Source organism: Onychomys torridus, chromosome 5, assembly GCF_903995425.1.
Source record: "Onychomys torridus chromosome 5, mOncTor1.1, whole genome shotgun sequence".
NCBI lineage: Eukaryota > Metazoa > Chordata > Mammalia > Rodentia > Cricetidae > Onychomys > Onychomys torridus.
The window spans coordinates 135,783,943-136,072,300 of NC_050447.1; the positions used below are offsets into that span (position 1 = coordinate 135,783,943).

Below are 288,358 nucleotides of genomic sequence, written 5' to 3' on the forward strand. Positions count from 1 at the left end.
TTCTATGTGTTCTTTGGTTTGTGTGATGAATGAACTGCTGCTGGGCTGATATAGATGTGGATTGTGTGCTGAGATAGATGGCGAAAAAGCCAGGCTGGAAGAGTCCTTTCCCTTCTCACTACCCTGACCTCATCTAATTTGATACCATGTGGAGACATCAATACAAAGAACAAAACTCATGTGCTGTGGATATCACTCTGTGTAAATACAATTCTGATTGGCCAGTGGCCAGGCAGGAAGTATAGGCGGGACAAGAGAGAAGAGAATTCTGGGAGGTGAAAGGCTGGGGCGGAGATTCTGCCAGCCGCGACCATGACAAGGAAGATGTAAGGTAATGGTAAGCCACAAGCCATGTGGCAAAGTATGGATTAATAGAAATGGGTTAATTTAAGATAGAAGAAGTAGATAACAAGAAGCCTGCCATGGCCGTACAGTTTGCAAACAATGTAAGTTTCTGTGTGTTTACTTGGTTGGTTCTGATAGTCTATGGACTTGGCAGGTGACAGAGATTTGTCCTGACTGTGGGCCAGGCAGGAAAACTCTAACTACACTCATGATATGTGGGAGTTCTATGATTTAGAACTCCATTACATTCTCTTTAAAGAGCAAGAGACTTCTGTCTATATCTTCTACAGATGTCCCAAGAGGCTTCCCTCTTAGGGAATTCAGAATTCTAGCTGAGTCAAGAGGGAGTGCCAGCTCAGGATCCTGATATAGTAGGTTTCCTCAATGAGGTGGGGACCTTAGTGGACGCTCCACTGTTTTGATCTCAGCCATGGAGTGGTGTGGGCATAAGATTGCACCTTTGAGCAACAGCTTTGAGAACAGAGTTTCTTGGAGTTGCAGGAGTGGGCTTGAGATTTCTGCCTTAAGAAGGAGGTAAAGTGATTAGGACATATCAGGAAGAGGAAAAACAGTGAACAGATAAAAATGATTGGTATATATGTACAACAAAATAACACTCAGCAAGAGTAACAAATGGGACAAAGAAACAACATGGAGGACTTACAATAGTTACACAGAAAAGAAAGTCAGGCAGGGGGAGCGCTCGACAGGTGATTCCATCCCTGTACCACCTTAGAATATGTAAACTCATTTTTAGTGAGAGGAAGGAGAATATTCAGTTGTTTCTTAGGAATAAGGAAAGTGTGGAGGAATGAAGAGGAGGGACTAGGGAAAGACACAATGAAACTTGAGGGCAATCAAGGGATACTTGTATCATCTTCATGGGCATCTACTTATGTCAGCTTTACCAAACTGTACTATTTAAACACATACATACTTTAGGCTGGGGTATAATAATATAGTAGAGTGCTTGCCTAATGTGCATAAGGCTCTGGATTTGAGAATCAGCATCACAAAACACACACACACACACACACACACACACACACACACACACACACACACCACATTGTCCTTTAAAAATTTTTAATGTTTAGTTATGTGTATTATACATTTGTTTATATGACTATTCTCTCTCTCTCTCTCTCTCTCTCTCTCTCTCTCTCTGTCTCTCTGTGTGTGTGTGTGTGTGTGTGTGTGTGTGTGTGTGTCCTATGTGCTTGTGTGCTTGAGGAGCCCATGGAGACCAGAAGGGGGCATCAGATCCCTTGGAGCTCGAATTATAGGAAGTTATGAGCCACCTGATGTGAGTGCTGGGCACTGAATTTAGGTCCTCTGTAAGAGTAATAAGTACTCTTAACTGCTGAGCCATCTCTCTAGCCCTATACACATGTATCTTATTATACCAATTACATTTTGCCAAACCCATATTTTTTTAAAGAAAAAGAGGAAGGACATTAGAATTAGCCAATTGCTTATGGAGTCCATGTGCTTGAACATGGATTTGTGCCATTTGTGACAAATGTGATCACTTGCATTTGTATAGCAACAGAAGAGGTCATTAACTTGCATAAGGTCAGCCACTTAGAAATGGAGGAATCAGGATTTAAAACCAAGTTCATATGTTGGGGTTTTTTTTTTGTTGTTGTTGTTTTTGTTTTGTTTTGTTTTGTTTTGTTTTTTTGTTTTGTTTTGTTTTGTTTTTTGTCTTGAGAAATAAGGGTAGTTTCAAAGTATGACAATGGCTCCTACCATCAAATTTCATGGCCTGATGACTGGCTGGACCCCTTAGTCTCATAGAAGTGGTTCTATGTTGTTTTTGTTTTTCAGGCTATGTCAGAGCAAGCCACATAGCTTCCATCTGGTTCTCTTGGAGGACTCACTTGAATTTCATTTGAAGATACTTTCTCTTGGAACCTGTCAGTCTTGAGAAGCATGAGCCACATGGAAAGGCCACATAACTTTTAAGTCCCAGACTTGATTGAGCAGCCCAGCCCAAGCACCAGCCATGTGGGTGAAGAAGCCATCTTGAATGTAATCTTCCCAGCCCTCATTATTCAGTCTTCCCAGACAAGGCCCCAGATGCCACAGAGCAGAGGTCAGCCAAGTCATCAACCCGCTGAATTCATGAACATAACTTCATGCCACTGCATTTGACATGGTTAGGCAGCAACAGGCAGTAAGACCAGCAATTTGCCTGGTTGTATAAACAGATCTAAGCCTGCATATCCAATAGGAACAAGCAATGTATGCCATGGATTGGATTAGCTGCAAGAATGGCAGATTAATCCATCACTTGTTATCAGTTCTGGTCTCATTTTATAGACATGTCATATAGTTTCTTAAGTCCCATCAATTCAATAAGCTTCTTGGGGCAACAACTAATGCATAGTCCTATATAAAGTTATAAAGCTAAGTATTTCTGGCTTGTGTAGATCATTAAAGGCTGTTTTTGACATAATAATTGTAGCCATGCTCTATGCCTGTAAAGACATTTGGAATTACATGGCTAATGACATTTCTAAATCTATAGCTGGTGGAAGTAATTTTAAGCCAGAGAATTGAATAACTTCATTTTTTTTCAAAAGTAATATGTTTGGGATGTATTTATTATAGAAGAAACATTGGTCAAATTGATATTTGTTTGGGAACCCAAACCGTGTCCAGATTGAATGTTTCTTTAGGGCATTGTGTAGTATTCAATTGCTTTGGACAAGCATGACTCCCTGTAAACCTAAATAAAGATATATCTTTCTTCTGAAGCCTCCTTTAACTAAAAATACATTGTACTAAAAATTAAATGTTTGAACCAACTAGACTCAGCTCTCGGTAATATTTTCTAAAAGTTCATGAGCATAAAATCCTGATGTGGTGGCTCACACCTGTGATTCCAGCACTGGGGAACTGGGAAGGTAAATGACAAGACAAGAGGATCCCAGGGTCTCTTTGGCCAGCCAGTTTTGATAAAATGTTGAGATCTAGGTCCAGTAAGAGTCTCTGTCTCAAAAAGTAAGGAGAGTGATAGAAGAAGACACCCAAAGGTGACTTCTGGTCCCCTACACACATACACACACCACTCATACAAAGTTCATAAACATAGAGAATGAACTCCTGTGCTTGCTGTTAGGAAACCTAAAAAGAAATTCAAGCATGAAATAGTGAATCTGCTGCTCTCTGGCCAGGCTAGGCTGCCTGTGTAGGACTGTGCCCCAGGCTTTCAGTACATGAAGGTGAGACACCAAGATAGCTTGAGCTTTTAAGGGGGAAAATGGTTCTTGAGGAATCTAGACAGAGTTTGGGGAAATATCTGGGATGAAAGCAGAAGAAAGGAAAAGGTATAATAGTTAAGAAAGAGGTAAGAGCTGTAGTAGTTTGAATATATTTGGCCCTTATAAGCTCATAGGGAGTGGCATTAATAGGAGCTGTGGCCTTATTAGAAGAAGTGTGTCACTGTGGGGATGGGCCTTGAAGTCTTCTACACCCAGTGTCACAGACCATTTCTTGTTGCCTGCACGTCAAGATGTAAGATTCTTAGCTCCTCCAGCACCATATCTGCCTGCATGCCATGGTATTGCACCATGATAATAGACTAAACCTCTGAAAATGTAAGCCACCCCAGTGAAATGTTTTTCCTTTATAAGAGTTGCCATAATCATTGTGTCTCTTTAGAGCAATAGAAACTCTAACTAAGACAGAAGTTGGTACCAGCAACTGGGGTATTGCTGTGATAGAACTGGCTATGTTTTTGTTTGGAAGAATTTGGACTTTGGGAATTTGCATTAGCAATAGAAACCCTAACTAAGACAAAGCCAAGAGGGAAAATACTGAGTACAAAGCAGTAGTGACCATGCAGAGTGTTCCTGTCACCAGCTATGACTATCTTCTCAGATCCTTATGGCAAAGCAAGACACACTGGCCTCAAGCACCCTTTGTATTGCATAAATCCATGTTGATGGTGCTGTCATTCCCACAGACTCCAGACTCCTTCTGTGAGCGTGCACTGAAGACTGTGGCAGAAACCCACATGAAAGGCTCTGGTTAGCAGAGTGATAAATCTTCTGAAAGATGAAATGGCTCTGATGACTTCCATTCTGTCCTTTGGACTGCAGCCATTTTGAATGTTAACTCTTTACTCATTTTAATTGGTTGTGGGTAGTGTTGCTTGTGTCGTTAGATTAAAAATAAAACAGGGAAATCCTTCCCACTGCCACAAAACTCACAGCCGGTCGTAATACAGCCAGAGGCTTGCTTTGTGAGCTGTTTGGGAATGAATCATCAGGCTACTTGAAGCCAGAGGCTCCAGTAAATCTAAACATTTGATAATGCTTGTTTTGGCTTCATTTAGTGGGTAATGTGAGATCAACCAGTCAAGCTTACTACCATGCCAGAGCTGGGCGGCTTCTTATAAAAACAGCAGCATTCCCCTTAAGATCCCAAGAACACCTGTGAAATAATGCAGTCTCTAGACTCAAAAGGGACAACCTTCCAATGAAGAGTAGGAGTGTCATTAAAATCAAAGTCAACTTGGTGAAAAGCTCCTTTATAGGAGTGTGGACCCTGGTAAGTTGCACATGCTCCTGTGGTTGGTCAGTCCCACACCCATGCACACACAGCAGCACTAACTGGATTCAATCAGTTATTAAAGAAGGGGAGGAGGAGGAAGAGAAGTTGGGAGGGAGACATGAATGAGTTCTAAGGAGAACTGGAGGTAGATGTGGTCAAAACATACTATAAATAGGCATGACATTCTCAAAGAATAAATAATTTTTTAAAAGGTCTTTGTGATTTGTTACTGGATTTCATGAAAATTGTATCAGTCAGAATTTGTACAAAACTGGGTTCCCTAGGAACAGCACTTAGAGATGAGGACTGTGTGTGAGGTACTGCTTGATTAAAGACACTCTTCCAGGGAAGCCCAGCCAGACACAAATAAGTGAAACTAGTAAAGCTGGCTGAAGGTGGTTTGGAATTATCCCCCAAAGTTCCATATTACAAAGGCTTGGTCATCAGCCTGTGGTTCCTTTTGGAGGTAGTAGAACCTTGAAAGTGGTGGAGTCTGGTAGAGGAAAGTGAGATCATTGCAGGGCATGTCCTTTAAAAAAAACAAAAACAAAAACAAAAACAAAAACATGGAAGCTGGGCATTGGTGGCACATGCCTTTAATGCCAGCACTCGGGAGGCAGAAGCAGGCAGATCTCTGTGAGTTTGAGGCCAGCCTGGTCTACAAAGTGAGTTCCAGGAAAGGCACAAAGCTATACAGAGAAACCCTGTCTCGAAAAACAAAACAAAAAACAAAACATGGGACCCTGGCCCCTTCCTGTCTTTCTTTTTGCCTCCAGGTCATTACATGGTGAAGAGCTGCCTCTTTCAGACACTTACACTATGATGAACTGTGTTGTCACAGGCCCAAAGCAGCAGGGCTAAGAGACCATGAACTGAAATCTCTGAAATCCTGAACCACAAAAGTAAGCCCTTTCTCATTTTAAACTTGACTATCTCAGGTCTTTTGTCACAAGCTAAGTAAGACACCAAGCTAGCATGCTGTATTAGGTCATGTGCTGTCAAGGCTGGCAGCAAATGACCTGGACTGTCATTTAGTCTGTGGATAAAGCCCCAGTGCTGTGGATATCGCTCTGTGTAAATAAAGTTCTGATTGGCCAGTGGCCAGGCAGGAAGTATAGGCGGGACAAGAGAGAAGAGAATTCTGGGAAGTAGAAGGCTGAAAGAGACACCGCCTACCGCCGCCATGAAAAGCAACATGTAAAGACACTGGTAAGCCACAAGCCATGTGGCAAAGTATAGACTAACAGAAATGGGTTAATTTAAGATAGAAAAGGTAGATAACAAGCAGCCTGCCACGGCCATACAGTTTGTAAGCAATATAAGTTTCTGTGTGCTTTCTTGGTTGGGTCTGAGCGACTGTGGGACTGGCAGGTAAGAGAGATTTGTCCTGACTGGGCCAGGCAGGAAACGCTAACTACAAATGGCGCCCAACGTGTTGACAAGAGTTTCCACCTAAAACCTGATTAAAAAAAAAAAAAAAAAAAAGAAAAAAAAAAGATTCTAAAACGGAACTAAAAACAGCTTTCTAGTTGCCTCTCTCAAGTTAGTGGCAGCCTGCTGGTTTGAGCTACAATGGCGGGTTCCTGGCGTGTGCATCTGACCTGCAGTGTGGTGGGAATGAGGAATCTATAAGCAGCACTTTACTCTGCTGCATGTTGGATTTATCCTTTGCTAGTTAAAAAAAAGAAAAAAGGTTTCTGGGCTATGCGCTGCTTTGATAGAACTGCTTCTGATAGTTGATGGTACACATGGCTCTAGACCCAGAGCTGGCGGTAAACTGTACCACCGCCATGTTGGGAAGCTGAGGTGGGTGGAGCCAGCAGCCACTGCAGCGTTTCAGTCTTACAAAGATGAATATTACACAGAGAATCTGGTTTGTCTTGTCTTTGGGATTTTTAACTACAAAAAAAGATTTGATTCTAAAAGCTGTTGAGTTAAACAAATATGTAAATTTTAAAGGTAACTTGACTTCAAAATTTGGATATAAGGATATGTTGCTTTGGAAAAGAGTCTCTGCTTTTGTTTCCACAGAAAACCAGAGGCTGTGGATTTGTTCCAGGTTAAGATACATCAGGTTTGATCAGCCAAGACCACCTGAAAGGTCTCTGATGACACCATGGCCCAGATGATCCAACATCCAAAATGGTTTCAAGGCAACTGGCTCAGAGGTTCACCCTAATGGACTACTCCATAATCCTAAAATTTTCTTTGTGTTCCCATAAGATACAGCGCCCCCCCCTCCAGCAAGAAGTAGTAAGAGAAACTACGCCCAAATTCCCAGCTGGCTTTGGAGATGGAATTGGCTCACTCTTTCTCTAAACCCAAGCACATTGTTAAAAGAAAAGGTTAAGAGCTTCTTGTGTCCCAAATCAGAAGAGCCCTCTGATGTGGGACAGAGAAAAACCACTATTTTATTTAAAGCAGGTTGATTATAAATGCAATCTCTTTCTAAAGATAAAAAGGGGATATGATATAGATATGAAAGGATGAAAAGGTAAATTAATGAACTTACTTCTAAAGAGCAACAACTTGTTTAAAATGTTTTACATTGGTATAGACTTTAGTCTATTGATACAAACTTAAAGTTAATTTTGTTATACTGTGTGCATATTTCTACTCATGTTTAAGGTATTATGTTTGTATAGCTCATTTAAATTGTAATGGATAATTAAAAATAGATTAATAATTAGTCATCTATGATAATCATACTCGTAGCCATGTTAGTTAAGTCTTCTAGGTATACATAGATATATTTCAGATAGATAGGTAATCTCCAAATACTTCAAAGACCTACAGAATATGGCATTTAAAATACTTTTAAAATTTAGACTTTCTGGACAGTGAGACATGTCTGCTCCTGGCAGCACCGATTTACTTCAGAGAGGAGGATGGGCATTGAAGACACTTCATATCTTATCTTCACCTTGGCAAAAATAGCCATTTGGGCAAGAAACTGTTCTTGCCTGGACTGCTTCATCGACTGGACATGCAGGACCAATAGAAACTAAACTTTGCTTGACAAAATGGTCCTTCAGGTTCCTGCTTCGCAGAGGAAACTGCCAGACATTCTACAGGACACTGAGAGAAGTGACCGAGAGACTCTAGCCCTGTAGGCTGAAGACAGATGCCCCAAATTTACAAAGGAACATTAGGTGACTGTCCAGGCTGCCAGCTGTCTCTGTCTACTCTTGCAAGACTCCCGATAAATGCTTGCATCCTTCTCCCGGTTCTCAGGTAATATTATATCCTTCTGAGGTCTTTGATGTGGTTGAAGAATAGATAGTTATAATTTCCTCAGTTATGATAAAAGATAAGTTAGATATAAAACCTTAGACTCACAAATATAAGATAGATAGGATATCTTCTTTAATATTGTACCTGTAATTCTTGCTTGATAATTGTTTTGTTATATGTAATTTTACTATGTAAAAGTTAAAACCGTCCTTAAAAAAAAAAAAAAAGAAAAGGGGAAGTGCTGTGGATATCACTCTGTGTAAATAAAGTTCTGATTGGCCAGTGGCCAGGCAGGAAGTATAGGCGGGACAAGAGAGAAGAGAATTCTGGGAAGTAGAAGGCTGGGGAGGGACACCGTCAGCCACCGCCATGAAAAGCAACATGTAAAGACACTGGTAAGCCACAAGCCATGTGGCAAAGTATAGACTAACAGAAATGGGTTAATTTAAGATAGAAGAAGTAGATAACAAGAAGCCTGCCATGGCCATACAGTTTCTAAACAATGTGAGTTTCTGTGTGCTTTCTTGGTTGGGTCTGAGCGACTGTGGGACTGGCGGGTAAGAGAGATTTGTCCTGACTGGGCCAGGCAGGAAAACTCCAACTACACCCCAGTGTGCTCCACTGTGAATATAATCCAGGGGTCACTTAAGACTTGGCAAAGGATTTGTGAGTTTAGCTATTGCCATCTATTGGGCAGCTATTAAAAAACGATAGCAGAGTATAGGTGAACTTTCAGCTCCCATTGGGAACAAATGATGCTAGATGCTCAGCCCTGTGCACAGTCCTCTCTCCCCAACCTCCAACTTGAATGCTCTCCATTAGAAGACTGAGAAAGTTGGATATGTCTTAACTATCCAGAGAACTTGTGTTACATTTTAGCTGTTATAACTCCTTTCCATCACTGTAATGCTCACCTTTATGGTACATAAGAGAAAATAATTTGGATTCAGTTTATTTTGAATGTTCAAGTTTTCATGAATCTGGCTACTTAGGGATGGACACCTACTGTGTGTTTTTATGTTCTGAACACTATTCTCAGACTTGGAGACACAGGGCAGCAATGTAGTATGTGAATGTTCTCATGTCCTCAGAACAAAGTCAAAGGCTGGAGAGAGAGATGAGAAAGGTAAGCAGGAGTCATACCAGGAAGCTTCTGGAAGATTGTTCTGAGTTCATTGAATGAGTCATAGTGCCCAGGGTCAATGTGTCTCTTGAATTGTTACCAGCAACCTAATTCCCCCATGATACTCAGAGATGATGAGGTAATCAGTCAGACACCTCACCCAGGAGCTTCAAATTAGAATGTTCTTGCAAAGCACCCCTTGAAAGCATGGACTGCATAGAACACATATTACTATGTTCCTTTAGGTTATCTACCTTCCTTGGCCTTTTCCTGAATTCTTTTAGTTTCTGTGAGGCTGACATTTGCATAAAACAGGAAGGGTTAAGTGCTATGTTATGTTTTAAATAAATCACTATTCTAAATTTATTCACTGTGTGCAATCCTGTTTCTTTTAAACAGAAAGCTATTTATTTCATGTATATAAGTATTTTACCTGCATATATGCCTGTACACCATGTGTGTGCAGTGCCTGCAGAGGCCAGAAGAGGACATTGAATACCCTGGAACTGGAGTTGCAGACAGTTGTGAGCTGCCAGGTGGGTGCTGGGAACTGAGCCTGGATCAACTGCTAGAATAGCTGTGGTTTTAACCATGGAGCCAAGTCTCCAGTCCTGTATGCACGTTTTTTATTACTGGCACAGCATTTGAAAAATCCATAACTAGTCACATTTGGGATCTCACATTTTTGAGGGAATTGCTGGGAATTGAATCCAGGGATGCTGGGAATTGAATGCTGAGGTCATGTTGTTAGTACTGAGCTATGACCCCAACTGAGGATAATTGTTTTGATAGGAAATATCTTTGAAGAGTGCAGTCATGGGGCCAAAGAGATGGCTCAGTGAGAAAAGCACTTGCCATTCAAGTTTACTGAGTTTGGATGCCCAGAACTCATACAGCCAGGTGAGGGAGCACTCACCTGTGCTCTATCTCAAAGGACTGATTTTATTATTTACTTATGTGTATGTGTGAATGTATGTACATGTGTGAGGCTAACAGAAGGTGTCAGATGCCCTGAAACTGGGGTTGCAGGTGGTTGTGAGCCACTTGATGTGGGTGCTGGAACCAAACATATGCTCTGGACCATTAATCCACCTCTCCAGCCTCTAAAAGGAATTTGTCACACTCTACATTGACCACTTCCAATGAGCTTCTATTATACCACACTATAGATAGCACCTCTCCATGGTCATTGACAACTTGATGACTACCAGAATGCAGTCTGTACCATGACCTGGTACTTGCTGCATTATTCTCAAATATGGGGCTTGCTTCATCCATACCCTGCCAGTTACTCCTGTCTCTCTTCTCTTTACTGCCTCCCACTGTCTGCTGGGCTTCTAAATATGGTGCAGTAATAAATTCTGAATTTTTAAACCCTGGAATCTTTACCTATTTACCCCAACTTCTGTGCCAATGACCTCAAGGTGAGCCTTCGCCTCTGCACTGAACTCCAGATCTGTGCCTCCTTTTGTCAGGCTTACCTTTAGAAGAAAAATCATCCCAACTCTGTTCATGTTGTCCCCTGTTCATGTTTCTGCCATGGACCGCTACCTCCACTATAGCTCACCTGCACTCTTACATTGGTCTCCAGACTTCCTGCTTCCACATCTGCCAGAATGATTTTACTGAAAAATTCAGACTATAGTACTCCCCTGGTTCCTGCCTTCTATTGACTTTCCATTGTACCTAAAATTAAAAGAAAACAAGAGCTGAAGTCTTCAGCATAGCTTCCTAATGGCAACTGCCCTGGCTCCTACCAGCCCCTCTAACCACCCAAAGGCAGATGGGTGAGAGTGGTCAACCCTTAAGTGAGCAATAAGGGGATGTGTTGGCTACATAGAATTAAAGAAGAGTGATCTACACAGCCTTAGTCGGTCTGCTTTTTTTGTATTAGCAATTCTTAACAATCTCAATAATTAAAGAGGCGTTGGTTAACCAGTGCTTAAAACAATTGCTGGGTGTATGAAGGATTTTCTTTTAATATTAAAATTTTTTTAAATTTATTTTACATGTATGAGTGTTTTGCCTGCATGTGTGTCTGTGGCACCATTTGTGTGCCTAGTGCCTGCAGAGGCCAGAAGAGGATGGCAGATCCCTTGGAATTGGAATTACACACGGTTGTAAGCCACCATGCAGGTGCTAGGAGTTAGAACAGGGTCTTCTGGAAGAGCAACCTATGCTCAGAATTGCTCAGCCTTCTCTCCTGCCTAAATCTCACTTTTATTTTTTTAATAAATAATGTATGTACATGTGTGTCTGGGCCTGTGAATGCAGGTGCCCATGAGGGCAGAAACCTTGTATCCCAGGCTGTCTGCATTCAGCTATGAACATGGATCTGACAATGTTTATCGTAATGAAAGGGCCAGTACTACCCTTCAAGATGTACAGGAGCAGCAAAGCAGACTGCAAGAAGCACTCTTCTCCCACTGTTAATCACAGACATCAGCATCCTTAACCCAGACCACCTCCCTCCAAGCTTCAGGTCTCTCTGTCTTTTAAAACAAGTGCCTGAACAAATCAACTTCTAAAGGGAAAAGTGTTACTTTGTTCCAGCACTCATACAGAAAATGTACATCAGTCTACTGAGTAGGCCATGTTCTGCTTCCTGAGTGTGGATGCACTGTGATCAGCTAGCTTCCTAATCCTATCACCAGTGAAACTCCTGTGATGACAGTATTTCAGAGTGAAACATCTAATCATCTCCAGGGTTTTCATGCTCCACACACAGTGGGAATTCAATGGATGGAAATATTAGGTATCAGGATGTTACAAAGGAAAGGCAATTTTAAGAAAGGGGTTTTGCCCTTCTTCCAAATGTGTGCTGTATCTCTGTCAACTCCAGCTTCATAGGCTGCAGGTACACAATGCTGTCACCCTATTGTTATAGTTTGGATCTGGAATCTCTTCCCCAAAATACACATAGTAAGTCTTTGCTTGTCAGACTAAGAGTCTAGAACACAGTGATGGTGGGATAATTATTAGATGGGCAAGATCTTCAGGTTATTGAAGATGTGCCCTAGATGGGGTTAGTGAGACCCTGGCTGCTTCATCCTTCTGCTTTTTGCTTTTTTGGGTGTAAGGTGGGTAGTTTTGTTCCACACAGATTTCTGCTGTGCCACAGGCCTAAAGCAACAGGACCAATCAATTTCTAGTAAACAGAAACACTTTCTCTTTGTATAAGACAACTGTCTCCAGTATTTATATAGTATGTGATGGTTAGCTTTAATTTTCAAATTGACATAATCTGGGAAGAGTTTCAATGAAACTGCCCTGTGGGCATATCTGTGGGGCATTATCTTAAGTTAATTAAGTTAATTCAGTAGAAAGACTGGACCCATTATGGGTGGCACTATTCCCTAGGCAGGGGATCCTGAACTGTATAAGAGTTGAGAAATTGAGCTGAGCATAAGCAGGCAGGCAATTGGGCATGTATATATTCATTCCCCTCTGCCCTTGACTATGGATGTGATGTGATCAGCTGTATGCAGCTGATGGACTGTAACCTAAAATTGTGAACTAAGATAAACATTTACTCCCCTCTAGAACAGTAAGGCAAAATGAACCCTCTCTTCCTTAAGTTGTTTTTGACCATAGTCCTTTATTACAGTAACAGAGAAGTAGGTAATACCGACAGAAAGAAATGGTAGGCAGTGGTTAAGGAATGTTATTAAGCTTGGAGCCCCTAAAATTAAACTGGAGATTACTTTTGTGGAGAAATTCAGAGGCTGTTAGAGGGCACACAGCAGAGTTCGTGGCATTTCGGAGCAGAAGCTAACAATTGCTGTTGGTTATCTTAAAGGATGCTGGGTCAGGTAGGAGAGTCCATTATAGTGGAAACCGTCAGGGTGGTATTGAGTAAAGTGTGGCAGCAGGCAGCTGGAGCAGAAAGGAGATCACATCTTCAACTTCAAATACTAAAACAGGAAATGGACTAGAAGTTTGGCAAGGGTATTGTCTTATTTTTATGTTGCTGTGAAGAGAAACACCATGACCAAGGCAACTTATAAAAGAAAGCATTTAAATTGAGGACTTGCTTACAGTTTCAGAAGGTTAGTCCATTAGCACCAGGGCAGGTAGCAAGACAGCAGGCAGGCAGGCATGATACAGGACCAGCAGCATGTGAGAACTTACATCTGACTCACAAAGCAATGAGAGAGCTAATTGGAACAGCTTCCTCCAACAAGACCACACCTCCTAATCCCTACCAAACAGTTCTACCAACTGGGAACCAAGCATTCAAACATATGGGCCTGTAGGAGTCATTATCATTCAAACTACCATAGCTGTATATGCTTAAATCCACCCTCAATGCTGTACTTCCTCTAAAGGTTCCATGACCTTCCCTAATAACATCACCAACTGGGGACCAAGTGTCTAAATATGAGAGCTTAGGGGGGGACATTTCTCATTCCAACCAACACACCGTCTTTCTTCTCCACCCCTGTTATATTTTCTATAGATGATGTGCTAGTGAACAAGCTAGCAAAGGAAAACAAAAGCAAAAAGCAAACTAGATGAGTAGATGCTGGTTCCTGTGGTGTAAGTACTCTCTCCAATGGACTATTTCAAGCTCTCAATGGGGCATCCCTGTATGTGGAAGTGGAAAGAGACCCTAAAGTTTACCTTTCTAGCCAGTGTAAGCTGCCTGCAGCATACCACTCTCCAAACCTCCCAAATAAACTTCATGCCCTCATATCTTTATTTTGGTGCCCACTTTGGGGACAATATGAAGAAATATGAAAATCAAAGTCCAGAGAAACTGGGTAATGTTCTTAGATGTGAACCCTTGGCCAGGAGCTGAAAGAATGGCTTATTATTACCTCTTAAGTAACATGATAAGCTGTGATGATGTGTCAGACATAGTTTGCCTGTGAGTTACTTAGACTTGCAGTGTTTGTCGTAATGCTGAGATGGTGATGCTTTATTCAGCTTAGCAAAAGGAATTGTGGTCTTACTGTAAAAGCCCAAGCAGATCATAAAATCCTGTATTGCAACATTGTATCATAGCATCCTGCCAAAGGGCCTGATTTTACTCTATCCATTATTCTTTGCCATGACAGTTTCACTAGACCTGTTCTCATGTTTGCTTATGTAATTAGCAAGATTGACTTTGCATCTTCAGATGAGAACCATATTTATTGCATTCTTCAGTAGAAGAGAAATAAACTAATAGGTCTTGGGTTTTGTCCTTATGGAAAGTGTTGTTATAATACATTTAGAACCTCATAACTTTTGAAAACACTGCCTGGAAGTTGCTTCTTTTTAAAACTTTTTCTATTGCCAAAAAAAATCCAAGGCAGCTCATCTTCTTTTTTGCAGTCTTTTGTAATATGGACTTTCTACCTCTGTCTTGCCAAGTGCATGCAGCCCAAGCTGCAGGAATTACCCTCCAGTGTGCAAAATGAAAGAATTTCAATTCTCAGGAACATTCCATCTTGGACTCCTGCAAAAACTGGGTCAGTGTGCCAAATATATGTGATGTGAGTTGAATGCTAAGAACAGCTTGGCTGGCTGCCTCACACAGTTCTTCAGACGTCTAGTAGCCATCTTACAAGAGTTTGTTCCACTTTTCTGGTAGAAGTGAACATGGGTTTCAGAGATAAATCAAGTCCTCCTTATTTACTCTCCTTTGCCTTTTACATTTTGTATTTATGTCTCCATTAATATCCTCATCTATTTAAATTTCTCTCTTTAAGAGTATTTGCCAGTGGGGTTGAACCCAGAGCCTCTTGCATGCTACAGGCAAGAGCTCCCCAGTTCCTTACATTTCTTATTCAATTTAACATAGCATACCAAAATTGCTCATCATCTGCTTGAGGGGCCCTAGCTAGCTTGCATTTTGTAACTATGGGTATAGTATTTTATATATGATTTTGTGTCACAGAATCAGATAATTTGTTTCATTATGAAAATTAAAAGCAAATACATCATAGAGTAGGTCATTGGTAGGCTGTTAGGTCTGTCACTTAGTTCTCTTACAAAGCCAGGAAGTGCATACTGTGTATAGGAAAGTGGACATGCCAGGAATGCTCTAGAATACTGGTATGTGGAGAAATGAACAGGCTATATTTCCTGTTTTGTTTTGTCTTCTTTAACACTGGTCTGTGTTTTGCTGCGTTTGCTCTCATTACATCTTGAGCAACTTGAGATACATTTATGGGTATGTTTATCTTATTCTCCATTTGCTGTTGAGCATTTTCAAAGCAAGGACATAGTGTTCTATATCATTCATCTAAGTGCCTTCCGGAACATGAGCAATTATACATATAATATTTTGAGACAGGGTCTCATGTATCCCAGGCTGCCCTTGAACTCTCTATGTAGCTGAGGCTACCCCTTGAACTCCTGATCCTCCTGCCTGCTTCTCCCAAGTACTGGAGTTACAGGTGTGCTTCACCATGCTTGGCTCTGTGCATGAGAAATATCATTAAACAGAAGCAAACTGTAAGGTAAATGTCTCTTTTCAGACCTGGGCTTGAGCTAGCAACTACTCCACATTTCTGCCTGCTTTATCCTCTGCTTATAACTTAAAGCATAATTTGTGGCATACGTGTCTTTTGTGTCTAAATGGTTTATTATTAATGGGATTGCTTGTGGGCTTAAAATGGCGACACATATGAATGCCTCTTTGGATGATGCTTTCAAAGTGTTGAACTTTAGTCTGCCTCAGCAGATTGAATCTGTCACCGTCTCCTCTAAGTGTGGCCCAAAGTTGTGGGTGGCAGAAAGCACAGTCTGTGGACCACATGTGTCCTCCAGGCTATACTGGAAACATGAGGCTTCTTCAGTTCCAGATGCCACTTAGGCTTCCAGGACAGTTGGCCTGAGAAAAGCCATCCCTGGGAGATTCTGAGACAGTGCTGGGCTGGGCCTTGGGAATGCACTGCTCTTCTTGGCATTCTTGGTGGCTCTTTGGGTCTGCTTTCAATTCAGCACTGAGGAACTCAAAGGCAATTTTGCACACACTTTCCATCTCCCAGTCTTTGCACCAACCTGACTAGACCAGCCAACTTGCTCCTCAGCCCCCCTCCCACCCCCCATGCCTTCTTCACTTTATTCTGATCATCCTTCTTCTCTCCTTCCAAGTACCTCAACTAATAACAACCCCATCAAACTCACACTTCACCTTGGCTGGCTGTTCTCAGCACCCATTGCTCCTGTCGTGGAGTTCCTTTCCACTTAGCCTGGACAGGACTACAGAACCCTTCTCTACACAGTGTTAGAGATCTACTCACCTCCTTTTAGCTCATTGCTATCTTGAATCTTTAGTTTAAAGGCCTCTTTGGCCTTCTCTTGTGGGAAGAGATTAAGTCTCTAAAGGACAGAGTTCTTCAATTGAATCAGCAGCATGAACAGCGCCTGGTTAGTTGTCAGAAAAATTAATTCTCTGGCTCCAGTCCTGACTTACAGAATCAGAAACTCTGGAACCAGAGCCCAGCAACCTGTGTGTTACTCTGAACCATTTGTAGGTGTGGTTATACATGTTGTATTTACCCACAAAGCCAGACACCATCTGTGGTAATTTGAACAAGAATGGCTCCATAAACTTATAGATTTGAATGCTGGGTCATTAGGGAGTGGCACTACTTGACAGGGATTGAGAGGTGTAGCCTTGTTGGGGTAGGTGTGGTCTTGTCGAATGAAGTGTGTCACTGGAGGTGGACATTGGAGTTTCAAATGCCCAAACCAGGCCTAGTGTGTCTTCTTCTGCCTGCTGATCCAGATGTAGGACTCTCAGCAACTTCTCCAGCACCATGTCTGCCCTTGTGCTTCCATGTTTCCACCATGATGATAGTGAACTAACCTCTGAACTGTAAGCCAGCCACAGTTAAATGTTTTGCTTTATAGAAGTTGTCACAGTTGTGGTGTCTCTTCATAGCAATAAAACACTAAGATACCATTGTTATCCATTTCTAGGACTATCAAAATCAAATAGAAAGCCAATATTCATTAAACACAGCTTCTCATACTCCCTTCATGAGACCATAGGCACCTCTGCCTCCTGTCTTTTTTAATGTGTCTGTGGAATGGCATCTCCTGTAAGTGGGATCCTAAAACATATGCCCAGTTGTGTTCCATGCTGTGCTACTGAGGCTGATTTCTATTGAAGCATGCATTTTTGTGATGGTATTGTGTTCCCCAAAATATTGTGCACCCTAATAAACTTATCTGGGGTCAGAGAACAGAACAGCCACTAGATACAGAGGCTAGAAAATGGTGGCACTCACGCCCTTAATCCTAGCATTCCAGAGGCAGAAATCCCTCTGGATCTCTGTGAGTTCAAGGCCACATTGGAAACAGCCAGGCATGGTGACACATGCCTTTAATCCCAAGAAGTGAGCCGTTAATCCCAGGGAGTGATGGCAGAAAGCAGAAAGGTATATAAGGCATGAAGACCAGAAACTAAAAGCTTTTAGCTGGTTAAGCTTTTAGGCTTCTAGCAGCACTTCAGCTGAGATTCATTCTGGATGAGGACTCAGTGGCTTCCAGTCTGAGGAAACAGAATCAGCTGAGGAATTGTCGAGGGGAGGAAGCTGTGGCTTGTTCTGCTTCTCTGATCTTCCAGGGTACACTCCAATAACTGGCCTCAGGTTTGATTTTGTTAATAAGAACTTTTAAGATTCATGCTACACACTTTAATTGCCTTCTTTTTCCAGGCTCAGAATCATGCCTCTGTGTGTATATTAGTACACTTTGTCTATTTGTCTGTTGATGGGCATTTGGGCTTCTGTTTGAGCACTGTGGTACTGTGTGACTTGAGTCCCTGCATTCGATCTTTTGGAATTGCTCAGTTATAGCATTGGTTGTTTTCTAGTTTTTTAAAAATCATTTTAGTGTGTGTGTGTGTGTGTGTGTGTGTGTGTGTGTGTGTGTGTGTGTGTGTGTGTGTGTGTGCCGCGCACACACATGCATATAAAGGTCAGAGGATAACCTGTAGAAATAAGATATCTCTTTCTACTATGTGGAGCAAATTCAGGTCATCAGGCTTGGCAGTGAGTGCTTTTACCCAGTGAGACATCTCATCAGCCCTGTTTTCCATAATTTGAAAGTTGCCGTTCCATGGGGAAAGTGATATTTTGTTATGGTTTTGATTGTATTGCCTAATGGCTAGTGACATCTCTTGAGTGTCTTTTCATGTGCTACAGCATACTTACATGTCTTCTTTGAAGCAGTATCCATAAAGTCCTTTTCCTCTTTTTAAATATTTTCTTTTCATTGTTGAGTTATAGGAGCTCTTTATATATATATATACCAAGCATTTATTAAACACATGATCTATAAATATTTTTTGCCATTTTATATGGTCTTATCACTCTCTTATTTCTGATTTTTTTGTATGCAGAAATTCTAAATCTTGATGAAGTCCAATTTGTGTGCTTTTCCTTTTGTCAAAATCTGAGTTTTGTGGTATTGTACCCAAAAAAATCTTTGCCAAATCCAACATCATAGTATTTTCCTCTTGTGTTTTCCTGTAAGAGTGTCCATAGCCCATTTCTTAATTGGACTGTTGGGCATTTTGATGTCTAATTTCTTGAGTTCTTTATATATTCTGGATATCAGCCCTCTGTCAGATGTGGGGTTGGTGAAGACCTTTTCCCATTCTGTAGGCTGTCGCTTTGTCTTGTTGACCGTGTCCTTTGCTCTACAAAAGCTTCTCAGTTTCAACAGGTCCCATTGATTGATTGTTTCTCTCAGTGTCTGTGCTACTGGTATTATATTTAGAAAGTGATCTCTGGTGCCAATGTGTTCAAGAGTACTTCCTACTTTCTCAACTATCAGGTTCAGAGTAGCTGGATTTATGTTGAGGTCTTTGATCCACTTGGACTTAAGTTTTGTGCATGGTGACAGATATGGATCTATTTGCAGCCTTCTACACATTGACATCCAGTTATGCCAGCACCATTTGTTGAAGATGCTTTCTTTTTTCCATTGTACATTTTTGGCTTCTTTGTCAAAAATTATATGTTCATAGGTGTGCGGGTTAATGTCAGGGTCTTCAATTCGATTCCATTGGTCCACATGTCAGTTTTTATGCCAGTACCAAGCTGTTTTTATTACAGTAGCTCTATAGTAGAGCTTGAGGTCGGGGATTGTGATGCCTCCAGAAGTTGTTTTATTGTACAGGATTCTTTTGGCTATCCTGGGTTTTTTGTTTTTCCATATGAAGTTGAGTATTATTCTTTCCAGATCTGTGAAGAATTGTGTTGGTAATTTGATGGGAATTGTGTTGAATCTGTAGATTGCTTTTGGTAAGATCGCCATTTTTACTATGTTAATCCTGCCTATCCATGAGCATGGGAGATCTTTCCATTTTATGACATCTCCTTCAATTTCTTTTTTCAGGGACTTAAAGTTCTTGTCATATAGGTCCTTCACATGCTTAGTTAGAGTAACCCCAAGATATTTTATATCATTTGTGGCTATTGTAAAGGGTGATGTATCTCTGATTTCCTTCTCAGCCTGTTTGTCTACTGTATATAGGAGGGCTACTGATTTTTTTGAGTTGATCTTGTATCCTGCGATGTTGCTGAAGGTTTTTGTTAGCTGTTATCAGTTCTTTGGTTGAATTTTTGGGGTCACTCATGTATACTAACATGTCATCTGCAAATAGGGAGAGCTTGACTTCTTCCTTTCCAATTTGTATCCAGGATCTGTCCTTATTGCATGAACTGGCTGTTTGAAACCTTGGGCTTACACAGGGACACTGCTCAGTCTGGAAGGAGGTGACAGGACCTGCCTGTACTGAATCCACCAGGTTTAAATGAATCCCCAGGGGTGCCTTGATCCTGGAGGACATGGGAATGGAGGGGAGGGGCTGGAGGGAAGGTAGGGGTGGGGACGGGAGTGGGGAGGACAGGGGAACCCATGGCTGATGAATAAAATTTAAAACACATAATAATAAAGAAAAAAAAAAAAAAAGAGTGTCCATGTGAGTCCTTGATCCATTGTGAGTCAGTTTTTATATATGTGGTACTAAGTAAAGGTTCAGTCTCATTCTTTGCATAAGGATATTTAGTTTTTCTATATTTTTTGAAGAACCTGTCCTTTCTCCATCAAATGGTGTTGTGAGTGATTGTCCTCCAAGCCAAGCAACCACTATCTTGTAGATTTCAGCTGTACCACCTTGCAAAAGGACCATCCCAGCTGGGCTTGTTGACTGTTCACAGCCCCTTATGGAGGGTTGAGTGAGTCAGGGGATCCTCACCTGAGTGTCCAGTGGCTCCCTACTACCATTTGTATGCAACTCTGCTTTAACTGCTTGTGGCCTTGGGGAAGAGTTAGAATATATAGATGGGAGAGATTAAGGAAAAGGGGGCTCCATCTATGCAGCTACAGGGAAGCCTTCATCCTTGCTGGTAAAGGCTTCTAGGTACAGCCTGTTGGGGGAGGAACATCCTTACCCCTATGAGTGATCCCTTAACCATGTTCTGTAAGGAAACCTAATTCTCTCAAGAGAGAACTTTGGCAGAACTGGGCCTAGGTTTGTTTGTGGAACCTCCTAAGCTGGGTAAACCATTGCTTTCCGTCTCCTTCTGGAAAGGGATTTTTAGCAAGAATTGGCTTTGGCATCCTTATATCAACTTGGATTTAAAATTTTTTTGTTTTGTTTTGTTTTTTTCAAGACAGGATTTCTCTGCAAAACAGTGCTGGCTATCCTAGAACTCCCTCTGTAGACCAGGCTGACCTCGAACTCACAGGGATCTACCTGCTTCTGCCTCCTAAGTGCTGGGACTAAAGGCATGCACCTCCACTACCCAGCTCAATCTGGATTTTTAACTAGGTGTTGTAGTACACTACTCCTGGGGAGATGTGAACTAATGTCTATTTACCTGATAACAGACCAAATTAAGGGATACCACTGTAGTCCAACTTGGTGAACCAAGGAATTTACTGAGTTTGTTTACAGGAACATGGGTGAGGAGTTATGGGTGGGTGAGGAGTTACTTACAGCAGCATGGGTGGGTGAGGGGTGACTTACAGGAGTATGGGTGAGGGGTGACTTACAGGAGCATAGGTGAGGGGTTACTTACAGGAGCATGGGTGAGGGATTACTTACAGCAGCATGGGTGAGGGGTTACTCACAGCAGCATGGGTGGGTGAGGGGGTGACTCACAACAGCATGGGTAAGGAGTTATTTACAGCAGCATGGGTGGGTGAGGGGTTACTTACAGGAGTATGGGTGAGGGGTGACTTACAGGAGTATGGGTGAGGGGTGACTTACAGGAGCATAGGTGAGGGGTTACTCACAGCAGCACAGGTGAGGATTTACTCACAGCAGCATGGGTGAGGGGTTACTTGCAGGAGTGGGGACAGCTTAGGAGACACAGCTGTCATAGCAGGACTAACTCAGCTACATCTAAGCACAGCAACTAAAGGTGTCACCAAGCTCTAGCAGTTTCCAGAAATGTTTCTTCAACACAGACCTGGAAGACAAAGAGTTACCCTGAAGCTGTCAGACAGTGCAAAATTCCCTGACAGACTGATTTCTTCCTGCTCTTTAGAGACCCAGGCTTATTTACTGACAAATTGGACTTGGTTTCTTAGTTAACTGTATCTTTCAATGGCCGGTCATCACCCAACTCTGAAGTAAATGTTAGCTGATCAAAGTAGCAAAGGTTAAAACGTAAACCATATGCTATAGATCTCAACAGTCAAGTCAATATGTTTCAAGGGAAGAATTATTAGAGGGTTTATAAAGCCTGGCTTGAACAAATTAATTCATCAGTTTGCCAATGGTCTGCCGATGAATTCAAGAACCCATTTAAAAAGAGAAACATCTGCTGCAATTTAAGTTCCTGATTCTAAGTGCATGCTGTGGATTGTTCTTTCTGAACATGGATATGCATTTACACAAATGTATTTGAGGGTTGATTTGAAATCTCTCCAGTGTTTTTGAAGATCAGGAGGTAAATTCCTGAGTGATGTCAAAGATTACTGGCCTGTATACTTATTCTTGGTGATGGAAGAGAACTTTAACCTTTCTGGAACTGAAAGGTGTGCCAACAAACCAGGATGCCAGCTGAATATGAAAGCCCTCTCCCTATCCATGCTGGATTTCTTGAGATTGTATCCCTGGTGGAATATCACAGATCCTTCTAAGCTTATGGGTATGCATTTACCAGAGACACACAAGTCTGCCTTGCACCTGTACTAACTCTAACCCTCAACTTAGACTAAACCCCACTGTTTCTTGAGCTAAAAAATACAGGTGTCACACACCAACAGCTGAGGAGATGGAAGTTCAGACTCATTATATTAATTCATTCAGGGCTTCCTTCAGTCATGTAACTGGATAAAAATGGAATGCCTGTCTTTGGCTATGAGGCTGTTCTTCTGGTTCTAAGCATGACCTTTCTTGCCCATTTTTAGATATATTTTCATAAAAAAATGAGACTCATGAAGAGTAACCAGTCCTTTGTACAAGCTGTGTGATCTCTAGATCAGTTGCAGCAGCATTTCTTAAGAGTTGTTGAAATTCAGAATCTTGGGCCCCACTCTAGCCTAATGATTCAGAATCTGTCTTTTTTTTTTTTTTTTTTTTTTAAAGACAGAATCTCATGTAGCCCAGGATACCCTCAAAATAACCACAAGATGGCTCAAAGTTTAGGAGTACTAGCTGCTCTTGCAGAGGACCCAGGTTCAGTTCCCAATACCCACAAGGCAGCTCACAAACATTTGAAACTTGATTTTCAGGGAATCCAATGCCCTCTTCTGGCCTCCATGGGCATGAGGCACATGCATCGTTACAGAGACATATGTGTAGGCAAAACACCCATACACATAATATAAAATAAACATAAAAAATTTAAATTGCCTGGTAGCTAAAGCTGGCCATTAACTCCTGATCCTCCTGCTTCTATCTCCCAAGTGTTGGAGTACTGGGATTATAGGCATCCACCACTGTGCCCAGGCCCAGAATCTGTATTCTGACAATACCCCTGGTTACTTGCCACTGCTTGAGAACCTCTGTTTCAAACCTACTTTAAGAAAACAACACTGGAATTCACACACTTGGAAAGATTTCTTTTTAACACTTCTGACTTAAAAGTCTTTCAGAAAACAATTTTCATAATGATTGATTTGTGTGTGAGTGAGGATTTTTTCCAGACTAGTAAAAACCAGCCATTATGAGTCTGAAACCAATTCTTTAATTTTTATCTAAGGATTAGTTCAATGCTACATGGAAGAGATTTGAGCAGTTGTTCCTGTCTTCAAATCAAGAATCAACCTTTTAAAAAGAGTTTGTGAGCTTAAGTTTATAACTCACACTGTCCTCTATTGCTTTTAGCTTATTTTTTATACACACTCCATGTTCTTGGTATTGCTTATGGTTTTTATCATAATTTCATAATTAACTGTGGGGTGTGAAGGTTGTAGTCTGCTCAGAAAAATGGGAATCTCAATTGAATGGAGTGGCCAATATTGCCCCTAGGTATAGCACTGGAAAAAACTTCCTTATAAATCAACTGAGTTTTGTCAATTTCCTAAGTCATATCTAGCAAGTACACACACACACACACACACACACACACACACACACACACACACACACACACAAACTTCTGTGATCCAATGGCCTGTATAAAGACTGTGGCTTCATGACTAGCCCCTACAGTTAGGAATTGATGAGAGTCAGCAGCTAAATTTTGCTCAAGGGTCTTTGTGAAGTGACAATTTGGATGAGTTTTAATACATTTTAAGTTTTTATTTTTAATTCTGTGTATGTGTGTAGGGGTATGTGCATGCACCTTAGGAGACCAGAAGATGGCATCAGATCCCTTGGAGCTGGAATTACAAGCAGTTGAGCACTACCTGATGGGGGTACTAGGAATTGAACTTAAGTCATCTGCAAGACAAGTACATGTTCTTAATCACCACTGAGCCATCTCTCCAGCCCCTGGATTAGTTTTCAGAAAAAAAAAATAGACATGACAAAGAAGAGTCAGTTCCATCCCTCATATTTCCTACTTAATAAAAATCCACAGGACTAAATCCAAAATTCTTTCATTGTGGCTTGGATCTACTTGAGGGCACCAAAGACCCTGATGGAGATGTGCTATATTCACCATGACACCTGGGCATGCCTTAAGACCTTATCTCCATTAGAGGTCAAGAAGCTTAGGGTGAGAATGATAGTGTTCAATTGTTTAACTGCTTTCCAAGGCAGCTGAAACAAATGGACAATCTTTGATTGCCCAGAACTCACTGGGCCAAAGCAGGCCAACAGTGGCAGATAGGAGAAGGATATAAGAAAAATACTGCAGAAATAGCTTCAGAAAGAAGAGCCTCAGATAAATGTGTTCTGCATGAAACTGAGCATGGCTTGAAAATGAGCTCAGCACCACTGGTCCCTGGCACAATGAGTAATCACCACACACATCACAGAAAGGCTGAAATGAAAACAGTAGTTCTCTACTGAGGCAATGCAAACTGGTATATTTGAAAGGTCTCAAACACAGGTTCAAAGGAACACTGAGAAGGACTGTCGGGGGTAAGGGGTTTATTAGTGGAGTCATTAATGCCAAGGAAAGACAGACAACCCTATGGAGAGAAGAAATCAGGACTCCTGTGGCAGAAGTGGGATATCTTTCTGAGTATGGTTTCACAGCTCAAGTTTGCAGTCAGGCTCTCTAATTCCCAGACAGGAAGTAGGAAGAAAGGTGCATGACCACCAGTACCCCTTCTAATGTAAACTCACTTTCCCAGGTGAGAAACCCCGGCTGGGAAGTCAGTAAGGGACTCTCCCTCAGTAGGGCCTGCCATACCTGTGGGAGAGGAAGGGCAGCTGTGTGCACTGTGCCTAAGCAACTGCTGGATTCTAACCTTACATCCTCACCCTGGAAAACTCCAGTAGTTTTGATATACAATGTACCTCAAGACTCAACTGTAGAGAGCTGCGCACAGCCCCACCCATAAGATGGCGCTGGCTTCCGCCCCCACCTTCCCGATGGTGAGTGCTCTCCGGAGTAAACAACTCCATATTTGGCTTAGTCCTAGGATCTGGCTTGCTTCTGTGAACCTGGACCTATCCGCAGTGCCCACATGGCAGGCTGGGGTTGGCCACCCAGGGATTATTTAGGTCGTGGGCGGGCTTTCCCTGGGGTCAGAAGATTGTTCAAGGTTCCTGAGTAAACTGCTGAAAGAAGAACTCGGTGTTGTGTCTTCCTTGCTGGTAGAGGCAGTCGTGACACCCAATGTCCCTTTCCTAAAAACAAATAAGTAAATATGTCTTGTCCACTGTGTAAGGAGCTTAGAAGCCATCAGTCTTTCAACAAGAAAATGGACAAACCAACTAAAAATTGAGTAACTCATTTTATGCATGTCACAGGTAAACTTGCCCCCTCACTCTGTGTCCTGGTTAGTTTTTTGTCAACTTGACACAAGCTAGTGTCATCTGAGAAGAGGGAATCTTAACTGAGAAAACACCTCCATCAGATTGCCTGTGGTCAAGTCTGTGAAGCATTTCTTGTTTAATGATTAATGTGGGAGGAAGCAGTACACATGGTAAGTGGTCCCATCCCTGGACAAGCAGTCCTGCTTTGTATAAGAAAGAAGGCTGAGTAGACCTGTAAGTAATACTCCATGGTCTCTGCTTCAGTTCCTGTCTCCAGGTTCTTACTTTGGCATCCCTCAATGATAGACTGTAATTGGGATATGTAAGCCTATATTTTGATTTAAAAATCCCAAGGTTACTTTTGTTTATGGTGTTTATCACAGCAACAGAAAGCAAATTAAGACACCCTCAAAAAAGAAGACCTACACATAGGGAACACAATTTACTAGATATAAACAAAACTGCAAAACCTATGGCTGGAGTAGGAAACCAGGCTCATAAACACAACAAACCCATCAGTGTAGATGAGTTTTGGAACTACATACACCAAGGGGCCAAGTATACTTGTTTGAGGTTTATTTCTTTGAGTCATTACCAGAGAACCTTGGTTCTCACAGTGATGCTAAAGGAAGTTTCCACATGCTTCCATAGAAAGCCTAAAATAAATCTGAGCACTCATAAGGCCTGCCTGAGGAGAGCTAATTCACCAGAGCCTAGATTCAGGGTTGGCAAAGCCTAACTGTCCTAGGAGAAGGGACACACCCAGCATTACAAGACATTCTGACCATCTAAGCATGGGACATTACTGAAAAGCATTATTTAGGGTCACAGCCTAGGGGTTCACTGGTTCACTGGCTCACAGAAGACGGCACAGCACAGTGGACCACAGAAAGCTTTTTCAACATCTTCATTACACTAAAGGACTCTTTTCTGTTTTTCTGATATATCATGGCAGGCTTTCAACAACAACAAAGTAACAAGCCACATTAAAAGGCAAAATATATAAATATGTGCATGCATGCATGCACACATAAAGCCTAAACTGAAACAACAAAACCTCCAAACTTGGATACAGAACAGACACTTATCACCAGATTCAGACATGGTTGGGGTACTGGGATCAACAGCTTGAAAACTTAAAACAACCATGATAAATAAATATGCTTAAGGCTCTGATGGGAAACATCAATTGTCATGTAAGGGCAAATAGCTAATGCAAGCAGAAAGGAAGTTCCTAAGAAGGAACCCAACAGAAGTGCCATAGATGAACAACACTGAAGCAAAAATGAATGCAGTTCACAGGCTCACCATTAGGCAGAACTGAGCTTAAAGATATGATAACAGGAAGCTCAAAAATTCAGAAACTGTGAGGAAAGGTTAAAAGAAAATGAAACAACTACCCAGGAACTGTGAGTGAGTTACAAAAGGTGTGGTGTATGCATGGTGAGAACATAAGAAAGAGAAAAAAAAAAAAAGACAGGAGATATCAGAAGCCAAAAGGACTCTATTCTCTGTGTGCCTGTACATTGAGGATCTGTACACATAGTGACATTCTTCTTGGAAACAAGAGGAAAACACTATTCTCTCTCAGGTGTGTGTTCTGCTTTCTCTGCCTGACTTATCCATTTATCAGCCTCTGGGAAGTATGTTGATCACTGAGAGAAAGCTCCCCTCCCTGCATCACTGATCAAGCTTTTCAACTTCTGGAAAGTCCATTAGGTGCTCCCTATATGACTCAATGACATGCTCACTGCTGATAAATAATCTCATTATGACTCCCCAGTGCCTACTTTTGAAAATTTTTAGTAGAAGAAATTAGTTGCTGTGTAGGTGTTTCTTTCAGGTGACTTCTCCCGCCAAGTCTACAGTGGGAAGCTTTCCTTCTGACAGACCATAATGTTAATACATTAATGCCAAGTGTTTCTGCCAGTCTCTGTACCTCATGGATGACTATGATTTTCTATTGTTACAGGGATTTTTTTTAAAGATGCCTTTATTTAGTGGCCCAGAATATTATTAATGTTTCACATTTTAAAAGAGGAGGAGGAAGAAACTGAAAAGTTGCCATCTGCCTGAGATGTCTGAGTGCAGCTGAATGAAGAACAGACTTTGATGTGTGAGGTAGGAAGCTGCTTCTGTTGAAGTTAACAAAAGCCAGTAGTTACATTGGGTTGCCATATATTGTTTGTCACATGTAAAAGTTTATGTTGAAATTCAATCCCATTGTGAGTTAGTAAGAGAGTAGAAACAATCTGATTATGGTGTTTGAGGTAGGGTCTTGGTGAGGTAATTAGGGTTAGATGAAATATTAGGATGGATGGAGACTCTTTGACCTAGTGTTAGTAGCTTTATAGAAAGAGGAAGAGACTAGTGGCAGCACACACACACATATACACACACACACTCACACTCACACTTGTTTTTCAATGTGTGCTACCCTGAATCATCTAGATGCTGCCAGCAAGAAAGCCTTCACCAGAAGCAGCCCCTTGATCTTGACCTTGGACCAGAACTGCAAACCAAAGTAAGCATCTTTTTTTCCCTCCACCTCTCTCTTCTACTGTCCTTCCCCTTTTCTCAAAATAATTGAGTGCTGATTGTGAAGTTATTAATAATAAGGAAAACTGAAATTCTTTAACACCAATTACTTAATTTTTAATCTTTTGTGCTAATTAAGTCATGGCAGATGACACAGCTGATGCATAAGCCTTATTATAAAGGCATGTAATTGTCATTGCCTTTTGCCAAAAGCTCCCAAATAAGCACTTGTTCTTGATCATTCTGTTAACTGCTGGATCAACAAATGCCGATTGTAGCTACAGTCACCATCACTCAACACTTACATACTGATTCTTCAGCCCAGTGTTTCGCCCTTACATTGAACAGGTAGAGCACTTTGCCTGGAAGTCTATCTCAGCCTGGGCTATAGAAAAGCAGCAGTGGGAAGCATTGTATACTAACCACAGTGTTACAGAGATGCCCAGACACAAATTCAGTGAGACATTCACCTGCTCAGGTAAGTTAATCTACTTCTTTGCTACATTATGAAACAGTACAGTGGTTACTCAATCACTTCAGTTATGAAACTTGTTAGAGGTTGCTAGCTCTGAACTTCACCTGAATCCTGTCCTAAGGTTTATGTAAAGGTTGAAAACCTTTAACATTGAAGATAATTAAAAACATATTGATCTCCATGAACTTAAAAGTGTATGGTTCTCTAGGCTATTAGCATTGTCTTCATCCTGAAAACACAATAAATTTAGAAATTCAGATAACTGGTATTGTAAGTCCAGCTGTGCACATTTTAGTGATGATTAGTTGCTTTCTTGGACTTCTATTTAGAAGTGACTAATTTGCTTGCACAGAATACTGGTTCATTTTTGTTATCCTGTGTATTCTGTATTAGTTGCACAGAATAGCTGCCTTCTTCCTCACATCCAGGGCGTCTGCACTCCCCGCTTTGCTCCCTCATCTGCTGATAGTTGGTTCTTCACCTTAGCTCAGTTTAGTTTTGTACCTTTCATAAAGAGAATTTCTTCAGAGCTTTCCTAGAAATTCTAGAACTAATGTATAAGAAATGATTTTATTTTTTCCCTAGCTTTTGGTTGTAAACATTTTTACTATGTTGAAAATTTGAAAGACAAAACAACAAACCATAGCTAAAGGCTCACATTACCACATCTCTGCCATCTAAATTCATTAACATTAAATGTTAAAACATCACTAGTTTCTTCATATGTGCATGTGTGTGCAGGTGTGTACCTATATGTGCTTAGGGATGCTACATTAAAATGAACTGCAGACTTCTTGACACTCTACCCTAAACTTCAGGGACAGCTTCTAAAAACAGGGTGTTCTGCTGTATAATTGCAATATTAACATAACCAAAAAAAAGAATAATTCTGTAATGTTATCTACTCCCCAGACTACATTTAGCCTTGTTCATGTGTCCTCGATGCATTTTATATAGTATATAGTACAATATTTCTTAAAAACAGTCAAGTTTTAGATGCTGGCTTTTATCTTTGTGTCTTAGTTTCTCTTAATTTAGAACAATGTTCTCACCAGCACCCCAGCACACACATGCTCTCTCTCACACATATCCTTTTTGACACTGAATTTGTAAATCACAGCTTTATTTTGTATAACAATTCACATTCCAAGGAATTGATTATTTCTTCATCATCTCATTGAACTGGTTCACCTCTCAGATATATTTTGTATGAACTCTAAGTTGAGTCCTCTATATCCATCTTAAATATTTGATTTTATAGACAGGCATGTGAATTGGCTTTTCTATTATTGCATGTTAATAAGACCCTTACTCAGTAAAGTCTTTCTAGTTTCTTAACATACAGGTGTAACACTAACCATGGCTCCTCCCATGCTTTATGACTTCTATTGGTAAAAATATTAAGGCAACTCCATGTAGTTAAAAGGGAGGTTTATTTTGTGGGGTAATTTATAAGTGAAGGGTCTGGGAAAGGTGTAGTGCAGTTCAGCAGTATTCTCTGGAGAACTCTGTTCAGTCTACCTCCAGCATCCAGGGTCCAGGAACCAAGAGAGCCAGCCCATCTGGATCTTGGGTCTTCAGACTTCTTAGCAAATATGTAGCACACAGTCAACAAGTGAGTAACACTGTTTATGCACAAACTCTTTGCATTCTTATAAACCATACTTTCTTTCTTTTTATTTAGAATGTGGTATTTCACATTAAATGATTCTTTATGTTTTTAAATAAATTATTTATTTTGTGTATGGGTGGGGCATGTGTGTCATAGCATGCAGATAGAGGTCAGAGGACAATTTGTGGGAATTAGTTCTCTCCTTTCACCATGTGGGTTCTAAGAGACCAACTCAGGTTGGCAGTCTTGGTGCCAAATGATTTTATTCAATGTATCATCTTACCAGCCCACAAAATGAATGGTTCTTTTCCTGCTAGTAGGCCATCTTTTTACCCTATTATGTTTCTCTATTGTGAAATTTATACTTAAAATATACTTTTCTGTAGGATAGGCAAGTAAAGCCTGAATATATAGAGATAATTCTGTGGTATCTAAAAATGAGGAATTTGATTTATTAAAGAGATAAAATTCTTTAGCAATTTTTCTCATTGTGGTATGAGCAGTGAGCAACATGAAGTAAAATAGTATCTAAACAAATGTGAATATTTTAATCAAGCCATGAACATATGTAAAAGCATCATTTCAGAGTGACTTCAAATTAAGTTCATTACAAACATATTACAGTTGACAGCTTAGTTCTCCAAACTGCTTCTGAGATGAAAGGTGCATGCTTATAACTGATTTGACTATTTATGGACAATATTTGTTTTAAGACAACAGTTCAGTCTTTTCAAAATTCAATTCCTAACTGGATGTGGGGCGGGGGGGGGGGGTAATAGGTGAATTGGCCATAGACAGCACACATGCTTCTAGACTAGGACATAAATTCAATGGCAAAAAGAAACAATAATATATACAATCTGAGTTACTCATATCACCTTGTGACTGAGGATTGTTATATGTTCTATATAGAGAAAACCAGAAAGAAGAGGTTTTCATCCATATAATCACTTATTTAGAGAATTATGAAGAAAGATAGTCAGCCCTTGAGAAGCATAATTTGGTAGAGATCAATTTTTTTTGTAAATTACTCTTTTAAAAGTTAATTTAAGAGTGAACAACTTGATAAAAATAATTTTAGCTGACAATACTTTGTGTTATCTAGGTCCTTGTATTTATCTATTAGGGATACGTTTTTTTTCTTGTATGTAATTAGTTAAAACAATTCTTTGGCATACATGTATAATTTTCTCATTTATTAAAGGCATAAACAAATGTGCTTGTTTATTTTTACATGAAGAAGTAAATCTTAGCCAACTATTTGGTACTGTAGGATGTGAAACCTCTTCAGAATTTACTAATATTTTGATTTTAAAATTGCCAATGTCAAAAACATCAGTTCACATAAATAAATACATTATATAAAATTGTAGAAGCATGTTTAGGTCCATTTCACAAACAGTTAGAAATTCTGTCCAAATCCCAAGTCAAACCCATTGAATATTGTTTATGAGGCTCAAGTCAGGACCTCAAACAGCAATTTTTAAAGTCAAGCATTCTGACACAATCTACCCAAAGACATACTAATTTGCCGAGGAATGACAGTAGGAAAATATTGACTTTATTTTCCATAATTAAGCTGTTATGTTTCTATAAGTTTAGAAAAATTCATATAAGCAATAAAACACTGAAATTTGTAATCTTGTTTCTGAGCTGAGCTATCTCAGGCACTATTTTTTGGCACTAGGTGGTGAGGCTCATTGTGCAAAGAATACAGCTGTGTGTTCAGAACCAAGGATGCCATGAAGTCCTATAGAGACATAGACAAGGGCTGCTGAACCTCTCTGGACTCTACATGTTTGATTTCTGAATTAATTTTTGCTCATTCTGTGCTCAGAAACCTCTTACTGATGCCAAATCATTCACAACCCTAATGATTCAGTTATATGACTTCACATAGGGTTGTGAAATGGTGTTAACAATGACTCAGCAGGTAAGTGTGCAGCTCAGAGGGGAGTTTGGTTCCCACCATCTGCATCAAGGTGCTATGACTCTAGCTCCCAGGAATCCAATACCCTCTTCTGGCCTTATTGGGCACCTACAGTCACATGCACCTAGACACACACATACACACACACACACACACACACACACACACACACACACACACACACACACACAAAGACACATAAGAAACAACACAGTAAATCTTTGAAAAACTGAAGCCAGACACTAGACCCCTTATGTCCTTACTTGCTACAAAGTACATATTCCTTAAAATCTCTCCCATAAACACATGCATTTACTATATTGAAGATGATTATTTTTCTTAAAGTATACTTTGGTAAATGTGGTAAATTTTGCAAATGGGTTATTTGGTTCATTCTTTGCTATTGACTTAAAACCAGCTGATTTCTGGCCACTTGATTCAGAACTGCCCTTGCTACAGAGGAGACATTTAATAAGTGTTTATTGAGAGAATCACAGTCGGGAAAATGGTAACATGTAAAACAAAATGTCAAGGTCTAGATTTGATTTCTGAGCACTGTACCTTACTAGAACCTACTTGGACTTTGGGTTATTATGCACCACCATGCCAGGCTCTGTTCCCATACTTGGGCTGGTTCTAACTGGGGTGAGGCTGAGCCTACTATTGGCAGTTAAGAGTTTAGGAGTTTTAACTGCAAAGACAGCTAAACTATAGAAAATCTTTGAAAAAATCTTCAGGGAGGGTATATTTAAATACTAGAGGTCAATTTCTAGGGTATTAAACAGGTGAGATTGGGGATTTTAGGGTTGTTCATGATAGAAAGCTTCACACAGGAAAAAGAAAAAAACCTTCAATTTATGTTTCCACCTGAGGACCCAGAGAAGGTAGAATAACTGAGACTTAACTCAGCATTCTGTCACTTGTCAAATTTCAGGACTGAGTTGAAACAACAATGAGATCATGTCTTCAGGTCTGGACAGCCCAGTTTCTTCAGATCAACCCCCTGCCATCTTGAGTAGTGGTGCTCATCTGCCACCAGATGGCTGTGACTTGGGGCTAACTGGCCAGCCTTCTTCCTGGTCCAGGAAAACCAGGACTCAGGTTCAGCTCTTTAGCACCTATGTCCTGCACTGACCAGCTGGTCTGCTAGCTGTTGGACGAGTTTAAAGCTGGGTCTTCATACCCACTGTACAAATGCATGATGAATTTGCAGATCTAAAGCCTAATATGAAAGCTAGAAGGTCTTAGTGTGGAAATAGGAACAGAAACTTCATGAAGCTGCCAAAACTAAAACTGAGAATACCCAGAGCTTAATTTAGGCTCCAGGGATTTCCTAAGACTTGTTTTCACTGTGTCTTGGAGGCAGCTTCAGTCTTCTAAATCCTTCATTAGTCAGTCAAATCAAAGTTCAAGGAAACATCAAGGAGCCTTGTTTGATCCCTAAAGTCATTGCCAATAATCAAATGGCCTTGGCAGCTTAGCTCACTGGGAGCATCACATGGCTTCTGTCCTTGGGATGTCACTCACTTGATGGTAAATCCATAGTGGTACTCTGCTGCTCTTGGGGTCACTGAACTCTCAGCCTCACCCTTAAGATCCTCTGAGGCTAATCTCCTTCAGACCACATACTTCCATGAAACTTATGTTCTTTTTTCTCCTACAGATCCTATGAACTTTCTGATTTTTCTGTTTATTTTTTAATGAATAACATTTGAACTTACGATATATATCATATATAACTATTCTGACATTTAAAAACTCCATCCTTTTCCAGAATGCCAGTTTTCTTCTGGGATTCCTGATGGCACTCATCTGATTTTATTTGCTTTTTGTTTCTAGTACTCAGCATATTTTATTATGTGATTAAATATATCTTGGGTCATCTTCCTCTATCACACTGTGCATTTATAGACACAGAGTTCACATCTTATCAATATTTCCAATTGATCATGGGGCAGAAAATAGGATTAATAGTATTTCTTGGTTCATACTACACAGTCATTAGGGCTCCAGAAGCAAATACGACTTCCCTTGAATTTCTTGGCTGCCTCTAAGCTGCCTTGCTATAGGCCAAACATCTCTTTTAATCAACCAATCAGAGAAACACATATTCACAGCATGTAGAAAGACATTCCCGCTGGGCGGTGGTGGCGCACGCCTGTAATCACAGCACTCGGGAGGCAGAGGCAGATGGATCTCTGTGAGTTAGAGGCCAGCCTGGTCTACATAGCTAGTCTAGGACAGGCTCCAAAGCTACAGAGAAACCCTGTCTCGAAAAAAAAAAAAACCAAAAAAAAACAAAAAACAAAAAAAACAAAAAAAAAGAAAGGAAGGAAGGAAGAAAGGAAGAAAGGAAGAAAGAAAGAAGAAAGAAAGAAAGAAAGAAAGAAGAAAGAAAGAAAGAAAGAAAGAAAGAAAGAAAGAAAGAAAGAAAGAAAGAAAGAAAGAAATTCCCCCAACACTATATAGCAGCAGGCATTCTGGTTTTCTGTCTCTTACAATTTTTCTACCCCCTCTTGTGTGATTTTCCATGAGCATTAGGTCTAGTGATGAGATTTCATTGTAGATGTACTAACTGGGCCTGGGCACCTCATGGTCGCATGGTCTTTACATTTTGACCAGTTTGCAGCTGTCTGCAATAGCCTCCATCTACTGGAAAAAAAAAAAAGCTTACTTGATGAGGGGTGAAAGCAACATTTATCTGGTTGGGCTGGTCCCCTGGAATTTGGGGACAGACGGGGGTCTCTTGTTCTTGATCTTAATGGAACCATTTTAATCTCTTATTGATTCACTGATACAAAGTGCACGTTTTGGGCTATTTATGTTTAACTTTTCTTCTAGCTTTAGTTTGTTGATTTGTTTTAATTGTAAGAGTATTAAAATGTGCCAAATGCTTTCTCTGCATCAATTGAGGGAACTGTGTCTTCCTCTTTATTTGTTAATGTGGTGTAGTGCATTGATTTTTGGATATTGAATAATTCTTGAATTCCAGAAGTAACACCCATTAGGTCCTGGTGTATAATCTTTTTAATATACTGCTGTTTAGTTGACAAGTATTCTGTTGAGAAATACTGATGGAAGTTTTATTTTCTTGTAGATTCCCTCTGACTCTGGTGAAAGGATAATACAGAGCATGAGTTATGAAGGTTTATTTAATTTTTGGAAGAGTTTGGGAATGATCAGTATTAGTCTTTGAGTATTTGGTAGAATTTATCAGTGACTCTTGGCTTCTCATTGTTGGAAGGTTTTTATTATTATTTATTCAATGTCCTTATCAATTTATAGGTCTATTTAGGCTTTCCATATCTTTATTATTTAATATTGATACATTATTTCTGTATAAATATTCTCTATTTTCTGAGAATTTGTCCATTTCATCTAGGTTATCTGATTTTCAGTAATTGTTTATAGTACTCTTAGAATTAATTCCTGTAAAATCAGGAATCAGTTCCTTCTTCTTCTCCTGATTTTATTTCCATCCCCTCTCCCATTATGTGGTCGTTATATGCAACAAGAGCCACAATGGCATATATATAACTTTATTAAGGGTTTCTATGGGAGAAACAGACTCACTGATGCAGGATAAGGTAAATCCAGTTGCAGAGTCCCTTGAAAGCTGGGGACTGATCACACACTGCTTCATGCCACCTGATCTGGTCTTCACCACCCAAGGGAGCAGGACCCTCTTTCTCCTCCCTTTTAAGAGGTCATGTGGGCATGATAAGAAGCAACACCTCTATCAGGCCAGATAGCCCAAGGTCATGGGCAGAGTGAATTCCGACTATTATTATAACAAAGTTTGCCAATTTTGTTGGACTTTTTGAAGAACCAACTCATTTTGATTAACTTTTTAAAATTTTTCTATTCTACACTTCTCCTCCAATCTTGTATTTTTCTTTTCTGTATTGCCTTTCATTATACTAATGGTCTATGTATGAAAATTATTCACAAAATGTAACCTGCATTGTTCAACTCTAAGAGTCTGTACCATCTCTGTTCTAGCTAATGTCTTGGACTTGGTTCAGACTTTCAGTTTTATGAAGGCAGAATCATGATCTTTCTGTTAATGGTTTTTATCTCCAGTGCTTAGCAGAGTTTTCAGCATATGGTAGGTTTGCTAAATAAACATTGGTTGAATGAATGAATATCTAAATAAATATTCAGGGGATTGTGAACTTTTCAGGCAATTCTCTAATATTATTAATTCTTTTGTAACTTTCTCATTTCTTAGATAATTTTTATAGCAGAAAGAAACAGACATTTAGTAGACTATAATATTAAAATTATTTCCATTAAATGGGCTTTAGGTTATATGAAATTTAAGAAAATACACAGAAAAAGAGACATGTATATTATGACTAGCTTATACACCCATACCTGGAGTTTGAACAATACACTAGTTCTAGCTGAAAAATTCATCCATCCTTTGTGCATGCCACTGTGTAAATACTGTGTTGCACTTGGCCACAGACCCCTCTCCCCATTAAAGTGTAACCAGCTCAGTGAGATCATATGTTTTTCTAGTTATAGTGTAGGTGTGCTGTGCTCCATTTGATTTGGACTGCATACCACTACAAAGATCGCTAAAATATTCAGAACTGAAGTGATTTTATTTTTACTTCCCTCAAGAATATCCATACATACTAATGAATACCACTAAGTGATCAAACCAAAGTGGAAGACTTTGCTTAAATTATCTCTGTGATGGTCATATGTCATGGTTCTAGGTGCTTGCTTAGTATAGACACTTTCCTCTAGTGACAGTTGCATGTGACCCTTTTCACCACCATGCCAAACTATTCATTTAGTATTTTAGGACTATGTTCAACAGACAAGCAAATTTTCAGGGTGCTACAGACTTAGTGACTGAAGACGTTTTCTTGAGGAAAAGGTTTATAATAAGAGGAGGAAAACAGCTATTTTCTTATGGCAGTAAATGCAAAAAGAGTAGGGAAATGTGCTTTGGGTGGCAACACTTTTTCAGGCCTTCAGATATTGAGGACTTATTTGTAAAACTGAGCAATATAAATAATTAGAAGAAAGAAAAACAAAGCCCATGTTTTTCTACAGAAATTGAATGAATTATCGAAATTTGAGAAGGTGTTAACAGTCCTGAAAATATGAATTCTTTGGGTTTTGCATTTCCACTGTGCATAAGTGGTGTGGGATATTTCAGCCATTCTGTCAAATAATCTATGGATTGTTTGGAGTGAACAGTCCCCCTGAAAGAGTTGCTTTATATTGAAAAAACAGTATCCAGTTTAAAAATAAATTCATATTTTTTCATGTTTCTCCCATCTTAATTAATTCCTTAACTTAACTTACTGCCAACCAAATACAGTTAAAGCCTACATCTTAGTCAAACATATAGTGAGCTTCAGATAATGTGATCAAGTTTATCTTTGCATTTGCATTCAGAAGAAGCCATTAAAGTCTTTACCTCTTACAACCACCATAGCACCCCCTTTACCCTTGTTTCATGACACCCACAGTGTTGTTCACTAGGGAACATTTCTGAAAAGTAAAACTTCAGCAACCATCTTTTATGAAGTATATAAGCACATTTTCAATTTTGAATTGAGAACTTAGAACTACGTAGCCTACTCTCTTTTCAGTTTTCCTTGCTTGAAGAATTTAAGTGATGCAAACTCTGAAGACAGTCTTCAAAGATCAGGTGATGTGCCCTAAAATAACTCAGAGAAAAGCTATCTCTTTTTTGTTATTTATTATATTTGTGTTTTAATTTTACACATCAGCCATGAGTTCCCCTGTCCCCCCCCCTCCCGTCCCCGCCTCTACCTTCTCCTCAACCCCTCCCCTCCATTCCCATCTCCTCCAGGGCCAAGACTCCCCTGGGGATTCATTTAAACCTGGTGAATTCAGTACAGGCAGCTCTAGTCCCCTCCTTCCAGGCTGAGCAAAGTGTCCCTTTGTAAGCCCAAGGTTCCAAACAGCCAGTTCATGCACTAAGGTCAAGTCTGGGTCCCCCGGCCTGGGTGCCTCCCAAACAGTTCAAGCTATTCAATTGTTTCACTTATCCAGAGGGCCTGATCCAGCTGGGGGCTCCACAGCCTTTGGTTCATAATTCATGTGCTTCCATTCATTTGGCTATTTGTCCCTGTGCTTTTCCAATCTTGGTCTCCACAATTCACGCTCCTACAGTTCCTCCTCTTTCTCAACAATTGGACTCCTGGAGCTCCACCTGGGGCATGGCCGAAGATCTCTCTAAGATACCACCTTACACCTGTCAGAATGACTAAGATCAAAAACACAGAAGATAGCTTATACTAGAGAGGATGTGGAGCAAGGGGAACTCTCCTCCACTGCTGGTGGGAATGCAAGCTTGTACAGCCACTTCGGAAATCAATATGGCACTTCCTTACAAAATTGGGAATCCATCTCCCCCAAGACCCAGCTGTAGCACTCTTGGGCATATACCCAAGGAATGCTCAATCATACCACAAGGGCATTTGCTCAGCTATGTTCATATCAGCATTATTTGTAATAGCCAGAACCTGGAAACAACCTAGATGCCCTTCAACTGAAGAATGGATAAAGAAAATATGGTACATACACACAATGGAGTACTACTCAGCAGAGAAAAACAATGAAATCATGAGGTTTGCAGGCAAATGGATGGATCTAGAAAAAATCATCCCGAGTGAGGTAACCCAGACTCAGAAGGACAAACATGGTATGTACTCACTCATAGGAGGATACTAGATGTAAAACAAAAATGACTAGACTGCTACACAACTCTAGGGAGGCTACCTAGAAAACGGGACCCTAGGAAAGACCCAAGGATCACCCAATGACATAGAAATGGATGAAAACTACATGAACAACCTGGACAACAGTGGGAGTAATGAAGGACAAGGTTTGAGGGAGAGAAAGCTTAGGGGAGCAGGAGATCCCAGCTTGGTCAAGAACAGAAAGGGAGAACAAGGAATAACAGACCATGATAAATGATGACCACATGAGAACAGGAATAGGCAGAGTGCTGGAGAGGTCCCAGAAATCCACAATGATACATCCTCTGTAGACTGCTGGCAATGGTCGAAAGCCTGATCTGACCTAGTCTGGTGATTAGATGGCCAAACACCCTAACGGTCATGCTGGAACTCTCATCCAATAACTGATGAGAAAAGCTATCTTTAATAGAAATCACATGGAGCATTGGGCATGAAGTGGGACCATGGGTTATATAATATAAAAAGTGTTGGAAAAGTCCATTGTAAGGCCAAAAAGCATTTTTCACCCATAATTTAAAATTTTAAAAATCCAGATAGTTTTTTTTCCCCAGAGCTGAGGACTGAACCCAGGGCCTTGTGCTTGCTAGGCAAGCGCTCTACCACTGAGCTAAATCCCCAACCCCTAGATAGTTGTTTTTTATCATGCTTACTGAAAGCTGTTAAAAATACAATTTACCTATTTTTCTCTTATCTTGATCCTATTCAAATGTAATTCAAACTACTTTGCTGTGGGATATCTTTCAGTATGCTGTGAATATGTGTTGCTCCCATTGGTTAATAAATAAAGCTGCATTGGCCTGTGGCAGGGCAGAATGGAGCCAGGAAGGAAATCCAAGAGAGAGATAGAAAGAAGAAAGGTAGAGTCAGGGAGATGCTGTGAGCCACTGCCAGGAGAAGCAAGATGTGAGAGAAAAGGTAATGCCATGAAGCCACATGGCAAAACATAGTTTAATAGGAATGGATTGACTTAAGTTTTAAGAGCTAGCTAGCAAAAAGCCTGAGCCATAGGCCATACAGTTTGTAAGTAATGTAAGTGTGTTTACTTGGAACTGAGTGGGTATGGGACTAGGCAGGACACAGGAAAACTGGCTACACTACTTTAATTGAATTACCTTAAGGAAAAATTCTACTGTAAATATGTAGTGGATTTTTGGAGCTTCATTCCTTAAAAATGCACATTTTGGGGCTGGCTGGCTGGATCAGTGGGTAAAGGCACTTGCCATGCAAGCATAGCAACCCGAATTCAATCTTTAGAAAGCATATAAAGGAGGAGAGAACCAACTCCAAAAAGTTGTCCTCTGACATCCAATGTGTGCTGTAGCACATGTGGTCACACATATCATACACACACAATAATAATAATAATAATAATAATAATAATAATAATAATAATAAAAGTTCTAAAACTTAACAAGGAAACAGTCTGTGTATGTTCAGGACAGACCAAAACCCACATTTTCATTAGATTTTTTTTTTTTTTTTATTTCTAGTTGGAGAGGTCTTTCCATGGAACTTGTATTAGCTAACTTTCTGTGCTACAATGCTTTTGATATATGAGGCAAGGCAAGTAAAAACAAAGAGTTAAGTATTATTTATTAATCTTTTGCCTGAAATTTTATTGTTTTCAAGTTAGCTTTAAGTCAGTTTTGGAACTTAAAAATATCAACATAACTAAGCCTACATTTATTTACTTTTACATTTTTTGTGCATATACATGTGGTGTGAGTGCCCATGTATACATGTGCATGTAGAGGCCAGACGATACCTTGGGTGTTACTCTTTAGAGGGCATCCACATTTTGAAAATTCGAAACAGGGTCTCTCACTGTCCTGGATTTCATGAAGTAAACTAGGCTGGCTGGCTGGGATCTATTTGTTTCTGCCTCCCCAGTGCTGGATTATAACTGCATACCATCATACCTGGATCTCTCCAAGTCCTCTCATATACCTCTCCTTTTTCAAATTTCTACCTGCAAGATACCTGATCTCAATTGGGATTTTTTAAAATATGGGTTCTGCAAACCCAACTCATGCTTACAAGGCAAGCATTTTACTATCTAAGCTATCTCACTAGCCTGCATTAATTATGTTTTTTAACTTATTAATCTATTGATTTATACTTTCATCATAAACAATCTACCAGCAAAGTTGGACAGCATATTTTTATATGGATATACTATTTGATTCTGATCATTCTCATAAGTTAATTATATATGACATTGTGCTTTTATATATGGATCCCATTCATACATTCTTATTTTCTTATTAATTAAAATCTTACATTAAATAAAATGAAAGTATGCAGGAAGAATGCTTTGAATATAAACACATAGGCTTCAACAACATGCAAATTTTGACACAAACAATAAAACACAGTCCTACACAATTAAAGATCTAGAACAGGTGTGACTAAGCAAGGTCATTGCTTCGTTTATAGTTCCTCTCACACTTCCTCCATTCTGAGGCTCCTTCATTGTTCTAGTACTTTGCTGTTCATTTGGTATTTTATGGTTTACTGGGCTGACTAGAAAATCTGTACACCTGAAAACTCTTTCTTCTTTCTTGCTAAATTTAAACCATCAAAAAAGTTTTGCATTTTATACTTAGCTTCATAGTATTAGTTTCAATGCTGTTGTTAAAATATTCCTTTGGTATCTTGTCAACATTGCCCTCACCATTCCTCACTTATACTTTCATATGAATCCTTACAATCTCATTGTTAAGGGAAACCCTTGTCGGTGATTTGGCAAAGAACTATAGATTTAGTGGGCTGGGCGGGGGGGGGGGGGCATCTGTATCATATTGAGTTTTCTTACCATAATAGCGCCATCTCCCTCTCCCTCTCCCTCTCCCTCTTCCTCTCTCTCAGTTATTTCAAGTTATTATTCTCTGTGTGATAGCCTTGGCTATCCTGGAAGTCATTTTATAGACTAGGCTGGCCTTGAACTCAGAGATCTACCTACAGGCATGTCTCAACACTCCCAGTGATAGGTCTCTCCTTATTAAAGATTTTCAAGTTATATTATTACCTTACAAATATCTTCCATTTGTTTTAAACTATTAACTATTATAATTTTTGTTATTAAGTGTAAAAAAAAGCTATTTAAAATTATATTATTAAATGTGTATTGGTGCTGAGTAGAAATATAGTTGACTTGTGCTCCCCAATAATCCTCTTATTCTAAAAGTTTTTAGTTTCTCATTTTATACATGAATGATCTTGTTTGTTAACAATGTTTTTTTTAATTTTATTTATTTATTTTTTGAATGCCAAATGCCATTTATTGAAGGAGGGAAGAGGTCTTAAATACAGGCTTACAGCATAATGGGAGAACCCTGGAGGGCAGAAGTTTGCTTCTGATGTTTTACAATCTTGCATCTAAGCTGTTGATGCCCAATATGCAGGATACACAGACAAGGAACTTCCCTTAAGCATTCAGGAGGTTGTAATCTCCCAGGGAATTAGCATAGGGAGGATATCAAGGTCAAGGTCAGCAAGCAAGGCAACAGTTACCCAAAACGGACGCCAGGTACCCCCCTTTTACTAAAAAATGAGCTTCTGACTTAGGTTGCATGGGATGTCAGCAGGTCACCTTACCCGTCATGGAGACACCTGTCCAGGCCACACCGGTGCTCTTTCTTAGGTTGGTGAGTGCCCCTCAGGCATTACCCATCTCTGAATACTCATTATCATACAGGTTCAATTGTGTGAGAGCTGCAGAGTTAACTGTTGCCAAAGATCTCTAAGTGGTGCTGGGCTTGCAATCTGCGTGTTCAACACAGAAAAGACCAACAGAAGTCTTAACCCACCCATAGCCAGTAGGCTAAAGGCAACTGAGCCATTCCCTTCCTTAATGAGCCTTACTGCAAATTGGAGTCCTTGTAAGATGGTATTCCAAAAGCAAATGGAACTTGAGTTTGTAAATTTATAACTTTCAAAGCCAAACAAAATGTATATAACTATTGATTTAAATTTGTCATGCCCAATAGAATGAAAGATTAACTAACTGTGGTAGCTACTTTTGCTGCTAGGGTCTCCACTGTGCTAGCTGTAGTAACCAATTATGAAATGGCAATCCCAGAAACAGTAGTAGTGGTGGTCATCACTGTTATAACAGCAACAATGGCAGCAGCAATGTCAAATTCTCTTCTGGAGGGTGTGCGCATCCACTGGCATGGATACAACTCTAGGAACACAAACCGCCAAGGCCCACTTTTCTTGATCCCAGCACAACTTAAGCTGGCAGCTCTGCAAAAGAACAACTAAGAACCATAAAGAAAAAACAGGCAGTTTACAAGAAGCAGAACTAATGGTCTCATAATGGCTATATTCAAGCTTACAAATTTTAAGGTATCTTCAAAGGGGGCTAAATGAATTTCAGGAGGCCAAAAAATGTTGCACAGAGCCACTCCTGAGAAGTAGGTACTACTCCAGCTTGAATAGGATTGTGAAAATGAAAATGCTTAGCTGGCATGCTACTGTTAATAAATGGAGGTCAGTGATCTTCAGTCATCCTTACTCTGCAAGGTGTCTAGGTGGCATGTACTCATACATACTTGAAAAAGCAGTTGCCATACATTACCTTCTGGAGAATCCAACTGCATGGCTGCAGTTCCTAGGCTTATGCTAATGCTTCCCAAAGCTGGTCATATTGGGCTTTCAATCCCCATTGGCATCGGAAGGGGAGAGTTTTTCATGAAAGCCCAATAGATCTCTGCCATGTTGGGTTTCAGCTGCAGCCACGGGGCACACACAATGCTCAGAAACCCAATGAGGAATCTCATTGTCCTGAGGAAAGACATAAGTAGAACCCTAGGCCCACACCAACACCAGATCCTTCTTCTATTGCTTCAGAGGGTGATATGCAACAGGAGATACTCCAGCAGAATCCACCAATAAAAAATTTAAAATATATAAAACAAGGGAAAGAATAGAATGTGGAGTGGAATGATGAGCCCCTAGTTTCCCCTAACAATAGTTTTTATAATTTGTTTCTGGGATTTTATAACTTATACCCAACATTGGTTTATTAGGAGGATTATTACAATGTTGACTAGAAGTAGCAATAGACATCACACTCCTATAACATTTCACCATTAATTAGAATAAGGAAGTTTGGTTCTAACACATTTTGCTAATATTGAATTGAACCATAAATTTTATCTGCTCATTGAGACACTCTCATAGTTGTTCTGCTTTATCTGTGAATGTGGTAAATTGAACTGCTAAATTTTCCTATGTTAAAATTTACTCAATTCTTGAGATAGATTCTCTTTGATTATTCATGCATTAATAATGATATTCAGAGTAAAATTCAGTTAACTATATTTGACTTAGACTATTTACATATAATAAAATTTGCTTATAATGTCATTTATCACTGGGTCTTTTTCTGATTGCTGTTAAGGTATAGTGATATTTTATTTGTACTGAAATGTGATTTTATTTGTATATTAATAAAGTTGCCTTGGGGTCAGAGCAAGCCATAGCAGAAGCTGGGTGGTGGTGGTGCATGCCTTTCATCCCAGCATTGGGAGGCAGAGCTAGGCAGGATCTCTGTGTGTTCAAGGATACAGCCAGCATGGCGACACATGCCTTTAATCTCAATACCAACCATAGAAGACCTGGAGGTCTGTACAGACAGGCAGTGACGAGGAGGTCATGTGGTTGGGTTTACAACCAATGAGAAGGCAGAACAGAAAGTCTATATAAAAGATAGGACACAGGAAGTAGCTCTCTTGCGGAGAGGAAAGACAGAGCAGCAGTGAAGGGTAAGGTTTTCAGCTCTCAGCTATTGCTCTGACCTCTTGGCTTTTAACTCTGCAATTGGCTCTGTGCTTCTTATTTAGTAAGATGGTTACATCTACATCAAGGTTCAGTCAATTACAAAATGTTGAGGAATGTTACATATCTTGTCATGTATCCATCTGGATTTTATCCTTTCTTTTTTTAAATTTTTCTTTATTTTTTTCTCATACAATACATCTCAACCACAGCCTTCCCTCCCTCCTCTCCTTCCAGTCTGTCACCCAAACTCTCCCTCCCCCAGATCCACTGCTCCTCTATTTCCCTTCAGAAAAGAGCAGGCCTCCCAGGGACATCAACTGATTATGGCATAACAAGATGCAATAAGACTAAGCCTAAACCCTCCTATCAAAGCAGGATGAGGTAACCCAGTAGGAGGAAAAGGTCCCATGAGCATGCAAAAGAATCAGAGACACCTCAACTCCTATGGTTAGGAGTCGCACAAAAACCCCAAGCTAAAACAAACAAATAAACAAACAAACAAACACAGCATGTATACAGAGAACTTAGCACAGACCCGTGCAAGCTCCGTGGTTGCTACTTCAGTCTCTGTGAGCCTCTACAAGCCCTGTTTAGTTGATTCTGTGGGCCATGTTTTTGTGGCATCCTCTACCCCTCTGGCTCCTACAGTCCTTCCTCCTCCATCTTCCACAGGGTTCCTGAGCTCCTCCCAATGTCTAGCTGTAGGTCTCTGCATCTGTTCCCACCAGCTCCTGGAGGAAACCTCTCTGATGATGATTGGGCTAGGCACCAATCTATGAGTACAGCAGAATATCATTAAGAATCATTTCATTGACTTTTTTTTTTCATTTGGTCAGTCCTGTTTAGTTCTACCCTAGGTCTCTGAGCCATCCAGCTCCTGGTTCCTGGACATCCAGGCATTGTCAGCCATCGGCTCTCTCTCATGGCTTGTGTCTCAAGTTAGACCAGTCATTGGTAAGCCACTTCCACAAGCTCTGAGCCACCATTGCCCCAGCATATCTTGCAGGTGGGACAGGTGTGAGTAGAAGGTTTTGTGACTGGTTGGTGTACTGGTCCCACCACTGGGAACCTAGTCTGGTTACAAAATATGGTTGGTTCAGGCTACATATTGTTGTGGAATATTATTTTAAGATGTGTTACATTTTTTTATACTGTGGAACATTTGTTTTAATGATGCAAAGATGTGCTGCATTCTTTTATGCTGCTTGTGTTTTGTAGCTGAAGTTTTCTCCAGTCCTGCCTGGCCCCACGGACCCTGCAACTGCTTATAAAGTAATCACTATTTTTTAAAACTGTTTGGCCTAATGGCTCAGGCCTTTTGCTATCTAGTTCTTATATCTTAAATTAACCCATTTCTATTAATCTATAAGTTGCCACATGCCTTACTGACACCTTACATCTTGCTTCTCATGGTGGTGGTGGCTGGCAGCACCTGACTCAGCCTTCTACCTCCCAGAATTCTCCTCTATCCTTATCTGGCCTACACTATACTTCCTGCCTGGCTACTGGCCAATTAGTGTTTTATTTATCAGTAAATCAGAGCAACATATTCACAGCATCCCCAGCAGCGTTTAACTCTGTGAAGCTGTGTTACTTCGCCTGTCTAAAAAACCTGATAGGTCTAATAAAGAGCTGAACTGCTGATAACTGGGTAGAGAAGGATAGGCAGGGCTGGAAGACAGAAAGAATAAACAGAAGGGGAGAAAGAGATCTACTGGGGGATGTCTTTCTGTATGCTGTGAATATATGTTGTTTCCATTAGTTAATAAATAAACTGCTTTGGCCTATGACAAGGCAGCTTAGAGGCAGGCAGGAAAGGAGAGAGATAGGAAAAAGAAAAGGCAGAGTCTGGGGAGATGCCAGCCTGCCGCCAAAGGAACATCATGCCAGCAGACCAGTAAGCCATGGAACACGTGGCAAAACACAGATTAATTAAGAGGCCTGCCATAGACTATATAGTTTGTAAATAATATAAGCCTCTGTGTGTTTACTTGGTTCTAAGTGGTTGCTGGATGGGGCGGGACCAGAAAAACCTCTGACTACATTTGGTGCTCACTGTTGGGCATTGATCCACATAGACTTAAGAAGCTTAAAGATTCTGAATGCGCAGAAATGGAGACTAGGCTTCCTAGTCTCACAGTCTCATGCTAGTAGCAGCATAGAGCCAACAGCAGCCTGTGAGGTGAAGCTGGCCACCAACTACCATAAGCTAAGCAGCATGGCAGATTCCTGCTGTAGTACACAGTGGCATCTCCAGATATGCAACGCACTGTACAGTGGATTTAGCTTTTGCTAATACAGACAAAAAAAGAAAAAGCAAACGTTTCCAGGCTACACGCTGCCAGATGGAGGCATGGACCCACTGCCTCCTAGAGTCAGCATAGCTCCCACAGCTGGCGGTGAATTACCTCTGCCATGTTGCGAAGCTGAGATGAGCAGAGTCAGCAGCTAAGGCTGCTACTTCTGTCCTAGTCACACTGCAGTTTAAAGCAATAGATTCACAATAAGACAGATTCAGATGTAATAAACCTCTAAACAGTTTACAATGTGTATAAAAATGTACCTAGGCTTGGAAGAGAGAGGAAAATGAATATAGACAGTTATTTAAAGAAATGATAGTTTTAAAAAATAAAGTCTTTATTTTTCAAACACTTCAAAGACCTACAGAATATGGCATTCAAAATGTTTTAAAAACTCAGTAAAGACAGCAAAATGATATAAAAAACAAGCCAAATAAAGATGGAAATCACACAGAGAGTCCAGATTATACTGTCTTTGGGATTTTTTTTAACTGCAGAAAGACATTTGATTGTAAAGGCTGCTGAATTAAACACACACACACGTATGTGTGTGTGTGTGTGTGTGTGTGTGTGTGTGTATATATATATATATATATATATATATATATATATATATATATATAAAAGGTATCTTGACTTCAAAATTTATGTCTAAGGAGACGTTGCTTTGGAAAAAAAGGTTCTGCTTTTGTTTCCACAGAAGATGAGAACCTGTGGATTGCTTCTAGGCTAATATGGCTTGATCAGCCAAGATCCCCTGAAAGGTCTCCAATGACACCATGGCCCAGATGATCCAACATCCAAAATCAACTTTAAAGCAACTAGCTTAGAGAATACAGCCTCACAGACTACTTCAGCCAGGACTTGACCATAATTCTAAAAATTTCTTTGTGTCCCCATAAGACTACCAGCACCTACAATCAGCAGGAAGTAGCCTAGAAAACTATGCCCATATTCCCAAAAACTAGATTATGGATATCTGTCTTTGTTTAGAGATTGGTTACAAATGGTTATTGGTCATAGTCAATATGTTTCTAAAAGAAAAAAGACAGATAGGATATAGATATGATAGGATGACAGGATAGATTATTGAATCTACTTTTAAAGTGCAAAAACTTGTTTGAAATGTTTTACATTGCAATGGATTTTAGTTTATTGATACAAATTTAAAGTTAATTTTGTTATACTGTATGTGGATTTTTACTCTTGTTTAAGGTATTATGTTTTTGCAACTCATTTAAAATATAATGAATAATTAAGAAATATAAATTAATAACCAAGCTTATAGTCATCTCAGTTTTTTTAGGTATACAAAGATATATTTCAGTTAGGTTGGTAATCTTCAAACACTTCAAAGACCTACAGAATATGGCATTTTAAATGTTTTAAAAACTCAGACTTTTCTCGACAATGAGACATGTCTGCTCCTGGCACCACCAATTACTTCAAGGAAGATGATGGGCATTGAAGAAACTCATTATGGAGTTTACTTTCTTTGTGACAAATGTTAGCCACTGGGCAAAAAAGTGCCCTTGCATCAACTGATTGACAGCATGTTGTATAAACTGGACAAGCAGGACCTATAGGAAGGTGACCACTGAACTTTGCAAGATGAGATGGTTCTTCAGGTTCCTGCTTCACAGAGGAGACTGCCAGACATTCTAAAGGACACAAGGAAAAACAACTGAGAGACTCTAGGCCTGTAAGCTGAAGATGGATGCCCCAACACTGCAGAGGAACTTTGGGTGACTGTCCAGGCAGCCAGCTGACTCTGTCATTCTAGATCTTTGGAAGTTGCTTATAATGTACATCTTGTTCACTTAGGTAATATTATATCCTTCTGGGGTCTTTGATGTAGTTGAAGACTAAATAGTTATAATTTTCCTTAGTTATGATAAAAGATAAATTAGATATGAAACTTTAGACTCACAAATATAGGATATATGATATTTTCTTTAATTTTGCCAAATACAAATAGACTAGATATTGTAACTGTAACTCTTGGCTGATAACTGTTTGTTATATATTATTTTACTATATTAAAGCTAAAATCTTCCTTTTTGATTAGATAGAAAAGGGGAAATGGTAAGTGATATCTTTCTGTATGCTGTGAATATATGTTGTTCCCATTGGTTAATAAATAAACTGTTTTGGCCTATGGCAAGGCAGCTTAGAGGCAGATGGGAAAGGAGAGAAACAGGAAAAAGAAAAGGCTTAGTCTGGGGAGAAGCCAGCCTGCTGCCCAAGGAACATCATGCCAGCAGACAAGCCATGGAACATGTGGCAAAACATAAATTAATTAAATTAAATTAAATTAAGATATAAGAGCTAGGTAGCAAGAGGCCTGCCATAGACTATACAGTGGGTAAATAATATAAGCCTATGTGTTTACTTGGGTCTGAGTGGCTGCAGGCCTGGGTGGAACTAGAGAAACCTTCTGAACTACAGAGATCAAGGAATAAGAAAAGAAGGAGAGGACAACATCAGGGCCTAGTCACCCAGCTACACAGCAGAGTAAGAAAAGTATACAGAAATAGAAAAAGATAAAAGCCCAGAGGCAAAAGGTAGATGGGATAATTTAAGAAAAGCTGGCTAGAAACAAGCCAAGGTAAGGCCAGGCATTCATAAGTAATAATAAGTCTCTGTGTATTTATTTGGGAGCTGTTGGCAGCCCCCAAAGAGTAAAGGAATTAAAAACAACAACATATCCTCCATTACTAGGCATCCTCTCTAGGGTCATTCTCATAGGCTCCAGGAAATTTCCACTGCACTAGGTTTCTACATCATCCCCTAAATGCCCACCTATTCAAGTCTCTCCCCATACTCTCTCCCTCCCTCCCTCTCCAAACTGTTCCCTCCTGTTCCCACCCCTCCATTTCCCCAGTCCACCCACAAAATCTATTCCATTCCCCTTCACAAGGAGACCCATGCATCCTCCCTAGAGCCTTCCTTGTTACTTAGCCTCTCTGGGTCTGTGGAGCCTACCAAATGGGAAAAGATTTTCACCAATTCCATTTCTGATAGAGGTCTGATGTCCAAAATATATAAAAATTTCAAGAAATTAGATATAAAAACCAAGCAATCTAATTAAAAAATGGAGTACAGAGCTAAACAGAGGATTCTCAATAGTGGAATATCAAATGGCTGTAAAACACATAAAGAAATGTTCAACGTCCTTAGCCCCCAGGGAAATAAAAACTACTTTGAGATTCCATCTTACATCTGTCAGAGTGACAAAGATCAATAACAAAAGTGACACCTCATGCTGGTGAGGATGTGGAATAAGGGGAACACTCCTCCATTGCTGGTGGGAGTGCAACTCATACAACCACCATGAAAATCAATATGGCAGTTCTTCAGAAAATTAGGAATCAAACTCCTTCAAGACCCATCTGTACCACTCCTGGCATATACCCAAAACATGCTCCATCCAACCCCAAGGACACTTACTCATATGTTCATAGCAGCTTTACTCATAATAGCTAGAAACTGGAAACAACCTAGCTGTCCTTCAACTGAAGGGTGGATAAAGAGAATATGGTACATTCACACAGTGGAATATCACTTAGCTGTTAAAAACAATGACATCATGAAATTTGCAGACAAGTGGATGAAACTAGAAAAAAATGATCCTGAGTGAGGCAATCCAGATTCAGAAAGAAAACCATGATACATACTAACTTATAAGTGAGTTATTAAGTGATTAAGTTATTAGCTATTAAGTAAAGGATATTATTTTCTTAAAAATTTTTTTGTCAGTTCCTTTGAAACTAGAGTTATGAATAGGTTGTGAACCACCATGTGGTTGCTAGGAACTGAATCCAGGTCCTCTGCAAGAGCAAAAAGTGCTCTTAAATGCTAAAGCTACTTCTCCAGCTCCAATGTTATCTTTTCTAAGGGAGACATTTTCAGCTACTGACTGAAATTTTGTGTGGATCTATGTATGTGTACACATGCACATCTCTCTCACTGTGTAGGCCATAAGTTGATATTGGCCATTTTCTTCTATTGCAGAATATTCCTTTATACTGTTTGTAGATGTGTCACTTTGATTGGTATATTAAAGAGCTGAATGGCCAATAACTAGGCAGGAAGAATTTAGGTGGGACTTCTGGGGACAGAGAGAGATCTCTGGAAAAAAGAAATGGAGAGACACCAGCAGAAGGCAGAGGAAGCAGGGCAAGCAGGAGAGGTAAAATCTAAGAGCCTCATGGCAGCATGTAAATAGAAATGGGTTATTTTAAGTTACAAGAGCTAGTTAGAAACAAGCCTAAGCTAAGGCTAAGATTTCATAATTAATAATAAGACTGTACCATGATTTGGGGGCTAGAGGTACAAGAAAGATGGCTACATATGGTGTCCAATGTGGGGACTCAAATTTCCAAACATAGGGCCTGAGAAAGCTAAGAAAAGTTCTGACAGGAATCCAGATGTTGCTTTCTAGTCCTGCAGTCTCTCAGGCAGACTGGTGCTTGGCATACAGAGGTGCCACTATAGGTCACTGGCTGCAGGCTGGAGCTGGCTTCCAGCACCATGTGCTGAGCTGAGCCATGTGGCAGCTGACATGGCAGTTTAAGATTTGTCTCATATGGTCAGAAAACACTGCAGATGCTTAGTAAAGCCAGGTCCAGATACAGAAAATCTTCAAAAAGGCACAGTATATTTTGAAATGTGCTTAGGTGCTGAAGAAAGAAAAGAAAATTTGTATACAGACATTAAAAATAGCTTAAAATAATAAAGCATTTAAAAAGAGAGTAAAGTAATATTAAAAATTAAGACATTTGAGGATGGAAAATATTATAACACAAGGAGTTTGGCCTTTATATGATGCTATATATTGTTAATTTTGACTTTTTTAATGTTAATGAACAGAGGATTGTAACACAAATTTCTTTTTTTTCAAAGATTTATTTATTTATTTATGATGATGATGTACACAGTGTTCCGTCTGCACATATCCTTGCAGGCCAGAAGAGGGCACTAGATCCCATCACAGATGGCTGTAAGCCACAATGTGGTTGCCGGGGATTGAACTCAGGACCTCTGGAAGAACATTCAGTGTTCTTAACCTCTGAGCCATCTCTCCAGCCCCACTAACACAAATTTCTAACAGGCCTTTTAATAAAAACCTGGAACCAGATATTGGAGTACATGCTGAAAGATCAGAAAAACAAAGGAACAAACCACTGCCACATCTTACCTCTAGGACTCTTCAGCCTCAAAAGGCATTTAGCTTCTGTCTCCTCATGCCTTATATACCTTTCCCCACCCAGCTATTAAAGGTGTGTGTGCTTCCCAAATACAGGGATCAAAGGTGTGTGCCACCACTGCCTCTCTCAGTTTCTCTCCTAGAAAGAGAAACTGAGTCAGTCTCATGTAGTCCAGGATGGCTTTGAACTCAGAGACCAAGATGGATCTCAGCCTTCTGAATGCTAGAATTAAAGGTGTGTGCCACCACTGCCTGGCATCTATGATAAATCTAGTGGCTTGTTCTGTTCTCTGATCTTCAGGCAAATTTTATTAGGGTATACAATATATCACCACAGAGAATGACAGCTGCTGAGAGACACTGGATTGTGGAAGGGACTGCTGAATTAAACCAGCTTATATACTTTTAAGGATGTCTTGGCTTCAAACTGGGAAGTCAGAAAATGTATTGCTTTGGGGGAAGAGGTTATACTTTTGTTTCCACACGACATAAACATTGTGGATTCATTCAAGGTTCACAGAGACCAGGTTTGGTTAGGGGAAACCCCCTGAAAATCCTGGCTACAGACAAAAAATAAACTTAGAAAAACTACAAAACAGATGATGTATATTTTACCATTTTAAACATAAAATAAAAATCTTTAACTGACTTGTACACACTGCACATTCCGTACTTGTGTTAATATAGATATGTATCTTACCTTTAGAAGTTTGTATGGTTTCAAAGCAAAGGGACCAGACACCAATGAAAGCAAGTAATGTGGGGATTTATCAAGGCAACTCCACATAGTTAAAAAGGAGGTTTATTTTGGGGAAACTTTCAACCAGTAAAAGGGGTTGGTTACAGGATCCAGGAGAGGTGAGGTCCAGTCCAGCAGGGTTCTCCGGAGAACTCTGACTCAGTCTGTCTTCTAGCATCCAGGATCACCAGGAACCAAGGGCGTGGCACATCCAGATCTCGGATCTTAAGGGCTCCCATCTCAGCCCTGCCCCAGGGGTGCATCATTGGTAGGTGTGGCAGTTACCAGAAGCCTCACTAAGGGTAGTACTTCCAGGTCAAAGCTTGAACAGCTACCCACTACAAGCAGGTGGCCCAGGTGACCCAGCTTTGCAGAGTGCCTCTGTTGCAGTTTCCTCAGGGTTCTACATCCAGAACAGCTTCAAGGCTGCTGCCTGAGATGGTCCAGCCTTACAGACTAATTCTAGCCAAGATTACAGATGAGTCTTGGGTGTTCCCATTGCACAGAGCCTGGACAACAAATGTTAGGGCTAGCTCACACAGGATTTGACCATTATCCTAATTTTCTCAGGGTTCCCCAAAGATGCCAGCAACAGTCTAGAAAACAAGATGCCCATATTCCTAAGAGGTTGAGTGAGTGATTTTTGGTCATTTGGTGAGTTATGGTTATTTGTGGAATTGGTTACAAGTTATTGGTCATGGCCAGGAAAAATGCTGAACAAAGGAAATAAAATTCAGGGAGCTCCTTCTGAAGGGAAAAGGGGGGGTATAGTATAGAAATTATGGGATAAAAGTATTGTTGAGTCTACTTCTGAACAACCACTAGTATCAAATATTTTACATTGGTGTGGATTTCTTGTAAATTGATACAAATTTAAGGTTACTTTTGTTACACTGTATATGTTTTTACTCCTGTTTAAGGTACATATGCAGCTCATTTAAAAATTCAATGTATAATTAAGAAATACAGGTTAGTAGTTAGTCATTTATAATCAAATTTGTAGTTATGTTAGGTATGTTTTCAAGGTTAAACAGATATATTTTAGATAGGTCATTTTCAAACACTTTGGAGACCTACAGAATATGCCATTTAAGATGTTTTAATAACCTAAGGCTTTTCATGGCAATGAGACATGTCTGCTCCTGGCAGCACCAATTTACTTCAAAAGAGGATGGCAGGCATCTAAGAACTTCCATATGGAGTTTTTTTTTTCATTTGTAGCAAGATTAGCCACTGGGCAAAGAAACTGCCCTCACCTCAACTGCTGACAGAATGCTGTCCAAATTGACAAGTAGGATACAAAAAAAGACACTTGCCAAACTTTGCTATGACGAGGTAGAATAGTCCTTCAAAATTCCTGATTTACAGAAAAGTCTATCAGATATTGTAGGCACATAGGCTGAAGATAGATGCTTCAACATTGCAGAGGAACCTTGGATGATTATCCAGGCAGCCAGCTGTTTCTGTCATTTCTATAGTTTTGGAAGTTTTTTGTTCTGCACTTCTTGTTTACTCAGGTAATATTATATCTTTCTCAGATCTATGATAGAGTTGAAGACTAGATAGTTATAGTTACAGTTTTCCTTGTTACCAAATTCAAAAAGCAAACTCACACAAAAAGGTATAAAGTGTATAAGGTTAAGAGAGATAAACACTTTAAATTGTTTATCTATGAAAATGTTTTGAGGTGTAAAAAATATTCAGGTTGGTAATACAAGTTAGGATGGAAAGTGAATTAGGTACAAAACTTTGGACTCACCAAGATAGGATAGACAATGGAGTATTTCCTCTGAATTTGCCAAATGCAATTGGACTGGACATTGTGAATATAATCCTTAACCAATAATTGTTATGACTGTATATAGTTTTATTGTGTTAAGAGTTAAAACATTCCCTTTTTATTTAGATAATACCTAATAGTTGTTCTGTGTATAGTTTTACTGTGTTAGAGCTAAAATATTTTTTATTTAGACAAGAGGGGGAGATATTGCAGAATAATCTTTTTGTACACTGTAGATATGTCTTTGTCAAGGCACCTTCTGATTGATTTAATGAAGAGCTGAATCGCCAATACCTAGGCAGGAAGAGGTTAGGCAGGAAGAGGTTAGGCAGGACTTCTGGCTGGAGAAAGGAGATGAATCTAGATGTGGGAGAGACACCAGAGGACAGGTAGAGGAAATATGAAAGAGGCAAAACATAGATTAATATAAATGGGTTAAGTTATAAGAGCTAGTGGGATAAGGCTAAGCTATAGGCCAAGCTATAATAATTAATAATTAGTCTCCATGTCTTTCTTTGTGAGCTGGCAGTCCAATTAGTTTTTTGTTTGTTTGTTTGGTTGGTTGGTTGGTTGGTTTTTGGAGACAGGGTTTCTCTGTGTAGCTTTGCGCCTTTCCTGGAACTCACTCTGTAGCCCAGGCTGGCCTTGAACTCACAAAGATCTGCCTGGCTCTGCCTCCTGAGTGCTGGGGATTAAAGGCATGCACCACCACTGCCCAGCCCAATTAGTTCTTGAGATAGGGTCTTTCTCTGAACCTGGGGCACAGTTTTTTCAGGTAGACTGTCAGCCCACTGACATTCTAGAATCCGTTTCCAGCTCAAAGAGCCACCAAACACAGCTGTCTGTGTGCTAGGATTCTAAGCTTAGGTTTTTATGCTTGCATAGCAAGCACCTTACCCACTGAGCCATATTGCTAGTCTCTCAAGTTTCTTTCATTGCTATTGACTTAGGATTTATTTCCCTTTTTTACATGCCTTTTAAGTATCTAGACATTGCTGTGGGATGTCTTTCTGTATGCTGTGAACATGTGTTATTCCCACTGCTTAATAAATAAAGCTTCATTGGCCTATGGCAGGGCAGGATGGAGCCAGGTGGGAAAATCCAAGAGAGATAGAGAAAGGAGAAAGGAGAGTGGAAGGCAATACTAACCTGCTGTTCAAGGAGCAACATGTAATGAGACACAGGTAATGCTACGGCTACGTGGCAACATATAGATTAGTAGAAATGGGTTAAGTTATAAAAGCCAGTTAGCAAGAAGCCTAACCCATAGGCCATAAAGTTTGTAATATAAGCCTCTGTGTGTTTTCTTGGGACCAAGCAGCTGTGGGATGTGGGTGGAAGAGATTTGTCCTGACTGTGTGGCCTGGCAGGACTGGAGAAACTTGCAGCTATAAGACATTCAAGAAATTCTGTCATTAAATTATTTCCGGTATCCACTCTTATCTTTAATATCTGTGAATATTCTTTGATGTTTATCTCATTTTTCATTTCTAATGCTTGAGGCTTTTTTTTCTTAATGCAGCTCATCAGTAGTTTGTCTTCTTTATTAATCTTTTAAAATAATTAACTTTAGGATTTGTTGATCATCTCAGTTGTTACTTTTAAAATTATTCTTTCACTAATTTCTGTTACTTTTGCTTTGGTTCTATTTTCTTTGTGATTATTTTGTACAGTTGGTGTCTTCTTTTTCAATATAAGCATTCCCTATCTTCTGAGAATTGTTACATACAAACTTTGATATGTAGTATTTCATTCATTCAACTTGTAAGATAATAGTCTTGCAGAGCCCAGACTTGCTGTAAATTGTTTATCGTGAACATGTGGGGGTGATTGCTTCTTTATATGATTTATGCTCTGCCTTTGCTCCTACTTCCCAGGATGCTTCTAACTTCCTCAGGATAAGCTTGGGATATAAAATAAGGAGTAGCAAAGTTCTTCCATGAGGCTGATAGGTCTTCCTTACATATCCTTCCTCCTGGACGCTTTTCCATATTCTTCAGTTTCACTATTTCCTCACCAAGAAGCCAGTTGTCCAAGTTCTCATTGGGGTCATCTTTAAATCTCTTCTGGCATTGTCTCACCTATGACTCACATCACTTCCAGGAGATAATGTGCATCTTGTCACAATAAACTCTATGATTAAGTCTGCCTCAAATGTATTAATCTTTCTATTAAACTTTACAATAGCTTTTCTTATTTATATTGTTCACTTATCTTTAAGGTTCTCTGCATTATAGTTTCCTTTGTCAGGTCTACTATCATTATGAAGTACTCAGTATTTCTTTCCTCTGATTTTACTCTCAATCTTGTTTTTATTTTTATTTTTTATTTACATCTGTCTAATGACATGCAAATGGATTTAGTTTTCATTGCATCTTCTTTAGGCAAATTTAATCCAGCATATCTGCTCTTTTTGAAATATGGGTTGATTTGTACTATTTAGTGATTTCTGTGAATCATAGTTTACTTATCTTTTCCTGACCCTGCCATGCCAGTGAACTTTTTTGTCAATGTATCAGAATGCCTGATTGAACAGTATGAAGCAGGATTTGTTTTACTCCAAGTAGCAGTCAATAGTCTTTGGCTGTATTAATTTCAGCATTCTCTCTTTGGTGGCATTTCTTTAATTTTATGGAGGATAGAAGCAAAGTAAGGAAGGAACAGAAGACCAGCCATTACCCTCAAAGGCATGATCTCAGTGACCTACTTCCTGAAACAAGGCTCCGCCCCCTAAAGTTTCCAGAACCTTCCAAACCAGGGCTGCCACCTGTGAGTCAAGAATTCAGTGCTCCCCATGGAGGAGAAATTTCACGTTTATGCTGTAATACCTGCCTTATATTGGGATGATAGAGTTTTATCTTTTCCTATTGAGGATTTGTATGCCCCTTTAATATTCCATTACATTAACATTTAATCTGAATTCCTCATCAGAAGTTCATCAATCTCTGTTCTCCTTTCCATTTAGCACTTCAAATGCCTTTACTGTCTGTGCAGCTTTCTCTCACTGTAACAACTGTCTGAGTTAACTTAAAAGGAGGAAATGTTTGGCTCAGTTTTGGGGGTTTAAGCTGATGGTGCCTTGGCCCCATTGTTTCTGGGCCTGAAATTACTGGGGTGCATGGTACAACAATTTATCTCATGGTGCCCATAAAGCATAGAGAAAAAGAGGAGAGCCTGGGATCTCAATATCTCCTTTAAGGGCATGTTACTAGTGACCTGAGTCCTCCCACTAGCCTCTACTTCTTATAAGTTTTCTTCACCTCCCATGAGTGCCAGGCTGGGAAATAAAGATTTCTTACATGGGACTTTGGAGGGTTTGCAACATCCAAGCTGTAGCACTGTAGTCACATTTTATGTTGTTATTATACAAGATTCTTATTTTCTTTTATTTCTATATATTCAAATTGTTTCTATTATTGTGGTTGTTGTTTTATAAGGCCAGTGATTGTTTACCAACTTTTTAGGCAATCATTACTTCTTACAGTTTAAACCTTTAAGTTAAAAACTCTTTTAACAGATTCTGTAGTGAAAAATCCATTGGTCTTGTCTGAAAATATTATTTGCCTTAATTAAAATCTAAGTTGCCAGCTATCTTCCCTTGTCACTTTGAAGTCACTCGCCCATTGTCTCAGACATCAGTGTTACTATGGAGATGTCTGTTTTCCTTGGTGTCATTCTATTGAGACGCAATCTGACCTTTTTAAGGGCTCTCAAGATTCTTTGCTACTTTCTTCTGTAGTTTTACTTCGGTGTCTAGTGATATTTGATTTATACACACCATTCTTCATACTTTCCACATCTAAAGATGTCAGAAATTATTTCTTTGAACATTGCCTCTTCCCAGGCTCACTTCTAGGTCTTCAATTAGATTTTCACCTTTCATCTGAATTTGGTTTTGTCTTTCTTTTCTGTTTTCCAGCTTCTTGATCTTGTGCACTGTATTTGAGGACATTTCTGTAGACCTTTCAGTTCATAAGTTTCTGTTAAGCTATGTTTCATATGCTCTTTATCTTACCACTGAGTTTTAGATTTCAGTAACTAAAATTTACATTTCTAGAATTAAAAAAAAAAATCTATCTAGACTTTTTTTTTTTTTTTTTTTTGAGACAGGCTCTTACTGTGTAGCTCTGGCTGGCCTGGAACTCCATATACAGACCAGGCTGGCCTCAAACTCAAAGATCTACCTGCCCCTACTTCTTGAGTGCTGAGATTAAAGGTATGTGCCACCATGCCTGGCTATCTGGTACTTCTTGACAGTGCCTTTTATTTACTCTCATGCTTTCTGTTCGGTATTTAAAAACATCAATAAATATTTTAGCCACAGTTAAAACATACCTATTAACTCTAATACTGGGAACCAGGGTTCTATTTCTGTTGCACATATTTTTATACTGTATCTTGTTCATGATGGCTTGTTTTTATGTATTTGTTTCAATTTAGGGATTGTAAATTGCTTTATAGGGCTGAGGAATCTTTAACATGGCTCTCCCTTGAAAGGATGCACTTGCTTATTTCCAGCTACCTGGATGCAACTAATCTGGTATTACACTGTTATTGTTTTGGGATTTCCTAGATCATGTGTAAATGTGAATTGTGCAAATAAATATTCTAAATCTGTCTGCAGATACAGAAAAATATCATAGAAAATCAACAGCATGTTTGAAAAGGATTCTCAAACAGGCACATCCTCTGTTTCTGTTGTCTAGGTTTTTCTTTTAGTTTACCATTTCAGAAAGAATATTTCAAATTTTCTTATTTTAAATCAAGTTTTACTTCCAACATGGGCTTTAATAAGGCTCTGTGTGGATGAAGGCTGTACCCTATACCCATGACTGTTAAAATTTCATGATTATGTAACTGAGGTTAATGCCTTTGTGATAGCAGTGGGTAATGTACCACTTCAATAAACCAGCTTTCAGTTCCTTACTTAGATGTCCTGTGAGTATGCAACATATTTTTGAGAGGTAAGTTATATACCTTGAGTAATTTTACAGAAGTATTTCATCCAGTACTTATTGATGATTGTGTTCATCATATGTAGACATATGAATATGCACATCGAGGCCAGACGTTGATAATATATGTCTTCCTTCATCTCTACTTTTATCATTTTGGAGTCTCTGGCTGAAACCAGAGCTCACTGAATGACTGGCTAAAAGCTTAAGGAATCTACCTATCTTCCTCCCTCCACAACCAGTGGTAGGGTTATGGTTGCACACACCCACACCTAGGCTTTGTATGCACATACTGGCAATCTGAACTCAAGTCACTTTACTGACCAGGCCATTAGTAAACAATACTAGTTCTTGTTTAGCTGCAGAATTTTCAGGCTTATTATCTGTCATTAGATGGAATACTACATCAAAGTCACAGGCTTTAGTTTTTCAAATCCAAAAATCTCTTCTGCACACTATTTTATAGACATTGTATGAGAACAAGTTAGGAGGCCTGGGAACATAGCTCAGTGATAAAGCACTTGCCTAACACACACAAGGCCCTTTGTTTTGGGACAGAGCCTCATATATCTCAGGCTGGCCTCAAACTTGTTATGTGGCTGAGGATGACTTTGAATTTCTGATCCTTATGCCTCTATATCCCTACTGATGGGATTATAAGTGTCACCACTCTGTTTATGTGATGCTGGGGGTTGAACACAGGGAGGGCTTCATGCATGATAGGCAAGTACTCTACCAACTGAACAACATTCTCAACTCTTGATTTTTTTTTCCAAGACAGAGTTTCTCTGTGTAGCTTTGGAGCCTGTCCTAAAACTCACTCTGTAAACCCGGCTGGCCTTGAACTCACAGAGATCTGCCTGCCTCTGCCTCCTGTGTGCTGGGATTAAAAGTGCACTACCACTGCTTAGCTCTCAACTCTTGATTTTTAAATGTTAAGATTTGGTTTACTTATTGGCAAAGGATACATCTACTTCATTTCTTTTCTCTTGCTCTCACATCTTCTTCTATTTAACTTTCTTTTCATTGGCTGGGGCAATGTATCAAGGGAGAAATACAACACAAACTCATATAACTTAACAACATTCTTGAGTTGTCTTACATTTTCATACCTATTGTTTTCCAAGAGCCTTTTGGTGGATTAATCCATTATTTTAAAGACCTATTTGCTATGTAATATATATTTTCCTTTTACACTGTGAACTTAAATAGAAACTAAATATTGTGAAGTTAATCCTCTTAAAAGTCTCTTTGATATTCAAGTAAAATTCTTTTGAAATGCTTATGCTATAGTGATTGTATTGGGTAATGAGGGCTGAACCCTGGGACTCATGCATGTCAAACATATGCTCTATATTCTAGGTGTACTACACCACAGTCCTATTTTTGAAGTCCAATTTGGCTTTATTTTGCTAAGTTCTCCATTGCCAGTGGTTTTGCATGCAATACAGCCAAAGCAACAATACTTATGTTGATTTTAATTCTTTAATATGTCAGTTTTACTTTGAAGTAATTGGCATCATAGTGTTTGGAGGGTCATACCATCAGCATCCACACAAGAAAATGACAGGCAACTGGCAAGCACAAAACTACCAATAAGGGCAAGAAGGATGTTATAGGATGCTTAACTTCATGAGCCATGTAGTTCTTCAAGATATTTTCATGTTATGGCTGTTCCCATTTCATTATACAGGACAAGCATGGCAATGCAGTTATATAATAGACACTCAAAGGTGAGGTGTCTTTTTTTCTTATTAGTCACAAGAATATTCCCTCAGCAAGGTGATTTATTTCATTTAAATCAAACCTTATTTTGGATTTATGAAATCACTTGTAAGTTACAGGTCAGCTCTATAAGGATCTACATCTTAAGTCAACAGACCTCTAGAAAACCAAGACAATATACAACTAATGATATCAATGGGTGGTGGGCTGGGGATGGGGAAGAGCCAAACTTTTCTTGTAGCAAAAAAGAAAAAAAAAACATCTTGATTAAATTTTCTATTCATCATTTTGATTTCAGATGAGAGAATGTGAGATGAGTTTACACAAAACAGGTATACTTCATCAATCCAAAGAATCAATTTTTTAAGATGCGCAATATCAGAATCTGTTAAAATCAAAGGCTGTAATTAATAATCAGTGATGTTTTTAATGGTTGCATCTGAAATATGTCCTATAATAGATGGGTCTTTACAGTTAGGATCAATGGATCAAAACTAATATGGTACAATAAACTACCAGTCAAAATATTAACCTATATAGTATGTAAATTTTAAGTGGATGCATTTCATATTTATATCAACAAACATTTATTGTGACCAGGTGATGTTTTAAGTTTCATTTAATTCATTTCTTGCAATTACTCCTCTTTACTTAGGTTGTTACTAGCTTCTTCTACATTCCTAGGTGTTTCTCTTAAAACTTATGAAAACCTGTTAGGCAAACAAATGACACTCTTGATGAAGCATTCCTATGAAAATATTCTACTAACTTTTAGTATCTGCAAAGAATGGAGATCTCTTTGCAGAACAGGCATAGTGTATCCAAAAAGTGTTGTACAGTAGACAGGGTAATGATCCCCCAACAAATAAATTTGTGTCTCTAAATCCAGGAGTCCACAAATATTTTTTTCTTTTTACATGTCAAAGGGCCTTTTCTGATACAGTTAATTATGTGGACCTGTTAATGAGATTATTCTGGTGAGCTCTTAAAAACTACTTTAGCCAGCTGTGGAAGGCCCCAAAAATGCACCATCCTAGTCAAGTCAATAAGTCACGATTTCTTCCACCTTCTGGGAAGAAGTGCGACTTCTCTGATTTTAGCTATAGGAGGCCAGTATTAGGATTTGTGACCCACAAAACCACAACACATTAATGCCGTCTTAAACAGAGAAACAAAGTTTTGTGGAAACTGGTTACAACTGCAATAGGCAAGAGGCTTATTCCAGCTAACTCAACACCATTCTGTGTAGTACTCGAACATTCTGTGCAAGAACACGTTTTGGCTTCAGACGACAGGCAGCATCCATTTAGCTCGACAGGCTGCGTGGTGTGCATTTCTTCCTCGGAGTTTCACAAGGTTAAGAAAAATACTTCAAGGGTTAACGGAACCCCGTTTACCTGGTTTGTGCGGGCCTACTGGTTTTGCACTCGCAAGGGTGAGTTACAGCAAACTAGGTAAACCCAAGAAAAGGCCCTCTTAAAGCTCGCCTCCTGAAGCTCCTAGGCGACAATGCCACCACAAGGGTAGCGCTCTTTTGCAGGGTTCACACTGCCCTTTCCCGCTCTTGGGGCATGCCACGCGCCTCAAGCTTCAGCAAAAGAACGTTCGAAGTCAACGAGTGATACCAAATCTCGCGATATCTGGGCCATCCGCCGGACGGTTGGAGCCTACTTAGTCCGGAAATCGCTCCAGCACGCTTACAGACTAACCCATCTTCTTCCCGCGATATCTGTAGGGAGGCGAGACGGGGAGCGTCTAGGCGCTCGTTCTCGCGGGATGTACAGGCTGTGGCTGAGGCTGGTCTAAGTTTGCTGTCGCTGCGGTGACGTCGCCCCGCCAGGCCCCACACAGTGCCGAGCCTGAGGCTGGGCGCTCCCGCGGCCGATGCCGGGCGGGCGGTCTGCGTGCCGGGCCCTCCTCGCTGCCGATCGCTGGATGCCGCGAGCAGCGGGGCTGCCAGGCGCCTCCCCCTGGCCCGATGGACGCCTCCTCCCCGCAGCCCCGCGCGGAACTCCGCAAAGGTATGAGCTCCGAGCTCGCGCCTCTGTGCAGACTCGCGTCCTCAAGGAACTTCCGGAAGAGGCTTGGTTCCCTTGATTGACAGCTGACGATTTAGAACCCTTTCACCGCAGGAACTCCTGGGCTTTGCGATTCAGTATTAAGAACCTGAACTTCAGGATTTACTGCAGCCCCTCACAGTTACTTGCTGAACAGTGGGAGCAGATTTCCTCATCTTTAAATGGGGACAGTTGGGTTCGTGACTATTAGAGGAGATGAGATGTATGCAAGTGACTCCACTTGGACCCATAGTGAGCATTCAGTAAATGTCAGATATTTTTTTGTTTGCTGTCTTTGGTTTGTATATGCCAGTTATTAGTTAATAGGAGCTTGTTAAGTAGATGAGTGAAGGCCTATTTAATTGAGTTTAGTTTTATTACACAAAGAGCTTACTACCTGGTGTATTGAAGCAGAATTCTGCCTCTAGGAGGTCACCAAGAGTTTGTGCAGAAGGCATGGTTATCTCATAAGTCATCAGGATGCAGGCTTGCCCCCAGCTCTTACTAATAATAGCGATTGCTGTAATAGATTAAAAATTTATTTTGTGTATGTCTGTGTGTGCATGCACCAAGTTAGAGACAGCTTGAGCTAGTCAGTTCTCTCCTTTCACCTTGTGAATTGTGGGGATGTAACCCAGGCCACCACTGTTACCAGCAAGTTGGTTTACAGGTGCAGCATCCTACGGGACCTTACAGAACAGATATAAAATTGAGTGTTTTGTGCCCAGGAATCTTCTGATAAATCTTGCTTTTCCTGTGAGGAAAGTATTTTAGGAAAACAAGGAGGGATTCAGTGCTAAATCTCAGAGTAGACAGCAAGCCTTGAAATCCCAGGCCTAAAAACTGGTAATGTCATAATTAAGAGCCTACAAATACAAATGCCTTTATGAGTCTGGCTGGAAAGGTGAACAAGTGGATCTTCTGAGTGTAGATTATGGGACTGGTATGCTTATTCCTCAGTTGGTCTAGTGGAAGATCCTGTCACTTGGTATTTTAGGGGGAAAGTACTGATGGAAAGAAGCACTCAAAGGCTCTGAGGTGGCAGCATGTGTTCCACGTTGGAAGCAAGCAAAGAAGGCACTTTGGAATTGAGGGAGGTACCCCAATCATTAAAGCATTATCGCCAGTTCCACCACTCAGTAACAAGTCCTCCCAGCTTTGACATTTGCAATCTCTGTTGTAACTGAGTCATCCCTGACTCAAACTTCATCTATTTGTTTCTAGAAATTACTCAAATTCAGATACGAAGGTGCCCATACAATATGTCCTTCTTGTGTTTTCCGCATACAGTCCTACCTGAGAAACTTTGTCTAGACTCCCTTCTCTAAAATATGTTTCCTAATACCTCTTTCCTATAACATTCCATTCTCTTCTTCCAAATTCCTTTTTGTCATTATGTTTATGCCTGTGTATTTTTTAGTGACTGCCATCTCATAGATCAATAATTTGTTTTCACTTACAAATTCAGCTTACGTTTGTTAAGAATCTTTTGTGTGTTAGTCCTGGAATTTTTTTTTTTTTTTTTTTTTTTTGCACTAGACATTCCAATTTGTGTAGATAAATCAGATATTTAGGATAGTTAATATTTATTTAAACTACTGATACAAAGTTTCTTCAACAATAAGTCAAGCTATAGGACATAGTATTAGAAAACAGTACAACTGAATACTTGAATAAATGGTATAAGTAGGAGGTATAAAAGAGAAAGGATAGAGAAAAAGAGGATGTGAAATAAGCTTTTGTTCCTCAATGTTTTAGGCATCTTTCATTTCTGCATTTACTTATTTATTGACAACCACCAGGAGGGCATATTCTTGAAAAGGAAATTATCACTAATGGAAGAAACAGACAAAAATAAGTAAACATATTTAAACATAGTGTAAATGCTATTGTAATGAAATACTGAGAGAGAATAATGGGATATCTATTAAATAAGACAGACTAGCAGTAGAGAGGTTGTGAGTGATTCAGCATAAAGAGATGGTGGCATGTATTAAGGGGAAAGTCATGAAACTACTTACTACTTAGGGGCTAAATCAAATCTGATGTTGCGTTTTAAAAATAAAGTTTTATTAGAATACAACCATGCCCATTTATTTATTGTCAGTGACTGCTTTTGCTTAGAAGAATAAGAGAATTTTGGTTTCTAAACTATAATTTAACAAATAACTAGTAGCTGACCATAGAAAGGGTTTTCCAGCTCTTATTTTCCAGAGATGTTGGCATAGAAAAAAGTGCTATTTTTTTTTTGTTGTTGTTGTTTATTTTTTTCTTTGTTTTTCAACAGGGTTTTTCTGTAGCCCTGGCTGTTCTGGAACTAGCTCTATAGCTCTGTAGACCAGACTAGCTTTGAGCTCAGAGGACTAAGAGATCCTCCTGAATGCTTGGATTAAAGATTTGCACCACTACTCCCAACTGTGATATGTTTTTTGAAGTAAAACCAGAAAAGATATTGTGGTGGATGGCATGTGGGGGTAATATAAAAAGAGGTATAAGGGCTAATGGTTTTCTACCTTGAAAAGTATAAATGATCTCAGTTAATAAGGTGCAGGGAAACTACTCACTACCATTTTTGACATTGTTCTTCATTTTATACCCATTATGTGGTACAGTGTCTGATAAAAAATTGGTGCTTAAATTATGTATGTTGAGTGTCAAATTAAGAAATTGGGTTTTTAAAATGAGAGGGTATTTCCTAGGTAGGGAGATGCATCATTTAAAACAAAAGTAATATGTTAAGAACTGCTGTAGTGGTATCATTAGCTCAGGCTCAGCTAGTACTGTCCTAGAAAGAAGACACTTTGACCTGCACATCCTTTTTACCTGTACAGTGGAGTAGGGTATTAATTTTATAATAGTATAACAGTTCTCAGTTTGGATCTAAAAGAATAGAGTGGGAGAACATGTTTTTCCATGTGTACTTAGGATTACTATGGTAAAATCTCTTCAGCAAAGTTAGTGGGAATAATGCTTTTGAGGAATAATTTTTGAAGATTGATGAGTTATTTTTTATTAAGACGGCATATACTTATTATAACCAAAAATGTTATGAAGTCCTAGCTGGAACTCCTCAGAAAGACCCTAGGAAACCACCAATGGTCTTGTGGTATCAGTGAGGAATGTGTGAGAAAAATAATCTCTGATATTCTTAGAGTTTTAGCCATATGTTTCTTGGATCCTTGTAATGAGGAATTCCATTTGGAAAATTATTTTTACTTGGTGTTTTCCATTTAGTATCCTTTAAATTACTTAGTAGTACATTCTAGGAAACCTCCCCCACTCATAGTGCTGTCTTCAGAATAGAAAATAAAACGTATGGCTGAACAGTTAACAAAGAGTCAGCTCAGGTATGTAGAAATCAGAATCTTCAGTGAATGACAGGATCTTACAGAGGGCTATTAGAACTCATCTTTTGTTATGTTTTGCCAACATATTTATGTGCACCACATGTATGCCGGCATCCAGGGACATCAGAAGAGGGTGTTGGATAATTTACAACTGGAGTTACAGATGGTTGTGAACCACTATGTGAATACTGGGAATTGAACCCTAGTGTTCTGCAAGAGCTTCAAATGCTCTTCAAGGCCATCTCTCTAACCCCTAGAACTCATCTCTTACAATTTAAAGTATTCAAAACCCAAAAGGGATAAGCTGTAATGGTTGTGACATCATTGTAGTTAAATAAGAGATTCCCTTGCCTAGTTAAATACCTGTATCCAGAGAAGGAGGGGGTAAATATAAAGCAGATATCACAAAAGAGTTGCTGTCCTGAAGATTTTAGCTTCCTCTTTACTGTGTCTATTTCTCTTACTGAATCATATAAGGAGTAATGTGTATAATGTTCGTGAGTCAGCAAGAATATTTAAATTAGAGGATCTCAGCTCTGGCTGTACATCAAGAACAATTTTAAATCCAACACTAACAACAAAACAAATAATGAAACCAAATATCTGTGGCTCACATCCATTAATTGAAGTTACCAGAGGTCGTAACCTGGCAGTATATTTTTAAACCCCAGAGGAGGTAGTGACACACAACCAGGATAAGAGCTATAGAAAATAGGTTATACTGGTGATTATAGGAAAATATCTGATAATATATTTTAGAAAAATGTCTATGAAAATAAATATTTATTTTGTTTCAGTTATTTGGAAAACGTTATTTTTTTTTTCTGAGTAGGTAAATGAGATGTGACTTCATAAGCTTTTTGTAAAGTTAATTTTCTTCTTTATTTTAGACAGGTGGTATCCAGGAGAAAGATGTCTTGCTCCTTCTTTAGATGATAAGAAACTTTGTGAAGCAAGCATAAAGTCTGTTACTGTGGATGAAAATGGGAAGCCATGTGCAGTTCTCCTGTATTCAGATTTTCAAGAAAGGAAAATACCTCTTCAGAGACTTCAAGAAATAAAATCAACTAAAGATTGCTCCAGAAGTTTTATATTTGATGATGAAGATTTAGAAAAACCTTATTTCCCAGATCGAAAAATTCCATTATTGGCCACTACTTTTAAATTATCTGAAGATGGAGACTCCATTCCTTACACTATTAATAGGTACTTGCGGGATTACCAAAGAGAGGGAGCACAGTTTCTCTACAGACATTACATTCAGGGAAGAGGGTGTATTCTTGGTGATGACATGGGACTTGGAAAAACAATACAGGTATTTATATTAATTACTTTATAATTAAAAATAAGCTCATCCTATGTACAAGAATGCATACACTATGCAAATCTCTCTTTTTAATACTATCTGTTTGTTTGTCTCACTAGCTAGATGGTAAAGTTTCAGAATTGAGGACAGTGACTCAGTGTGCCATTATTTTATCCTCAATTCTTCATTAGTATTTGGGGAATAACATTTTTCTTAATTTTTATTCTTAGAGAAAATGTCATATACAGTGTAAAAAGGTAATTAACTTCCAGTGCCCTAAGCTCTTAAAAAAAATAGCTCTTGCATTTTAAAGACAAATTGTGATTTTGGTTTGGTCTGTAATTCATATTGTAGGATTAGAGCTTGTAATAAGAAGTGAGCTAGATCTCCTTTCAAAATGGCACTTAATTAAAAATAATGTTTTGATCATATTCTTTCCCCTCTCCCAACTCCTCTCAAATCTTCTGCCTTTCCAAACATAATGTTCTTTCTCTCTTAAAAACAAACAAACACAAAACAAACAAAAACTCCACAAAACTGAAGCATGAATCTTAAAGAGTCTTATTAATAAAATCAAACCTGAGGCCAGTTATTGGGGTGATTGCTGGAAGATCAGAGACACAGAACAAGTCACAGCTACCTCACCATGTCAGTTCCTCAGGTGATCCTTTTTCCTCAGGCTGGAAGCTTCTGAGTCCTCCTCCACATGAATCTCAGCTGAACTGTGTTGCTCCAAAGCCTGAATGCTTAACCAGCCGAATTCTTAACTAACTACATGCTTTACTCTTCCTTTAGTTCCTGGTCCTCACGCCTTATATACCTTTCTCTTTCTGCCTCCACTCCCAGGGATTAAAGGTTGGGTTTCTGGGATTAAAGGCGTGGGTTACCATGCTTAGCTGTTTCTAAAGTGGCCTTGAACTCAGAGCTCTACCTCCCAAGTGCTGGGATTAAAGGCGTGTACCACTACCACCCAGCTTCTGCTATAGCTTACTCTTCCCATTTTCTAGCCACCATTTTTGGCTTTGTTCTAGTGGCTGTCTGTTCTCTGACCCCAGATTTGTTTATTTCGGGGAACACACAATATTTCAGGGAACACAATACCCACCACACAAAACAACAACAACAACAAAAAACCAAATCAAGGAATCAACCAACAACAACACACACTCAAAAGAAAAACAAGAACAAAGAAAACCCATGGGCTCCACTTTGTATTGGTCAAGAACTCCTGAGCATAAAGCTTATCCTGGAGAATGGTGGATACACCCATTGTTACTCTATTGAAGAAAATGGGTTTTTCCTTTTGGATCAGCTATCAGTTGCAAACAAGCCTTTTGGTTAGGAGTAGGGCTTTGTGCTCACTTCCCTTTCTCCATTCCTGGATGTTGTCTGGCTTGTGTAGGTATTGAGCATGCTGTCACAGTTTCTGAGTTCATGTGTGCATCAGCCCTGGTATACCTAGAATATGCGATTTCCTTGGAGTTGTCCATAACCTCTGACTTTTGCAGTCTTTCCATTTCCTCTTCTGCATAGATCTGAGCCTTGAGGGGGAGGGGTGTGATGAAGACATCACCTTTAGTGCTAAGTGCTTTGAAGTTTCTCAATGTTTGCATTAACCTTTGTTAAGCAACAAAAATCTTTTAAAATTATGATTTTGAAGCATTCTGTTTCTTTTTATGTTCTGTGAGATGAAAAATAAGGAATGTGGTTATCTCTTTTAATCTTATGAAAAACACTTTTTTTTCTTCCTTCTTTTTCTTTTTTTCTTTTCTTTTTTTAGGGGGGTGGGTAGGCCTTTGGTTTGAATGTTTGAACTGTTTTCCAGACTCATATATATTCTATGTCAGGAGGTGAATGCAGGTGAGGAAAGATGGACTATAAAAACATTTGCTTGGCAGAGTTTAGAAGGGAATGCCTTTGAAAACCAAGCTCTTCCAGAAAGATATTTTATCTTTGAAATGCAGGTTATAGCTTTTTATTGTTCTAGATGTGACAGACTTAAATTTTTATTTACTTATTTATTCTGTAAGCAATTTTGTAAATATTTCACAATAAATCACTTTCTAATTATTTTCTTCTGAGGATTAGTTTTTAAGTCTTCATTCTAAATTTGTCATAGATCTGTAAATTCAGATTTATATAGACCTGTACTGTGCCAGCGAATTGTGGTAGAGCAGGCCTGATCTTCTCCAACTATTCATGTTTCTTTTGCTGTGGAGTAGTAGCTTGGAGTAAGTGTTTCCCTAATCTTGTATGTCAGTGTAGCTTTTGACAGATTTAGGCCAGTAAAAATAGCATAGACATGATGAGTGCCATTTCGGCCCTGGTCCATGGTCCACCTGTGGGATTCTTCACAGCCTCCTTTTCTCTCTTGGATGTTAGTACATTATAGCTAGCATTACTTTAATTAACATATCAAGCCGAGAGATTTCCATGGTTTTAATTTTCCTGTTCACTTAGAGTGTTTTCTTAGCTAAAGTACAAGTTTATTTTTATTTTAACATACCTTTTTAAAGTGGGGGTAGGGGTATATGAAGCAGTAAAGTTAGAAGTTAGTGTATATTATTATTGTTGTTATTATTATCATTAGTGTATTTAATGAATTAGGTAAAGCTAATTTTTAACCGGACCTTAAAATTTTAATTATAACATTATTTCAAAGGTCTGAGATTCTTTTTCTAAATATTTGTTCTTAATTATATGTGTATTTGTGTTTCTGTGTATGGTTGAATATTCCTCACTGTTGATTGTGTGGGGCTGTGCATGCTTTTTCTTATTTTTATTCTTCTCATTTAATTTTTGGAGAATAGTTGCTATTCATAATGGTATGTGTATTGATGAGTTGTGTTATCCTTTCTTAAATTAGGTTTCTGTCATTCTTTAGATAAATAAAGGCACAAATTTATGAGGCAAATACTTCCTACCTTAAGGAATTCATTTTCTACAAGAACAGAAAAAAATGTATAGTTTATTTTAGAGGTTTTGAGAAGATAGTATCCATGAATAGAAACAAATAGTAAGGTAATATCTCAGATGATGGAATAAGAAAGAATTCATCAAGTGGGCAGAACTGTTTCAAGATGAGATGGCCATGTGGAATTTTGTGTGTTCAAAGGTAGTATTATTATATGTTTGCTTGTTAATTCAAAGAAAGTACCAATATTTTTATGTTTCCTCTAACATCTTTTTTCTGTAGTCTACTGATTAGTTTGTACATGTACTGTGAAATTATGTATAGTGATAGAAAAAAAATCTTTTTTCTTCCAGGTTATTTCATTTCTGGCTGCAGTTTTGCATAAAAAGGGAACTCATGAAGATATTGAAAATAACATGCCAGCATTCTTACTAAAAAGTATGAAAAAGGAACCCTCTTCTACAGCCCAAAAGGTGAAATATCTAGAAGTATTCAGCATTTAAACACAATGTAATGATGTATTGTACATTTTAAAACAAGAATTTAGACATCAAACTATTTCTTTTATAAGACTATTTTTGGGAGGTTACCAGTTTCATCTGCTTATAGCATCAGGTTATGTCTCAGACTTTTCCATCTACATAACTAATCAGTCCTGACTCCTGGGATCAGACAAGACTGGACATGTTCAGGGTGGAGTGGTTGTTGACAAAACAAGAGATTTGTAATAAAACAATAAACTTATTAGAAGTGTTATGCTTACAGTCTTTGTGTGTATATGTGCTTGTGTGTGTACATATGTATGCAGAAGTACATGCACAAATGTGTATATGCTAATGAGGATCAGAGGTCGATGTCTGGTGTCTTCTCTCTTCACCTTAGTTTTTGAATCAGGGTCTCTCACTGAACCTAGATTGGCTGTCCAGCCAGCCCCAGGAATCCTCTTATTTCTACTACCCCAGTGCTGGGACTACAGGTGTTCACTGCTACCCAACTTTTTTAAAACATGGGTGCTGAGGATTAAATTCAGGTCCTCATGCTTGCATACTAAGTACTTTACCTACTGAGTCATCTCTCCAGTCTCCTGTGTGCTTCTATGTTGTCCTCAGTATTCATAAAGTTGATAGGAATAAAGATGGAGTGATCTGATGAAAACAGTACTGTTTTATTAAGGTAATGAACTATATTCCTCAAGTTCTAAGATGGCATTGTTTTAATAAGATTTTATAAATCTTATTCACAACATTGCTAAGAAGTCCAAGTTTACTCTAGTGACCTCAGAAGGGTTATTTTATATAAAAAATTAGAGAAGTACTGATTTATGGTATTTTGTTAATACTTTAAATTACCTTACTATTTTAACAGCATTCATGAAACTTTTCTGCAGTGCAATCAAGAATCCTAACTTCTTCTCTTGAATGATGGTCTCTAAAAAAGAACTCAAGCTTGGATAGGTGGCAGGTGTGTCTCCTGCTTCTAATACGATTTTCTTGTTTATATGAGCAACTGAGTTTAGAGAAATCTATATTAAATGTTCTGTTATGACTAAGGTTGATCTTGTTTTTGTGTTGGCTTTCACTAATCTCTTTAAGTTTGGTTTCATAAATTTTGTTTGTATATTGGTTACATACTCAGTTAACAGATTATTTGCTGATTTCTGAGTTCAGTCTTATAACTTGACCTAAATGATTTTGTTATCTGTCATTGCATATTTTAGATGATGGTTCATTGCTGAACTGATTTTTTTTCCATTGAAAGGACATTTCTTTTTGTTGAAGTACCCAGGATTCCATCTTTGAAATCCCAGAACTAAGCCCTATATTTACTGTAGAATTCTTTCAAATAAGTTCACTTTTGAAAAATGTGTCCAGGGTTAGTGAGATGGCTCAGAGGACCAGGGTTCCTAGCATTCACAATTCACAACCATTTTTAACTCCAGCTCTAGGGGGATCAGATGCTTCTGGTCTTCACAGGCTCTGCATATATGTGGTACCCATATGTGCATATGTACACACACACATAAAATTATTAAATAAATGTTTTTGAAAAATTTAAAAATACGGGCTGGAGAGATGGCTCAGAGGTTAAGAGAACTGACTGCTCTTCCAGAGGTCCTGAGTTCAGTTCCCAGCAACCACATGGTGGCTCAGAACCATCTGTAATGAGATCTGATGCCCTTTTCTGGCTTGCAGTCATACATACTGTATGCATAATAAATAAATAAATCTTAAGAAAAAATTTTTTAAAAATTTAAAAATACGTATAGTACTTTCTTAAGAGTAGGGGAAGCTAAATAATGATGCCAGAGAAATCTTTTTTGACAAAAGACTGATACCACTGGTCTTTCTTAAAATCCCTGGGCATTACTTTTATTGACCTAGTCCTTCCAACTGCTTCACTTTGTCTCTTGGATTCTGTTATTGTTTTTATGGCTGTTTGTTTGATGATTTCTCTTACGTGGGTACAGTATGGCCTTCTCAGTTCTACAGGGGTGGGCGTATCTACCTGTTGCCATCTTCCTGAACTGTTCTGCTCTGCTGGGAGTTCCTTTCTGGGCATCATAACACTACTACAGATTATTTTCATACTTGTTCTTCATTTTGTTGGCATCAGTGCATATATGCTTTTAGAGAGTCCACTTGAAGTAGCATACATTTTTAAAAGCTGTTTTGTGAAAAAGAGAAAATGAAGTGCCAATGAATTCCTAAAGGAAAAGATACAAATCATGCATTTCAAGTGCTGATTCTTGGAATGATTTATTAGATATAGGCTAAGTTTATGCTGTAGTTTTGACTTTATGAAATAAATCATAGTAAGTCAATTAAAAATATTATCTTGTAAGGCCCAACTTTGGAGATTTTCAGAAAAAAATTATAGCAGAAGAGAAGAGGCTAAGGAGATAGCTCAGTGGATAAAGTACTTATTGTGATGGTGACCTGAGTCTGTGCCCCCAGTACCCATGTAAAAAGTGGGTTGGCAGTTTGCATCTATGTCAGTGCCAGGAACAGAAACAGGCAGATCCCAGGGCTGGCCAGCCAGCAGCCTAGCTAAAACAGCAAAGTTCCAGGTTCAGTGAGAGAGGTGGGGAACCGTAGAGGAAGACATTCAAAGTCAACCTTTGCCCTGCACATATGTGCACAGATACGTGCACCACACAGAAAGAAAATTGAAATTGAAAAATGAGAGGAAGAATTTCCTAACAATTACAATACCAGTGTTAGAAAGATTTTCATTGGTACTCAGCAAAATACTTTTCAGCTACTTTGTTTACCATTGACCACCTTTTTAGCTCTTGTTATATGACTGAAACAATTGGAAAGTTTCTGTTTTCTTTCTATTACTGTGATAAAACACTTTGGTCAGATGCAACTTGGGAAGCAAAGGGTTTATTTGGTTTACAGGTCATAGTCTATCATTGAAGGGCAGAAAATCCCAGTGGGAACCTGGAGGCAGGAACCATGGGAACACTGATTGCTGGCTTACTCTTTCGCTTCCTCTCAGGGTCATGATTAGATAGCTTTCTTATACAACCCAGAATAGCTTGCCTAAGGATGGTACAGCCCTCAGTAGGCTAAGACCTTCCACGTCAATTAATAATAAAGACAGCTTCTCACAGACATGCCCACAATCCAACTTGATCAAGAAAATTCCTCAATTGAGGTTTCTTTTCAGATGACTCTAGGCTATGTCAAATTGACAGTTAAGATTAACCAGCACATAAACACTAGAACAGAAAAATAAGGAGCCAAGCAGTTTTAAGAAGAATCAGTCACAGGAGGCTGCATTGCAAATGGCACTAATGTGAACACCCTTGTGTATACATCTCATCAACTTTTATAGTTAATAAGTGGAGGGTAAGTTCTTAGCACTGCAGTTGTAAGGGCAGGAACTATTGGAATTGTGGAAAACTACTGAGCGCCCAGATAGAGTTTGTACCCAGGATTCTTAGCTTGTACGTATACAAAATTTAAAGAGAGACATCACAGTTGAACTTAGTATTTTGAGCCTTGACTTTGTATTTGAAAGCAGAAAAATTAAATTGTAAGGTAAGCTACAGTAGCAAAAGGTATTTGAAGTAAAGCAAGAAAGAGAAGATGCTCCTGTATTTGGTGAGTGGGGATAAGGAGTTCAGTTAAACTTTTGTTTTCTGCTTTCTCTTTACAAACATAGTCACATATTTTGTTTCTTATGGGTTGTAAGTGATCTAGATGAAACATTATATAGTACCTTACATTTTATAGATTTTTTTTTTTTTTTGGTTCATCTCTTAAGAGTGGGGCAAGTATAAACCTTTAGAAAAGTTTACCAATAATACTCTTATATGTAACAAGCTAGGAGTATTGGTCATAGAGAAAAATAAAAACATAAAAAATTTTAAGCTGTTGATGAGAGTGATATTCAGGGCTAAAAAAGAAAGGTGGAACCTCCAAGCACCACTTTTCCAAACTAGGTGTGTTAGTAATCTTAACAGACTGCTTTGGTTGAAAGCTGAATTAATCAGCTTTCTGTCACTGGAACAAATTACCTGAGATAAGTAACTTAAAAGGAGAGGTTTATTTTGGCTCTTAGTTTTAGTTCATGATCAGTTGTCTTCTTGCTCTGCAGCCTGTGGCTAGGCTCATCATGCTAGGAATTCATGGCAGAGGAAGCTGCTCACTTCTTGGAGGCTAGAGTGAAAAGATAGAAGAGATAAGGGCATATCCTGATAGTTCAATTTCTTTTCACAAGGTTCTGTCTCTTTAAAGTCCCATCATTTCCCCAGGAACCAAGCTTTTACCGCACATGCCTTTGGGGAATACTTAGTATCCAGACTGTAGCTTATTTCCAAATGGAGAATAAATTCTGTTTATATGAATTCAGTAGAGAACAGGGGATAGAGGTAATAAGTATTGATAAGTCTTGAGAACATTGCTGTAAAGTAAGGGACTGGTAGCCAAAGATATACAGTGGAGAAAACCTGTTTTGTTTCAGTTTGATTTTATTTTGTTTTGTTTTTTTTAACCCTGGGGAATATGCTCATGAATAAAAGTGGTTTGTTATAAAGGTAAAACTGGTATGTGGGGAAGGCTGGAGTCAGTTTTACCATGTTGATTCTAGATTGGCAAGAGAGATAAATGGGAGCCACTGAATATAATCAAATGTTGTTTTGAAGAAGATAAAAACAGTTATCTGTGGTCAGAGGTGGGAAGGCACAGTGTATGGAAATAATAAAGGTAAAGTTACTAATAGAAACCTACTTGGAGGTTCTCAACTTGCTTCAATTTTATAGTGAGTTTCTCATGCCTTCAACAGAGAGAATCTGAGAAAAATAGAGTAGGAAAGAGAGGTGATAGGAGCCCCAGAAGACTGTGTTTGGAGAAGGATGCTACCCATTTGCTTTGCATGTTAGCTCTTTAATTTATTGTTGGGTTCCTGATTTTATTGCTGTCTTTCTCTTCTTCTTCTTCTCTCTCTTTTTTTTTTTTAAAGTCACTGTCTTTCTCTTAAAGGGTTACTTTTTTCTTCTTCAATTCTTTTAAGAATAAAAATGAAAAATAACCATTCCTTTCAGTGGATTATCTTTTTTTAATTTTTTGTTAAAAAGCTAATTAAGCAGAGTATTTTTGAGGATTTTTTTTTTTGTCTACATTTAGCAAATCAGTCAGTTGTATTAATCACTTACTTAGAGCATCAAAATCAAAGATTGAGACTATTGATACTTTGTATTTCATGTTGAAGTTTTTAATTAAAAACATTGATGCTTTTCTTCCTGTTTTTAGATGTTCTTAATAGTTACTCCTCTTTCTGTCCTCTACAACTGGAAGGATGAATTGGATACCTGGGGATATTTCAGAGTCACTGTTTTACATGGTAGCAAAAAAGACAACGAACTGATTCGTTTAAAGCAAAGGAAATGCGAAATTGCTCTGACAACCTATGAAACTCTGCGCTTGTGTCTAGAGGAGCTTAACAGGTAAAATCATAAGAGTGATGCTGTCAGAGTGCTGCTAACATCAGTCGCATGCATCCTTTATGTCATGATTCAAAACTCAAACTCCTATAGCTTGATTTCATGTCAGGGTTATAAAGCAGAGGTTGTGATAGCTGACTACATATGGAAAGGTGTCCTACCACTTTATATTCTATTCTTAAACTTAGAATAGGACTCCTTTCTAAACTGCATTTTAAACAATGGTAAAATTTGTCCCAAGTCCCATGTACAACACTGTGTAAATGATGCCCCCATGAGTATTGAAATCCACTGAGGATATTTTGATCTGCACCTTAGTTCAATAGCATACCTTGACATATTTCCAAGATATATAGAAAAACCTCTGATTGGAATGTTGAGCCACACTGATGGAGGAAAACCAATTAAGAGGTTTATTTTGAACTAACTTGTGCTAGAATTCCTAATTCATGTGTATAGGTCACAACCTTAGGATGTAATCATGTTTAAAGATGTGATTAAGAAAAAATTTGGCTGTTTGGGTAGAGCTACAAGTCAGCATAAGGTGTCCTTACTAGATAACAGACAAGTACCAAGAGCATATGAACAGGGAAGGACATGTGAGTTATCTAATATCTTTTAAATGCTAAAATATTACGGTTTCAGTCAGTTTGAATTATAGTCAGTGAAAGAGAGAATGGCAGAAAATGACCTTAAAGGTGATGCTTTCACATCAGCTAAAGTGCCCTGGCTGGAGATAATAATGAAGAACAAAAAACAACAATTTCTCAGAGGTTTTGAAAACACAGAATGTATTCAAGAGTAAACTGTAGCTAGATGAGGTGGTGCATACCTGAGCTTTCACCTGCTCTGAAGGCTGAGGTGGGAGGACCATGAATTTAAGGCCAGTGTGAACAAATATAGTGGGGCTTATGTTCAAAATATCAATAACAAAGAAGAATAAAAGCAGTCACTAATCAGCTATGTGGATTTGAGTAAATCATCTCATCTGGAAAATGACAGGATGAGTTGGATATGTTTCTGCTAAAATGGACTTTCAGATACAGGTGGAAGGTTCTATTAGAAATAACTTAATGAGGTTCAGTTTATATACAATAATACTGATTTTTAAATGTAGTTAGCCTCCATTTCCACAGGTTCTATATCCAGGGACTCTTAGCCAACTGTAGATTAAAACATTAGCTAGAAAAATGTGTCTATAACAAACTAATGATTTCTTTAAACAACTCAGTATAATATTTTTACATACCATTCACTTTTTGGTGGGTATTACATATTATCTAAAGATTATTTGAAGAATACAGATACTGTGTCATTTTATGTAAGAGACTTGAACATCCACATAATTTGGTCCCTGACCCAATCCACAGATACAGGAGCACTTTATATAGTTCATTGAATATTGATCTGGTATTGTTAGATTTTTTTTTTTCTGTAAAAGTCCACTTAGTAAATATTTTGAAGCCATACATAGTTTCTGTAGAATATTCTTTTTTTAAATTTTTTACAGCTCATTAAAAATATAAAACTATCCTTAATTTGTTGACTATGCAAAACTATCCTCAATCTAGGTGTGGCCCAGTGGCCACAGTTCAGTGACACCTGGTTTTGAACAATGAATATTTGAGCTCAACCCCCTTTCCAAAGAAGGGAGAAACATTTCAACTGCCCTCTTCTTTACAGCTAACCTTTCTTCAGTTCTCACCATGGACACTCAACTTGATTTCTATCATGACAGACTGTTTTAAGCTGGTCCAGAGAATTCTGTTAATGCAGCTAGATTGAAAGTTTCCTCATTCATGCCTGGCATCTTTGCCCAACATGTTTTTGAGATTCATCTGAACTATTTAGTAAATCAGTGATTTTTTTTTTAATGTTAAATTGTATTCCATCTTATGCATATGTTTCTCTTTTTCTTACCCATTCATTTGAAAGTATCTATTTGATTTTGTTTCCTATTTTGTTATTATAAGTAAAATTTAAAGGAATATATTTATGGAAGCCCCTTTTTGACATACGTTTTTATTTCTATTGGGTAAATAAATGAGAGTGGAATTTGTGGGTTTTAGAATAAGTTCAGGCTTCAGTGGAAGAAACTGCCAACCCATTTTCCATGATGACTCTGCCATTTTACTTTAACTGGATTGTATAAAGGTTTGTTCAGTAGCTTCATTATCTTACCGATATTGGCATTGTCAGTCTTTTTGTTTTTACTCATTTTAGTGAGCATATAATACACAATATTGTGAGAGGAATTATATTTTTCTAATGCATGTGCACCTGAAAAGTTTATTCTGTGGTTGGTAGGTATAGTATTCTATAAATGTCCAGTTTTAGTTGTGTATTTTTGAGTGTTCCCTGTCTTTGCTGGTTTTCTTTAGGGTTGGTTATATTTTCAAAGATAAGATTTGGAATCATAGGTTTATTTTTATCTCCTCAGTTCTGTAGTTTTAAGTCATACATTTTAAGTTCTGTTTATAGGTTCACATGAATTTTCAAATTTTTCCTGATGGATTAATTTTTAAGTGACTCCTATTTTCATATTATATTGTTTTGTCTAATACTACCATACTGCCAGCAGTCTCTTTATCCCTGCTGCATATTATAGTTTTCCCTCTTTTTATTGCAACATTTTCTTTATTTTGTAATGAATCCCTTTACAAGTAGAATATAGTTGAACTTTTATTTCTTTTTTTTTTTTTTTTAATGTCCATTCTGACAATTTGTGCCTTTGTGGGGTATTTAGACCATTCATATTCAATGCAGTGTTGGTAAAGTTTTACAGACTTTGGATATGATTTTTACCCATGATGTTTGTATTTTACTGTTTTATGGATTTTGACAGAAGACACTAATCTTGGTTATGGAAAGATTATTAAGCAGTTTGTCTAGGCTTAAACAGTTAAGTCAGTGGTGGGCATGAGGTTTTAACACCAGTCATCTGTTTTAACTCCAGACCTCAGGGTTCTAGCCAGCATGTTATCTCAAAAGATGTTGTGCAGTTAGGTAAATGTAGTAAATTCACTTATCATAATAAGTCACATTTTAATTAGTGTTTACCCGTCTCTTTAGAGTATATTCCTTGACATAGATCTCCATATTTAACTTCTGTGCTTCTGTGTTTACTGCATTTTAACATCTATGTGCTAAAATGTATAATTGTTTTGTTTTGGTTTGGTTTGGTTTTTTGAGACAAGGTTTCTCTGTGTAGCTTTGCACCTTTCCTGGACCTAGCTCGGTAGACCAGGCTGGCCTCGAACTCACAAAGATCCGCCTGCCTCTGCTTCCTGAGTGCTGGGATTAAAGGCGTGCACCACCACCACCCGGCATATAATTGGTTATTTTATGTGACATTATGTGCAAAAGTAGGGAAATGAGGACATTGGTTTTTGTTGTTGTTACTTGTATTAGTTCAAATGTCTTCGTTTTGATATATTTTAAATGTTTTATGTTTAATCTGAGTGAGTACCATTTTGTGAGTGTGTAATAAACAATCCAGAGTAGACAAAAGCATGATATACTATGGTTGAACAATATTTAATTATTATATATTTTACTTTATGAAATGTTGGCAAGTTTGTATATGTATAAAGAGTCAAATAAGGCTTGTAGGGAAAACTGCATTTCTTTGTACACTCCCTCTTAACCTGTACCTTCAGCTGTTATTACTAGTCAGTCAGTCTGTCTGTTGGACTCTGACTCTCCTTTTCCCTCCCTTCCTTTCCTCCTCATCCTTACCCCCACCCATTTTTTCTGTTTGGTTTGATTTTGAGACAATCTCATCTAACCCAGGCTGGCCAGACTTTGCTGTGTACCTCTGGCTGGCCTTGAATTCTTGACTCCCCTGCCTCGACTTGTTGAGTGCTGAGATTACAGGCATGTATCACTATGTCTGGCTTTTATATCCACGTCTCTAACAGTGTAGTTATGCTACAATTTTTAATGATTTTTCTGTGTCAACTTTCTATTTTTTAGAGGAAATTAAGATTTTTGCTGTATTTTGCCTTTTATATTCTTACATGAAAATAACTTTCATGTTTATATTGTAGAGTGGGAGTTGTTATTTATGAGGTTCAAACATTTCTTGAACAAACTTGGGTATTTATGTGACTCCAGTTTCCTGAGTCATCCAGTACCTCCAGTTTCTTGTTCCTTTAAGAGCTGCTCATATGTATTAGAGTGCTCCTTGGCTTACTTTGCTGACTGCTTTTCTCTGCTTCTGTAAGTCATCTTATCCATCTTTCCATTTCTTCCTGTCTGTGTTCTGGAGAGGTTCTATCTTTTTGTACGTTTTCCTTAAGAAATCTGTAAGAAAGTTGAACAAATGTGTATGAGTGTCTATCTGTTATAGCCAACAGATCTTTTGTGCATAGCTATGTATGCATATGTGTGCACTCTTGTGTATATGTAAACATGTGTGTATCCGTGCATTGCACACACATGCATACACATTTTGTCTAAGTATATTAGTGAATCACTTCAGCAAGTTTCACATAGCATGACAGCTTGAGTACTAAATATTTTAATGTTCTAAGTTTGTGTTCTTTAATGTTGGTTTTTTGGTTTTTTTATTTGTTGTTTGTTTTTACTTTTTTAGGGGCCACCACTCAGCTCCCAAATAAAGACATGGAGACTCAGTCTTACTTCTGAATGCCTGGCCTTAGCTTGGCTTGTTTCTAGCCAGCTTTTCTTAAATTAAATTACCTTGTCTGCCTTTTGCCTCTGGTATTTTACCTTTCTCTATTCTATATACCTCTCTTTCCTTCTTACTCTGTGGCTGGCTACGTGGCTGAATGGCTGTCCCCTGGCATCCTCCTCCCATCCCTTTCTCATTCTTCCATTTTCTCTATTCTTCTTGTGTTTATTCTCTCTGCCTGGCAGCCCTGACTATCCCTCTCCTGCCTTGCTGTTGGCTGTTCAGCTCTTTATTAGACCAATCAGGTGTTTTAGGCAGGCAGAGTAACACAGCTTTATATAGTTAAACAAGTGCAACATAAAAGAATGCAACACATCTTTGCATCATTAAACAAATGTTCCATAGCATAAACAAATGTAACAGAACTTTACAGAGTTAAAATAATATTCCACAACATTTTATACCTCATTACCCTTGTCATATGGGTAGGTAACTTGGTAAAGTGTTTGCTATGAAGCGTGAGGACCTGAGTTTCATTTCCTAGAACCCATTGGCCATGGTGGCACACACTTGTAGTTGTGGAGATAGGTAGATCCCTGGAGCTCACTGGCAAGCTAGCCTAGCCTAATTGGCCAGCTCCAGACCAGTGAGAGATCCTGTCTCAAAAAACTAGGTGGATAGCATCTAAGGAATAATACCTGAGTTTGACCTGTCTGTCTTTCATATGCATGTGTACATATATAGGTACATACATACATACATGCATACATACATACATTCACAAAAGAAAGTAATAAAATATTAAAAGATGAGGGGGAAACAAATGTCCTTAAGATATTATCAATAGTTTCTGTAAAGCAAAATTCAGTAAAGGTTTGAGTGATGGCTTTTCTTATTAAGTCTTTCATACTTACCTAATACAGAATGATCCCCTTTATCATTTGTATCTCAGTATGTTGAGCGTGGCCTAAAGCTTCGTTAGATGCAGGTTAACATTGTTGGCAAGGATGCTTTATGAGTATAGCTGTGGACTTCATGTTTGTCACTTTGGGGCATGCATGCTGTTCATTGTTAATGACACTAAGTTTGTCTATAGGACAAGAAGGGAAGCATCCATAGAACAGTACCTTCACAAGTAAGGTTTTTTTCTTTACGATAGCAAATCTATGAAGTGACATTTTACTACCATTGAAGTATTTTGATTCTTATGTCCATTTATGTATGTTTTGGTATGTAAACTTTATCCTTACTTGAATCCATTTATCTTGTTGGGTCTTATAGCATAATGTATTTTTCTAGTTTCTCTTCTATAAAGCAAAGTCTCCTTTATTAGGAATTAGATACAATTTTAACTTAAGTCAAGGTCAATGAATGCCTGATTGTATTGGAGTGAGAAGTTAAACTAATGAGTAAGTCCACAATGATGGCAGTTTATCCTCCTTTTTTGTTTTCTGAGTTGTTGACATGCTTATTTGCAATTTGTGCATTTTCAGATAGTTCAAGTTATTTGCTCATCTTTTGATGTTGTTGTAGCATATAGTCCAGGTTCAGGTATTTTATCTAATTATAGTTTGCAGATGTTTTCTCTTAGTCTATGTCTTTCATTTTCCTAATGATGTCTTCAGAAGGGCAAAAAACTTTGACAGCATCTAATTTATCACAAAAACTTCTGAGAAGTTTTCATCTGACTTAGAATCAGGAAGATGGTTCTGTTTCATAAATTTTAATATTTTTTCTCATTTTGACTTATAATCTATCTTAAGTTATTTTTGTATATGGTGTCTGATTTTTTTCTCTTTAACTTCTAGATGTTTATTAAATATTTACAACCAATTGTAATTGAGTTTTTTTGGTTGTTGTTGGCTTTTGTGTTTTGTTTTGTTTTCTGAGGCAGGGTTTCTTTGTGTAGCTCTGGCTGTCCTGGAACTCATTCTGTAGACCAGGCTGGCCTTGAACTCAGAGATCTGCCTGCCTCCTGAGTGCTGGGATTAAAGGCGTGTAACACCACTGCCTGGCATAATCATTATTCTTGATGCTTCAATATTCTTTTCTTTTTGGTTTTTGAGACAGGGTTTCTCTATAGTTTTGGTGCCAGTCCTGGATCACACTCTGTAGACCAGGCTGGCCTCAAACTCACAGAGATCCGCCTGGCCCTATCTCCCCAGTGCTGGGATTAAAGGTGTGGGCCACCACCACCAGGCTCCAATATTCTAATTAGACTTATTTCTGGACATTAATCCTAGTTTTGGCTCTTCAGCATTTCTGCTGTGTTTCCCCACTAATCTCTCAATGATACACAGCACTTGTTCTTTTTAATAGATTGACCATTGCAACTGCTCATCTCTACTGGGGTCACAGCATTAACCTTTCTAGTAACCAGTATTCATTACCAGTTTCAAAAAAAATGCTGATGTCTATATCAATGCTTTTCAAATTTAACATAAAGTTTGTTTCTTTTATGTGTCTGTTTCTGATTTGTTACTTAAAGGAGGAATTGTCATTTAATGATATTTAAATAGCTTTCATTCCAGCATTATCAAACATGATCTTTAAACCTGTTATAGTATCATATGCATTTATTAGGGTTTACAAAATCATGTCTTTTCTCATTTCTCATTTTTTTCTATATTTACCAGTAGTGTTCTGTGATCTAGGGTCACTTAGCCAGATGAGAACCAGTAGAATCATCAAAGGATGAAGGTGTTAGGGAGAAAAAAAAATGTCTAACTTCTTTAGACTAAGGTAAAGACATTTTCTGTTCCCCACTCTTCCCTTTTTTCTTGTAGTTTGGAATGGTCAGCTGTTATTGTAGATGAAGCTCATAGAATCAAGAATCCAAAAGCACGAGTGACAGAAGCCATGAAGGCTCTGAAGTGCCAGGTCCGCGTTGGCCTCACCGGCACCATCCTTCAGAACAACATGAAGGAGCTGTGGTGCCTTACGGACTGGTAGGTGAAATGCTTAGACATTTACTGGATTTAGCTAAATGCTGCCTTGGTTTTTGATTGCTAGTCCTTTAAACCACAGCCCCTCCCCACCGAAAACTGGTTATTTAACTGTTTACCAAAATATTCAGTCCCAAGCATGTTTCAGTGTAGAAAGTCCTCTGAAAGTCTTAGCATGTTCCTGGTGGTCCCCATAGTAAATAAACGCTGAATTACCAGCCCTGTCACCTTCAGGTGTAAATGGTTATAAAGGAAGGAGTACTGTTTTCCTGGCTCTTGTTTTTGTTGTCATTCATAAGTAAGCCACTGAATATATTCTTTACAAGCAAGAGAATTGAATGCTTTTCTTTTTAAATAATTTAGTAACTTTGTTACATTTTTCTTACTGCCTTTCTAAAGGGCTGTGCCAGGACTTTTAGGTAGCTGGACCCACTTCAAGAAGCAATTTTCTGACCCAGTGGAACACGGTCAGAGACACACAGCAACAAAAAGAGAGCTTGCTACTGGCCGAAAAGCTATGCACAGACTTGCAAAAAAGATGTCTGGCTGTTTTCTCAGACGCACCAAGACCCTTATCAAGGGTCAGCTGCCTAAGAAAGAAGACCGGGTGAGAACTGCGTTTGCTTGTATTATTAATTCTTCATCAGGTTTTTTTTTTCCTTGAAAAGCATTTCTTTTTAGGATTCCTCTTGTGGAAAAGTTTGTAACATGTGGGATTTCAGAAAACATCAGTTGAACTCAGTTTTATTTCTTGCCTAATTTTATTGATCTGCCAGCTTATAGGCCTGCAATTAGTACATGTGTTAATTAGCTTTCTATTGCCATGATATATTCTGGAGATAAGTCACTGGAACCTAGGAAAGATCTATTTTGGTTTCAGTCCATGGTTCTTTGGACCTGTGGCCTATGGGAGAACATGGTGAGACAAGCTCTTACCTCACAGTGGTGAGAAGGAAAAAGACAGGAAGGGGCCAGGAACCCAATACTCACTTCAGACACAGTCTCAGTGACCTAAGTTCCTCCTTAAAGGCTCCACGTGCCAAAGGGCAGTGAGCTGGGCCTGTAGGGGGCCTTTGGGATCCAAGCCATGGCCATGTGTATCTAATATAAGTCAGGTGTAGTGGAGCACTCCTTTAATCCCAGCACACAGGCAGGTGAATCTCTGAGTTCAGACCAGCCTGGTCTACATAGTGAGTTCTAGGCCAGTGGGATCTACACAATGAAACCCTTTCTCAAAAAAAAAAAACAAAAGCCAAAAAACAAAAACAAAAATCCAGACCAAATTCTCATGTCTTATCAAGGCTTTTGATTCAGTTCTTCCTTAAGGAAGTAAGGACAGCTTCCCTTTGTAATGAGTTTTTCCTTCACACGTGGTTCAGTGTGCTCTGTGGCATCTTATTTCTAGTTATAGTACTACAGTGGTTTAGCTCTTTTTTTCTAAGTTGATTTTATGTAGAATGCTGTTTGTAGTTATGCTACTGACCTAATTTTCAGCTTGTAAGAAAATAACATTGTTACTATTTAAGAAAATTGGAGTTGTCTAGGATTTTTAGATTTTTCACTGTCTAACTTTGTGATTCTTAGCTCCAGCAGTAGAATAAAGATTCTGTAAATTGTTACAAGCTAAATCTAAGTCATGCTGTCTTAACTAGAGGTGATGATTGTAAGCATTGCAGCTCAGATGGAAAGGTTATTGTGTTAGAGTACTTTGTGAACCTCTGCTTTCTAAAATGTTGTGTATGGACGTGTGTGTGTGTGTGTGTGTGTGTGTGTGTGTGTGTGTGTGTGTGTGTTTGTGATCTATTTAATAGGAATAATACAAACAAAATACATCAAGAGAGAACTGTGCCTAGAGATTTAGAACTTGGGCTCTGGCTTCTCATTTGAACAGCTTCCTCAGGGTCTAAGACCAGTGTTTGTTAAGGAACCAGTGAGGATAGGCAGACTTCGAATGGTTGCTCTGATATGCATGACACATAAGAAACACTGTTAGTGTTGAATACTAATATAAAATACCCTTTATAGTGTAATCACTGAGTGCCATCTTCTGTGTCCTCCTGCTGTTCTTAGGTACTTTTATATTCAAGACTGAGCATCAAGGAGTGATTATATTCTGTACACATATTTTTAAAATTCTAGCATTGTTTTAAAGACATTCCTGTATTTGCTCGATGTGTATTTTTTTGTAATACTGTCTCATTGTAGTTATATAAATACTTAAAAATAGGTGGCTGTTCCTTTTAATTCATACTCTTTATGGCTTGTTATGGATAATTTGATTTTATGACAGTGGTTTCATATATAGCTAGAAGAATTTTATTAGTTTCGAATGCTGCCAGAGGCAGGAGGGAAATTGTGTTCGTTATAAGTTGGTTGTATTGTTTTGTTACAGTGTTTTGTTCTGTCCTCGAATATGGACATATAATAGCAACTTACGTTTGCTTTTGCATATATTTATTTAATTCTTATCTTTACTAATTTTAGGAATTTAGATCAAGAGCCTAAATACAAGTAACTAAAGTAGCATGAAATTTCTAAGGTTTTTGCAGTTTTTCAAATATTTAAGTAGCATTTGTTACTTATACTATTGTTCTAAAGTCTTTTGTTTTACATTATCATTATTTGTTTGCATGATAGACTGATATACTTCTAAGAAGACCCATGATATACTGAGAAATATGTAAGGAAGTCACATTATTTGTTATTTTTTCTTTTAAGTAAAAACAAGAACAAATTAAAGGATTATTTAAAAGTGAGATGATAGTCTGTACAATATAAAATGAGGTGAGGAGCAAGAATGAAAGAGGATAGGGGAGTAATTGTCATAAAGACATAAGTACAGGTAGATAGTATAGGTGATTGTGATGTTAACCTCATGAAATCTAGTGGGCATTGTGATGATTATTCTCATTGCTATAGAAATCCTAATAACTGTCATCTCATCTGTCTACAGATAGTGTATTGTTCTTTGACAGAATTCCAGAAAGCTGTCTATCAAACAGTGTTAGAAACAGAAGATGTGGCTTTGATCCTTCAGTCCTCTCAGCCTTGTACCTGTGGCAGTGGCCAGAAAAGGAGAAATTGCTGTTACAAGGCAAACATTTCCATTTATCTTCACTGTTTTGTTCTTGTGTCAATAAAACCACTTTTCATCAGTTCTTTAACTTTTAGAAGCTATGTTTTTAAAATGTTATCAAGGGACCAGGGAGATGGCTTGGAGAGTCTAAGTACTTGTGACACAAGCCTGACGAGCAGAATGCTAATTCCCAGAACCCACGCAGACAGCATGCAATAGCAGGATCTGTAATTCCAGCACTCTTGGCAAGATGGGGTTGCAGACAGGAAAATCCCTGGGAGCTTGTGGGCCAATAAGAGACTCTGCTTCAAAACAAGGTAGAAGGCAGGAACTGGCTTTTAAAAGTTATCCTCTGGTCTCCACATGCATGCCATAACACATGCATGTCTGCATCACACACATACACATCCATAATCAGAAGTTAATCAGAAATTTTTTACAGTATCAAATCACTGCATTATAAAATACAAAATTCAAATAGCAGTAAGACCTAATTTAGAAATTAAGCTTCAGTTTGGTATCTGCTCACTTCCTATTCGGAAATAGCCTACTTTTGTCTTAAAATTCCATTTTCACAAATTTTTCATCCACTGCCAGTAAGAATGAATCACTGCTTTGCTGATGAAACACAACTCCTTGCCACAGAGTCTATTTAATAGAGACTTGTGTTAGTAAAACAACATGTTTTCTTAGAGGCAAAAAGTTACATGTTTTGTTTTGTTTTGTTTTGTTTAAATCTGCTCTTTATTTATTTGGTTTTCTGAGACAGGATTTCTCAGGCTGTCCTGGAACTCACTCTGTAGACAAGGCTGGCCTTGAACTTAGAGATCCACTGAGTGCTGGGATTAAAGGAATATGGCAATACTGCTGGTTATTTTTTTTTCCTTATTTCTTCTTCTGTAATGATTATGGGGACCCACATATTTCTCTAGATTGCTTTTTATTCTATCAATTGGTTTTTCTGTTTTCAGTCATTTCCAATTTTGTAATACTCCATGTATCTAGAAAACTTTCTAGTTTTGTTATCAGATTTGGGGGTCATACCTTGTTTCCCAAGTCAGATCTGGACACTCATCAGTAATCCAATAAAAAGAGCCAAATTAAAAGTGGAAAGCAGAAAAAGGAGATTTATTAAGCACAGCTACTTCGGGAAGAGGGACAAAGACCCAGCAAGTTCCTCAAGTCTATATTTTGTTGATTGTTTTTTACTTTTTGGGGGGGCCTGCCACCCAGCTCCCAAATAAATCACACAGAGGCTTATTAGTTATAAATGCCCAGCCTTAGCTTAGCTTGTTTCTTGCCAGCTTTTCTTAAATCAACTGGTCTACCTTGCCTCTGGGCTTTTTCCTTTTCTTATTTCTGTGTATCTTATTTTCACTCTTACTCCATGGCTGGCTGTGTGGCTGGCCCATAGCATCCTTCTCTCCTTGTTCTCTTGCTCTTTCTTTTCCTCCCAGTTTCTCCTGTTTATTCTTTCTGCCTGCCAGCCCCACCTGTCCTTTCTTCTGCCTTGCTATTGTTCAGCTCTTTATTAGACTTTCAGGTATTTTAGACAGGCATAGTAACACAGCTTCACAGAGTTAAACAAATGCAACATAAAAGAATGCAACACATTTTTGAATCATTAAACAAATGTTCCACGTCACAAACAAATGTAACACATTTTAAAATGATATTCTACAACATCCATCTTCCTATTTCAGAAGTGAGATCAACATTTAAATTGAGGGCCAAGCTGTGACAGTCAAGATGCTGTCCCGCCCACCACTGACCGATCAGTGTCTGGACTTTGGTCTGTAGGGTGGTTTTACAAGTTGTTAGAACTGTGTGAAATCTTCCTGCAAGTCAAGTTCCCTCTCTGGCTGGTTCCTTTTCCTCCTCCCAGTCTGAGATTCCTGGGGAACTCCTGTTTTCCTGGGTTCTGTTGTTTCAGTCATCTGATAGTTAGGTTGAGAGACAAGTGTCTCCTTAGAGTATCTTCAGTAATAAGTAGAGAGTAAAGTTTTCTTTAGAACACTGTGACTACATCATAGTGTTGCTACTAGGGCCCTCTTAATGGCATTCTGTCACTGTTCCATTTCAGAATGGAGACTCCCTTTTTATTAAATAAACACTACTACATTATGTTTCATGAAAAGTGATTCTAGGTCCATGGTTCAAGGAAATTCTTCCAAGTAGTTGGCCTTCACTGTCTTAGATAATTAGACAATAAGTATTAGTGTTGTGTTTTATAATTAGTTATATAGCCACATTATTAATGCTTTTCTTATTTGTGTTTTTTTGTCCTTTCTGTTACAGACTAATGCAAAGGGTGAACAAGTGAGAACTTTGTGTCTTAGTTACCTAACTGTACTGCAGAAAGTAGCTAACCATGTTGCACTGCTGCAGACTGCCAGCACCTCCAGGCATCAGGTTGGTGTTGACTTTACATTTCTCCGTGATGCTATTGCTATAAAACCAATACTGTATAGTGTTGTTGACACACACACACACACACACACACACACACACACACAAAACATAACTCTCATCTTAAACGGAGTAAGAGATAATTTATTCTGGAGCCATTTCAGTGACCAGAGCCTGGGAAGAGAGATTTAGATGATCCCACATTCCATTTTTTAGCATGGAAGTGGTTTTATGAAGTTTTATAGTTTACTGAAGAAAGAAACTCAGAAATCTAGGCAAGTTTTAAAATATATTGGTGGGTACATCAGAGAGATGGCTACAACACGATGAGGGAAGCTTCTTTTTATAGGCCCAGGATGCTATCTGATGATATTCTTAGTTTTGGGATTGGTAGAAACTAGGATTCCAAATTATTATCTATTAGTCACAGAATGTTAGTTCTGACACAGATGTGTGATATTTTGTTTGTGTTCTGACAAAGCTTGCCTGAAGACTAGAGAACCAAGCTAGACACTGGTTAACCATAGAGGCCAGGCGGTAGTGTCTCAAACCTGTAATCTCAGCACTCAGGAGGTGGAGAGAGGAAGCGATAAGGTGGGGTGGAGACAGGATCTCAAGCTTTTAGGTCTAGTGATTCGATCTAAGTGACTTCTAAGATTAGAAGTTACTGGTGGCTGCTCCTCTGCTTCTCTGATCTTTCATGTTATCACCCTGATATTTGACTCCTGGTTTTTATTGATAAGACTAATTAGGGTCATGGTTCAGGCAAGAAATGGCTATTAGAGGGTGGGACTAACAGTCTGCCCAAGATAAGATCATTAACTTCTGAGCTGTAACATTTGCAGCCTATCCATATAGTATTGCAGCTCTAGTCAGTCAATCAGTTTCTGCAGACACAGCTTCTTTCCATTTCACACTTCTTTCTACTTCACATTATCTTAGCAAAATACTTAGCAAAAACAGAACCTGCTTATTAGCATGTGCAAGGTACTGAGCTCTATTTTCATTTTTAAAGTAAAATTTATATATCAAGGAACATGTGCACTTAAGTTATTAATCAGGATGAAAAAGCTTGAGCTTAAAGTGATAGTTGTTTTATGTGTCTAATAGTGTTTGTGTGTTTGCTTTGGTATAATTACTTAGATAGTTAGCTGGGCAGTGGTGGCTCACGCCTTTAATCCCAGCACTTGGGAGGCAGAGGCAGGCAGATCTCTGAGTTCAATGCCAGCCTGGTCTACAAAGCACATTCCAGGACAGCCGGGGTTGCACAGAGAAACCTTATCTCAAACAACCAAAAAACCCAATAAGATTACTTAGATAGTTGATAAATGAATTCCATGCAATCAGTTGCATCAAAATAACTGCTATTATTATGTTTAATTATATCTATCTTATATGCTGAGTAAGTATATATATAATAATCTGTATATTAAATATATAGACTGTTTCCCAAACTGTCAGAAAATCAGTCCTCTGTAAGGTGGGGCTTAAATAAGAGCATTTTCTTTGACACTGCAGTTCTATCTTACTCTAGAGACAAGATCAGTAAAGAGGTCTCACTGTCATGTAACGATATTTTCTTGTGCTGTAGCTGGTGCTATTTAAACTGATTTGAAATCTATTAAGAATTTGGTACAGTAGTCTTTGATAGGGAATGTTTGTTTCCTTGTTTTGGAAATCTTGAAAAACTAACGATATAGTATCCATATCCATAGTGTCAAGGATTCATCAAAACCATACATATTTAACATATAGCTTTTGGATTTTGTGAATTATTAATGGAACTTATAGAAGGAAGATTCTATTTTTTTCTCATAAATAGATTTTGTTATAAAGCTTTATTTTTTGCAGGTTTACATATGTATTGAAATTTCTTCTTCCTTCTCTCAAGGAAACATTTACCAAGAAGATATGTGATCAGGTATTTTCCAGATTCCCAGGTTTTGTGCAGAAAAGCAAAGATGCAGCCTTTGAAACACTTTCTGACCCTAAATATAGTGGGAAAATGAAGGTATGTGCTTTTCCTTTAGTTTTCATTCAACCGGGGATGCTGCACAAAAGATTTGATTTGTATAGTGGTACAGCAAGGACACCAGCTAATCAGGACAGGCACCCCAACAATGAGAAGTGATGGAGATTATGAGCCCTGCTATAGATCAGTGCACACAATGGGTTCTTAGTAGCAGTTACATCAAATATACTTTAGACTTTTCCTTACCAATCTATTGGACTTAAGAGCACTTAAAATACATGCTGTTAACACATATGTGCAGAGACAAGGCCTCTATATCTAGACTGGATTTTCTACCTCCAGTTTTTGTTTGCTGACCTGGATAGTAAAATTGCAAGGGAACATTTGTTCTGCTCAGGGAAACTGACCTATGGCCATGTTATTCTTGGTACTGCATTACTAAACGAGGGGTATGGAAAGTAAGCCCAGGTTCTGTAGCCCTGACCTAGGCCTCTGGACATTACTTTTTGTGGTAGTATGAACTGCTGACAGCCTCTGGCCTCCTGCAAGAAGACAAGTTTGCTTGACCCATCAATAGCTATCAAGAGTCCTCATTTATGGGTTCACAGATTTTTATAGAACAATTCCCAGCCTTAACTACAATTAAGAAGATGGTAAGATATTTATTTCTTTTGTTAAAGGGAATAAAAAGGAAATAATTCAAAGTAGTCAATTAGTTTTTTAGCTAGAAATGCTTTTAGCCATTAATCTAGATAAGCTCAGTATGGTTTAGTTGCTTAGAACCTAGAAATTTTGTGAAACAAAATAGGTAGACATAGAAGTAGTAAAGAGGATTGCATTAAAAATAAATTAGTCCATAGAAGTAGTAAAGAGGATTGCATTAAAAATAAATTAGTCTGGGGGTGGGGATTTAGCTCAGTGGTAGAGTGCTTGCCCAGCAAGCTCAAGGCGCTGGGTTCGATTCTCAGCTCAAATAAATAAACAAACAAACAAACAAATAAACAAACAAATAAGTCTGTATTCATGAGAATATCATGATTTATTCCAACAAATAGTTAAAATATAATGATCTATTTTTTATCCATTTTATTTATGTTAAGATATCAGCCATATTCATTGGAGTTTTATTTTTAGAAATTATAGTGTGTAATTAATATAATGATTAGATTTCATTTTGATTTTGATTATCAGAAGCTGGGTAGGTAGGCATCTTGGTTTGTATGGAGATCAGTTTGTATGATTTGCAACTTCTGATTGATTGCTAGTCAAACAGATCTTGACAGTAATAAGCTGGAGATATGTAATGTAGGACTATTTGTTTCTCATCATGTAATTGGCAGCATTACCTGTGACATATTGGTTTGGTGATATATACCCTATAGGCTTATAGAATTATTGCCTATGAGGTAAAAAACTTCAGGTCATTGAGTTGTATATTGTTTGTGAACTCAGATATGTGAATTCTTTTTTTACCCCTTGGAGAAATATCACAGATCCACTTACTAAAGGAATGACTAGGAAGCCTGGCTTAGTGCTATGGTACATAAGGGCACTATGTTCATCTCTCTAGGCCAGTCTGACTAATTTGAGAAACTTACATCCAAAAATTTCTTTGCTGTGAATACTCTCAGATTCATAGGTAGATTGTCCTATTCTTTGTAGGCCATGTAAAGATCTTTATTATTTAAGCCTCAACATATATTGATGGTATTGTCATTTTTGAATTTTTAGTAAAAGCCCTTAATTTATGGTTATTCATTTAGTGAGGTTTTTTTTTTTTTTTTTTTCTTTAAATGAAGACCTGCAGTCAAGGGGAAAAAAATTCTCTTCTTATTACTTATTTCTGCTTTTACTTTTAAATACCCCAAATTTCAACAGATCTGAAACTATGTCCAATGACATGAGTAGAATATTTCTGGTTTAATACAATAGCATCTTCTGAGGGAAGGAAAAGACAAGCCACAGACCCAGAATATCTTTGCAAAACAGTGAAGGATTGGTATCCAAAATATACAGAGAACTCTTAAAACTCAGTAGTAGAAAATAGGTAATCTAGCTTTAAAATAGGCAAAAGATCTGAACCTTACTATAAAAAGAAGGGCAGATGGCAAGGAAGCACAAGGGAAGATGCTGCCCAACATTGTATAACTGCAAAAATAAAATGAGGGGTACCATTGCACAGCTATTAAGGTAGCAAAGTCCAGACTACTGGCAGCACCAGATGCTGCTGTGACCCTCTTCCATCATAGGTGAAACTGCAGAATGAGTTGGTCACTCTGGAGAATAGTTTGGTGACTGATGGCAAAGCTTTCGGTAATGTTAAATGCATAGCATTTAAAATGTATTTGATATTGAAAATAGGAAAATGAAATATTCTTACCATATTATCCATTAGTCACATTCCTGGTTATTTATCCAAAAGTTAGATTTAGTGAATTTTACTAAGTTTAAACTTATATGACACAAGAATCCCACCTAAATTTATTCATAATTTTCAAAGCTTGGAAGCAATCAAGATGATTTCAAAAGGCACTTGGATTAAACTGTGGTGCAGCCATAAAATGGCATAGTTTTTAACAATAAAAATTGAGTGAGACAAGGTGGTGCATGCTTTTAATCCCTTCACTGTGGATGCAAAAGCAGAGGCAGGTGGATCTTGTTAAGTTCAAGGACAGCATTGTCTGCATAGCAAATTCCAGGCTAGCCAGGGCTACACAGTGAGACCTTCTCTCAAAAAACAAAACAAACAAACAAACAAAAACAGAGAGAGAGAGAGAGAGAGAATTGAACAATTGGAGAACTCTTAAATGTACATTGCTAAATTAAAGCTAGTCTGGAAAAAAACTACATGTTGTGTGACTCCATCTGTGTGACCTTTTTTCTGGAAAAAGAAAAACTCCAGAGACAGCAGAAGGATCAGGGGTTCTGGGGGAAGAAAGATATGTAGGTAAAACAACAGGGACTTTTAAATATTAACAGTATTTTATATGGTGTTGTAATGTGAAACCATGTCCTGATATGATATAACATTCATCATAATTCAGATCTGTAAACAAATGGGAGAACGCTAATGCAAGCTGGACTTCAGTTAGCAATAATCGGTCAGTATTCTTAATCAGTTGCCCAGATACCTCATGAATAGTAATAATGATGATGTTAATTTTTTTGTTGTTTTGTTTTTGTTTTTGTTTTTCGAGACAGGGTTTCTCTGTGTAGCTTTGAGCCTGTCCTGGAACTCACTCTGTAGACTAGGCTGGCCTCAAACTCACAGAGATCTGCCTGGCTCTGCCTCCCCAGTGCTGGGATTAAAGGCATGTGCCACCACCTCCCGGCCTTGATGTTAATACTTTAATAATATTAGCTTTATATAGACCATGGATTAATCCCCAGTATTGCAAAAGAGATTAGGGATGGTATGTGGGAGCTTTCTACACTTATACTCAATTCTGAAAACCTAAAAAAGTGAGTAACATGTGTTAATTAAAAGTATTATTCTTATATAAAATTAAAATGCATGTCCTTCGTAAAGTCAGTTATGTCATTTAAAAATAAAACTAAATGCAAATAAAACTTTATATGTTGTCAGATATTAAAATAATATTTCTCCAGGCTGTGACATTGAACTCACCATCTGAGTATATTTTAAAAGGCAGCCTCTGTAGCATGTTTTTCAAGGATTGAGGGTAAGACTCAAATTTAGAACAAAGTCCTTACTAGATGAACTATTAAAAGGTTGTTATGTTGAGTGTATTTTTTTCTTTAGATGCTTATCATCAAATAAATAACCTTGATTTTTTTCATAGTCCAGTAAAACTTGGTACAGAAAATTCCTTTCCCATCTGTGGATTGCCTTTCCATGGTGTTGTCTTCCCCAGTATGGGAATGTCTGCTTAAAAACAGCAGATTCTGCTGTGTACAGTCTTTGAACTATTGCTTCCTCTCCAAAGACCTGAGTTTGAGGGTAGATTATTAGCACTTTGAGGTCAAAGTCCAATCTGGAAGTCAGGGTTTATGGTAAATAAACAAAGGGGAGAAAGTGAGAAGAGGTGTGTATCTAAGAGAATAAACATCAGGTCTTTCAGAACCTACCTAGATGCAACTGAGAGCCTTGCAATTTGTCTGTCTAGAAAGTCATTTATTTGCTAAAAAGATATGCTTTGCTAATTCAGTTTCTTAACATATTGTAGGTATAAAAATGTATTCTAGAAATTAAATTAATCCATCATCTATAATGTTTCTTTTTTTGTTTTGTTTTGTTTTTGTTTTGTTTTGTTTTTTGTTTTTTTGAGACAGGGTTTCTCTGTAGCTTTGGAACCTGTCCTAGACTAGCTCTGTAGACCAGGCTGGCCTTGAACTCACAGAGGTCCACCTGCCTCTGCCTCCCGAGTGCTGGGATTATAGGTGAGTGCCACCACCGCCCAGTTAAAATGCTTCTTTTTATTAAAACCTTATGAGACGAAATAGGCTTTGGGAACTTTACCGCCGCACTAACAACAGGATGATGGGAAGCATTTGATGTGATAAATATATTTGTTAACTTGGAATATGTAAAGGAAGTTAGCAGAGATGACTGAGGTTAGTGTTGTGTAGAATACTTTTTCAGGAACTCTCCAGTGCTGTCTGTATGTGTAAAGTGTATATTAGCACTGGTCCACTGATGCCCTGTGTTTCTTCCCAGGTTCTCCAGCAGCTTTTAAATCATTTTAGGAAACACAGAGATAAGATTCTTCTCTTCTCCTTTTCCACTAAGGTGAGTCCCATCCAGAATGTTCTTGCTTGATCATCCTGCATCTCTAGCGTTAGCCCTAAGGAAGTAGCAGATTACTGTCACATTCTCCTCATCAACATAGCAAATTGTGGTGAGGGAAGCAACTTAGGCCTTCCCAGAACACTCAGTTATGTGTGGAAATTAGGTAGGGGTGCCACCTTCTTATCAAACTCAAAGATAAGGTTATATTTTCTGCTGACATTTTTTGAGATATTTAGAATATTTTAAAGTTTAGAAAATGACATAAAAAATGTTTACATAAATTATTTTACCAATGTTTTTCTTTTTATTTGGTTTCAGTTATTTTTTTAATAAAAACTATTTTTAAAAGAGATTGCCTCTTTCAGAATAATGGAAAGAAATATATGGGTTAAAAGTGAGAAAAGTATTTCTTTTTTTGGTGATGGAAATAGAGTCTGGCTGGGCCTGGCATATATGAGGAAATCACTCTCGCACAGAGTTATACCCAGGAACTGTCCTCCAAATCTATTGCTCATTAATCAGAAGAAAGAAATTGTGAGTCCAGTGGTCAGTGTTCACCAGCCTCAGTGATTGACAGAGCCTGTGACTGAACCCTGCTTCCCCTGCTTCCTCCAGCTGCTGGACGTGCTACAGCAGTATTGCGTGGCTTCTGGGCTTGATTACCGGAGACTAGATGGAAGCACGAAACCAGAGGAAAGACTCAGGATTGTGAAAGAGTTCAACAGTACACAAGATGTGAACATTTGTCTTGTCTCTACAATGTAAGAGAATAAAACTTGATAGCTTGATCTCTATCTGGTTGTTTTTTAAACTATTTTGGGATTAATTTTCAACAAATAGGTTTATGTTGCTCTGTTTGATTTGACTTTAAGAAGCAGTAAAAATTTTATCAGTTGTAACTAGAATAGCAGTATTTTGAATTTTACCTAATCTTTTATTTCCTTATCATTTTGGAATTCCCCTTGTGAGGACTGGCTTAAAAGATGAGAATGCAAACACAAGCGTTGACTCCCAGGACTTCCTGGGTAGTGTTGGTGTCTCAGGGTCAGTACCTTTGGGCTTTTTACTCAGAGCTTGTACTGCTGCCTTTTCTGCCTTTGTCCCAGCTGGAGCTTCTCCTGAAAATTTATAAGGAATAAATTTGTTCTAGCACCTACTTAATGAATCTCTTAGAAACACCTAAGGAAGATATTTAGGGCATAATAAATACTTTATATTTGGCATTCTGTGTGAGAATTTTTAGATTTGTTCTCACACTGTTTTTGAAAAAGATGAGCAGTTCTGTTGAATTCCTGCAGCTGAGAAAAGGAGAGGCTTTGGATTTCATTTGCTGGGGGTGATATCAAACATTCCTCACCTACGTCCTTACCTACAAAGCATTAAATGACATAAGTACTGCCTTCAGTTAAGTTCTGTAACACACCTCAGCGTTCTTAACCTCAGACATGTCTTAAACACACTGAACAGAGGTTCCAGCAGTACAGAGACCTTCATGACCACCTCAGGTCCAGTTTTCTAAACAGAGCTGAAAAAAATCCCTACATACCAGATACATTGCATTCCTAATTTCTAAAGAAAAACTTTCATTTTTAGAAATCCTATTAGAGTTTTATAGAACCACCTTATTTGCATTTTGTTCTTTTTAATTCTTTAGTAATTTTAATCACATCGTTAAAAATCTTTTTTTATTTATTTTGTTTTTTTGTGTGATATTTTGTGTTCTGACAAATAAAAGTTGCCTGGAGATGAGAGGGTGGAGCTAGCCACTAGTTAACCATGGAGGCCAGGCAGTGGTAGCACACACTATGATCCCACTTGGGAGGCTCGGGCCTTTAATCCCAGCACTAGGGAGGTGGAGACAGAATCTCAGCCCCCCATTCAGTGTGAGGATTCGTAGAGACAGAATTGCCCCCATTCGGTCTGAGATTTTGTAGAGGTAAGACGTCTTTGGTGGCTGGCTGCTCCTTTTTACCTCTGATCTTTCAGCTCTCATCCTCCATATCTGACTCTGGGTTTTCATTGATAAAACTAATTAGGATCAAAATTTATTTGTTTGTTTGTTTGTTTATTAATTGTTGGGGAAGGCTTATGCCATGGTACACATTTGGAGGTAAAAGAATACCTTTGTAGAGTCAGTACTTTCCTACTTTTATGTAGGATTAGAGCAGTGGTTCTCAACCTTCCTAATGCTGGGACCCCTTAATACAGTACCTCATGTTATGGTGACCTCCAGCCATGAAATTTTGGATGCTACTTCTAACTGTAATTTTGCTACTGTTATGAACTGTAATGTAAATATCCGTATTTTTTGTTGGTCTTAGGCAACCCCTGTGAAAGGGTCCTTCTAACCTAAAGGGGTCTGGACCCACAGGTTGAAACCTCTGGATTAGGGAATCAGACTCAGGTTCCAAGGCTTAATTTTTTTTTTAAGACTGGAATCTCATTCTGTCCCCTGTCTAGCCTGATGTGGACCAGGTTGATCTTGAACCTGCTTCTACCTCCCACATGCTGGGATTAAAGGCATGCACCACCACACCCAGCCTCTAAAATCTTTTTATTAGTGTGATTTTACTCTATTCAGTTTTGTATTTGGGGATACTAATCATCAGGTTGTTTTCTCAGGCTCTTGCTTCTGGTACATGGTTTCTTTACATATTTTATAGGTTTGCATTTTGTTTTCCTGATGGAAATGCTTTGGAGACCAGTTGTTCCCCACTTGTGTGGTTCCCCTATGCGTTCTGCTCTGTTATCTGTCCTGACCAAGGCCAAAGTTCTGTATGACTGAATTAAAGACATAATTCTTGGCATAAGCCATTACATAAGGGACACACCCACCCTTTCTTTGACCTTTGCCTCTTATCTGTATCTATTAACTACTGTGTCTTTTACTTTGTTGGGGCTATTACTGTTCTTAACTCCTGCAGAACTAACTAGATTAGTATCCGTAAGTTAGCTTTAAAATTTGGAGATCAAAACCCAACATTTGCATTATAATTTTCTGAACATTGTTTAATGTTGGATTAAGTAGAACTAAGCTAAGTTCTCTGTGTGTTACCTTTCAGCCAGCTCAAGGGATATAAGCAAACAGCAGCCAAAAAGCTCTCTGTTCTAATACTTGGTCCATTGTTTTATATTTACACAGTTGAGTTCACTTTGTATTTCAGTCATGACCCATTTGTCCCATTTTTTCCCTCTATCAATTTTTCCCTTTCTCATTTTATCTTTTGTTGAGTCCTCTGAATTCTCAAGATTTTCTGCTAGCAACCTTTGGTCACATCATCTCAAATGCAGTATATTGTTTTCTAGGCCTGGTAACACTGTCGTGTTAAGCCTTCTTCACTACTTTATTGCACTGAATCCTTTACCCATATCCCATGCCATCTTCATTCTTAATTTACCCCATTGTTATCTTGGAAAGTTTTCTCAAGTAACTTTGTAAGCCAAGATGTACAGAAAGTAATATTCTGCACCCTTGAATACAGAAAATGTCGTTTATTTGCCTTCCCCTTTGAATTCATACTTTAGCCAACTCTAGAACTCTAGATTGGAAATAATTCTCTTTCAAGTCTTTGAAGGCCTCACAGCATTGTTTGGTATTTAGTGTCATTAAATGCCACTGATTCTCCATCCTCTTGCGGGGCTCATAAGAGTTTTTCTTCCTCTACAAATCTGCTGAAATTTAGCAGAGATACTGAGTCTTACCTTGGGTCTTGGTTGTTTGTTGTACCACAGCCTGAAAGCATGTCTTCTCCATCTCAGTGAAATGTTTTTTTATGATTTATTTTAAATGGCTTCCTTTTCTTCTACTTTGTGGTTGCTGTTTTGTTTTAGACCAGCGGTTCTCAACTTTACTAATGTTGTGACCCCTTAATACAGTTGCTCATATTGTTATGACCCCCAGCCATAAAATTACTTCATTGATACTTCATAATTGTGATTCTTCTACTGTTATAAATCATAATGTAAATATCTGATACTCAGGATATCGGATATGCGACCTCCAAGGAAGGTTGCAACCTACAGGTTGAAAACCACTGTTTTAGACTGTGTGTGTTTTGTTGGCTGGCCTTAGTTTCCCAGTTTTACAGTAGTATCTCTTGTGTTCTTTACATCAGATATTTCATATTTTGTACTACTTGTTCTGTGGTCTGTGAGAATGTCAGTTTTCAGTCTTGTAGATAATTTTATTTGAAACAACCACATTTTTAATCTAAAATTTTTTGTGCTTTCCAATCTCACTTTTCTCTAAATCTCTCCCCCTCTTTAGAATATCAGTAATTTAACTCTTGGATTTTCATACTTGCTCTTTAAATTTGTTTAAAGAAGACTCATCTGCCATTTTTCTTGGAATTAATTTTTTTGAGAATTTTATAGATGAGTACTGTATTTATATCATCCTTCCCATCTGGGATTAGGTCTTTTTGTTTGTTTGTTTTTGTTTTTTTTTTTAATTAAAATCATTGAGTTTATAAATGGCTTTGGTGGAAGTTGGCATCATTATGATATTGCTCTTTTTAAAAATTTTTTCCCTTTTTTTAAAAATTATATTTGTTTTAATTTTACACATCAGCCATGAGTTCCCCTGTCCTCCCCCCCCCCCCCACCCCCACCTTCCCCTCAGCCCCTCCCCTCCATTCCCATCTCCTCCAGGGCCAAGACTCCCCTGGGGATTCATTTAAACCTGGTGGATTCAGTGCAGGCAGGTCCTGTCCCCTCCTTCCAGGCTGAGCAAAATGTCCCTGTGTAAGCCCCAGGTTCCAAACAGCCAGCTCATGCACTAAGGACAGGTCTGGGTCCCACTGCCTGGATGCCTCCCATACAGTCCAAGCTATTCAATTGTCTCACTTATCCAGAGGGCCTGCTCCAGCTGGGGGCTCCATAGCCTTTGGTTCACAATTCAAGTGCTTCCATTCGTCTGGCCTTTCGTCCCCATGCTTTTTCCAATCCTGGGCTCAACAATTCACGCTCCCACAGTCCTTCATCCTTCTCAACAACTGGACACACGGAGCTCCACCTGGGGCCTGGCTGAGGATCTCTGCATCCACTTCCATCTGTCACTGGATGAGAGTTCCAGCCCGACCTTCAGAGTGTTTGGCCATCTGATCACCAGACTAGGTCAGATCAGGCTTTCTCTCGACCACTGCCAGCAGTCTACAGAGGATGCATCACTGTGGACCTCAGGGGACCTCTCCAGCACTCTGCCCACTCCTGTTCTCATGTGGTCCTCATCCATCATGGTCTACCATTCCTTGTTCTCCCTTTCGGTTCCTGATCCAGCTGGGATCTCCTGCTCCCCCAAGCCTCCCTTCCTTCAAACCTTGCCCTTCATTTCTCCTACTCTCATCCAGGTTGTTCATGTAGATCTCATCCATTTCTCTGTCATTGGGTGATCCCTGTGTCTTTCCTAGGGTCCCGTTTTCTAGGTAGCCTCCCTGGAGTTGTGTAGCAGTCTAGTCATCTTTCTACCAGGTTTTCTTGGAAGCACTGTTAAGTGGATACTTCATCTGACCCTTTATTATACTTAATACATAATAGTAAAATGTAGTTTGTTAAAGATATAGTTAAAGATGATGTATTCACTTAGTACAAGAGTAGAATATGGAAGAAAGATATTCTTAGACACAAATAGCCTGCATGTCTGGTTTCTCCATCAGGAGCCTACCTGGAGCAGTTGAAAAAATGCTTACTAGATATATACTATGCTCGTATATCTCGTCTATTGCTGTGCATCTGAATCTCTCCCATGTTCACCCTAACTTTTCCATGGTGGGATTTTATTGTTGTTGTCTTCTTTCCAAAACTCGATCCCTATCCCACCTTTTCCCCAGAGGTTCAAGTCTCTCTGGAATTTGTTTGGGGTATTTTTTTTTTTGTTCTCTGCCTGTCCTAGAACTAGCTCTGTAGACCTGCTGGCCTCAGACTCACAGAGATCCACTTTGCTCTGCCTCCTGAGTGCTGGGATTAGAGGGCTGTGCCACCACTGTCCAGCTTCTCTGGAATCTTTTTGATATCAGCTCTGGAAAGTAATCCTTAAAAAAACAGAAGTCAGTTTCTCTGAGCACTGAAATTTAACAGAATGCTTCAGTTTAAATACAGACTCAGGCTGCTTAGGAGACCTTTTGTCCTTACCTGAAAAATGTTTGGCTCTTAAACTTATCTTGAGGAAAGCCTGGCATAGTGATGTATACTTTTAATCCCAACACTTGTGAGGCAGAGGCAGGCAGATCTCTGTGAGTTGAAGGCCAGCCTGGTCTACATAGTGAGTTTCAGGACACCCAGAGCTACACAGTGAGACCTATATCAGGGGAAAAATGTATCTTGAGGATTAAAGATATGAATATATGTAGCATGACTCCTTGTAGTGTCATGCGTAGTTGGTGTAAATTTCTTTCCATTTAATACATGTTTTAAGGAAGAGGATATTACCAATTTTTGTCTTTGGATGATGAACATCAGTGTGTGAATGGTCTAAGTGTAGGGTAATGTTTCTGACACAGTGGGACTTAAGAGCAAAAGGCTTAAGAGACAGGGTTAGGAAAAACAATGGAGGAAAACTAAAGACAAACTTTTTTCCTTGGACTTTCAGTTTTACTGTTCCTTTTATTTTTTAATTGTTTAAACTTTATTATAAAAAAAACTTGTAAAAAAATAAAAATGTCATACATTAAAATTAACCAGTCAAAGTCTGTAAACTTAGTGAATAGGCATTAGAATAGAATAGGCATTAGAATAGGCATTTCGAACAGAAGCTATGGAACTTTACATTAAATTTTTCACTTTAGTATCCAGTATATTTTATGCACTTATCCACTATCAAAACCTAAATATCCATAACAAGATTAGAACTAGAAGAATAATTTTCTTTACATTATCTCTCATGACTCGTGTACATCACTTGTACCTGTCTTTCCTTATCTCCTTATCTTTAGCCTTTCTTGGTCTTTTTTTTCTCATGTCATACCCACAATTACATTTGTTTACATATATTATTGGCTAGAGTCCATGTATGAGAGAGAGAAAGGACATGTGGGTTTTTTTTTTTCTCTTTTTGTGACCTTCCTTAGTAGTATAAGTCCATTTTCAAGTAAATTTCTAAGCTTCATTTTTCTTTGGAACTGAATAGTATGCCCCGTGTGTGTGTGTGTGTGTGTGTGTGTGTGTGTGTGTGTGTGTGTGTGTGTAACTGTTCCTTTTAAAATGCATACAATTTTATCATTATTGTAAATTAGCTGTTACAAAGGGAATGCAAGGCTAAAAATTTCATACCATGGAAAGGTCCTAACCACTGTTACATAAGATTTACTCACATAAGTGTAATGAATACACATCAGTCCTGGATTGCATTTTAAATTTATGAACCAAGATCCTCGTGCGACCAATTGGGTTTATGGGACAAATATTTCTATAACTTCTACTTGTCAAAGTTATATACTAAAATTGAAGAATATACTAAAATTTTTAATTATATTTGAAAATATAGAAACGGTATTTGAATATATAAAAATGATAAAAACTAGCATATTGCATGGATTTCTATCAACCTGTCTATATAGATTCAAATGGTCAATTTGTTTAGGGATTTTCTTGGAATGGTAGAAAAAGAATATATATCACAGATGTATAAGCATATTTCTGTTTAAACCACCTACTTTTATATAAAAAGCAATATAGTACTAAAGTGGGTGTGGTTGAGTTCTAGGACTGTGGTTTGTTCTATTCTGGATGGTGGTGGGGGTTGCTTGAGAAAGGGTCTTATCATTTAGCCTAAACTGACCTGGAACTTTTGACTCCTGCTTCTGCCTCCTGAGTGCCAAGATTACAGTATGCACTACCATCCCTCTTAGCAGTTTATGCTATTTTAATGTGTGGTTTCCTTTTCTTCCCAGGGCTGGTGGACTAGGCCTCAATTTTGTTGGTGCCAATGTTGTTATATTATTTGATCCAACTTGGAATCCAGCCAATGATCTTCAAGCTATTGACAGGTATAATACCAACAAAATGTAAATGATCTGTGAATTCTTGTCATCTAAAACCACTTCTGAACTTTATAGATTATTTATAGTTAGGAATGGTGGGTACCTGGTAAAAAAATTGTATTAAAATGTGACCCAAAACTTCTAAATTCAAATTGCAAGCTGATAGTAGCCTTTTGTTTTCTACCTCCAAATCCTACTAATGTGAATAAGACCATAATACCAAAGAAAAATAGGACAGTTTATTACTAGTAGTCCTGAAATTTTGAGAAAACTCTGAAGAGAGACTCACCAGAGAGAAACCATAGTCAGAGTCTGCAGAACAGAACAAACTGTCAGCATGAATTGACAGCCTGCAGGGTGTAGGGCAGACGAGGGTAATGTGAGACTGGTGCAGATTCCTTTCTATACCTTATACTTACACAGGAGTTGTCTAGAATGAGTTCCTTACAGAGCCATTTCATAAATTAAGTAGGAAACTAAGGTTAGAAAAGTTCCTGGTGTGTTAGAATTAGATCACAAAGTGGAGCCAACTAAGACTTCTAGACCTCCATAGTACACAATAAGGGAAGTAATTGAATAAACCTATTGCCTGCATAGGAATCCAGACCATCTTTCCACTGTAATCCATGTGCTTTTTTATTTTAATTACAAAAGAGAAATGAAGAATTATGAGACATTTTCATAAAAGTGGCAGCATGAAAGAAAAGAGCCACAGGGAAAGTCAGGCATTGAGGGACTAAAATAAGGATAAAACAAAAATAATATAGCACCCTAAGAAAAATACATATACAGTGAGCACAAAATGTTCCCAGAAATTAAAGCCTTTGCTGAGATAAAGCTCAGTAGCAGGTCTGAATAATAAAATAGAGAGAGTGATGTGATACAAAGGATGCATATTTTAAAACAAAGTGAAATCAAGTAGATGTAGAATATGAATAAAAAGAAAGTGCCCCCCCTGCCAAAAAAAAAAAAATCTGTTTGTTCCAGAAATAAACATAGAAGACTGAAGGACAGGAGAGGAATCAGCAATGTGTCTGAAGAACATTGTTAATTTTGAAGAGCTGCCAAACACTCATGCAAATAATGGCCAAGAGATGAAATCTGTATCTTTGTTATATTTCTAATTCTGAAGATAAAGAGGACTAAAATACCCTAGAGTGAGAAATAAGAGGATTTATAAAAGCAAAACCCAAAAGAAAAATCAAGTTAGCAATAAATGGAAATCAGCTTCACTTCTTCAGATCGGACTTTTTGTCTGTGGCTACAGTTATGACCTTATGAAAAAGAAAACTACTTTGACTTGTGGTTGTGATCAGTGACTGACACATTAGTATGTAAGGCAAGATTAAAAGCAACCTGACACCTGAGAACTCAGGAATGTACCGCTGCAGCCTGAGAGCAGTGCTCAAGCCAACAAACAGATCAGTGATAGCCAAAGAAGGTTCTGTGTATATAGTTAGAGCTAAAAATTATTGACAGTGTGGCCCAGAGGCTTCATGCAAATTATAAAGGAAAAATTCTCCCAAATACTAGAGGATGGTATAAAAATATCAATAGATAAGACTTGAAACTTCATGTAATTTTAGTGAAGTATTAGGATTATTCAGGAAGAGGAACTATTAGTATTTGTCTTTCCTTTCAGGAAACAGTATCCTGATCAGTTCTCAAAATTTGTAACAATGATATTTTTAAATGCTAAAAAAAATTAAAGGACAACAACTATAAGAACAAGGAATAGTGATCACTTGGTACCCTTTGGAAACACTAGTCCTCATTCTGTACACATTCTACTTCCGCAGATGGAGTGAAACTATAGCATTGATTCTCAGTTTGTAGGTTGTGACTCCTTTGGGATTATAATAACCCTTTCACATTGGTCACCTAAGACTAACAGAAAAATAGATATTTACATTATGATTTCATACAGTAGCAAAATTACAGTTATGAAGTAGCAACAAAAATAATTTTGTGGTTGGGGTCACTATGATGTGAGAAACTGTATTAAAGAGTATCAGCATTAGGAAGGTTGAGAACCACTGCTCTATGGTTTCATTATTTATATGCTCGTGTATATCTCTGTGAGTGTATGTACATGAGTGTGTGTGTATTTGAATAGGTTAGAACTCTCTAAAAAGAAAAAAGGGCATGGTGATACAATGGAAAAGTTACATTCAGGTATATACTTATTATGAGACATGTGTAAAATATGAAAGAGGTAGAAGGCTAAAAATAAGATTTATGAAATATGAGAGTCCAGAGAGATAGTTTAGTGGTTAAGAGCATGTACTGCTATTGTAGGAAGCCAGGTTCAACAAAAGGCCATTTTTTTTTCTTTCATCTAGATTGTATTTTCTACTAGAATGTTAAAATGTATGATCATTTTACTTTATTTTTTCCAGTTCTTGACATTACAGGACTTTGCACATGCTAGGCAAGTACTCCACCACTGACCTACACCCCACACACAGAGACTCAGTCTTAGTTATTAATGCCTGGCCTCAGCTTGGCTTAATCTTAAACTATTCTGTCTACCTTTTGCCTCTGGGCTTTTCCCATTCTCTTCTGTAAATCTTACTCTTACTCCATGGCTTGCAGTGTAGCTGGGCAGCTGACCCCTAGACTCCTCCTCCTCCTCCTCTGGCTCCCAGCCCTCTCCCTCCACATTTCTTCCTCTCTATATTCTCTCTGCCTGCCAGCCCTATCTATCCTTTCTCCTGCTTTGCTATTGGCCGTTCAGTTCTTTATCACACCATCAGGTGTTTTAGACAGGCACAGTAACACATGGAGTTAAACAGATACAACATAAACAAAAGTAACACACCTTAAAATAATATTCTACTATAGATAAGTGAGGGGAAAAAAAGTGCTCAGTTATCTCGATGCAGAAAAGGCATTTGACAAATTTAACAGCCTTTCGTCATATAGAAAGCACAGCAGATTAAGAGTGTAAGGAAATTATCTTCACATAAAAACCACTTATAAAAAATTAACATCATACTCAATGGTGAAGAGCTGAATTTTTTAAAATAGATTATCAGCAACAAAGAAAGGCTACATTTTTTTTTTTTTTGGCCTGAAAACAAAAGACACACACTATATTGTTTTACTATTATACTACACAAAGAATAATCCTATTGTAGAGAAAAGTTGAATGGTAGTGGTTGGGGAAATAACCTCAGGAAAGTACTTGAGGACATGGCTTTGATTCCTCAACCAATGTAAAACAAAAAAACTGAGCATGGGGGAGCTGGCCTGTAATCCCAATACTAGGGACATGGAAACAGATGGATCCCTGGGGCTTGCTGGCTAGTCAGCCCAGCTGAATTGGCAAACTCCAGGCCAGTGAAAGACTGTCTCAAGTAAAAGATGGTGTCTAAGGAATGCCTGTGATGTTCTCATCTCCACACATACTCTCACATGCATACATACCATGTAGAATGGCGGCTGCCAGCTACTGGGGGGCAGAGACTAGGGAATTGCTGTTTGGTTGGTAAGTAATTTCAGTTTGAAATGAGGAAGGTCTGTATATCATATTGGTTCCAAAGCATTGAATCTACTTTTTGTGTTTCAACTGTATGCTCAAAATGACTAAATTTGATGTTGCATGTATTTTATCATGAAAAAAATCAAAAGAGGTGTTTTTTTTTGTTTGTTTTAAGAAATAAGTACTAGTGAAATCACTGTAGATCACTAAGTTCTCACTTTATAATTTTAATTTCTTTTTTTAAGATTTATTTTATGTGTATTAAGTGTTTGCCTGTATGTGTATATGTGCACTGTGTGCATGTGATGTCCACTGAGGCTGGAAGGGGACTTTGGATCCCCTAGAATTAGAGTTACAGGTGATTGTAAGCCAGTGCAGTGGGTACTAGGAAGCAATCTCTGAGCCATCTCTCCAGCCTCGATTTTTAAATTAATTCATTAGAAAAGATTGAAAGTGAATGAAAAGGACAATATAACTTAGAAAACAAGCAAATAGAAAAGGCAAGTAAAAGGAAGCTATAGAAGAAATTATCATTATTGACATGAAATTTAAATTATTAATTAAAAGAATATAATAAAGCCAGGTGGCGATGGCGAACACCTTTAATCTCAGCACTCAGGAGGCAGAGACAGGCGGATCTCTGTGAGTTCGAGGCCAGCCTGGTCTCCAAAGCGAATTCCAGGAAAGGCACAAAGCAAAACTACACAGAGAAACCCTATCTTGAAAAACCAAATACACACACACACACACACACACACACACACACACACACATATATATATATAAAATAAATTCTTGAATGGTGGGAGAGGAAAAGACAAATGTACAGAAGAGTGTAAGAGGCAGAAAGATGCCTAGTGTGATAGCATACACCTTCAGTCCCAGCACTCTGGAGGTAGAGGCTAGCCTGGTCTACAAAACAAGAGAGCCCTGTCTTAAAAACAAACAAACAAACAAACAAAAAACAAAAACAAAAAAACAGAAAGGCTTACTAACAAATAATGGGGTTGGTTTTTTTTCCAATATTGAACCTTTTACATACAACTTTGCGCAGATACATTTAGAAGGACAAAGGAACAACAATTGCACTTATGTTTATTATGAGCCAAGTTTTCCGTGGCCTGCATGAATTATATCATTTAACTTAATACCCATACAGGACAGGTGTAGGTGGACTTTTCTGTCCCACCATCCAGTCCCAGATAACCACATAGAGACTTACTGATTGTGAATGCCTGGCCAATAGCTTAGGCTTGTCTCTCAGCCAGCTCTTACAACTTAAATGAGCCCATTTCTATTCATCTGTGTGCTGCCCTGAGGCTCGTTTACCTCATCCATGAACTTCCCATGTTGCTTCATCTGTGCCTGGCTTGAGATTCCCCAGACTCCACTCTTCTTCTTCCAGCATTCTCTCTGCCCCAAAAATCCTGCTTAGCTATTGACCAATCAGCTTTTTATTAACAATGAGAGCAACACATTTTCACAGTGTACAGAACGATTATTCCACAGCAGACAGACACTGGCATCTTCCTGTCTCACACTGCAGAAAGCTGAGACAAAGTGACCTTAGTTACTTTCTCGGGTTCACAGCATGACAGGTTCAGGACCTACTTCTATGTAGTCAGGTAGAATTCGTAGAGAAACAGAAACCACCCTTTATTTATTTGGTCTTGGAACATTTGGTGTGACTTTAAACTTTTTATTTGTGTGTGTGTTTGTATGTATGTGTGTGGTATGAGTACTTGTTCCTCGGGAATGACACCTTATTTCTTGAGATAAGATCTATCACTGGCCTGGGTCTTGCCAAGTAGGCTAGGCTTACTGCCTACCCAGCCCCAGTGATCCTCCTGTCTCCACCTACCAAGGGTTAGGATCGCACGCACTTGCCACCACACATGGTTTTTATGTAGGAGACTGGGGATCCACCTCAGGTCCTCATGTTTGCATGGCAAGTACTTTAGTGAGTTATCTCCCTAGCTCCAAATTTTGTACTTTTTCATGTATATCTCTGTGACTTACCATTTACCCCACTCTCCCTCAGAGCATAGTGCATTCCCCTCCCCAACCTTCTGAGTCTCTAAAAGATCAAAGAGAAATCAAGACATTGACCTGTGTGTCATAAAGCAGCTTCTTTATATTTGTCCCTACGTAGTAGAAGACCCATCATTTGCAAGTCCCTGTTTGATGGTCCAAAAGCCTGGTAAAGCATAGGTACAAAATAACACGTATTCAAGTTTCACCTGTGGAGATTAAAAGACAAGCATTCTAACACAAAACAGTGGGCTACACAGAGATGGGGCAGGGAGATGGGGAAGAGAGGGGGAAGAAAAAAGAGAAGTGGATGTGGTATTGTGTTCCCCCCAAATATTGTGTGTTCCCCGAAATAAACTTATCTGGGGTCAGAGAACAGACAGCCACTAGAACAGAGCCAGAAATGGTGCCTAGAAAATGGGTCAGAGCAAGCCATAGCAGAAGCTGGGCGGTGGTGGGAGGCAGAGCTAGCAGGATCTCTGAGTTCAAGGCCACTTTAGAAACAGCTAGGCATAGTGACACACACCTTTAATCCCAGAAATCCAATCCTTAATCCCAGGGAGTGATAGCAGAAAAAGAAAGATATATAAGGCATGAAAACCAGGCACCAGAGTTAGTTAAGCATTTGGCTGGTTTAGCATTCAGGCTTTGGAGCAACACAGTTCAGCTGAGAGCCATTGGGATGAGGACTCAGAAGCTTGCAGTCTGAGGAAACAAGACCATCTGAGGAGCTAGCAAGGTGAGGTAACTGTGGCTTGTTCTGCTTCTCTGATCTTCTCCAGCATTCACTCCAATAACTGGCCTTAGGTTTGTTCTTATTAATAAGACCTGTTAAGACTCATGCTACAAGTGGGGGAGGATATTTTCTTGGATCCTGTTTGTTTTGTTTTTTTACAGCCCCCCCCCCCATTCCCTTCTGCAGAAACAAGGTTTGCAGGACTCAAAAGTCATCTCTATGAGAGAATACCAAATATTAATATTATTCAAAGTGATCTTTCAAATTCAAAATAAGTTTTCCCCAAATTACAACATTTTTCAAGTATTGTAAGTACTAGAATCTTGTCCTATTTGCCTCAGGAACTCTACAGGTGTTTAGGGATTGACTTCATTCAGAGCATCAATAATGCCTGTTTGAGAATAGAACCTGGGTTTTTAGGTAACTGAGTGATTCATTCAGTTCACTCAGTGGGTGTATGTCAGCTCTTAAACCTGCATTTGAGACTTTTCAGTTATTTTTAACAAGATTAATTTTAATTTTTATTTTTATTCTTTGGGATGGGTACTTTTTCTGTTTTTATTTTTAGACCATTTTATTAAGGCATAATTGGCATATATACAGTAAACTTAGTGTATACAGTTGGTAAGTTGTGATGATTGTGTACATCTATGAAATCATCACCACAATCAAGATCATTATCCCAAGATGGATCCCCCTTCCCCACAGGTTCCCTTGCACCTTTTGTAGTTTGTCTCTCCTGTACCTTACCGTCCTTCATCCCCAAACAGTTACTGATCTTGCTTTCTACCTCTATGGATCAGTCTGTATTTGGAGGAATCTCATAGAAATTAAATCATTTGGGAATGATCCATAAGGGGGTCCCCCAAAAGAAAGAAACAAATTTAGAGAAAGGTTTGGGGCAATAGGAGATGATATTTGTAACAGAAAGTTTTATATACTTTTTCTGCAATATTCTCAGTAACTAATTTTTATATGACTAGATATATTTACATTATTACTAAATAACATCATATAACCTAAACACAAAATATTAAAAATGTTGTGATATTCCACTTTTACATATAGAAACTGTCTCTTAAGCCTCAGGTTGTTTTAGTTGACTGTAGATGTAACCATCTTGTTAAATAAGAAACACAGAACCAATTGCAGAGTTAAAAACCACGAGGTCAGAGCAAGAGCAGAAAACCTTACCCTTCACTGCTTCTGCTGTCCTTCCTCTCTGCAAGATAGGACTATCTTCTTTATAGACTTTCTGTTCTGTTTTCTCATTGGTTGTAAACCCAGCCACATGACCTCCTCGTCACTGCCTGTCTGTACAGACCTCCAGATCTTCTATGGTTGATATTGAGATTAAAGGTGTGTGTCTGCCATGCTGGCTGTGTCCTTGAACACAGGAGATCTACCTAGGTCTGCCTCCCAAGTGCTGGGATTAAAGGCGTGCACCACTACCCCCCAGCTTCTGCTCTGGCTTGCTCTGACCTCAAGGCAACTTTATTAACATACAAATAAAATCACATTTCAATACAAATAAAATATCACTATAGTTGACTTACTGTTTTTAATTTTCAGGGCATATAGGATTGGGCAGTATAGAGATGTGAAAGTGCTTAGGCTGATATCCTTGGGGACTGTGGAGGAGATCATGTACTTACGGCAGGTCTACAAGCAGGTAAGAATATGCCTCATTCTAAGAAGTAAACGTTTGTCTATTTTCAGAAATTAGTAACAAATTTGTATAAAGAAGTTTTGAATTTTACTCTAGTATGAGTTTACTAAGATTATAAAATATACTCTTAAATACACTTGCGTGAAATAGAGTAATTGCTAAGTTCATTGGATTTTACTACTGAAAGCTTCTTAAAGCAATATTTCTTAAACCTTGATGTGCATTTAAATCACCTAGGGAATTTATAGCATACAGGTTCTGATTAAGTAGATCTGAGGTACAGCCCAAGACTCTGCATTTTGTTTGTTTGTTTGTTTTTGTTTGTTTATTTGTTTTCTCCTAAGTGCTGGGATTTAATGCATAGCCACCACTGGCTAGGTGACTGCATTTTTAATTAGCACCCAGGAATGCTAGTACTCAGCTAGTACACTGATCACAATTTAAATAATGTGGTCACACCTCCGCCCACACAGTGAGCCAAGGTATGATATGTGTACCATAGGTGAGTTTCAGGTGCACGGAGGCATTGATCTCACAACTCATGGCAGGAATGCCTGAGCCATCTTCCAACCTTAGGATTTAAGAAAAATCCTCTTTTTACTTCAGGTTGATGTTCATGGGTTACTATCTTCTGTATGTGCTGGGACATGGAAAAGATTGAGGAGAGCTGCCCTAGTGATACGGATACACCATAGGAAACTGATTGCGGAGATGCTCAATAAATGAGATTGTGCAGCTTGAACTTGGTGCTCTGAATGTTCATCTGAAATCTCATTGACTCTTTAATATGTATAGGATATTAATTTCTGTTGTTTTATACCTATAAATAAATATTTATTCATTTAGAATTGCTAATTTAAGAAGGTCTGGACTGAGGTTCAAGTTTAGTTACAAGTATTAAATTTGAATTGCTCCTTGTATATTTGGCTGGCATCTATTTAAGAACAAACATCTTCCACATGTGGCAGTAGTTAACCTAAAAATGATCCAGTCTTAGAACTCATGCTAACTTCTTCATTCTAAAAATAGAATTGTGCACAGCAGTTTATTTTCTTAAATCATTTAGCTCTAAAGGGAATAGTTTGGAACTACTTGAGAGAATTTCTTTTCTAGCTTATCCACTGGTGAAAAAAATGAGGCTGTTTCTTAGGACCTGTTGTTTTGAGTTCTGTCTTAGACTGGTTATCAGTATTGTTTCCTTAATCATGTATTTTTCAACCTATTATTATGTACACTTTTACTTTTATCTAGAATGGCTTATTGTGTACTGTAAAATAATATATAATAGAAAAATTTCAGGAGACAGTATGTGTTCAGAACCTTGTATGATACATACAAAGATAAGGTAGTAATCATATAAGGAAAACGTATAACACATGGTTTCAAGATAGTTTGGAATTTGAAACAAGGATGCACATCAGGCATACATACATTGAGCTTCACATTCTTTGGAGAAAAGAATAAAAAAACTAAGAACAAAAAACAACTATAAATATATTGGAACACAGAAAGTTTCTCAAGGGCCCAGAAATTGTTTAAGGAATTCTTAAAGACAGGAAAGAAAGAAACTCAGTGGAACTCAGCCAGGGGAAGACCACAGAAAATCAGATAGCCACTACTGCCAAAAAGGATTCCTGAGGACTCTTTGGAGTACCGTGTGTAGTAAGGTGGCTTAGTATGTACTCTTCTCATCTGTGCACTGTGAAGCCAGCGGTTGTCTGTTCCCAAGTGAAAACAACAAATAGAAATACTGAAAGCAAACAAGTAAAACAGCTCAAACATTTTGCAGCTATACCCAAGAAAGTCACTCTCATCACCTAGAAGGCTAAATACTTGGACAGTCTCTACCCTGCTTCAAATAACCATGGCAATAGGCTGAGATGATCATGTATTTAAACACACTATTGACCAGTTGAAGAAAATGAAGAGCACAACAGTGGACTGGATTGTGGTTAGCAAGTCTTAATCCCTGAACCATATTACTTCATATAAAAAATGTTTATACATGAAACTATTTCTCTGTAGCTGCACTGCACTGCAAAGACATCCAGAAGGTTCCAAGGGAGAGCTCTTGTTCAAGAGGGACGTGAATTTAGGATTTGGGTGTGCATGCTACCATGCAGTAATTCAGATAATCTGTCCTTAGAAATAACATTTACACAGCACCTGTGTTCCTTCCAATTTGAAGCACCATGTGCAATCAAGTTTGGCATTTTGAAATTTGCCTCATCTATATCATGTACATAGGTATACATATACATGCAATTTATTTAGAAAACTTTACAGAAGAATTGGATGAACAGCTCAAAGAACTTCAAACTTGCCCAACTCCAAATTCCTGTCTGGTAACATTTTCCATGTTTGCCCTCTCCTTCCTGGAGCTATCACTTTTCTTCTTTCTGGACCATTTGAAACTCAGACTTTTTATCAGTGTATATTTCCCTAAAGATCATGTTTAAATTTTACATATTTATATTACATTATGAAATGGCAAATAGAGAGTACATCCTTATGGTGATGCTAAAATGGTATATATCTTTATATAAAATAAAAACAGATAAAATAGGAAATGTAAGATGCCTGCTCCAGTAAGGTGAACAGATTATTATTATTTCACCATAATGGCAACATCTGCAGGGAAATTAAAACAAAATCTTCTCCTTAAGGCAGTTTAGCCAACCCGACTAAAATTGTGTATATGCAGGGAGTGCCAGGAAATTCTGACATACTGTTGGAGCAAACACTTCAAAAATATCTTGTATTTCTCTGTTACAGCAACTTCACTGTGTGGTGGTTGGAAGTGAAAACGCCAAGCGATACTTTGAAGCCGTACAAGGATCAAAAGAACATCGGGGAGAGCTCTTTGGTGTCCACAACCTCTTCAGACTAAGGTCCCAAGGGTCATGTCTTACAAGAGACATCCTGGAGGTATGGAGCTACTCTGGGACCTCTTCAGGGATGATTTAAGTACAGTTTTATCAAATACAATTGGTGTTTCCTTTTCAGAGAAATTTTTGGATTTTCTTAGCAAAAATATCTGTTTAGAATTTCTACCTTTAAAGAACTGGGAAATGAATTGTACCTCAAAGCCAAGGCTTTCTCATAGATACTTATAGATAATATACATGCATATACCCAATCCACATATGAAATAGTATGGTCTCTGTGGCCGTTTTCAGACAGACAAAGTTGAGAGGAGTTTATTGTTTTGAAAGTGGCTGTTGAAATTAAGAGCTAAAAAAAATTAAGATTTTCCTAAATAAACAAAACTGTAAAATATGTTTTGATTAGAAGTTACAAAATACTCCCTGAGATGTACTCTCATGTCTCTTAGAGATTTTTATTTTCTGTTCCCAATAAAAATTCCACACCAGTATTTCAAACTCTCAGCTGTATTCATGCTCAGCATACAGATGTTTCTTATTCTTCAAATGAGACACTTACATGGCTTTAAAAATTCCTTAAGTTCATTAATTTACCAGAACACTGAGAATATTGTCCTGTTTTCCAACTAATATTAGTGTAGATATCATAAAGCCCTGGAATACCATCCTTTTCCATCTCCTTGTTATATAAATGAGGAAACAGCCAAGGAGAACTCCAGGTTGTTTACCTTGGCTTTTGGGACTTTGTAGTAATATTCTTGACTATATTTCATTTAGTAAGCATCATAAATAAAGTTCAAGAAAATTACTTCCTGTCTTTGAGTAATTTTAGTCTGGATGGAAGTAAAGGACATTTACACAGGTGGACATGTACTGTCAGTGTTAAATGAATGCTTCAATAGTCATTCAGGATGAGCACCAGTGAAGCTAAAGGACTGTCACATAATGTACATGTGCTATCAGTATTATATGTAATGTCAGCATCTCAGTAATCATTCAAGTTGAGCATTGGTGAATGGGAAAGAAGGCCTGTATTGTCTGTGTCCTGCTCTGTAGTGACTGGTGTTCTATAGTAACTACTGACTCCAAGTAGCTGAGCAGCCCAGTAATGTTCTGTAGTGGACATGGATAGCAAATGTACTACTGACACAAACTGGAGTGGTTTAACACTCAGCATTGTGATGCTTGGATGCTGCAGTGTGCTCTTTCTTTAATTATGTAAGAATAGCTGTTATAGACAGGATTCTTGGGCAAGTGTGTGATACTTCATGCCTCCTAGCAGTGCTTTCAGTGGAGTTGAGCATAGACACTAGTTTTCTTTTCTGTGAAACTATGAGTTTCTTACTTAGCAAATGAGAAAATGTTATTAAGAATGCACAGCCACTTACACTTAGCCTGCCTTGGTTGTTTTTCTGGTTGCTTCACTCTATATTTACAGCTGTTTATATTCTTCTTGTGGACATTCTAGAGAGAAGGCCAAGTGGAAGCTGGCATCATGACAGCCACAACATGGCTGAAAGGGGGACCTTCAGCACAGGAACTAGAAACAGTGAGTAACCAGAAAACATGGGCTGTGACAGTCTTCCTTTTACTTCTTCCTTCATTTTTCAGTATGTAAAAATAGAAAGTTTTCTTAAAACTCAGAGACGCAGAGTAATAGGATGAGTAAAATTAATTATTTATGGTGATCAGTATTTATAAAAACAAATCCAGGAGCAGTCAACCCCAATTTAAACAGACTTTTTCTTTTTAACTGAAGGACAAGTTAAATGGACCATCAGTATGTATCTAAGATTAAATCCAAGTATCAAAATCATTCTGTAAATCAAAGCAGGTATTGTATTGGTTTGAGTCTATGATCTTAGGCTCTCATCACACAGCCATGAAACCTATGCTGTTACCAGGCCATGTTAGGTGTAAGATACAAGAAACATGCAAAAGATTTTTTGTTTTGTTTTGTTTTTTGTTTTGTTTTTCGAGACAGGGTTTCTCTGTGTAGCTTTGCACCTTTCCTGGAACTGGCTTTGGAGACCAGGCTGGCCTCAAACTCACAGAAATCCACCTGCCTCTGCCTCCCGAGTGCTGGGATTAAAGTCTTGCACCTCCACCACCCGGTGCAAAAGATTTTTATGTTGCTATTCTTGATGGTTTTGTTGTTGTTGTTGTTGTTGTTTTGTTTGTTTGTTTTTTGTCTTCTTTTGAGGTTTAAGTTTATGTGAACAGAGTGACCTTGAACTTGGGAAACTTGTTTATTTACCTATTTTGTGTTCACACCAAGTTGGTTCCTGAGGATCAGGTTCAGCTTGTTAGGCTTGGTCAAAGGCGTCTCTCCCTCTGAACCATCTTGCTGGCCCAGATTAAACTTTTTTTTTTTTTAAATATAGATAAACACAAATATCAAATATTGGCAAAAGTATCAGATTACTTTCCAAAAATATTAACAAATTAAGCCTTAATTTTAGGGAACTGAAGGTTATCCTTAACTTGGGTTACTGTGAAAAGGGAACTGAATTTAAATTTGTAGCAAATTTTGTTCTTGAGACAGGGTCTTATATAGTCAGGACTGGCCTTGAATTCCAGGTGAAGTGGGGGATGGTTTTGAACCCCTGATCCTCCTGTCTACTTTCCAAGTCTTTTGCTTTTCTTACTGCAGACATGCACCACTGCATACAACCCTTCCCTCATGTTTTCTAATGTTTCTGTCTGCTTTTTCATGTAGCCTAGAGACCCTGACTGTCAAGAATCCACAGAAGTTTGTGAGCTCTACAGTGACTTCAGTGATGATGAGTCAGGAAAGAGTGCTAAACACAGTGTCTCTGACTCCAGTAGAACTCCAGGACCCTCAGCACAGCTCACTTTGCTACAGTGTGGGTTCTCTAAATTGTTTGAGGCAAATTGTAAGTCAGTCCAGGATGGCAATGGAAACGCTGCTTCCAGTGATGAAAGCTCTAATGAGCAGCCCACATGTCTGTCAGCAGAAGCCAAACAGGCTGCTTGTCAGAAAACTCAGGACTCTGTTTGCACTTCAGGACATTGGAAATCAGAGAACATCCAAAATCCTAATGAAAAATGTGGTTTTGATAAAAGTAAGAAGACTCTAGAACAGAATGTTTCTTCTCAGTCTGATGATGAGAGAAAGTATCACAGTACAGCTGGACATCATGGCATGGGACAGAGTGATACAGAGTCAGAAGACAGTGATGTGATCTTTCCCACACAGTATCCAGCTCAGAGAGTCCCTAATAACTGTATACGCTTTAAGCTACTGTTTGGTGGATCTGAAGATGATTCTGAAACAGAAAACCCTGTGAAAATAAATTATGTTGATTATAGACAGAACAGTGGCAAAGGAAATGGACCAGTTTCAAAACCTTTGAGTCCTGAGAACATGACCTTGAAATCTGTTAGGAAAAGAAAAGGTACAGATGATATTAGCGATGAATCTGATGACATTGACATGTTCCCCAAGTCAAGAATAAGAAAGCAAGGAGCTACTACTTCCTTGAAGTTTAAGAGAAAGAAGGAAAACAAAAGGAAGCTTCATGAGACTCCTACAACAGCAAAGGGACCAAAACAAGTGTGTGCAACAGATGGGCACTGTAGCTCTCGGGTTATTGATGATTTTTCATCCTCAGATGACAATTTATCTGTCAGCTACTTGAGTTTCTCTAAACTAAGTCACAGAGCAGAGACTGTAAAAGATAAAATCAGTTTGTTCCCCGAGCTGCCTGGCCCGGATAAGAAAAATAGCACTTTTATACCAAGGAAACCTGCAAGCCTTTTACATGAAAGAGTTGTCAGTCAAGAGCAGATGTGTGACTCAATGGATAAAATATTAGGTAACTATAACCAAAGACATTCTGCAAACCTTTCTCTGTTCTTCATTTATATATTCTATGAGAGATCATTTGGTTAGCTGTAAAATAATTCTTAAATCAAGATGCGGCATTGAGGCAGAAATAAGTAAGGATAATGAAGTGGCAGGGCAAAGGGAAGGCCACCTACAGGAGGAGAGAGTTTTGCTGTCTCCCTGTAATGTCCCTTCATGTGGCACACCCTCATCACAGCTTTTCTGTGGCATATAACCAATTATTTTGACTTGTAGAGTAATTCCTTACATATATTGTTAAGGTTTTCTCACATGGATATGTATTCTGTGATAGCATAGTTTAGTCTTGTCCACTTCATTTTATGTAGTCTGTGTAATCTGTAAGAATCTTCCTCCATCCTTTCATTACCATATAATTTACTTACAGAGTTTCCCTCAATCTGCATTTTGTTCACTATTCTCAGCAGTCAGACCTGTTCTCTGACCTCTGTATTACCCGTGAATCAGTAGTATTTCTGGGAGTTTTCAGTGGTCATATTATTTGTATTCATGTATAGTTTATGTACTATATTTATAATTATATATCTTAATGTGTATATTACACATATACTCATTTGTGTATGAATATATATGCACATATATTTTATGTAGTTGTATGGATGATGAATATACCTTATGAACTGTATTTATACTTTCATATTTATAGTAGTACTTAATTAGAAAGTTCTCTCTTGTCTCCATTATATTTGAATACTATTTCTTTCATCTTGATCATTCTGGTCACATACAGAGAATGATTTAGTTATAATGTTCCATAACTGCTTATTTGCTTTGTTCCACATAACACAGTAGTGAAAGAATGAGTTGGCATGATACCACAGTAAAGGTTGGAGATGTATCCCAGAAGTAGAGCACTTGCTTAGTATTATTACCAAAATAGCATCATTAGGAACATTCTTTCAGGTTTTGTTTTGTTTTTGTTTTTGTTTTTTGCCATACTATTCCTTTTCTTTCCATTTTTACAATGGATACTCTTTGTCTAAACTCCCAGAGACATTGGCAGGACTATATGTTCTTCCCCTTTGGTTTTACTCCCTCATGGTATATAGGTAACTAGAAATTTCATGGTCCCTTTCAGTCCTTGTGTCAGTGTCTCTGAATCATTTGGATCATCTAGACCTTGTTTTCTAGTAAAATTTTGTTTTGTTTTGTTTTGTTTTGTTTTTTGTTTTTTGAGACAGGGTTTCTCTGTGTAGCTTTGCACCGTTCCTGGATCTCGCTCTGTAGACCAGGCTGGCCTTGAACTCACAAAGATCTGCCTGCCTCTGCCTCCTGAGTGCTGGGATTAAAGGTGTGCGCCACCACTGCCCAGCTAAATTTTTTAAGACAAGTTGCTGAGGGTTTTTTTTTTTTTCTTCTGAGGTTCTTGTGATAATGGTGTGTACCCTGAAACCCAGTTTTACTGGATATGAAGTCTTTGGCTCACACTTTGTTGAGTATTTTCAATATGTAGCTTCATTTTCATCCCTCCTCCCAGTACACAAGAAAATGATCTCCCTTTCATTTGTCCAGTGGTTTCACCAGCTTGTGTTTGGTGTTTATTCTGAGCCAGTATTCTCATATGCAGTATAGTTTCCACTCAGTCTGTCTTTCAGGAGCATTTGTGCTGTTGTTAGTCACTTGTTCAAGTCTCTCCTCTGGTCCAGATGTTCAGGCTTTGTCACTGCTCTTGAGAATTTATCAGTCTCTTAAATTACCTTTATCTTTTAATTTGGTTAGTGTTTTTGTCATTATCTGTTTATTTCCTCTTAGTGTTCTAGATTAGTCTTCACTTACAAAGGACATTTTCTTAATGTCTAAGTCTTTTTGAGACATTCATCACTCATTTCTAAATTACTCTAATTCCAATTACATATATATATATATATTATATATATATATGTATGTATGTATGTATGTACGTACATACGTACATACATACATATTGCGAGGGGGTGGAATTTAATACAGGGTTTCTCTGTGTAGCCTTGCCTGTCCTGGAACTTGCTCAAATAGACCAAGCTAGTCTCAAATTCAGAGATCTGCCTGCTTCTGCCTCCTGAATGCTGGGATTAAAGGCATGTGCCACCACTGCCTGACCTTATATGTATTGTTAGTTTGTGTTTTCTTCATGGTCTGAAAACGTCTGTCTTTGTTTTGACATCTGTTGTGATTTTCATTTGTTTTGTGATCCCTTGTCTCTGACAGAGATATCACTCTACTGCTTGTTCTTTCTCTCCCCCCCCCCCCCCCCCCACACACAATTTCAGGGATTTGACCCAGATAATTCTCTCTTGACCTTTTTTTAGGTGGAATTATTCCCCTCTGTAGTGCTGAATCCTGCTATCCTGCTCACTCTGATTACCTCCCCATTTTGCTTCTCTTTGCTGGGCTCACAGCACCAGTAGGTGAGCCAGGGTAGAAATTTATATTATATAGTTAGCTTGCTGCATTCTCCTGAGACCTTCTTACTGTAAGACCCCTGATCCCTGGTGAGCAGAACACCTTCCCTCTGAGTAGCATTTTGTGTTTACCAACAAATGTCTGTTAGCTATCCTGGGGTCTTCTGTTCTTAGGTCTCTCATATGCATGCCACACTTTCTTCCTTCGTCCATAATATAGATATGAATACTATACAGCAGTGATTTTCAGCCTTCCTAACACTGCAGCCCTTTAATACAGTCCCTCATGTTTTGATGACCTCCAACCATAAAATTATTTTCATTGCTACTTCATAACTGTAATCTTCCTCTCTTATCAACTGGACTCCTGGAACTTGGCCTGGTGCTTGGCTGTGGATCTCTGTATCTGCTTCCATCAGTCACTGGATGAAGGCTCTATGATGACAGTTAGGGTATTCACTAACCTGATTACTGTAGACCAGTTTAGGAACCCTCTCAACTATTGCTAGTAGTCTAAGGTAGGGTCATCCTTATGGATTCCTGGGAACTTCCCTAGCACCCTGTTTCTCCCTATTCCCATGATGTCTTCATTTATCACAGTATCTCTTTCCTTACTCTCCCACTCTATCCCTGTTCCAGCTGGAACTTCCCATTTCCATATGTTCTCATCCCCCATTGCTTGCCCTCCATTACCCACCCACCCTCACTTCTAGTTTGCTCATGTAGATCTCATCTATTTCTCCTTTGCTGGGCTATCTATGTGTCTCTCTTAGGATCCTTCCTTGTTAACTAGCTTCTCTGGAGCTGTGGGTTGTAGTCTGGTTATCCTTTGCCTTACATCTAGTGTCCACTTATGAGTGAGTACATACTATGTTTGTCATTCTGAGTCTGGGTTACCTCACTCAGAGGAGGGATTCTATAAGGAAGGGACATCAAGATCATGATGGGAAAATGTACAGAGACGGCCAGCCAAACTAGTGGAAACCCATGAACTGTGGACCAATAGCTGTAGACCCCCATGGGACTGGACTAAGCCCTCTGGATACGTTAGACAGTTATTTAGCTCGAACTGCAGGCAGGGGTATCGGGATCCATCCCTGGTGCATGAGCGGGCTTTTTGGAGCCCTGTGCCTAAGGTGTGACACCTTGCACAGCCTTGGTGTAGCAGGGTGGGGCTTGGACCTGCCTCAGCTGAATGTACCAGGCTCTGCTGACTCCCCATGGGAGACCTTGACTTGGAGGAGGTGGGAATGGGAGGTGACTCTGGGGGGCAGGAAGAAGGAGGAGGTGGGGGATCTGTGGTTGGTATGTAAAATGAATAGAAAATTTCATAGTAAAATTTTTTTAACTCTGTTACTGTTACAAATCATAATGTAAATATCTGTGTTTTCTGATGGTCTTAGGTGACCCCTGTGGAAGAGTCATTTGACAAACCCCCAAGGGTCACGACCCCATAGGTTGAGAACCACTACATATAGTTTTGCTATTATCAGATTGCCTCCACTTGATTGCAATTTAGGGCTCATGGGGGTGTTTTGTCATCCAATTTTGTTTTCATGTGGTCCATAGGTGTCTGCTTTTGTTGTCTAATTGCTATTTGATTTCTCCTGGTGATTCAGAGGGACTGAACAGCCTCTGTTCAGAATCTACATAGTGATTATGAGTTAGCATTGCTTTATGAGTATCTTAACTTATTCCCCATAAATCATATGAAGAAAGATGAAATAAAGTGCAACATGCACCTTAATTGTTAACTTTTATTTACTTATACATTAGGCTTTCTCTTATAGATAAGACTCTTAAAATTTTCCTGTTATATATGTATGTTTTGGTACCATTATTAACTTAGTACAAAATTATCAATTGGTTTGTTTACTATAGTAAAATTAGAGGGTTAAGGAATTATTACAAACACTTTCAAAAATAATCATATGAGGTTTTTAACTGCAGGTGTCAGCAGTTGGATTTAGTGGTATTTTATGTTGTATGTAGATGTTTTCCTGGTAACTTTTAGTTACATGACATAGCAGTGTGTGTTTTGTGCTTGATGATTGTTGGAGCAGTCAGGGCTAAAACAGCAGAGTGTTGAGGTCACAGTCGAGGTTCATTGCCAGGGCTGTTTGAGGGAAATTTTACAGGCCTTAGTTCTAGCCTCCTCTTTTATGACCACAATTTCAAAATAAATTATTAGAGCCTAGAAGGAAAGCAGTAAAAAATACAGCCACTTTTAAAACCTCTTTCAGATAAAAAGCTATGAGTTAATTTTTTTTTTTTTTCATTTCCTAAAAAGCTCTCATCTTGACATTCTCTGGGCATGTGTACAAAAAAAGACAAAATACAAACAATAAAGCTGAGCACCACCAACCAAACACAACTCCCTAGTCATAAACCCCATGCTCCCTTTCATCACTGCCATCAAGTACTTTTTTAAAGGAGCAGATAAGCCTAGAATAATTTGAAATTAACAAAGAAGAAAATCTATGGTGGACCATTAACCATGATTCTCAGGGACAAAAATCTCCATTTCAGATTTAAATTTAAGTAATTACTTAATCTCAGCAGTTCTCATATTGATGAAAGTAGAAAGTTATTTCCAAGTTAGCCTGGACAAACATATTTGAACTCCTTTTCAGTTTACTTTTTAAAATATTGTAATAGTAACATTGTTAAAAGATTAAAAATAAAGCAAGAAGTTAGCCATAGTTGCTTATACCTATAATTTCAACAATACTCAGGAGACTGAGATACGAGAATTGCCATGAGTTCTAGGCCTTCCTGAGCTACAGAATGAGCTCTTATCTCAAGAAAACAGCAAAGATAGTAGTTTAAAATGAACATAGCTAGGTATGGTGGTGCACACTTTTAATCCTAGCACTGGGAAGTCAAGAACAAGATTGACTGTGAAACCAGTCTGGTGTACACAGTGAGTTCTAGGCCAGCCAGGGCTAAAAAATAAGGCACTGTCTCAAAAAGAAAGAAGGAAAGGAGGGGAGGACAGAAGGAAGAAAGGAAGGAAGGAAGGAAACAAGCATAGCTAAGGGGCTAAGGCAGAAAAATCACAGGTTTGAAACTAACCTGGGCTCCATAGCAACAAGACTGTCTCAAAAAATAGAGGAAATAAAAAGGCAGGTATGGGTTGGGGATTTAGTTCAGTGGTAGGGCGCTTGCCTAGCAAGCACAAGGCCCTGGGTTTGATCCTCAGCTCAAAAAAAAAAAAAAAAAAAGGCAGGTATATCCTATTCTTAGTGTACTGTTGATAATTAGAACCATATTGCTTCATAGTGATGAATCATGTAATAAACATTGTTGCCTCCTAGATGGTGTCCAGGAAGTGGCGTATATCCACTCAAATCAGAATGTAATCGGATCAAGCAGAGCTGAAAACCACATGAGCCGATGGGCAACCCGCGATGTATTTGAGTTGAAACAGTTTTCCCAGCTCCCTGCTAATGTAGCTGTTTGCAGTTCTAAGGTAAGAAAATTTAGTTTTTATCTCACTTTTCACAAAAGTTTCTCAATAGGGTTCTTTTTACATCCTCAAAAGTAGCTGTTGATTCTATTAAGAGGCATACAACTAAGTGTGGAAAAGCCATATAGCATTATAATAGTTATAATCACAGAAGATTTTTGGGATTTGTTGTGGCTTGAATGAAAATGGCCCCCATAAGGCTCATATGTTTGAATATTTGGTCCCCAGTTGATGGAATCTGGGAATGATTAGGGGGTGTAGTCTTGTTAGAGGAGGTGTGTCACTATGGGCAGGCTTTGAGGTTTCAAAAGACTCTAACCATTCCCAGTGCTCTCTCTGCCTTCTGCTTATGGATCAAGATAATAGTTCTCAGCTATTGATCTAGTACATGCCTGCCTGCCTTTCTGCCTGCTACCAGGCTCTTTGACATGATGGTCACGGATTCTAACCCTCTGAAATTCTAAGCTCCAAATAAATTCTTTTTCTTTTATAAGTTACCTTCATCATGGTATATTATCACAGCAATAGAAAAGTAACTAAGACAAATTAAATGACAAATCTAAATTAAAATACCCAGTAATACTGAATTGACTCATAGTTTCCCTTTAAAAAAAAAAATGTTCCTATGTCCCCAAATTCAAAACAACCTCAAAGACTTACACAAATTAAATCATAACCCCAAACTACTTCTGCTCCTGTGTAAGAAGAAAAATAAATAGCTAAGTTTCTTCAGGTTTTTTTTTTTCATCTAAAAGCTTCATATAGGCTTTTATGAAGGGTTTTCATAATATTAAAGTAATAAAACCTATGGATTTTTCCTGCTTAAGATTGCTGCTACATGGAAATAAAGCCTTATATAAATAATTTTTTTGTTTATACATGATCATTTATTTTCATCAGAGGTTTTTCAAAATGTTTTTATTGGTGTATTTATCTAAAAGCTTAATGTTTATTGTTTTATGGATTGGAGCTAAAAGTACATGTTGCATATAACAGTTGATATAATGTAGTATTGCTTTTAAGAATGAAGCTGGTGGAAATCCCTCTGAACTTTCCAACTATCTTCATTTGGATTCAGATTATCTTAACAATAAAACCAGAATGTAAAGTAAAACTCATGACCAGAGAAATGTAAATTAAAAAGTTGATGACTGAAAGGAAGAAGGGTAAACTGCAGATAGCTAGGTCAGTGTAGTCTATTTAGACATCTTTCTGACATGACAGTTGTGAGCTTTCCAGTGGGCAGAACAAAGGAAATAACCAATAATGTCTCAGCTAGAGTTTGGATGATCACTTTGACCAGATGCTGAACAGGCAAAAATGACTGTGTTGGGCTGAGTGGATTGGAGGGAATTCACATGCAAAAAAAAAAAAAAAAAAAAAAAACCATTCTACTCCAAATGCTGCAACACCCTGCTGAGAATCACTGAGCATGGGACAGAGGGAAGACTACAGAAACAGAAAATACCAGTTTTAAGAGAATCAAAGCTTTACCTACCAACCATATAATTTGAAGGAAATTTGTAATCTGAGATTTGTGTGCATGTGTGTATAGAGGCTAGAGGTCTATGTGAAGTGCCTTCTTCAGTCTCTCTCCATCTTATTTCTTGAGACAGGGTCTCTGAGCCTGGAGCTTATGGATCCTGCTAGACTGTGTGGCCACACATTTCTGTCCCCTTCCCTTTCCCCCCAAGCACTGGAATTGCAGACACAAGTCACAGGGCCTGGCTCCTAGTGGGCTCTGGTGATCCTAATGTAAATCCCTGTGCTTGCACAGCAGGCACTTTACTGACTCTCTCCCCGGCTCCTCATCCGGAATTTTTTAATGGGGTAGAGGATAAATGATCTAGGAAAGAGTCCATCACCTTATAATAATATCCTTAGGGTAAATGTGATAATGGATTTTAAAAGGACACATTTTAATATACAAGTTTAGGTTTTTCTTCCGAGGGGAAGCATGAGATACTTACTCTTTCTTTGCTCTCCCATTAGCCTCTTGTGTTTTTTTTTTTTTCTCCCCTCTTCTTTTTAGACAACTTCCTCTACTTGCATAATCACTTTCCTACTTCCATGTTATTTATTTATATTTTTATTTTATTTAGAATCTCCATACAAGAGAAAACATGTAGTAATTGTCTCTCAGGCAGGCTTATTTTTTGCTTCACATGATAATGATCCTCTTCCATCCATTTTCCTGCGATGAACATAATTTCATTCTTCTCTGTGATAGAATTTAAAAATTCCCTTGTGTATATATTTTATTTTTTTATCCATTCATTAACTAATGCATCTGTGCTGGTTCTTATCTTTTCTATTGTAAATAGTACTGCAGTAAACATGGGTAGTCAGATATCTCTGTGTATACTAACAATGGTAGGAGTTAATGAGATAATTTACCTAGTTATTGGTCACAAAGAGAAAGTCACAGTTAACACAGTTCACCTAGATGTGAGCTTGAAAAGTGTCTCCCACATGTAGAGGCAATAAGCAGCCTCTTTGGAGCCATCTTTAAGAAAGGCATGAAAAGAAAAGTACACTTCCCCTCTAACCTGTTTTGGCCTCAACATTTTAGAGTGAACAGCACTGAAATCTTGTCTCTTCATACAATTTTTGTAATGAGGTACATCTCTTACCATGAAAGAGGCAGGGTATCTATCCCTTGAGGTTTCTTTTTTTATTATCATTATTTTTAAAACTTTTCATACAATATATTTTGGTCACATACATTCCCCTCCCCCAACTCATCCCAGGTCCCTTCCTCTTTATTCACCCCACTTCATATTATTTTTCTCTCTTAAAAAAAAAAAAAAAAAGAGGTTATAACGAGCACACGCGCGCGCACACACACACACACACACACACACACACACACACACACACACACAAAATAGACCATGGAGTTTGTTTTGTGTTGGCTAACTGTTCCTGAGCATATGGCTTCCCTGGGATGTGGTCAATACACCCAGTGTCATTCCTTTGAAGAAAACTGATTTTCATTCTCCTAGCAGCTATCAATGACAATTGCTTCTTGGTTGGAGGTTGTGGTGGTTTGAATAGTAATAGCCCCTGTAGGCTCATATATATGAATGCTTGGTCATTAGGAAGTGGCATTACTTGATGGGGGTTAGGAGATAATAGTCTTGTTGGAGAAAATGTGTCACTGGAGTTGGGCTTTGAGGTTTCAGAAGCCTAAGCCAGGCCAAGTATCTCACTCTTTACCTACTGCTTACAGACTGGGATGTAGAACTCTCAGTTCCTCCAGCGCCATGTCTGCCTATGTGCCACCATGCTGATATTTGGCTAACCCTATGAAACTGTAAGCTAGTCCCAATTAAATGTTTTCCTTTATAAGAGTTGCCATAGTCTCTTCACAGCGATAGAACATTGACTAAGACGGGTGGGACATGGTGCCCACTTCCCTTCTCAGTGCCGGGTCTTCCAGGCTTGAGTATCTTCTCATACCACATTAAGCTTAGAGGACATTTTTCAGGGAATATGATTAAATTTGCTATTTAATGGCTAACCTGTGGTGTGTATGAAGATTGGAAGAAGTTTTAAAACAGTTGATCAGGGCCTTGGGGAGATGACTAAGTAAGTAAGGAAAGCTTGCTGGAAAACATGAGAATCTGAGTTTCAATCCCCAGCACCCATGTAAAAAGCTGGACATGGACACTTTGCCTGTAACTCCAGCACTGTGGCCAGTGGAGACAAAATAGCTGAGACTTGCTAGCCTGCCAGCCTCACTAAAAAACAGACGCTCCAGGTGCATTGATAATCCCCCCTAAGGGTATAAGGCAAGAGAGCAGTAGGTCAAGAGGATCCACCCATGCCACCAATGCTAGTGGGCCAGGAACAGTCATTTCTATAACTGACTTCCTTACATCAATACAGTAAAATTCCATCCAGGTTTGCAAAAGCCATCTCAACAATCTGTGTGAAGAGTGATTACAGTCACTGATTTCATCATTCTGGGCAGTATTGTTCCAAGATCTTTATTGAGAAAATTACTGAAACTCACATCTTTGGTGAGATATTTCTATCACTCACTTGTGTAGAAGTGATTGGCAACAATAAATTTGAAGTTTTGAAAAACAAGTTGAGTAGTTATTGGGGAACAAGAAGAAAGGAAATAGGCCAAGTGGTAGTGGAGCATGCCTTTAATCACAGCATTTGGAAAGAAGAAGCAGGCAGATAACTGAGTTGGAGGCCAGCCTATTCTAAAAAGCAAGTACCAAGACAACCAGGACTACATAGAGAGAGCCTGTCTCAAAAAACAAACAAAAAGGAAAAAAGAAGAAGAAAGGAATGAAGGAAGAACAAAGGAGATTGCCATCACAGTCTCAGGAAATACCTGGAGCCAAGCATATTAGTGCATGCCTTTAATCCTGGCAGTCAGGGACAGAACTTTGAGTTTGAGGCCAGCCTGGTCTACATAGTGAGTTCTAGGACAGCCAAGGCTATGTAAAAAGACCCTGTCTCAAAAAAAAAAAAAAAAAAAGAAAAAAGAAAAAAGAAAGGAAGGAAGAAGGAAGGAAGGAAGGAAGGAAGGAAGGAAAGAAGGAAAGAAGGAAAGAAGGAATACCTGGAAACCTCTTGCTCCTGAAATCTTAAAAATAAAACAGACTTCCCACCTACAAGACTAGTAGCTTATCTATAGAACTCAAATCCAGAATCTTCTTGATTAATGAGATTTCTTCTAAGTACTTCATATTTATCATCAATGTTCTATTTAAAAATTTACATGTTTCAAAAGATTATATGTTTGCAGCTAGATGCAAAACAAAGTAAACCTGTATATTTATAAGTAATTAATAGGTAAACAACAGTGGTTACAGTATTCTAGTGTTTTGCTGTGTGGGGAATACTGTAATTGAGGCTCACTTCCAGCCTTTGGCTAACTTACAAAGAAATATATATACAGTGGAACACTTGTAAAAGAATTAATGGACACCACAGCACTAGATAACTCCTGCGATCCCTCAGAGCTTCTCGATATTTTTAAGCTAATAATTGTTAAACAAAGTAACAAAAACTGTGAATCTACTTTAAAAATTCACCAGTGTCTTTAGGAAAGGCCTAAAATGTACTAGCTTTTTCATGTTTCTTTTTGGTTCTTATAGTTTATATATTTTTTTTTTATTTGTAGAACATTTTATAGATGTCCTAAACTAAAACCTCTCACTCTCAAAATCAATTTATATTTATACTTTTGTTATTTGATAATACAAATATGAAATAGTGTGCACAGTAAGAACATGTTTTACCTTTAATTATACTTGTTTCTTATTTTTATTTTTTAAAATTATTTTTAAATTAAAATATAATTATATTACTTCCCTTCTTCCCTTTCCTCCCTCCAGTACCTACCTTGCCCACCACACTCTTTTTCTTTGATTGTTGTTGCATATACATTTGTATATGTACGTGTATGTATGTATGTATATCCATATGCATAAATATTATAAATATAACCTGTTGTATTTATTTTTGTTGTTTGTATTATATAGATGATTTCAGAGCTAACCACCTTGTATTTGGTAACTAAATTAGAAGGTTTATCCCTGGGAGAGAATTCTCCTTGTCTCAGCAGTCATTAGTTGCCTGTAGTTCTTTGTATAGTGGACCCCATGATATTTTCCCTTTCAATAGAAGGAAATAGTCATATTGATGTTATTTTGAGTTTTGTTTAGGCAGCCATATTGTTGAGGAATCATGGGTATAGCTTTCCTGTTATGGAAATCAGTATGGAGAATCATCACAAAGCAAAAAATAATCTATCATGTGATCTACTCATCTATACTACTTTTGGGCATATGCCCAAAGGACTTGACATCTTACTCCATTATACCTCTCAGCAATATTCATTGCTGTTCTAAAATTGAAATAACCTAAATGTCCTTCAGGAGATAAATGGATAATGAAAATGTGATACATATTCACTATTGAATACTATTCAACCATAACAAAAAGAAAATTTTTATTTTGCTAAAGTCCTCTTTGTAAAGAACTCCTTTTAAAAGATAGGATATCTGGAATGAAAACCCACATGTCTTCTGTTTCAGTTCAGACCAGAAAGAAAGGTTTTAAGTGTCTAAAGGAGTGATGATGTCTTTATTAAAGTCATTGTGTCACAGACTTCTCTGTACCTATGGTGCTGTGTCACAGAACTCTGCACCTGTGGTTATGTGTGTCACAGAACTCTGCACCTGTGGTTATGTGTGTCACAGAACTCTGCACCTGTGGTGATATGTGTCACAGAACTCTGCACCTGTAGTGATGTGTGTCACAGACTTCACTGTACCTGTGGTGATGTGTGTCACAGAACTCTGCATCTGTGGTGCTGTGTGTCACAGAACTCTGCACCTGTAGTGAGGTGTGTCACAGACTTCACTGCACCTGTGGTGATGTGTGTCACACGATTTTGTTAAACCTGTGGTGATGTACTGCCTCCTTTCTCAATCAACTGCATGTCTTCAACTTAAGTTTGCTTAAAGTTTTCTGAAAAGAATGTACAAAGACAGCATTCAATTAAGGATTAATCACTATGGCAACTGAGATATGGTGACTAAAGGGGGAGGATGTATGCTCCCCTGAGTTTCCTGCCAGCTGTCATAGTCCACCTCTGCTGCCTGAATCCAAGCCAAGGTATAGACTGTGACCAACTCTAAGAAACTATATCTGTATTTTTATAAATTGGTACAAGTATCAGACTATAAAAGAAGACTTAATCCCCTGAATTGGATGACAGACACTTGGCACTCTTGCCAGTGTTTGACAGAAAAATAATGGTTTGCTTTGTAGTAAAACCTGGATTAATAGTAAACCCTTTTTTATATTATTGCAGTGTGCTGTAAATGAGAGAACTAAGTGAGCTGTCAGGCTGAGGTGGGAGTGTCTTTTTATAACTAACACAGATTGAAGTATTGTTGAGAATACTGTAAACTCAAAATGTTGTGTTAGCAGGAACTTCATATGTTAGATTGACATTTTGTAGATTACTTAAAGCAAGGACTTCTGTGAGCTTTGGTGGATTGATTGCAGCATGTTTTATACAGCCTTTGGAGTCAGCAAGGAGGAATAGACTGTTTATAATGAGCAGACTTTGGAGGGAAAAAGCATCCTATTATTCTATTTTTATCAGGATAATTGTCAATGGTATAAAGTAATTGACTGGCTTATGAGGTAGTCCAGTAAGTACAGCATATGGTTTCAGAATTAACTCTCAGTGGGATTTTTCTTAAGTCTATTAATTTTTCTTCTTGATCTCAATATAAACTTTATGTAGTTCTATCATATAGGTTTTTGTTTTCATGTAACAGTAGGATTAAGATTTTTGAGATTGCTGTGTATAGAAGCATAAGGCTATGGTACTACTATTGGCATGAAAGGAGCTTTGTGTTTTTATTCCTAGAAGGAAGATTGATTGTAGGTGATATTCTGTTCCACAAAAACAATGTATCATCTGAGTGAAGAGTACTCATTTATTAAACAGGAGAAGGATAAGCCAGTGCTCTTGTACCCACATGCCTGTTCCTTCTTACAGCTAGGTTCCAAGAAAACATGTGGCATCCTTCCTCATAGGATCCAAAACACACTCAACTCCTTGCAAAAAGTGCTGAAATTACTCAAAATGGAACATAGATTTTTATTACTGAAATTATGGTAATGGCTTAAGGGTCAAGTGAGGGTTAAACTCTTCTGTGGATCTGTGTAATTATCTATATATTATTACTTTTTGCTCATTGTACCAATAAAGCTTTTAGAATACCTTATTAGCTACCTGGTAAGTCCTTTAATTTTATTAAGAACCTGCCCTGAACTATAGCTGATTTCCCATGAAAAGGGATAGAGAAAACATACATACATGCATGCATACATATATTTTTTAAGAAGTTAAAAACTTAGATATCATTGGATTGGATTGGATTAGATTAACAAAAGTAATTTTTCTTATTAGGAAGTGGTATAATTCTAACTCTTTTCCTAGCTGGTAATCTTTCTGATTGCACAAAGAAATGGACTTTGAAAAACTTCATGGTTTAGACAGTTGTAAGATTTTAATAATTAACAAAGTGCCATTTCTTCAGATAATGCCTTCTGGTAACAGGATAGAAGTTCAGAGGTAAAAAGCCTCATTGAACTTTTATTGATTCTGCCTAATGAACTAAGGGGTAGTAAGCAATCAACAATGCTTTTCAAATTATATTTTATCCCTTTATGAAAACCATGGTATCAATCAGACATGATCACTTAATAGAAACACTTAGGCCTTGTCATCTGAGAACACTGCCTCCGCACATGGAATTCTGAGTTTTTATATAAACATAAAATTGGGGGGGGGATCATTGTATATCAGTTTGAAGAGTTTGGGGAAGAATATCCACACATTTTATTTTACTTATTTTAAGATGGGAAGCTAAGGGTCTCCCTCAGGCCAGCTCCCGTCCTTGTAGCCTTTCTCACCATGTCTTTTCATGTGCTTTTCTTTCACGTCTTCGATCTCTACTTAAAGATTTCAGATTTGATTTTCTAATATGTGACATATATAGCTGGAGTTTTCCTGGTCCTGCCTGGCCCACAGTCTGGACAAATCTCTCTTACCTGCCAGTCCCACAGCTGCTCAGACCCAACCAAGTAAACACACAGAGATTTATATTGCTTACAAACTGTATGGCCATGGCAGGCTTCTTGTTATCTACTTCTTCTATCTTAAATTAACCCATTTCTATTAATCTATACTTTGCCTCGTGGCTTACCGGTACCTTACATCTCACTTGTCATGGTGGCTGCTGGCAGTGTCTCTCTGCCTCAGCCTTCCACTTCCCAGAATTCTCCCCTCTGCATGTCCCGCCTATACTTCCTGCCTGGCTACTGGCCAATCAGTGTTTTATTTATTAACCAATCAGAGCAACACATTTAACCTACAGAATATCCCACAGCAGACATATTAATCTTTTAATTTTCTAAGGTACCTAGTTTTTGAAAAATTTATTTCAAATAAACCTAAAAAACAACCAACAACTAGATTGAATTCATCCTTCCTTAAAAAAAAAAAAAAAATGTAATTCAAAGAGTTAAACTCTATCTGGACCCAAGAAGTGCAGCAAGGGTTGAAGATGTAACTCAGTGGATAAAGTACTGATTGGTACATAAGCATGAAACCTGAGTTTGAATCCCCAGAACTCAAAAGAAAGCCCCCTGCAGTAACACATGTCTATAATCCTAGTGCTCCCATAGAGAGATAGGAAGTAAAGACAGGAGAGTCCCTAGACACTCATGGCCAATTATCCTGGGCATAGACATATCAAGGAGCATACTCATTGGGTAACAACAAAGACACACTGCTTCAATGTCAAAAGTAATTGACCCACATTCAAGGTTGTACTCTGACCTCCATATACACATGTACACAGTATAGTATATGCATGCCCTCACTAACACACACACAAACAGGCACACACATACACAGGAAGCATGACAAGATTATGAGGAATATCAACTCTACCAAAGGTATTTTGGCAAAGACGTGATTTTTTTTACTTTTTCTAAATATTGTGTTGGTTAATCTTAGCTGTCAACATGACTGGATTGAGAGATGCCAAGAAAATTGGCAATCAGCCTCTGGGTATTGTGTCTTCGATGGTATTTCTAGACAATTAATATGAAGATTGGTAACCTGAGTGGGGAGATCTGTCCTCAACATGATCTGAGCTCTGGCTAGATGAGAACTCCTTCATGTACTGACTTGATCCTTCCTGAGTTGGGTACATTGCTGTTGTTGTTGCCAGTGGCCATCAGACATTGGCAGTTCTTTAAGCTTTGAATACCAGCTCACATCAGCAGCTCTCCAAGAAGCTTCCAGACTGTCAGCCTCTGATTGGAGATATGTTATTGGTTCTCTGGCTCTCAACTTCTTGGACTGAGCAACTACTGAGTTCTCTGGTTCCTCACCTATGGATAGCCATTGTGGGATTATTCAACCTCTATTCAGACAAGCCAATTTAATAAATCCTTTCATCTGTCTGTCTGTCTATGTGTCTGTGTATGTTAACTCTCCTTTGGAGAACCCTGATTTGTACTTTTCCTTTACTTAGAATAACATTCAACTTTGCATTTATATCTTCCAAATCTCTCTGCCTTTCAGTATGTACCACCACAAATGTGTTATCTCCTCCCTGGTCTCCACTAGTTTCTCCTTCAGCTGGAAACAAACTGCTCCTCTTAGGCTTTTTCTTTTTCACTCAGCAGAAGAACTTTGTGTGGCCGGTTCTTGCTCTAAAATAGGTATTTGAGAGTTATATTACTGTTGTGTTAAGACTTCTCTCTTCTTTTTTAATTAAATTTTAATTATATCATTTTCTTCTCTTTGCTCCCTCCAATCGCTCCCATATATACTCCACCCTGTTTGCTCTCTCTCCACATTATGGCCTCTCTCTCTTTAGTTGCTACTGTTTTACACACACACACACACACACACGTGCCTACAGGTAAAAATACAACCCTCTCAGTTTATGTAATGTTAATCATATGTATATGGTTTCAGGGTTTACTGCTTGGTTTTAGGTAACCTATGGGGGGTTCATCTTTGGGAAGCACAATTTTTCCTACTCTCAGCATACCTCTTCAAATAAGCCTGAAGTATAGATTTTTCCTAAGTAGGATATATCTCTGACTCACTTCTGATAACCTAAAGTGAGTTGATATTTGAATAGATAGTTTTTCAGAAGATGTAAGTGTTTAGTTTTGTCAAGGTCCAATGGATTCAGACACTGTTTTGGTCTTGGGGAGTTTGTTTTATTGTTGGATATAATTGGTTTGGTTTAGTTTGGATTTTAGTGATGGGGATGAACACTGGGCCTTTGTACTTGTTAGGCACACTACTACAGAGCTTTACCCCAGCCTGTGTTCCAAACACTTTAGGTGATTTGAATCATCTTTTCTATGAACAACTTTATAATTTTCTTGGAAATCACCTTACTCAGAAATTGTACTGAGTGTATTCAGATGGAGTCTTCTATATGGATGAGAAATAGTGATATTCTGATACACATGTTTTGGTTTTGGCCACTGTTTGACTTATAATGCCCTCTCCAAAGTGGGTCCTAGGTACCCGTCTTCTACCAATACTGCCATTTTGTTTTAGGGCCAACCTTATAGGAATTCCCTGACTTAAGATCCTCACCCCAGAAGGGTCCTGTCCCATTCCTAGAGGGAGGAGGCTAAGAAGAACAATGGGGCAGACAGGCCTTGCTGGGTTTCCCCATCCAGCCTGCTAGCAATTATGCCTGTGTAGTAAAATATCCATAAAACCCAAGGAGGATGGGTTTTGATCTTCTGAATAGCTGAACATGTGGAGGTTACTATAGTGTGGCATACCCAGGGTGGGCATGAGAGCTCCATACCACACCCCTACAACTTTGCCTCTGCATATTGCTTCAGTATGTGGAGTATCCTGAGTAATCAACTAATGAGCAGAGGCCAATGTTCTCTTAAGTTCTGTAAGCTGCTCTAACAGGCACAGCTGAGCTAAACTGAGGCTTGCAATTGGCATCTGGAGTCAGGGAAATGCTAGTCTTAGAGAGATGGTACCAAAATTAAATTAGAGGATACCAAGTGCATGGCCACTGCTGCTAGTGCAGAAAACCCTTACACACTGAAAGCAGAAGCCTTTTGTGTGGATTGTAGTGTGAGAGCAGAGGGAAAATACTCTGTTTTCCTTAAACATAGAAATACTTGCAGGTTTGTGAGGAACCCTACACCTCCAACCATACCTAATCTGCTAACTGACCTTCTAATATACATTTCTTGATGCCAGTCATCATTGCTGATGGTATATAAACTTACTGTAACTTAACCTCATGTGTATCTGTTCTTTATTTATGTATGTTACAAGTGGCTTGAGAATCAAGACCATAACATATGCTTCTAAATATGACCACCACCACTTAGCAATGGCAACAGGAGTGGGCATTCACCAAATGCTTGGTACTGAAATCCCATATTAAAATATAGCATAAAGTAGATCCCTACCATCATTTTTACAATAAAACTTCAACTCAACTTCTCAAATTAAAGTAGTCACACTGGCATGTAATGCAGAAGGATTAGTCAGGTTTGAGCAGCATGCCTGTTGGTTATTCATCATTGATGGTCATAGTGCTGGCAAAGGAAGCTACTTAATAAAGGAGCATATGGAAAATGGAGTAAGGAAGATGCCCTGTCCCATGCCTCAAGTCAAATTGTAACTTTATTTTCTGTCTCCCACAGTTCTGCGAAACTCCCAGTTTCTTCGTTTTTTTTAAACATTTATTTAGTTTGTGTGTTTCACCATGCATGGTGTGTGTGTGTGTGTGTGTGTGTGTGTGTGTGTGTGTGTGTGTGTGTATAGTTTGTAGAAATCAGTGCTCTACTTCTACCACATGTGGTCTGGGGATTGAACTCAGATTGTCTGCTGGGCCATCTACCAGCCAAGTTCTGTAAAATTTCATTCTAGAGACTGGGCATGGAGGTACACATTTATATAATGCCAGCACTCCAGAGTCTGAAGCAAAATTGTAAGTTCAGTACCATCCTATGCTATATGCTGAGTTTTAGGCTATCCTAGAACACAAAGTGATTGATCCTGTCAAAACCAAGAAAACCACCAGAAAATAAAGTTGCTTTAGATGCAGTTGTTAAACCTTCTGGGAAGATAGGAGCTAGAGTTGCCAACTTCAGTCTCCTCTTCTTCCTACAACAGATTTTGGATTTGAATCTGCTTGTGTTTTCAGGCCTGCCATTTTTATAACAAATGCAAAAAATGTGACTTTGGTATGTATTTAGGGTGAGCCCTGTAACCAGTTGGGTTTTCCTCCCAGATGATGGCTTAAGGTTTAAGAGTAGCTTTTAGATGTAAGTTTTTGTTGAATACAGAGACCTGCATTATGATAACCTTGCATAATTAATTTGAATATTTTCAGCCTTGTAAAAAGATCCTTAAATAGTTTTGTCACTTTAGACCCAGCTGCCATTTGAATGAATTTACTTACACTGTGCTGTTTTGATAGTACTCCCCATTCCTTGTATTACAAAGATAAGCAAATTTATGCCTTTGTGTGCTTACAGTTTGGCCCTTAACCAAAGAGATCTGTTTTTAAGTCTTTAGTTTAAACAGATGTGTAAACAAAACATTGCAGCCTCAGACTTCACTGTTTAAGGCTTGATGAAGACAGAAACTGAAAGGACACTTGATTTGTAGTGTTCATGGCATATGTGGTGTGATCAGGATGATGAAAGAGTATGGCCACACATGATGATGACCTTGGAGTGTCTTTGGAGCTCTGAGCTTGTCTTAGGGACAAGCTGTAGGCTCCAGACTTTCCTGGGATAGGCAGGTCATCCTCTGTTTATCCTAGAACCAGCCTTCTGAGTTGAGCCTTCCTCCATCATTACTTTCGACTGCCTTTAAAAATCTCGCCAGCGGTGGCGGCACAAGCCTTTAATCCCAGCACTCGGGAGGCAGAGGCATATGGATCTTTGTGAGTTCGAGGCCAGCCTGGTCTACAGAGTGAGATCCAGGAAAGGTGCAAACCCTGTCTCGAAAAACAAAACAAAAAATCTCCCCTTAGTTCCAATTTCCTGTTACTGATCAAGCCTTTTGGAGACATCAGCATTGCTGGTACATACACACTGTTGTAGTTAGAGTTTTCCTGCCTGGCCCAGTCAGGACAAATCTCTCTTACCCGCCAGTCCCACAGTCGCTCAGACCCAACCAAGAAAGCACACAGAAACTTACATTGTTTACAAACTGTATGGCTGTGGCAGGCTTCTTGTTATCTACTTCTTCTATCTTAAATTAACCCATTTCTGTTAGTCTATACTTTGCCACATGGCTCGTGGCTTACCAGTGTCGTCTTTACATGTTGCTTTTCATGGCGGCGGCTGGCGGTGTCCCTCCCCAGCCTTCTACTTCCCAGAATTCTCTTCTCTCTTGTCCTGCCTATACTTCCTGCCTGGCCACTGGCCAATCAGAACTTTATTTACACAGAGCAATATCCACAGCACACTGTTCTTTTCTGGTGTGCTATAAAAGGAACCAGCTCCATAGCTAGATCCATTCCATATCTGCCCAGTGGAAGATTTCACTAGTTCCTGTTAGCCTGCCACATATAGGCTATCCTGCCTGTGCACCACTCTGAACATCCTCCCTCTGCATTGTGCAGGGAAAGGTGAGCTGGGGTGATATTATATGCTAGTGATGGATGCGGCCCCAGAATTAGCCCCAAGAGAGATTATCCATAATACCTTAATACCTTTTCTGTAAAATAGGAACTAGAGGCTTTTCTTGGAGTTTTATTGCTATGAAGAGACATCATGACCATGGTAACTCTTACAAAGGGAAACATTTAGTTGGGGCTAGTTTACAGTTCAGAGGTTTAGTCCAGTATTATCATGTAGGGAAGCTTGATAGCACACAGGCAGACAGGTACTGGAGAGATAGCTGAGAGAGTTCTACATCCCGATCTGTAGGCAGTAGGAAGAAAGCAAGCCACTGGGCCTGATTTGGGTTTCTGAAATGCCAAAGCCCATCCGTCCCCAGTGACATATTTCATCCAACAAGGCCCCATCTACTCCAACAAGGCCACACCTCCCAATAGTGCCACTCCCTGTGAGGCTATGAGGGCCATTTTTGTTCAGACCACAACAGGGCTCTTTATGATGGTCTTCAAAAGTTAGCCTCACAGTGGGCACTGTGACAAGCTTGTATAACCACAACATTTTGAAGGCTGAGGCTCAAGTCCAGGGCTAGCTTGGGCTACATGATTAGTTTTAAGGCCACCTGCAACTACATTGAAAAACCTGTGTCAAAAATAAATAAATTCAAAGGAAGAACAAGGAATAACAGACCATGATAAATGATGACCACATGAGAACAGGAATAGGCAGCATGCTGGAGAGGTCCCCAGAAATCCACAATGATACATCCTCTGTAGTCTGCTGGCAATGGTTGAGAGAAAGCCTGATCTGACCTAGTCTGGTGATCAGATGGCCAACCACCCTAACAGTCGTGCTGGAATTCTCATCCAATAACTGATGGAAGTGGATGCAGAGATCTCAGCCAGGCCCCAGGTGGAGCTCCAGGAGTCCAATTGTCGAGAAAGAGGAGGGACTGTAAGAGTGTGAATTGTTGAGATCAAGATTGGAAAAGCACAGGGACAAATAAATAGCCAAACAAAGGGGAGCACATGAATTATGAACCAAAGGCTGTGGAGCCCCCAGCTGGAGCAGGCCCTCTGGGTAAGTGAGACAATTGAATAGCTTGAACTGTTTGGGAGGCACCCAGGCTGTGGGACCCAGACCTGTCCTTAGTGCATGAGCTGGATGTTTGGAACCTGAGGCTTACACAGGGACACTTTGCTCAGCCTGGAAGGAGGGGACTGGAGCTGCCTGTACTGAATCCACCAGGTTTAAATGAATCCCCAGGGGAGTCTTGGCCCTGGAGGAGATGGGAATGGAGGGGAGGGGCGGGGGGGAAGGTGGGGGAGGAAGGAGGGAGAGGACAGGGGAAACCCATGGCTGATGTGTAAAATTAAAACACAAATATAATAAATTTTTTTAAAGGAATAAATAAATAAATAAATAAACAAACAAACAAACAAATAAATAAATAAATAAATTCCTCACTCTCCTGGAATTTCATCTCCTGACCCATTTGTTACAGGATGTGGTTTTGGGGGCCTTTTCCCATCAAATTCTCATTCCCTTATTATTCCTATGTAAGTGCCCTCTATGGTTCTTTAGCAGTTCACTTCCAAATTTGTTTTTCACTTCAATCAATGTTAATAAAAAGAGGTTTTTTGTTTTTTAAACATTCTCTGAACTATATAGTGCTATTTCCTGGTATATATAATCGATATGTGACTGAATAAACAGAAAAATGAAAATGTAAGCGTACAGCTGTGAGGTAGAAGGAACCCTCCTTTTGAAAGTATACTGACATTAAGGATGCTATCTACAGTTTTTTCTTCTTAACCCTTTCATATTGAAAAATCTGTAGCTTTCTTTTGTCTCAGAGAGCCACTGAGGTGGGGGGTGATAGGTGGGTTTGGGGAGTGTTGGTGGGGAGGCCTACCTGCAGGACTCTTTCTTCCCTGCTGGCCTGCAACTGGGCAGTGATGAGTGAGAGTGGGGAGCACAAATTGTGCTCCAGGGCACAGGTCCTACAGATAGGACCCTGTGGGTGGGAGAAGAGTCAGAGCTGGCGGATTCTGTGTCTCAGGGAGCCACTGAGGTCTCAGGAGGATGAGCTTTTCTTTTTTTTTAATTGCATCTGAAATCAAATCCATTGCTTGAATGAAAATAAGGCACCTTGGCTTAGGACTTTTTAATCATAGCGCATGCAATTCACTAAAGGAATAAGAAAGAGAGCTATGGAGATGGCTTAGCAGGTAAAGGCCAGCAACCCTGGGGCCCACATGATAGAAGAAAATAACTGACTTTTGAAAGTTGTCCTCTGACCTCCAAGCACATGCTTTGGCATGTGAGTACAAAATAAATAATGAATAAATAAATAAAGATAAGATCTTTAAGCCAGGCATGGTAGCACATGCCTTTCTTTAATCATAGTACTCGGGAGGCAGAAGCAGGCATATTTCTGAGTTTGAGGCCAGCCTGGACTACAGAGCGAGTTCCAGGACTACTATGGCTACTCTGAGAAACCCTGTCTCAGAAAACCAAAAAATAAAAAAATAAAAGATTCAGTATTGTTTGTCCAAGGCTGTTTGACCATTTCATACTGTTGCAGGATGTATAACCAATTAGTGTGGCTGATAAGACCTAGTGTGGATTCATTTATTTTCTCAAGTTTTGCTTTGGAAATTTGTTTTTATACTTTTTTCCTATCTTGTCTTCTAAGTGGAAAAGGATTGATTTAGATTACCTTGAATTTCAGATTTGCAGACTATACATAGTACTTAAGAATCAACTGGGCATGCTCTATGTAAAGCGAGAGGGAAGGGATGGTACACAGTAAACACATCCCTAGCATTCTTCCTACACAAGTACCCTCTTAGTTATTATCCTCACACATGTCTTTTATAATTTTTAATCATAAATCATAAGGAATATATGCATTATCTAGCTTTAAATAGCAGTTTTATATTTTGAAGCACATTTTACAGGTAAATCAGAAAAATCAACAGTGATTTGAGAGCTTTATCAACGTTAATGCAAAGTAATTATTTATGGAGTTTTTGAAGTGGACAATTTCCAAATTTAGTGTTTAATTATTGGTAGATAGACGATTTTAGACAACCTATGTCAGAACAATTGTCGTTTGTAGAAGTGTTTTATATAGATTAACTTTTATATACTAAAATGTAATAACAATTTTTTGTAAAAGCAACATACTATATTTAAGTTTCAGTGCCATAAGATTAGGTTCCACATAACTAGCTTAGCCTATCTTTGTCTTTAGCTCTGAAAGGACAGCAGGGGTGTTCCCTTGCTTTCCCGTTTTCAGCTGACTGCTCCATGTAGGTTCTGCATGTCCAGAGAAGGAAGAGTTGTTACTGCTTATTCATTAGAATTGTTGCTCTATTGCCCTCTGATAAGTTCAACTTTATGAGTAACTTCCTGGTTTCTGTTCAATGCATCTTGTCATCAGATGGATGTATTTAACTTTGTTATTTAACTCTGATCTTCAGGCAAGCCTTATTAGAGTACACAATATATCACCACACAGTAAGTTTTATTTTTTAACGAAGTTTCTAAAAGTTGGGTTTGATTTTTTTTTTCTTTTTCATACAAATACTATAATGAACTGAAGCGTAAATCTAATTAATCTTATCAGTAAAAAACAGGAGTCAGATATTGGGGTGAAAACCTGAAAGAAGCAGAGGAGCAGCCAGCAGTGACTCCATTCCTCCTATCCAAAAGGGCTGGGATTCTGTCTCAGCCCTGCCTTACCACTTCCTGTTCCTCTCTATACCGTCCTCTATGGTTAACTAGTGGTTAGCTCCGCCCTCTAACTCCAACCAAACTTTGTCAGAACACAAAATATCACACAACAGTGAACATACCTAACTAACAGTGCTGCATAGGTAATACGATTGGTCCTCAACGTAGCGGTTACTGAGTGTGAGGTTGCTGTTGGAAGAGTGATGTTTTTTAGAGAAAGAGTTGGCATAAATGCTAGTACTCAATGAACAGTACATGAGATTCTTTTATAACTCCTTTCTTGTTTTTACTACAGCCAAACTTAGACTTATGTCTAATGGTAGCTTCAGAACCATTAGTATATCAGTACCTTCACCTTGAGAAAGTACTTCAATAATGAAAATACTTTTATTAGTTTTATTTCTTTTGAGATGATTTAGTTTTTCTTTTGAGACATGGTTTTATTATATAATTCAGATTGGCCTCAAATTCACAATCTTCCTATCTCTTCTCCTGAGTGCTAGGACTACAGATGTCCCTCACCATACCCAGACTAATCTTAATTTTTTTAAATTTATTTATGATATGTGTGAGTGTTTTGCCTGCATAATGAGGTCAGAAGATGGCATTACATCTCTTAGAACTGGAGTTGTAGACAGTTGTAAGCCACATTGTGGTGCTGAGAACCAAACCTAGGTCCTCTGCAAAAGAAGCAGGTGCTCTGACTGCTGAGCCATCTCTCTAGCCCCCAAATCTTGGTATTTTTAAGCAGCTGCATTAGTTTCTTTTATTGTCAATTTGACAAAATATATGACAGAAACAACTTAACAGAAGACTTACCTTGGCTTGGAGCTTCAGTTTGTCATGGTGGGGAAGGCGTGTTAGAGTTTGTGACAGCAGAAGCGTGTGGCAGCGGCTCCGCACGTTTCGGCAAATTAGGAAGAGGGGGATCAAAAGCAGGGCCAGGCTGTAACCCTGAGACTCGCCCTAATGGTCTGTGTCTGTCAGCAGAGCCTACATTCCTAAGGTTCCACAGCTTCCTCAGACAGTGCCACCAGCTGGGGACCAAATGTGCAAATACATGAGCCCTGTAGGAGCATTTCATATATAAACTGTGACAGATTTGTAGAGAAAATACTAGAGATGCCAGGTTCATGTTTGTGATTGTAGCACGCAGGAGACAGGCAAGTATTGTGAGCTTAAGGCTAATGTGGGACTTACATAGTGAGTTAAAGGCCAACCTGGGATATCTACTGAAACACTGTCTTGACCAATTTACCAATCAGTAGAAAGGAAGATAATTGTGGCTGTGCAGAAACAGGGTTTTTCTCTGACTCAACACCACCTCCATTGTGTTGGTCATTGTTGTCTTCATCCTGTCCCCACCCTCCAACCCCTACCCCCCCCCCCACCCCGCCACTGCAAAAAAAAAAAAAAAAAGAGAGAGAGAGGAAGAAGAAGGAAAGAAAGGAAGGGAGGGAGGGAGGGGGAGAGAGAGAGAGAAGAAAGAAAGAAAGAAAGAAAGAAAGAAAGAAAGAAAGAAAGAAAGAAAGAAAGAAAAGAAAGAAAGAAAAGAAAGAAAGAAAAAGAACAGACTTCCCATGGGTATCCGCTGAATGTGGCCTAACAAGATATGATAAGACTGGGCATATAAAAACTTCAGCTACAGGTTTTACTTTCTTCCTTCGCCTTGTAATTGCAAGGCTCTCCATCCAGTTCTAACCTAGCTATCCAGTTGCTGCCTGTCCTACTCTCTAGGAGAAGAAAGGTGTTTTTAGCTTGATGCTTTGAGTCACAAGAGCAGCTTTACCCCATTTCCATTTTATGTTAAAGGAGACAGTATTACTTTTTAAACCTCCTCTGTAACAAGAGCACCAAGATGTTTATAAGTTAACATGGATATTATTTTTCAAAAGAATAGGATTTTTTAAAACTACATAAGTAGAGCTGCCATGTAAACCAGAAGTTCATAATTCTTTCTGCTCACATACACCTTAATACAATGTGAAAACAACCTAGGTTTTTCTGTCTGAGAGCTGTGTGGATGGTCACATACATATCCTGCAAATGCAGCTTCAGAAGGTTCAAGGGTACCTTCTCTGTGGTTCCTAGAATCTTTATAAGGTCAGTGAACTCCAGCAAAGGACCCTTAGTAAGAAAAAGTTCCATAGTCCCTAAGATTCTTGCCCATGGCTAATCTCTGGAATTTGTTAGTGTGTTACCTTACCTGACTAGCAGAGAATTAAGATTGAAGGTGCAGTTGAGGTTGAATCGAGCTGATCTTGTTGACTGGATGGATACTATTAAAGGATACTACCCAGCAGACCAGAAGCCTTTGCCCTGAGTATCTGGCTGGACCTAGTCACACCCATTCTCACCAGCAGAACCCTCCCTGGCTGTCCTCACAGGGTGGATGACCCTGAAAGAGGTGCTACGGGAAGACAAGACTGTGCTCTGCATCTGGGAGTTGGCACAGTATGGAAATGGATTGTCCCCTAGAGCCCCAGAAAAGGAGCATAACTCTGCCAGCACTTCGATTTTAGCCCAGTAAGACCTGTGTCAGACATACCTACAGAAATGTAAGGTCAGGAGTTTATGTTGTTTCAAGCCAGTAATACCATGGTAACTTGTTATACAGCAATCAGAACATAATCCACTGCCTCCATTCCATACTTGTAATTCAGTATAAATGTGACAGCACATACATTCCTGAAATCTTAATACAGTTGAGCTAAATACAAATTTATGTCTTACAACCTAATTTCAATAAAATAGTAAAATTATCTACTAAAATAGCAATTTGAAACTATGTCTTTTTAAAAAAAATAATAAAATATAGGATGTAGAATTCATGTGAGGGAGGAAATGATTTTTATCCTTTTAAGAATCTGGTTTTAAATTGTGAAATATATCAGAAAATCTAATGACCCATTTATCCAGTATCTTTGGTTGCAAAGGCTAAATTCTTGAAGGATTTATGAAACCAATTCTTTAAATGTATATAAAATGTGAGCTTTTTATGTCAGAAAGAGAAATCACATAAACAATTAAAAAAGAGCCATTGGCCAGTACCATCTCTGCATGGGTTCAGAAATCACAGTGTAAGAGGAAGGAGAGTTCTTGGTTGCTCAGTTGCTCTTCTGTTTATTCTCTTTATGTTCACATTAGCATTCCTGTCTCTTAAAATCATGAACAGTCATTTCTGGGAATTTAAAAGCTGTTAGTAACTTGTAGTCCTCATCTTGTTTCTGATGGAAATAAATACATAACAACCTCTTTTGGATTTATTTTAAAGGTCAGTATTTTCTTCTCTTCATTGATAATGTTTTCAGACAATTTACAAACATGATAACCTTAACAAAGGAGCTTTCACTTATTACTGACAGCTATCAGCAGAGCTTTGATAGCACCTGTCTGCGTGGCACTGTTTGTGTGTGGGCACCATCATAGATTCTGAAGATGTCTGTTTATCTTCATTAGAAATGGTTTGCATACAGTCGCTTTAAAGTAGGGGGCATGTGAAAGTAAGTTAATATGTACATGTTATATTAGGAAAAGGAGGGGCTAAATGTACATAGTTTTTAAGTGGTCTTATCTCCTATATCCCTGAAAGATATGGCCTCAATGTGTACCTAAGTGTGTTTGTATCTCAGATGCATAGTAACAGGAATATAATAGGTACTTAGAATATCTATGGAATCACAATATACTCTCTACCTGTCTTGTGAACGTGGGCCATTTTATTTCCGTTTGATTCCCATCTGTCTCAGGGTTTCTATTGCTGTGATGAAACACCATGACCAAAATACAAGTTGGGGAGTAAAGGGTTTATTTGGCTTACAATTCTGCATTGTAGTTTATCGTTGAAAAAAAAAACCAGGACAGGAAGCTCAAATAGCACAGGAACCTGGAAGCAGGAGCTGATGTGGAAGCCATGGAAGGGAGCTGCTTATTTGCTTGCTCCCCATGGCTTGCTCAGCCTACTTTCTTATAAAACCCACAACCACCTGCCCGGTGGTGTTCTCACCCACAATGGCCCCTCCCACATCAATCACTAATTAAGAAAATGCCCTACAGCCTGTCTGTACCCTGATCTTATTGAAGCATTTTTTCAATTGAGGGTTCCTCCACTCCAGTGACTAGCTTGTATCAAGTTGACATAAAACTAGCCAGTCCACCATCAAAGAGAAAATACTACTTTATTATCAACAACATGTAGCCAATGAATTCTAGTAGTCTTTATACTTGACATTTCCTTTCTCTGTTTTTGAGATCAGCTCTCTTTATGTTATACAGACGGACCTTGACCAAACAGTCCTCTTCAGCCTCTCAAGGAGCTTGAGAGCACAGGCATGCCTGCAGTGCCTGTCAGTGGTTTGACTGGTGTGTGGTTATACGTGGCATCGCCTTGTGTGCATGCTGAAGATTTACCCTGTTTTGTTCCATTGGCACTAGTTAGAAGTCTTACATTTGCTGTTTCTTTTCTACCATCTCTCCCGCCAATAGTTTTTACAGTATTCCCTTACCTGTAGCCTAAAGGAAGACATTATTTTCATTGTTCCTAGTGAAAATAGTCTCTCCTTTTTTAGTGTAAAGTTTTGTCTTCTTTAATTCTTTGTCCTATGATTGTATTATCTCTCCTGTTTCCTGAATTCTTTCCTTGTACTTCTCAGTATGTTTCCCATCTCTTCTTCCTTCAATACATATGCTACATTCTGAGTTATTTTATTATCCTAGTTTATCATTGCAGATCTGTTTGTCTGCTGTCTAACCCATATGTTATTTCTCTTTTATTTAAATTTATTTCTTAAAGCTTGTATTTGGCACTGTCTCAGGTGTGCTTATAAATGCCTTTCTGGGTTTTTCTTTTTCTTTTTTTTTAATCTTTCCACATAAGATAATTGAAAGTGGCCTTTAGATTGTCTGATTCCCTGTCATCCTGCAATAGAGTTCTCATCTTGGCTGCACCTGTCACTTAACAATGGTGGGTCTTTAGTGTTCTTTATGACTTTCTGAATTCTTTTCCCCTCTGATTATAAGCCTTCTTTTGATTATGGCAGCCTTCCTATACTGTTTTGGTATTTGCACCTCATTGGACTCTGGTTTTCGCTGGTTCTTGGCCAGTTGTTTAATGTTGATTTTCAGCATAGCTTTTCATATCAACCAGGATGTACAAAATTAGATTCTCCAGTTGCCACCAGCTGGCCATTCTGTTTTGTCTCTAGTGGTTCTTTCTGTCTAGACTAAGAAGGTAGCGCCTGCTTGTGTTCTGAGTACCAGTTTAGACTTATCTAACTTTATTTTGAGAATCAGCTATTCTTCTTGTGAGGAGGGGACAAGCATTTTACCACTGAGCTGCATCTCCAGCATTGTTGTTGCTGCTGCATGTATTTCTAGTATGCAGGTGGGTATATGTTTGTGCACACATGTGTCTTGTCTTCCTTGGGACAGTGAGCCCTAGGATCCTCCTGCCTCTTCCCCAGCATCCGGATCACAAGTGTACACCACTGCACCCAGTTTTGATGAGTTCTAAGGTTAAATTCAGATCTTTTATTAGTAGTAGAAGTATTAATACCCTTTAGTTAGTATGCATATGTGCATATGTGCTAGTGCCACAGTGGTCAGAGGGTGATTTTCAGAAGTTGGTTCTCTATATCCACATGTGGTTTCTAGGAATCAAAGTTAGGTGGTCAGGCTTGCAGCAAGCCTTTCTCCACCAAGAATCTAGCCAACTCCAAATATAGATCTCCATGCTTGTGCAGTAAACATTTGTTTTTTATTTCATGGAATTAAATCATTTCCACACACCCCCACCTCACCCCCACCCCTGCTCCAATACGGGTCCTGCAGGCCATGTTCTAAAGTACTAACCTGTGGTCTGTTGGGCTCCCACTCATTGCTATCTGATTTCTTTGGTCTAGAAAGTTTGATTTTTCTTACTTTTGAACTTAAATGTGTTTTTTGTTATTGTAAATTTGTTCTATTATTTTTATTTTTGGAATGGAATAGAACTTTCAACCTGGCCACACTTGCCTTTGAGATTAGAAACATATATTTTTTCCTGACTCACTATTTTAGGTCAATTCACACTAAACAAATAGCCCATAAAATTATTGTAAAGTAAGTTTGGTTTTATTTATAACTTACAAAATGTAGACAATGTGTGTGTGTGTGTGTGTGTGTGTGTGTGTGTGTGTGTGTGTGTGGTGTAGTTTGGTTTTGTTTGTTTATTTTTTCTCTGTGTATTCCTGGTTATCTCTGTGTATCTCCTGGGCTGACCTCAAACTCACAGAGATGCACCTGCCCTGCCTCCTGAGTGCTGGGATTAAAGGTATGTGCCACCACTGCCTGGCTGATGATATGTTTAAAATACTGAATATTCTTCAGCCTAACAGAGAACTTAGGAAATTGGTTCCCTTTTTGTTACATAATGATTCAATTTTCTAGGTTATATGCTTGTATAAAATTAAACAAAAACTGCTTCATAACGTTTACAAAAAAACACAAATAGGTAGACTTTTTTGGGTTTATTTTGTAATGTTATTTATTTACAGGGGCACAGTGCTGTAACATGCATATGTAGCTCAGGGGACAACTCTGTGGTGTTGGTCCTCTCCTGCCTCCTTGTGGGATCTTGTTATCAGTTCTACATGCAAGTATCTCTTCCTATGACCGCTCTCTAATCCTGTTTTGTTTTTTGAGGTTAGGTCTCATTAGCTCAGGTTAGCCTGGTAGTCCATTATTCTTCAGAATGACCTTGAATGCCTGATCCACTTACCTCTACCTCCAAATTGCTGAGATTACAGGTGTGGACAACCACACACATCTTGCCTAGACAGACCAATTCTGAGCCTTTATTCATTTAATCGTTAGTTATTATCCTTAGGATAGAAGTTATCAGCCCGTGTGTCCGAACATTTATATCCTTGACAATAGACAATACCACATTTTTCCATATTCTGTCCTTTTAAAGGTCTAGACTAACATCCTCCAGTAGTTGCTTCAGTTGAATAATGTGATCTGCTTTACTATAAAGAGTATCTGGGAAATAAGTATAATGTTCTTTGTATTGTTGATCCAAAACTGTTTTTCCAGGCTTAGTTTTTACTTCCTTTTTTACAGACATACAAAAATAAGATGAATGCACACACAGTGATACCTACAGAAAAAGATCAGCCACCAAGTGGTGGAAGCATTTCTTCTCCTCTGTGTGTATCCCACCCTGTAAGCCAGAAAAAGAAAGATGTCTACCGTACTAGTCAGACCACCTTCATCATTGGAGAAACACCAAAAGGAATCCGCAGGTATGTTGTCTATGGTAACTCTAGACTTTAGGCTAATTCTTAGAAGAAATATAGCTTCTTAATAAAATATATAATGTATACCATACCTCACATCCAAATTTCAGAAAATTAGAACTTTTCTATGTAAAAAATATAATTAAAAAATGCTTTTGAGATAAGATCTCACTAAGTAGCTCAAATTTGCCTGGAATTTGCTATCTATAGTTCAGGCTGGTGTTATGAATCTCATACCTTACCTTGCTAAGTTCTGGGATTACAGAGATGTAGGGGACTAACATGGAAATGGATCAGTCTCCAGGGTCAAGTGAAGAAATGAATAAGCCAGGAGGTCAGTGGGATCTCCACACACAGGTATTCATGTTACCAGGAATAGCATCAAGAGATGGTGAGGTGGACTCATAACCCTGGTCCACGTGGCCTCTGGACAGTGGAAAAGATACCAGCTCTTATTCACAGTTGATCTCTGAGCTGCCAGGAAAGGAGCAATAAGCCCCAAGAGCTAGCATGTGGCAGCACCTCGTCCTGCCTGGCAAGCTTGCAACAGTGATTTCTGCAGGGCATGCTTTTTCATTGTGGCCAGTTATTCTTCTAGAAGGCTGACTATATTTCCCCAGTCATTAAAGAGACTTGGGTCTTGGTCCCTACTATAGCAGTGTGTGTTCAAAAGGAAGAAAGTATAATAGTGATTCCTTCTGGCTTCCTTTCATTGTTTACCCAGCCCAGAGAGGAAATGTCTCATGCTAGGTAGAAAAGTAAAGAGTAATGCTAGAATGCCAGGACCAGCTTGGGCACCCCACCCCTTCCTGCTGCCATCAGTTGGAGTTAAGGCAGTATCTTGTAGCAGCCACATGATGGACTTCTTTGGGCTTTCAGCATCTCTAGCCCTCAGAAAGCAAGGCACTGGCATGATGGTGTCAGACGTGGTTCAATGCCTTCCCAAGAGGAAAAAGGCTTTGGAACTTTAGCCATCATAACTTCTGATAGACGTGGTAGTAGACTTCTAATGTGGTTTTTCCTTTTCCCTTTTCCATTTTTTTTTTCTCACAAAAGTGGTCAGCTTGGCTGGGTAGTAGTGGTGCACGCCTTTAATCCCAGCACTTGGGAGGCAGAGCCAGGCGGAACTCTGTGAGTTCAAGGCCAGCCTGGTCTACAGAGCGAGATCAGGACAGCCAAGGCTACACAGAGAAACCCTGTCTCAGAAAAAAAAAAAAAAAAGATAAAAACAAAAACAAACAACAACAACAAAAAGTGGTCAGCTTATGTTCCTAATTATACCTTGATTTTTCTTAAATTCTTAGAGAAAATTCTATTGAAGTTGTAGAATTAGGAAAATGAGTTGGAAGGCAAAAAATAATCATTCTGTGCAACCATGAGCATAATCACTCAAAGGTCTCTTGGGTTAAATAGTGTTGAAGCAGCACTCCTCTCAGGGTGACCTGCCCCAGGGTCACAGGTGAGGTCACACATCGTCTCAGCACAGCAGAGATAAAGTTATTTTGGCATCTGCTGAGACATCACCAAGTCTTGGATAAATAAAAGAATAAAATCTTAGAACCTTCTTAGTCACTAAATCTTTATAAATAAGTGTAAACATTTATTAGGTCCTAGAAATGGGTTTGAAGATGAGTAATAGGCAGTATAATAATATCCTATTACTTCATTTGACATGCTTGTGTTCCAACAAGAACATTGGCAGTTTTCAGGACAGAAATTGAGGAGTTTTTACTTGTGCAATGAAATACACTGGGTAGGTATGACTATTAATCAGGTGTGGAATCTCTGAATTTGGAAGATGTAACAAGACACTAGTAAGCTCCAGAAGCCATGGCATTCATCTCAGCCACAAAAAAAAAAAAAGTGGGTAATCATCTTAGGCCACCACTACAACCACAAGAGACTGTAACCTGGCCTAAGAGGCAGAAACAAATGAACAGGAAACCACAAAGAGCAATAGTGTTTAGTGCTCCTACTTACATACATTAAAAAAACGATTATTTTACCCTAAGAATGTTGTATGTAGGAGAAAGCTGTCCTCCAACCTCTACACATGCTCTGTGGCACATGTGCCTGCACTCACACACTGCAGTGGAGTTAAGAACTTCCAATGTGCTCATTAGCAGTCAAAGGAAACATAAAGGCAAAGCAATGCGCCTTGTCCTTTAATTACAGTCTAGGAGAATGTGCCTCTTCCCTAATGCTACCAGAAATAATTTTTCTACCTCCACTTTACCAGATTCCAGAAGGCCCATTTGTGTATGTATACATAGAAGTGTTTGTTAGTATCTTATTCTAGGAAGGCAGTTCACTTCTTCAAATAACATCTTACTTTTTCTTATTTGTTTTCTTTGGTTTTGAGACAGAGTCCCCCTATGTTGCCCATACTGCCTCAAACTTTCTGTCCTCTTGAGTACTAGGCTTGTAGGTACGCACCAACATGCTCAGTAAAATAGTGTCTGCTTTCCAAGATCAGTTGTCTGCACTAAAGTTGAATCAATTGAGAAAAAAACTACACTTAGAGAGCTTTCTTTTAAGCTCAATAAAAAGCCATGTGAAATACTATACTGTGAAAGAAGGGGAAAGGAGAAACTTTATTTTTTTCAGAATTTTCTATTTATCAAAGCCACTCTTTAACAATATTCTATGGGACTTGAAGACAATATATGTAGCACGAATCTTAAAGAGTTCTTATTAATAAGAACAAACCTGAGGCCAGTTATTGAGGTGAATGCTGGAAGATCAGAGAAGCAGAACAAGCCACGGCTATCTCACCTTGCTAGTTCCTCAGGTGGTCCTGTTTCCTCAGGCTGGAAGCTTCTGAGTCCTCCTCCACATGAATCTCAGCTGAACTGTGTTGCTCCAAAGCCTGAACGCTTAACCAACCAAATGCTTAACTAACTACATGCTTTACTTACTTTACTAGTTCCTGGTCCTCACGCCTTATATACCTTTCTTTTTTTGCCCCCACTCCCTGGGATTAAAGGTTGGGTTTCTGGGACTAAAGGTGCGGGTCACCGTGCTTAGCTGTTTCTAAAGTGGCCTTGAATACACAGAGATCCACCTGGCTCTGCCTCCCAAGTGCTGGGATTAAAGGCGTGTGCTACCACCACCCAACTCCTGTTATGGCTTGCTCTGACCCATTTTCTAGCCACCATTTTTGGCTTTGTTCTAGTGGCTGTCTGTTCTCTGACCCCAGATATGTTTTATTTTGGGGATTCTCAAATACAGATTATATAAATGATAATTCTCATGTCAGTCATAAATTGACTGACTGGAGTAGCAGCCTGCCAGGCTCTCATAATTGCTAGGAAATACATAATAGTGTAAGTCAGAGTCACCTAAAAAGCTGATGATTTAATAAGCATAAGAGACCATTTCTGGTACCATTAGGGAAGAGGCACATTCTCCTAGACTGTAATTAAAGGACAAGGCGCATTGCTTTGCCTTTATGTTTCTTGTGACTACTAATGAGCACATTGGAAGTTCTTAACTCCACTGCAGTGTGTGAGTGCAGGCACATGTGCCACAGAGCATGTGTAAAGGTTGGAGGACAGCTTTCTGGAGTTGGCTCTCTCTTTCCACCCTTACATGGGTTCCAATTGAATGCACATCCTCACTTGTACTTGCTGAGCCATCTCAACAGTCCTGATTTCATTTAAAAATAAAATGTAAATATTATCCAATCTTTAGAAAGCAGTTTGAAGAAATGGCCTCTTACTACAAGTCATCTGTGCAGGAGTTTGCTAGAGAGGTAACCAGCACCACGTCTGAAGAACGACAGAGGATGCTCAGGGACTTCTACAGTCCTCAGCACCCAGAGGTAAAGGAGTTCTTTGTGAGTTCTGCTTCAGAGTTGATCAGATCTGTACACAAGGAAGAAGAGAGGATCAAGAATAAATCCAAAGAAAAAGAATCTCTTTCAAAAGAAAGGCCCTCAAATTATACTTTGTCATGCAATGAGTTCACCAACAAAATGTCTCAAGCTTACAACCCAAAACTATGTAAAAGAGAGTCAATCAGATTTCAAAATCATGGTTCCCATGGAGAAGAGACATTTTCTAGTGATGCAAAAATTAAGAAATCGTCTGTCAGCTTTACTCAAGAGATTGACAGTGAGCGTAATGACCACACACCTAAGAACATCATGACACTCTTCTGTCCAAACAGCAAGTCTGAAACCCCAGAGACAGAGCTAGAAGATTCCCCAGGACATCAGCAGGACCTCACAAGAACGTGCAGTTCAAGAAACAGACCACTTTTCAAGTTAGGAAACAAAAGGGTAGAAAACCCAGTGTCAGAAAACACTCCTGGGGTAGGCTTACTTGGTGACACCTCTATTCTTCATGACCTCTTTAAAAGCCATGGGGAAGGTCCCACACAGCTGCCAAAGAATGTTCTTTCAGGACCTGTGACAAAAGCAAAGCAGAGACCAAAAGATTTCTGGGACATCTTGAATGAGCAGCATGATGACAGTCTTAGCAGACTCACTGACTTGGCAGTGATAGAGACTCTGTGCACAAAAAAAGTGCCCTGCCCCACAGCCTCCGAAAGGAAAGATGCACTGGAAGCTTCCCTTTGGAAAGCAAATGAGAAGTTTTTGTGGAAGACATTTAACTCAGATGATGATGAAAGCATAGCCAATACAGAGAGAGAATAGAACCTGGATGTGCCGTTAAATTGGTGTACTGGTGAACTGCCAGCCCTGTTATGGTACTGTATGTAGGTAGCATCCTGAACAGTTGTTTGCAGACTTGCTTATTAAATTATTGCTTTAGGCTTATTTTAACATCCTAAAATTTTATAATGGGTTTTCTTTCCTTAGTATATGTTTTATTAATCATTAATGCCCAATTTATACAGTGCTGGGGATCAAGCCCAGGACTTCATATACACCAAAAAGCACTCTGGCCAACTCAGCTACATCTCCTGCCCCTGATTCCATCTTTGGAACAAATGTGATTGTATCATATTATAAACTCCTATTATTAAATGAAGCCCTGGGCATCTCCCCTCCTGTGTGATTCTGTAACCTCACATGAATGACTTGCCCTGTGTTTGCCCATTCCTCATATGAAAGATAACAGGATTGAGTGATATTAACATTGCCTTCCATTCTTAAACTCTTCCAGAATGGCCCACATCAGGCGGCAACCACTGCACTCTTCTCAATGGCATTGGGAAGTTCTTGTTTTCCTTCTTCCTTGGAATTATGTTCTAGGACTACTGAATTAGTTTAGACAAAAATTAATAATGAATATGTGGTATCATGTTAAAATGGTGATTTTATAACTGCTCAGAATAACGCATAAGTCTGTGAACTGTGATGCTAGAGTAATGGTTCGTCATCGGCCAGAGTGTCAACGCCTTAACTTTCCATATTACTGTGGTTTAGTGAACATAAATAAAGCTTTGCATTTTAACTTTGTATTTCTTAAGTGGAAGGAAATGAATAGACATTTGATTTTTAATTGAAACCTCTTTCATTGAATTTAATATATGTGGTTTACACACTCTGAAATGTGCTCATTGTTGGATTTATTTACTTACAGCATTTTCTCAGCTGTTGTGGTCTTGTGATAGGTGCTTGACTATATAGGTGACAGCTATAGGTGAAAGCATCATGTCTGTATGGCCCCTGGCATTGTGACTGGCACATTAAGGGTGTCAGACTGGTACCTGCCCACATCAGCTAAGCTTGGAGGACTGATGCAGGAACTGTCCATCCAGAAAATAGCAGGCTCTCCAGGTTCCCCCCACACTGGAGTATTTAAACTTTTCTTACTACTTTGTTCTGTTTCTGTAAGAACTTCCTGAACCTGTTACACTGTGGAACACAGTATTTGAGGTAACTTGAATTTGTGTTCCAGGCCCGTGGTCATACTTGGCTGGGGGACGGGTGGGGCGGGCAGTGAGTTAAGAGTTATGTTTGAGTGGGCAGAAACCAGCCCCCAGTGAAGGTTGCACCCCCACTGACATAAACAAGAAGAAACAGGCTCCCCAAGGCTTCTCCATTCCCTGATGGCCTCTAGTCCCCACTCCACTCAGGAAGCAGGAAAGGGGCCTTTTAGTAGGGGAGCAGGCTTTGGATCAAACTAAGAGCTGTTGACAGTTGAACTTCGTGGGTACTTGGGAACACACCCAGGTTGCCCGGTAAATCAGGATTCTCCAGGGATAGGGATGCCACTCAGAAAGTGACTGTTCTTCCCCAGCTGGGCATTGCTCCTGGACTTTTCCTTTAACGACTGCAGCAGATGGAATACAGCCAAGTGAGCTTGGCCTCACCCTTTGGGCAAACTGCAGACCCTGTGGACCCCAAATGAAGACATCAGTGTACTTCCGATGGCTGGCAACTCCACCCAAGGTGCCACAAAGCCTAAGCTGCAGCCTATGCAGACACGCGAGCCAGAAAAGAAACTGCACTAAAAGAAAAAAAGGTAATGGAATTACGCTCTGGAGGCAGCGATGGAAAACTCCGGAGCTCAAGCCAGTGGGGAGCGCCCCAACCGCAAGCCGGGCGGGCATCCCGCATCCCTCACATCGTGAAGCAATGAATGGTCCAGCTTTAGGGGTGTAAGGAGCTTCAGGATCCTGATCCCCAAAGCGGGGGGGGGGGGGGGGGGGGGCTGCATGTCTGCGATCCTGTGTCCTGTGGGATTCCCATAGTATCCTGGCAGGAGGGTGGGGATGGTCGCAGGTGGCCAGTAGAGGGTCCAAGCGAGGATATAGACAGGCATTAGGCGGGAACAGGTGGGGACCCCCACGGGGCACAGCTTGGTGCAGTGGGTTGGGTGAGTGAACCTCAGGCGGAGAGGTCCCGCCCCCTGGAGGCCCGAGGCGGTGGTTTCCGCTGTCTGAATCACTCTCAACTGATCCCGGGGCGTGGAGTCTTTCCCCGGGCGTGGAGTCTTGGGAAGCCGCAGGGAGGAGGCGCCCACCCTCCCTGCAAGCACCTAGACAGAGCTGCGGAGCAACGCAGGAAGTGGGAAGCTGGCAGGACGGATCTGGCGCAGTGTTAGCGAGCACACTGGGGATTCGGCCAGGCACGCCCGGCAAACACACTGCCCGCCCGCCTGGGAGGAAGTCAGACTTAGCACCTTGGCATACTCTACCTAGATTCCCAGGCCAGCTGCCCCGGGAAGCGACCCCCCACGTCCAGAAGCACTCCCCAGCCTGTGCATTCCTAGCCCTGGCTGGGCTTCCAGTCCTCGGCCACACACCCCCTAGGACAAGCCCTGCTGCTGCCCTCCCACCTTCATGCTTCCCTCAAAGCCAGCGCCTTCTGCCAAGCTTCCATTCCCAACCTGTTATCACGTCCTGGAGAGAATGTCTCTGAAATATCTCCTGAATCTCACTGCCAAGAACCTCGAGTTTCCGTCTCTCCACATCCCATCTGGATGCCTGCAGACTTCTCCCTGGGTTCCAAGGCTTCAGCCCTTCCCTCTCTAATCCATTTTCCACACTGCATCTCCAAAGCCTGTTGAAACACAGGACCTTGGCTGTAGTAAACCTCTCGTTTCCTCTGTTAGGGAGGGCTAAAGGGATTGAGCTGAGGAATAGGTACATCATTTACTGAGCATTTACTGTGTCGTTTGTTTAACATTTCAAGTGGTTTTCACGTTTAATCTGCCCAGCAGCTCTCCTGGGCAGGTGTTACCTGTTTTATTGAGAAAGAAACTGAGGCACCGAAGCCACACAGCCTTGAATCGGCAACAGCTGCTCCACTACCTGAAATTTTTAAAGCCACCACCATCCTGAGTGGAAGGACCTGCCACAGTGAGCTGTGCCCTGGAAGCAGATAGTCACTAAGTGGATCAGGCAGGTGATGTCAGGTTGGATTTGCTTTGTCACTGCACAGCGCCCCCTCCCTCCCCATGTTTACACAGCCTTTAATGGATTAGAAGTCTGAGTCACAGGGCTAGTACCACCCCCATATTTGGCCTCTGAGCCTTGGAGGCCATTACATTGTTCTTGATTGGCAATGTCCAGGAGATACAAGACAGACTAAGGCACTCTTCTTCTGTCCCAACTTCCAACACGAGCTCTTCAGAACCCTCGATAACCCCTTTGTGTTTTTATTTATTTTGAGAGGATCTTCATGTATCCCAGGTTGGCCTCAAGCTCACTATGTGAGTGAGAATGACCTTGAATTCTTGGTCCTCCTGTCACTAGAGATTACAGGACTATGTCTCCAAGTCCAGCTAATCAGTAGGGCTCTCTCTGGAATGGTCACATGATTATAAACCGGCTTTCCTGTCAACCTTGTTTTCAGTGCTCTCTGTGTTAAACCTCAGATAAATACCAAAAATACGGTGCTGTTTCAGAGTGGAGCACTGAGTCTCACCACCACCCCGGCACTGTTACCACTTTCCCCACATGGGGACTAGAAATACATTGGTGGCAGCTAGCTATAACTCAAAACTAACTTGATCTGGGCAATAGTGGGAGGACAACAGGCCTATGGTCTTGATAGGAGAAGAGAGAACTTAACTTTGAGAAGTGCAAGGTTGCAGGATGCCTGCTTATAACTCTATCCAGGAAGAGAGCCAGCAGGGCTGTGTGCCTGGGAAAGAGACAGTCACTACAAAGTCTGTGACCTAACATGTCTATGGGCTTTCCTGCCCATTGATACCTGTTGTCAGCATGTGCCTGTGGGAAATGGTTTGAACCTCAGGCCTACTTCGTAGCTTGGCCTTAGTCCCTTGTCTGATCTCGGGGTGCCTCATGCTCAGTGTGTTTGGAACAGATGTCTTCATCAAGTCAGCACTCCTTACTGAGTTAGGGGCAGCAGCATCTATCCTTGGCCAGATTACCAAATCGAGCACCATAATTTTTATTTGGGTGTGTCCATTTTTCTCACCAGCAACTCATCTCAGGAAGCTAGTCAGTCCTTTGACTTTCATGGCTTAAGTGCCCTTTAATCTGACCCCTGCCTATCCAGAGTCCCACCACTGGCCACTGCAGCTCTTTTGTTAGGCTTCCTAGAGAAATTTATTCTCTTGATTTTTTTCCTTTAAAATTTTTAATCTATTCTTTGATAATTTCACACATGAATACAATGTACTTGGGTGATAACACACCTCACCCCACTCTTTCTGGAGCTTCTTCTTTACCCTTTCAACTGGAATATATTATTTCTAAAGGAGTTAATTTGCTGCAAATATCACAATGAAAATTACTGGTGTAACTTGGCTTCAGGTGGAGTTTGATAGAATAGAGACCACCAGGCCTGAGGTCCACGGCACTCTTAAGAAGTGTTGCCCTCCAAAGGCTGGCTTCATTTCTCAGTGCTAAAACATTTCAAGTTTTTAATCCCAGCACTCGGGAGGCAGAGCCAGGTAGATCTCTGTGACTTCAAGGCCAGCCTGGGCTACCGAGTGAGTTCCAGGAAAGGCACAAAGCTACACAGAGAAACCCTGTCTCAAAAAACCACACACACACACACACAAAAAAAAAAAAAAAAAAAAAAAAAAAAAAATTCAAGTTCTCTTTTGTAGCTATGTGGTTTAGATAGGGGCTCGTGAAGCACAAACTGGCCTCTAATTCTTTGTAGCTGAGGATGGCCTTGAACTGATACCACAGCAAATTTATGCAGTGCTGGGCATTGAATCCGGGCTCCATGAGAGCTGTGCAAGTACTTCATCAACTGACCTATGTCCCCAGCCCTTAGTCACCCTACTGTTCAGTTGATTGCCAGAACTAACTTTGATATCAATAGGTATCGGGTCAGTGGACACCCATTAGGAGTTCCACATTCTTGTTCCTAGAGCGGAGATGGACACAGGAACACTACCAGGCAAAGTAAAAGACTAGGAAAAGGTACATTCCAAGGCCAGAGCAGGAGTTTTAGCAGCTTGGGGACCTACTGTGCACAGCTGGGGTTTTTATACCACACAAATCAGCCTTTCTGGTTCATTTGCACAGTACAGGCTTTTCTGTGCATGCTCTCTCTGTAGCATGTAGGTCCTCACACAGACTTCATTCAGCGCACGTCTCACTAGCATCTTAAATGTCCAGCTGGGTGTATGTGCTTCAGTTTTGGTGGCAGCAGCTGAGGGAGTGAAGGGCTTCCAGCCTTCATCTCTGACAACTTCCTTTTTTACTTTGTAGTCACTGTGTGGTAAGCCTCTGGACCATTTATGTTATGTGTATGAGTGTTTGACTACACATCTGTGTGCACCACCTGTGTGCCTAGTCCCTGTAGAGACCAGGGGAAGGCGTCAAATTCCCCTCAATCTGGATTACAGATGATTATTGTTAACTGCCATGTGGGTGCTGAGAATTGAACCCAGGTTGTCTTGCAAACTCAGCCAGTTTTCTTCACTGTTGAGCCATCTCTCCAGCCCTACTCCTTCCTAACTTTAACTTCATACCCACTGTCCCTGTGCTCCCCTTAAAACCACCATTCTCTCATCTTGAGATCAGCTTTTCAGATTGCACCTCAGAATGGGTGTACATGGTATCTGGACTTCTGTGACTGGCTTACCTCACTTAGCATAGCATCCTCTGGGTTAATCCACATTGTCACAGTGTGTTTGAGGTGAGTAAGAGAGATACACTGCTTACCCAGATTTGATGGTTACAAAACATCCCCTTCTCTATTCATTTGCACAGTTACAAGTTGGGCCTTTTAAACCAAATTCAGCCATGTCTTGGTCAGGAGAGGTGTAAGCTGCTGCTCGCCTGACCCTTGCTACTCATGCAGAAAATTGTGGTGATATTCTATTTGTGCTCTAACAAATAAAGCTTGCCTGGAGATCAAAGGAAAAAGCCAGCCACTATATTAAACACAGAGGTCAGGCAGTGGTAGCACAGGCCTTTAATCCTAGTATTGGGGTGGGGGGGGCAGAGATTCATCCAGGTCTCTGTGAGTTCAAGACCATACTGGGAACAGAGCCAGGCATGGTGGCACACGCCTTTAATCTCAGCACTATTTAACCAGATAGGTCTGGAGGTCTGTATAGACAGACAGGAAGTGATGGGGCTGGGTGGAGAGAGGAAGTAAAATGGCAAGGCACAGAAAGGTATATAAGGTGTGAGTATACAGAAAGTAGCTGAGGATTTCCTAGTGGTAAGAACTTGTGGTTGGCTTGTTTTATCCCTCTGATCTTTAAGATTTCACCCCAATATCTGGCTCGGGTTTTTTATTAATAAGACCTTTTAAGATTCACAGTAAAGAAAATGCCTGAAGACAAATTTTGCCAGTTGAGATTTTATTAGGATGATTTGATTCTTCAGTAAGTATATAAGTTATCTTTGTTGAGGTTTTGTTTGCATTGGTATTTCTATCAGTAAAATTCAGTAAGAATAACTTTTTAAAACTCTTACTACAGTTGTAAGTCAGAGGACAACTTTAAGAGTCCCTCTGAGAGGAGTCTAGTGGGAGGGGCCGGGTGGTGGTGGTGGTGGTGGTGGTGGTGGTGGTGGTGGTGGTGGTGCCTTTAATCCCAGCATTCAGGAGGCAGAGCCAGGTGGATCTCTGTGAGTTCAAAGCCAGCCTCGTCTACAGAGTGAGATCCAGGACAGGCACTAATCTACATAGAGAAACTTTAAAAAAAAAAGAATCTAGTGGGAGGGGCCTGGTGTGGCAGTAAAACACCTGTCTTCCAGCACTTGGGAGGCAGAAGCAGGCAAATAGATCTCTGTGAGTTTGAGAGCACCCTGATCTACATAGGGAGTTCCAGGCCAGCCACAACTACATAATGAAACCCTGTCTTTAAAAAAAAAAAAAAAAAAAAGAATCTAGTGGTGTGGTGGTTTGAAATAAAATGGCCTCCAAAAAGAGTAACACTATTAAGAGGTGTGGCTTTGCTGAAGTAGTTGTAGCCTTGTTGGATGAAGTGTGTCACTATGAGGACAGGCTTTGAAATCTCTTGCGCCAGCATTGCTCTGTGTGACATACAGACCAATTCCTATTGCCTGAAAGATGTAGGACTCTCAGCTACTTCTCCAGTACTGTGTCTGGCTATATGCTGCCGTATCCCACCATGATGATAATGGACTGAACCTCTGAACTGTAAGTGAGCCACCCTAATTAAATGTTTTCCTTATAAGAGTTGCCATGGTCATGATGTCTCTTCACAGCAGCAGAAACCCTAAGACAAGTCAACAGAGGGACCACATGAGAACATAGCACTGCAAAGGGATTTAGTTACAGTGTAGTTACAGCCACCATGGCCAAGGAGCAGCCATTCAAAGCAACTGAAGTGACCACAAGGTGTCCCTGGCCCTGGAGCTTGGCACAGAGAACAGCTCTCCAGACAGTTTGTGCTGGCTGGTTGTAGCAGGAGCTTCTGGAGTTCAGGAGACAAACTAGAATATCAGAAGCCGCCTGAAGTGTGAGGTTGCTCCAGGGGAAGTGGCAACAACTGTGGGGAGCAAGTTCCTTCCTGCCACCTGCTCAGCCAACAGCTCAGGCCCAGTTGGCAGAACCCCTGCCCAGGAGCAAGTCTGGGTCGGGTGCCAACTGCACAGTGCAGAGCAGGAGGTGAAGCCTTGTTAACTGGCATAGGAGACTGCAGCAGGAGAAAGGGTTGTGGGAAGGCCAGCCTGGTAGGTGCTGTTCTGGATATTCTCTGCACAGAAGGATACCTACCACCACCCGCAAGTGGGGAGCTACTGCTCAGCCTCAGCTAACTACTTGACACCCTACAACTAGCTTTCATTTGCTAGTGGCACATAGAGCATATATATATATATACCATATAGTATACCATACACCATGTGTACACATACTATATTCCTTTCACCATACCTGCCATACAAACCACACATTAGATGTGTATACCTCACACGAAGTACATATACAGCTGGTACACACATCTGTAGATGTAACCGTCTTATTAAAATAGAAACACAGAGCCAAATACAGAGTTGAGAGCCCAAGAAGTCAGAGCAGTAGCGAAGAGCTAAAAACCCTTTCTTACCCTTCACTGCCGCTGCTGTCCTTCCACTCAGCAAGAGGCCTACTTTCTGTGTGTCTGTCCTTTTTATTGACTTTCTGTTCTGCCTTATCATTGGTTGGAAACCCAACCATATGACTTCCTCATCACTGCCTGTCTATACAGACCTCCAGGTCTTCTGTGGTATTAAGATTAAAGGTGTGTGTCTCCATGCTGGCTGTATCCTTGAACACACACAGAGATCCACCTAGCTCTGCCTCCCAAGTGCAGGGATTAAAGGCGTGTACCACCACCGCCCAGTTTCTGCTATGGCTTGCTATTAGCTCTGACCCCCAGGCAACTTTATTTATTAACAAACAAATAAAATCACATTTCAGTACAAATAAAATATCACCATACACATCTTACCATCATACACCAGGTACATACATCATATATCAGGTACACACATCATACACCAGGTACAAACACTAGGTGAGCACATCACACACCAGATACACAAAACACACACCAAGTATACATATTACACACCAGGTATACACACTACACACTAGGGACACACACCATACACTACATATACTATACACTAGGTACATATATACCATATGCCTTTAACCACACCAAATACACAAATGCCACACACACCCTACACCAATGTAGGGAGCCTAGGAAGTCTTGAGTGAAGTGTAAAGAGCAGATGAAGCCATGAGTAAATGTATATTGTTGACATTATACAGTATGTCAAGGACCCAGTAGGAATGGCAAAGCCTTCCCCATACAGGTCAGGCTTGGAATAGGCAAAGCCGCCTTCTGGTCTGAGTGTGGATGTTGACAGAGTGTGAAAACAACAACTGAAGCTTTCCCTTTGAAATGACCAAGGGTGGCTAGCTTCTGCCGGTCCCATACATAATAAACACGCTGGGGTTTGGGTTATTATGGTGTTTGGTGCAGCACCATCAGCGTGCACAAAGCCCACCTGGTCCCAGCTTTTCTGTACCTGTGTCTCTTCTTTTCCCATTCCCTTGCCACCTATGATGGCTATTGGGTGTCAACTTAACTGCTTCTGGAATTAACTAAAATTCAGATGATTGGGCACACTTGTGAGAGGTTTCTTTCTTAATTAAATCATTTGAAGTGGGAAGACCCACTTTTAATCCAGATCTTTGAAGTGAGAAGATACACCTTTAATCTGGACCACAGCTTCTGCTAGCAAACAGAAAATTGCTAAACAGAAACAGAAAATTCCTAAAATAGATAAATTAAAGGGCATGCCTCATATTCTGTATAAACCAGGAAGAATGTGTCCTTGAATACAACAACATGAACAGTGCTGTTGCCTGCTGAGGTTCAGATAGCAGTTGCCAGCTTGTTTGGGTTTTTTGGTGGTTTATTTGCTTGCTTGCTTGTTTATGTTGAGGATATATAACGTGTTTGCAGTAGTAATTTTACTGAGCTATTACAGAGCAGGCTAGAGACACTTTTATGGATTTGGGGGATGAAGTATGCTATAATTCTTTGGTTAGGACAGTGGGCACTCTAGCCAATGCTTTAAAAATAAAGAGAACACAAACATACAAGACAAAGGTAAATGAAACTTCTCTCTGTCTTGGCAACATCTTGATGGCATCAAATGGAAAAGTAGTCCACTTGGCTTTGATGCAGCTTTGTTCTGCTCCCAGATCTCAGCTGTCTGACACTAAGATAAGAAAAACCAACCTCTGCCCTTAGAAGTAGGAGAAATGTCTGAGGCCATCAGCCACTTGTTCCATGTATGTGTTCCCCTGAGCAGAGAGGTCATCAGAAGCAATTATCCCCACTGCAGAGCCCCTCTGAAAAACTACCCAAAGGAAGAGTCTGATTTCAGGATCAACAGAAATGGACCCCACCCCTGTCTACCCCCGTCCACCCCCATCCACCCCCCACTCTGGCCCCCCAGTTGTCTTAGCTCACTTCCAGTACTTTGTCTCTACTTTGGAAACACTTGCACCACCACTCTGCATCTCTGCCCCTCAGAGAAATTCACCATCAATCATGTTTGTTTGTTTTACAAATTTTACAATGCTGTAAGTTGGAGGCCTTGTAGGGACTGCCCTCTTCAGTGTTAGCCAGTTCCTACAGAGAGCCAACAAGTTGCCCAAGAACATTTCATGCAGACTATCCAGTCTAGAGCTCTCACTTCATCACTGTTTGGTGCTCACACTTGCCCTGCCCTAACCACCAGGTTCTAAACAACTAGCAACTGCAGTCAGCCAGAGCTCTCCACGTCATCCAACTACTCAGTTGGAAGCCTACTGAAATGTGGTATCCATTCCTTCCCATGAAGTCACAGTTACGTTTTTTTTAAATGTGATTTGTGCATGTATTGTGTGTATACATGTGTGGTATGTGTGAATGGTGTGTGTTTGTATGTGCATGTGTGCACACTTGAACAGAGGCCAAAAGAGGTTATCCAGTGTCCTTGCTCTATCATTCCTGCCTTATTCCCTTGAGACAGAGTCTATCACTGAACCTAGAACTAGGCTAGCAGCCAGCAAGCCCCAGTGATCCTCCTGATTCTCTGTCTCTGCCCTCCAAGGCACTGGAGTTACAAGCAAAGACTACACCTGGCTTTTTACATGGGTGCTACAGATTCGAACTCAGGTCCTCATGCTTGCATAGGAAATGTTCTTACTGCTAAGCTATCTCGCCAGCCCCAATGCAATAAAAGTTTTTACTCATACTTTCTGCTCCCCTTGTTCCTCCTAGCTGGCTTTTGTCCTTTTCCATATGACCTGCATGGCCTGTGGCCTTGTTTCTAGGGATCTGTGAATATAGACTTCTTCATTTGCACAGTGAGTGTGAGCACATGTGTGTGTGTGGGGTGGGGGGGTGCTAGGGTTTGAACCCAGGGCCTTACACATGCTGAGCAGTGTTCTACCACTGAGCTGTATCCCTAGTCCTTGTTTTTCTGAGTCAGGGACTCACTCTGTTAATTCAGGCTGGTCTAAAGCCACTGTTTAGTTCAGGCTGTCCTCAAATTCTTGATCCATCTGCCTCCATCCCTCAAATGCTGACATCATAGGCATGTACCACTATGCCTGGTGAATTCTGTCTTCTTTTTATTACATTCATTATTTATTTTGTGTGTTTTGAGGGGATACACATGTGCCACAGCACATGTAGCAATCAGAAAACAACCTTAGGTGTCAATTCTCAGGTGCCTGCCACCTTTATTGTTTAAGGCAGGATCTCTCAAACTTTGCCAGCTATACTAGATTAGTTACCAGGGATCTGTCTGTCTCTGCCTTCCACTTGCCATTGGGATTACAAATGTGTATTTACTAGCTAAGCCATCTCCTTGGCCCTGTTATCTATCTATCTATGATTCTATCTATCTTGATACATGATATCTTACACTCACTATGTAGCTGAGGATGGCCTTGAAGTTCTGATCTCCTGCCTCCACCTCCTGCATGCTGGGATTACAGGCACACACCACCATGCATGCTTCATGTGGTGTTAGAGATGGAGCCCACAGCTTCATAGTAAGTATGCCCCAGACATAGTTTTAAATAACTGAGATAGAACAACAATCATTCAAACAAGGCCCCTGAGCTCATGGAGCCCACAGTCTCAAGACCATTTACAAGCAAAGAGACAGATATAGATATAGCATATCCAGATGGAATTACATGCTCTGAATGCACTAGGCCAAGGCTGGTAGATTGCTGTTCACACACCAAGGCACCCAGAGGTCTGTGCTGAGTGCCTGGCAGCTTTGAGAAGAAGCAAAATGTTTCATCTGTTGTTGATGCTCAGCCAGGATAAATGCTGTCTCTTTCCCAATAAGCAAATGAGGGCTTGAATCCAGCAGAAAGTAATTTCCCAGCATCAACATCAGCCTACCCCAATCAAGTGGCTTTCCAAATGCTGTAAAGCTGAAGCACCCAAGCTAAAGGATCCAAGAGATGGGCAGGCCTCCTGCCAGACCCCAAGACCTGGATCCAGCTTGCTTCTGTGTTCACAATGTGTAAATAAAAGTCACTGTGAAGACCTCTGGACCCTTTTATTTCTACCATCTCTGGAGACCTACTGCTCACCTCTATTTCACAGTGGCCCCAGCCAGGCCTAACATAGGTGCCCTTCTGTGGGGCTCTTACCAGGAAAGGAAAGCTGACCACTTTGAGTCCATGTTATCAGCATACAATCTGTCTGTCTCCCCCTTCCCCTTTTCTCCTCTCATTCCAGGCAGGCCTGGAACTCACTGTGACCCTGATCCTCTTGCCTTCACTTCCTGAGTGCTGGGATCACAGGCCTGCACCACCATGCCAGGTTTATGTGGTGCTGGGGATAAAACCAGAATTTTGTTCATATTAGGCAAGCATACTGCTAACTGAGCCACATCCCTTGTGTGGCTCTCTTTTCTCTCTCTCTCTCTCTCTCTCTCTCTCTCTCTCTCTCTCTCTCTCTCTCTCTCTCTCTCTCGCTCTCTCTCTCTCTCTCTCGCTCTCTCTCGCTCTCTCTCGCTCTCTCACTCTCGCTCTCTCTCATTCTCTCATTCTCTCATAAAATTAGATCCTATTTTGGGTAACTATCAGAATACAATATGAAGAGAAAAGTTAAAATCACAGGCTCCTACCTAGTGACTGGGCACTTCACACACACACACACACACACACACACACACACACACACACACACACAGTGAGAGAGAGAGAGAGACAGACAGAGACAGAGAGAGCCTAGTGACCAGCACTCCACATAGCTAGGTCTCTTCACCAAGGAAAGGCCATGGACCCCAAGTCTGTAGATCACTTGGGGGCAATGAGAATTGAGGGCGTACAGGGCTGGGGGACTGAGTGACTATAATAAAAGCTGCTGCTTGTGTCTGGTCCTGGCTGCTGGCTGCTGGCTGGAGCCTGCTCTCTCCTTATAGCATCTGTGCCAGTGACAGCCCCTCTTCAGACCATCTCCTGTGAACTCTAGAAAGACCTGGCTACATCATGGCTTGTTTATCTTTGCCTGGAATTCTAAGAGTTTATATCCCACCATTGATCTCCCCGGTAGGTTTGTTTATGTATTTATACAAACACAGCCCATCTGCTTTGATAGTTGTCCTCTGGGAGTCTTTGTCTGTCACTAATGTCATACTCCAGAGCTAGCTAAACACAGAAGGACTGATCCTTGCAGCAACTTAAAACCAGCAGGCATCTCCCCAGGAGCCTTCGGATGGCAGAGCCACAGGGAGCCTCTGTGTGGCCAGAGCATAATTCTGCTCCTCTCTAACATGCTATTGTCTTCCCCTAACTCTGGGTCCCTCCAACTCTGCCATTCACTTAATAGCTTGGGAACAGCTCCATTCCTCTATGTAGGTCAGAGCTTCAGTTCTCAAGGCTCCCAGCTGACTTAAGGATATCAACAGTGAATCTTTCTACTTGTCAAGCATCTTCAATGTGTGTGTGTGTGTGTGTGTGTGTGTGTGTGTGTGTGTGTGTGTGTGTAACGTTTGTGTGTGTTCACATGTACAGGCAGGTGCACACGTGCATGTATACATATGGGAGCCCAGGAGCTCCAGGATGTTTTAAATTAACACAGTCTGTTCCAGGTTAGATAGAGAGGAACTGATGTATTTCAGGTTTAAAAAAAAAAAAAATCTTTTAACAAAGAATTACCACAGGGATTCAGTTCTGAATCTCAACTGAAAGAACATCCTGGGAAGCAAAGGAGATTTAGTTTCTAGAAGGGGTGAGTGTTCTGAGGAAATACATGGCATTGCTACAGGCTTGTATGTGGTTTGGGTAGCTGTAGTCTTGTCACTACATGCCAGAAGGCATTGTCACATGGAGGGAGTGGACACAACTCAGCATTGCCACCCTCCACAGCCTAAGCTTTTAGGGACCTCAACTCAAGACAAACCAGGATTTGCAGCTTTCATGCTGAAAAGAACTTCAAGCCGAGTTGGAGGTTTTGTTAAAGATACTTTAATAGTTGCTAGAGGGAGAATCATTCTTTTCTCAGGTTGTAGCAACTAGTAGGTTTCCCATGGTCCAGTGGATGCCCACCCCCACCTCATTCGCATTTGGGAAGGATTACAGTGGGAGATATGAAGAAATTGGAGGGGTAAATGGAGGGTAGGTGTGATCATATGGAAAGGGAAGTGGGGGGAGGATAGGTGTGATCACATTTCATTGTATACATGTATGAAATCCTCCAAAGTAAATGGATTTTTTTCTTTTGCAATAGAAAGATTAATGTAAAGACTCAGTGGTTAAATCTAGCTCTTTCTACCTAGTACACCCTACTTCACCCTACACCACAAGTGGCTTGCTGTGAGTTTCTGACTATGCACTAATCAGGAGCCTCTTGATACTGGGTCCCCCCCACTTGTTTTTAATTAAAATATAATTATACTATTTCCCCATGTCGTGTGACAGACTTTTCCTGTAGAAATGCAACACACACCTCCACTAACCCAGCAATTGAGCCCCAACAGACCAAAGTAGCCATTGCACCAGTGTCCAGAGTGGTGAACCAGTGGTTTTTCTGGGGTCACTTACAGGAATAGACATGACTCAAAGACAGCTGCATCACTGAAGCCCACCCCAACATGACCAGCAGCTCATAAACCTGGAGACTGGTAGCACACTGCACAGCCTACAGGTTGGTAAGTGCCCCTTCGCAGTGGCCCTGGATGTATGGCTGATTACTGCTTCTTCCAGGTGAGTGGGTTTGTCTGAGAGTGCTTTAGTCTTTAGTGCTTGTATACTCTCTTGGGGAAGCAGGGACCCAGAGAATCTGGTCAGTTTCAGGGCCTTTTTTTTTTTTTTTTTTTTTGGTTTTTCAAGACAGAGTTTCTCTGTGTAGCTTTGCGCCTTTCCTGGATCTCGCTCTGTACACCAGGCTGGCCTCTAACTCACAAAGATCCACCTGGCTCTGCCTCCTGAGTGCTGGGATTAAAGGCGTGTGACCACCCGGTAGGGTCAGGGACTTCTTAAGCTACTTTGAGTTTTTGACTTCCTGTCTTAATGGAACATCCATGAAGGATGGTGTGTCTCACCCCTGACCCACACCCCTGCTTCCACCCCCAATTCTGCTGTTTCATCACCATGTAACTATCTTGACCTAAAATCTATTTCACTTTCCCTTTGTAGTCTGTGTCTTAAGATATCTCCTTCCAAGAGGGAAGGCTTTAATCTCAGAGGGAACTGCTGCACAACAAGCACCCCCCTCCCTCCCTCTGCCCCTCCCATGCGGTCCCTTTGCTTCTCTCAAATTCATAGCCTCTTTTTCTTTCATTGTTTTATATCCCTAAATACATAAATACAGTCTGCTGAAGGAAGAGGGATTTACTCTGGCTTGTGGTATATGAAGAACTACAGCCTGTCAGAGCTGACCACATTGAATCATGGAGAGAAGCAGAACAGTGAACCCTAGTGCTCATCTTATGTCCCATTTTACCCTTTTATCCAATCTGGGACGTCAGCCTGTGGAGTGGTGCCACCTGCATTCCCTTCTCAGCGGACCTCTCTGGAAATACCCTTACAGACATTTCACAGTAGTGAAGTTGACAAGGAAGATTAGCCATCACACCTTTTTTTTCCTTTTATTGAAAATAGATTCTTTTCTCATATAATATATTGTGATTACAGTTTATCTCTCTTTATTCCTCCCATTTTCTCTCTACCTCCCCTCCCATTAAAATTCAACCCCTTTCTGTCTTTCATTAGAAAACAAACAAGAGCCAGGCAGTGGTGGCACACATCTTTAAACCCAGCACTCAGGAGGCAGAGCCAGGCGGATCTCTGTGAGTTCAAGGCCAGCCTGGGCTACAGAGCGAGATCCAGGACAGCCTCCAAAGCTACACAGAGAATTAAAACATTAAACTGGAAGTCATCAAATATATGCAAAAGACCTGAAGAGTAAAAAGAGAGAGGATAGATAGATAGATGAGAGAGAGAGAGAGAGAGAGAGAGAGAGAGAGAGAGAGAGAGAGAGGTAGAAAATAAAAATAATATAAAATTTTAAAAAGAGAAAGGAAGGAAGGAAGGAAGCCCTGCCATGTAATTATGAGACAAGAAACCTCCAAAGATGCTGCTGAGTTAATTTTGTGTTAGCCATTTACTGGTTGGCATGCCACCTACCATTAAGAATAATTTGTTTCCCCAGTGAGATTCCCTTGAAGAAAACTAAATTTTCATTTCAAGTTGTTATTATTGGAAATAGCTTCTGGTTAGGGATGGGGGCTTGTATCTGCTTCTCCTTTCAACACTAGAACCCCATCTGGTGTAGAGGGGTGGAGACCTGTTCAGGCCCTATGAATGGGTCATATGTGCATCAATCCTTTTGATTTAGAGGGTCTTGTTTCCTTGGTGTCCTCCATGCTCTCTGACTCTTACACTCTTTTGGCCTCCTCTTCCTAAGGGTTCCCTGATCCCTGAGGGGAAGGATTTAATGGAGACATTCCATTTAGGACTGAATGTTCCAAAGTCTCTCACTCTACATAATGTCTGTCTGTGGGTCTTGGTATTTGTTCTCATCTGCTGCACAAGGAAGCTTCTCTATTGATGGCTCAGCAAGGCACTGATCCATGAGTATAGCAGAATGTCATTAGGAGTCATTTCTACTTTTTTGTTTTGTTTTGTTTTAGAACAGTAGTATTTGGTTTTACCATACGTCCTTGGACTATCTAGTCTCAGGTTCTTGGTCACCCAAGCAGTGTCAGGTATGGGTTCCATCTTGAGGAGTAGGTCTTAAGTCAAATTAGATATTAGTCGGTTATTTATGCAAGCTTTGTGCCATCATTGCATTAGCATATCTTGCAGGCAGGGCACCATTGTAGATCTCTGTTTTTCCTTTAGTAGTATTCATAGTACCTTCCTATAACAAAGCACATAGGGGTGAAAGCTCTATACAGCCACCAGTTCAGCTTCTCCATATTCAATGGGTTGTGTAGGTATTGTCTTCATCAATGAGCCCTTGCTCTCATTTTGTAGAGAGCAACCTATATTCTTGGGAACAGCTCAAGTTGTTTGGGGATCCCCATGGAACCCCTTTGGCCAACAACTCAATTAGATATAACCCAAACCCAGTACTGGAAGCTTAATTTGGTGACAAGAGATGGCCAGTTGGGGTTCTATGTCTCTTATTATTTGGTGATCACCTTCATATATATATATATTATTAGGAAGCTCCTACTATATTACGTTTCTATGCTACCCCTCAAATGACCCTTCCTTTTAACTGTCTCTCCCCATATTTATTCTCTTGTCTCCATCTTCCCTCCTCCTCCCACTTAATCCTCCCATTACAATCTGCCCATACATCATTAACTATTATGTTTCCTTTTCCTAATGAGATCTGTCTGCCCCCCCACCCCGTCCCTTACTCTATACCTAACTTCAGTGGTTACATGGATTGTAGCCTGCTTATCAACTTAACAGTTAGTATCCACATATGAGAGAACACATGCTATATGTGTCTTTCTGGGCCTGGATTACCTCACTCAAGATGATTTTTTTTCTAGCTCCATCCACCTAACTGTGAATTTCATTATTTCATTTTTCTAATGACTGAGTAATACTCTATTGTATAAATGTACTGAATGCATTTTCTTTATCCATTCTTCTATTGAGGGACATCTAGGTGTGTTTTTTTTTTCCCAATTTCTGGCTGTTATGAATAGAGCAGTAGTGAACATGGTTGTTCACGTGCCATCACACCTTCTTAATGAATGATCTCAAAACAGAAAAAAATATATAAAAGCTATGCAAGAAATACCACCTGGGGCTGGAAAGATGGTTCTGTGGTTAAGAACACCTGCTACTCTTTTGGAGTACCAGAGCAGAGTTTGCTGCACACATACCATGACTCCCTATAATTCCAACTCTAGGGGCCCCAACACCCTCTTTTGGTCACCTCAGGCACCCATACACAAATAATAAAAATATAATGATAATAAATCTTTTAAAAAGATAGAAACACATACCAATTTATTGCTGGACAAATAGGGCACCAATAGACCAAAGAAAGGATTCCACCTCAGCACAGCTCAGTGAGCCAATGAACTTATTAGTCTTACAGAAGCATGGTTGAGATGTCACTTACAAAATATGTGTGGCTTCCTCCAGGACCTGCCCTAACTTCATCCATGCACAGGAAACTGCCTACACCATCTATTCCATATCCAACCTTCCCTGTCCTCCTCCAGGGTCTAGCCTAATAAGTGTAGTCCTCAGCCCTCATCAAGGAAACTTATCTTTGTAACAGATGGAGACCATTACAGAAAACCACAGTCAATCAAAATGTAGAGTTGTAGAGCCCAGTCCCAATGGATATATTTACAAAACACTCCTGTATCTAAGGCTCAGGGAAAATTTCAGGAAAAAGGACAGAAGGATTGTAAAGGGCCAGAGGATCTTGAAATTTTCTGTGAAATTGTGTCTCCTAGTAACATCAGAAGGTATACCCATAAAGTCTTACCAACAGGATATGCCAAACATGAGCTGAACTAGGGGGACACCAACTAACATGCCAAACTGCATGGGGAAAACACACAACCCTACACAAAGAGCTATAGGCAACTGGTAAAGCTGGGAGTGGGAGAGGTGGTTCTCCCCAGGGACGAGCACACCAATTGATTGTCCAGTGCCAAAAGGTCAGCCCTAAAAACATCCATACAAGTAACAGTATATGGACTATATTTAGGAATATATATATATATATACATATATATATATAATTTTAAGAGGCCATGAATTTGAAAGAGTGGAGAGGGGTATATGGGAGGACTTGGAGGAAGGGAAGGGAAAGGAGAAATGCTTCAAATTAAAATACAATCTCAACAATAAAGCAAAATAAAACAAAAAGATATGTTTGACTAAAAGGCAGCTACACCATGGAAAATCCCACTGATAGGAAACTAAGTATTTGGCTTGAGGATCACTGAGGAGAGACTTCCTCATAACCAGCAGCTATGGAACCAGGAACTGATGCTGCAGGACACTGGTGACTAGTAAGAGAAGGGTGCCTGCTCTGCATTGTCAGCAGTGTATGGAGACACAGCACCTGAGGAGTTCCCTTCATCTCTCAGGCAAATACAGAACTGTGGCTTCTGTGCAGAAAAGAATTTCAGGCCTAGCTAGTTCAAACCACAGTTGGAAGTTTACTAAAGACATCCAGTCGGTTAGGAGAAAGAAGCACTCAGGGGAAGGCAATCTGATACATGGAGACAGGCATCTCTGAGAGTCATGAAAGGGAGATACATTCAAACGTGAGCAGTGACTCCTCAAAAGACAGTGGTGGTGCCTATCTTATTAGCTATATGCACTATTTTAGGAGCTCTGTATTAATACCAGTATGGCCTGTTTGTTACTTGTGTAACAGCCAAAGATGATTTTTTTTTGTTTGATGTTTGAGCAGATAAAATATATGTCACCTGTCATGTCATTTTTCTAGGTTTCTTTATGTCTGAAGCCAGGGTTTTCAGAGGGCCTTCCCTGATCAAACCTGATCTCTATCAACCTTGAAGGAATCCACTGCCTTTCATTTTCTGTGGAAACAAAAGCATAACCTCTTCCCCAAAGCAATACATTTTCTGACTTCCATTTTAAAGTTAAGGCATCTTAAAGTACCTAGGTTGGTTTAATGCAGTAGTCCTTCTTACAATCCCATCTCTCTCAGCAGCTGTTATTCACTCATCAACAACCAAAAAATTTAAAGTCAACAAGATACCATATAGGATCCAGACTCTCTATGTATTTTCCATCTTTATGTGGCTTCTTTTATATTATTTTATTCTCTTTAGAGACTTTATCTTTTTATAAACTATTTTTCTATATCTGTCTATATCCATTTTCTTTTCTTTTTTAAGCCTATACATTTTTTTTTAACACACTGTAACCTATTTAGAGGTTTTTGGTTTTTTGGTTTTTTTGTTGTTGTTTTTTCCTGTCTGGATCTGTTTTTACTGAGTACCTGCAGTGTTCAATGATCCCATGAGACAAATTTTAAACTGCTGTGTCAGCCACCATGCTGCTCAGCTTAGGACATGGCACTGGTGCATGGCACTGGCCAATGGCCCTGGCAGTTGGCTCCAGGTCACAGGCAGCAGCTGATAGCTGCACCTCTGTATGATGCCAAGCACCAGCCCACCTGAGAGACTTCAGGATTAGGAAGCTGCATCTGGCTTCTTGTCCAGAACTTTTCTTAGCTTTCTCGGGCCCTGTGTTTGGATATTCAAGCTCCCATGCTGGATGCCATATGTAGTCAGACTTTCCTTTGGGCCATCAGCTCACAAAAAAAATGACACAGAGACTTATTATTAATTATGAAAGTTTGACCTATAGCGCTCTACCATTGAGCTAAATCTCCACCCCTGCTCCTGATGTTTTACAATCTTGCATCTAAGCTGTTAATGCCCAATATGCTGGATACACAGACAAGGAGCTTCTCTTAAGCATTCAGGAGGATGGAATCTCGAAGGGAATTAGCATGGGGAGGATATCAAAGTCAAGGTCGGCAAGCAAGGCAACAGTTACCCAAATTCTGACTTAGGTTGTATGGGACGTCAGCAGGTCACCTTACCTGTCATGGAGACACCTGTCCAGGCCATACAGGCGTTCTGGCAGAGACTCTTATAAGTAATTAGGTAAGAGATTAATGAATCAGGAGCTGGTGGCAGAGTCAAGGCAAGTGACAAGGTCAGAGTTTAGTTGAGTCTTTTGTCCTAAAACCTCTGGTTACAATACCTCTTTGTTGTGTACCAATTACCTCTGGATTGAAACATTCCATCCTGGAGGAAGGCTGGTTAAAACAAAGGAAGCAACTGGGAAGTTCCTGAACAGTGGCCCCCTCCCCAAGCTTATATAAACAGAACTGCCAGAGAGACTTTCTGGACACTCTCAGTGCCTGTAGGATCATGCTGAGAGCTCCATAGAGCCCACTTTAGCTTTCATAAACTGTCTCTCAGGCTGAGGTGGGTTTTTCACTGATGCAGCTGGCTTTTGAGTCATTGATGCTCCTTCCTGTGAGTAACCATAGTAACCTGGAGTTCTGGGCAGGGTTCTGCAGAATGTAGGATATGCTTTGAATCAGTATCCAGTATATGGTTCTGTTTCTCCTATAGCCAGGATCCATACATCCAGGATTCAAGGGGTGGAGCTGGGAATGGTTTAATCACTACTGCTCCTAGTGACCCACTAGGGAAATTTTTGCTTCTTGTACCTGTGACCTGAAGTTCTGCTGGCCTAGAAGTCTTGGTCCCAAAGGTGGGAACACTCCTACATGGAGACAACAAACATTCTCTTAAACTGGAAGTTCAGATCCAGATTTGGGGATATTGGATTGCTTCTCCACAGTGAAGGTAAAGATCATGTCTGGAGTGCAGGAGATCCTTTAGGAGTCTCTTGGTGCTACCATATCCTGTGATTAAAGTCAGTGGGAAACTACAACAACCCAACCCAGACAGGGTGATGGAGACATAGACCCTTCAGGAATGAAGGTGTTGCTCACTACTACTCCAGGGAAAGAACCAAGACCTGCTGAGGTGCTTGCTGAGGGTGGGGGAAATACAGAATACATCACAAAGGAAGGTGGTTATAAATATCAACTAAGGCTACAAAACCAGTTGCAAAAATGAAGATTATAATTGACATAAGTGCTTCTGTCATATTTTGTTATTAAAGTGTTTGTGCATGTGTGTATATGTATACATCTCACTTCATTGTGTAATATAACATGGATTGAGATATCATTGGTTATTACCACATTTAAGTTGCGAGGCACAGAAAAAACACTCATTCCTCAAGTATTGCCACCTATTCTAAAATATATAATACATTTTTCAGTTGTATTTCATGTTAGCAAAATTATGACCTGGTTATTGTTTTCATTTGGAAATTAAGAAAGACATAAGAAGATGTGATTGTGTGTCAAGTTGACAGAGGAGGACTCATAATGGCTGATGTTGATTATCAAGTTACATCTGGAATCAACTAAAACCTAAGCTGCTGGGCACACCTGTGAAGGATTTTCCTAATCATTTATTTTGAAGCAGGAAGACCCAACCTAAATCTGACCCATACCTTCTGTGGGCTGCCCACATAAAAGGATGTGGGAAAAGGAATCTTTGGTTTCTGCCTGCTTGCCCACACTCTCACTGGCAAGTTCATCTATCCTGCTGCTGGGGCATTCTTACAGTGCTTTTAGAACCTCCTTCTTTGGGATTTCAAGGTAGACTAAAGACCAGCAGCTCTCTAGGAATCCTCCAGGCTTTCTGTGCCAGATTGTGAGTGTTGAGACATCAAGCTCATAGACTGAACAACTACCAGATTCTCGTCCTCTCCAGTCTGAGACAGCTGTTGTTGGACTACCCATACTGCATCTGTAAGGCAGTCTAATAAATCCTTTAAAAAACATTATACTTATTCATTCCATCAATTCTGTTCCTTTAGAGAATGTGGCTAATGCCAACCCCCTTGCCAGCTCCTACTGTTCCTGTCCCAACCTGTGCTGGGCTGGAGCACAGAGAGTTTTCAGTTGTATTTGCTCTCTCTTCTGAGACAGGGTCGTGATCATCTTCCTATTCCCCGAACCCCACACTATTTCTTTATTTCTCAGGTACCTCTTGGCTCTCTGACTCAGCCGGACAAATTATTCTTATCAGCCATATGTTCTCTCACCATTTCCCCCTTTCTGGATATCGCTATCTTCTCTGGTTGAGCACCAAAGGCTCAACCACTGTGGGTTACCTGTAGTCACTATTCTCTGGGTCTGGCTGGTCAAATAAACTCAGTCTTCATTTAGATGAGTCTATCCCAGAAGGCTATGCTGTTCCTGGATGGACTCAGTTCTCATAGGGGCCTGAACACCAATTCCAGTCATGTCTGAAGCAGGAAGGGGCAGAGTTCAGAAGACCAATGTCAAGAACCAGCCCCTGCTAGAGAACTGGACACTCACCCTGAAATCCTTGGATATGTCTCTACTTCATAAAATTCACTGAGGTCACACAATTTTGAAAGGACAACAGTGCCTCTCTGGTTCCCCTTCCCCTTATAGTCTCTCACAGATCTATGTTTGTGAGGTCTGTGGACACTATTACACCAAGCCAGAAGCAAGCACCTCTGCAAAGCACACGAGATGCTCAAGGACAGGTTTGTCATGCCCTAAGATCTCAGCCCTCTGCCCCTCAGTTGTTTAATGTTGAGACAAGTCAACTTGAAGCTGGATAATAAATGAATTCCAGCTTGAGTCTTGGCAGGATTTGTTTTGCTTGAGGGAAGTTGTTTATGCTAACGGGTCCCCCCTCTGCATAGTTCGATTTATATTAAACAGAGTCTTGTCCATCATCTGGATACTGCTGTAAACAAGATAATCTTTGTCTACCAGGAATGAGCCTGATGCCAATAACTTTAAATAAACACAAGCACCAGTTTTGTATTTACATTGTCTGAGGTAACCGCTGGCAAGAGCTGTTAATGGCGCCGTCTGCCTCTCTCTAGCTAAGGTAGTGTCAGCTTTCCGGCTGACCTTGTTCTTAGAAGACTAGCTCTGGGGGGTGGGGGGTGGAGATCTCATACTTAGCAGATGGGTGCTACACCCAGGGCTGCATTCTTTTGTGTGGCTTTAGCATTTTAAAATTCCACTTAAATATCATGACCTCTTTTGTGCTGTGTTGAATGGGGTACATGGAGGGGGTGCTTATTAGACACAGGAAATCAAATCTTGAGCTTGAGCTATGAATGCCTTCAAGGGCCAGGCTCTAGGTACAAGTGGGCTCCAAGGATTATATTATTAATGAGGCCCTGACTCAGCTCTGTGGAAGGGATCAGTAACTGACTTACATTCCAGACTGCCTTAGAAACCCTGCCTTTCTCTCTGGAGTGTGGGGTTCCACCACCTGGCCTGGCTTGAAATGTCTTCTGTAGTAGCAAGTGTGCTGTTAACAGTCCAGGCTTCTAGTGCACGAGGCTAAGAAACTGGTTTCTTCTGTTGTTTGCTTGACTTTGCAGTTTTGACACCAGGTTTCATATAACCCAGGCTGGCCTCAAACTCTCCATGTAGCCTAGGATGATCTTGAACTCCTTAATCCTCCAACTTTCATCTCCCAAGTGCTGGAATTACAGGTATGCCCTTTAACTCCCAATCTGAAAAGAACTAAATAGGCTACTTGTCAAACATTCTCAAGATGAAGGCAGTGTTAGTGCATGGAAAGGAGTGCCTGAGTACTCCATGAGGAAAAGCTTTCTGGTCCCTGTTTGAAACTGGTAGGAGTATGAACTTTTTTCAAGTCTGAAACTAAGATGAATAAAATGTAGTTTCCCAACTAAACAGGCAAAAACAAGCAAACAAAAAGTCCAGCATACTTAATAACTACATACTTGATGGTATTTTGAGTTAGTTTTGTGTAAAAGAAGCAAGCCATTGAATGAATTATTGGACTGGGCATGGACTGTAAGTGGGAGCCACATGGTGGTGATGAAGGCTATACACTCTAGAATCAGGCTGTGTGGGGACAGGCTTGTGTGTTTGAGTGATATGGGGCAAGAATTTAATTCACAAGTGATTCATTTTTCTATTCTGTAGTAGAAGTAATTCTTGAACACTTGTGACTCAATAATGGGATGCATTCTGATAGTCACGTCACTGGGTGGTTTTATTAATATGTAAACATTCTAGAGTATACTTACACAAAATATGTTAAGTACAATGGTGTGAAAAAAATCACTGAACTTGGCTTCTTGACACACACACAAAAAGAAGCCTGGAAACATGGTGGCTCACACCTGTAATTCAGCACTCAGGAAGCTGAGGCAGGAAAGACTCAAATTCAGGGTCATACTGGACTACATAACAAGACCCTGTCTTAAAAATGAGAAGAGGTGGGAAAATGTATCTTGGTGGTAGAGCACTTGCCTAGCATACACAAGGTACAAGTCAAGAGGAACCCTATTATTTTATGGTAATTTTTATATAAATATAAAAAAGTACACCCTAAATAATGCTAAGTAGACAACAATAAATGCATAAGACTGAGAGGTAGTCACTTAGCACTGTTTTCAAGCATGTGCTAGGCTTTTGTGTGGTAAGGAAAATAGACTTGTTCATGCCAGCAGCACCACAAAGCATGTGAGCAATATGTTGTACATGACCTTAGAGTAGTTATGATGTCAAGACTGAGGATATGGCTTAGTTGGCAAAATTCTTGCTGTGAAAGCGTGGGTACCAAAGTTTCAATCCCTGGCTCTCATGTAAGAAACCAATTAGGGTGGTGTATACTTGTAATAATATACAAGAGAATCCCCGGGGCTTGCTGGCCAGCAAGCCTAGCTGAATCAGAAAGCTCCAGGTTCAGAGAGACCATGACTCAAAAATAAGATGGAGAGGGATAGAGGAGGGCACCACACATGGCCTCCCTGCATGTGTGCGCTTGTGTGCACACACAAGAATATCTACAGTGTCCCTAGATGACAAGAATATTGGGGAACTGGTATATATGCTGTCTGTTGACCTTATTATGTGGTACATTTCTACAGTTAGCTCGTAAGTCTACTGAGGGTGACATTGGCTTGTATGTGGCAGCATGTAAGACATATTGTACTTCAATGGCCCTGTCTTGCTTAGTGCAATGTATACTGTAGATGCTCAAAATACATCCTCTGATAGAACAGTTATAACCAGGCAGACTAAGCTGCAGAGAACCCTCTTCCACTGGTTTCAGTAAGCTGGGCTTAAACAAATACCTTATAGAATTGGTGGGCAGGCTGAGAGAACCAACTTTAGGTGGAGCTTTCACACAGAATTTCCAAAGTTACCATGTCAAACCAAGCCACCAAAGGAGCTGCAGCTTCTGCCCAGGGAACTGGCACATGTGCTGCATATTCCAGAAACCACAAGTCAATACTGCCTGCATCAGCTCAATTGGAGCATCACAGACTTGTAGGACCTTCACACAGTCCACCAAGATCAAATCCTCCCTGATTCCCTGATGGGGACGCTATTCCTAAAGGCACAGGGTGCATTGGGCCCAGCTCTAAGCTCTCTGCTACCCTGAAGTGTCTGCAGCAGAAGCAGGTGAGGTCAAGATGGAGTGCTGACCACTGAACAGGGAGGCAGGAAGCCCACACCTACTTTGCAAGGGAAAGAAGAGTCTCAAGAATAGAGGCAAAAGACCCAAAGCAGATCTTGAGTTAGGGGTTGTGCACGTTTACTGTGGGAGGTGACTCCATCATTAGAGGTGGCAAGGATGGGAGAAGAAGCATCCTTGTAGGCAGTGCCATATAGCAGGGATCTCTGAGCTGGCCTTTGCTCCCTCCTATGGTTCATACTGAGGAGAGTTAAAGTTCTAGTCTCAACAGCATGGCCATAAGCAAAGAGGTGGCTTTGAGAAAACCTCAAAGGTCAGGAGAGAGAACTCATTCTCTCACTTCTGCGCTGCTTAAGGTGCGCAGTTGTTTTCTGTTGAGACATCCCGGAATCATGTGGGCTCCTGGTTGTCTGAGCTCCAAACTGCCTATTTATTCTCAGTAAAATTATCTTCTCATCCCAAAATATGTAAATGGAAAAAGCAAGCAAGCACACAGTATGTCTTCTCTCTTGGTAGATATCCTAGCAACAGCCTGGCTTAAGGCAATTAGAAGCCTTAGAAAGTAACTTCAATCCCAGCTCCACAGAAGGGGATAGGCAATGGCCAAGGACAAAGAAGGGTCATTCAATATCATGCAAGCTTTGCCCAATCTGGCATGGTATTGCTTCTCAGCTTCCTGTTACTGTGACAACTGCTTGCTGAGAAAAGTCCAAATAGTCGACTAGATGAGCTTATGGGGGGTATTGCATGGTTTCAGAGGTTGCAGCCTTGTGGCTCTGTAGCAGCATAGTGCATCACAGTGGGAGGGCATGACAGAGGATGTCTGCTCACCTCATAGCAGCCAGAGAAGCAAGAAGAAAGAAAAGAAATCATCCTCTTACTACTCCTTTCAAGGGCATGATCTTACTGGACCAGTGTCCTTCTACTGAGCCCTACCTCCCAAAATTGACACCACCTCTCATGCACCACAGGCTGCTAGCCAAGTGTTTAGCATCTGGGCCTGTGGGAAGTGTTTAAATTCCAAATCATAACACTAAATATGGCTCTGATGCCTACCTGGGTCTCAGATGTGCAGAATGCTGTAATTTGGATTTTGACTGCTCCCCTCCTCCCAGGATCTCAAGGTGGCGATACTGGGAGATGGGACCTGGGGGAAGGTTTTAGGTCACCGGGGAATGCCTTTTGAAGGCAACGATGGGACGGACCCCTGTCTCTTCTCCCTCCTCTCTTCTGTTCTCTGGGCTATGGCATGTGTGGATTTTCTCTGTCAAACATTGCTGCCATGCTGCTCACTGCCTCTCACAAGCCCAAAAACTGGGCCAAGTCCATCTCTGTCCAGAGCCTTCAAAACTGCGAGTCAAAAGAAACCTTTGTCTTTTATAAGTTGACCATCCTGAGTACTTGCTACAGTGGCGAGAAGCTGATTCACACAATAAAAATGCCGGAGTTGACTTCTTTAATCAGAGGCTGCCCTGCTGCAGCTCAGTGGGCCAGGCTGCTCCAGCTGTGGCTGCGCTCCAGGTCCTGCTGCCCAGAACTGGCCTCTCGTGCCAAGTCCTGCTTCACTTCGTCTCAGCAGTGCCATAAATACTTCTTGAACTCGACTGCTTCATTCTTCCTGCACACACTGGAGCTCACACTGAAATAAAAGAAGCCCAACATCTCCCCAAGTTCCCACAGGGCTCCAGTTGGATCCAGCTTACTCCTGTTTGAAGTCTGCAGTCAAGGATGGTACCAGTGAGGAGACAGTAAATAGTCTTGCCCGAGTTTCCTAAAAGAAGTTTGCACCTAATCACCTTCTCCCACAACCCCAGTCTCCTGTGCCCAACTGTTCCTTATTTGATAAAGGCAAATACTACATCCAGCCAGGCCAGAGGACTCTTCCAACTGTTCTGAGGAGACAGTGTCCCAAGGCAGTGTGGGAGGGGGTGGCTAGTAAGTGGGACCCAAACTAGTCCTATTCTGGGACAGAATGGGTGGAGGTTTTTTGTTTTGTTTTCTTTTCTTTTCTTTTTCTTTTTTTTTTCACCCCACATAAAGGTAATTTCAATAATTCCGTTTGGCTCCTGTGTCTCATAAAAGCTGTTTGGGGGTTGGCCCCAGCTTTTTGTGTGTGTGCTTCTTAGTTATGGGGGCACACACTTTAGTAATCCATTTTTTTATTCATCTTCTGGATACCAAAGGGCTCCTTAAGCCCTGGAAGCCCCCCTCTGACTTCTATTATAGATTTTTTTCTGGTTGCCAGTCATGGCCAGTTTGTCAGAGAGGGGGTAGAGGAGGCACAGAAAGAGAGAGGAGGAGGGAGGGAGAGAGAGAGAGAGAGAGAGAGAGAGAGAGAGAGAGAGAGAGAGAGAGAGCGCGAGAGCTAGGACCAGGGAGGGGAGCAAAGCTGCCTTTGTGTGTGGTCCCAGGCTGGTCCTCCCTTCATGAAATCCCGGGCTTCATTCCTGGCTCTGGTAAACTTGAGCGTCACTTGAATGAGTCCCTTATCCATTTTCTAAACACTGAAGAGGTTTGAAAGGGCCCTGTGGGCAGACTGTTACTATCGGTGAAAGCAAACAAGCCAGCGTATTTAGCTAAGCATTTTTAATATTTAAACATCATAACTTTCAGCTATGCAGGAGCAGTGGCGGGCAGCCAGGAAAGCGGGCTGAGACTGGAACTGCAAGTGTTCCTTCAGGTGGGTCTGTTGTCCCTTTGAGGGGCCAGCGGGGATCTCCAGACTTCCCACTGGCTCCAGACCTGTGTAACTCCCGGTGGCAGCTTGCAAGGGGAGTCACTCGTCTTGTCATGACCCTGTGTGGTTTGAGCCTAATTCAGTGCTTCCCTCTTCAAAACGTAAAAATCTAAGCCGACCCCCAGGAGACAAGGAAACTGGGGCGGCAGTGCAGGAACATGAGCCGGGAAGCTGCGGGCTCAGCATCAGGACCAGGTACAGCAAATATTATCCCTATGGATGCGGCCTGTGCTCCCCACTCCCAGACTGAGGCCATAAAACCCGGCCTGGCCAGGGGCTGTGACAGACCACAGTTCCTCCACGGCGCTGGGGACCCCTCCCAGCCAGGACAGGATGGCACCAGACACCCGCCCACCAGACTCCATCCCACCAGCTGGAAGTGGCTTTCTGGTTTATGGAGCAAGACGGGACCTGTAAAGTCAGTAATTCTCAGCGGCCAGAAGAAAGTCAGCGCCCCGCCCCCACTGGAGCCTGGGGAAGCTTCTGGAACCCCGCAGGCAGCTGAGCCAGCCAGCAGGCAGCTGAGCTCAGCCAGGCCTCCCAGGCCAGACTCCCCCGGTGCCACCCGAGGGGCTGAATGGGCTCCCTGTCTGCCAGAGCAAACAAGACCCCTGGGCAGGGCGCTAGGGAACAGCCTGGCGCAGAGCAGGCCGGAGGTTACACAGGCCACAGGGGAGGACAGGGGACGCTTTTTTTTTCTCTCTGGACATTCCACTGGGGAAGGCCTGCCAAGGGCTTTGCCAAGGCGCTCAGTCGGCCCCACCATTACGGATGCACCAGTCAATGGCTCCATTCACAGAGGACAAGGCCCAAAGGGCCTTTCTAGAGCAATGCCTGCCTATTGCCCAGCCAGAGCCACTTCTTGCCAACCATAGGCTGCCACCCAGGGTCCCTCCTCCAACTTAAGTTCACCCAGCTGCTCTGGGTTCGGACATACTTTTCCTGGCACAAACTTTCAGCTTCCTATCTATCTAAGTGTGAATCTGACCTGCAGGGCTGCTCTGGGGCTTAGTGGAGACTGCCTGGATATAGCTGTCATTGTTCTGACTTCAACTTTGGAACAGTTTTCAGGGTCTCTAGCTTTGCTGACAGCCCTAGGCTGGCTGGGAGCTAGGTGGGAGGGAGCTCCCTCTGTCAGGATACTGGGATATATGGGAAGGGCCAGAGGAAGGCATTATCTTTCAGCCTCCTCAGCTTGCCCTGAAAGTGAAATCATCTCCCAGTGCCTATGGAAGGTGCTCTCTATAACCCACCCTTTCAGGAGACCAAAGTGGGGAGTGGGAGGTGTTCAAACTCCTCATATAAAATATCACAGTGTTCACATGTAACCACCTCCGGTTTGTTTATCACCTCTAGACTAACCATAAACCAAATGCAATGTATATACTGTGTATAACCTGCTGTGCTGAGTAGTTCAGGGAACAGACAGAAAACATGTCAGTGCAGATTTAGTACACAGATACAGTTTCCCTCAAGTATTTTCCATCCACAGTCAGTTGAATTAGATGTGGAACCTGTGAATGTGGAGGTCGGACTGTTAACATCTGCCTCCCATTACTTTTTTGGGCTACACCACAGGCAGCTCTAAGGTCCCATCTTTTATAGCACCATTGGCTGTGATACTCAGCCTTCAATACACCTCGCTGAAGTTTGCAGGAGCCTGTGCTCAGCATAACTCCAGGGCTCACCAGCTTGCAGGAGGTAGGAAGACCCATTTGCCATGTGGTGTGTCAGAAGAGTGGGTCTTATAACCACATTGCTATATGCAGATGCCATGGGCCTCCCAAGAAGGCTATGAGAAGCTGGGCTTCTTGAGTCTATAACCTTAAAATCCCTTAGACAACATGTTTCTCAAAAATACCCTAATTTGGACGCCTGCAGGATAAGGTGGGGGGTGATTTTGAGCACGAGAGTGTTCAGAAAAAATTTTCTCTTACTTCATTTCATTTACTCTGGAGGTAAGAAAAAGAAGAGTGCAGGTGAGGGGAGGGCAGGAGAGAGTTGGAGGAGAGGTTCAGCTCAAATTTAATCCAAGCAGTGACTGCAGAAAGAGTAGTGAGGAACTGGGGACACTGTGATGTAGAGAAAAGGCTAAGATTGTGGGAAGTGAAGACATCTTCTGCAGAGGCAGTCTGGAGCCCAAGGCCCCCGGGTCCCTTCCTCTGGAGTGACACTTAAGTCTGTGCCACTACTGTACCAGTAGACACACCTTATCTATAATGCTGACAGCATTAACCTTCAGGGTCCATAGGTAAGCAGGGTCATTGCCAACAACCCTCTACCAGCAGCCTACATAACCCCTTCCAACACTACAAAGCTAGCCAGTGGAAGAGACTTCCTAGCTCAGACCCAACCCAACTTCTTCATGCTGTGAAAACAAAGTATGAATTGTCTTGGCAATCATTCTGGCATGCAATCAACAGCAATAGCCATAGCCTGCATCATGTATGTGGTCTCCTCATCTACCTTTCTGCTCCCAACCCAGCAACTTGTAGGAAAGTAACCTACTCCTGGCATTGGAATTGTATTCAATAACAATATGGTTTCTGGGATTATGCCTCTAAGTCAGAATCCCGCCCAAGTGGAACGTAGGGCAGCGCCGAAGGCCCCCCGATAGTCCGCTCCCGGTCCGTCCCCGCCGGCGGGCGCGTGGCGGGACCGGGGCGCGGCCGGAAAGGGGGCCGCCCTCTTGCCCATCACATTGAACGCACGTTCGTGTGGAACCTGGCGCTAAACCATTCGTAGACGACCTGCTTCTGGGTCGGGGTTTTGTACGCAGCAGAGCAGCTCCCTCGCTGCGATCTATTGAAAGTCAGCCCTCGACACTAGGGTTTGTAAAAAAAGAAAAAAAAAAAAAAATGGCTTCTAGATGTACCTTTCCTGCCATATAGGATATCTCCTGAACTTAAACTCGTTAACAAATATTCTTACATTTAGAGGTACAGGATATTGTAGGATTTTTTCAGTCACCTTATTAGGGACCATCTACCTTTGATCCCACAAAAATACCTAAGAGTTTCTTTCAGATGCCTTTCTGAATCTGTGAAAGAATCTCAGAGGTACCATGCCATCTACATAGTGAGATCTTGATACAGAGGATAAACAGGATGTTGGAAAGTTACTGCTGTTCAATATGGTCTTGATAGTCTTCACTTAAGGGTATAAACACAAGAACACAAACATTATCAAGTTCAATACAGCATGAAAAGATTCTACTGCAAATATGGACCGTTTTCAAGGATGAAATACTGGGTACAATAGCATAGGCGAGAGGTAGTGTCTTATTTAGCACTCTGTAATTACAGTCATCCTAGTATATTGCCAAAGCCTGCTGTGAATCTTCCCAGCCCCAGGGACTCAGTGGGGCCTGGGACAAGAGGGAATATAACCTTGCTGGCACCAGGTCATCATCTGGCTCCCCAGTTCTAATAGCCTGCAGGCAGAGGGTAAGGCTGCTGCTGTATTGTAGTGGGTAGCCATTCCAGCTTTGATCTGGAAGTTCCAACCCCCATTGAGGCTTCTGTAACTGTCACGCCTACAAAGCAGGGCCGAGAGAGGACCCTGAAGACTCGGATGGGCCGGCTCTCTTGATTCCTGGACCCTGGACGCTGGAGCAGAGTTCTCCAGAGAACACCGCCGGACTGTGCTACACCTTTCCCAGACCCTGTACCTATCCCTTCACTTGTAAGTTAACACACAAAATAAACCTCCATTTTAACTATGTGGAGTTGCCTTAATATTTTAACCAATACTGCATATTCACTGACTATACTTGGCTGCTGAAGCTGAAAAGACTCCAGGTTGGTCAGACACACACCTCCCCCTCCACCCCCAAGATGAACACACACACACACACACACACACACACACACACACACACACACACTATATTTTGTTATGAGAAAAAAGTACCCAGCACACTCCTGAGGGGTAATTGCCAACCTCTGGGACAAGCTTTAGCTTTTTCTTCTGTGTTCTTCTCATCTGCTTCTTCCTTTATCCCCTTGTGGAATTATAAGACGAGGTTTAAAACCTCCTTGGGGCTCACAAGCACTGACAGCTCACAGGACAATTTGGCTTCTTGTCTTTTTTCCTCCTAGAAACTGACTTGACACCAGTCTTTCCTCATTTTTTCCAGTAACCTGGGCACATCTCTCGACTTGTCTACTCACCTTCCTTCCTTCCTTCCTTCTTCCTTCCTTCCTTCCTTCCTTCCTTCCTTCCTTCCATCCTTCCTTCCTTCCTTTCCTTCCCCACTTCCTCACTCCCTCCATCAGGTGCCTTAGGCTCGGTCTCAGCTACATGTCTTACTACACACACCAAGGGCCATGCAACTGTTCTTCCCAGCCATCTTTTTATTCTGTCATATTCATGTCCAGGTATCAAGTGTTACATGACTTTCCCTGAGGAGTCTATGTCTATTCCGTACAGATAGAGAGGGCAAAAATATATCAAACAAGTAATTCCATCCAAGTTCAGCTTGGTAAACTGTTGTAGAATGTTATTTTAACTAGGCAAAGATGTGTTACATTTGGTTATGCTGCAGAATATTACTTTAACTGTGTAAAGGTGTGTTACTTTTGTTTATGCTGCATTTGTTTAATGATGCAAGGATGTGTTTTTAATTATGTAAACATATATTGCATCTGTTTCACCTTGCCTGCCTAAGGCACCTGGTTGGTCAAATAAAAAGCTGAATGGTCAATATCTGAACAGAGAAAGGATAGGTGGGGCTGGCAGAGAGAGAGAATAAATAGGAGAAATCTAGGCTTGGGAGAGGAAGGAAGAATGAGAGAAGAAGGAGGAAAGAACAAAGAAGATGTCTGAGGCCAGAAGCCAGGCAGATGCCAGCCAGCAGACAGGAGAAGCAGTGAAAATAAGATCTACAGAAGGAAGAGAATAAGCCCCAAGGCAAAAAGTAGATAAAGAGAAACAGGTTAATTTAAGTAAAAAGAGCTAGCCAGAAACATGCCTAAGCTAGGCCGATCATTTATAACTAATAAGAAGTCTCTATGTCATGATTTGGAAGCTGGTTGGTGGCCCAAAAGAAAGCAAGCCTGGTACAGGGAACCAATGGATTTAATTGGGGTAACATACAAAAGCATGAGTGAGGGGCTTCCTACGGGACTATGGGCAACTCACGGGCAGCTATTCTGCCAAAGAAGAGTCCTTTCCTCTCTCAGTGGTTGTTAGCTACTTGTATCTCCTGGGGAGGGAGGGATATCAGGAGCCTGTGCACCAGGTATTCTTTCCAGGAGGGAATCTTGTGAGGATTTCATGAGGGTAATCACTCTGATTTCAAGATGTTAAGTTATGTCATATTATGAGGACAACATTCCCAAACACTACAGTACAAACTGAATGATTTCTGTTCCATATTCAATCCCCATTCTTCATTGTGATGGTTTTAGAAGAGCAGATCTGGGGAAGATGAGTATGTCATGAAGGGATTAGAGCCTTGTAGGAAGAGACAAGTGAGGGATTTCCAAGACAGGAACCAGAAAGTGGGTCTTTGCTAGACACTCAATCTGCCAGAACCTTGGTTTTATGTTTCCCTTTCTACAGAACTATGAAAACTGAATTTCTGTTTTTAAAGCTACCCAGTCTGTAGTATATTGTTACAGGGCTTGAACTACAGCCATCAGAAAAAAAAAAAAAGTATATGTGAACTTAATGTACAATGCAATAGAATGAACTAGAATGCCCACATGCTGGATTGAAGTAATCTTTAATATGTAGTAAGTAAAATCAGGATGGGCTCAAGCCATGGGTGTAGAAAAATTCTTTTTATGTAAATAGAAGGTACATAATTTTCACTGGTCGAAGAGCGGGCTTTTTTTTGCAAGTGTACAACTATTAGTATTTCTTTTGGGGAGGACCACCAATAACTTCATTGTACATTTTTTAAAATTTAATTTAATAGTATATGTATGGTATTTTGTCTACAAGTATGTCTGTGCACCACACATGTCTGATGCCAGTGGAAGGCAAAAGAGGGATTGGATCTTCTGAAACTGGACTTACAGTTGTAAACCACAATGCAGGTGCAGGAAATTAAACCCAAGTCCTCTGGAAGAAAAGCCAGTGGTCCTAACTTCTGAGGTATCTTTCTAGTCCCACCAGACATTTCTTTGCACTGCTTGGTTTTGTTTTTTGTTTTTAACTGTGTGATGGTACTTTTCATCCAGATGAGAACCACATATGCTGGTTACTTAAGGTGACAGACTCTTGGAGAGAGAGTTGACCTGTAGGGAAGGAGACAGAGACTCTTGCCTGAGTTCAGCATCCTTCTGACACTACAAGCAAGTTGAGCTCAAGCTGTTTCCGATTAATATCACAGTCTTGCAGATGAATGGAATGTAAACCACATACCAATTACAAGAATCCCAAGGAGGAAACTCCCTCTTCCCTCTGTCTGTCCACACACTTGTCCGACCACCCACCCACACTATTACATTGTCTCTCAAGGGTAGGAGGGGGAGTGGTAAATGGGTATCAATTGAGACAATGAACGAGAGCAAGCCCAAGTGCTCCTGGGTGCTAACAATACCAGGTCTGTGAGCAAATCGCTTCATTCCTTCCTTCTGTGGTGAGCCTCAGTCTCTGCAGGGAGATTTAGATCCATGAAGACTTTGCCCACAGTTACAGAGCCATGATCAGCAGTGAAAATGATTCTCTTTCTTGAGCTGGAACCAGAACTTGCACACCCACGAAACTATCCCCAGAGTGGAAACAAGAGGCTGGTAAAACATCCTGGCAGAAGGACTTTCGACAAAGCTGCGGCAGAAGCACAGTGTGTCAGTCCTGTCAGCCGCTGCAGAAGGAGGACACTCTTCATGGCTGACTGGACACCACCAATAGGATGGCTCTGTAATCTGCAGTGTCTATTAGGAGTCTTGAAACTGTGATTTTTTTTTTATCCCTAGGATCACAACTGGATCCCAGCTAACTTAAGGCACATCCGTTTTCTCTCTTGGTCTCAGCACTGATGAGGGTCACTTTACACTTTTGTATGTGTTGACTATGGGGCCCATGGCCCACTTGCTAGGCAAGCATTCTCTCACTGAACTAATTGCTCAGCGAGAGTGCCACCCATCCTTAAGCAGAATGTAAATCAGCCAGCCAACAAAGCTTTCCTTGGTATCTTTGCATTGGGAGACTATACATGTTCATTAGGCGGCTAACTTTGGGGACAATGGGAAATGCCACATCCACCAGATCAAGGAAAGGCAGGAAGAGGAGATAAAAATGAATGTGTAAGTTTCAGAGGCATGTGTCAGAGCCTGGAAGGCACATGCTGGGATTGCCAGGTTCTTGTTTCCAGGAAGAAAGCACTGGACCAAGGACGCATGGATAGCAGCAGAAATAGACAGTTTATTAAGGAAGAGAAAGACACCACTAGAATGTAGGCCAGAGCCCAGAAGGTTTAGAAGCCCAGTGACTTCGGGTCAGTAGAGTCTCAACCCTTTATGGGTCATTCTTGCTCACTCACAGGTCTCAGGCTTTTCTCCCACTCTGTCCCTCATGCATGGCTCGTGGTTGTCTGTTGTCTGTCCTTTCTCTCATTGCTTTCTTCTACATGTTGTTCATTCTTTTCTCTTCTGGTCTTATTCTCCTGCCACAAAACCAAAAGGGCTTGCTGGATAGGAAAGAGAAATGGCCACAAACATTAGGTTCTGTGAGGAAAAGGGAGCCAGCACAGAGGCCCCAGCTGCACCCTGACAAAAGATGGATCCAAAGGTGAGGTGCTTTTGCAGCAGAATGGGTGCTGACAGGAAGGGGAGCTGATTAAATGCAAGGAGGAGAGGTTGGGTGGGAGCTTGTGGCAGGACAGTGAAAGAAACAGGAAGCGTCTCTCTCTGCTCTGCAGAGCTGGGAACATTCTCTCCAGCTACTTCATGGCACAGTTCTCTGATGCTCTGCTGGCCCCTACAGGGATACATTATAAGAAATGTGAATGGAGCAAACATCACAGCCATGCTCTGCTTCTGTGTTCCCACATATCAACCAAGCTAAACTCCTAATTGCCTTCCATGGTTTTGAAAGGTCCCCATGTGGAAGAGCCACAGAGAGTGGGATAGAGAATGGCCAAGTGTCAGAGAAGGTTCTGGGCCATGCTCCCAAGCAAAGTACTTTCTACTTTGAGAAAACCTCTAACTGCAAGACTCACCAAACATGCAAAGGAGAGAGAGGTTGGGATTGCCAGCAGAGAGGAGAGGTAGAAGGATCAACCACAGCTATTAGTCTGAGACGGCTGTGTCCCTGAAGGGGCACAGAATCTGTTGGTGCTCTGAAGATACTAGCCAACATTTATGTGAAATAAGTTACCTCTGGCTAGCGTGGCTTTAAGCATATTCTAGTTAACTTCCTTCATGCTCACCCAAACCTGCAAAGTAGGTATGTATGACTGTTAGCTTAGTTTCCATCTTATAGATGAGGAAACTGGGGCATAAATTGATGTAGTGACTTTCTCAAGGTCAAGGTGAGAGTAGATATATAGTTATCTATCATTGCCTACCAGATTGCTACACAATTAGAGCTTAAGCAACCCTCTGCCATGGTCTCCCAGCATCTGAGGGTCAGGATCTGGATGGCCTAGCACTGAGTCTCTCATGGGCTGCAGTCCAGTGGTCAGCCAGGGCCTAAGTTTCATCTGAGATTCCAGCAGGAAAGGACTTGTGGCCACCAGCAGATGGCTGCTATTCCTGTAGTAGTATTAAACCGATAGCCTCAGTGCCCAGTGACTATTGGCCAGAGGCTTCCTCTGCCCCTTGCCTCGTGGTCTCTCTTTATGATCACTTACAAATACCACATTTGTCCTCAGAGCCAGTTAAAGAGGGCACCTGCTCTAAGGAGAGTTGGTCTTGGGTACCATCCATGGCAGCTCATCACAGTTGCTATGCTGATTTGTAAGAAGCAACAAAGCCCCATGCATGGTCTACAGTCAAGATGAGGAACAGATGGATGGGGGTAGCTTGTCTCCAAAGCCTGGGCATCGGTGAGTTTTCTTATTGCTGTGATAGGATGCCTGACAAAGGCAACTTAAAGAAAGAGAGGATTGTTTGGGCTTCCAGCTTGAGTTTACAATCCATCATGGTGGGGTAGGCATGGAGACAGAGGCATGATGCAACCGGTCACAGTTCGTCCCCAGACAGGAAAAGAAAGAGGTAAATACAGGTGCCAGGGCTGCACTCTCCTTTTTTTTTTTTTTTTTTTGTATAGTTCAGGACCCAAGTGTGGTGGTATTGTGTTCCCCGAAATATTGTGCAGCATAATAAACTTATCTGGAGTCAGAGACAGAACAGCCACAATATTAAACATAGAGGTTAGGTAGTGGTAGCACACGCCTTTAATCCTAGCAATCCAGAGGCAGAAATCCCTCTGGATCTCTGAGAGTTCAAGGGCACATTGGAAACAGCCAGGTATGGTGACACACGCCTTTAATCCCAAGAAGTTGGGGATTTAGCTCAGTGGTAGAGTGCTTGCTAGCAAGCACAAGACCCTGAGTTCGATCCTCAGCTCAAAAAAAAAAAAAAAAAAAAAAAAAGAATCCCAAGTAGTGAGCCTTTAATCCCAGGGAGTGATGGTAAAAAGGAAAGATATATAAGGCGTGAAGACCAGAAACTAGAAGCATTTTTCTGGTTAAGCTTTCAGGCTTTTGAGCAGCACAGTTCAGCTGAGATTCATTCTGGATGAGGACTCAGAAGGTTCCAGTATGAGGAAACATGATCAGCTGAGGAACTGGTGAGGTGAGGTAGCTGTGGCTTGTTCTGCTTCTCTGATCTTCCAGCATTCACCCCAATAACTGGCCTCAGGTTTAATTTTATTAATAAGAACTTTTAAGATTCATTCTACACTCAAGCCTGTGGAATGATGCTGCCCACATTAGAATGAGTCTTCCAGCCTCCATTATTCCAGTTTATAAACTACCTTACAAGTATGCCATTCATTTGTCTCCATGGTGATTCTAGAGCCTGTCAAATTCAACCAATACAAACAACCACAGCCTCCATAGCTAACTACTGTGTTCTCTGGGGGCCTCAGCTTTCAATGGCTGTGAGAAATACCTAAGGCAAACTGTTCATGGAGGAAAGGTTTATTTTGTCCCAGTTTCAGAAGCTTCAGTCCATGGTGACTTGGCCAGATTGCTTTGCAGCTGTGGAGAGGGAGTTCATTTGAGGGGAGCATGTGGTGGAGATGACTGCTCATATCACCATGGCCAGGAAGCAAAGAGTAAGAGGGAGGAGCTGGGGCCCTGATACTCCCTTCAAAGGCCTTCCATTGGCCTAACTCCCTTCCACTAGACTCTACCTCCTGTGTTTAATGAGAGGCAGAAACACATTGTTCTGTTTATTCTGATTAGCACAAAATGCCTTTAGGAAGTCAGAGATGATGCACTGTTGTGGTTTAAATCTGAAATTTCCTGCACTCCCACAGTAGACTCCTGTTTGAACATTTGGACAGCAGCTCATTGAACTATTCTGAGAGGTTGTAGAAACTTCAGGAGTTGGAGTCTCACTGGAGAGTGTGGGTCACTGGGGGTTCGAGTTGTATGATCTTACAGCTGGGTCCCTCTTTCTGTCTTCTCTCTGCTTCCTGACTGCTGGCACAGGTGACCAGCTACCTCATGCACCTGCAGCTGTGCCTGCCTCAGGCAGCCCAGTGGAGGAAAACCTTAGCAGAAGAGGACTATAGGAGAACCTGTGTGATTACCACTTTAAAACCCACATGTACTTACTATGAAGAAAAAAGACTGAAAGCATGAAAGAAAACCTCTTCTCATGATGTGTTGGACACAGACCAAAACCACAAGTGCTCCTGTGACAGAGCACAGCTGAAGGGACTCCAGCCATATTGTGTTCTCTGACCCTGCAAATCCACTCATGAATTCCAGACTCTACCCCTTGACTCCACCAGCACTTATCAGAAATTGCAAAGAAGTAGCTTAGTTGGTAGACTGTTTACATAAAATGCACAAGGCTCTGGGTTTGATCCCCAACATCACATAAACTCGGTGCTGCAGCACATACTTGTAATCCCAGCATTTGGAAGGTAGAGATAGGTGGATCAGAAGTTCAAGGTTATCTTCAGCTACATAGAGACTTTGAGTCCAGTCTAAACTATGTGAGACCCTATTACCACTACCACCACCACCACCACAAGAAAAAAAAAAAAAGGCAAGGTAAATAAGATTGGCTTTGTCTCCACAGAGAAGCCTAGGGACCTCACAGTGAGGCCCTGAGTGGTGTGTTATGATCTTTCACGAAAGCTTTTACTTTCTCCTTCCCAAATTCCCTCCTCCTCTCTAAAGGTGGGGGCTAGTGGTCAGAGCAGCAGCAATCAGCAGTATAGCATTGGTACAAAGACAGATGTATAAATTGGAGAACGAGGTCATTCCACACTCCTAAAAAGGTAGAAGGCAAGGGTAGACTGTAGTGGATAGCCATCCCAGCATTGGCCTGGAAGTTCCAACCCCCATTGAGGCTTCGTTAATGGTCACGCCCACAAGGCAGGGCGGAGGAGGAAGCGGAAGACCAAGGATCGGGAAGAGGTCTCTCTCTTGGTTCCCGGACTCTGGACGCTGGAGGTAGACTGAGCAGAGTTCTCAAGAGAACACCGCCAGACTGCGCTATAACCTCCCTTTTAACTACGTGGAGTGGCCTTAATAATTTCACCAATAGTAGACACCTGAGGTTGCCCTATGGTTTATGCCTGTGCCATGGCACATACACACACACACAACACACACACACCACACACACACACACACACACACAGAGTCATGCATGCACACATGCACCAAGACAGAGAGACAGACAGACAAACAGAGAAATTTGAAGAAAAAAGAACAGTGCCCCAGCTTGACTGTCCAGAGCCTTCTGGTGGGTGGCCACCTTCCAGAGATGGCAGAGGGCAAGGCAGGCTGCTTCCTACATCTTAAACTCTCACCTGTGAACCTTTAGTAAATTACTCTCTAAAATTCACTCTCTGTTGCCTGTGCAGTTCAGTCTTTCTTTGAGTCAGTCATGAGACAAAGGGTTCCCAGCCACTGGCCTAGGAAGGACTCCCCACCCACCCAAGCTATTGCCCCCCTGAGGCTCTCCTCACTCTCAAGGACCTCTGCCTCCCCCTCCTCCATCTTGAGATCCGTTATGCCTTCCTCTTTCCTGTTTCTTCCCTTTGGAAATTGCTATGTACCCTATGCTGCCAGCTCACAGTGGGAAGGGAATCTGCCCAGGATTTTCTACCTTGAACATCTCATTCAGATGGGATTCTGAGTTTGGGACTTTTGAATTGATGTTGGAGGCTGTTAGGAAGGAATACATGCATTTTGTATACAGAGAGACATGAATTTGAGGGGTGCAGAGGACAAATGTCATGCTCCATTAAAAGTGTTAAAAATAATCCCCTTGCACTGTGTATGGAGGTGAGACCTTTGTAAACACTTAGGTCACAGGACTCTGCCTTCATGGGCAGATTAATGCTGTTATAAAAGGACTTGGCGGGGGGCATCCCTTCCTTCTATTCCTCTACCGTTTGAAGTCATGACATCTATTTTCTGGGAAGGGTGTAGCTACAACCTTGCTTCTGCCTTGATCTTGGGGTGCCTTTAAAGAGTCACCTACTTACTTACTCATCCATGACTTACTGTGGGGGACACATGTGCCATTGTATGTGTGGAGGTCAGAGGACAACTTTTCAGAAGCTAGTCCTGCCTTCCCCCCTTGTCTTGAGGCAGAATGTCTCCTGTTTCTGCTGCTGCATAATTGAGCTTCTCTAGCTGATTGTCCTGCCTCCACCTCTACAAGAGTGTTGGGAATCACAGGTGCTTTCAGATTTGAGAGGAAGGTGCTTTTATCTGCTAAGCCACCTCCCTGACCCCTTCAGTCTTTATTACTATGGAAATAAATTTCTATCTGACTATTTATTCTTTGGTCATTTCATACATGAATGCAATGTATTTAGATCAACCATCATTCCCCTCTTTCCACTCCTCCTAAATCTTTCCACTTCATCAGTAAACACCCCAGATTCATCCACTTCAACATGCTGTGGCTCAAAAACCTTAAGTGTGAGATGCCTAAGTCAAGGACCCTAGATTTACTAGTACGTATGTGTGAGCATGTGCGCACGCATGCACATGGGCACAGTGCTAGGACTCAAACCCAAGGCCTTGGGCTTGCTAAAAAGATGTTCTACTCCTGAACGATGCCTTCAGCCCAATGCCAAGGACATAAATCTGCTCTCACTTACTAGTGTACCAGCAAGCTTCACTAGTTCATTTATAGTTTGTCTCTATTCCCAAGAAGGCTAGTCCTTGAGTCACCCCAGGTGGCAGTGTCTCTGAAGATGGACAATGGCTACCATATTTCATCATGCTTGCTGGCACACTTAAGACCTCAGTGGTGCTATGCCAGCACTTCCACAAGTAAATGGAACCCATACAGAACTCCTTTGCCCCATTGGAAAACAGCTGAAGGGGCTGGATAGTCAACACCAGGGAAATATCTGAACACAGCTGTTACCCTCCTTCCTGCCACCCATGCGGCTGTTTTTAAATATGACTTGAACTCGAACCTCTTTCCATTTATAAAAATTCTTTCCCCAAATGCTCTTTCCAATAACAATATTCCCATGTGTGCCTTTTGCTTCTGATATTTTTCTTACAAATCAATCTGCTGAAACAGAGTCCTCTTGTCTTAGGGTTTTTGTATCCACAAATGATCCTAACCCCTCCCCCACCTGTGTCAAGGGACCCCAGAAAGGCCAGGCTGCTCTTGTCATTCCTTGGAGTTTCATTGTACAGGGCTATGACAATCTGTGCAGGGCTCAGGGCCAGATGTGCAGTGGCACAGGCACACAGCCACAGAGCCTGCACCCAGGCAGGGCATCTAAGTCCAGTGTGGCCATCCTGCCCTGCTTCTCTCCACAGATCTCCACCTTTGGGAAGGAGACACAAGAAGGCTGGTTGTCTTCACAGTTTTCATCTCCAGATACCAAGAGCTGGAGCAATATTCTTATTGCACCCAGGGTGAGTCCTAGTAAGGAGTCCATTCAAATCATTACATGAGAGTCTCTCAGGTGGGATCTCATGGGAGAGTTTTGGAAGCTCCTCAGGAGATTCTAATGTACCACTAAGACTTATATCCACTTCCTTGCAGGACACTCTGGCAACATTCCATCACCCAAGGATACAGGATGTCAGATTAAGGCACAGGTGTAGCAGACTGACTCTGGGGTAGGTTTCTCCTCCCAGAGAGGATATCCTCTCTGTCACATGGTAAAGTCCAGCAGTCCTGTGGCCAGAGACATATAACTTATTTGTTTCCAAAGAATGATCACTCCTTGCCTTGGAGATGTGACTGAAGATGTGTGTTGAACCCTCCCTCACACAACACAAACACCCTGGTCATCACAAAACACCCTTCATTCATTTAGATCCCTCAGAGCTTTGTTTTAATTTCTTAGTCAATACTACATTTTCCTAGTATAAAAAGCATAAACAGAAATGTAAACATACTCATATATAGGCATATGTATACATAATACATATATGAGTAAGTGTGGAAATATATATGTAGACTAAACTCTGTATAGTTACATTCATGTATATGAATGTATAAAGTGCACGCACACACACACACACACACACACACACACACACACACACACACACATCTATAAATGACTCCAGAATAGTTGGATTGAACAGGAACTAGCAATGGGAGGCTGGGAAAGTTGACACTCCTATCCAGAAGCAGCACATCTTCTCTTTTCTTTTTTCTTTTCATTTCTTTGATCTCTCTGTATAGCCTTGGCTGAAGTGGAGCTTGCTATCTAGACCAGGCTTGCCTCAAACTCACAAAGATCCACCTATCTCTGTCTCTGCCTCTGCCTCCTGAGTGCCACAATTAAAGGCATATGCCATCATGCTCAGTCCTCCTCCTTTAAAGATGTATTTGGTTTTTTGTTTGTTTGTTTGTTTGTTTTTTGTTTTTGTTTTTTTGGTTTTTGGGACAGGGTTTCTCTGTAGCTTTGGAGGCTGTCCTGGAACTCGCTTTGTAGACCAGGCTGGCCTCAAACTCACAGAGATCCACCTGCCTCTGCCTCCTGAGTGCTGAGATTACAGGCGTGCGCCACCACTGCCTGGCCTTTTTATTTTATATGTATGAGGAGTGTTTGCATGTGTGTATGTACACCACACACATGCAATGCCCACAGAGGCTAGAAGAGGGTGTCAGATTCCCTGGATCTAGTACTACAAATGGTTCTGAGCCACCATGCTAGTGCTAGAAACTAAACCTAGATCCTCTGCAAGAACAGTAAGTGCTCAGAATGGCTGAGCCACCACTCCAACCCAATGGGAAGCAGCAGGTCTTTAGAGGACTACATGGGGTTTTCAGGTAGAGGCAAAACATGGAAGGGTAGGTTGAATCTGGTAAACAGGGCCCAGCTTTTGTAAAACTCCAGCTTCCAGACACATTAACTTGTTTTTCTAGATTCTCACTCTCCCTGCTGTATCAATCCACGTGTTTGTCAGCCTCCCGGCATTCTTGTCACTCATCTAGCTCCCTTACCTGCCCCTAGCAAGGCCAAAGTGGGGTGAGATTTCAGGCTTCCTTCCTCTTTCTGCACTGTAACTTTTGTGAAGGGGAAACTTCCTTACTTGAAGATGATATGATGATGGGGTGGAAATTCCATCCAAATTATGAGATGATGGTTGGAGTGTTGGCTCCTGGGTCCTGATCACTGTGTGCAACCTTGAGGGTTCGTACAGAAGGGACTCTTAGCCACACCTTCCTTCACTCCCTGTTCTCTTGTCCCTGTGGGTCCAGCACTGAACCAGATACCTGTTAAATATTAGTTGGAAAAACAATGAATGAGCCCAAAACTTGAAACTTTTCCTAACAAACATTGGATGGCTACTCCATCCTGCACTCCACACATCCCTTCCCACAAATCAGCTATTATAGTAAAATCCGCTATGTACCTTGATTGACAAGGGCAAAACTAACCTGAGAAGAGAAGCAGCATGAAATGTTTTATCTGAGTCCCAGTATTAAGGGTGAAACATTTTTCTTTTTAAGGTAATGAGCCTCTCCATAAAATATTTGTCCAGTGATTACTTCCTCCTATAAAGTAGGTATTGTGGGGAGACGAGGAAGCTATTCATACATGTATTTATGAAGGAAAGATATTTTAAATATGTTTCAACCAATAATAATGTAAAAATACCCAGGAGCCCTGTGATATGGAGCCAGAAAGAGTCTATGAGGTGAGGTGATGTCTGCCCCAGTCCCCTGTGTCACATGCAGAAATGTTTCAAATATAAAATAAACTAATAACTGGGAAGCTGGAAGGATAGAGAGTCTTTGCCCTTAGTAACTTTAAAGGGACACAAACTGCATCTAAGTAAGAAATACTTAAGCATTTTAAGAGAAGGGAGATTTGAAGCCTTAAAGAGATCTTACATTGTTTTGGTTTTTGTTTCTTAAGACAGTATCTTAAATAGTCCAGGCTGGTCTCAGTTTTTCTCTGTAGCCAAGGATGACCTGGAACTCCTGCCCCTACTTCTCAAGTACTGGTATTATAGGTGTGCTACAATGTCTGTCTTAAATTTATTTCCTAGCATTTCATAGCTAATAGGAAATAAAGGATTTTCCAATCTAGATTACCTAAACCAATTGTTCCTTTTGATAAAGTTCTTTCTTGAGAAGACTCAAGCCCATTGTTGTTGAATGGTGGGCACTTGGCTACATTCCAGTCTCCTCTCTGAGTTAGGACTGGAACCCTACAACCAAGATGGAAGAGACCCTATTTCCTGCACAATACTTTGGGGATTTTAAAGCATGGTATTCACATAAATAGACCAGCTCAGTCCACTAACTTGTCAATGAGACATGCTTCTGAGTCCATACTGAGTTATCTGGAACTCAAAAAGCATCCTTCTTCATCTATTCTTGGACCATAATGATGAGAGTTTTTTGACACTGTTGAGCCTTCTCATCTCTTGGGGAGCTAGGTGCCAGATGATCAGTGGTCACCCAGAGCCAGTGGGTTTTTTTTAGTTCACTGCTTCATAGCCATGAAGAATAGGGAAAGGAGGTCAGGGAGCGAGCAAAGTGAACATAGAAAGAAAAAGTGAGAAAGAACCCCCAAGAGTAGAAGGGATTTTTAGGAAAGAATACTCTCATATCGCTCTGTCCAGTGATCTTTTATGGTTGTTATGGTGGGAACTGGCTGGAGGTTGAGGCATCTTTACTGGGACTAGTTACTTTCAAACTCATGCTGCCCAGAGCCAGTAAGATACCCACATGCCTATGTGTGTTCTCTCTGCCCACAAAGAAGTGATCCAATCAAGGGAGTGGTCACCATGGGCTGCCTCACTGCCCAAGGAAAACTAACTCCAATCATAGTAATCTGCCCATGTAGTTCAGGATTGCTAAGTTCCCCACCCTGATAAGTTTGTTGATACCATTACCTCTGCCTGGAATTCCCTGCCACCACTCCTTCCCTGAGCAATTTTATTTCAAGATGGTGTTAGCATTCTATGAAGCAGCCCTTCTTTTTTGGCCCCATAGATTTCACTGCTCCCATGAAATTTTCCACACTTCAAGGCTTAGTCAGTGCTGTACAGAATGGAAGCTCACTGAGGACTGTACAAATCTTTCTCCATGTCTGTCCCATCCCTCTGTGCAACACCTCAGGAAGGGCTTATGTTCTAGAGCAGCACCTCTTTGCTTGTTGGTCCAGAAACGATCAAACAGGAAAATTCCAGCAAGATGAAATTCCAATTTAAAAAAAAAATACACTAACCCAGGAAACAACACCTCCAACTCACAAGGCCAAGTCCAGGGCTGATAGGAGTATAGCTGGCTCAGACTGAAGTCCCTAGAAGAAAGGTTCCCATGAAGAAGAGGGGAAGGATGCCTGCCACAGGGGAGGATGGGAGAGAGAGAAGGAGGCAGGAGCTGTCTTAGTAGTTATAGACAATACAAAAACAAAGGCTGATCAGAACTCTAAGAAAAGGCACCAACTTTCTGAGAAGAGAAATCTATCTGGAAAGAGCCACCAAGGACATAGGGTTTGTTGTGGCTTGTGGTTTCAGAGATACAGGGGCATTGCTGGCTTGTTCTATGGCTTTGAGGTCTAGGGCAAGGCAGAAACATCAGGACAAGATGATTGTGGCAAAAGGAAGCTTCCTGTCTCATGGTAGCCAGGAAACAGGGTGATAGAGAAAGTGCTGGGGAGGGGCTAAAGAGATGGCTCAACAGTTGAGAGCACACACTGCTCTTGCAGAGGACCAAGTTACCAGTACCCACACAGACAGCTCACAATCTTGTATCTCCAGCTCCAAGGCATCCAAGACCTCTGGCCTCTAAGGGTATCTATCTGCATTCATGTACATATACATACACTCACATGCAGACACAATTAAAAATAATATGGGTAAAATTTTTTAAATAGGCTGGGGATAATATATACACTTCAAAGGTATTATTACCTCAGTGACCCACGTCCTCCTACTAAACCCTGATTTTAATAGCCCAGTCAGCTACAAACTTATCAGTGTCTTAATCCAGGAGCACCCTCATGATCGAATCATCTCTTAACAGAGCCACCAACTGGAGACCAAGCTTTTAACACATGAGCCTTTGGGGACATTTTTTTATATAAACTATAACATTCAGTCATAAAAATATAAAAAAAAAACCTGATCAATAATTTAACTACAAATCATGATGTGTCTATAGGAGCAGAGTGGAGAAGAGGCAGTTAACCAAGGTAGGGCCGGTGAAATCTGAGCCTAAGTTGTTGCTAGGGTTTATGGGAAAGATCCTTAAAAGGTTAAAAACATCTGGGAATTCCCCTCTTTCCTTTCTTGTGCCTCCTCCTCGCCAGATGTGAAAACTCCAGGATTTTTATGGTGGGTTTGTAGTTGTTTGGATCCAAGGTCCTTTCTAGCTTTCTGTTGTTACATCTGGTTTCTCTTATTCGGGAGATAAACAAATCTTTATCTTGTTTAAGTAATTTTTACTGAGTCTCTGTACTGGCAGCTGAATACAGTTTTCTCTCCAATACAAGACATATAGCAAATTGTTTGGAGCCCCAGAGCTAACTGAGGAAGGAAGCACAGCCTTCTCCACCTGTGTTGGATGAGTGGCTGTTAGCACGTGTGTGTTTGTGTGTGTGTGTGTGTGTCTGTGTGTGTGTGTGTGTGTGTGTGTGTGTGTGTGTGTGTGTGTGTGACAGCAGTTTGAATTACAGAGTCACTCTTTGGAGCAGAGAGGCTGCCTGCTACTGGTCAGGCCCCAGAGCTGATATTCCTCCTACCCTGTTTGCTCCCTCTCCTGTGGCCAGTCAGCCTCAGTCCATATCCCCAGCAGGAAAGCTGTGTGTGGATTTTGGTTATTCAAGATGTACACTAAGCTTATTGTAAAATCCCAATTAAATGGTGCCTTTCTCTAAACCTCAGAAAGCCCTATTTGGTCTCTTTATTAAAGGTGCCTGACATTTGCAAGGCCCTGAATTTGATCCCTGGGACCACTCAAGAAATCAAGCAATCAACCAGAAGCATCAGTGTCCTGGGGGGGGGACATCTAAAAATGGGGCCTCTCTATAATTGTCCCATATCTATGAATACAAGCTGTCTTTGTATCCCTTACTGATATGCCACTGGAGGAGGGAGGCTGTCTAGAGGGGATATAACTTTGAAGGATATAGCCCTCTGCAGCTCAGATGGTTCCCAAAGGGCAAACAGTTGAAAGGCATCTGCAAGTAGCAGATCTCAGCTTTCATCACAGGCCCAAGTAGCAGATCTCAGCATCTGCCTTGTCCAAGTGTATGCAACAGTGCTTAGTTAGAGGTGCTTGATGTGTGTGTATGTTCATGTCTAAGTTACTGTTCTATTACTGTATGTATGTTCATGTTTTAGTAACTATTCTATTACTATGGTAAAATACCATGACCAAAGCAACTTATAAAGAAAGCATTTGATTGGGGTCTTGCTTACAGTTTCAGAGGGGCAGTCCATGATTGTCATAGTGGGAAGTATGGCAGAACACAGACAGGCATGATGCTGGAGAAGTAGCTGAGCTTATATCAGATCCACAAGTTGTAGGCCAAGAGAGACAGACACTGGGCATGATGTGGGCTTTTGAAATCTCAAAGCCCAACATCAGCCCAACACACCTCCTCCAACAAGGCCACACCTCCTAATCCGTCCTAAAAAGTTCTATTAACTGGGGACCAGGCATTAAAATATATGAGCCTATGGGGGCCATTCTTATTCAAACTACCACAGTTCATGCATGAAGAGGAAGGGGCTATGCATGAATACCAGAGGTCAACCTTGGCTCCTGTTCTTCAGAAGCCATCCACTTTGTTTCTGTTTTTAAAATCTTTTACACATGTGTGGGTATTTCTGTATGTAAATGAAGGCATATACATGCCACAATATACATGTCATAGGCAGAAGGACAACCTTGAGTATCTATCATTTCCTTCTACTTTGTTTTCAGGCATGATCTCTTGCTGTTCATCGTCAGATTTACATGGCTAACTGACCTGTTAGCTGTGAGGAGCTCTCTTAGCACTACCTCCCACTTCTGTGGTGATATTTTGTTTGTGCATTAACAAATAAAGCTTGCCTGAAGAACCTAGCCATTAGCTAACCATAGAGGTCTGGAGGTCTGTATAGACCACATACAGGAAGTAATATGGCTATGCAGAGAGAGGAATATAAGGCGGGACAGACACAGGAGCTCAGCCCCTTTTCGATCTGAGGCTTCGGTAGAGGTAAGAATTCTCTCTAGTGGCTGGCTCCTTTAGTTCGCATTTACCCCAATATCTGACTCTGGGTTTTTATTACTAAGACCAATTAGAATTTGTGCTATACACTTCTCCTTAGGAGCTCTGGAATTACAGAGCTACACTAGTATATCTGGCTTTCCATGGGTTCCAGGGATTTGAACTCAGGTCCCAGGCCTGCACAGCAAGGACTGAGCCATCTCCCCAGCCCCCTGCTTAGTATGTTTTTGACAGGGAGATGAGCAGCTCTCACATTGCATATCACAGTTGCAATCTTGTGTTTTAGTCCACAAAGGACATGCTATCTCATTGATCTTGGAGTACATAATCAGAAAGGAAATAGATATTCACTGCCCAAATGACCTAACCACCAAGCACAGAGAGGCCAAGAGAGCCCTAAACAGCCACTCACCCAGAGATGCTTTTTGACAAGGGGAGCCTTCTGCACATGAAGTCATACTCTCGTGGTATCTAAGTGCCCTTGACTATGGGCCTACCCACACAGAACACAAAGCCAAAGTGCTTCTGTTCAAGGAATGCCCTTGGCAGGTCATCTCTTAGCCATGCCAGACTCTCAATTTGACATCTCTGTCTTCCAGAGAATGATCTATTGTAATCAGTCTCTTCATTCCACACAGGTGACTCCTCAGAACACAGTCCAAGCCCTCTTCAGCTACTTGTGCCTCTTTAGTCACAGATACTAACATTTATTCAGATGGCAATTCACTTTAAAGTGGACAAATCTATAGTGCTTTTCTAGTTTCATTTCTGTTGCTATGATAAAACACCTGTTTCCAAAAGCAACTTAAGAGGAGAAAGGGGTTTATTTCAGCTTAAAATTCCATCATCATGGGGAAGTCAAGGCAGGAATCTCAAATAACTGGTCACATCACATCCACAGTCAAGAGCAAAGAAAAATGAATGAATGTATGATCACTTGCTTGCTTGCACTAACCTCTATTTCTTCAGTCTTATACAGTTCAATACCCTCTGCCTAGGGAATGGTACACCTCACAGTAGACTGAGTCTTCTCACATCAATTAATCTTTTTAAGACAATCTTCCACAGATATACCTGTAGCATGAATCTTAAAGAGTCTTATTAATCAAATCAAACCTGAGGCCAGTTATTGGAGTGCTTACTGGAAGATCAGAGAAGCAGAACAAGCCACAGCTATCTCATCTTGCCAGTTCCTCAGCTGATCCTATTTCCTCAGGCTGGAAGCTTCTGAGTCCTCATCCAAATGAATCTCAGCTGAACTGTGCTGCTCAAAAGCCTGAATGCTTAGCCAGCCAAATGCTTCTAGTTTCTGGTCTTCACATATATCTTTCTGTTTCCTGCCAACTCTCCCTGGATTAAAGGCATGAGTCACCATGCTTGGCTGTATCCCTGAACAGATGGATTTCTGCCTCTGGAATGCTAGGATTAAAGGCGTGTGCTACCACTGCCTATCCTCTATGTTTAATATTGTGGCTGTTCTGTCTCTGACCCCAGATAAGTTTATTAGGGTGCACAATATTTTGGGGAACACAATACCACCACATATACCCACAGGCCAATATAGATAATCCCTCATTGAGACTCTCTTCCCAGGCAGTTCTAGGTTGTGCCAAGTTGACAATTAAACTGATCATCACAAGTATTAAGCTCAAGATTTTGAAGTCTGTCTTAATACACTGGAGTAAGGCCAGTTAGAAAAACAGACCCAACTGCTGTGCCCCTGCCCTCAACTCAAGCTGACATTCACTTCTCAGGTGTGGGCCATGCCAGTCAGAAGAACAGGTACAGGCCACACTAGGCAGAAGAACAGATAGGCTCCACGCCTGCCTGTACAACTCTCCCACTCCCTCAGTTTGATTCCCAAAGACCCAATCTACTGCCATTCCTTCCTGCCCCATCCCCACTCCCACTGCCATACCTCTGGACAGACCATTCTCTAACCAGGTGCAGGCCACACAAGCCAGAAGACCAGAAACTCAGGCAGAGACTCAGTGCTGGACCAAAGGACATACTGTCTGCCAGAACTCCAGGCCACAAAGACCAGAAGACCAGAAAAGAAACAGAAACCAAAGAACAAAACAGTCATCCAACAAAGATGAATTAAGAAATTGGCACCTAGACCTATTACCCTAAACCCAGATGCCTAGACACCAGTGTAAGAATGTGATCAGTAACAGCCAGGACAGTATGACCCTACAGAACCTAACTATCCTACCACACCAAGCCCTGAATATTGCAACATAGCTGAAGTACAAGAAAAAGACCTAAAACCAACCTTATGAAGGCAACAGAGATCCTTAAAGAGGAAATTAATAAATCTGTTTAAAAAATTGAGGAAAATACAAACAAAAAATTGGAAGAAATTAATAAAACCCTTAAAGTCAAGAAAGCCAAGAAAAAACAAAGAGTTTGTAGAGAGCTGCGTACAGCTGCACCTCAAAGATGGCGCTGGCTTCTGCCTTCCACCTTCCCGACGGTGAGTGCTCTCTGTGATAAACAACTCCTTAATTGGCTAAGGCTAAGAATCTGGCTTGCTTACGCACACCTGGACCTATTGGTAGTGCCCACGTGGTGTATCAGGGTTGGCTACTCAGTGATTACTTAAGGCTGTGAGCAGGTTTCCCCAGGGTCAGAAGTCAGAAGATTGTTCAAGGTTCCTGAATAAACTGCAGAAAGAAGAGCCTGGTGTCCCGTCTTCCTTGCTGGTTGAGGCGGTCATGGCAGAGTTGAAGGAAACAAAACTTTTCAAGACCTGAAAATGGAAATGGAAGCAATAAAGAAAACACAAATAGCAGGAATTCTGGAAGTGAAAAATCTAGGTAAGTGAACAGTAACTATAGATACATCACCAACAGAATACAAGAGATGGAAGAAAAAATTTCAGGATTTGAAGATGTGATCAAAGAAATGGATACATTGGTCAAAGAAACTGCTAAATATAAAAAAAAAAAATCCTGACACAAAACATCTAGGAAATCTGGGACACTATGAAAGGATCAAGTCTAACAATAATAGTAATAGAAGAAGGAGTAGCATCCCAGCTCAAAGGCCCAAAAAATACTTTCAACAAGATCATAGAAGAAAATTTTCTGAACCTAAGGAAGGAGATGCCTATAAAGGTGTAAGAAGCATATAGAAAACTAAATAAATTGCACCAGAAAAGTCCACTAAACATACAGAACAAAGAAAGGATATTAAAAGATGCAAGAGAAAAATGAGGAAGTGAAATATAAAGGTAGACCTTTAGAATTATACCTGACTTCTCAGTAGAGGCTCTAAAAGCCAGAAAGGCCTGGATCAATGTCTTTTACACTCTAAGAGACTACAGATGTCAGGGCAAACTTCTATACCCAAGAAAAATTTCAATCACCATAGATGGAGAAAACAGGATATTCCATTATAAAGTTAAATTCAAACTATTTGTTTACAAATCTAGCCCTACAGAAGATACTAGAAAGAAAACTCCAACCCTAGGAGTTTAGCCACACCCATAAAAACACAGGAAATAAATAATCACACACCAGCAAAAGCAAAAAAAGGAAAGTACACACACATTCATACATACAGCCAACCACCACCATCAACAACAAAAATAACAAGAATTAACAATTATTGTCATTAAGATCTCTCAGTATCAATGGACTTAATTCCCCAACAAAAAGACACAGACTAACAGAATGGATATGAAAACAGGATCCATCCTTCTGCAGCATACAAGAAACACACTTCAACATCAAAAATAGACATTTCCTAAGCAAATGGGTCTAAAAAGCAAGCTAGTGTAGCCATTCTAATATCTAACAAAATAGACTTCAAACCAAAATTAATCAAAAGAGACAGGGAAGGACACTTCATATTCATCAAAAGAAAAATCCACCAAGATGACATTTCAATTCTTAACATCTATGCCCCAAACTCAAGAGCACCCACACTTGCAAAAGAAATGTTACTAAAGTGAAACCACACATTGACCCTCACACATTATTATTAACATGAGAGTTCAATAGTTCAATAACTCATTCTCACCAATGAACAAGTCATCTAGACAAAAACTAAACAGAGAAATATTGGAGTTAGCAAACTTTATGAGCCAAATGGACTTAACAGATATCTACAGAACATTTCACCCAAATACAAAGGACATACCTTCTTCTCAGCACCTTGTGGAACTTTCTCCAAAATTGACCACATACTCAGTCACAAAGCAAGTCTCAACAGATACAAGAAAATTGCCATAACCTCCCACATCCTATCAGACCATCACAGATTCAAGCATAATTTCAACAACAGAAAGCCCACAAACTCATAGAAACTGAACAAGTCTCTACTGAATGACTACTGGGTCAAGGCAGAAGTAAAAAAAGAAAGACTTCCTAGAATTCAATGAAAATGAAAGCACAACATACCCAAACTCTGGGACACAAATGAAAGCATTGCTAGGAGGAAAGTTCATAGCACTAAGTGCCTACATAAAGAAATTGGAGAGATCTCATACTACCAACTTAATAGCACACCTGAAAGTTCTAGAACAAAAGAAGTAAACACACTGAAGAGGAGTAGGCAGCAGGAAATCATCAAACTGAGGGCTGAAATTGAAAAAAATAGAAACAGAATAATACAAAGTATCAATGAAACAAAGAGTTCTTTGAAAAAAGACAGACAACAAGATAGACAAACACTTATCCAAACTAACTAAAAGACAGAGAAAGAATATCCAAAGTAACAAAATCAGAAATGAAAAGGGGGACATAACAATAGACACAGGAAATCCAAAGAATCATTGCAGGATACTTTAAAAACCTATATTCCACAAAATTAGAAAATCTAAAAGAAATGGACAATTTTCTTGATAATATGACCTACCAAAGTTAAATCAAGATCAGATAAACAATTTAAATAGACCTGTAACCTCAAAGGAAATAGAAGCAGTTATTAAAAAAGTCTCCCAACCGCTGGGTGGTGGTGGCGCATGCCTTTAATCCCAGCTCTTGGGAGGCAGAGGAAGGAGGATCTCTGTGAGCTCAAGGCCGCCTGGGCTACCAAGTGAATTCCAGGAAAGGCACAAAGCTACACAGAGAAACCTTGTCTCAAAAAACCAAAATATTAAACAAACAAACAAACAAACAAATAAATAAATAATAAATATTTTTTTTAAAGTCTCCCAACTGAAAAAAGCCTGGGGCCAGGTGGATTTAGTGCAAAATTCTACCAGATATTCAAAGAGGAATTAATGCCAATACTCCTCAAATTATTCCACAAAATAGAAACAGAAGAAACATTGCCAAATTCTTTTTATGAGACCACAGTCACCCTGATACCCAAACCACACAAAGTTTCAACAAAGAAAGAGAACTACAGACCAATTACCCTCATGAACATTGGTATAAAAATACTCAATAAAATACTCAAAAACTAAATCCAAGAACATATCAAAAAGATCATCCATTATGATCAAGTAAGCTTCATCCCAAAGATGCAGGAATGGTTCAACATATGAAAATCTGCCAGTGTACTCTACCATATAAACAAATTGAAAGAAAAAAACCCACATGTTCATTTCATTAAATGCTGAAAAATCCTTTGAAAAAATCCAATACCCCTTCATGATAAAAGTCTTGGAGAGATCAGGGATACAAGGAACATACCTAAATATAATAAAAGCAACATACAGCAAACCAACAGTCAATATCAAATTAAATGGAGAGAAATTCAAAGTGATTCCACTAAAATTAGGGACAAGACAAAGCTGTCCACTCTCTTCATATCTATTCAATATAGAAGTTCTAGCTAGAACAATAAGACAACTGAAAGAGATCAAGGGGACACAAATTGGAAAGTAAGAAATCAAAGTATCATTATTTGCTGATGATATGATAGTATATGTAAGTGACCCCAAAAATTATACCATGGAACTCCTACAGTTGATAAATACCTTCAGCAAAGTGGCTGGATATAAGATTAACAATAACAAAAAAAATTAGTAGCCCTCCTATACACAAATGAACTGAGAAAGAAATCAGGGAAACACCCTTTATAATAGCCACAAATAATATAAAATATCTTGGGGTAACTCTAACCAAGAAAGTGAAAGACTTGTGTGACAATAACTTCCAGTCTTTGAAAAAAAAATTGAAGATTTCAGAAGATGGAAGGATATCCCATTGCCATTTTAATATAGTAAAAATAACCATCCTACCAAAAGCAATCTGCAGATTCAATGCAATCCCCATCAAAATCCCAACACAATTCTTCACAGACCTTGTAAGAACAATACTATACTTCATATGGAAAAACAAAAAACCCAGGATAGCTAAAACAATCCTGTACAATAAAAACTTTGGGAGGTATCACCATCCCTGATTTCAAGCTATACTACAGAGGTATAGTCATAAAAACCACATAGTATTGACATAAAACAGGCAGGTTCATCAACTGAATCAAATTGAAGACCCAGATGTAAACCCACACACCTGGTTTTTGAGAAATAAGCCAGAAATATACAATGGAAAAAAGAAAACATCTTTAGCAAATATGCTGGTCTAAATGGATGTCAGCATGTAAAAGAATGCAAATAGATCCTTATCTATTATTCTGAACAAAACTCAAGTCCAAATGGATCAAAGACCTCAACATAAATCCAGTTACACTAAATCTGGTAGAAGAGAAAGTGGGGAATAACTTTGAAGACATTGGCACAAGAGACAACTTCCTGAACAGAAGACTAAAAGCTCAGGCACTAGGATTGAATTAATAAATGGGACCTTATGAAACTGAAAAGCTTCTGTAAGGCAAAGGACACCATCAATAGGACAAAACAGCAGCCTACAGAATGGGAAAAAATTTTCACCAACTCCATATCCAACAGAGGGCTTTTATATACAGAACTCAAGAAAGTAGATATCAATAAACCAAATAATCCAATTTAAAAAATGGGGTACAGATCTAAACAGAGAATTCACAATAGAGGAAACTCAAATGGCTAAGAAATGTTCAATATCCTTAACCATCAGGGAAATGCAAATCAAAACTACTTTGAGATTCCATCTTACACTTGTCAGAATGGCTAAGATCAAAAACACAAGTGACAGCTCATGCTGGCAAGGATGTGGAGCAAGGGAACACTCCTTCATTGCTTCTGGGAGTGTAAATTTGCAGAGCCATTTTGGAAATCAATATAGCAGTTTCTCAGAAAATTGGGCATCAGTCTACCTCAAAACCCAGCTATACCACTCCTAGGTATATACCCAGAGAATGTTCCATCCTACACCAAGGACACTTGCTCAACTATGTTCATAACAGCTTTATTTGTAATAGCCAGAAACAGGAAACAACCTAGCTGTCCCTCAACCAAAGAGTGGATAAAGAAAATATGATACATTTATACAATGGAGTATTGCTCGGTTGTTTTTAAAACTGACATCATGTAATTTGCAGACAAATGGATGGAACTAGAAAAAAAAATCATCCTGAGTGAGGTAACCCAGACCCAGAGAGACAAACATGGTATGTACTCATTTATAAGTGGGTATTAGCTATTAAGTAAAGGATAATCATGCTACAACCCACAGACCCAGAGAAGTTAAGTAACAAGGAGGCCTCAAGGGGGAGGCATGGATCTCCCTGGAAAGGGGAAACAGAATAGATTTTGCAGGTGGACTGGGGGAGGATGGGGATGGGAGAAGAAGGGATCAGGTGGAGAATGGGGATGAGAGCAGAAGGGATCAGGTCGAGGCTGGGGGAGAGATTACTGGGAGAGATGACTGGAATTGGGGGGGGGCATTTCAGGGCCAATGTGGAAACCAAGTGCATTGGAAACTCCCTGGAATCTATTAGGGTGACCCTAGTGAAGACTCCTAGTAATGGGGGATGTGGAACCTGAACTAGCCATCTTCTGTGACCAGGCAAAGCTTCCAGTGGTGGGACTGGGACCCCAATCCAGCCACAAAACCTTTAACCTACAACTTGTCCTGCTGGCAAGATATGCTGGAGTAACCATGGGACAGAACTTGTGGGAGTGGCCCATGCCTTGAGAGGTAGCCCATACCTGAGACTGTCTGGAGGGCCAGGAACCAGAGGCTGGATAGCCCAGAGACCTACAATAAAACCAAACATGACTGGAGGTGGTGGTGTTAATGAGATGATTCCTAATGTTCTGCTATACTCATAGACTGGAACCTAGCCCAGTTGTCATCAGAGAAGCTTCACCCAGCAATTGATCAGAGTAGATGCAAAGACCCACAGCCAAACATTAGGTGGAGCTCAGGAAACCCTGTGGAAGAGGAGGAGGAAGGATTGAAGGAGCCAGAGGGGCCAAGAACACAAGAACACGAGCCACAGAATAAACTAAGTAGAGATCATAGAGGCTCACAGAGACTGGAGCAACAACCAGGGAGCCTGCATGGGTCTGAGCTAGGTCCTCGTCATGTATGTTATGGTTGTGTGGCTTGGTGTTCTTGTAGGACTCCTAACAGTGGGAGTGAGAGTCTCTGACTTTTTGCCTGCTCTTGGGACCCTTTTTTCCTACTGGGTTGCCTCATCCAGCCTTGATATGAGGGGAGGTGCCTAGTCTTATTGTAACTTGTTATGCCATGTTTGGTAGATATCCCTGGGAGGCCTGCTCTTTTCTGAAGGGAAAAGGAGGAGGTGTGGATCTGGGGGAGAGAGGAGGTAGCAGGGAGGACCTGGAATAAGTGGGGAGAAGAAAGAAAAGGGACGGAGGAAGGTAAGAGGAATAAAGAAATTAAACTAAAAAGAGATGGTCAGAAGGTGCCTTAGAAGTGTCAAGTCTGTGAATAGGCACAGCCATCTTGTAGCATCCACAGCCTGCAAGTACCAGGGCCCCATAGAAACCCCCAAGGGGCCTGCACACTCCTGGCTTTAGTATGCTTTACTGTTTACTAAGGGTCTGGTACCCTTGTCCTTGGTAGATCTCAAGGTGGGAACAGCTATTTGATTTATTTTGGCCAATAAAATAGGAATGGGAATATTTTGTTATTATAACTGAATACCACAGGCCAATTATCTGTATGCATTTGTGCACACATATGTATGGAGTTGGGTGTGTGTGCCAAGGCACATGTGTGGAGGTCAATGGACAACTTACAGGAGTCAGATCTCTCCTTCTACCACATAAGTTCAGGGAATAGAACTCAGATCATTAGGTTTGGCACCAGGTTGGTTGGGGTTTTTGTTGTTGTTGTTTTGTTTTGTTTGTTTGTTTTTTTTTTTTTCCTCTCTGAGCCATCTTGCTGGCATCACACTGTTTTCCCTGAAATCACCTTAGTAAATCTGGAAGGATGCCATAGCACTGTCTCTGATATATAGCACACTGTCTCTGCCAGTTGTCCTGTTCTCTCCCCCAGCCATCCCAGCAACTGTCTCTGCTCACCTAAGAGACCCCAAATTTTTGCAGCCAGTCTGTCTCCAGTAACTGTGGCCCTGACTTCTTACAGCTGCTGAGGGACTAACCTCTCCCACAGTCCTGCTTTAGGACACAGCCCAGGAAAGAGGCAGCTCCCTTGAACAACTCTCCACCCACTTCCCCGACCTGATCTCACACTCTTTTCCCTGCCCCTCATCATCTCAGAGGTAATTTATTTTCCCAGGGCAGAAGAAAATATTGGATCTGTCTTGCTTTAAGATTCACGTTTTTTACTAGATCATTTCTTTTCCCAGTTTCCTGGCCAGGCTTCAGTGAATGGCTCTCACTGTCTTTAAAATGTGACTGAAAACACACCTCCTGCAAGGAACATTTCAGAATTGGTTGCACATGAATTGGTGCATTCGATGCTGTGGCCCCCTGAAATTCAGCTATTCAAGAGACTGTGTAAATGTCCCCTTGTCACTGAGTTCTTTTGTTGTTGTGTTCTTTGGGTTTCTAGGAGGCCTTTCAGATAGATTTTACACATGGGATTAGAAGAAAGCACTCAAGAGCTGACATACTGAGAAATATTAAAATGGTTTACCCTAGGAACAATAACAAGGTCACTGCCTTGAAACCTTCTGGGGCCAAAATTTCTGTTTCTTCAGGAGTTTGACAAATACATGGATCTCTATATCACAGGCTCCAACAAGCTTTGAGAACTAGCTTAGGTGACAGATTTTCGTTTTTGATTGCATTTTTATTGTAATCCTTGTAATGACCATATGTATTTATGGGGTACAGCATGGTGTATGTGGATGTAAAGTGTAATGAGTCCCATCAGATAGCTAGCTTTCTCATCTCTTATTACTTCTTCATGTTTGGATCTTTCAGGTCTTCTTCCCTAGTTCTTCATGAAGGATGTTGTAAGTTGTGGGCTGAAGACAGGGCTCAGTGGTTAAAGCACTTACTGTGCAAGCATGAGGACCAGAGTCTGGACATCTGGAACCCATGTAAATGCTGGGTAGTGAGTCTGGATCTGCTGAGAGATCTTGCCTCAATGAATAAGATAGAAGGCCGCTAAGGATGCTTGTGAAAAGCCATGTGAAAACCTACTATATTTTATAAGCTTTGTATGTATGTGAGTTTGATTGGAGTTACACTACACAGGGAATAATGCTCCTCCCAGAAGCTATAGGTTGCCAAATATAAAGTCCAATGCCAGGTGTGGGACATCTTCCCATTGAGTTGTTGGTCAAGATATCCTGGAGACCCGTAGATCAATACTAACTATTGCCACTGCTTTTGCTTGCCCACCAAAAGTTGATGGTAAGATACCACAAACATTGATCACAGGACATGGAAAAATCAAATTGGTACTGACCAGAAAGTGTCCTCCATGCGGGCTAGCTTTCATAGTATGGGAAGTGCTAGGCAGGCTGCTGGAAGTGAGGTAGGGAGAATCATCTATTTTCTTATCCATTTGTGAACCTGTGAACTACAGTAATGACCATGGGTGCAATAGTGGCCTGAATATTATGGGGGTAACCAACTGCTTTCTATTTGGATTTAAGGCTTGCTGCACAGGAAGAAACACATAACTATAAATTTGGCCAAGCACCCATGGTTTGCGAGTTCATAGTCCCCGGGAATGAACCTGTTACTATTTTTCTGCTAAGTGAACATAGTATCTAACTGCCCTCTAAATTTTTAGCTCTTACACTTATAAATTAGTGCAGCTCTCAGACCTCATCAGAGAAGTTTCTTTGTGTAGTAGATGGTAGTTAATGCATAAAGTCACATAAGGAGGCAAAGGCTACAACAGAGCATTTTGGTAGAGGACTGGACCTACTGCTGCCTGGGCTGCTTTGGGAGCCCAGCTGAGGAGCCCCTCCTCCCCATGCCTCATGTCTTCCTCTCCATGTTTCCCCCTTTCCAGATCCGTTCTCTATTGCATTTTTCATCAGACCCATCCCATTACCTCTCTCTGTCTTTACACTGAGCAACTTCTCTCCTCTTTTCCTAATCTCACCATATGTCATCCACAGTGGGATAAATAAGGTGCTTCATCCCATGCCATTTTAAAGAAAACATTTAAAAAATTACACTTGAGGCTATTGAACCCTGTGTACATGCTTCAAAACATCATATTGTGCATAATAAATATATACATTAAAAAACAAGTGCACACTCACCAAGGAGAACAAAAATTCACGAAGCAGACCAGTCAGAGTTAGAGTGTTAAACTGAGAAAATGACATTCTGCTGTCCAGTTTTCCTGTTAGCTGCATGCTTCACATTGCCTTCTCATGTGACGCCCTAGTTTATGATGACTTTCATGCCTTTGTCCTTCAATGTGCCATCAACTGAATCTCTCCTGAAAGGGATAAAAGGAAGGAGCATTGCCTGAAGGAATTAGTGAATGAATGAGTGAATGAAGAAAGAAAGGGGAGGAAGGAAGAAGGGAAGGAAGGAGGGAGAGAGAAAGGGAGGAAGGAAGGGAGGAGGAAGAAGGAGGGAGGGAGGGAGGGAGGGAGGTAGGTAAGAAGGGAAGGAGGGAGGGAGGAAAGATTGAACAGAATGTTCAAATAATGCTAAGGAGGGCATCAGTCAGCTTTGCCCAGATCACTCTGTATTTCAGTCTTCTCTGTCCTGGGTTCCTGTTAGTTAGGTTGCCCTCAAATCCCTTTGTCTGGTTAGGTTTCTCCTTTTCCTGAGGCTCCTGCTCATACTATGTACCAGACTTTCTTTTTGGGGGGCCAATAGCCAGCTCCAAAATCATGACACGGAGACATATTATTAGTTTTGAATGCTCCATTAGCTTAGGCTCAGTTCTGGCTAGCTCTTTTAACTTAGATTAACCTGTTTCTCTTTACCTTTTGCCTTGGGACTTTTTACCCTTTCCTTCTATATATCTTACTTTCACTCCTTCTATTGTCTGGCTGGCTGGGAGCTGCTCACCTGCCCGCCTGGCCCTGGGCGTGTCTCCTCTCTTCTCTTGTTCCTCTCTCAAGCCTAGATTTCTCCTCCTATTTATTCTCTCTGCCTGCCAGCCCCACCTACTCTTTCTCTGCCTATCTATTGGCTGTTCAGCTCTTTATTAGACCAATCAGGTGCCTTAGGCAGGCAAGGTGAAACAAAGGTAACACATCTTTACAGATTTAAACACACATCCTTACATCCTTAAACAAATGCAGCATAAACAAATGTAACACACCTTGAAGTAATATTGCACAACAATACTGAATCACTTCATGGGCATTTCTAAGACCAGAGTTGTTGACTCTCAGGATCTCTAAGGTAACTGACAGGGAAAAGGGAAGCTTATTTGAATGCAGCCCATTTCATCCTGCTCAGTGACCTCAGATTCTCCATTAGACTTTCACTGGTATTTAAAGCACATATTAGCTGAGATAAGATTTTTAAAATATTAACATCCACTGGAAATGATAACCATAGCAACACCCACCTGGACTGAGACATCAATGAAAATTTGCAGCCTCCCACCTGTGGAAGCTGAGTTTGAACTCAATTATACTCAGATTCTCATAAGCCCCAAGGACAGACAGGTCATGCTGAAGTGCAGAAGGGACTCTATGGAACGATAATGACTTAGTCCCTTCTGAAGAGCCTTGTGTTTACTCCCTTCTGCTGTCCATGGCAGACTGATGAGAGTGGACTGGGTACGAGACCACCTGAAAAGCTGCTCTCCCTCAGCTTTGCTTCCTATGGGACTGAAATAATTACAGTATATTTACAGAAATGTAAGGAAAAGAAGGAAAGAAGGAATGGCAGAGAGGAAGGGAAGGAGGGAGGGAAGGAAAAAGGTGGGGAGGTGTGGTAGTTTGAAATAAAATGGCCCCCAAAGGGAGTGGCACTATTGGGAGGTGTGGCCTTGTTGGAGGGAGTGTGTCCCTGCTTTGAGGGCTCATATATGCTCAAGCCATACCCAGTGAGAGACAACTTCCTGTTTCCTGAGAGTCAAGATGTAGGAATCTCAGCTCCATCACCAGCACCATGTCTGCCTGCATGCCATCATGTCACACCATGAGGATAATGGACTAAACCTCTGAAAATGTAAACCATCCCAATTAAATGTTTTTCCTTTATAAGAGTTGCCATGGTGATGGTGTCTCTTCACAGTAATAGAAACCCTAACTAAGACAGGAGAGGAGGGAAGAAGAAAGGAAGAGAGGAAGGGAGGGGATAATGTATAGAAGGGAGGAAGAGGGGGAGGAGGAAGGAGAAGGAGGAAAAAAGGGGGAAGAAGGAAGGAGGAGCAGGAAGAAACAGGAAGAGGCTAGTCTCAACTGGTTTGGAAACTGCTCAGAAATATTTTATTTCTGGGTCAAATAGCAGCTCTGTGATGAACAGTGGGGATCCTGGTAGCTGATTCTATTGTTGTATTGATGGACATGTAATCTGAGTTGGAAAAGAACTGGCAGTCCCTGAGCCTAACAGGGCATCTCATCCTTTGCTTCAACTCTCATGATGGAGAGGAACCTGATGCCACTTCTTGTCTGTCTTTGAAAACTGGTTTGAGAGCCTCTTCCAGGATCAGTTCTTTCCTGAGTAGTCACGATAATTTTGTTGTTTGACACTGGGATATTTGGAATTACCTCTCTTCCCTGACTCTTCTTTTCCTGATGTTCTAGAACCTTCTCCTTTCTTTAGCTGCTAATGTTCTTTCCTTGGCAGTTCGCTCTGAGACCAGCACCCCTATTTTCCAGAGTTCCGGGAAGCACCGATATTCTTGCTTCTACCAGGTAGAAGGTGAACTCTACTAGACACCCTGCATCTGGAAGACAATGTCAAGGTGAGCAAGTCCTAAGCGATGTGGGGATTTACCACTAATGAGACACTAGAGCAATGCCTAGCAAGCTTATTACTGCCTCACCAGCTTAAGTCATCTCTCCTCTGTGTCTCCTCCCAGATTCCATCAGAAGCCAAGGCTTTTCTTGGCTAGTACTGCCAAGATATTAACACTGTTTCATCTCCCCAGGAGAATGCCCAGGGCATCCTTGACCATAAGTATTTGTGAAAAATCAAGAAATGTGACTTTTGGCTTTTTGTGCCCTTAAAGGTCATCAGACATGACTCTGACAAGATCTGCCCTGGACAGTAGTGTAGGCAAGCCCTTACTTGGCTCTGAGCTCAGACCATGTGGGTTCAAGTCCAAGTGCTGACCTACAAGGCTACTAGAAATTAAACTCCTTGAGACTCTCTTACTCATAGTGCTGTAGATATCACTCTGTAAAAATAAAATGCTGATTGGCCAGTAGCCAGGTGGGAAGTATAGGCGGGACAAGAGAGAAGAGAATTTTGGGAGGTGGAAGGCTGGGGCAGAGAGATACTGCCAGCTGCCGCCATGACAAGCGAGATGTAAGGTACTGGTAAGCCACAAACTACGTGGCAACTTATAGACTAACAGAAATGGGTTAATTTAAGATATAAGAACTAGATAGCAAGAAGCCTGCCACGGCCATACAGTTTGTAAGCAAAATAAGTTTCTGTGTGTTTACTTGGTTGAGTCTGAGCATCTGGTGGGTGAGAGAGATTTGTCCTGAGATTTGTCCTGACTGTGGGCCAGGCAGGAAAACTCTAGCTACACTCATAGGTCAGATATAAGAGACTTGTATCTATGCTACAGCAGGTGATTAGTCATCTGGCTGTTTTTTATCATTGCTGCCTCCATTATCCTTGGATCATATTATAAAATAAGTTAAAGGAATAGTAATTAATCTGCACATTTAGCCCAACCAAGTATTAATGATTAAAACAATAGTTTCTCTTTTATAGAGTCGGAGCTATAGGTCACATGCCAGGCACTGTGACCGGGGCCCAGTGAGTGTCATTGTTAATTAATGTTTTTAACAACATTCTGAGGTAGGATGCAAATTATCCCCTTTCTACATAAAAGAAATCAAGAGTTGGAGTGAATAACAAACAACCCAGAGCCATTCACATACTCTTTCATTCTTTTTTATTAAATTTATTTTATTTGTGTGTGTGTGTGTTTGAGAGAGACAGAAAGAGAGAGAGAGACAGACAGACAGAAAGAGAGAGAGAGACAGAAAGAGAGAGAGACAGAAAGAGAGAGAGAGACAGAAAGAGAGAGAGACAGAAAGAGAGAGAGAGACAGACAGAAAGAGAGAGAGACAGAAAGAGAGAGAGACAGAAAGAGAGAGGAGAACAGAAAGAGAGAGAGACAGAAAGAGAGAGAGACAGAAAGAGAGAGAGAGACAGAAAGAGAGAGAGACAGAAAGAGAGAGAGACAGAAAGAGAGAGAGACAGAAAGAGAGAGAGACAGAAAGAGAGAGAGACAGAAAGAGAGAGAGACAGAAAGAGAGAGAGACAGAAAGAGAGAGAGACAGAAAGAGAGAGAGACAGAAAGAGAGAGAGAGCATAAACACATAGGTCAGAACATAACTTGTAGAGATAGTTCCCTCCTTCTACCATGAACGTCCTACGGATCAAACTTGGTTTGTCATGCTTGGAGACAGGCACTTTCACTACCCACTGAGCCATCTCATTGTTCATTGATCCTTTGTTTTGTCTTGTTTTTGGAGACATGGTCTCATGTATACCCCAGACTGTCCTCAAACTTACTATGTAACCATGAATGAGCTTGGACTTGTGATCCTCCTGCCTCTACCTCCCCAGGGCTGGCATTATAGGTGTGTGCCAGCATGCCCAGAGCTTCAGTGACCCAGGCTTCCTGCACGAGCCCGATCTCTGACTCCTTATCCTTGTTCCACTTTCCTGTGCAACAGCTTTTATGCATATCCACACCCAGTATGTGGAATGTGAACTGACACTCAGCAAGGAACAAACTGCATTTGTTTACTTAAATCAGATCCATCATTTAGGGAAAAAGTCTTCACCATTTCCCCAGCCCCTCAATCAGAGATGTATAGAAGCCTTCACCAAACAGTCACTGTGTCAGCAGAATTATGGCAGAATGAAGGTGGGCCCCTTGCCTTTCAACTCCACATTCACCATTGTGTCTCCTTGCCAGTGCCTGGCCTGAAGACTCTCAGATGTAATGCTTGTGACACCTGCCAGTTCTTCAGTTCTGCTTTGAGTTTGTTTTTCAGAGTCATTCAGGACATCATCAGTGCCAGGTCCCTGGGGACAGCTCTTTTTGTTGCTGTAATTTATTTACTTTTCTCTTTGGTGGATCTGCACATGCTTACACCCATGTGTGCCTGTATGGAAATCAGAGGAGAATATGGGATGTCATCCTCTATTGCTCTCCTCCTCACTGAGCAAGAAGCTTGCCATCATGGGCAGACTGGCTGGTCAGAGGGCTCTCAGATCCATCTTCAGTGCAGGTTACAGGTACACAGCAGTGCTTGATCTTTTACCCGGGTGCTGCAGATTCGCACCCAGATCTTCACCCTTGCAGAGCCAGCTGTCTTACCCACTGACCCATCTCCTTAGCCCCAACAACACTTTTACTGAAGTGAGATTAACAGAGAGAGAAACCATTTCCCAAGGATGGGTGTGGTGCACTGGTTTCCTTAAGGGCTTAAAACAAGGCATTTATTTTCTTACAGTTCTGGGCACAGTGGGAAGAAGCCAGCAGAATTCATATCTCCCTCATAAGCATGTGGTCACATTTCTTTTGTGTCATAGTGAAAAACTTAACAGAACTTAACAAAGGTAGATTTATGCAGCTCATTGTCCCAGAAAGTTTCATTCTTTCCTACCGTGTCCAGGTCTTTTTGTGTGTCAACAGGGTCAAGCTACAAGCAAGCTTCCTGGCTAACAAGGCAGGCCGGCAAGCAGGTATGCTGTATTCTGAGTCCCCTTAGAAAGAGGCATTGGGGCTGTCAAAGACCTACACTTTTCAGATTAGCTATTGACTCATATTGTTACCATAGTTCTTAGACCCTGCCTCACCCATCCTTGCTGCTGGACTCATCTCAACATCAGAAAATGTAAATAGAAGCAGAAACTACCTTCAGACTCCAATTTCTCTGTCCAGGGATTCATCCAGATCTTTACACTGTAAACTCTGAATGTCAGGAATGCTCCCCACACATGACCTAGGCTATGGCTTGAATCTGGCGTGCATCCTACAGACTCATTATATTTAAACACTTGGTCCCTGGCTTCTGATGCTGTTTTGAAGGCTATAGCACCAGGCTGGGGTTGGTAGTCAGCAGGGGTGGGCCTCTGGAGATTATATCCTGGCTTGAGTTCTCGGTTGCCTGGCACACACTTGTGAACAGTTTCTGTCACACACTTCTGTCTCTGTGAACTGGGGGCCCTTATGTCTGGCAGATTGTTCTTAACCTACTTTGGTCATTTTCTTTTTCAAATGAACAAAACCTCTAGAAACAGTGAGAAGTGTGGCTCTCAAGGTACTAGGGATGGAACTGTGACACATTTACCGTCTGTCACCTAGCTCAGAATGTTGAAACTGGATATGTGCAGCAGGTTCACTCTGCCTGCAGCACATAATTACAGTGGGGGTGGGGTGTAAGTGTGCCTGAAATATTTCTAAGAACTTAGATGCCTCCTAGAACTTTCTAGATGTGATTTCCTGGGAATGTCCACTTCATCTTTAAGCTTAGCCTCCCTATGATCCAAGGCTAGCTTCAAGCCCTGCATAGATAAATAAATAGCTATGCTCTCCTACCCTGTGAACCATTTGGCTGGCTATGTCTGGGAGTCTGTTGCTATCTGCTCTGGGTGTTGGTAGGCTCTGCTTGGTGTTGACCACACAGAGCTGCCCTGGGCCAGCTCTGTTCTTGCTGGGAGGTTGTGCCTGTTGGAAGCAGGCCACTGGACCACACAAGGACTGATAATAAACTGTTTTTCTCCATGCTAGTGTCTAGGCTACTACACCCACTGTGGTCTATCCCACCTTAATGACCGGATCTCGGCAGCTAATACCCCTAATCAGATACCTCTGAGCAGGCAGGAGTTTCTCTCTAGGTCTGACAAGCCCGGCTTTTAATCCTGTCACCTTACATTCTCCCTCTTGGTCCTTCCTGAACTTTCCATATATCCATTCTGGGGGAAAAATAATCCAAATAGTTTTTAGTAATTGCTTTTATTTCAGCATCCATAGTGTTTGGGGCAAGACTGCATTCTAAGCAACAGCTCCCACCCCCGAGTTTCAGCTGTCCTCTCTCAGGTAGGGTCATGATGTTAAAGGTCTACAGGCCATCAGCAAAGGAAGCATGCCACATTTTCCTTTCTAGAAGGTGTTTGTTTATGTATAGCTTTGCCACTTGAACACCCTAACAAACCTCTTCAGAAACATAGTCTGAGGCCAAGACCCCCAATCAGCAAGGAAGAGGGAAAGGCCTGTGCAGCTGGTCCTCTTGGGAGCAAAAAGCCCAGCTCTAGAGGGATGAGGCCCTGCCCTCCCTTCCTCCCTGCATGCCTCCCTCAGCCATTGCAAGGACGCTGACAGCCATAAAAAATCAGGTCTGTTAGCAACAGGGAAGATCACAGGCCTTGATTCCTGTCAGCTCCTGCAATAACAGCTACCATCTGGCTCCCCATAACAGCCCAAGGCAGGGCCTGATTTATGGGGCAGCTTGGGTCAGAGAGTGGGCCTTGTTCATTGCCCTTTCCTCACAAACACCCCAGCAGGCCAGGCCTGGGAGAGGGCCACTGCAGGTCATCAATAATCCTGGGCATCAAACAATGCGGAGGTTTATTAAGGGAGCTGAGATGGGGACTGATGCGAGCTATTCTGGTTACAGGTCCAGCTATCTCCCCCACACAGTTCAAAGTCTATGCATCCTAATGCATTTCAGCAGCCAATAAAAGTTACTGCTGCATTCCCCCCCCCCATCTCTCTCTCTTCCACAGTGTGTATAAATGATAGGACAAGAGGTGTGAAAGATACTTGGCAACTTTGAAGCCTCGATTTACCTCAGAGTAACTGATCACCAACGGAGGTCAACTGCAGCAGATGATGACAAGTCACTCATTAGGAATAAAAGTGACACTTTTGAATGCTTCTGTGGCTCTAAAGTGGTGGCTTTGTAGAGAAGCCAGACGGCATGGTCATGGCTATAAACACAGAGGCAGAGTGAGCCTGCAGGCTGGAGGGCTCTCCATGATGAACCAAAAGCTTTATCTCTGTCCTTTTCCCCAGAGGAAACATTCAACCACAACTCTCAGTTGCCAGGCCATTAAGGCCTCAGGCTGTCATTGTGCTAAATGGTATTGGCCAATTACATGAACTAATGAGGACTTAGGAAAATGGCTGTACTGTGCCATAGATACTAGCTGTATCCATGGGACCCTGGGGTTCTCAGAACTAGCACTATTCACTCCCAATAACAGTATTGCTAAGAGACGGCTCACTATGTACCTAAGAAAATGCCTTCTATACATTGTTATCTTTACCCTAGATGTGATGGCACACACTACAGACTTGGGAAGTGGAAGCACGGGATTGCAGGTTCAAGGCCAGCTGGGGCTGCATAGCTAGGTCATCTCAAAAAAAAATAGCAAGTTGGCTCTTCATATATAATGCCCTAGTTTCATTTCTGCTGCTGTGATAAAACACTCTAAAGAAAAAAAAAGCAACTTAAAGGAAAAGGGGTCCATTTCAGCTTTCAGTTCTAGGTGACACTCCATCATTGTGGGGAAGGAACTTCAAACAGCTGATCATATCACATCCACAGTCAAGAGCAGAGCAGATAGAAATGTGTACATGCTTGCTTGTTTCTCTACTTATGCTCCGCTGACTTCTCCACTCATACAGTTCAAGACCTCTGCCTAAGGAATGGTGCTGCCCATAGTGAACTGGGTCTTCCCACATCAATGAACTTAATTACAACAATTACCCAGACATGCCCAGAGGTCAACCCAACATAAATTCGTTGTGCATTTGTCAAAAACAAAACTTCTTTTCTTCTTTGAAAGGTAGTGTGACAGAAAGGAAATGGTAAACTCGGACTGGAATTGACTAATCTCAATCACCAATAGACATGTTATCAAAGATTCACAGTACACAGTGTGTGGGGTATGTGGGGGTGGGGGGCATGCATGAGTACGCCTCTGATCTGGTTTCTTCTCTCAATCTCTCCCCCCCCCCACCTTGTTTTCTGAGACAGAATCTCTCACTGAACCTACAGCTCATCTACTGAGTTAGGCTACCTGGCAGTGAGCTCCAGAGATTCACCTACGTCCCTTTCCAACACTGGGATCGCAGAGGTTCTTTACCACAGTTAGCTTCTATGTGGGTGCTACATCTCAGGCTCTCATGTTGCCAAGCAAGCCACCTCCCCAGCCTTTCCGGATTCATCTTTGCCCTTTCTGGTAGCTTCCAAACCTTGTGTGCTCATCCACTAATATTAACCTGTCTTGCAGATTAGCTTGGGCATTCTCCACTAATCTGCTTCCAGTTGCTTTCTCACTTGCCAAAACCTCATAAGAACACAGTTCTGGCTTTGCTGCTATAAGTGTACACACCTTCCCTGCCGCAGAAGTAGTTCATTTTTGCAGTTGCTTGGGGGTTTTTTGGGTGCTAGAGACTGAACCCAGGGCCTAGCACTTAAGTACTCTCCCACTTAGTTACAACCTCTGTCCTTTTTATCTTTGTATTTTGAGACAGACTCTAAGTTATTCAGACTGGCCTCACGGTCCTCCTGCTTCAGTCATCTGAATAGCTGGAGATTACAGGCCTTTGCTACCAAGCCCAACTCAAAATTAAAACTAGCATTCCCCTTTACTTCTGGGTTTCTAAGACTCTTTGCCCATGGTGTTTTACCTCATATAGGAATGAATGTACTCCCAATTTTAGATATCCTGACCACAATTCCCCATGACCCATCAAAATATTTAGGAAGCAATACATTTCCTCTTTTCAAACAGTATCTTCCAAACTATTTCTTCTATTTGAAGTTGGAGCTGAAAAAAAAAAAGTACAAGATTTTTTAATTTGTCTGAAGCCTGGAGATAGGAGTTGTTGCCTTCCCTACCCATCAGAGAAGGAGCTGTGTGTCCCCATCTCTAAGCCTCTGTGCTGAAGCACCCCCTGCACAGTTCTAGGGTGAGTACTGTGGCAGCTTGGAAAGACAATGGCTGGTTGGATGAATAAAGAAATGCAACACCTGCCCATAACACATCCACAAGATGTGTGTGGAAGGAACTTAGCATAGTGGGTTGGCACAGATCCAGCCCCAGGAGTAGATAGGACAGATTCTCATAACCAATGTCCTACTGCAGCTCTTGCCTCCTGATGGGCCGGTGAGGAAATAGCAGGCATTTGTGGCCTCAAACAATAGAGATTGTTTTGTCTTGAACAGATGTGCCCAGCCACATTTTAAAATACTCTATCGCACACCCCAGGCAATGTCTGTTTCTGAGCTCTCAATATGAATGTCTTTTCATTACACATAGTTTACATTGGCCTCAGCTTCACTCTCTTTGGCTTCAGTTGCCTTTGGTCAATTGTCATCTGAAAATATTAAATCTCTGTAATAAGATGAAAACTAAATCTGTCGCATTTCACCCTACCTGGCATGTGAATCATCCATTTATATAGCATATCCACGCTGTGTATGTTACCTGCACATTGGTTACTTAGTAATCATGGCAATTAATAGATGAATTATCAGATCATAGTTTATGTACTCAAGGAACTCTTTTTCACTTAATAATGGTAATGCTGGCAACTTGGTTGAAGTATGTTGTCCTCCTCCTCCTCCTCTTCTTCCTCTTCCTCCATCTTCATTTTGAGACAAGGTCTTTTACAACCCAGGTTGCCCTCCAACTCACAAAACAGCCAAGGATGTCTTTGAACTCTGATCCTCCTGCCTCTGCCTCTCAAGCGCTGGGGTTACAGGCTTGTAACAGCACACCTGTTTATGTGGTGCTAGGGATGGAACCCAGGGTTTTGTGCATGCTAGGCAGGCTTTCTAGGATCCAACTGAGCTACATTCCAGTGCCACAGTATGTTGTTATAATTATCTATTTTAATAATGTTGTTACATTCATACTGTAAATTAAATGTTATCATAGGTGTGGGTATATAAGAAAAAATATAGTATCTGCAGGGTTTGGTGTCTCAGGCATCTGCTGAGGATCTTGAAACAGATTCCTCTCCAGTAAGAGTACACTATAACAGTTTTGGTTTTTGTTTATTCCATTGCTGAACTGAATATTGATTCTTTCCTATGGTGAGAAAAAGTCTCTGGTTTTGTGTTGAGCTGAGCAAGGGCAAGACAACCTCTGGCTGGTGTGACTCTGGGGCTTCTCCAGCTGGGTTTCCCACACCCTCTCAGCTTCCTTCCCTTCTGGTCCAGACAGACATCAGGGCCTGTCGCCAAGGGCACACACCACTTTCTTCTTTCTCCCTTCTAGTCCCTTCTCATGTTTTCTTGGAATCTTGGAACCAGATAAGGGAACCCACGGGCAAGCAGCCCTACCCAGGTGCTGTTCACACAGAAGAGCATATGCTTGACACAGCTGTTGGCAGATGGCTCTGCTCCTGGCCAGCCCCAAGTTCAATTTATCATCCTGTAAGTAAATACCAGTAAATAAATGACAGAAGTGCTCTTCCTCCCCCAGTCACTACCTAGCCTTTCAATAATTAACTTGTTCTTTTTTTACTTCTGTAATACCAACCACAAAGTAACGACATTCTCTGATAGATGAGTTGCCCATGACTACCTTGCTGACAGGTATTTTTGCATAAAAGATGAGCTGTCCCATGGAAACTGGAAGGCAGATGTTGAAAACTGGGAACTAATGGGTCAATTTACTCCCTGCAAAATGACTTTAAAGGTTGAACACACATTGAAAAAAAGCCCAGATGTTTCACATGGAAATTTTTATCTTGGCATCCTGATAGAAGGTTATCTGGAAGTGGTGTGTTTGTAGTATGCCTGGCAATAACTGTTTAAATCATTGGTTCTTGACCTGTGGAACAACCTTTTCGCAGGGTCGCCTAAGACCATTGGAAAACACAGATATTTACGTTATGGTTCATAACAGTAGCAAAATTATAGCTATGAGGTAGCAATGGAAATAATTTTATGGTTGGGGGTCAGCACAATACCAAGAACTGTATTAAGGGGTATTAAGTGTATTAATGCTATAGCATTAGGAAGGTTGAGAACCACTGGTCTAGCTAGACATGGCCACCCCTGGATGCCTGGTCCTCACTTATTCTGGCTCCCTGGAATGAAGGCTGAATGTCATTTGCTCCCTGTCATTGTGCTTATTCTGCTGGTTTTCTTACAACAGGCAGATTGCTCTGTGTGTGTTGTGAGTTGAAGATGGCTGTACAATCCTTTACTACTTCTCTCGCTGAGAAGTAAAGTCAGCCACCCCCAGCCCTGCAATGTCAATGCCCCTTAATGTAAGATGGTGCTGATAAATTGGTTATAAAATGAGAACATAAGTTCACAGTGCATCTCAAGCCTGGTATATGACACATGCCCCTCAATACTTCTGAGGCAGGAGGATCAGGACAAGTTTGAGACCAGCCTAATCCACATAGTGAGTTCCAGGTCAATTGGGGCTGCATATCATGACCATGTGGTAAGTCCTGCCCCACCCCCAGATGTGTTTAACAGTCCTCCAATGATATAGCTTAGCTACCTCAAATATGCATTCATTTGGGCCTGCAGCTGGGCATCACAAGAATATCACATCTCATATTGCTTTCCTGGAAAAGAATTAAACTTCAATGCACAAAGTATATTTCTATTGACTTTGTATTGCGTTTGTGTAATTATAAAGTTGAAAAATCAGAAGCTAAGCATTCTAAGGCTGCCTCTGTTGGGCCATTTGACCTAGTTGGGTCTCTTGGATCATCCCCAACTCCTACCTTATGTGAACTATTTCAAGGATTTGATTTGTATCTAGCATCCTAGAATTCAGAATGCATTTTTCCATATCAACAACACTATGAATGGTATTAGAGCCTTGGGTCCTCTCAAGAAGCCCTCTTGGCTGTTATATCTGTTGAAGAAAGTTGGGCTTGAATTACATCAATGATCATTTAAATGTTGTTTTCTAGGGCTGAAGAGATGACTCTGTGAATGAGAGCACTTGTCACATAAGCATAAGGACCTGAGCTTGGATCCCACATAAGAAGCTGGATTACAGGTATGCACCTGTAACCCCAGCGCTAGAGGATGGGGGCAGGCAGATCACTAGGGCTTGCAGGCTACCAACCTTGAGTCAGTGAAGGAACCTGACTCAAGGGAATGAGCTGAACACCTGACATCTTCCTCTCACCTCTGTGAATGCACAAATATGCATACACCACACCCAGATATGACACTCCCAAACATGCATATACAAACTCACTCAAAAAATGTTATCTGATAGTTTAACTAAAGATGCTGGAAGACCCTACATCCCTAACAGTGACAACACAAATAGAGGTTCTCCGGGAAGGCCTGAGCCAGGTTCCATGGTAGTCATCTGTTTCTGGTGAGAGGGCCACATGCAGCCTTTCTTACTGAAGTTCTGCAAGTCTGTTCTCCTAAACCAGGAGCTACTCAGCCCTAACTACCCTCTCCACCAGGGCCACATAAAACTCTAGTGTATACTGTCATTGTTTCCTATAGGCTCAAGAAAGGAAAAGAAAGGGAAGAAAGAAAGAAGGGAGGGAGGGAGGGAGGGTGGGAGGGAGGAAGGAAGGAAGGAAGGAAGGGAGGGAGGGAGGGAGGGAGGGAGGGAGGGAGGGAGGGAGGAAGGAAGGAAGGAAGGAAGGAAGGAAGGAAGGACTTGTGCTGAAGATTCTAAAATGACTGGACTTTGAGTTTAGGGTTGTGGGGAGTGAAAGTGTTGCAGACACAAGCCAGATTACTTTGGGTTAGTTTTCATCCCTTCAGAAGCCATCCACCACCTACCTCTGTGTCTGACCTAATGTCTCTGTAACTTATGATGTATTCTTAGCAGGCCTATAGCTATCATCCATCCAAAAGCAGTTGGACAGCATCTGAAACCTGTGGTTAAGTTCTTCCCACTTTTCTGTGACCTGTCTACCTGTGCTCCCCACCCAGCCCACAGTGTAGTTGGCAAACAGTTTGGTTTCTGACTTTCTGTATTCTGTAACTAATAAAATCTCATATAATCATGTCTAGGGTGAATCATGGTATTTGGGGAAATCTGAATCTATGCTCCTAGGCTACAGTCACTCATATTGGGCTCCAGAACTACCTTATTCCTCTTGATGCCACATGCATCAACAGACCCCACTTTCCAGGAATCTACAATTTGTCTGGCTGGTAAACCCTGGGAAGGTGGAATAATCATGCTCATTAGAAGTTATCCAGCAACACCAGGCATGTGTAGAAAATTCCTAGAGGCTCACTCAAACCGACAGAGCTTCACAGAACTTCAAGGAAGGGGTTCTCTGAGAACAGAAGCCAGGTAGCCTCCATGGTGGAAGATGAGTCTCTGAAGCCTTGCAGGCCAGGTGGGTTTCACAGGTACATAAAAAAGTGAATTAACTATGGGGTCTATGAACCACAAAAACAACCAGCATGGCAAAATAACCCTAAGAATACAGTAGTGGCATGAATACCTTGATGGCAACCAATAACTCTGTAATTGGACTTAAGACATGCTCAACAAGAAAGAAATCATGTCTGGTACTGGGAACCTAGCCAAATACCCAGGGCTGGTGAAGTCATGAATCTTGGAGAAGAACCTATAGTCACCATGTCATTAAACCAGCATAATCCCTAACTACATTCTAAATATCTGTCCTTATACCCACTCATAGTGTACTCCTTACCCCTCACCAAGGCAAGTTCTCTTTGCAATAGATGGAGACCATTACAGAAATCCACAACTGATCAAAATGTAGAGTTATGAAGCACAGTCCGATCTGATACATCTACAGTATAACTCCTGCACCTAAGACTCACAGGGAATTGCAGGAGAGGGGGTGGAAAGATTGAAGGAGCCGGAGGAACAGGGAGTTTGCTATGAGATTGTCTCCTAGAAATGTCAGAAGCTACACCCATAACATGGCTATCTAAACATGAGCTGAGTGAGGGAAGAGCACACCAATTGCTTATTCAGTACCAAATGGTCTTCCCTGAAAACATACATATAAGTAATATTGTACACACTGAGCAGGGTGTGTGTGTGTGTGTGTGTGTCTGTGTGTGTCTGTGTGTGTCTGTGTGTGTCTGTGTGTGTGTCTGTGTGTGTGTGTGTGTGTGTGTGTGTGTGTAAAACAACAATTTTTAAAAAGAAACTATAAATTTGAAAGAGAGCAAGGGGAGAAAGTATAAGGGAGGGTTTGGAGGGGGAAAGATGGGGATGAATGATCTAACTGTAGTATAATCTTTAAAAGAAAAAGGTGAAGGGACTAAAATGATAGGACTGTATATGTGATGGTGGTCAGGGGCAGAAGCAGCCACTACAGGAAGAAAACTGAGGGTTGATGAGGCAAGCTCTGTGACAGGCTCTGTCCTCAGACATCCCCCAAGATTTGAGGGGAAGAGAACGGAGTGGGGAAGTTTGCCTAGAGCACACAAAGTGCTCTGAGAAGAATCCACCAGTGGCATATCCAGACCAGAACCCCAGGGCCTGTGGGCTCCCCAGGACCCAGGGTGAGACAGCCTGGCACTCCAATGGCAAATGTACTCTTCTCAGAACAGGGCCATACAGACTCTGGTCCAGGGATTGATTTCTGGACTTTTAAAGGAGGTTGGGAAGGGTCTCTGGACAAAGGAGATTTTAGGGGGCACTTCAGAAAATGCCTCAAGTCCAAGAGTTCTGAGGTTTGCTGACTGTTCAGTGTAATGCCCTGGTATTTGTTTCACTGGAGTGCTTTTTTATATATTTGACTCAAAAGCATACAAAAAGGCCTATTGTAGAAAATCAAGCCCCATTATCACATAAATGTGCATTATATAAAACAAATGAAAAGGGTGGGGGGGGAGAATAAAGACTCTTAAAAGTTCAAATAAAATAGGGAGCTTATAAATTGTGAGAGGGTCTGAGGATGGTGGGGAAGGGTCCAAGACAGTGCCTGGCCTGGCCAGTCACCCTGACCACAAGCAGCTCCACTCATAGGTCTCTCTAGCTTCACATGCAGGGGTCCAGTTCTCCTCTCATCCCTTACCACCATGGTGACTCTAATTCAGTCTGTCCCTGCTCAGGGCAGTAGAGCTAAGTCAAGAAAAACAACAGGCTAGGAAGCAAACAAGAAGCAGAAAGCAGGGATCCTCAAGGGAGTGACGTGACACCAGCCCCTCACCTTTCTCTAGCAGTGCTCCAACAACCTACAGGGGCTTTGGAGTTGGCAGGCCTATAGGTCTCTGTTGGTGGAGGCTGCCTTACATTGCTGGAGTTATGGTGCTGAGACACGCTTTTCCCTCAGGATAGCCTGTCATTACTGCTTTTTAACATCTGGATTGAAATTCACAGCCAGCCCTCTGCACCCACAGTTTCATATCCAGAGACAACCAGCCAAAGATATATACATACATATTTTAAATTTATTCTTTAATAACTTCACACATACACACAATGTATTTCTGCCATATTTGCCTCACAGTCTCTCCCTCCAGCTCCTTCTTCCTGTGAGTTCTTTTCTCAGACATTTGATCACAGCAATTGAAAATTCAGTAAGACTTTTGCCAACACTTGTGAATATCAAACTTTCTGATTCCAGCCATTCTTTTATTTGTGGGATTTATTTATTTAATGTATATGAGTGCTTTGTCTACATGTATGCCTTTATGCCAGAAGATGGCATCAGAACCCACTATAGATGGCTGTGAGCTTTCATGTGGGTGCTGGGAACAAATTCAGGAATTCTAGAAGAGCAGCCAGTGCTCTTAACCACTGAGCCATCTCTCCAGTCCCTGTGTTTGTGGTTTTTTATTTACATTTCCCTGATGGACAGTATTGTCAAATAGCTTTTCATGTGTTTTGGCCGTTTATGCATTTTCCTTGGAGAAATGTCTATTGCTCACAGAGCATTACTGCAGTGTTTAGAATCTTGTTATTGTGTTGTGAGCATTTTTCACTTATTCTCAATACTAATCACTTATCAAATACATGATTTGAAAGTATTTTCTCTCACTCTGTGGGATGTATGTTGTCTTCTCTCATCTCTTTTCACTTTCCTTCCTTGCCCCTCCCTTCCTCTTCCCTCCCTCATATCTCCCTTCCCTTTTTTTCTTTCATTTTAGTTTTCTTTTTTCTTTTCTTTTTTTAGATTTATTTATTTATTATGTGCACAGAAGAGGGTGCCAGGTCTCATTACAGATGGTTGTGAGCCACCATGTGGGTGCTGGGAATTGAACTCAGGACCTCTAGAAGAGCAGTCAGTGCTCCTAACCTCTGAGCCATCTCTCCAGCCCCTCATTTTAGTTTTCTTGACACCGGCTCTCACTCTGTGGCCCAGATTAGACTTGGTTGTGGTTCTTCTGCCTTGGCTTCTGTGTGCTAGGATTGCAGGAGTATGTGTCTTGACCAGCATCTTTACATTTTCTATATGGAGTCATTTGTAGCAGATACACTTTTTATGAAGTTTGATTTATATGTTTTTTTTCTTTTGTTTCTCTTGCTTTTGTTGTTATATCTAAGAATCATTTGTAAAATTCCAGGCTCTGCTTCTGTTTTCTTCTAAGGCTTTTAATTTCACCTGTATGTCTTTTAAAATTCATTTTAAGTTAGCTTTAATGGGGGTCTTCCTTCATGTTTTGTAACTAGATATTCAGTCCCCAGAATGTTTGCTGAAAAGCCCGTTTTCCCATTCAGTGGCCTTGGCACCCCTGTCAGAACTCTGTTGACCACAGATTTCTGGGTTTATTTCTGGAAACTTGATTATGTTCTGTTGCCCTGTATGACTCCCCTTGTGCCAACACCACACATCCTTGATGATTGTATGTGAGTGTTAGAGGAAGCTTGTCAATTTCTACAAAAAGGCCTCTGGGATTCTAATGGGGAGTGGAGAGAATTCATGGTGTTTGTGAGCCATCCCCTCAGCACTTTCAGCTCATGTCTCTAATTATGTAACTGTTTTTAATGTCAGTGAAATGTTTTATACTCTTCAAAGGACACAGCACATGTATTTGTTAAAATTATTCCAAGATACTTTATGACATTGTAAATTGAATCATTCCCTTGTCTTAATTTCAAATGCATAGAAATGCAATCAGTATTATTGATCTCAGATACTACAACTTTACTAAACGTTTTGTGTATATACGTACTGTATTAGGTAGGGTTTCTATTATGGTGAAGAGACACCATGACCACTGCAACTCTTATAAAAGAAAGCATTTAATTGAGACTGATTTATAGTTCAAAGGTTTAGTTTATTGTCATCATAGCAGGTAGCATGGCAGCACATAGGCGGACATGGTGCTGGAGAGGTAGCTGAGAGTTCTATATCTGAATCAGCAGACAGAAGGAAGAGAAAGTACCACATTGGCCCTGACTTAAGCATCTGAGGCCTCAAAGCCCACCCCCAGTGACACACTTCCTCAAAGAGGCCACATCTACTCCAACAAGGCCACACCTCCTAATAGTACCCCTCCCTATGAGCCTATGGGGGCCATTTTCTTTCAAACCACCACATGTACATATTAGTGTATGTGCATGTGGCTGCACATTCGTGTATGCACACATGAGTGAGCATCTCAATTGCTCTACACATTAATTTTGAAACAGAGTCTCTTATAGAACCTGGGGCTCATTGATTTAGATAGGCTACCTGGCCAATGTGCTCCCAGGGATTCACTTGCCTTTCACTACCTGTCCTCAGAATTGGGGTTACAGACCAGAGCCACAGTGTCCCACTTTTATGTGGATACTGGAGAAAAAATGCATCTCCCCATGCTTGTGTGACGGGTCCTTTACTAACTGAACCATCTCCCCATCCCCAACTTTACTATACTTCCCACTCAGAATTTCCTATATAGAGTATTATGTCATTTGCAAATAGAGTATTGTATTTCTTCCTATCTAACAGATACATTTTCATTTCTTCATTAGCTCTTCTACTGGAACTTTTGATAAAACGTTAAGTAAAAGTACTGGGAGCAGCTATTCTCTTCTTGTTGCTGATCTCAGCGGGGAGGCATCCAGTTGTTTGGGGTTGAGTGTGGTGTCTGTTGTGGGCTCTTCACAGAGATGTCTTCCTTCCATTGGAGGAAGTCTTTTGTACTTCCTCCACTGCTCATGGGGCCTTTCCATCGCAATGTTGAGTTAGAGTCTCCAGATACTTTATATCTGCTCAATGGTCATTTTCATTCTACTATTTCAGTGTCTGATTCATTATCTGATGTTAAACCCACCTCACATCCTGGGGATACATCCTACCTAACAGACTATAACTTCATATGTTACAGGGTTTGGTGTCCATGTTTATAAAAGACATTGATCTATAATTTTCCTTTCTTTAATGTCTTTATTTGGTGTTAGCATCTAGGTAATACTGACTTCTTGAAATGGTTGGGAAACTTTTCTATTTTTTGGAAGATTCTATGAAGAACTGTTTTTTATTCTTTAAATGGTTGTTAGGAGTCAATAGTGAAGCCTCTGGGTTGGAATTTTTCTTTGTGAGCAATTTTGTTATTACTAATTAAATTTCTCCATTTGTTAGAGGTTTATACACAATTGTCTATTTTTAATCAGTTACATTAATGTCTTTCAAAAGACCCATTTCTGTTATTTTGTTTTTGGAATATGTTGGTTATAGTATTCTTTATAATAGATTTTATTAACACAAACTGGATGGTTGTGTGCCCTCTTTCATTTATTATTTTAATATTTAGAGGTTTTCCTCTTTTTATCTTGGTTAATCTAGCTACAGCTTTTTTTTAATTTTCTTAAAGAATCAGCTTTTGGTCTCAGTGATTTTCTTTATTATGTTCCAATAATTTCTGCTCTACTCAGTATTATTTCCTCTTTATTCTTCTTTTTCTAATGTCTTGAGGTACAAAATTAGGTTATTGATTTAAGAATTAGGTTAATGGTTTAAGAATTAGGTTATTTCAGATCTTTTTAAATTTTGTTTGGGTTTTGAAAGACACCATTTTACCATGTAGCACAGGCTGACCTAAAATTTGCTATCCTCCCACCTTAACCTCCAAAGTGTTGAATTTGCAGTTATACAGCATCACACCTGATGCTTTTGTTTCCTGAGATTTAAACATTTGCAGCCACCAGAGTCCTCTGAGCTTTGACTGCATCACATAAGGTGCATTACACCTTTATTTTCATTTATCTCCAACTCTTTTCTTATTTTTCTTTTGCTGTTTCTGTTTTAGTTTGTTTTGTGGTGTTTGAGATGGAAACCAAGGCCTGCTACTTGCTAAGCATCTACTCTACCACTGAGCAATACTGCCCTGCCCCAGCCCTGATTTTCCTTTTGATTCTTCTGACTCACTAATTGTTTAGGAGCGTTGGCCCAGTGTTCATTGATTTATGAGTTTACCAAGTTCTTTCTTGATTCTGATTTCTACTTTCACTGAATTGTTGTCAGGAAACATATTTTGTATTATTTCTGTCTTTTAAACACTAAGATTTATTTTAAAGAGTTTAACATGAAACCTGTCATAGACAGTGTGCCATGTAGACCTAGAAAGAATATGTATATAATATGTTGTGTTCTGTAATTTTAAGATGATCTATGAGCTATTAGGTCTGATTGTTTTTCTTTTAAAAATATTTATTTTTATTTTATGTATATGAGTTTGCCTGCACCCTGTTCATGCAGTGCACACAGAGGCCAGAAGGGGGCACCAAGTCCTCTGGAACTGGAGTTCCAGGTGTTAGTGAACCAGCAGGTGAGTGCTGAGAACTGAATCCAGGTCTTCTACAGGAACAGCCAGTGCTCTTAATCACTGGGATGTCTATCTAGCACCTTATTTTAGCTGTTTTAAGTGGTTGCTGTAGAGTTTACTGCACATATCTCATAAGAACTGAGTTCTAGTTTGTACCATTTATACCATTGTTTCAGGGATGAACAAATGTATCCTTGTATAGTTACATTGAACCCCCTTTCTATTGATGCTATTGTTATTTAGATATCTTAGATCATTAATACAAAGAAAAAAAATAATAATACCCTTGTCTTAGTTACTGTCCTATTGCTGTGGAGAGACACCATGACCAAGGCAAATCTATATAAAGATAACATTTAATTGGGATGGCTCACTTACAGTTTCAAAGATTTGGTCCATTATCATAATGGTGGGGAGCATGGCAGCATTCAGGAAGACATGGTGATGGCAATATTGTGGTATGCAGGCCACAGGAAGTCAACTAACAGACTGGGGCAGCATCCTGAGCATAGGAAACCACAAAGCTCACCCCAACAGTGACACAATTCCTCCAACAAGGCCACACCCACTCCAACAAAGCCATACCTCCTAATAGTTCCACTCCCTATGAGATGATGGGGGCCAATTACGTTCAAACTACCACATCTGTGTTTACCTGTTACATAAAATGAATCAATACTTAATATCCTTCCAAAACAGAAACACCATGTCTAGATGGATTCACTAGTAAATCGTACCAAACATTTGAGAAATAAATTGTACCAATTCCCTATTGGCTCTTTCACAAATGAATGTGAAGGGTATTATTCCAGTCATTCTATGAGCATTATCCTACTACCAAGAACAGACAATGGTACACAGCTCTCTTTCAATAAACTTGGGGAGTTTTCAGCCATCATTTCCCCCAACATTCTCCCTGCTCCTTTCTCTCCTTTCCTTCTGGTACACCACTTGCCTGTGTGTTATTGCACTTAACGACACTACTATTTCCCTAACATGCTCTGCATTTTTATTTCTTGCTCTTCTTCAGCATATGCACCTTCTGCAGATTTAGCTTCAGTTTACTTATTCTCTGTTCTGTTAATTCAAATACTTTGCCAAATCATGTAAATTCAGTTGTCATAGTTTTCAATTTCAGACCACTTGGTTATTTTTTTTTCCAGATAGCTTTTATTTTATCTCTTTTTAATTTGTTATTTTAGTGTGTGTGTGTGTGTGTGTGTGTGTGTGTGTGTGTGTGTGTGTACTTAGTAAGTTCATGTGTAACATATGTGTGCAGGGCTCCAGAGAGGCAATAAGAGAGCATGGTATTCCCTGGAACTAACGTTACAGTGAGTTATGTTCTGCCATGTCATGCTAGGAACTGAATTCAGTTATACTACAAGAGAAGTACAAGGTTTTAAGCACTGAACCACCTCTCCAACTCCTAGAGAATAGACTTGTAAACCACTCTGTATGGTATTACATTATGGCCACCTTATGACGTATGCCAGTTGGTAACATTGTCTGATGGGCAGGTGGCCTAAAGGGATTTCTATCTGATTCTGTTGCTCGTTTATCAGTCTATATTTCTTTTCCTTTTCCCTCCTCCTCTTGCCTCGTAACTGGGCTCCATGATTCTACATTTCCATAAGCTACTCTTTTTAGTTATTTCTTGAAGTCAAGAATTTATCAGTTTCTTAAAGCTTGTTTGTATGGTACATTTTAACTGCTGGTCCCCAAAATTTGCAATGACCCTGTCTCACTGTTTAACAAGGCAATAATTAGTCCCCAAGCTGAAAAGTCCTCCAGGCCTCTATTGGATTCTCCTCTTGTTGGTGACTGGGTTACTACCTCATAAAACAGCACAGCAGTTCTAAGGCTTCAAGGGAGGAGAACAGCCAGCAATCTGATTAGCTGAAGCCTTTTCTTCTCCATGTTTGGCATATTTTTATTCTTGGAAGGAGTATATAAAACACACAGTTTGCAGCATTTATATTTTCCTAACACCTAATAATTTACTGTTTTATGTGTAAAATCTGTTGCCTCAGATCTTTTTTCAATTTCTTTCTCACATCTTTGTGTCTTTCTACAATAAGGCTAATCCCCAAACAGTGAAATTTAAGAGTACCCATACTGATTGTATAGCCATGAAGAGAAGCTCTCCACCCTACCTAGTTATAGCCTACCTTAAACAGCAGTGGTGCTTCAGCCCTTTTATCTGTGATGCATGTTTCAAGACCCCTGTGGATGCCTCAAACCATGGATCTATTGAAGCCAGTGTATACTACAGTTTTCCAGTGTGCTCACAATATTGAAACAACACCAGAGTCAGTCTGTTCTCTGCTGTGCTTTATGCGTGGGTACCCTTTGTACCACTTTTTCATTTGGAAACCATTATTAGGTAAAATGAAGGTTAGATGGGTAGGTGTCTGATAAGCAAGATGGCTAAGTAACTGACAGGCAGGTAGCATACATGGATGCATTGAACAAAGGAGTGATTTACACCCTGGGCAGAACAAAGTTGGATGGTGCAAGATTTCATTATGCTGCTCAAAATAGCATGCAATTTAAAGCTTATGGCTTGTGGATTTCTGGAATTTTCCATTTAATATTTTTGGACTGCAGTTGAGCACAGATAACTGAAACTCAGTAAGAGAGCGATTACAGTTGGAATGTGAAATGCTTTCTGTCAACTCATGTGTTCGAATATTTAGTCCCCAATTTGATGGCACTATTTTGAGAAGTTGTAAGAACTTCAGACAGTAGGACCTAGCTGGAAGAAGTTGAGCATTGGAGGTGAGGCCTTGAAGGTTACATCCAGACCCTATTCCTGCTCCTCTTTCTGCTTCCTGTCCATCACATGTACCCATTACCAAGATGTTAAGTCTAAACATATGGAACCATGCAACCACAGGCAAACTCTCTGAAACCATGAGCCAAAATCAGCCCTTCCTCACTCCAATTGTTTATGCCAGGTATTATGTTATAGTTACTCAAAAGTAAACTACCTCAGTTCCCCCAAAGTATGACTGTTAGATGACCACTTTTATGCCTGCCCCATGGGCAACATCAAAATGACAGAGATCTAAGGAACAAGGAAGATCAAGACTTGACTGCTCTCAGATCCAAGAGCATGGCTGGGTTTCTATGTCTAAGAGTTTCTGCAAGCATGTCTGCACATGTGAGTGTTTAAATATGTGCTGTGTGCAGATGGTAGATAGCATTTGAGCTTGGACTGGAAGGGACAGTCTTCTTACTTGGTTTTACCTGGGGTCACCACAATAGCCGTCATTTTCCTTCTCTTCTGCTGCAATATACCACCCCACCCCTCAGTTAGAAACACACCAGATTGTCGTTCTGATGTTGTACATCCACAGAGTTGTGTTCAAATGTCTACAAATCTAAGGGGGTAAATGTTATGTCTCCAAAAGGTTTGCTTTTGCTGAATTATAGAAATTTCTATTTCCTCCTAGAAGCAGAACCCACCACCAGTGGCAACATTACATTTATAATCCTAGAAATCTTCCAGGACACCACCATTTCTCAATATCTATTAGAATCCTGGAGACCAAATCCCACAACAATTGAAAAAATCTTTTATTTCTTAAAAAAAAAAAAACTGAATAGCTTGACTCTCAAGCTTAATATTTTGTAGACAATGTGGAATGTTGGATTTTAAAAGTTACTCTGGTGGTGGCAGACCAGACAAGACTGGACTGAGGAAAAAGGAACTAGGAGCAGAAAGACTCACCAAGGGTATCCAGACCAGAAACAGGAAGACCAGGATGGAATCTGGGTCAGCAAGAGGAGAAAATGAAGACTATGCCAGACATCCAGCAGATCTGTGACTGGTAGACCTGGGAGTCAGAGAACAAGAGGAACAAAAAGGACTTGGACATGTGAACCAAGCTTCTGGGGCAGATGCTCCTGTGGGTGGCATGGGTTGGCATTTGGAAAGCTCCAGAGAAAGCCACCCAGCCTCAAGGCCAGAACTGCCTTTTGACATGAGTAAATGCCACAGAAGTGAGAGTCTCTTTTCAATGTTGCACTGAGGTTCACCAAGCCCATTCATTGACTCTAAAGTTAGTATTGTGGGAATGTGAAAAGATGAGGTCTTGCTTGTGCCATTGGCAACTGGGTAGTCAGTGTACTGAGGAGAGACTGTCTTGATGCTTTAAAAAAAAAAAATCTTTTTTTTAATGTGTGTCTGTGTCCGGGTATGTGTGCACGTGCACTTCTCACTAAAGCCAGAAGAGGGGATTGACTCCTTGACTCTTCTAGAGCAATAGTTACAGACAGTTGTGAGCCCCCCAGTTGGATGCTGCTAACCAATCGCAGGTCCTCCACAAGAACTGGAAGAGCCATCTTAACCACTGAGCGTCTCTCTAGCTTCTGTCTCATTAGTGTTCAGGATGCTCTTGCCACATTGTTAGGCAAACCCTTAACAGTCTGTTAAAGGACCTCAAAATTTATTAAAGTATAAAATGGGGATAATACAATCACGGACACAAAACAAAATAAACACCACCACTTATCCATCTGCCATTATCCTCTGTTCCGCCCAAGGATGATAGGAACCAACTGCACACTGCTCCATGCTGCCTGGCAACCCTTCTCTCTCTCCTCTTAAGCAGTCACATATGCAGACAAGACCACATCCATTGGGTCAGATACTCCAAAGGCTGTTGGTTGAATGGAATGAATTCCCACAATACCACATGAGCTTTTGTCATAGGACAATTCCATGTATTCTTATAGACTGTGTGTTAAAAGCCTAATCCCTGTGGTGGTCTATAGAGAGGGTGAAGGACTATGGAGAGTGGGAACAGGTAAGCAGACTTTAAGGTCACCTTTTTTGCTTCCTGTTTGTGAGGTGAGCAGTTCTCCTCAATGACACATTTCCACCATGATGTGTTGTCTCACCACATGTCCAAACAAGGGATCAATCTATCACAGACTGGAAACTACAAAACTGTGAGCCCAAATAAACCTTTCTTCTGTGTAAATTGATTATCTCAGGCTGGGCAGTGGTGACATAGGCTTTAATCCCAGCACTCAGGAGGCAGAGCCAGACAGATCTCTGTAAGTTCAAAGCCAGCCCGATCTACAGAGCAAGAGTCAGGACAGGCACCAAAACTACACAGAGAAACCCTGTCTCAAAAAAACAAATATATATATAATCTCAGACATTTGATAAAGTGATGGAAAGCTGACTAATGAAGCCTCCTATCTCAGTGTGAACCACCACAGTGTTTTCAAGTCCCTGATGATAGGATTGTGTTATTGGCCAGTGCTCAGTCCCATTTCTTTTCCCCATGTAAAAATTTGTTCTTGCTCTGCATGCTTAGATTATACTTAGAAGTTTCAAATCAACAAATGATGCTGATGAGATAGGTCAGATGTTAAGAGCACTGCTCTTAAGTTTGGTTCTCAGCATCCACATGGCAGCTTACAACTGTTCTGTAACTCCAGAATACCATTTCCTGACTTCTGCAAGCACTAAATGTGCGCATGGTGCACAGACATACATGTAGGTAAAAACACCCATATACATAAAAAATAAACTAAAACTAATAATAGTTTTAAAAAGAAGTTTCAGAAAAATGAAAGATGTGGGAGAAATGATCCAGTAGTTAAGAGCACTTGCTGGTTTTGCAGAGGACCTGAATTTGGTTTCCAGCACCCACACTGCCTGTAAGTCCAGCGCCAAGGCACCTAATGCCCCCTTCTAGCCTCCATGGGCACTGGGCGCATGTACACATACATTTCATTCTACCTTCTGCTCTCAATTCCCTCTCCTTTCTTAGATTCAAGACCATGTGGGAGCTGTTACTATTTCTAGGGAAATAATTCTGAGGAGGGAGTCAGTAAGAGTGGTCTGTCTAATAGACCAGGAATCTGCATTTGAGTGCAGGCTTTCTTTGGAATCTCTAGCTTGTGTTTGGTTGTCCATCCCATACCCCTCCACTGTACCCCAATTCATTTGACCTGCCACTTCCCATTAGAATTAAGATATTTGGAGAATTATCCCTTTGTCCTTCCTAAGGACTCTTTTCCCCTGATTCTGCCAAAATGTCATCCTCACTTTCCAATGTAAGTTAGTCACCTGAGTGAGCATTCACACAGGAAATTCAGAACTGAGAGGCAGCTAATCAGTTAAGAGCATACATTGCTCTTGCAGAGAACCCCAGTTTTCCTAGCAGCCATGTCAGGTGGCTCACTACCAACTGTAGCCCCAGCTCCAGGGGATCTAATGTCCTTTTCTAGCCTTTGTGAGTACCTGCATTCACATGCACACACCCTCATATTCATACAATTTAAAAATTTATTAATTAATTAAAATTTCAAGAAAAAATAAATTCAGAGCTGTCTGGCTAAACCAGTAAAATTTCTAGAAGTCGAAACTGTAGCAGACAGCCTAGCCACTGCCTGTGCCAGCTGCCAAGACAGCATGGAGGTGCTTACTCAGATGAGCTTGGCCAGGACAGGCTAGATGAGACCTTTAGCAACAGACTGCAGAAGCTTGGAGAACCTTGAAGAAATGGGAACTGCAGCCTCACCAGTCACCTCTCTCTCCAAAATGCAAATACTTCTGATGTGCATCTCTCCCACCTTGGTGTGAAATAAGTTGTTGGATAACTTTCTGATCTTGTTGCCAACTAAGAACAGGCCCCCAGGGGAAATGGTAGGATACAAACAAGTGACTGAACAGGAACACAATCACCCATCAGAGCACCCAGTGGTGAACAAAGCTGACCTGAGCTATAAGAGGAATTTAGTGGACAGACTTAAGATATAATATTGCAAATACTGTATGGAATGAATGGAAAGCCTGGAGGATCGGGTTCTAGGAATGAAGGAAAGCAAAGAGATACCAACCAAGAATGCAGTGAAGCTCCCCCACTCCCAACACACACATATATACAAAGACTATTTGGCAAATAGCCAGTGACACTTTCCAGTGGGCTCATACCACTAGGGCACGTCACCATCACACCTCATGCCTCTTCAGTCATAGCTGCAGGTTCTCTGTGTCACTTCTTTTAGAACCCACACCTGAGTGAGAGCCTAGCTGAGCTGGGCACACTGTGAGCCTCCACTTACAGATGAAAAGTAAAGATTAACCTGTGCACAGTAGGGATGGCCCAACTTCTGCAGATGTTGGTGTTTCCTCCAAAGCATCAGGGTGTTCAGCATGGCCTGAAAAACACAGCAAACACCACCTACCACAGATGATCTGGAAAGGGTGTGAGTGGTAGCTTGGCCTCAGCTAAAGCGCTTTGTTGTTTGGGTTTCAGTTTTTGCTATGTACCCGAGGCTGGCTGGCCTCTAATGTGGAATCCTCCTGCCTCAGCCTCCTCAATTTCTGAGATTGTAGTTGTATGCCACCACAGGTCCTGCCATGTTAAGTCTCTTTACATATTTAATTTGCATGACTTCTGAGCGAGTTTATTCCTTCCAGTTTTATAGATGATGGAGAGTGGAGGAGGTTGATGATCCTAAGATCCTATAGTGGGAAAGAAATGAATGGATTTCAGTATGTATCTGATGGCTCTAAGCCTGTGCTTCGTGATCAGCCTCCCCTGGAGTCTGAGGGGTATAGGGGCGCTGGAAGTGTGAGTGATTCATGCATGAGGTATATGACTGTAGAATGTGGGTTCTATTTGAAGTTGGTCTTGCAGAAGATGTATTCATTTATTAATAGGAGAATATGTGGCTTGGCAACAGACAGGCTCAACCTCTCACAGTCCTGGGGTTTAAAAGTTAGAAATCACACTGTTGACTTTTAATGTCCATCTTTTCCATGTGTGGTTGCCTGGTTTTCATGCCTGTATCCCATCTCCTTTCTTATAAGGGCATCAGTCTCATTGGATCACTGCCCATCTTATTGACCTCATTCTCTCTCTCTCTCTCTCTCTCTCTCTCTCTCTCTCTCTCTCTCTCTCTCTCTCTCTAAGTTCTAGGGGAATCCCTCCCTCATCCCTGTCAGCGGGCCTCTACCACTCCAGTCTCTGCCTCTGACTGCACATGGCTCTACCCCCTTGTCGTTAGGTTGAACTTAGGTGGATGCTAAACCCAAGATGTTCTCATCTCATCATCTTCAACTTGATCACAAAGCCTTACTTCCAAATAAGGACCCATTTCCAGGTATCAGGTTTAAGACTTGGAAATACCCTCTTAGGGGTCACTTTTCTCTACACTGTATCCACCTGTCTCTTCTCCTTCATGCCTCATCTTCTCACTTACACAACCCAGCACTCACTCTGCTGTCACCTTAGCCTGTGCCCCCACATCCTGGTGCTGGGAGGTGGTATAGAACACTCAAACTTTATATCTTCCCTCCACATTAAGACTCTCAGGACTGAGGGGTGCAGCTTTGTCATCCTCTGAGTGTGACAGAGAGAACAGCTTCATACAGAAGTCTCCTAGCTGGGGAGGCAGCATTTCACACTTTAGTACAAGTGTGTGTAGACAGTATTTACCCAGCTGGCAATGTCACAACTGTTCAGGCAAGTACCAACAGCCACTTGTGTCTCATGAGGGATTCATTGACTCAGGTGGCCTGGATTCTGTTGTCACCTATGATATAATCAAAGTGGGCCAAGTTCCAAACACCTTGGCTGCATTTAGAGTCTGAGGAAAAGGAAAAAAATTCAAATAACTCCCTATGAAGAATCTGAAGGCTCTGGTGTGCTTTGTTTTTTATTTTTAGTATCTTCAGACTCCTATGCCATTGAATAAAATCACATCTGGATCCGAGAATGGGTTCAGTCCACAGCTGGTACTCTGTGCAGGGTTCTTCCAATATTCTGGCTGCTGCTCAGCACAGAACCCTCCAGTGCATGGCACACAGGGTCTGCCAGGTACCAACTCTGAGACCCACAGTCAACTCTAGGAGCCAAAGGACTGGCTGCTTCCAGAATGAGTCCTTGATGGTTGTCTTCATCATGGGAGTCTCAGAGAACAGCCTGAGATAAAACAGGTGTAGCCTCCCTCCTTGTCTAGCTGGGACCTGGACTCAGACTGGGATTTTCAGCCTGATCCTCAGTTCTGCCTTTCACATAAACACTTGAGAATCTCTCCACTGCAATTTTATCTTTCCTCTAATAGCCAGAGAACATTTTCCATGTAGGATGTTCACGTATGTGTAGGTGCATGTGCATGTGTGTGCACATATGTATGGAGGCCAGAAAGCAACCTTAGATATCACCCCTCCACAAATGCCATCCACCTTGGGGTTTTTGGGTGTTGGGAGGGTTGTTTTCATTTTTGTTTTTTGAAAGAAAGTCTCACTGGCGTGGAGCTAGCCCATTAGTCTGGCTGGCCAGTGAGTCCCAGAGTCCTCCTGTCTCTGCCTCCCTGGCCCTTGGGATTACAAGGATGTGTTATAGTGGGTTCTAAGGATCAAACTTGGCTCCCCACGCTGTATGTCAAGCACTTCACTGACCAAGCCACTTGCCCAGCCACTTTCTGAGATGGAGCAATGTGTATTCTTTTAGACAGCACTTCAGAGTATTTCAGCCTCATGTTGAGACTTTCACCAAAGGCTTGGGCAAGCATCTCACTGGCTGACCTAAGTCTGGTCATTCAGAGTTGCTCAGCCCTAGGTGAGTTCTGAAGCTCTAAAAGGCAGATGCATGGTACCCATCCCTTATTTCAAAGCATCAGAAAATGGAGATTTTTGCCATACGTACCTTCATTCAAAACAAAGAATTGTCCCAATATAGTATGGGAGGGGAGACTCACTGGTTGGCTGGTTAACAGCTCAGGTGCTGTGGCTTTGTGGAAAGTGCTGTAAGCACAAGAATGGGAATGAGAGAGACAGAGAGAGGGGAAGGCATGGATTCATACAAAGAGAACATGGAAGGAGTCATAGCACAGAGTCCAGAAGCAGAAATCAGCTGCAGAGATGGTTACTGGTCTGTCTGATCAAGAATGCAGAGAGCTGGAGTTCAGGACTGGACAGGCTGCTTGGTGGATACACAATGCAGAATTCAGTCTCTTGGGAAGCAGAAGCCTGAGGTATTTTTTGAGGGACAGGTCCTGGTGGACTAAAAACATTCCTGAAAATCTAAAGAAAAAGTTACAGGTCTAGCACTTGGGTGCAGTTGGTAGAGTGCTTGCCAAACATGGTGAGCACGTTGGAAGCCCTGTGTTTGATTCCTAACACAGAGTAAACTGGGTATGGTGAGTTATGCCTGTAATTTTAACATTCAGAAAGTAGATGTAGGAGAATTAGGAGTTCAAGGCCAACCTTGGCTACATAGGATTTAAGGCCAGCCTGGGATACATGAGACCTTGTCAGAGAGAGAGAGAGAGAGAGAGAGAGAGAGAGAGAGAGAGAGAGAGAAGGAAGGAAGGAAGGAATAAAGGAAGGAAGAAAGAAAGAAAGAAAGAAAGAAAGAAAGAAAGAAAGAAAGAAAGAAAGAAAGAGAGAGAGAAAAGAATAGATGGTGGGCAGTGATAGGACACTCAACTTCCTTCACTGGCCTCCACATAAGCATGCACAGGGGTTGGCAGAGTGACTCTAAGTTGCATTTTAAGTCTGACCAATATTTTCAAAAACAGGAACTTTAAAGTGAAAAATCTGTGGACATTTGAAAGACCTAACAATACTGAGCCACTACCCTGAAGAGACTGTAGATTCTCCATTTGTCACAACACTTGGTTCCTGTCTTCATTTTTAACTGGCCCTGCCACCCATATGTAGTACTGACAGGTTTGTATCCCGAAGCAAAGAGACTATGCAGTGGGGCTGTCCAGTTACTACCTTTCTTTAGAGAGGAAAGAGGAAGGTTCAGAGGGTGGCAGATCCCAAGAACAAAAAGAGCAAGCTCTAAAAGTACCAGCGGTAAGGCAGAGAGCCCAAGCACTCCACAGAGCCTCAGCTGGGTGCTTCTGCCTTCCAGCTGTGGGTTTTGAGATGGGAGGAATAACTGCCCTTAATAAGATAATGTACTTATGCTTCCCAGAAGCCCCTCTCTGAGAGCCAGTTTACAGAAGCCCCCTCTTGGCAGCACTGCAGAGCCTATCCTTAGCGAAAGTGTAACTTTCCCTTTTTCTTCTTTCTACCTTTTTCTTTCAGATATTGCCCAAAGCCTAATTATGTTTTCCCTGACATGTTGGACTTTCTTGTTATTTTTTTTCCCTCTGAAGCCCTTCCCACCTTCCACCATGCAGCGGCATGCCTACTTTCATTGCTCATCATGCCAGCATAAAGGTGTCCTTTTCTCCCTTCCTCTCTTCCATCTCCCTCCTCCCAACAGCCGCAAAGATTTACAACTTGCCTGCCCTGTTGTTTTTCTTTCAAACTCTAATAAAACCATCCTCAAGCTTCCTTCTGAATCCATTTTTAAGTTCTTTCATTAATGATATTAGAAACCCCAAAGAACCCTAATTTCCCTGGTAACAATGAGAGAGCCTGGGACCTGAGTCATCAGATGGCTTGAGGATCAGACCTGAGCTTTTGTGAGCATGGGAAGAGTTCAATGTTAGCTGTTGAGCCCTGGCTCATCCCTGTAGACATTTCCCTTTTATAGAAGCCCAGAAACTGCTTTGGCAGTTTAAGCTGGAGTAAGGTCTCTGAAACTCACAAGCTCACTGGCCATCCACATCCACACAATGCACACACGTTGTTCCCAAAGCCACTGCTATCAGAGTCCCAGGGAGAGGGACAATTTGCAACTGTGTAGCTGTGAAGATCAGGGAATGATCTGGCTCCACAGGATGGGTGGGATGGAGGCTCCTGAAAGCCCTGCAGTCTCTGTCCTCCTAAGATGCTGCCGGGTTTCCCTTGTGATTTAAATGTGTTCCCTCACAAGCAATGTACAAACGCTATATTCTATTCAAAGTAGCCCTTGAGACAAAGGTGCCCAGACAATGCAGCTGAAGATTTCATCCACCACAGCTGCCCGATGCTGCTGTTCTCCCAGCAACCCGTTTCTTACTCAAGCACTTTTGGTGCTCTGTGTCCAGCAGATTCAACTTCGAGACACAGGCTGCTGGCAGTCCCCGTGGTGTTTGGGGGTTTTCCTCTGTTTTGGAGAGTGTTTATGTGTGACCCTCCTCCCCACGTGTGAGCTGAGAGCTGAAGCCCTCAGTGGGCACATTTGCAACTTCTCAAAGGGAGGAAAGACAGCCCCTAAAAGAAACCGGGATGTTTACAGAGAAGTAACCCCTGTGTCATTTTCCCTCGCAGGGAGGTCCTGCCTTGATTGCTAATAGTTGTGTACTTTAGCCATGTGTGGCATAACCCGTGGTTGAGGGCCTGAGCTGCAAGGTCCCTCCACCCTGCAGTTTTCTTTCAACTGCACAGAATACAGTGAGGCTTTGCTGGCTGGGCCCACCCAGGGAGCAGCCCAAACCCTCCCGCAAGGACCTCCCAGTCATCTCCACTCCCCCTGACCAGCCCACAGCTGCTCCCCACCAAGGAAGCGGAGCAGGCTCCTTCCTACCTTCCTGCCCAGGAAATTTCTCCTATCTTCTACCCTAGGTCAGGGCACAGAGACCATGAAAGCCCTTCCATGTCTTTCTGTAAGCCAGCAAGTGGATACATCTCAAAGGACTCTCTGGAAGTTCAGAAAATGGGGTAGACAGGGAGGCAGTCACTGGAGTCTGGCCTCTACCTCACCCCCAGGCAAAGGGCACTAACACCTCGAGGAAGGGTGTTCTGGGAACTGTGAGGTATTTGGAGTGACTGGCAAATGTGAAGATCTTTGCCTGGAGGTTGGAGACAGGCAGGGAAAGAGGTGCCAGCAAGGCCAGCCAGCCATTCTTACCATGAGGTGTATGGGAGCACTGAGTCAAAGACTAAAGTTTCATATGTGTAGTGCCCTAAAATATATGTATTTCCAAGAAAAAAAAATCTTGTTTGGGAAAGAATAGTGACAGCCAAGCCTCATTCACATAATCAGATAGCAGTTTATCTATGGTGCCATGCTGTGTGGACAGAAAGAGAGAGCCTGTCTCCTTGTTCAGCTACTCAGTGAAAAAGTATGTTCAGATTTCCAGGGGTAACCCACTGAAGTCTCCACATCAGAACTGTCTGTAGTTTTTACATAGTTATCCACAAATCCCCTCTGGAAAGATTAAATGCAGCAGACTCTATTTATTTATTTATTTATTTATTTATTTATTTATTTATTTATTATGTATACAGTGTTCTGTCTGCATGTATGCCTGCAAGCCAGAAGAGGGCACCAGATCTCATTGTAGATGGTTGTGAGCCGCCATGTCATGTGGTTACTGGGAATTGAACTCAGGACCTCTGGAAGAGCAGCCTCTTAACCTCTGAGCCATCTCTCCAGCCCAAACAGCACTTAACGTGCCAAGGCTATTCAGCCTGCTATGGGAAGGGAGTGACAGGAAGGCACAAAGTCCTCTCAACTGTGCTTATTTCATTTCTAGAATATTCTCTGCTTTCTACCTTAGGTCCCCATTCCACAACCAGGGTGGATAGAAATCTGCTAACATCTCAACCAACCTCGACACTGCCTCCAAGCCAGAAGAGAATGATGTTTCCAAATGTTAGGCTCTTCCCATGGCCTTTCCAGACTCATTGGTTGTTGATTTTTACAGAAAAAAAAATAAATAAATAAACAAACAACTCAGAAAAAAAAAAAGGAAGCTGGCCTGCATGGATCATTCGGTTCTGTTGGTTCTAAAATCTAATGGAATTTCTTTCTTAGCCCAGAATATCCTCTGACCTTCTTGCTATTTGAAGCAACTCTTCTCCCTGGCATTTACTCTGTTGGAGAATGTGTAAAATTGTAGCCCAAGATGTTTGTGTTTATGTACCCAAACCAGAATAAATAAATAGCTACATGATATTGAAATCATCTGTCAAAATACCCATTGCAGTTCTGAGACACAAAGAGAAGTCTGTCCCATGATTGGCTCAGGAGCTTGAAGAATTCAATAGCTGTTTATATCATTCAGCTTAAAAAAAAAAAAAAAAAAACCTGTAATTACTACATTTTAACCCCAAGGCAACCAATTATTTCACAAAAGCTCTCTCCAGGAAGCTAGACATTAGCCTGGCTAATTAGGCTGACATCACTTTGCTCTTATCACAGTGCAGATGGACCAAGGCTGAAAAGTGTCCTGCCAGCCAGAGGTGACTGTGGGTGGCATGTATTGTATTCTGTTTTGCTTTTTACTGCTTATGTTATGTGTTCCTCGAAGCAGGGTCCCTTTGCTAGAGATGGGTGTCCATCAGAAAGAGGGGCTTGCAGTTGAGCTGGCCTCCTTTATTGCATAAGGAGGAAACTGGGGGAAAAAAAAAGAAGAAAGGAAGGAAAAATAGCATGGCTATAACTCTTCTAAACATAGGAAATCATTCTTTGTCCTGTAGGAAAGGGGCTTGTTGTTTTAGTCCTTGAGACAATTCCCCAGCCTCCTGGTACATTGGGTCTAAGAGTCCATGCAAACTTTGGAAAATGAGTCCCAAGCTTGTAGAGTTCTTTCCTCCTGAAAAATAAGGTATCTCAGGTCTAGGGGGATGGTTCATTTCGTAAGTGCTTGCCATGCCATCACGAGAACCCAAATTTGATTCCTAGAGTCCTGTGTAAAAAGCCTGGAGTGTCAACATGCATATGCAGTCTCCACATTGAGGAAGTAAAGGCTTAAGCACCAAAGGAGAGACTATCTCAAAAATCAAGATGGATTGTGCCTAAGAAATGACACCCAAGGTTGAACTCTAGCTTCTATACACACATACACTCATACACATACATGTGTTGGGGTGCCACATCATCATCCAAAACTTCACTGAGTCAGTGGCCTCCAGGTTTTTGTCTCATGAATTAAAGAATGAAACTCATGGACAACAAGAAGCCTGGTGAGAGCTTAAAAGAAGGCGGCACAGTGCCTTCACATCAGGAAACTATCCAGCTACTAGTCTAGGGGCTTCTTAAAAGACTGATGGCAGAAGCTGGGGTGAGGTGGCGGGGGTACATGGGACGGTAAGCTAGTTGGTCCATTTGGTCCAACCACAGGCTGTTGGGTGTCCCTACTTAGTTCCAATCCTGTCCTCATATATTCCAAGCAGAGGTGTTCATTTAGAGGCTCCATAACAGGAAATCAAGATTCCTTCTGGCATCCCTAGCCTCTGGTCAGAGCAGAACCAAAGGCATTTTACTTAAATACTTCTGGCATCTCTGGCCTTCGGTGAGGACAGAACTGCATCAGGGACAAAGATATTCCTGGCTTCCAGCCAAGAAAACCATGTTCATGCCCAGGTCCTCTACCCTAAAACTCCCTGACCAGTTTCTGCCTCCTGTTCTCATTAGAGACAGCCTAACCATTTTAGCCAAACTGGCAAGCTCCAGGTTCAGTGAGAGACCCTTCATCAAAAATGAAGGTGCTCAGTTGAGGAAGACACCCAACATTGACCTCTGGCCTCACATGCAGAGCTGTGAGGAAAAGCCTCCAACAAGAGATGGGTTCTGCACTGAAACATGGAACTCCAAGCAGGATTTGGAGACTAGAACAGGGACATCTTGGGAAGGGCAGAGAACTCAGGACAAATCTGGGGAAGTGAGGACACCAGCCTGAGTATGGCAGGCATGATTCATGAAGGGCTGAAGGTCAGCTGAGAGGGCCATGGAAGGAGCGCACCTTGACATAATAAAGGCTATATACAGCAAACTCAGCCAACATGTGCTAAATGGAGAAAAAGTCAAAGTGTTCCCACAAAGATTGGCAACAGGACAAGAGTGAACACTCTCTCCACACCTATGCAACACAGTGATGGAAGTCTTAGCAAGAGCAGTAAGACAGAAGAAGCAGACAAAAGTAATACAAACAGGAAAGAAGTCAAATGACCCTATTTGCAGATGACACACATCTGTGGTAAGACCCAGGTGACTCCATCAGCAAACTTGAGCCAAGTGGGAGGACACAATTAACACCCCAAATCAGCAGCCTTTTAATATACCAATGTCAAACAAAATGAAAAAGAATCCAGGGAGAAACGTTATTCACAATAGCTACAAAAATAAATAAAATAAAATACTTGAGAGTAAGCCCAACCGAGTAAATGAAAGACCTCTACAAACAAACACTTTAAGAAATTGAGAAAGACACTAGAAGAAGGAAAGGCCTTCCACAAACACCTTTTTAAATAGGAAATTGAGAGGCTTAAAGTAGGCTGTGCTAATAACGTACATGACAGAGGATCTGACTCAGAAGATGGGGAAACAGATCACATTCTTCTCTGGGCCTTGGAACTTGTAAGGAGCATGTGAAGGAGAGAACTAGACACAGTTTTCCTAGATATAAGCACAGAGGCCAAATTCAGTCTACAGCAATTAGCCCAGAATGCCAGCCTATAACCTACAGAAGCCATCCCAGGAAGCCAACCAGCCTTCTTCAACTCAGACTTACAGGAGACCAGACCACGTCTCCAGCAACTGATCCAGGAAGCCAGACAACTTCTGTAACAATAACCTTCAAATCAGCTGGATTTGAATTACTGACAAGTTTCCTCATTTTTATTCCCACTTCCAGTTTAGGAGTTATCAGAGAAAGCCAGGCAGGCTCCTAACCCATCACTGTGCCTAGCTTCTTAGCTGTGTGCAGCCTCACCAACAGTCTGCCCTCAGAGGGCAACTGGAACCTTCCCCGTTGTAAACTTTCTCCACTTCTCTGCTGGCCTTTGAGTAGCTGCCAAATGCAAGCCCTGGTGGCCTACTCCCCACTGTAGCAAGCTTTGAATAAATAGCCTTTGCTTGCTCTCCTTGGGTGGTCTCTGTTTATTCCATACCACAAACAGTCATCTACATCTCTGCTCATCCTGCATGAAAATATTTACATCCACAGACCTGCTACTTTAAATGTTCAAGGATATTTTTACCATTAATTCATGTGCTTTGACTGCAGGTACAAAGACATAAATGGCATCTATCACTTCTATGTGTAATATGTCCCACAATAAAATCCATCATAGTTGTATTAAGAGAACAAGGAAGTAGGAACTTAGGTGTGGGTTCTAATCCCAGCCTGGAGCATCTGTATGTTCTTAGATTGATGCCTGACTTCCTAGGTGTAATTTTGCTGCCATGAAAGATGCAGAAATTGTGGTGCATAAGGACTAACATCCCTTCTGGTTATGGTCCACTGATAGACATTTCCATTCTTATATGAAGTTGTGAAGTATGAATCTCCAATTTCACTCTGTTGTGCATCAGTATCAGAATTCAAGTTCTCGTGAACATGAATTATTAGTGTCTCCATCTTCCAGAAGCTTTGTTCATTAAATCATTTTTAATCTATCAATTAAATGAAGTGTGTGCATTTATATGTAGGTAGGTGTATATGTGTGGAGGTATATATGTATATGTGAATATGGCTAGCAGAGGACAGCCTTAGGTGTAACTCCTCAGGTCTCTCATTGGTCTTAGGCTAAGCTGGTTAGCCCAGGTGCCTAGGGATCTGATTGTCGCTACGTCCCCAGAACTGAGATTCTGAGTTAGATGACAACATACCCACCCTTTTTGTGTTGCTTCTAGGGACTGAACTAGGGTCTTCTTATGTTCCTGGATTATATGGTAATTCTAGGCTTGGGTTTTTGAGGAATCTTCATACACAAAAGACTTGGATAGACATTCCTTAAAAGTTAATGTGCAAATGGCGGACAAACACAAGAGAGGATGCTCAGTACAAAATTTTTATGGAAATACAAGTCAAAACCACAGAAGTTTTGAGAAGCCACTTGTGGTGGTATTGTGTTCCCCAAAATATTGTGCACCCTAGAAAACTTAACTGGGGTCAGAGAACAGACAACCAAAAATGGTGGCTAGAAAATGGGTTAGAGCAAGCCATAGCAGAAGCTGGGCGGTGGTGGTGCACACCTTTAATCCCAGCACTTGGGAGGTAGAGCTAGGCGGATCTCTGTGTGTTCAAGGATACAGCCAGCATGGAGACACACGCCTATAATCCCAGGGAGTGACAGCAGAAAGAGAAAGATATATAAGGCATGAAGACAAGAAACTAGCAGCATTTGGCTGGTTAAGCATTCAGGCTTTCGAACAGCAGTTCAGCTGAGAGCCATTGGGATGAGGACACAGAAGCTTGCAGTCTGAGGAAACAAGACCAGCTGAGGAATTGGCGAGGTGAGGTAGCTGTGGCCTGTTCTGTGTCTCTGATCTTCCAGCATTCACCCCAATAACTGGCCTCAGGTTTGTTCTTATTAATAAGACCTGTTAAGATTCCTGCTACAGTCACTTGGCACTCTTTAGGTTTGTTAGTTAGAAAATGGGAAGACAGCCGGGTGGTAGTGGTGCATGCCTTTAATTCCAGCACTTGGGAGGCAGAGGCAGGTGGATCTTTGTGAGTTCGAGGCCAGCCTGGTCTACAGAGCGAGATCCAGGAAAGGCGCAAAGCTACACAGAGAAACCCTGTCTCAAAAAAAAAGAAAGAAAGAAAGAAAGAAAGAAAGAAAGAAAGAAAGAAAGAAAGAAAGAAAGGAAGGAAGGAAGGAAGGAAGGAAGGAAGGAAGGAACGAACGAACGAACGAACGAAGGAACGAAGGAACGAAGGAACGAAGGAAGAAAGAAAATGGGAAGACAAAGAAACAATGATCTCCCAAACCCCGAGCATTGGTGAGGACACAGAGAAACAGCACACACTACTGAGAGAATGCAAAATGCAACAGTGGTCACCTAACTGAGCATAACAGTTGCAGCACAGCACACCACAGGTCATTTCCTTCTATGTCCCAGGGACTGGCTGGAAGCTTGCAGCTTGCTGGTTCACATGCTACTAGCTTATGGGAAGGTCAAAAGTCAGGGTTGGGCCAAGCATGGTAGCATTTGCTTTTAATCCCAGCACTCAGAGGCAGAGGCAGGCAGATCTCTGTCAGTTTAACTCCAGTCTGCTATACATCGCAAGTTAGAGACTAGCCAGGGCTACAAAGTGAGATGCTATAGCTAAATAAATAAATAAATACAGTCAGGGTTGGAGGTGTAGCTCCTATTGGTAGAGTGCTTTCCTAGTATGTAAAAAGCTCTGTGTTTGATCCAAGGAACTGAATAAAATTGGATGTGTTGACCTCAGCACTTAGAGATGAAGGCAGGAGGATCAGAAGTTTAACGTTATCCTTGAATAGCTAGCTCAAGCTTAACCTGGGTTACATAAGACTTTGTCCTTTTAAAACAATGAATTCAATTAAAAAGTCAAGGCATGGTTCTGCTGAATACAGCTCCATGTTGTGCAATTGTAAAGTCAAAATATTATAAACTGAACTGTCTCCAAGCCTGGAAACTTCTGTGCCACTTCATACCTACCAAGAACCTGTGAGAAGAGATTGGCTTCTCCCCATTGTCACCAGCATTGGAGTCTGTCTGCTCCGTGTTCCAGCTGCTCTGACAGGTAAGTGGCAACATCTCATGACTTGTCCAGGAATTTTCCTCCTTGTCCCACACCATGCCTAATATTTTTCGTGTCATCTTTTGTAGCCCCATGCCTAACTCTCCACCTTCCCTTTCCTCACTTCCTTACTCTTCATGGGATGAGAAGAAGGGAGAAAGGTGCCCCACTTCCCTCTGGGTTGCCCTGAAGAACTCAGCCCCCCTTCTGACTGGCTCCTTTCATTGGCCCTGCAGCCTGTGGGGGGATAAAGGAAGCAGCTGGCTGGAGGCGCAGAGGACCAGCTCTGCTCTTTGTGCTTGTTTATATTCATTTTCTGGTCACAGCACAAGTTGTTTTGCTTTCTGCTGCTCAGAGAGATGAGGGAAATGTAAATGTCCCTACTGTTGTTGAAGGCAGCTGGACAGCAAAAACAAAGCAGCTGGACTGCTCTCCCTAAATCATGTCACACCACCCCTTTGAGAGCTCCCTAAAGATTATTTGACTGTTTCAAAGACTTTTGAGAATTAAAATGGGTCCCAGGCAAGACCCTCAACAAACATTGATTATGTGCCTACTGTGTGCCTGGCTCCTGGTGCTAAGTTTGGGGCATACTAATAAACCCCAGGCCCCTCCCTGGGCTCTTTGTCCAGAACAAGTTGTTGCCAAGAGAGATGGGTTGAGTGGTTCCACAGAGATGGGCAGTGGCCCTGCAGACTGGAGGCCTAAACAGCTCCCTCACTGATCATTAATGGGAGCTCAGCCATCAATGAATTTAGGTCTTCTACCGGAATGAATCTGAGGATCAAGCAGGTACCCACAAAAAACAGAACACCTGGATCCTATGCAGAATCAGTCAGAAACTCTGAAGGAAGAACCTAGAAGTCTGTGTTTTGAAATGGTGGCACACACCTTTAACCCCAGCACTTGGGAGGCCGAGGCAGGCAGATCTCTGAATTCGAGGCCAGCCTGGTCTACAGAGCAAGTTTCAGAACAGCCGGGGCTGCATAGAGAAACCCTGTCTTGAAAACCAAAGGGGGAAAAAAACCAATGGACTACTTATACATGTGATGAGCTGACTCATCCCTACCCCATTTGTATTTTGAAGTCTTTACCCAGCATGTGGTAATATTTGAAGGTAGAGATTAGATTTAGATGTGATCACAAGGAGAGGGCCCCATGATGGGATTAGTGCCCTTCCATGTAAAGACACTATGCACATGCTGCCCGTGGATAACCATGCAAACACATAGTGAAAAATAACTCTATGGTGATATTTTATTTGTGCTGAAGTGTGATTTTATTTGTATGTTAATAAGTAAAGTTGCCTGGGGGTCAGAGGTAATAGCAAGCCATTTAGCAGAAGTCTGGCAGTGGTAGCAAATGCCCTTAATCCTGTCACATGACAGGCAGAATCTCTGTGTGTTCAAGGACACAGCCAGCATGGAGACACACCTTTAATCTCAATACCAACCAGAGATCTGGAGGTCTGTATAGACAGGCAGTGATGAGGAGGTCATGTGATTGGGTTTAAAACCAATGAGAAGGCAGAACAGAAAGTCAATCAAAAATATAGACACACAGGAAGTAGGTCTCTTTTCTCAGAGGAAGGACGGCAGCAGCTGGTAAGCTAAGGGCTATTCACTAGTGCTCTGACCTCTTGAGCTTTTAACTCTGCATTTGGCTCTGTGTTTCTTATTTAATAAGACCATTCAGAATTAAATCTATATAACTCACTTGCACACCAAGAAGAAAAGGGAAACTAGACCTATGGTCAGGTTGGACTCGGACTTCCAGTCTCTAGACCAGCACAGTGAGAAGCCAGACATAGAATAGGCTCTCACCAGGAAGAGCGTGGGCCAGCACCTTGAGCTTGGACCTCCCATTTCTAAAACTGTAGGAAATAAATTTTTGTTTAAGCCACCCAGCCCATGGCATTTTGCTACAGCAAGCCAAGCAGACAAGATGATGCAGCTAAGAATTGTACCACTGAGAACTACTCTCCTCATCCAGCCCTCTCAGTGCAGGGAAGAAACTCAGATAAAACCCACAGCCAGTTCTCCATTCCCAGTTAACAGCCCATCTATGATCAAATCTAGGTCTTTTAGTTCGACCAATTCAAAGATGCCAGTTCTAGTTGTTTATGGTGGCTGCTGAGAGAACAGTGCCAGAGGGGATTCTGAGGTCAAGTCAGGCCTCAGCTGATGCGATACCATGACTGGTAAAGAAAGCACTGGGATTTGGAGGCTGGGGCCTCAGAATCCAACTACTCTAGCAGCTGGGGGAATAACTAAATACTAAAGTCATCAGAGAGGAAGAAACCTCAGTTGAGAAAATGCCTCCGTAAGACTGGGCTGTAGGCAAATCTGTAGGGTATTTTCTTAATTAGTGATTCATAGGGAAAGGCTCAGCCCATTGTAGGTGGGGCCCTCCCTAGGCTGATGGTCCTGGGTTCTATAAGAAAGCAGGCTGAGCAAGCTATGATGAGAAAGCCAGTGGCACTCCTCCATGGCTGCTGTATCAGCTCCTGCCTCCAGGTTCCTGCCCTGTATGAGTTCCTGCCCTCACTGCTTTGAATGATGAACTGTTATATGGAACTGTGAGCAAAATAAATCCTTTCCTCAAGTTGCTTTTGGTCATGGTGTTTCATCATAGTAACAGTAACCCTAACTAAGATGGTAAACTAACTGTGGCACAAACCTGAGGACCCAAGTTTAGATCCCCAGTCCTCCCACACAAACATGGCTGGCAGCTATGTCTGTAATCCCAGGGAGACAGAGACAAGCAGATTACTGCAGCTCAGCAGCCAGCTGAATTCTAGGGTTAGTGAGAGACCCTGGCCCCCAAAATAAGGTAGAGAGTAATAAGAGAAGACACCCAGTATCAATCTCTAGCCTCCATATGTATGTGTGCCATGTATGTGCATACACACACACACACACACACACACACAGAGTTAATAATAATAAATACTAGCATCTAGCCAGTCCAGTTAACTAATGTAACAAGAATGTCAGGCAGGCACATGAGAACAACACGACTCAGGTGTGGTCCACAGACCAGCATCAACATCTAGAAACTTGTTAGGGATACTCTAGGGTTTGTCTCAGACCTAGTGAGTCAGTCTCAGATGGAGGCCACATACCTGTCTAGATGTTCACACATACACTCCCCTCTAGATCCAGTTTCTCTTTTGGTTGCATGTTAAACAAATGCAAGGGCTCATAGGTGACCTGAGAATATTAGGATGCTTCTTCCAGCCTTCACCCCTCAATGGAGGGGGAAATGCCAGGATTGAATATTTTTAGTTCAGGACATATGTTTTTGCCGGTTCTAAGCCTGCCTTCCAACCACGTGGCCAGCATTGTGCAACCACTATCCTCCTTCATGACAGAACGTCCATCTTCTGCTAAGTAATGTGTTTGGAAGCCTGAGAGAACCAGAGGCACTGAGCATTTGATTGCTTGCATTATTTTGGTTCAAACATGGCTCATGGCCCAGGACTAACTTCTTTATTTTTATATGGTACATTTCTATTTCGTTATGGAAATGGCCAGCACCCTGTTCTCTCCTTTAGCTTCTACCCTTCTGCCACCCAACTCCTGTCTACCTTTCTCCCATACCTGCCTCCACAGTGGAAATTTTGTGAACAATGATCCATCTGAAGCCTCCAAACCAGAGAGACTGTCTCTACCAGTGTGGTTTGCTCATGATCCGTGGCTTCAGTCCTAGGAAGGAGGGCACTACCCACTGAATGCCTATGCATTTCATACCAGCTTGTAACTTTCTCCTTGGGTGCTCCCTGGGTATGGTGTGGGTTCCTGGGAAGGGAGGAAGAACATGAACAGAGAGCAATAACATTCACCCTTTATTCCAGAACCCGACAGACCCATACACTAGGCATGCACAGGTCTCTGCTCAGCACTGTCCAGGGAGGAGAGTGAAACGGCCCTTGGACGACATAGAATCCTATTACAAGTCCCAGGAGTCAAGCTGCCTCTTTCCAACCCCTGCCCCCCCTTTGCAAAAACAGCCTGTTCTGCATATGGGATGGAAACTCTGTCCTGGCAAAATGCAAAAAGTAAATATTTAAAAGAAAAAAAGCACACACAAGGAAACAAAATGCCTTGCGTTCATGTTTCCATGGTCAGCCGCCAAGTACCTCCCAGCCTGTCCCCAGCTCATGTTCAGGATGCCATATGGTTTGAGAGCAGGATTGAACTCCTCTCCACAGTTATGAAAAGCACCAGTCCAGCAGGTCTGGCCTTTCTCTCCCTGCATTTGTTGTTCATTTTCGAGGTTCTCACGTCCCTCCACTAACTGCTGTCTCCCTGTTTACAGGTTTTGGATTTCTTATGGGCTCTAAATCACCAGGCCTCACAAGCCTGCTGAGCCCTGTGACACTCTGAAGTTGGCTTTCTGATGCTCCCATGGTGAATACTTCAAAAAAAAAAAAAAAAAAAATCCTCAGGGCAAAAATATATAAAAGATAGCCAGAACTCTCTTTGGCCTCTTCCTGGAATGGAGCTAATTCAGCCTCTTGGAAGAAAAGGCCTGATCTTGAGAGGATAGCAGAGAACTGAACCACTCCTGGGCCTGTCTGAGAGGCAAAAGAGACATTAGACCACTGAGCAGCTAGGTCAAAGCATTGCCTGAGTCTCCTTCCCTCAGAAGCCCTACCACATCAAAGACTATTGTAGCCGGGCGGTGGTGGCACACGCCTGTAATCCCAGCACTTGGGAGGCAGAGGCAAGTGGATCTCTGCGAGTTCGAGGCCAGCCTGGTCTACAGAGCCAGTCCAGGTGGGCTCCAAAGCTACAGACAAACCCTGTCTCGAAAAACCAAAAGAAAAAAAAAAAAAAGACTATTGTAAAATAATGTCATAAGAGATGAAATTAAAATATACTATGCAAAGTCTGGCACTCCCTTATCCCCATTCTGGGTGTGGAGGCACAGTGCAGATGTGATGAGGTAGAAGTCTGAAAAGCAGGTGGACAGGGAAAGAAATTCCTTCCTGCTAAACATTCTGAGAGAAGTGAGCTTCTAGGCCTTTTGTCCACACCCAGAGGCACCCACAGACAAAATTTCATTCTTTTCACTTGGCTGCATCCAGTTCCCACAGGGACTGTTTGATCTGGGTCTTGTCACACACTAATTTGGCTGTGAGAGATGACTTAGCAGGACACCTCTTCATAGGTGTCTTTAGGCTGTGGGTAGTTGCTAGGTGAAGGGGACTGTAGAGAGCTGCGCACAGCCTCACCCATAAGATGGCGCTGGCTTCCACCCCCACCTTTCCGATGGTGAGTGCTCTCGGGAGTAAACAACTCCATATTTGGCTTAGTCCTAGGATCTGGCTTGCTTCCGTGAACCTGGACCTATCTGCAGTACCCACGTGGCAGCCTGGGGTTGGCCACCCAGGGACTATTTAGGTCGTGGGCGGGCTTTCCCTGGGGGTCAGAAGATTGTTCCAGGTTCCTGAGTACACTGCTGAAAGAGCTCCGTGTTGCATCTTCCTTGCTGGTCGAGGCGGTCGTGACAGGGGACAGCAGATGTGTGTTCATCTCTGAAGAGACAGACATGATATAAGACAGAATTGTTATATTTATTCTTCACAGCTTCCAGCCTGGATTGACAGAAAGACTGCTATCACTCCAGGATGTGGAAATGCACAAGCTAACCTCATTTACCATCATTAACTGCCAAGTGATACTGCATGATTGTTAAAACAACAGAAAAGAGACCTCTTAAGAAACCATTTCTCCCATCTCATCCCTACCCCCATCCCCATCCCCACCCCAGCCCAGCCCACTCACACCTTTGGTTCTCTGCTGTCTTCGGCAAAAAGAACTTTTCTAATCAGGACTGAGGACTGTGCTGACTGACACGTGCAGGGACACACAAGTATTCAGCGAAGGTGAAGTGACCACACAGAAAACACAAGCTTTTTTATTATTTGTTTGAGACAAGGTTCCACTCTACAGCTCTGGCTGTCCTGGACCTCACTGTGTAAACCAGATTAGCCTCTAATTCACAGAGATCCACTTGCTTCTGCCTCCCAAGTGCTGGGATTAAAGGCATGTGCCACCAAACCTGGCTTAGAAGACAAAAACATTTTTAAGACAGTAAATCTCCTAAGAACACAGCTGTACCTGTACCTCATAAGTTTTAATACAGTGTCTTGTCCCTTTAATCTGTAGGTAATTCATTGTTGGTTGTTTTTCATTCTTTTGGCTCTTTGTTCTTTGGAGGGGCCTGCCACCCAGTTCCCAAATAAATCACACACAGAGGCTTATTCTTAGTTATAAATGCCTGGTCTTATCTTGGCTTCTTTCTAGCCAGCTTTTATTTAAATTATCCTGTTTATCTTTTGCCTCCTGGCTTTTGTCTTCTCTTACTTCTGTAATCTTACTTTCTCTCTTACTCCATGGCTGGCTATGTAGCTGGGTGGCCCCTGCAGTCCTCCTCTCCTCCTTTTCTTATTCCTTGACTCCCCCTCATATGTCCTCTTCTTCCTATTTATGCTCTCTGCCTGTCAGCCCCGCCTTTGTATTGGCCATTCAGCTCTTTATTAGACCAAACAGGTGTTTTAGACAGGAAAAGTAACACAGCTTCACAGAGTTAAACAAATGCAACATAAAGTAATGCAACACATCTTTGCATCATTAAACAAATACTCCACAGCATAAACAAATGTAACACATCTTAAAATAATATTCCACAACAATTCATCATTACAAATTTGCCTTTTTTAAAAATCCTATAGGCAGCATCAGATTCTTTCCTTCAGTTTTACGCCAGTTCAGACTCACTAGCAAGTCATTTCACTGGAATTAAATACTATCAATTTACTTTTATCCCAACCTAATCAGCAAGCCTTCAGATCTTTATTTTATAATTGATATCTTACCTACTGCTGGTCACATCGAACACATGTTCAAATGTTTGACATTCGTTTTTATTTTGGCTTCAGGGAATCATCCATTTTCCTACATTTTTGCTCAATAATTTGGAAGAGCTTCTCAAGGTTAATGGTATTTTTCTCTGGTCTTATCACCTTGTTAATGTTTGTGTACTATCTTTTTCCATGCAAAAAGTCTTTTTTTTTTAATTAAAAAAACTTAAATGGCTGGGTACAATAATGCATACCTTTAATCCCAGTATTTGGGAGGCTGAGGAGGTAGCTCTCTGAGTTTGAGGCTAGCCTGGTCTACAGAGAGTTCTAGGACAGCCAGGGCTACACAGAGAAACCCTGACTTTAAAAAACAAACAAACAAAACTTATGTGAATGTACGTGAGTTGTGTGTGCAACTGGATCCCAACCAAGGAGACCAGTAGAGAGCAGCAGATACCCTGGAACTGGAACTGACATTACAGGCAGCTTTGAGCCACCATATGGGTACTAGGAACCCAACCTGAGTCCTTTGTAAGAGCAATAAATGCTCTTAACCTTTGAGCTATCTCTCTTTTTTATGTAGTCAAATTATGAGACTTTCCCCACAAAACTCTTAGAGTTTCCATCTTGCTTTCAAAAGCTTCCCATTCTACAAGCTCAAAACTCAAATATTTCAAATTTCTAATTCAAACTGCTCTTACATTAGATATTAACTTAGGAAATTTTATGTGTTTATAATACTATATTTTCCTATTGAAGGGTCAACAAACTGTGACCCATGGCCAGTTGTAGCCCAAGTCCAATTTCATAAAAACAGTTACTGGGACACAGCAACTTGTATGCTCTATACTGCATAATGGCTGCTCCTACACTATAGTGACATCATTGAAGGGTGAGCACAGAGACACTCTCATCTGCATAGCCTAAAATACCCAGTATTATGTTGAATAAATAAATTGCAACAATTTCATGCAAAAACAATAACTATAAATAACTAAAATAGCTAACTAAAGTCATTAAACAGGAAAGTTGTGGTTATTAATACTAATATCAAGCCAAGCTTTTAACTAAGTAACCTAGAATGTTATTTCCTTTAAAAAAAAAAAGTCTCTTACTGAAATTTCAACTATACAGAAGAAAATAGCAATAAACAAATAAAACTATAATTAAACCCAGAGAATTACTTTTGAATGGAAATACTGATAATATTAAATGCAAACTTTAATGATTATATTGGCTATACACATAATAATCAGCACATAGCGGCATTTTGGGTTACTTAATTCTGCACAGGACATTGGCCTTTAAGAAAATATTGTAGCAAGGTGGTGGTACATACCTTTAATCCCAGCACTGGGGAGGCAGAGGCAGGCAGATCTCTGTGAGTTCGAGGCCAGTTTGGGCTACAGAGTGAGTTCCAGGAAAGACGCCAAGGCTGCACAGAGAAACCCTGTCTTGAAAAATCAAAAGGAAAAAAAAAAAAGAAGAAGAAGAAGAAAATATTCTTTTTCAGAATTCTCATCTGTGAGGATGAATGTCATCTTTGTCACTTACAAATTTCCTTTTTATTTTTTAATTTGCATGTATATGTGTGCATGGGAGTGAAGATGTCCTTGGAGGCTAGACGAGGACTTTGGATCTCCCTGGAGCTGGAATTACTGTCTGTTGTGAGCCACCTATTGTGGGTGCTGAACGTTTGTCCTCTGCAAGAGCAGCTGGAACTCTTTATTGCAGAGTCATCTCCCCAGCCCAATGTCATCTCCAGATTTCATAACAAGAAAAGTCAATCCCAGATGAGGTACAACAATACGACTGGAGAAAAACAACATGTTTGATCCAGGTTTTAAAATATATTTTAATTAATTTTTAGAACTTCATACACTATATTTTGATCATATTCATACCCTTCCCCAAGTCCTCTCAGATCCACCCCCTATTCCATACCCACCTGACTTTGTGTTCAATTTCTTTTCATAAGCATCAAATTCAGTTAGTGCTGCCTATATGCTCTTGGGTGTGTGACCATCTAATGAACATATTTGACCTACCAGCAGCCACACCCCTAAAGAAAATTAACTCTCCTTATCCTGGAAGCTATAAATTACCAATAACTTCTCCTTTTGGGGTGGGCTTCATGACTACCCACCACCCCTATCTATGCTGAGATTTTCTGGCTTAGGCTTGGACAGGTCTTGTGCATATGTTCTGTTATGACTGGAAAACACGGTTTTATTATAGTCATCCACTGCTTCTGACTCATACAGTATTTCTGTCCCTTCTTCTACAATGATCCCTGAGCCTTGTGGGGAGAGAGTATAACATAGGTGTTCCATTTTAGACCTGAGCACTCTGCACCTTGACCAGTTGTGATCTAACACTAAAGATCTCCTGAAAAAGTCATATGAAAAACTACTGCAGAAGCTTCCTAAAATATAAACATATACACATATAAAAAGAGTTTAAATGAATTAACTTATAAGACAACAATGCCCCTACTAGATATCACAGACTGACAAATAAAATGTCCAGTACCAGAAATAGGATTCTCTTTTGATTTGTTAGTCAGTGAGGTCCCATAGATTCTCAAACATTATGGGTTATTGTCCTTTCTCTTGTTTACCCTCCAGAACTTCACAATTAGAGTCTATTGCTAAAAAAAACCCCACATACCTAAGTCATAAAACATGGAGAAATTGATGTTGGCATTTATCTGGAAGCTTCATCTCTACAGGCTAGCTTTCCCAGTGCTGGAAGGTGCTATGTACACTACTAGAGAGGAAAAGTAACCATCAATATTATCTAGCTGTGTTCTATAAGATACAATAATGACCAACCTGGCAAGATACACCCACTGATACAATAGTGGCATGAACATTATGGGAGTAAACCACTATGTCATTGGATTTAAAGTCAGCTTCACAAGAAAGAACACACATCTGACACTTTTATACAGCAAGAACCTGTGGCTAGGGACATAGGCCCTGGGGTAACCACACAGTATTAAACCAATTCCTAATGACTTACCATTATATGCAGTAGATGGCAGTTGATCCAGATTTAACACACTGTTCAAAATGAAAAAGCAAAGAAAGTTCTAAAGAGACATGGGGCACCCAAATAACACACTCTCACTCAGCAATTTCAGGACAACATATTTTAAAGACAATTTCTTACAGAAGTTAGTCCACAGAAAGTAAATTTGAAGCAATAAATTTCCAAAATCATTTACTGAAAACTGTTTCAGTAGATCAAAGAAGTTCTTTTATTTATCTAAGTGACAGGTACAAAAGGACCCTTCCAGGAAAAAAAAAAAAAAAAAGGAGAAAAAAAAAGTAGGCTATTGGAAAGCTTTCTACTTGCATTGTATTGTGTGCATGGAGGGAGCCTAATGGAGTTATTAAATGTGCTACTTTTGTGATTTTTTTCCACCACTTTTGACAGCATAGTTAGATGGATGAAGCCAAGGGTTCTTTGTCTTTATTTCATTGCCAAGAGGCTGCAGTTCTTTGCAGAAGACTAAATCTGATTGAAGAAATATTTGTGAAATTAAAAGTCCTTCAAGAAAAGTGTAGAGCAATTGTCTCTAGCGATGGGTGATCATGGTGAAGGCAAAGTGATTTAGGAATCACGGGCCTCCCAGTTTGTTCTCACTCTTCAGCTCTCTGGTAAGCAAGTGATCATGGCAGAGAAGTGCAGTCCATAACCCAAGGGAGGAGGTCTTTCTTGTCACTCCTGTTCATCTGAAGATAAACTGCATGGCATAGGAGACACTCTGAAACTGCCCTGTTGTGGGATTTTACAAAATGTTCTAACAGATTGAAACAGTGGCAAATGTGAGTTCAAAGACTGTAAAAGGAACAAAGCCACCTTCTGATTGGCTTGTTCAGGGAACTGAGGCTCAGCTGTGTGATCAGCCCAATGGCTAATTGCTGAGGAGGTCACTCTTCACTGGAAGGTGCAGATGAGGAAATTCATTCCACCTTAGTTCCTCTGCCTGTTCTGTGGCCCTATCACCTTCTCACAGATGAAAACATACTGGGTTTGGCCCATATGCAAGGAGAATTAAGAGGTGCATGGACCCAAAGGTCCAGTGTTACCCTGAAAGCCAATTCTTGCTCATTGTGGCATTTATTTTAGTTCTAATGTTTAAGATAATTTGTTGTTCATGAACATGCAAAAACATTAGAAATAAATGTGACCAAATGTATTTGTCAGTTTCCTGCCACTATAACAGTATAGTAGTAGGGTGGAGAAACAGAAACAGGAGCTCACTGAGCATCAAGTCTAGCCAATCAGTGACTGTTAGTTTCAGATTGAGACCCTGTCTTAGAACATAGGCTATGAGAAAGACACCAAACATAGACCTGACCTCTCACGCACACATCTGTATTCACATATACACACGGACAAAAAGTAAAACAATTTTTAAAGTTTCAGCCCAGTCTGGAAACTGCTTCACAGGCATGGATCCCATTACGCTGACTACTGTGTGTGTTACATAGCTGTACTACTACTCATCTTAGGACTTTTATCTTCTGACTTAACAACATATAGTTTTGGTTTGAATTTGAAATGTTCTCCACAGGTTCACATGTAGAGGGTCTAGGTGCCAGATGATAGGCATTAGGAAGTGACTGGATTCCACAGGCTCTGATCTAATCAGTAGATTAAACCACTGATAAATTCATTATATGACATTTTATTGAAAAGAAGGTCTAGTTAGAGAAAGGGGTAGCTGGCAAGATGTTCCTGTCTGACCCTCTTGCTTCCTGGCCTTTGAGAGGCAAACCAACTCAGAACATCTTCCTCAAGAGCCTTCCACACAATTGTAGTGAGGAGATGTGTGTGTTTGGGGGTGGTGTGCTCCTCCTCACAGATTTGTGGTAACTAAATGGCAAAACCATTTAGGGCAACTTCTCTTTTAGTTCTTGATAGAAATCATATATGTGTTTTTTTCAGGCAAGAACTCAGCTGGGTAAGCAACATATGTATGGGAGCGTATGATATGTTAGCCTTCTGAGCCCACTGTATATTCTATCTCTAAAATTTAAACAATATCAAAATCATGCTCAATGTGAAGGTTACACAAGCTTGGCTACAATGGCTTTTCTTCATCTTTGAACTAAGCCTTATTTTCACAGCTTTTCCAAGTTTGTAGAACTAAATTACTTGATTTATTTTCAAAGAAAAGCTTGCTGTGATTATCTTCTCTCCATATGCAGCCACTTCGCTCACGTACTTTGCCATCTTCTTCTTGCAGGTGTATTTGTTACTCTTTGTTGCCAGAACAAAACACCATGACCAAAGGCATCTTATGAAACAGTTTATTTTGGCTTATAGTTCCAGGGAGATAAGAGTGCATTGTGGCAAGGAGGCATAGCAGCAAGGAGCAAAAAGTTGAGAGGTCACATATTCAACCATAAACAAAACAAAGAGAGGGACTAGAGGTAGGGCCAGGCTTAGAGCCTCAAAACCCACCTAGTGCTGTCCATCAAGCCTCCACCTCCTAAATGTTTCATAAATTCCCCCAAAACCATCACCAACAGGGATTAAGTGTTCAAATGCATGTGCCTATGTGAGACGTTTCTTATTCAAATTATCACAGCAGGTGAAGTTATTCTGTCCAGCAGACTACCCAATAGAATCGAAAGTCTCTCAATAATACACATTTGGGCCAATAACTATTATAAAGAGCCCTGCCAAGGGTATAGCCCAAGCAAGTGACCTCTCTGGATGTGAGCTTCCATCTCAGGGCACTGGGGAAGGAATCGGTGCTGAAGGCCTGGAGTATGTCCAGGACACGTGGCTTTCCCATTCTAAGCACACATCCAGTAGGAGTTCAGAAAGAAGAAGAAAAAAGATAAAGACACATTCTATCATTCCAGGTGGTGGTGAGTGCTATGAACTGGGAGGGGCTGCACTGATCTGCAATGGTTAGAGGTGGTCTCTCTGGGATGTAGTATTTAGGGGAGACAGAGTTCCTAATAAAGGAAATAGGCAGGAGGAGGGTCACTGAAGCCAATGGAACAGCTCATCCTCCTACCACAGAGTTTAAGTGCCACAGAGTAGCTCTTTCAGGACGCATGAAGAGGCCACAGCAAGCTCAGAGCTAGGCAGCCCAGAGCCTAGGGACTCTGATCATGGAAATCCCAGAGAACTTGGCCTCCTTCTGTCTCTAAGCCAGGCTGCTAAGCTATTTAGAATATACCTGAAACAATGAGGGATGCATAGTCAGCTTGGGCTGCTATTCAAGGACCAAAATCTTGTGGATTGGTGTATCAATTACTTTTTGTTGCTGTGATAAAACACCATAACCAAAAGCAACTTGTGGAAGAAAACGTTTATTTGAGAGCATAGAGCTCCAGAGGGAGAGTCTGTGACAGTGAAGAGCATAGGAATGATGAACTGGAGGTGGGATGAGGATATGAACTCTTAAAGGTCACCTGGAGTGACATATTCCTCCAACAACGTTTCAATTCCATAACCTCCTCAAACCAACTGGGGATCAGGTGTTCAAACACATGAGCCTATGGGCACATTTCTCATTCAAATTATCACTATTGCAAATAAGCAGAATTCATTTCCCATTTTTCTGGAGGCCAGAAGTTTAAGCACCAGCCATGCTTGGCTCTGAAGAAGGTGGCGTTTGAGGTTGCAGGCATCTGTCTTGTATCTCTGTATCACAGAAAAAAGCCACCTAGTTCTATGGGCTCTCTATCTATCCTGGTGAGGACATTAATACTGTTCACATGGGTCCCACATTCATGGCCTAATTGCATCCTAAAGACCCTCCAAACGCCAGCTCAATGGGATTAGGATCCAACATATGAATTTAGGAGGCCACCGAAAGGCAATCTTTCACAGGGACTCCGCTTCTGCACCTGTCAGCCCATCAGATGTTTCTTTTGTATATAAGCCACCCAACCTGTGGGGTTCTGTTACAGTAACATGAATGGTCAGACAGGCACTGGCCAGGATTTGGTGGAAAAGAAGTATCCCTTAGAGAAGGCCTTGCTCTGTCTTCCTGCTTCTGATATTGTGGGGGAGGTCAGCTCTGTACCTAGCCCATCCCTCCATCTATTCATCTGTAATTCTCTCACACAATTTAACTCTTGGCCCTAGAGTCAGCCTGTGTGAAGGGCAGCCCGTGCTATCCCTGACTCTTATATCATGCTTCCCCTCAAAGAACTCCCAGAGCTCTGTTGTTTGAAGTTGAATCTGTATCAAAGGGAAGACCCATCCCTGAGGGGTGTTTGAGCACCTCAGCCTGGACCCAGCCATGTTCAGCCCAGGGCCAGAAGCATGTCCCCTCACTTGGATTCTTACAAGTCACTTAAGTGAAAGCAGAGATTCTCATTTCTCACTTTAGAGGATCTGGCGGGGAGAGACAGTCTCAAAATATTCCTTGATTCAGCTCTGCCCTGGTGCTAGCCTTGCAACAGAAGACACAGGCCAGAACATCCCACATTGACAGTATGGTATGTGCCTGTAAGACTCTTCATACAGGGATGTTTTGCAGACCCCTTCACAATGCTGGACCTCCTGTGTGAATCCCGACACTAACGTTTCCTACATATTGAAAAACAAATACATAGGGCTATAGAGATGACTCAGAACTTAAGATCACTTGGATAGTCTTCTAGAGAACTTCCCAGCACTCACATGGTAGCTTGTAACCGTCTTTAACTCCAATTCCAGTGGATCTGATGCCTTCTTCTAACATCCTCAGGCATCAGGAATGCAGGAATGAGAAGTTGTTTTCCACTATCCATCTTGCAATTGTTATACCCTCAGTGTCCTTCCTGGGTGCCTGAAGTAATTAAGTTAGTATACAGAAAGGTTCATTTTGGCTCACAGTCTTGAGAGATCGATCCTCTTCATGATTAGTTGTTTCCACATCTTCGAGCCTGTTAAGCTACCACACCTTTCAGGAACGTGTAGTACAGCAAAACCACCAACCTCATAACCAAAGCAAAAAGGAGAAGAAGGATTCAGAGTCCCATTATCTGCTTTAAGGGCTGAGGGCTTGTCCCCAGTGACCTAACTTTCTCCTGCTAGGCCCCTTCTAATATGTCTACCACCTTTCATTGGCACCACAATAGGAGCCAAGCTTTGAACAACTGAATCTCCAGGGGAGCCAAACTCACACAGCACTGCTGGATCACAATTCTGATGCTGCCTGAATGTGGGGGGCCTCTTTTCCCAATCACAGCCCAGTTTTCACTGCTGTTTTATTACAGGTAATTACTCAGCCCAAACAAGGGCTGAAAGGAATTCCCTGAGCCAATTTTAACCATTTTCATTGGTGCCATTGAAGAAGTACAAGCTGACCTTAAATATTCGTTCTCGGTGCTCTTAAGTACACCTGGTTGTGACTTTGGATTAGGGAAGTCTCCTTCCCTCCCTGTAGTCTCTGTTTCCAACTGCTGGCCTGGCTTCAATGCCATTCCTTCCCTGCCCCTCCATCCCTGTCCCCAGAATAGACAGAGACACCCCTTCCCCCAGCAGACATCATTTTTCCTTTACTAACAGAATATAGGGATCTTAGTCTGACATGGGAAATAACTACATTTTTTCACTTCCTCTGCAAGACCCCGACCCCCCCAGGGACAATGGGTAGGTGATCCACAAACAGCTTCCTGATCCAAGAGAGACTCTGTCACAAGGACCAAATCTCACAAACTCTGTGAAACATGCATATAAAAGCCCCCATCCTGATGAATTGTCCAGGAATCCATTCCATTTTTTTTTTTTTTTTTTTTGAGGGTCTCTGTGTGACAGAGCCCTGGCTGTCCTGGAACCTGCTCTGTAGACCAGGCTGGCCTGGAACTCACAGAGATGTGCCTGCCTCTGCCTCCTGAGTGCTAGGATTAGAGGCGTGCACTACCACACCCAGCTCCCATTCCTTCTTAGCACATGCCAGCTTCCAGTGTCCACACTGACACCACCTCAAAACACAACTTGTGGTTTTAATTATTTCAATTATGTGGAGCTAAGATGCCATATTTTTCTACTTTTTAATCTTTGTCCCGTTAGAACCATCACAGCAGAAGACACCTACTCATCTATCAGCAGCAAAGACCCATCGCTGTTCCAGCAACAACCCTGAAGGGCTACATGGGGCAGGATAGAGAAAACTTTAGAAAAGAATAAAGAAACGCCAATCTAAAATGTTAGCTCTCCAACAAATGTTCTCTATCGGCAGTTATCAAGTACCTGGACAAACACGGAGCTCCCAGGAAGCCCCTGGTACATAGAACCCACGGAACCCTACTCTCAAGTGTGCATGGTCTAGCTGCTAGACCTGATGTGTGGAGACTCCAGAAAGCCAGGTAACTACGGACAGTGGAGCCTGTCCCTGAGAGGATTTCTGACAAGGTTCCCTTTGGGGCTAAAGCTTGCATCCCAAAGACTGAGATTCCTAGAAGATCAATAGGTTGGCAGGAAGGGAAGCCAATGAAAGAACAAGACAAGCTACTCCACTTCCTCCCTGAAAAGGGGGGCAGGAAGACAAAGCACCAAGGCAACAGCAGCAGTGGGGCCTTGAAGGGACCTCCCTCTCCCCTCTGTCCCAGCATTTCTAGGAAGGCCCTGGTCACCGCAGATCCAGTGACACACTCAGCTGCCTCCAATAGCCAAGTGCTGACCACAACTGCTGGCCGCCTGGCACCATTTGGTCAGGGACCAGGAGAAGGGTGAGTCACAGTGGGTGGCATTGGTGGCTCATTTCTGTTGGTGGGCCTTTTCTCTGCTTTGGGGCCTGCCTTGTGGGAGGGAGGGCAGGGAGCCTTCACAGCCAGCAAGCCTCTGATCAGTTTATTTATTTAAACAGCAAACATCCTGCCTTCCATGGGGCCCCAGTGGAGTGAGGGCTGTTCCTGAATGGGACAGACGCTGTGTCTTCACAGAGGCCACACACATTGCTGGGAGGTTTATGCCTCTATGCAGGGGAAATGACAGCCTGTGTTTTCAAGCACCACAGCTGCCCAGGAATGTGTGTGCTGCCAGCCGCACCCAGACACACCAACAGGCAAATGTCCCTCCTCCCCAGGCTTTCTCCTGGGCTCTGCTTTCTTTTATTTTGTCTTCAGAGGTTTTTATTCTTCTCAGCTGCAATGTAATAAAGAAGAGCAGACCATAACAAAAAAAAAAAAAAGAAAGAAAAAAAGAAAGAAAGAAAGAGAGAAAAGAAAAGGTTAAGCCTTCTCTCTCAGAAGGAAGAGAAAAGGCTTGAATAAACAGAAGGTCACTGGAAAAGCCAACAAGCAGAGGCTGTTTGCAAAGGACCCAGATGGGCTTCCAAGAAACCTTTCTAACTGCAGAGCGCAGGGCTAAGGTGTCTGTGTGGGGCTCACCAGTCAGCCAGCAACTTACATCCTGATTCCAAACCCCACAGGTCACCCAGGAACAAACAGGTGATTTGGGAAATCTCAGACCTCACTGGCATAAAGTCAAATAAGGCCTTGTTAGCTTTGGTGTTTGTTTGGCATATCCTGTATCCGTGTATTTTCCTACCAGATGAACAATGTCTTGAGTCGGGAATTGCTGACAAGATTTTATTGTATTTATGATTGCATAGGTGAGGCAGGGGGTGAGTGTTTGGTTGTTTTCTTTTAGTTTTCTCAGTGTCCCTCTCTGGTCACTTGCACAGCTCCAGGAGCCATTCAGCCTTTGCTCCTGGTTCATGTGCCCAACTATCTGGTCAGCTATGTTTCAAAAGTAATGTTGTTATTGGATGTAGGAGTCACAGCCCAGGCCCCAAGTCAGATCTGACTGGTCATTTTCAGTAAGCCAATACAAAGAGACAAATTAAAATTAGAAAGCAGAAAATAGATTTATTCAGCTTCACAGTAGGAAGAGAGACAAAGGACAAAGTTGCAGCAAACCCCTCAAGTCCATCTTCAGGATCCAGAAGTGAGACCAGCATTTAAGTAGACACCCAAGCATGTGCACATCCAAGCAAAGCCAGTCAAGATGCTGTCCTACCCACCATTGACCCATTAGTATCTGGGCTTCAGTCTGTAAGGTGTTCTGACAAGTTGTTAGAACTGTGTGAAATCTTTTTGGGACATAAGTTCCCTGGCTGGCTGGTACCTTTTCCTCCTCCCTGCATGAGACTCCAGGAGAAATTCCCACTTCTTTAGGACACATTGTTTCCATAGTCTGATAGTCAGATTGAGAGACAAGTGTCTCTTTAGAATATCTTCATTTTTGCCAGGCCAGTTACAATGTTAGAACAATATGCGAATTCTTCCAATAATTTCCCAAATATGATGATCATATGTGATACACAAATTGAGAGAAGTTTGTTTTAAAAACAATTTTTCCTTTCTCTAAGGGTAAATTTCATTTTGTTAATAGACTTTATTGTTAGAGCAGTTTTAAGTTTATATAGCATAATGGAGTAGAATACAAAATCCCCATGTGTTCTTGCCCCAACACACACAACTCCCCACACCATCATCCCACTCTAGAGCAAGACATTTGTTACCATAGAGAAACCCACAATGATGTGTTGTTGTTACCTCAAGACCCCAGTTCATACAAGGATCACTCAGGGTATTGTACATTTTGTGGGTTCTGGTGATGTATGTGTATTCATGGAGTACTCCTATTGCTCTGAAACCCCCAGTGGCCCACCAACACAAGTTTGTTTCTCAAGAATACTTAGCATATAAAATGCCCAGTTTGAAATACACATCTTATCTGCTCAAACAGAAATTCCAAACCTTTAGCTTGAAAACGGCAGCTATTCCAATTGCTAGTATACCTGATGTTGGAATGTTCCTTTGTTGGAACTCTGAACACAAGCTCTGGCATCATCAATGGTGAGTGTTTAGATATAGGCCCTGACACCCCACTGAGTAGCCTGGAGACTTTCATGCCCCCAACCTCATGAGACAACTCAGATTCTACTGTTGGGAGTTCTGTGTGTACCCTAATGTCTCGGTCCATCTTCAGAACCCCCTCTGCAGTGTATTTTGACTAAAGCCATGAACAGATAGAGCAGGAGGCAACATCCAAATGAGAAAAGGGATGCAGCCAGAGATAAACTGGTCACCAGACCCAGGGCTCCACAGACACAGGTGCAATAAAGGAAGACTGGACAATGGCATAGCCAATGGTGTCACCTGGTAAGCACCAGATATGAGCTGACAGGAATAAAGTCTGGGCTCAGTTGCACCAGTCCTTCAGTTATTTCCCCAAGTTTAGGTCAAGCACTCCCAGCCTTGGTGTCCTATCTGCGAAAGCATATGTCAGTTTGCTTGGGCAACTGGAAGCCAGTAAGTATAAAGGATGTTTCACCATGACACGCATTGAATGTTTATAAGGCGGCCCTATTCCTTCATCTTCTCTTTTCTATAAAAGAAACCAAGTATATGAGATAAATTTTAAAAAGTGGCTGAGGAAAGAAAAGTCCCATCTCATCTGAAAATTTTGACACAATGCAAGAAAGAAGGAAAGAAAGAGAAGTAGAATAGGGAGGAGGAAGGGTGGGAAGATGGAAGAGAGAAAAAGCAAAACAAATCTGGCCATGTCGTTTAAAACATGTTTAGGTAGCCCAGGCTAGCCTAAAAAGCTGAAGATGACTTTGAACTCCTGATCCTCCTGACTCTACCTCTAGAGGGCTGGAATTAGAGGCATATACTGTCACAACAAGTTTTATAGTGTACTAGAAATAGAACCCAGAGCTTCCTGCACACTAGGCAAGCACTGTGCCAACTGAACTCCTCAACCTCTGGTCACATTCTTTTGGTAGAATTGATACAAGGCATTTCCAGTCATGCTTTTAGTTTTTAGACAGGAGCAATACCACAGGATAGTATTTTTTAGCATCTAAACTCCATTGCAGACTCCACTGTAGTTATTTGATGATCAGTTTTCATTGTCAAATTGACACAATCTATAATCACCTGGGAAGGGAGTCTCAGTGAAGGATTGCTTAAATTATGTTGGCCTGTGGGAGATAATCTTGACCAGTGGGAAAATCTGCCCTCTGTGGGTGGCACCATTCCCTCGATAGAATATCCTGGGTTGTACAAGAGTGTGGAAAGTGAGCTGAGTACCAGCATGCATACATTAGTTCATTGCTCTCTGCTCTTAACTGTGGAGGCGAGGTGAACAGTTGCTTCAAATTCCCACTGCCTTGACTCCCCCTCAATGATGGGCTTTGTCAGAGTATTTTATCACAGCAACCAGAAAGGAAACTGAATCAAGTTATTCACCATTGATAAGCAAAGTCCCCAAGGCTGTTAGACTCAATCACAGTAAAATTATAACATTGCATCATAGCTGAACAATTCCAGAATTTCCTAATATGTGGCCTAGCTTCAAAGGACATAGTGGCATTTCACAAAAACATAAATTCATCATTTCTTTATCGTGGCCTTATTTTTACTGGCTAGAAAAATTAAATAGGTTTATATGTATATGTGCATGTTTAAACAGTAGATTGTCACCTCACTTTATGATCCTTACCATACAACATGGCCCTGGAAGCCATGCCCAGAAGTTTTGTTCATGTGTTTATTCCTCACACTTGGAAGAGTTGTTCTCCATCTTTAGCGTGTGCCAGAGTCTCTTGGAGGGTTTGTTGGACACAGATACTGGGGCCCAGCCCTGGCTTCTGATTGGACAGGCTCAGGTAGGTATACAGGCCAGCACATCTTGGAGTTTTTGTATGAAAGCAATGTCATTGCTGTGGAGACCACATTTGAAATCTATTAGCATAGATGAGAGCTGGTGCCTGCTTGGTAAATGCAGGCTGACTGAATGAAAAGTCAGGGTTTCGGGTCATGTTCCTGCCAGTGACCAGCAGAGGAGGCTGTGGACTGTGAATTGCACAGTCAGGGTTTAGAACTCAGAAGAACTTTAATGGTCATTGGTCCAAGCACAACCAAAGGTAGAGCTCTCCATAAGGTCTGGTTTTATTAATCATATCTGCTCAATATGTAAAAGCATTTTAACTCATCCTGATTTCCTCCCCCTGTGCCCTCTGGCCCTGTGCTCCAGACCTGGTGCTCCAGACCTGGTGTCCCCAGGCACCGAAAAAACAGGCCAAGCAAAAGATGACAACAGCAGAAGGTACAGGTGTGATTGGTCCATGGTTGGGTCCAATTCTTCTGTCACTTACCAATAGATTAGGTAGAACAAGTCACTCTTCCTCTTAGAAAGAATCTTGTTCCTGTAGCTGACTGTAGCCAATGTTGTAGTTTTGTAGCAAGGCCACACAGGCCTTCATGACAACATATGTTTATTCTTGTGTTCTGAGAATGAAAGACAAAGGCAATTTACCCAGACGCAGGCTTTCCTGAGAACTGGTGACTCCCCAGATTGTGCTGACATTGTCTCCCCTCTCCATAACAAATAGTTCTCCTGTCACTTGGTCAGGTGGCCTGTTACACCAGGTCTGTTGCCTGATGGTACAGATAGATACAGGGTGTTCCTCTGACAGGCACAAGGTACTCACTTGGGTCTAGGGAATAGAATCAAGCCATGGGACTTGTGGGCATTAAGTTAGAGGCATTGGGACACAGCCAGAGTCTCAGCCCTACCACGGAACTTGGTAAAGCACTCGAAGAGACTTAGAGACAGCTCCAAGGTCAATGCTTCCAGGCTTCAGGGCCTCACCCACACAAGCAGAGCTATCTGATAAATACTCACACATATTCATATATAAAGATAGATTCATGAACCATGCAGGAGCACACACACAACACTATGTACACACACACACACACACACACACACACATACATATACACATATAATATATAGAAACATATTTGTGTTTGTATATACCATATAGATCATTCTATATATAATGTAAAGAAACGTATTCATGTCCAAATGTGGCTCTCTTCACTAGTCCAAGTTCTTGACTCAAGAACAAGAAAAATCAATGAATTTTGTAATGAGATTTTATCCACAGTGTGCTGATAATAGAGACTAGACAACAAGTGATACTTCTCCCAGGATTTGACAATTAACCCCAATTTTTTCTTTTCAGGATCCCCTAAAAATGCCTTGCCCTCAGACAGCAGGAAGTAATTTTAAGAACATGAGGTCCACATTCCCAAGAGGTGGGGTGGGCAGTCATTTAATGGGTTATGGATAATTGTCATTGCTTAGTATGGTTAATTACAAGTTGTTATTGGTAATGGTAAGGAAAAAAAAAAAACGAAACAAATCAGATTAGATTCAGAGTTCTTGTTTGAAAAAAAGAAAAAGAATAAAAAGAGGTTATAGATATGATAACAGGTAGATTATTGAATCTACTCTGAAAAGAAAAAAGGGAGGATATAGATATGACAAGATAAAAAAGTAGATTTTTTAATCTACTTTTAAACTTTTTTAAGGTTTATTTATTTATTATGTATACAGCACATATGGCTGCAGGCCAGAAGAGGGCACCAGATCTCATTACAGATGGTTGTGAGCCACCATGTGGTTGTGGGGAATTGAACTCAGGACTTCTGGAAGAACAGTTAGTGCTCTTAACCTCTGAGCCATCTCTCCAAGCCTTGAATCCACTTTTAAAAAGCAACTACTTGCCGGGCATTGATGGCACATGTCTTTAATCCCAGAACTCAGGAGGCAGAGCCAGGCGGATCTCTGTGAGTTCAAGGCCAACCTGGGCTACCAAATGAGTTCCAGGAAAGGCGCAAAGCTACACAGAGAAACTCTGTCTGGAAAAACAAAACAAAACAAAACAAAACAAAACAAAACAAAAACCAAGCAAATACTACTAGTTTTAAATATTTTACATTGGATTGGATTTTTGTATATTGCATATAAATTGTGTATATTGATACAAATTTGAGATTAATTTTGTTAGAAAAAACTGTACATGTATTTCTAATCTTGTTCGTGGTATTGTACTTAAACAGTTCACTTAACAATGTAATGCAAATTTCTAGTCCTTGAAAGTTATTATTACCAACTAATTAGGATATAAAGAAATGAAAGTTAGTAGTTAGTTATTACAATTAAATTTGTAGTCATATTAGGTATGTTTTTAAGGTCAAACAGCTATATTTTAGATAAACAAATCTTCAAACACTTCAGAATTCTATAGAATATGGCATTTAAGATGTTTTAATAATATAGATTCTTTTTTTTATGACAATGAGACATGTTTGCTCCTGGCAGTACCAATCTACTTCAGAGAAGATGATGGATGACCATCAAAGAAACTCCATATGGAGTTTACTTTCTTTGTGGCAAAAGTTAGTCATTGGGCAAGAAAGTGCTCTTGCTTCAACTGCTGACAGTATCTTGTCCAAATGGAGAAGCAGGAAACAAAAGAAAGTATTGCCAAACCTTGCCAAGACAAGGTAGGAAGGCCCTTTTTAAAATCCTGCTTCACAGATGAACCTGTCAGATATGCTAAGCCTATAGGCCAAAGATGGATGCCCCAATGTTGCAGAGGAACCTTGAGTGACTGTCCAGGCAGCCAGCTGTTTCTGTCATTTCTCACATTTTTTCGAAGTTGCTTTTTTGTACTTCCTGCTTACTCAGGTAATATTATTTCCTTCTTGTGTCTCTGAGGGAGTTGAAGACTAGATAGTTATAGTTTTCCTTGCTAACATATTTGGAAAAGAAACTCAAAGAAGAGGTGTACAGTCTATAATTTTGAAAAACATCTAAAGATAGTTTTGAATTGGTAATACAAGTTAGAATAGAACATGAATGAGGTGCAACATTTTGGACTCACCAAAATAGGATAAATAATGAAATATTTTCTCTGAATTTGTCAAATGTTAATGGACTGGACATTGTTAAAGTAATTATTGACTGTATGTATTGTATATACTTATTGTACTTATTGCATATAGTTTTTCCTATATTAGTTATAACCTTCTTTTATTATTTTAGACAAAAAAAGGAGAAATGTGGTAATATATTGTGTACCCTAATAAAATTTGCCTGAAGATCAAAGAACAGAAAAAGCCACTAGGTTAAACACAGAGCCCAGGAAGTGGTGGCATACACCTTTAATCCTAGCACTCAGGAGGCAGAGATCCATCTGAATCTCTAAAAGTTCAAAGCCACCCTGGACTACATGAGATTGACTCAGTCTAGGAGAGAAAACATACAGGCAGTGGTGGCACACAACTTTAATCCCAGCACTTGAGATCTCATGCCTTTGCTTGGGAAGTCACATGCCTTTAATCCCAGCACTAAGAAGGAAGTGATATGGTGAGCAGAGAAAGGTATACAAGGCGTGTCTCCTCACGAGCTACACCACAGAGGTGTACATACAAAAATAGCTATACATAAAAATGTATCTTGGCCTGGGGTGATTTCTCAGTGGTTAAAGCACTTGCCACTCAAGCATGAAGACCAAAGTCCAGATCCCTAGAACCCACATAAATGTCAGGTAAGCATGACGGCCCACCTGTAATTGTAGCCTCAAATTCTATCAAAGACAGGGGCTCCCCATAGCAAGCTAGTTAGCAAGACCAGTCATATGCTGTGGATATCACTCTGTGTAAATAAAGTTCTGATTGGCCAGTGGCCAGGCAGGAAGTATAGGTGGGACAAGAGAGAAGAGAATTCTGGGAAGTAGAAGGTTGGAGAGACTGCCAGCCGCCGCCATGACAAGCAACATATAAAGACACTGGTAAGCCACAAGCCATGTGGCAAAGTATAGATTAATAGAAATGGGTTAATTTAAGATAGAAGAAGTAGATAACAAGAAGCCTGCCATAGCCATACAGTTTGTAAGCAATGTAAGTTTCTGTGTGCTTTCTTGGTTGGTCTGAGCGTCTGTGGGCCTGGTGGGTGAGAGAGATTTGTCCTGACTGTGGGCCGGGCAGGGAACTCCAGCTACAGTCCTATCAGTGAGTTATGGGCTTGACTGACAGACTGCCTCAGTAAAGAAGGTAAAGCAATTGAGAAGATCCTGACATTTCTAACATACCCGTGGGCCTGTAAAGTATATTCACCTGCTGTGTGCATGTGCATGTGTGTACCCACACACACCACACACATGAAAATGAAAAAGGGGAGAATATTTATTGAAAATTTACTATTTTACATATTTATTTATAATTATAATGTAACATAAATATATTAAAATAAATGAAGTATATGCTTAAAGAGTGCCATATTGCCACTGATCCAGGCAAGGGTAGGGCTGTATCTCTGACACTATCATGGCCAGATCCCACCCAGCAAGATGATAGCAGCCCTGAGCTCTTGTGAACAGCAAGGGCACTGCCAGACGCAGGCCAGCAGTCTTCTCTTGGTTGACAACTATGTGTGAATGTCTTCTTGGAACTTTAGCTGAATCTGATGGTACTTTTCCAACAGCTAGTCTGAAATTTTGAGAAGAGCTTTGAAGGCTCCACGTTAAGGAAATACAAGAATATGGGGGGGGTTGTTACTAGCAAATTAAAGAACTGAGTGTGCCACCAGGCCAGGGAAACACCCTTGCCAGGGCCTGGGAGGAAGAGAGGGATAAATGAGAAGAAAAGTATATTAGAAGTATATTAAGTCCTATTAATTGATCTGTCAGGCAAAAGTAGCTAAAGCTAATGAGTAAGGAGGCATTCCATTATTACCATATAGACAATCCACCTCCACCAGGGTTTGGGGCTCCTTACTTTAAACCACTTTCTTAAAGTCAGGCTCCCTTCTAAGTGGAATAAAACCAGAGGTCTCAGATCAACCCTGAGCATAAGTAGGAGGCAACCTGGGCTACTTTCAGCCTCCTACTGGTTTCCTTTCCCCGGACAATCAGCAGCAAGAAGCAGGCTGCCTAGAAGTGAGAGCCAGGCAGTGGTGGCACACACCTTTTATCCCAGCACTTGGGAGGCAGAGCCAGGCAGATCTCTGTGAGTTCGAGGCCAGCCTGGTCTACAAAGCGAGTTCCAGGAAAGGCGCAAAGCTATACAAAGAAACCCTGTCTCGAAAAAAAAAAGAAGTAAGTAGTGAGGATTCTTTGAAACAGACCAGCTCCTGACACCTTGAGGAAAGATTACCTTCATGGGGAAAATAAAAACCTGTAATACTTTTGTGGTACCTAAATACAAAGCTCCAGCGATGCTGGCATTCTGCATCCAGTACAGCAGTGAGATCGGCAGCCAAGGATGGGGATGTAGTACTTGCAGTTTCTTCCTAGGGCATCTGGGAAGTGCTCTGTGACAGCCTGTGGATCTCTAGGGGTCCATTATATCTCTCTGGACCTCAGGTCTCTGCTCAGTCAAAGGTAAGGAATGGATTCAGATCATGAAAACCTGTCCCTTCCCACCACACAGGTGCCTTATGGACTGTCATATAAGACATAATGTTTATATAATATTACAGGTAGACTATGACTGTCCCATAGAACAATAAAATCAATGATCACACAAATTCACTATTTAACTTGCGTTGTTTCAGAACAATCAAAGGAAGTAATTAAAGGGCATGGTGGCTTGTATTTCTAATCCCAGTCCTGTGGAGGCAGACAGGTTCCTGGGACTCACTGGCCAGCTATCCCAGCTAAATAAGTGAGCTCCAGGTTCAGTGAGAGACCTTGTCTTAAAAAATATGGTGGAAGGGCCAGCAAGATGGTTCAGCAGCTAAAGGTTACTGTCCCCAACTCTGATGACCTGAGTTTGACCCATGTGGTTGAAGGAGAGAACTAACTCTTGAAAGCTGTCCTTTGATCTCTACCCTTGAGCACACATACTCCACACATAAAATTGATAAATTAAATACGTTTTTAAAAAGAAAGAGATTGAGGAAGATAACCAACATGGGCCCCTGGCCTCTACATGTCCATGAGCCTGCATGCATGCTTGCTCTCATGCAGACATGGACATACACCAACATGCACAAGAACTCTTTTGATCAGGTGGAAAACTTAAGTGAATAGGAACATGTTCATATTCTATTCATTCAGAATGTGGTCAACCACAATCCTATGGGGAAGCTCCCTCTTTGGACCACAAAGCTGACTCAGGAAACCCCATTTACATACATCAACATGTTCAAGACAATGAAGTCTTCCCTTGAATGTGTCTCATGAATGTTGCAATGATGTGAAGTCTGTCCAAGGCTGTCATCATGCCTCTGAAGTTTCTCATCTAAGCTTTGTCTTTCTGGTTGGATAGTCCTCAAATTTAGTAGTATTTACTGAAGATCTATTGTCCAAGGCATAGATTTTTATCTCTAGGGAACTTTCAGGCTACCAAGAGAGAAAAACATATGTAGAAATTATACCAAACACATGAACATGCTCTTCAAGAGAGAGACAGGTCACAAGTAGAAAAGGTTCACAAGGGGGAGGTGCAGGGTGGGTGTGGAGAAGTGTCATGTGTGCCATGTCTTGACAAGTACAAGGACACTTAGGACAAGGAACAATGACAAAAAGCAATGGAGCTCATCAAATTGAAGTAGGAACCACAAGCTGGCAGCCCAAATCCAGCTCTACCAACAGATGTGTTTCTTTTGGCTTGAGAATCAGTTTGATGTTTGCTTAAACACACACACACACACACACACACACACACACACACACACACACACACACACACACACACACACACACACACACACATTGCCACCATTTTAAAATTGAGGTTTTATATAAAATTCTGGACTTCAGCTTCTCCTGAAAAATATCAGATGTTACCACTGGGTCTGTGTCCCTATATAATAGAGTCAGCTGGGTCTTGTGGCTGTTGCCTGCTTTAGACAGGACGTGTGACTCACCAGAGCATTATGAATCCTACTCTGTCCACCTTACTGATGTGTATCCTGTGATCTCCAGCCTATGTAACTGTACTATGACTGTAAGTACTAGGATGGCTCAGACCCAGAAGTTCTGGAAAATCTTTGTTTTGATACATTCTTAAAACAAAAGACATGTTTGTAGCATTTGCCAATTGCTATGGTATAAATATTCTCTGATGTCACCAAACCAGAGCTGGGAAGAGATGCAGACAGTAGGTGCTCACTGCCCCTCCATGCTTCTCAAAACATTGAGCTAAGCTCAAACTGCAGACTCTCCTAAAGAAGTTTCTCCTTTTTTAATCAGTTTTTTTAGTTTTTATTTATTATTATTGTATATATATTTGTCTGTGTGTAGGGGTGTGTATGATATATGGGGGTGGTGTGTCACAATGGGTGTGGAGATCAGAGGACAACTTTCAAGAGTTTGTTCTCTCCTTCTACCTTGGGTTCCAGGGGTAGAACTCAGGTCATCAGGCTTTAACAATGGATACACTGAGGCATTTTGCTGGCCCTGAAAGTTTCTTAACCTCAGAAGTCAATGTCCTGACTGGAGAGATGATCTAGTCAGTAACGTGCTTGCTGCACACCTGAGCTTAGATCCAAGAATCCACATTCAAAAGTAGAGGATGCTGGAGCAGACTTGCAATCCCAGCACTGGGAAGGCAAAGACAGACAAATCTGTGGGGCTTGATGGCTGGTTAGCTGGCTGACTTGAAGAATTGAAAGGAAAAGTGAGAGACCCTATTTCAAAAAACAAGATGGAGAGGGACTAAGGAACAGACCTGAGATCAACCTTTGGCCTTCACATGAATGCACATGTGCATGTGTACATACATGTGTGTACCGCCAACACACGCGCGCGCGCGCACACACACACTTCCCCTGAGGGAGAAGTCACTCCCACTTAGGAACAAGGGCCCCTTTGGGGAGGTAGCCATTGATATCAAGTGAGGACACCTAGCTTCAGAGAGACCATGCTGCCTGGAGTCAAGGGTATGAACTCAAAGGTCTGCTACACTCAGGTGGGAACTAACATACCTGTAGCTGATGAGGCCTCCTCTCTTCAGCTCTGTCAGGGAACCTGCAGTAACTCCTTCACCAGGTTCTTGTGTATGTTACACAAAACTACCTATACCTGGTGATCACACAAAGGTAGCTTGCCTTGCATTATCTGTTTCTTGGCACTGCAGTGAAAACAGGTATTTTCTTCCACTTGTGTACTTTGGAAGAATGCTCACAGTGGGCATCTGGAGGGGAGTGTTTATTTGTTTGTTTTTCTTTCTCTTTTTCTGTCAGAGCTCTGGTTTGGAAGAACAACAAAGGAAACTTTTGGTGTTCTTTTGTGGTTAGTACTTCTTGAGTTTTCCCACTTCAAAGAGAATGGTTCCCTGTCATTCAGGACTGGGATAGAGAGCAAACAGCCTACTGCTTGGCTGAGGGCTGGAAAGGCTGTGTGGGACAGAGCAGGGGATGGCTGCCCCTTGCAGGCCAGCTCAGGCTCAGGCAGGTAGGCAGGCAGGCCAGCAGGGCAGGTGCCTCAGCAGGTCCCAGTTCCCAGGGTGCTGGAGCCCAACACTTCTCCCACTGAGACTCTGCTTGGGTGGTCCCAGGCTTAGGGGTAGGTACAGAGGTTACCTGGCACACACATTTCTCATACAAAGGACATTCAAGATACAAATTTGCCTGAAATCACTAATCCTCTCTTCACATAAGTATAGGTTTGCTCTAAAATATCTAATTTTATTTTCCCTACCCCCCCCCCACCCCTCTCTTTAAACCCATATTCCATCAACCTCCATAATCCTTAGCTGCGGTTGCTGGAGTCACACAATAACATTGATCAGGAGCTCCGTGAATATTCAAACATGACGTGGAAATCTGGGAAACTGCATGGGGCCACCACTCTCTAATTTTATGACCCTAGGGCTATAAAAAGAAATTATAAATGAAACCACATGCCAGAGCACAGGAGACAACAGCTCCCTGGGAATCTGCACAAGGTTCTTAACCTTTCCCTGAGCAGTTTCCTGTCTAGGAAAGGGAATGCTAGGGAGGGAGCCCCCTCACACCAGACCCAGAGTCAGAAGTATACCAGCTGCTGCATTTGTGGTTGTGTGTTAGCTAGTGACTAACAAAAGGATTAGGATTGGGGCTATGGGCAGGTGAAGGGTTGGGGTTAGGAAAGGACTGGGAGATTGGAACTGAGATGGGACCTAGTGAGAGATCCTTAGATCATTGAGGGCATGCCTTCTCAGTGCTAGGATTACAGGACCACAGTGCCCAGCTTTTGTTTGAGTGTGGATTCTAGGGATTGAACTTGGATCCTCATTCTTATTGACCAAGCTGTCTCCCCCAGCCCTTGGCCAAATTTTTTTTTTTTTTTTTTTTTTTTTTTTTGGCTTTCGAGTCAGAATTTCTCTGTAGCCCTGGCTGTCCTGGAACTCACTCTGTAGACCAGGCTGGCCTCGAACTTGGAGATCTACCTGCCTCTGCCTCCCAAGGTACTGGGATTAAAGGTGTGCACCACCACTGCCAGGCTCATTGGCCATATTGTTAATGCAATAGTAAGCCCTGGGTAGAGTGCTAGCCTAACATGCATGAAGCTCTGGGTTCTATGGCCAGCACTGTTGTGGTAGTTTGAAAGAAAATGAATAAATGAATGAATGAAATGAACCCTCAGGTGAGAAAGGGTTTATTTTGCTTACACATCCCAATCACAGTCCATCGTAGGAGGAAGTCAGGGCAGAAACTCAAGGCACGAACCTACCTACACTCAGGAACAGAAACAGAGATCACAGTGGGGTGCATGGGAAAGATGCTTACAGACTTGCTCTCTGTGATTTGTTCCACTTGCTTTGATATACAACCCAGGACTACCTGCCCAGGGTTGCCTTCCCATAGTGAACAGGACTCTCCCACCTCAATAATTAAGAAGAAAATGCTCCCACAGACATGTTCACAGGCCAATCTAATGTGTCAAGTTGACAAAAACCATCCAGTATATTAAGGAAGAGAGAAGTTTCAAGGTACCCTGGTACTCCCCACCTTTCAGACAGGACCTGGCTGGAACAGCAGTTACAATCACCTGTTTTCACGTCTCTATCGAGGGCTGCTTCTGTCACCTTGTCAAACAGCCAACCTTATTCCTCTTGTGCACATTGCTCTCAAGCCTTAGTCCACGAGGGCACATGTGACTGGTATCTGAATCTAAGTCAGTGTAAGGATGGAGAGAGAATACCCTTCTTCCTGAAGCACCTTTTATTAGCACTAGCTGTGGCTCCCTTTGGTGACTTGACCTTCTTCAGAGTCTTCCTCTCAGTGTACCCATTCTCTTCACATCTCTCATCATCTCTTCTCCTGGTTCCCATGACTTTGCTGTCTCTCGTCAGCAGCTGTTCCTCGTTGGTTTATGTGGGGAAAGAAGATGATGAGTCCTGACTTTGCCTGACTGGTGACTCTCTGACACTCTTTGGTCCCTTTGGTCTCCTTATGTCACTCTGCTGGAGAGCCAAATGGCAAAGCAACACTTCCCTGCATACCAGAAATAAGGTCATCTCTATGCTCTCCACCATGGATGCAGCTCACCAAAAAGGAAGAGCTTCTGTTGCCAGGAAATGCATCTTGTGTCACTCACTAGCTGGAGGGGCTGCCTTGTGCAAAGCCAGACTAATTCTTGAGGGAGAAGGAAATTGCCAGAAAGAAATGGGAACATGCCAGAGGGAACAAGAATAGCTCCTAAAAGGCCATGTTGAAATAGTGTGTGTGTGTGTGTGTGTGTGTGTGTGTGTGTGTGTGTGTGCGCACAAGAGAGAAAGGGCAAAAATAGCCATGAAGCCAAAGGAAGAGGCAAAGATATACACCAAGTGTATCTCACCAAATGAGAGAATGGAAGCTGGTAGAGGCTGGAGAGGATGGCTGAAAGAGAATGAGAATACAAGGCACACCTACTCTTTTCAGTCAGCAATTAGACTATGTAACAGGCATGGCAGACTGGCTTCATAGTGCCTGCTTGAGCATGGGAGCATAGGGGCAGAAATACAGAAGAAAATGTCATAGCTGAGCTTAGCTTAGTCTTAGTCCATTTCTGTTGCTGTAACAGAACACTAGAGACCAGTAATTTATATAGTAAATGGGTTTATCTTCCAGTATCCACCAGTATCTGATGATAAATGCAGGGCAGAAAGTGGGAGAGCAAGTGTATCATATGACAGAGAAAGCTGGAGGAATTTGAAGAAGGCAGATTTGCTTTATAGTAGCAACTCTCATGATAACTAATCTATTCTTG

General features: G+C 41.1%; 1 protein-coding gene across 8 annotated transcripts; it reads left to right on the top strand.

Annotated features, from left to right (window-relative positions):
- Positions 1–63,211: 63,211 nt before the first annotated feature.
- On the top strand, positions 63,212–229,460 carry Ercc6l2 (ERCC excision repair 6 like 2). 8 transcript variants are annotated; one of them, XR_004945064.1, is made up of 21 exons: positions 63,318–63,424; positions 67,698–68,122; positions 71,381–71,500; positions 76,787–76,980; positions 84,400–84,561; positions 84,958–85,165; positions 87,512–87,652; positions 89,933–90,046; positions 91,935–92,054; positions 96,694–96,765; positions 97,381–97,526; positions 104,652–104,747; positions 112,565–112,664; positions 115,437–115,589; positions 117,015–117,095; positions 118,266–119,385; positions 125,134–125,288; positions 150,324–150,505; positions 219,070–219,187; positions 227,713–227,870; positions 229,376–229,460. XR_004945064.1 is itself a non-coding variant. In XM_036189131.1 (19 exons), the coding sequence occupies exons 1-19, from the start codon at positions 63,382–63,384 to the stop codon at positions 155,157–155,159; spliced, it is 4,599 nt and encodes a 1,532-aa protein (XP_036045024.1). In that variant the 5' UTR covers positions 63,212–63,381; the 3' UTR covers positions 155,160–155,922. The 8 variants fall into 8 exon arrangements, 6 of the variants coding, with proteins under 6 accessions (XP_036045024.1, XP_036045026.1, XP_036045025.1 ...); XR_004945065.1 differs by lacking the exon at positions 227,713–227,870; XM_036189131.1 differs by lacking the exons at positions 219,070–219,187; positions 227,713–227,870; positions 229,376–229,460 and adding an exon at positions 154,193–155,922 and having other exon boundaries at positions 63,212–63,424.
- Positions 229,461–288,358: the final 58,898 nt, after the last annotated feature.

Coding starts and splice junctions, on each gene's coding strand:
- Ercc6l2 (XM_036189131.1), top strand. CDS start 63,382: ATGGACGCCTCCTCCCCGCAGCCCCGCGCGGAACTCCGCAAAG. Junction 115,590..117,014: donor TTACAAGAGACATCCTGGAG/GTATGGAGCTAC, acceptor TGGACATTCTAG/AGAGAAGGCCAAGTGGAAGC. Junction 119,386..125,133: donor CTCAATGGATAAAATATTAG/GTAACTATAACC, acceptor GTTGCCTCCTAG/ATGGTGTCCAGGAAGTGGCG.